Source organism: Hemiscyllium ocellatum, chromosome 26 (genome assembly GCF_020745735.1).
Source record: "Hemiscyllium ocellatum isolate sHemOce1 chromosome 26, sHemOce1.pat.X.cur, whole genome shotgun sequence".
NCBI classification, from domain to species: domain Eukaryota; kingdom Metazoa; phylum Chordata; class Chondrichthyes; order Orectolobiformes; family Hemiscylliidae; genus Hemiscyllium; species Hemiscyllium ocellatum.
The window spans coordinates 8,581,582-8,869,939 of NC_083426.1; the positions used below are offsets into that span (position 1 = coordinate 8,581,582).

A 288,358-nucleotide genomic window follows, 5' to 3' on the forward strand; every position below is an offset into this window, starting at 1 on the left:
GTTAAGTAACATGCCATTCAGAGCTCCTTGCTTTGACAACTGATGAAAATGGTCTATTGGCAGAATAGAATCCTGACCAAAAGGTTTCCAACAAGGAGATTTGGACAAATAATGCATGGATCTGGACATCAAGGATATATTCCTGGTCCTCAGGGAGGTTAGAAACGAATGTCCAATTGACATATTGGCTGAGGTTACTGTGAAGGATGCTATTTCTCAACACCTCTCCTCTCCCAGGGTGTGGTGACCTTCAGGTTAAACCGCCACCAGTTGTCACTCTCTGGTGAGAAGCCAACCCTATGGGGCTCGATTGGCTGGGCGGCCAGGTTGTGTTGTAGAGTGATACCAACCAGTTAGGATTCCATTCCCACATTGCCTCGGGTTACCATGAATGACTTTTCTCAATCTCTCTCCTCGCTTGAGGCACAGTGACCCTCAGGTTAAACTACTGCCGATCATCTCTCTCTCATAGGAAAGTATCCTTGTAGCCTGATGGGACAATGGTGACTCTAACTGGAAACAGGAAAAAGATTGAACTGAGCAATGGTTTTGAAGGAGTTTGGTGGGAAGAACATTCTTGCAGTAATATCATGGGGCCAGGAGAGATTGGTTGGATAGTGAGGAATTGAGCAGCCGGAAATTGAGGTAGCTGGAGGCATATGTAATAGATGTGACTGTTGTTGGTAGACAAGATATATAGCGTTGTCAGTATTGGAATTAAACTGAGAGCAAAGGTGAAAAAGTTTCAAGCATGTTGCATGATAGAGTCCCAATTTTGGAGTTGATTTCAGATTAAATTTCACTCAAGTCCATTTGGTAGTCTTTGTAATACTTTATTAGGAAGAGGTTGTGGAGGCCAGGCTTTTATTTATAAATCAAATACAATATAGTACATTAATGAGTCTGATACTCTGAGCATATGAAGATGATTCATTCAAACTCAACAGAAACATTCTGTTTTCTTATGGAAGTGTTGAACTCCCTGTGAGCATCACAGATGTGGGTACAATTGTTTTTCCATTTAACATGAGGCGTTAATTAGAGAAAGTAAATTTTATTCATTGAGATTAGTGAATTTATTTACACATTACCATCAGTTCCCGTTCCTCACTCCCAAAGGTATTGGAACGGTAATTAACTGTGTCTCTTCTTTGTGAGTATGAATGGAGGCATCCCAAGTTTTTGTGATTGGCTTTCATCTCATCAAGTCAGCCTCCAGCTCTAGATCTGATCTAGCCTGCCAGTTTGCCGGAGCTGCAGAAAAGGGTCATAAGTTACAAAAAGGTCATTCAACTCCTTTGAGTCTTTTATCCCATCCAATTATTCCTTTGCTGACCTGGATCCCGACTCCATTTACCTGCCTGAACTTCACTTCCCTTCGTATGCATACGAAGCAGCAAACGTAGGCCATTCAGCCCATCAGGTTTGCTCTGCCACAGGATTCTATGATTGGCTTGGCAGATTTCACCTCACCTCATCTGTTCTCTGAAGAAGCTCCAGTGATTCTGTCCTCACTGCTCTCACAGCAAAACCATTAATAGAGTAAATTGATGTCCCAACACTCTAATGATGAGCAAGGCCTCCTTACATTAAAGGCTTCCAAAGCAGTGAAGTTGTTTCTATACCAATTCCAACATAGAACATAACTGCTTTCTTGGGGGATAAGGCAGGAATGAGAGACTTGTTGAGTAGGGATACATGTTGAGAGGATGAAATGTGTGCATCAGTGTTTTGGAGGAGGATATGGCACCCCATAAAGTGTAGTTGTTACAAAATGAATTGGCATGGTCACCCAACACTCTGATGTGTACATTCTTTTGTTTCTTATCTGTTTGATTTTGTAGTAATGCTCAATTGACAAGAAAGACATCGACGACTTCTCTTTAATTGGGTGGACTATCACAGAATGATATTACTCAAAGTGACAAGTCTAACGATGCTACAGGATTTTCAGAGCTCTTCAAAGGTTTACTTTTTAAGAAGAGTGGTCACAGCTCACCACAAACATTGCAAATCAAATTCCTCCCTCCATGTGTTCGGTGTTCTTATAATAGCATTATAATTTCTACCCTTGTATTTCTTCAGGGAATAGAAATAATGTCTACATTGTGTGCCTGGTAGAATATTTACATTTTGCTCTCCTGGTCAATGTGATTGGGAAGCACAGTTTTAAGGACTGAATTAGCCCCGAACACCAACACATGAATATCACTGGCAAAGTACCACGAACAAAAGCACAATCACATTTTTTAAGTTTAGCCCTGATTGTAAGTGCATGTGGGTGGAGAGTGGCTACTAATGGACACGAGGAATGATTAAATTCTTTGCCCACGTTCCTACCCTGTGTTCATGACCCTTCCCCATTGCAGAGTCCCTCTGTCCGTTTAGACTTCCTGTGGTGATGCATAAATGCACAGCGTATTAAGGCTAAGCTCAACCCTGTGCTCCTTCTATTTCCAACAATTAATTCCTGTTGATCCAAATGGTGAATCTTGATTTTTCCATCTCTATATTTAGAGCTTGGTGTTGCACCCTTTCCTGACCCTACAGTCGAGAATGACCAACTCAACACAGAATCAGGAATTACATTTCTAGTCTGATAATAGCATGCAGTTTCTGGCTCAAAGAGGCATTTTGAGTGTTTCTTCACTTCACATTTCTGATCCAACAATGAAAAGACCACCACTATTTTCAGTATCCTTTCTCAGTCTGTAGCTCAGTGCCTTCTGTTCTCTCTCTTCTGAACACAAAGGTCAGCTGCTTTCCTTTAATCCTCACCTTGTTTTAGTAGTTGAAAACTTGTCAGTCTCTCTCTCTTGCTCATGTTTGAGAGATTGCTTTTTAAAAATTCTGTCTTGGGATGTGTGCATCACTGACAATGTCAGCCTTTGTTGCCCATCCTGTAATTGCCCTCGAACAGAGTGACCTGGTAGGACTGTTTCACAGGCCCCCAGTGTGTCAACCGCATTTGGGCCTTGAGACACACAGAGGCCAGAATGGGTAAGTAAGGACCCTTCCCTCAACGGTCAAGGAAATCTTGGCTAGGGAGCAGGAGCACCTCCCGTTACCGGATGGTTACAAAGGAATCTGAAGGATCAATGTGTGGGAGACCCTGCTCCCAGTGTGCAGCTTCACTTGAAGGAAGCTTGGAGTTTGAGACTTGAAGGATAGTTCCCAAAAAATCTTCTCATTAACTTCCCCTGTTGCTCTCAATGAGTGAAACTGGAAGAGTAACCCTTTGAATTCTCCAAGTTTTTCTATGAATTCATCAACCTTTGCATGCACAGATGTGGTATGATTGGAGCCACCTGAGGCTCTGTCAGAAGTCCCAGTGATCTGGAAACGGCTCTCACTTTAACAATCTGAATATTCCACCAACCCCCGAACAAAAAAAAAGCTGCTCGTTTGAATCCAGGTCAATTAAATGGTGAAAGAGAGTTCTGTTTACATTCACAAGGCTGACACTGTGTCATTGTGAACATCACACACTAAACAATCTTTCCTCTATTATAATTAGCCATATAAAACTGACCATTCAGTAACTAATAAGGGTCACCTCCGTCACCCACTGAACTCCTGGTGTTTGGGGACTCTGGTTGTATTGCACTGAGTCCAATTACCAAAGCAGGCCAACAGAAGGACTATATTCTGATACTCACAAGTCCTTCAAATGTTGAGCCATCGTCCCAAACACTTGGCTCCTGCACCTCCAAAACAAATTTAATGTTAATTAAATAAAATAAATTAAACATATTTCACCAGGAAAAGTTTTGAATTAAGACCTCATCCTGTACAAATCTATAATCAATCCCATCTAGATGCTACAAATCTCCCCTATGAGCTACTCCCATTCCCATCTGCTACAGGTTAAACCTACCATAACTATGATGCTCTTCCATTCACACAGATCAATCACCAGTCTCTTCCCTACTTAACAATACACTGCCCTCCCGTTCCATATCCCCACTCTTCTCCTTCCTACATCATATCTCACCTTACCCTATTTGCCCCTAATCCCAATATAACCTAACCTTGTCCTTTCCAATGCTTTCCCTCCCTTCCCCAGTGGTAACTAACAACCACTTGCACACATGGAACTAGACAGACACCAACCATCTGTAAACTACAGTGCTGGCCACAGTCCAGTCACTGTTCCATTGAAGTATTGGCAGCATCATTTGATTGGCTGGGTGCCAAACATCACATCTTGAAGGTCAGTGCCTGATTGGTTGCTAAGCTGCCTTCCATTTTGAGGGCTGTTGAGATGTTTTAAAGGGCATCAGATGCTGTCAAGGTAGTGGTGTAATGTGATCTGAAAATGTACAAAATGCTGTCATCATGATGTTATCTAAAATTATGTCTCCTTTAGTTTGTAGCTGAATGTAGGCAAACCTGAACTGAGTGATATTTTCTATTTAACCAGTTCAGAGATGTTACACCATGCCTCTGGAGATGGTGAGACTTGAACCGAAACCTCCTGGGTCAGAGGTAGGGACACTACTATTTTGCCACAAGAGCTGAAAATCCAAACTGGCTGGGTTTGTCCCTTCATTTAGGCCAATAATATTCAGATAGAAACTAATACGTCCTCACTTTCTCTGCACCACTTTGACAATCAGAATATTCCCCTGCTGCTACTTGTCCAAAGACAAGAGATAATCTGAAGTCAATAAATCTGATGAATGAATGACTCTGATTCTGTCTGGAAGAGTTGAAGGTGTTAGATGTATTGACATTGCCAATTTTGTGATTGTTCAATTGCATTTTCCCAAAACTTGAGTATCTGAGCTGGCTGTACCATCCCTGCACGCAATAAGAAAAGGACACTGAATCTGAAGGAGGCCATTCAGTCCCTCCACCATTCAATTGGCTGATTTTTAACTCTCTGTACAGTCTTTTTCCCATCGCCTTTTAACACTCCCCTGCCTAACAAACGTTAGGTTTGCCCACATCCAATTGGGACCCACAGACAGCCCTCGGCTCTGGGCTGAGCAGGAAAGTGTGGACTACCCCACGGAAATATCCAGCATTTTCTCAAAGATCAAGATCAATAAACACAGTTCATCCAAACCAATCTTCCATTGGTGCTGATTCACTATGTCAATGAAAGGTGCTAAATCGATGGGTTCAAATGGAAAACTGTGTTAGGGCTCAGATCATAGGATGCAGGAACCTGAGGAGCCATTCGGCCTCTCAGGCCTATGCTAGGATGTTGGCAGATCTGCAACCTAACTTTCTAAAACCACTTTTGCCCCCTTACTCTCCAGATGTCAAAACTTTGTCAACCTCAGTTGTAAAATTAACAGTTAATCCGCTGTTTGCGATAGTTCCAAAGCTTTACCACCCTTTGCATGAAGAAGCATTTTCTAATTACATTCCTGAAAATCTGCTTCTAATTTAGAGGCTACACCCACCACCGCTAGGCCTAGGCTTTCCCAACTACCAGAAACAGTTTCTCTAGCTACCCTACTGGCTCCCCTTAGTAATATGACAGCCTTGATCAGATCACACCCGAATCGTTTAAACTCCAGGTGATACAACCCTCATTTTTATAATCTCTCCTTTTAATTTAACATTTTGGATGGGGTGGGGTGAGGAGAAAATAGTAGTCAAGTAGGTTCACTGGCTAAGTAAATGGGAGTAGGGGCCCAGGAACCGAGAAGACTTAATGGCCAAAAAAGAAATGAGACTTGCAACTTCACGAATGTAATACAGTCTGTGAAGTAACTCGTATCTCATGGAGTCTCCTTGGACCATGGAAACCCTGTAACCAAGAACTCTTGCTTGGATTGTGCATTGTACTGTATATACAAATGTACAGTGCTGTGCATAGTATAAAGAAAGATTGTTCTATACAGCCCAATCTATTGTTGTCCAATTTAACTTCCAGGTTACTACCTTCAAATCAATTCGATTATGAAAACATTGCGTTGATGCTTTCCAAACATTTGTTTTTTTTTACAAAAAAAAGATTTTTTTTAAAGTTTCTTTAGTAAGACTTTTCCCCAGTCACCAAATGTATGAAATTTTCTACCTAAAATTGTCAGACAAATGTCACATTTTAATACTATAAACAGTTTGGTGTCGGATGACTCATCCTTCGTTGGGAAATGGCGTGCAGCAACGATGCAGGTGAATGGTCGCAGTCAGAGCTCCAGGCAGCCAATGGTAGTAAGTGTTAGTATGGCAGTGAAGAGGATGTTGTGGAGGACTTGTGCCCCTGAATTGTTCACCATCATGCTGGTGCCTGCAGATCAAGAATGACATTATTATTCAAAAGACTTGCCTCAGCACGCAGGGTGTGAAATTGATTACACGGGGCTTGCTTGGTGCTGAATTAAAATCTATTTACTCAGAGTTAACTTCGGGTAGTTCACATCAGTCCCTGTCCCATAGCACTGGCCAAATCAATGCTAACTCTTTACTTACCACCACGGGGGCTATGTAGTAGCTTCTGGGGCTATCCTTCTTAACTTCTATGCATCTAAAAGGGAGAGGGGAGTGGGGGGTGTGGTGCATAATTTCAGGCTTTGTATGTTCCAAGCACATATGTGCCAGGGACTTGATGCTGTAGCATTGCAGTTCCATTTTTGGATCATGCTCCTTTGGTTCCCCATTGGGAGATGAGAGATTGGTAAATTTACGTTGTGTGCTGGATAATTGTTGGTGATTCCTTATGGTACAGCAGGTATGCAGGCGCACATGGCATGAGTGTGTATGTCTACTTTAGGAGGCACCCATGTTCCTTCCTGACGTATTGATTTCCCTGTGACTCAAAACCTATCAGTCATTCCATATCAGTCCCAACTACACTGCAACAGTCAACTCAATACAAACTCTACGGGAAAACAGGATGAGAATAGTTACGTGATTGCCTTTGACCTGCATGGACTCAATGGGCTGAATTGTACCTTTCTGTGCTGTAGATCTCTATGAATCTGTACTGAGGGAATGAGTCTCGGTTATCACACAACGGAGACACAGGAAATGCCGGCCCTCATTTGGACTATTCCCAATCTGTGTTCCCAGGCATGTTATTAAGATGCTGTGTGCTCCATTCTGCCAGTGGTTGTCCTCCGTTTTCGATGCGTTATGGACATCATTACAGTAGTGCACAGGGCCTATTGGTGAAAATTGCCAACCTATGTCAGGTTTTGTATGAATTTTCGGCCTGCAAAGGACAATTTACAGATTTATCTGGTCTTATATCGGATGGTCAAACCTGTAGCTTGTTTGGCTCCATCAACCTTATTTCTAGCTCAGTTGGCTGGAAGACTGGTTTGCAATGCGGTGACACCCACAGTGTGGGCTCAATTCCTGCATTGGCCAATGTTACCATGAAGGACACTTCCTTCTCAACCTCTCTCCTTGCCCGAGGGATGATGACCCTCAGGTAAAACCACTACCAATCATCTTTCTGTGATGAGAGAGCAGCCTATAGTCTGGTATGACTGTGGTGATTTTGCCCTTATCCCTTTGACACAGAGATAAACTGTGATCTTGAACTGATGGTGACTATAACAAACTGAACCCCAGAAACATTTGACTAAGAGTTACCTGAACCTGGTCAGATGCAGCCACTTGACCAGTGGGAGAGAGTGGAATGTTATAGGATGGAGATTGCAGCCAGGGATCAGGTCTGATGAATGGCACCATGGGGGAAGGGGATGGGAGATAATGATTGGGTAAGTGGAAATCCCAGGTTATGGTGACTTCCTTGAGAGAAACAAGGGAAAAATTACTCTCAGCTGTTGGCCTGTAAGGAAAACTAGGACTGGGAAAAAGTGAAGACAGTAAACTAGACTCAAGACATTAATCCTGATCCTCTCTCCACAGACTTGCTGAGTTTCTCCAGCATTCTCTATGTTAGTTCAGATTTTCAGAATCACAGTATTTTGCCTTTAAATGATACACAGTCCTCCTGGAATACAATCTTTCTGCGAGTCTAGCCTGATGGGGAGACCATTGCTCCTTGTCACCCACCCCTTTTTCTCCAATTCCCCACAAATCCGACACTCTTCCTGCCTTCTCCTTGTCCCATTCAAGTCTTGAACTAAACAAACATTTCTAGCCCTGCTCTCTCTTGACATTATCAGGACCTTTCTACATATCTAACAAAACTCTTTGCTACCTACCTGTGAGTGCCCTCCATCTCATAGAATCCCTACAGCGTGGAAACAGGCCATTCAGCCCAGTGTGTCCACACTGGCCCTCGGAACAGTAACCCACCCAGCCCCATTCTCCTATTACTTACATTTTCCCTGAATGATGCACCTAACTTACACATCCCTGAACACCATGGGCAATCTAGCATGGCCAATTCACCTGACCTGCACATCTCTGGATTGTGGGAGGAAACTGGAGCATTCGGAGGAAACCTATGCAGACATGGGGAGAATGTGCAAACTCCACACAGACAGTCACCTGAGGATGGAATTGAACCAAGGTCCCTGGTGCTGTGAGGCAGCAGTGCTAACCACTGAGCCACCGTGCCACCCATCTGTTTAACCTCAGGATCTGGTGCAAAGGCAAATGGAATGACAGGGATTGAACTCCCATGCCATCTTGGAACTCTTTGTTTCTACTCAGCCAGGAGGATCACAACTACGGCTCAAACAAACTGCTGACACAAGTCAGCTACAGCTCAGTTTGTAAACTAGCCTGCTTCTTGCAACTATCTGACGTCAGTGGGTTAAACTAAGCAATTGAGTCAAGGGTGCAATCAGCTCCCCCATGTTTACAAGCAGATAATGCTGCTATGAGTGGCCCCCAGCAGGCACTACATGTTGGCAAAGCGTTGCGTGGAAATGTTGATCCAACGTGTCTGGGGCTTATTACACATTCCCTCAAAGAGTAATGTGCTCCCGGGGGGTCCATCAATGAGACAGACAGAGAGACAAACACATCAGCGAGACCCCGGGGGGAAAGGACGAGGGAGCCCGACAGGTGCCTGTAACCCCAGGCTGAAAAATTACTCAAAGAACAAACAACTTGACCAGACTCCCCAGAAATACTCTCATCATTAGTTTACCAAAATTCCAGAGAAATCTCCACAGCATTTCCATGGCTCAGTATCGTAATATCTCAGTTCCACAGAATCTCAGAATGGTCATAGTGTAGGTGGGTGCCATTTGGCCCTTCGAGTCTATGCTAGCTCTTTGTGAGAATCTCAGTTCATCTCACTTCCTTGCCTTTTTTCCCATAAACCTGCACATTGTCTTCAGACGATCTTCCAATTCCCTTTTCAAAACCCACAAGTGAATCTGCTTCCACCCCAAAATCTAACTCCACAGTGCATGAAAATGTTTTTCTTTGTGTTGTCATTGCTTTATTTTTGTCAATCCCTGACATTGTTGTTCCCTGGTGGGAACAACAGTTTCTTCCTAACTACCTTATCCACAACCCTCACCGTTTTGTAAATGGATTCGCGTTTTCGTCTGTGGATCTGTACCTTGACGTGTGTGTGTGTGTGCGCGTGCGCGAGCTTAGTTTAGCTCAACTGGCTAGACCACTATTCATTGGTTTGCAATGTCCAGTGATGCCATAGCATGGTTTCAATCTCTGCACCGGCTGTGGGTGTCATCAAGGATTCTCTTCTGTGGCCCTCAGATTAAACCACCACCAGTCGTCTCTCTCTCTAATGGGAGAGTGGTCTGATGGGCTGTGACAACTTTGCCTTTAATCTCTTGATGACAAAGAGGACCTTGATTTCTGACAAAGCATTTTGAAGTGACCCTTGAGAAAGCATTGAAGCCTCCCTTGGTTTTATCCTTCCCTGAAATGGTCACAGGGAAGATTCCAACTTGACAGTGGGTCAGCCTGTGTGTGCCTGTAAGGGATATCAGTCATAGCTGGTGGATTAGTTCATGAGGAAATCTCAGTTAGTGCAGAATCTCAGCACTGGACCAGAACCAGATCAGCTCCATCTCTTTGGGCTTTCTCAGGTCAATTGCTGATCCTAAGATGTTGGAGCTGAGTAGGCTATTCAGCCCATTGAGTCTACTCTGCTAGTCAATGAGGTCATGGCTGATCTGATAATCCTCAACTTGGCTTTCCAGCCTTTTCCACTTCATCTATTGTCCCCTTCCTGATTAAAAATCTGTCTCTCTCAGCCTTGAATATACTGAATCACCCAGCCTTGACTGCCCTCTGCAGTAAAGAATTCTACAGATTCACTACCCTCTGAGAGAAGAAGATTTAGTATCATTGAGCAACAACCAAAGTAACTCTAATCAGAGGGGATGGTAGGACAATGGTGATGTCCTGGATTTGTAAATCAGATGCCTGGATGAATGCAGTGGGGGCATGGGTTCAAATCCCACCTTGGTATTTGGAGGAGTTTAAATTCAATTACTCCATGAGCCTTGGGGAAGGTGTTTGCCATGGTAATGGTGACCATGAAAAACTGCATTATTATTTTAAAAAAAAGATGTCTAGCCCATTTATGTCCTTCAGGGGAGGAAATCTGCTATGGTTACCCAGTCTGGCCTACCACCAATGTGGTTGACTCTGAAATGACCTAAGAACTCATCAGGTTAGAGATGGTTCAGGAGCACCTGCTCAAGGGTAATTAGAGAAGGGTATTAAATGCTGTCAGTGATTCTCACATTCCAAGCATCAATTTTTTAAAAATTGTTTTAAGAGCACAAATAATAGACAAATAATAGCCGTGAGGGAAGAGCTTCACTGTCTGGTTTCCAAATTGTATTGTTCCAACTGGCTCTGCCACCATCTCCTCATCTTTCAGTTCAAGTCTCTGTCAAAGCTCAGAGAGGTTACTGACTCGTGCTGACCTGAGCTCTTCGATATTCGGATCTTTGCAGCCGCACCATCTCCTCCTTCGCCAGAGGCACGGATCATCACCAGGTAGCTCATGTCATTGGTAAATGGGATTTGCACCGAGTTCTTACTGGTTTCTATCATTTTGATTTCTGATTGATCTTCAGCCTTGTACAGTACCTAAAATAACAAGCAGTTTCTTATTAGGATAGTTGTTAGATTGCACAGAAAGGCTTGTATGCATCACACCTTCTGAACACATCCCACAATATTGTCTCCAGAATTTTACACGTCATCAATCATTTCTCAAGGTGTGTGGGTTTGTGTGTGTTGTGAGTGTGCATGCGTGTGTGTCTGTCTGTCTGTGTTTTTCAAAGAACACACATTGACTAGGAGAGAGAAAAATATCTTTTTCTTCAAATAGTGTGACGACATCTTTCTTATTCACCAGAATCGCTGCGAGAGACTGTCATAGCCAGTTTTGGAAAATTATGTGTAATTTTGGTCTCCTTCCTATCAGAAGGATGTTGTGAAACTTGAAAGGGTTCAGAAAAGATTTAAAATGATGTTGCTAGGGTTGGAAGGTTTGGGCTATAGGAAGAGGCTGAATAGGCTGGGGATGTTTTCTCTGGAGCATTGGAGGCTGAGGGTGACCTTACACAAGTTTACAAGATCATGAGGGGCATGGATAGGATAAATGGACAAAAATTTTTCCCTGGGGTTGGGGGGGAGGTACTTAGAACTAGAGGGCATAGGTTTAGGGTGAGAGGGGAAAGATATAAAAGAGACCTAAGATTAGATTAGATTACTTACAGTGTGGAAACAGGCCCTTCGGCCCAACAAGTCCACACTGAACCGCCAAAGCGCAACCCACCCATACCCCTACATTTACCCCTTACCTAACACTACGGGCAATTTAACATGGCCAATTCACCTGACCCGCACATCTTTGGACTGTGGGAGGAAACCGGAGCACCCGGAGGAAACCCACGCAGACACGGGGAGAACGTGCAAACTCCACACAGTCAGTTGCCTGAGTCGGGAATTGAACCCAGGTCACAGGCGCTGTGAGGCAGCAGTGCTAACCATTGTGCCACCGAGGGGCAACCTTTTCACACAGAGGGTGGTACGTGTATGGAATAAGCTGCCAGAGGAAGTGGTGGAGGCTGGTACAATTACATCATTTAAATGGCATCTGGATGGGTATATGGATATGAAGGCTTTAGAGGGATATGGGCCAAGTGCTGGCGAATGGGATGAGATTAGTTTAGCATATCTGGTTGGCATGGACAAGTTGGACTGAAGGGTCTGTTTCCGTGCTGTACATCTCTATGACAGGGCAGAATCTTTGGCCTGAGAGGGGTGCTGTTGTGGCAGTGGGGACGGGTCCTGCCTTTGAACCAGGTAATCCCCACTTTAAATCTCAGTCCAGGGCCTGATGGCCAACCAAGATATGTTCACAATGTAGCTCAACATGTTGAGTATCAACTTGTAAAGCCTTCCAATCCTATGCCAAGAAAAGGAGTAATATAGAACATAGAACATTACAGTGCAGTACAGGCCCTTCGGCCCTTAATGTTGTGCCGCCCTGTCATACTAATCTGAAGCCCATCCCACCTACACTATTCCATGTACGTCCATATGCCTGTCCAATGACGTCTTAAATGCACTTAAACTTGGCGAATCTACTACTGTTGCAGGCAAAGTATTCCATACCCTTACTACTCTCTGAGTAAAGAAACTACCTCTGACATCTGTCTTAAACCTATCTCCCCTCACTTTAAAGTTGTGTCCCCTCGTGTTTGCCATTCCCATACCTGGAAAAAGGCTCTCCCTGTCAACCCTATCTAACCCTCTGATTATCTTGTATGTCTCTATTAAGTCAGCTCTCAACCTTCTTCTCTCTAACGAGAACAACCTCAACATCCTCAGCCTTTCCTCATAAGACATTCCTTCCATTCCAGGCAATATCCTAGTAAATCTCCTCTGCATCCTTTCCAAAGCTTCCACATTCTTCTTATAATGCGGTGACCAGAACTGTATACAATACTCAAGTGTGGCCATATCAGAGCTTTGTACAGCTGCAGCATAACCTCCTGGTTCCGGAACTCAATCCCTCTCTTAATCAAGGCCAAGACACTGTACGCCTTCTTAACAACCCTGTCAATCTGGGTGGCAACTTTCAGGGATCTGTGTACATGGACACCGAGATCTCTCTGTTCATCTGCACTTCCAAGAATCTTACCATCAGCCCAGTACTTTGCATTCTGATTACTCCATCCAAAGTGTATCACCTCACACTTGTCCACATTAAACTCCATTTGCCACCTCTCAGCCCAACTCTGCATCCTATCTATGTCTCTCTGAAACCCTACTACATCCTTCGTCACTATCCACAACTCCACCGACCTTAGTGTCGTCCGCAAATTTACTAACCCATCCTTCTAAGCCCTCATCCAGGTCATTTATAAAAATGATGAACAGCAGTGGACCCAACACCGACCCTTGCGGTATGCCACTAGTAACTGGATACCAAGATGAACATGTTCCATCAACTACAACCCTTCGTTTTCTTTCAGCAAACAGTTAATAGTCGAAGAGATTCCTGGTCAGCCAGAAAGAACATTTTTAGAAACATGTTTTACAACATGTTTGTAAAAATGTACATTGACACAGCAACTCAGACTCTCTGGGAGGGGGGACAATTGGTTCAGTCAGCTGGGTGAGCATGTGGATCAAACAGGCACTAACTGCACAGTGTTCATCTGATCTATTCTGGATGGGGTTGATTCAGGAGTAATATCCTACCATGGATAGAGACTATGGTCTTGTGGGTCAGAGATGCTCTTTGGCAGAGAATTAAAAAGAAGGAGCAGAACTGCATAAGCTGACGTCGAATTTTCCAAATCCTACCTTGTATCCATCCACAGCAGATTCATTTTCAAAGGCCTTGACATGATCCCATTTGATCTTGACCCAGGAGCCAGCTGATCTCCAGGAGATTTTACCTGGTGGGCGGTTTGGAGCTGGGGAACACAAGAAGAGCAAAAAATTAAACTCATGACTTCAAAGTAAAACTGGACCTGATTTACACAAAAGATCCACTTTTGGAAATTCCACATAATCAAACTAGATGAAGTGAACATTTTGGGGACTAAAAATCATTGCCATCATCTACAATTAATACTTTATTTAAAATGCAGGTGAGTTGCATATCGAGATACCCAGAGTCTCAGGTTATGCATAAGCCTCTCGGTATTTGTTTACAGGTAGTAATTCCTAACACTAAGAGCAAAATAGAATAGACACTACTCCATCCTTCAGCATGTGAACAGATCTCCATAGCCAGGATAATAGATGATAACATTACGCAGATATACCAGGGCGAGGTTAAAGTGTTTCACTGTATGTGAAGCCCATTAATAATACTCAGTCATTTGTGAATGACGTTCATAGGGACAGGGGGAGATTTCTGATGGGATTTTATTTTGATGAGGAGGTGCCAGCGTTGGACTGGGATGAAAAAGGTCAGAAGTCACATGACACTCGTCCACATCCCACACCTCCACTCTCAGACCCCACCCCTCCAACCGTAACAAGGACAGAACGCTCCTGACGTTCACCTTCCACCCTACAAACCTTCACATAAACCAAATCATCTGCTGACATTTCCGCCACCTCCAAAAAGACCCCACCACCAGGGATATATTTCCCTCCCCACCCCTTTCTGTCTTCCGCAAAGATCGTTCCCTCCGTGACTACCTGGTCAGGTCCACACCCCCCTACAACCCACCCTCCCATCCTGGCACTTTCCCCTGCCACCGCAGGAACTGTAAAACCTGCGCCCACACCTCCTCTCTCACCTCTATCCAAGGCCCTAAAGGAGCCTTCCACATCCATCAAAGTTTTACCTGCACATCCACTTATATCATTGATTGTATCCGTTGCTCCCGATGCAGTCTCCTCTACATTGGGGAGACTGGGAGCCTCCTAGCAGAGTGCTTTAGAGGACATCTCCGAGACACCCGCACCAATCAACCACACCGCCCCGTGGCCCAACATTTCTACTCCCCCTCCCACTCTGCCGAGGACATGGAGGTCCTGGGCCTCCTTCACCGCCGCTCCCTCACCACCAGACACCTGGAGGAAGAATGCCTCATCTTCCGCCTCGGAACACTTCAACCCCAGGGCATCAATGTGGACTTCAACAGTTTCCTCATTTCCCCTTCCCCCACCTCACCCTAGTTCCAAACTTCCAGCTCAGCACTGTCCCCATGACTTGTCCGGACTTGCCCTATCTGCTTATCTCCTTTTCCACCTATCCACTCCACCCTCTCCTCCCTGGCCTATGACCTTCATCCCCTCCCCCTCTCACCTATTGTATTCTATGCTACTTTCTCCCCACCCCCACCCTCCCCTAGCTTATCTCTCCACACTTCAGGCTCACTGCCTTTATTCCTGATGAAGGGCTTTTGCCCAAAACGTTGATTTTGCTGCTCCTTGGATGCTGCCTGAACTGCTGTGCTCTTCCAGCACCACTAATCCAGAATCTGGTTTCCAGCATCTGCAGTCATTGTTTTTACCAGGTTATAGTCCAACAGGTTTATTTGAAATCGCAATCGTTCCTGCATCAGGTGACGTCAGGATTTTATTTTGCTACTTTTAAATTCATTCATGAACTATGAGTATTGTCAGCTAGGCTAGCACATATTGACCAGCTGTGGAAGTGGTGCGAGCTATCTCCTTGGAATATTGCAGGCCATGTAGGGTAGTACTGTTAGTAAGATATCTCTCTGAACCATGCCAGGAGGCAAGGGCTTTTGCCTGAAATGTCGATTTTACTGCTCCTCGGATGCTGCCTGAACTGCTGTGCTTTTCCAGCATCACTAATCTGGCCAACCCAAAACACCTGGCAAAAGAGAACAAAAAATAAAGTACTGCAGATGCTGGAAATCTGAAACAGAAATTGCTAAAGAAGGTACCCTGGACCTGAAGCATGATCTCAGTTTCCCTCTTCACAGATTCTGCCTGACTTGCTGAGTTTCTCCAGCACTTTTTACTTTTGTTGTAAAAGAGACATATTGCTCTGACCTATCTTGTACATTTCAAAATAGCAGTTCAGAATGACCAATACATTCATTTCCAAGTATGATCTTTATTCATTACTGGCTTTCTCTCTGGAAGGCCATACAACCCTTTGGGTTTGTTCCATCATTCAATAAGATCACAGCTGGATCTGGTTGGGGTCTCAACTCCATTTTCATGTCTGACCCCCACAGCCCTTGACTCCCCTGGCTATCAAGAATCTATTTAATACTGCCTTGAATTAATACAATGGCCCAACCTCAAATATTTTCAGGGGAAGAATATTCCAATTTAGAGAGAACAAATTTCTCCTCATCTCAGCCTTAAAAGCGAAACCTATTAATATGAATTTTAGGAAGGGAATTCCAGGGGTTTTACCAGTGACAGTGAAGATACAGTGACGTGCTCTTTAGTTAGGATGGTGTGTAAATTGGCGAGTGACTTGCTGGTGATGGTGCTCCTATGCATCCGCTGCCCTCTTCTTTCTGAATGGTGGAGGTTGTTGGTTTGGGATGCGCTGGCAATGCAACCTTGGTGAATTGCTGCAGTACGTATTGCACATGGTACATTCTACTGCCAAAATGTGCCAGTGGTGCAGGGAATGGAAACTTAAGGTGGGAAATGGGATGCCAATCAAATGGATTGCTTTGTCTCGGGTGGTGTTAGTTTTTTGTGTGTTTCTTGAGTGCAGGAATTGCCTGCCCACTGAAGCTGTTGAAGTTTCCTCAGTAAATGTTTCTAAAGTTAAGCTAGATACTTTTTTGAACAGTAAAGGAGTTAAGGGTTATGGAGAGAGAGCAGGTAAGTGGAGCTGAGGCCATAAAAAGATCAGCCATGATCTTATTGAAGAGTGGAGCAGGCTCGAAGGGCCAGATGGCCTACTCCTGTTCCTCGTTCTTGGGTTCTTATTTTGGAGCTGCACTCATCCAGGCAAGTGGGGAGTACTCCATCACACTCCTGACTTGTTACTTCTGGATGGCATTCAGGTGGTTGGAGTGTGAGGAGCTGATGTAGAACTCTCAGCCTCTGACCTGCTCTTATGGGCATGGGATGTATGTGGCCAGTCCAGTTCAGTTTCTGTCCAATGGTTATCACAGGATATTGGTAGTGGGGAACTTTCAGTGATGTTGAATATCCCTGGACAAAAGTATCTCTTGTTGGAGATACTCATTGCCTCGCACTTGTGGCATAAATGTTAATTAATACTTATAAGTCCAAGCCTAAATGTAGCTTATGTCTTGCTGCTGTGGACATAGATTACTTTAATGTCCACGTAGATGGGAACTGTTCATTGCATGTCTATCAGTGAGCAATACCACTTGCTGTTGAAATTTAAGAGGTGAACTACTTTATTGAGGTTTTTAATCAAATGCCTGACTTAGTTCATAAATGGAGATAGATCAATGTATTGACTATTTGTGTTGTTTGATAAATACACATATATTTTTGTCGTTCAGTTGTGTTGGCACAGTAGGATTTATTATCCAGAGAATACCACGAGGTTAGTCATTAAGTGTGGGGACTATGGTCACATGCTGGCTAAAGCCATGGGAGAAAATAAACCTTTTCTTGTGCTGACAACAAATGGGTTTTCCTCAATACACTGTAGAGTTTCACTAGGAAATGTCAATTGTTGCCTTTTGCTCATTTTGTATCCAATGCTTCCTTGTCCTCCTCAGAAATTGCACTGTCCTCCTCAAATCTAGGCACAGGGGACACACATACACCTCTTGTGCTGATCTTGTGATGGCCAACTGGAGGGTGCTTGGGAACCATTAACTTTTATGTTTAACAGGGACGAGTGGTTACTCAGAAAACTGGCAAAGTCACAGTCAGCGGAAAAAGTTTTGGGAAGTGAAAAACAAAATAAGACACAGTGAAAATGCAAGAGTCAGACTTTAGAAAGTGCTTCATTAAAAAAAAGATTTGCTGATGCTGTAAATCAGAACTAAAAACAGAAATTGCTGGAAAAGTGCAGCAGATCTGGCAGTGACTGAAAACATGGAGAAGGTAGTGGTCCTGAGGAAGGGTCACCAGACTCGAAATGTTAACTCTGATTTCTCTCCGCAGGTGCTGCCAGACCTGCTGAGATTTTTGAGCAATTTTTGTTTTTGTTAAGAAAATGCCTTTCTAGATTGAGAGGTTTAATCTTCACGGTATATTGTGGCTGTTTATGTTATTGAGTATGACTTTCTTCTGTTATAAGAATGCAAGTTATCTAAGGGGCTTTGAGTGCTCTGTTTCTGAAGGTTATTAGCTTTATGCATGCATGTCTGTATGTGAGTGGGGAATGCGGGCAGGCAGTGCATGTTTCCATGTTCTAACATGCACTTTATTGCTACAATGGAATGCTCCCCACTTACCTTAATGAGTGCAGCTCCAACAACAGTCCAGACTTTTAACATCATTCAGGGCAAGGCAACTATTTAATTCACACTCCATCCTCTACCTTCAACTTTCATTCCCTTCACCACCTATGCACAGTACAAACTGCATCTACAGAACACAAGATGTACTGCAATAACTTCCCAAGGCTCCTCAGATGGCATCCATTCATGTGATCTCTGCCATCTAAAACGATAAGGGCAGCAGGTACACGGAAACCTTATTTCCTGTTGGTTCCCCTCTGAGCCACTCACCATCCTGACTTGGAATTGTATCTCTGTTCTTTCACTATCACCAGGTCAAAATGCTGGAAATCCCTTTCTAACAGCTTGGGGCAGCATGATGGCTCAGTGGTTAGCAATGCTGCCTCACAGCGCCAGGGACATGGTTCAATTCCAACCTCGGGCAACTGTTTGGAGTTTGCACATTCTCCCCTTTGGGTGCTCCAGTTTCCTCTCCCAGTGCAGAAATGTGCAGGTTAGGTGGATTGGTCATGCCAAATTGCCCATAGTATCCAGGGATGTGTACGGTTAGGTGGATTGGTCATGCCAAATTGCCCAGAGTATCCAGGGATGTGTACGGTTAGGTGGATTGGTCATGCCAAATTGCCCAGAGTATCCAGGGATGTGTACGGTTAGGTGGATTAGCCATGGGAGATGCAGGAATAGGGTAGGAAGGTGAGTCTGGATGGGATGCTGTTCAGGCAGTCAGTCTGGGCCTGTTGGACTGAATGGCCCTTATCCATACTGTGATTGACTCTATGAGCACTGTGGTTCAAGAAAGCAGCTCACCACTACCTTCTCCAGGTTGTCAGTGATGTCCACATTCCCTGAATGAATATTCATTGTAGTAGATTCATTTGGCATTCAGTTATGTTAAGGTTGTATTCACCAATCACACATTTATACGTGTATCCTTTATCCAAATGCCCCTGAACTGAAAAATCAAAGGTGTTTTTGAAAGCGGACCAGAAAAAGTCTATAGGTACTCCAAGTTTAGATTACTTACAGTGTGGAAACAGGCCCTTCGGCCCAACCAGTCCACACCAACCCTCCGAAGAGCCATTTCCCTCCAAACACTAACATGAGTGGGCAATTTCACCTGACCTACTTGAGGAAACCCATGCAGACACAGATAGAATGTATAAACTCCACACAGACAGTCACCCAAGGCTGGGATCAAACCTGGGACCCTGGTGCTGTAAGGCAGCAGTGCTAACCACTGAGCCACCAAGCCCTTTGCAATAAAACTTTGCTTGGCCCAAATTGGAAAGATTGTTTGACTCAGTGTGTCAACAGGTTCACTTAGGGACTTTGGGAAAAAAGAACTTTTAGATTTGTTTAGACCAACAGAAACTTTTTACCAACGGACCCGAGGGGACACAAACAAACCTACAGGGGTGAGTTCATCTGAAAATCAAAAATATCCTTTATTCAAAAACTAGTTGGTGCTGAGGTTTTCAGATTTAGGATTCTTGAGCTGCACCTTCGAAACTTTTCAAAGGCTTGAATTATGTCTTCCTTTCACTTTTATAAGATCTGAATAAATAAGAACAGCAGGACATTCGGCCCATCTAGCCTGCTCAGCCATTCAATCAGACCATGGTTCATTTGATTGTGGTCTTTTCTGCATGTCAGCACTTGACTCCTTTGTCGAGCAATAGTCATAATCTCTCCTGACAGGCAGAAGTTATAGAAGCTTAAACACATGTACCAACTGGTTCAAGACCCGCTTCCTTCCCTGCTGTTAATAGACTTCTGGATGTCTAATGTTGATCTTGTTTGTTGTGCACCTTCTTTGCAGCTGTAACTTTGTATTCCTCGCTCTGTTCTATCACCCTATGGTCTTTGTATGGTATGACCTGCCTGTACTGCACACAAAACAAAGTTTTCACTGTACCTAGGTGCATGTGACAATAATCAATCAAATCAAATAAAAAAAATCAAATCAATATATTTTCTTCCATATTCTAACCACCGTCTGCACAAGGAAAGTCCTCTCCATTGCTAGTGACTATTTCTTATCCAGGAGTAGTTTAGTGCAAGATTTAGTCTTCAGTTCGGTTTGTTCTGCCTCAGGTTATAACATGAGGACACCAGGTCTGTACTCACGTGCTTTCTTTGTGGTGACGGTTGTAGAGGGACTGGGAGGACCACTCCCAGCGCTATTATAGGCTCTGACTTCCACGTGGTATAGAGTGCTGGGCCTCAGACCGGTGACACGAGCTGACAACTCCAGCCCTGGCGTTCTCATGCGGTCAGCCGATGCCTTCTTATCGTTGTCTCTCCAATACCTGATCTTTGGATGTGAGAAAGATGGAAAAAAACACAGAGGAGAAAGAAATTGACGAGGATTAGAAGAAGCTGAAAATGTGTTGCTGGTTAAAGCACAGCAGGTCAGGAATCATTCCTGATGAAGGGCTCTGGCCCGAAACGTCGAATTTCCTGTTCCTTGGATGCTGCCTAACCTGCTGTGCTTTAACCAGTAACACATTTTCAGCTGTGATCTCCAGCATCTGCAGACTTCACTTTTTACTCGAGGATCAGAAGAAAGTAATTTAGTGAAAAACAAACGTTGGATTAACTGTGTCAGATTGTTTCGAATTAAGAGGGTCGAATTAAGTCTCAGAGGGTCATTCTGACTATACGTCATGGTGTAAAATGGGTCAGTGAAGGGAGGCAATGGTCTAGTGGGATTGGCATTAGCCTAATAACCCAGGGACCTGGGTAATCTTGAGACTGTAAGTAATGGAAACAAGAGTAGGCCATTCAGCCTTTGAGCATGTTCTGTCACTCAATAGGATTATGGCTGATCTGATATTTCTGCCTTTCCTTGAAACCCTTGATTCCCCAACTGATCGAGTCTATCTCAGCCTTGGATATACCCAAGGATTCTGCCCCACAGCACTCTGTGGCAAAGGGTTCCAAAGACACTCGACCCTCTGAGAGAAGAAATTCCTCCTCATCGCATCTTAAATGGGCTCCCCTTAATTCTGAGAATATTTTGGGATTCATGGCAGATGGTGGAATTTGAACTTAGGAACAAACCTGGAATTAAAAATCAATTGTCATTAAAAAAAAGACCGATGCAGTTTACTCAAGTCATTGAGGGGAGGAATCTAATGCCCTTACCTGACCTGGCCCAAAGTTGACTCCAGATCCACAGAAATGTGGTTGACACTAAAATGACTGAGAAAGACACTCAGTTGTGACCAAGGTCAATTAGGGATGACCAGGAAATGCTAGCTCGGCCAGTGACACCTACAACCCACGAGTGAATTTAAAAAAAAACAAAGATGCTGGAAATGAACTTTGGTCTGATTTTTAATCAATCTGTTCACACGTTATGACGTATGTCTGGGGGAGGTGGGACTTGAACCCAGACATTCTAGAGCAGAGGAAGGGATGTTACCCTTGCACCACAAGAGCTACTTTCCAATTGTATCATTAAGACATTCCACATTTTGGATTCCATCCACAACCTTCAATATTCACTTACTTCACCACTGTCACACAGAGGAAGCAGTCTGTACTGGCTACAAGGGCATTGTAATAGCACTTCCTAAACTCACAACCACTACCATTTAGAAAGACAAGATGAATGGGAATGGTACCAACTGCAAGTTTCCCTCCAAGCCACCCACTGACCTGGAAATATAGCATGATGTGGTGGTGCCGGGGTTGGACTGGGGTGGACAAGGTCAGAAGGCACATGACATCAGGTTATAGTCCAATAGGTTTATTTGAAATCACAAGCTTTCTCAGAACCTGACCTCAGGGACAGCGCTTTGAAAGCTGGGTGACTTCAAATAAACCTGTTGGACTATAATCTGGTGTCATGTGACTTCTGACCTTGGAACTGTATTACCTTTCCTTCAGTGTACCTGGGTGATCCTCTGGGAATTCCCTTTCTAATGGCACACTTGGCATCCCTGTATCCCAAAGACTGCAGCAGTTCACGAAGGCAGCTCACCACCACCTTCTCCAGGGAGTAGGCCATCTGATTTCCAGATATGGAGTTGTTCTTTCACAACAATGTCAAGCGAAAAAAATTGCATTTCACACTTGCTTTTCAATATTCCTTGGTTCTCTGTTTACAAAATGTAAATAACACTACCAACAGCCATAGCAACTGATGTCATCGGTTATATTCTCTGGGGAATTGCTCTGTGTGAGTCATTGGTTTCTGTTGATGTTGGATCTAGTCTTTGCCTTGGTGCTGGATTTGTTTTGGCCTGGCTGTGAGTTTTATAGTGTAACACAATACCATCAACAGGAACAAAGTGATGTCACCTATCTGCGTGCAGAGGCACATTAGCATTACCTGGATTCCTGTTGAATCACCGTGCTGTTGTTTACCTGTGTGTAGATGACTGTAGTCGCTGTCCTGAATGGCAGCATGCATGGGGAGCACACACTGCATTGTCATTTAGTGCGTTATCATGGGCAGTGGAAATTCCTCTGAGCTCCTGCGACGTGAATTTATCCGAAGCATGATGAGAAACCGTCATGAGTGACTGGGAGGATTTTTTGTCCACGTCCCTGTACAATGCTGTTTCTTGTCTCCTGCACGTTGAGATATTACTCTGCAGTATCTCAGGCAGCAGCATGTGACTGCATACATGTTGTCCTTGAGGCTCCAATCACTAAATGAGACACTTCAACTTCTTTTGTACTACAACACTCCTTTATTTACATCAATACTCAGAAAGTTGTCAATCAGCTCTCAATTGCACTGTGTAAGACCTTCCTCTTCACACGCTCATCTTAGACTGATGTCTACCCTCTTCCTGATCATAGAATCATACAGTACAGAAGAGGCCCTTCGGCCCATTGAGTCTGCACTGGCAAAAAGAAACTACTCTAAATTTATAAGCAAATTACTGCAGATGCTGGAATCTGTACCAAAAACAACAAATGCCAGAGATCACTACGTGTCAGGCAGCATCCATGGAGTGAGAGCAGGCTAACATTTCAAGTCTAAATGACACTTCATCATTGTTCTGCTTCTGGAAGGATCTGTCCTTGCCCCTTCCCATCACTCACAACAACGTGATCAAGTTCCCGTTATTCTCACTTTTCATCTACCAGCCTCCGCATTCAAAGGATCATTCTCCGTCATTTCAGACAACTCAAGCAGAATGCCATCACCAAACGCATCATCCCCTGTCTGCATTTCACAGGGACTGTTCCCTCTGAGACACACTAGACCATTCCACAACCATCAACACCATCCCCCTCCCCTCTGCACTTTCCTATGTACCCGCAGCAGGTACAACACCTACCCTTCTCCCTGCTCCCTATCCAAGGGCCCAAACAGCATTTGACCTGCACCTCCTCCAACCTTGTGCATGGTATTCGCTGCACCCAATGTGGCCTACTCTACATAGGAGAAACCAAACGCAGACTGGGTGACCGCTTTGCAGTATGCCTCCAGTCTGTGCACAAGTCTGACCTTGACCTTCCCGTAGCTGGTGATTTTAACACAGCATCCTGCTTGTGTACCCACATGTCTGTCCTCGGCATGCTGCTGAGTTCCAGTGAATCAGAGCACAAACTGGGGGAACAACATCTCGTCTTCAGGCTCGGCACTTTACAGCTTTCTGGACTTACTATTGAGTTCAAGACCTTCAAATTGTGAACCATTTCCTCCCTTTCTTTTAGCTTGTTACATTCTGTTACCATATCCTCTCTCTTCACCCACCCCCACCTACCCCCCACCACCCAAGTGGGACAGTCTGTCCTTTCCAGTCTGGAAGGAGACACACCATTGTTCTGCCATTCTCACATTCCGATCACTTAATGTAAACTATCAGCACCTTTTCTCCACTAGCACCCTACGCTCTCTACCTCCACACCACCCTCTCCCCTACGCTATAGCATAAATGCTGTCCCCTCCACACTTAGTTTCAAAGTTAAAAATCCCACAGTATCGTGTTATAGTCCAGTAGGTTTATAATAGTAGTGTTGTCCCAGTCGAACTCATGTTGCTTGTCATCTGAGTGAGTGGCTACAAAGGATAGCTGGTCATGTAGTTTCGTGGCTAGTTGGTGTTCATGGATGCGGACCATTAGCTGTCTTCCTGTTTGTTCTATGTATTGTTTAGTGTCCTACTATTATAGGACAAGCCAAACAGAGAACAGCCAGGGAATCCCTAGAGGCATGGCACTCATCCACAGATTCAATCAATAAGCACATCAACCTGGACCCAATATACCGGCCACTGCAGCAGACAGCTGGAACTGACAACCGGAAGCGGCAGAGACAAACCACTATAAATGCCGGAGGAAACATCACAGAAGCACTTCACAGGAGGCTCCCAAGCACTGAGGATGTCACCTAGACAGGGGACGAAACGTCTGCAACACAAATTCCCAGCTCGGCGAACAGAACCACAACAACGAGCACCCGAGCTACAAATCTTCTCCCAAACTTTGAATTCTGTCCCTGCCCCCAACAACACCCCCCACCCCCAACCCCCATCTCTATACCTGTCAATCAGATCCCCCCCGAACCTTATGACAAAGTCATGTGATCAGTTACATCTTCATGTTTCACAAATCGCATTTGACCACATACAGAGCATCCAGTTCAATGGGAAAAGGGATTGACCAATCAGCAACTCACCTCATAGCCCAGAAGAATACCATTCATGGTGACCTGTTCGACAGCACGCCAGCTCACCTCGATTTCAGAAGAGGTCAGGCTTTGGGCTGATACCTCAGAGGGGGCAACACTTGGTTCTGAGGGGAGCGAGAAAGATTGGTGAGTGGTTTGTTGAGAGATGAGTATGAAGATTAGTGGACCATCAGACTGAACAATGAGTGGCCTCCGTCCTGTGGACAGGATGCATTATGTGATTTACATTTCCAGCGTTCACCCTCTTGGCGAACAGTTCAGGGTGGTGTGAGGCAATGGATGTCCATTTGGTCTTACTGCCTTCTGTTATGATTCCTCATGCTGAAGCAGCATTCATTGTCCATCATGTCCAATTCTTGAAGCCACTCTTTAGGAAGAATGACAAGGCTTTGGAGAGGATGCACAAGGGATTTGCTAGAAATGGATGACCACAATCAGGAACTTGGGAGCAGAAAAGTAGGCCATTTAGCCCCTTGAGCTTGCATTGCCATTTTAAATCATTACTGAACAAGTACCTCAACGCCATATTCCTGCATTATCCCCATATCTCTTGATGTAATTAGTATCAAAAATCTATCAATCTCCCACTAAACTTACTCAATGATTGAACGTCCACAGTTCCTCCGAAGACTGGTCATCTTCTAGTAAAGAGGTTCTTCCTCATTTCTGTCCTAAATTCCCTCCCTTTTACTCTAACACAATGTTCTCTAATTCTAAACCTCACAGTCAGGGGTTACCTGGAGAGGTAACCTGGAAATAGCAGGAAGTTACCTGGAGAGATAACCTGGGGATAGGAGGACATTACCTGGAGAGATAACCTGGAGATAGCACGATGTTATCTGGAGAAGTAGCCTGGGGATAGCAGGAAGTTACCTGGAGAGATAACCTGGGGATAGCAGGACGTTATCTGGAGATGTAACCTGGGGATAGCAGGACATTAACTGAAGAGGTAACCTGGGATAGCAGGATGTTACCTGGAGAGGTAATCTGGGTGTAGAGGAAGTTACCTGGAGAGACTGGAGATGCTGGGAAGGTGGTGTTGGGAGCATTCTCTGTTGTGTAGAGAAGGCGTGGGCAGTTTGTAAAGATGTTCAAAACTTTGCAGGGTTTTGACAGAGTAAGTAAGGAGAACCTGTGTCCCCTGAGAGAAAGGTCAATAAGCCGTGGACCACAGGTTTAATCTAAATCATGTCCAGGTGGGAAATGTGGAGAATTTTGATATTTGGTGCACATAACCTGGATTGCACTCCTGATAGGCTGGTGGAAGCAGACCCAATTGCCTCATTGAAATGGAAATCGGATTAATATCTGATTGGGAGAAAATTGTTGAATGATGGTGAGAGGATCATTGAAAGATTACAAAATAGGAGGCCATTCAGTCTATCTTACCATTCTGGCTGATTGTAAGAGCAATTCCATTAGTCTCGCTCCCTTGCCCTCTCTCCACAGCCCTGCAATCATTTCTTGCACTTTATTCAATTCAATTTGGAAAGAAAAAAAATGGAATCTGCTTCTACCACATTCCCAGGCAGTGAATTCCAGATTGCAACCTCTTGCTGAATAAAAATACTTTACTCAATTTCATCTTTGCTAATCACCTTAATTCATTATCTTATAGGTCTTGACCCCTCTGTCAATGGAAATACAGTCTCCTTACCTACCGTGCTCAGATCCTCGCTGTCAAATTTTCCTTTACCATTCTGTTCTCAATGGAGAACAACTCCAGCCTCTCCAACTCATCCTTGCCTTTGAAATCTCTATCTCAATGAAGAGCATGCAATTGGACTGATTGGATAGCTCACTTCAAGAGCCAGTCCAGAGATAATGGGCTGAACTGCCTCCTAACATGCTGTAATTCTCTGAATAAATTGTCCAACTGTATGGGAAGAAAGATAAAAACATAGGAACAGGAGTAGACCATTCCGCCCCTCAAACCTTCTCTACCATTCAGTCGGATCATGACTGATCATCCAAACCAGTCCCCTGTTCCTGCTTTTGCCTCCCATCCTTTGACCCCTTTAGCCCTGAGAACTATACCTAATGCCTTCTTGAAAACACTCAATGTTATGACCGTGACTGCTTTCTGTGGCAGACAATTCCCACTCTCTGGGTGAAGACTTTTTTCCTCATCTTGGTCTGACCCGTATGCTTGAGACTGTGGACTCCTTGGTCACTGGGAACATCCTTCTGGTGTTTGCCCTGCCTAAGTGTAAATGATGTTTTGAAATTCAGGGCTTGAGCGCAGGTAACTTCAGAAGGATGGGATCATCAGGCTTACCTTCCTCTGCAGAGTAGACAATCGCACTCTGACTGTACGGCCCCTGCCCTTTATTGTTAAAGGCCTTCACCTTCACTTCGAATCGGCTGTATGATGCAATTGTATCGTTCCGGTAAACGTATCGTGAGGAATCAGCTCCCAGAACCTTTGCATTTTTCCAGTCCTTTGTCCCTTCTTTTCGGAATGTGATGATGTAACCAAAACCATCACCGTTCTGGTACTCACGTGGCACGGGCTGAAATGAATCCATTATTAAATAGGGAAGTCAACATTTAGAAATGATGTCTAGATGCCAGTGTTGGACTGTGGTGGACAAAGTTAAAAATCAGACAACATCAGATTATAGTCCAACAGGTGTATTTGGAAGTACTTGCTTTTGGAGCACTATTCCTTGTACCTTACGAAGGAGCAGCGCTCTGAAAGCTTGTCCTACCAAATAAATCTGTTGGACTATAACCTGGTGTTATGTGATTTTTAACGTTTAGAGAGGCATTTCAAACCCTCATCCCCACCCACAGGAAGCCCTGTAGCTCAATGGTTAGCTCTGCTACCTCACAGCACTGGGGACCCAGGTTCAATTCCAGCCTTGGGTGACTGTCTGTGTGGAGTCTACACATTCTTCCCGAATCTGTGTGGGTTTCCTGTTACGGGGATCGGCCAAACTAAAATGTCTATTATGTGCGGGGTAGGTGGGTTAACCATGGGAAATGCAGAGATGGAGTGGGGGTGCTTTTTCGAGGGTTGGTGTGGATTGAATGGCTTGCTACCATACTTGGGGGGGGAGGGGTTCTATGATTCTATGGGGCCCCTGCTTCGCCCAGAGGAGCTGTTCTTTACTTGTGCCAGTGATTCTAGCTTCATCTTTAACATTTGTCTGTGATCCATCAATGACTTTCAATAGGCATTTCAATGTGTGCTTGAATGACTGGCACATAACAAGTGAAGGTGAAGCAAGAGCAGAAATCGCTGGAGAAACTCAGCAGGTCTGGCGGCATCTGTGGAGAGAGAAACAGAGTTAACATTTCAGGTCCAGTCCAGGCCAGAAATTTCTGCTTTGTTCCGGATTTCCAACATCTTTGTTTTATTTTGGATGAATGTGGCATCCTCCAATATCCAAACTCACAGGCATTTCAGAGCCAAAGGGCCTGGAGTCCAGCAGCTGCCTGAAACTTTCTTTTCCAGATTACATAAATGCTGAAACCAAATCTAGAGGCCCAGCATTTCATAATGATCAGGTGAGTCTGACCAGATGGGTCTCTTTAACTTTGAAAGGAGAAGATGGAGGGGTGACCGAATAGATTCACAGAATGGTATTGGCACAGTTAGGTCCTCAAGCCCACTAAATCCGTGCCAGTTCTCTCAAAGAGCAGTTCAGCTCATCCCATTCCCTTTTCATAGAACATAGAACATAGAAAATACAGCGCAGTACAGGCCCTTTGGCCCTCGATGTTGCATCGATCCAAGCCCACCTAACCTACACTAGCCCACTATCCTCCATATGCCTATCCAATACCCGTTTAAATGCCCATAAAGAGGGAGAGTCCATCACTGCTATTGGCAGGGCATTCCATGAACTCACGACTTGCAATCCCTTCCCACAATCCTTTTTTTTTCATTTCAGGTAATTCCATGGCTTGAGTTCAGCTCTGCACATTGGAGAGTTGTCTATCCTTGACATTGCTAATAGTTTGTGACCTGTAACAGTTTCTCCTTACCTAACAATGGCTTGTCTCTGGCCCCAATAGGTTTCTGCAAACACTTTTCTTTATACAATTGGACAAAATCCTATTCTCTCTCATTCCCTCACTAGTGCAGACAATTCCATCCTTTCATCATAATCTCTTACACATGATAGCTGATGTCACTGTTACGCTGTGATATATCACTGTCTCCATAAGACCATATGACATAGGAGCAGAAATTAGGCCATTCATCCCATTGAGTCTGGAGTGATATATTTCCTTTGGTCCAACTAGTCCATGCCGACCATAATCCCAAAGTGAATTACTCCCACCTGCCTGCACTCGGCCCATATCCCTCCAAACATTTCTTATTCATGTACTTATCTAATGGCATTTAACTGTTGTAACTGTACTTGCATCCATCATTTCCCCTGGAAGTTTATTCCACACATGAGCCACCCTTCACTTAAAAGAAAAATTGTCCCTTATGTCTGTTTAAAATCTTTCCCCTCGCACCTTAAAAACATGCCCCCTGGTATTGAAATCCCCTACCCTAGGGAAAAGACCCTTGTCATTCACCTTACCTATATCCAACATGATTTTATAAACACAGAGGTTAGAATGTGGAACTTGCTACTGTAGAGAATGGCAGAGACGAGAGTATAATTAATATAACGGGAAGTTGATAAGTACATGGATAGAAAGGAGTGGAAGCTGATCACCAGGTGATAAGGTGAGATAAAATAATGAAAAAGACCACAAAGTCATTGCTCTTTGGGACAAAGTATTCAGGCAACCTTTAGCCTCATTTGTGATTTTTTTTTTGTATTTGTGTATTTGTCCCTGATGTGTTGGCAAGAAGGAAGAGACAATAAAGGCCTTGCCTTTCACTGTCGAAAATAAAGGAATTACTTTTGTCTAGAATCTCTGCTTCTAATCTATATCTTGTAGTTTTCAGTTGGAGAGCCTTCCCACTGTAAGCCTGGGATCATCCCAGTTCCAGATGTGAACCCCTTTTAATACATACCATCCACAACATGGTCACCTCGTGCTGATCTCCACCTCCTCCACTAATGTTTGATGGAGCAACTGTTGGAGCTAGGAAACACAAATTGGAATATACTTAACTGTAAGAAAGGAGCTGTCTAAGAGACTATATCCAACATCAAGATAAACAAAAGCTTCATTTGGCTCATGATGTATTCTTGGCTGAGAGGTTGGGTATCCATTAGACTGTTAGCACATCTGACCCCCAAGGAAAACATTACTAGTTTGACAGATCTAGCTCTCTGCTGCCATTAACACAATTCAGCAAACTTTGTTTTAACCAGCATCTTATCAACTGGCACTCTTGACTTACTGGCAAACATTGTTTACCTCAAATATCGTGATCTATGAGTATTTATGCTGCACTATATTTTTATTGCTTACTGTGTGGTTTTTCATTGATTTTAGGAGGTGTGTTGATGGTCTTACATAGATGTTTTAAGAGATGCTGATGTCTTAGTCAGGGTTTACTCTGGTTATGTGTACCTCCTGATTATTTGGAATATTTGATAAACCAGCCTGGTCCCATTGATGCCAGTTAATAAAAAAAATCTGCTGCATTTTTTTTACACAAAATTGAAGGTTCGAATATCTGCTGTGATGTTTTGAAGGTTCTTGATAATTGGCTTTCCAATGCCCTGTAGTTAAAGGACCTGTTTTTAAAACAGCAAGATACCATGAATGATTTTTTAAAAGCATTTTTTTTACAGAAACTATTTCACTATAGAATTCAATGGTTATATACAGAGTATAGTGAGTCAGTGGGCATGGAAATGTAATAACTGGGTATGGTGGACGACATGAATTTTTTTTTATTTATTCATTTTTGGGATGTGGGAGTTGCTGATTGGGCCAGCATTTACTGTCCATCCCTAGTTGCCCCTTAAGAAGGTGTGGGTGAGCTGCCTCCTTGAACCGCTGCAGTCCACCTGCGGTGGGTTGCCCTTAGGGAGGGAATCCCAGGATTCTGACCCAGCAAGAGTGAAGGAACAGCGATATATTTGCAGGTCAGGATGGTGAGTGACTTGGAGGGGAACTTGCTCCCATGTACCTGCCTCCCTTGTCCTTCTAGATAGAAGTGGTCATGGGCTTGGTGAATTCTGCATATATCTTGTAGATAGTACATACTCTGCTGCTACTTAGCATTGGTGGTGGAGGGAGTGGATGCTTGTGGATGTAACACCACCAAGAGGGCTGCTTTGTCCTGGGGGGTGTCAAGGTTCTTGAGTGTTGTTGGGGCTGCAGCTGACTTGAGCCTTGTAGATGGTGAACAGGCTTTGGGGAGTCAGGAGGAGAGTTTCTTGTCACTGTATTCCCAGCTTCTGACCAATTTCGCAGCCACTGCATTCATGTGGTGAGTCCAGTTGAGTTTCTGATCAATGATAACTCTCAGGATGTTGACAGTGGGGGATTCAGTGATGGTAACACCGCTGAATGTCAAGGGGCGGTGGTTAGATTGTCTCTTGGTGGTGATGGTCTTAGCCTGGCATTTGTGTAGTGTGAATATTACTTGTCAAATGTCAGACCAAGCCTGGATATTGTACAGATCTTGCTGCATTTGAATATGGACTGCTTCAATGTCTGAGGATTCAGGAATGGAGCTGAACATAGTGCAATCATCAGTGAACATCTCCACTTCTGACCGTAATGATGGAGGGGTCATTGATGAAGCAACCGAAGATGACTGGACTTAGGACATTACCCTGAGGAACTCATACAGAGATGTCCTGGAGTACAGATGACTGGTACATGGCAAATATGTATGATGGGGTGGAGTGGGGGGCGGGGGGGAAGGGTTTTGTGGTGGGGTGTGAGTGTGTTCAAGGGGTAGGATTAGGGGACCTTCATTTCATTATTATTATTGAAGTGAAGCCCCACAGCATCAAGCCAAGCCTTTAAAACAGCCCACGCTGGTGTGTGTGTGAACCCCAGAGCCTGTCTCTGAAAGATTTCCCAGTTCAGCTGCCCTGACTGCAGCCCACTGCCAATTCTGGTCTTCAGCACACTTTGTCTCAAAGTGACTGCGTCAAGCTCTAGGAATTCTACTGGCTCCCTCTACCACCCCGGAGATGAAAATCCAGCTGAGAGCTCTCTCTCTTTCTCTTTCTCTCCACTGATGCTACCTGATCTGCTGAGTTTCCAATTCCCAGCACCTACAGCTTTTTTTTGACTCTTAGTTGCAGAGTGCCAGAGTGTTGGCTGGGGTCCCCCGCGTTTATATCAAGTTTCTGTAAAAAGCCACTATGAGGTCACAACTGAAGGCTGGTGGTGCCAAAGGCGAGGCTACTTACCAGCTTCTCTGGTGCGTATCGTTTGTGAGGGCAGGCTGGGGTCACCGGTCCCCAGGATGTTCTTCGCGATGACTCGGAATTCGTAATCCATCCACGGCGTGAGGTTGATTACCCAGGCGGTCTCCGCATTGCCCTCAATGTGTTGTGGAACTTGTCAGGTGCAGTTCAAAAGGGAAGAGTTAGACATTGGCCACTGCACAAATTGGAACAAAAACTGCATTCCCAGCTTAGGGGGCACAGCAGCCTTCTGGACTCAAAATCGAGTTCAATAACTTGAGGGCTCAAGCTCTCCCAAGTCCTTACCCCAATCCCCACACACCAAGCCTTGTTATCACATTGTCTGCTGTTACACACCACCCACTGTTAGCCACTAACAGTCCCCATTAACAGCTATTCACCCTCCGAGCTAGATCACTGCCCACTCTCTCCGACTATTCTCTCTCTTTGGGCTCTATCCCCAATCACCTATTGTTTACTCCTTACCCCCCTCCCCCCACTCTATCTTCTGCAATAAAAATGACACTCTCCTAGCTACCATCAGTTCTGATGAAGGGTCACGGGATCTGAAATGTTAACTCTGATTTCTCTCCACAGATATTGCCAATCTTCTGAGCTTTTCCAGCAATTTCTGTTTTTGCTTCCGATTTACAACATCCACGCTACTTTCAGTTTTTACTGAAAACCTGCATCTACTGGTGAATGAATGTCTACTGAGCCATTAATGAAGAGCAAGATCCCAGTTACTGCTTCTAGTTCGGATCATCTGTGGCTCAGTGGGTAGCCCCCTCGCTTCGGAGCGAGAATGCCATGTGCTCCCCTTCCAGAAAGCTGAGCATTGCATCCAGACTGGCACACCCAGTCGTGGGGTGAGTACCACACTATTGCAGGTGCCACCTTCCAAATGATTGATTGAATCGACACCCCAGTTCTCCACTTACGTGGATGTAAGAGATCCTGCTGCAAAATTATGAGGATAAGCAAGGGAATTCTCTCTGTGTCCCTGGCCTCCAACCGAAAAGAAACATGGTATTGCGATTTGTTGGACCTTGCTGTGTGCAATTTGACTGTTCAATTTCCTACATTGCATTTCACACTGACTGCACTTCAGAAGGAACTTAAATGACTGACAAGGGCTGCGGGATACTCTGAGATTGTGAACGGCGCTACATAAATGCAAGCCACTCTGTTGCCTGTCAAAGCTGCTACCACTATGGGCTCCATCTGCCAGGAACCCCCTTCCCCTTCACGGCCGAATGCTCCTGAAGAGCAAGTGGGTGGGAAGGCCAGGACAGCAGAGAGGTGGGTTGGGTTTAGCTGCGATGCCCACACTTGGTGATCAGTTCTCAGTGCTTATCTCCTTGGGGCAATTTGTTCATAGGGCTATACCCCCAGGATGCCCTTGGCACTAGGGGCCAGGGAAATGTCAACTTGAATGGAGTGGAGAGGTGGGTGGGGGGATGGGGGGGGGGGGGGGGGGGGAGGTGGAGGTGAGAGTTGAGAGGGGAGGTGAGCAGATGTGTGTGTTCCCTAAAAATATCACAGTCAGTGATTTTCACAAACGGTGAAAACAGCTAACTGCGCCACGGACAATACATGACTGCGTACTGTGCTGCACATACACACTGCACATATTTTTCAGCTGAACGCGTACTGGAGTTACAGTGGGCAGAAAGATGCACAATATTTATCATGCGGATAATCAAATTTGCAAAAGTGTGAAAGTGAGCTGCAACATCTAACTTCTTAAAATTTGTTTTCCTTATTTTTCTGCTTTGTATCTAAGATTGTGTAACTCGGTACCTTTGTACCCGAAATGGTGCTGTAGTGACAACTTGCAAACTTTTCATTATACGTCTGTGAGTACATGTAAGAATAAAGCTAATTCAATTCAATTTTACTTCAACAAACTCAGAGAACACGAGAGAAACCCAGCAGGTCTGGCTGCATCTGTGGACTGAGAAACGGAGTTCATTTTTCTAGGTCTTCTTCAGACCTGCAGCATTTTTTCAGCATTCTACAACATAGAACATAGAACACAGCATGGGCCCTTCAGCCCTTGATGTTGTGCCAACTTCTATCCTACTCTCAAATCAAAATAACCTAAATACCCTTCATCTTTCTATCATCCATGTGCCTCTCCAAGAGTCACTTAAATGTCCCTAATGTCTCTGACTCCACTACCACCGCTGGCAGTGCATTCCATGAATCCACCACTCTCTGTGTAAGGACCTGACCTCTGACATCTTCCCTAAACCTTCCTCCAATCACCTTAAAATTATGTCCCCTCATGATAGCCATTCTCTGTGTTAGTTTCCCATTTCTAGCATCGACAGTATTTTGAATTGAATGTAATCGAATTGAATTTATTGTCACGTGTACCAAGCCTCAGTGAAAAGCTTTGTTTTGCGAGCAGTAGGGGCAGATCAGAGTTAGGTAGCATAGGTAAGTAAATATTAGGTAAACAGCAGAAAAAACAAAATCACAGGTACAGGTGAATGTTAAGAGTTTGTTGGTCCATTCAGTATTCTAACAACAGTAGGGTAGAAACTGTTTTGAAACCATCTGGTGCATGTGTCCAGGCTTCTGCACCTTCTCCCTGATAGTAGAACTTGTGGAAAAGCAATGGGATGGATGGATCTTTGAGAATGCTGGCAATGATTTTACTGGACACTGCTAACTACCTGCCCCAGTTCCATTGAGACACCTTGTGTGCCTGCAGTGAGAGGCAGTTCCAATTGATTCAGGGTTCCGCATTGTGATGTTAGGCTCCAATTTTCAAAAGTAAAATGGGGGCCAAAAACCCAACAGCTCAAAAAGTGTCAGTTCTGAAAGGTGAGGCCACAATTGGAGTATTGTGTGCAGTTCTGGTCAGCACATCACAGGAAGGTCAGAACTGCCCTGGAGAGAGTGAAGAAATGATTTACAGAATAGAACATAGGGCATAGAACAATACAGCACAGAACAGGCCCTTCAGCCCATGATGTTGTGCCGAACATTTGTCCTAGCTTAAGAACCTATCCATGTACCTATCCAATTGCTGCTTAAAGGTCACCAATGATTCTGACTCTGCCACTCCCACAGGCAGTGCATTCCATGACCCCACCACTCTCTTGGTAAAGAACCTACCCCTGACATCCCCGCTATACCTTCCACCCTTCACCTTAAATTTATGTCCCCTTGTAACACTCTGTTGTACCCGGGGAAAAAGTCTGACTGTCTACTCTATCTATTCCCCTGATTATCTTATAAACCTCTATCATGTCACCTCTCATCCTTTGCTGTACCAATGAGAAAAGGCCTAGCACTCTCAACCTATCCTCGTACGAACTATTCTCCATTCCAGGCATCATCCTGGTAAATCTCCTCTGCACCCTCTCCAAAGCTTCCACATCTTTCCTAAAGTGAGTCGACCAGAACTACACACAGTACTCCAAATGTGGCCTTACCAAGGTCCTGTACAGCTGCAACATCACCTCACGACTCTTGAATTCAACCCCTCTGCTAATGAACGCTAATACACAATAGGCCTTCTTACAAGCTCTATCCACCTGAGTGGCAACTTTCAAAGAGCTATGAACATAGACCCCAAGATCCTCCACTTTACTAAGAACCCTACCGTTAACCCTGTATTCCGCATTCTTATTTGTCCTTCCAAAATAGATAACCTCACACTTGACAGGGTTGAACTCCATCTGCCACTCCTCAGCTCTGCATCATATCTAAGTCCCTTTGCAGCCGACAACAGCCCTCCTCGCTATCCACAAATCCACCAACCTTCATATTGTCTGACCCACCTTTCGACTCCCTCTTCCAAGACATTAATAAAAATTACAAACAGCAGAGGACCCAGAATTGATCCCTACGGAACTCCACTTGTAACTGGGCTCCAGGCTGAATATTTACCATCGACCACCACTCTCTGACTTCGACCGGTTAGCCAGTTCTCTATCCAACTGGCCAAATTTCCCACTATCCCATGCCTCCTGACTTTCTGCATAAGCCTACCATGGGGAACCTTATCAAATGCTTTACTAAAATCCATGTATACTACATCCACTACTTTACCCTCAGCCACATGCTTGGTCACCTCCTCAAAGAATTCAGTAAGTCTTGTAAGGCAAGACCTACCCCTCACAAATCCGTCCTGGCTGTCCCAAACCAAGCAGTGTCTTTCCAGATACTCATAAATCCTATCCCTCAGTACCCTTTCCATTACTTTGCCTACCACCAAATTAAGACTAACTGGCCTGTAATTCCCGGTGTTATCTCTATTCCCTTTTTTGAACAGGGGCACAACATTCACCACTCTCCAGTCCCCTGGTATCACCCCCATTGACAGTGAAGACGAAAAGATCATTGACAACGGCTCTACAATTTTCTCTCTTGCTTCCCACATAATCCTAGGATATATCCCGTCAGGCCCGGGGGACTTGTCTATCCTCAAGTTTTTCAAAATGCTCAACACATCTTCCTTCCTAACAAGTATCTCCTCTAGCTTACCAATCCGTTTCATACTCTACTCTTCAACAATACGGTCCCTCTCATTTGTAAATACTGAAGAAAAGTACTCATTCAAGACCTCTCCTATCTCTTCCGACTCAATACACAGTCTCCCACTACTGTCCTTGATCGGACCTACCCTCGTTCTCGTTATTCTCATGTTTCTCACATACGCATAAAAGGCCTTGGGGTTATCCTTGATCCTACCCGCCAAAGATTTTTCATGCCCTGTCTTAGCTCTCCTAACCCCTTTCTTCAGCTCCCTCCTGGCTATCCTGTATCCCTCCAATGCTCTTGTTTCCTCAACCTTATGTAAGCCTCCTTCTTTCTCTTTACTAGACATTCAACCTCCCACGTCAACCAAGGTTCCCTCACATGACCATCTCTTTCCTGCCTGACAGGTACATACATATCAAGGACACGTCGTATCTGCTCCTTGAAAAAGTTCCACATTTCAATGACATCCTTCCCTGACAGCCTATGCTCCCAACTTATGCTCCTCAGATCCTGTCTTGCAGCATCGTATTTACCCTTCCCCCAATTGTAAAACCTACCCTGTTGCACTCACCTATCTCTCTCCATAACCAAGGTGAAAGTTACAGAATTGTGGTCACCATCACCAAAATGTTCACCCACTAACAAGCCCATCACTTGTCCCGGTTCGTTACCAAGTACCAAATCCAATATGGCCTTCCCAATGGTCGGACAATCTACATACTGAGTTAGAAAAGCTTCCTAGACACACTTCACAAACACTACTTGATCTAAAGAGCTTCCAATCAATATTTGGGAAGTTGAAATCGCCCATGACTACTACCCTGTGGCTTCTGCACCTTTCCAAAATCTGTTTTCCAATCTGTTTCTCCACATCTCAGGTGACTGCTCCTTTCCTATTTCTGACTTCAGCCCATACTACCTCCAAAGGCAGATCCCCCTCGAACTGCCTTTCTGTAGTCGTTATACCATTTCTAATTAGCAACACCGCACCCCCTCCTTTTTTACCACCCTCCCTAATCTTACTGAAACATCTGTAACCAGGAACCTCCAACAACCATTCCTGTCCCTCTTCTATCCACGTTTCTGTGATGGCCACAACATTGTAGTCCCAAGTACCGATCCACGCCTTAAGTTCACCCACCTTATTTCTGATACTTCTTGCGTTGAAGTATAGACACTTGAGCCCATCTCTGTGTCCGCAAGTATTCCCTGTCAGTGCTACCTTCTCCACAGCCTCCCTACATTCTTGGGCATCCTGAAAAACAACTAATCTACTTGCTGGACTGCAAGTCCGGATCCCATCCCCCTGCCAAATTAGTTTAGACCCCCCCCGAAGAGTGCTAGCTAACCTACCTCCCAGAATATTGGTGCCCTTCTGGTTCAGGTGCAGCCTGTTGCCAGAGCTGGAGAATTGTATGTGGAAGGGGTGATTGGAGAGGTTGCGGTCATTTTCCTTGGAACAGAGAAGGCTGAGGGTTGAAACAGTTGAGGTCCTGGATTCGGACAGGATGAAAACAGACCCTTTGGTCCAACCAGGTAAAAACAATGACTGCAGATGCTGGAAATCAGATTCTGGATCAGTGGTGCTGGAAGAGCACAGCAGTTCAGGCAGCATCCAAAGTGCAGCAAAATCGACGTTTCGGACATAAGCCCTTCATCAGGAATAAAGGCAGTGAGCCTGAAGCGTGGAGGGATAAGCTAGAGGAGGGTGGGGGTGGGGACAAAGTAGCATAGAGTAATGGGTGAATGGGGGAGGGGAGGAAGGTGATAGGTCAGGGAGGAGAGGGTGGAGTGGATAGATGGAAAAGGAGATAGGCAGGTAGGACAAGTCCGGACAAGTCATGGGGACAGTGCTGAGCTGGAAGTTTGGAACTAGGGTGAGGTGGGGGAAGGGGAAATGAGGAAATTGTTGAAGTTCACGTTGATGCCCTGGGGCTGAAGTGTTCTGAAGCGGAAGATGAGGCGTTCTTCCTCCAGGCATCTGGTGGTGAGGGAGCGGCGGTGAAGGAGGCCCAGGACCTCCATGTCATCGGCAGAGTGGGAGGGGGAGTTGAAATGTTGGGCCACGGGACGGTGTGGTTGATTGGTGCGGGTGTCCCGGAGATGTTCCCTAAAGCACTCTGCTAGGAGGCGCCCAGTCTCCCCAATGTAGAGGAGACCACATCGGGAGCAACGGATACAATAAATGATATTAGTGGATGTGCAGGTAAAACTTTGATGGATGTGTAAGGCTCCTTTAGGGCCTTGGATAAAGGTGAGTGAGGAGGTGTGGGTGCAGGTTTTACAGTTCTTGCGGTGGCAGGGGAAAGTGCCAGGATGGAAGGGTGGGTTGTAGGGGGGCGTGGACCTGACCAGGTAGTCACGGAGGGAACGGTCTTTGCGGAAGACGGAAAGGGGTGGGGAGGGAAATATATCCCTGGTCTTTTTGGAGGTGGCGGAAATGTCGGCGGATGATTTGGTTTATGCAAAGTTTGGTAGGGTGGAAGGTGAGCACCAGGGGCGTTCTGTCCTTGTTACGGTTGGAGGGGTGGGGTCTGAAGGCAGAGATGCGGGATGTGGACGAGATGCGTTGGAGGGCATCTTTAACCACGTGGGAAGGGAAATTGCGGTCTCTAAAGAAGGAGGCCATCTGGTGTGTTCTGTGGTGGAACTGGTCCTCCTGGGAGCAGGTACGGCAGAGGCGGTGGAATTGGGAATATGGGATGGCATTTTTGCAAGAGGTAGGTGGGAATAGGTGTAATCCAGGTAGCTGTGGGAGTAGGTGGGTTTGTAAAAAATGTCAGTGTCAAGTTGGTCGTCATTAATGGAGATGGAGAGGTCCAGGAAGGGGAGGGAGGTGTCAGAGATGGTCCAGGTAAATTTAAGGTCAGGGTGGAATGTGTTGGTGAAGTTGATGAATTGCTTAACCTCCTTGCGGGAGCACGAGGTGGCGCCAATGCAGTCATCAGTCCATGCTGACAATGTTCCCAAACTAAACACGTCCCACCTGCCTGCACTTTGCCCATATTCCTTCAAATATTTCCGATTCACATACTTGTCTAAATGTCTTTTAAATGTTGTAACTGTACCTGCATCCACCACTTCCTTTGGAAATTCATTCCACACACGAATCACTGTCTGTGTAAAAAGATGTCCCTCATATATTTTTAAAATTTCCATTTCCAGCAACGTCCTGATAAATCTGGTTTATTAATATCCTTCCTATAACAGGGTGTCCAAAACTGCACACAGTACTCCAGAAGAGTAGACAGGAGCAACCTGTTTCCCTTGGCAGAGAGTTCAAACACCAAGGGTCAGAGATTCACACTGAATGGCAGAAGGATTAGAGAGACTTGAGGAAAAACTTTCCTACACAGAAGATGGTGGGTGTCTGGAATTTGCTGCCTGAGTTGCTGAGACCCTAAACTCTTTCAAATAGTAGCTGGATCTGCACCTTAAGTGCTTTACACTGCAGGGCTATGGGCTGTGTGCAGGAAGATGGGATTAGAAAGGTTATTGGGATGTCTTTGTGTTGGCATGGACCACTTGGGCCAAATAACCACCTAACCCTAACCATATCACTTCTAATAGTTCCATGCCTCTAGTTGCCAGGAATGTGATGCAGAGAAAGGTGGGGAGGTATGTGTGTGGTGTTTCAACTACTTGATGGGCAGGAGGCATTGACAAACCTCAGTAGGTGCATTCCTGGAGGTTTCATCACATGCCCTCAAAACAACCTCCCTTCCCTCTCAGAAATTGTTGGAGAAACTCAAGTTTAGCAGCAACAGTGGAGAGAAAGCAAAGTTAATGTTTCGAGTCCAACAACGCTTTTTCCTTTCCCTATGTCTGCATCAATAAAAGAAAAGGATTTATATCATGTTTCTTCGTAACCATCGAATGTCTCTAAGAGCTTTCCAACCAATTAAGCACATTTGAAGAGTAATCACTGTTGTAATTTGGGAAATACTGTAGTCAATTTGTGCTCAGCCAAGAATCCACACTTCAGCTGCCACTGCTCTGACCTAGCTTACTGTATCCGGTGATCCTGTTGTGGTCTTCTTGATATCGGCGAGACCAAACGTAAACTAAAGGCATGTTTCGCAGAGCACCTCAGCCAGGCCCTCAGGGGCTGACTTGACCTTCCAGTCACCGCCCACGTCAATTCCCCTTCCCACTCCCTCTCTGATCTGACCATCCCTGGCCTCCTCCATTGCCACAGTGAATCAGACCGCAAATTGGTGGAACAACACTATATCTTCTGCCTGGGCAGCCTGCAGCCCAGAAGACTCTTGATTGAATTCTCAAATTTCAGTTAACCTTCCAACCCATCCCCCGATTTCCTTTCCAGCCCCTCCTCCTTGTACCATTCCTCTGGCCACCCCTTCCTTCCAGCCACCAACCAGGTTAATTCCTCCCATTGACCAACTGGGCTGTACTCTCTACCTGTATTCACTAATCACTACCTCGCCCATTCATCCGTCTCCCCACCCAAAACCCTCCCCCACACACCCGCCCCCTTTATCTGCAGCTGACCTTACACCTACCCCCTCAGTCCTGAGGATGGGTTATGCCCGAAACATTGACTTCTCTACCTCCTGATGCTGCCTGCTTGCCGTGTTTTTCCAGCTTCCTGTTTGTTTACTTTGGATTCCAGCATATATTTCTAACTAAGAATCCACAGACAGCAATCTGATAACATAAGAACACATAGACTGGGTGGTTAAGTAGGCATTTAGCACGCTTGCCTTCATTACTCAGATTTTTGAGTAAAGGAGTTGGGACGTCATATTGAGGTTGTACAGGACTTTGATGAGACCTCTTCTAGAGTACTGTGTCCAGTTCTGGTCGCCCTGTTATAGGAAGAATATTATTAAACTGGAGAAAATATTTACTAGGATGTTTCTGGGAATGAAAGGATTGAGTTATAAGGAGAGGTTGAACAGGCTGGGATTTTTTTCACTAGAGCATAGGAGATTGAGGTTTATAAAATCATGAGGGGTATAAATAAAGAGAGTGGCAGGTGTATTTTCCTGAGGGTGGAGTATTTCAAGATGGGGCATTATATTTTTTAAGGTGAGAGGATTCAGGTGTAAAAAATACATGAGAGGCAACTAGCTTGCAGACACTGTAGTTTGTGTGTGCAATGAATTTTCAGAGGAAGAGGTGGATGCAGGTACAGTTACAATGTTTAAAAGACATTTGGATAAGTTCATAAATAGGAAATGTTTGGAGGGATTATAGGCCAAGTTCAGGCAGGGGGAAATGGATTAGTTTCGGACCATGATCAGTGTGGACTGATTGGACCTAAGGGTCTCTTTCAATGCTGTCTGACTCTATAATTCAATGACTATAAGAAATAGGAGCAAGTTAGGCCCTTCATCCCCTCAAGCCCACCCTACCCCACCATTCCATAAGATCATGGCTGATCTGTCCCAGGCTTCGATTCCTCTATTATGCAAGTTCCTCATAGCCCTCAACTCCTCGATAGTTCAAAAATCTATCGCCCTCCTTTTTAAATACTACCAGTGATCTAACCTCCACAGCTCTCCGGGGTACAGAGTCCCAGATATTCATTACCCTCTGGGAGATGAAATTCCTTCACATCTCACTTTGAAAATAGCATCCCTTATTCTGTAATTACATCCCAAGAGAGTTCAAGAGAGTCTGACTAGTGGAAACATCTACCCTGCCGAAATGGTCAGATATTTATTTATTTTTATAATTCTGGATAAATATTGGAATGGACACTGGGGATAACTCCCCTGTTCATCTGGCATCAGTGGGATCTTTTATATCTGAGCAGGCAGATGGGGTCTTGGTTTAACGTGTCATCTGAAAAATCACAACTCCAACATTGCGGCCTGCTCTCATTGCTGGGGTAATGATGGTGTAGTGCTAACATCACTGGACCAGTGATCACAACTGGACACAGTACTCTGAAAAAGGCCTCACCAATGTCCTGTACAACCTCAATATGACTTCCCAACTCCTTTAGGAAAAAGTGAGGTCTGCAGATGCTGGAGATCAGAGCTGAAAATGTGTTGCTGGAAAAGCGCAGCAGGTCAGGCAGCATCCAAGGAACAGGAAATTTGACGTTTCGGGCATAAGCCCTTCTTCAGGAATGAGGAAAGTGTGTCCAACAGGCTAAGATAAAAGGTAGGGAGGAGGGACTTGGTGGGGGGGGTCGGGGGGGCGATGGAGATGTGATAGGTGGAAGGAGGTCAAGGTGAGGTTGATAGGCCGGAGTGGAGTGGGGGCGGAGAGGTCAGGAAGAAGATTGCAGGTTAGGAAGGCGGTGCTGAGTTCGAGGGATTCGACTGAGACAAGGTGGGGGAGGGGAAATGAGGAAACTGGAGAAATCTGAGTTCATTCCTTGTGGTTGGAGGATTCCCAGGCGGAAGATGAGGTGCTCTTCCTCCAACCGTCGTGTTGTTATGGTCTGGCGATGGAGGAGTCCAAGGACCTGCATGTCCTTGGTGGAGTGGGAGGGGGAGTTAAAGTGTTGAGCCACGGGGTGGTTGGGTTGGTTGGTGAGGGTGTCTCAGAGGTGTTCCCTGAAACGTTCCGCAAGTAGGCGGCCTGTCTCCCCAATATAGAGGAGGCCACATCGGGTGCAGTGGATGCAACAGATGATCGTGTTGTTATGGTTTGGCGATGGAGGAGTCCAAGGACCTGCATGTCCTTGGTGGAGTGGGAGGAGGAGTTAAAGTGTTGAGCCACAGGGTGGTTGGGTTGGTTGGTGCGGGTGTCCCAGAGGTGTTCTCTGAAATGCGTTGTTATGGTCTGGTGATCGCCACCTCCAAACGGACCCCACCACCAGGGATATATTTCCCTCCCCTCCCCTATCAGTGTTCCGAAAAGACAACACCCTCTGTGACTCCCTCGTCAGGTCCACACCCCCCACCAACCCAACCTCCACTCCCCGCACCTTCCCCTGCAACCGCAAGATATGCAAAACTTGCGCCCACACCTCCTCCCTTACTTCTCTCCAAGGCCCCAAGGGATCCTTCCATATCCACCACAAATTCACCTGCACCTCCACACACATCATTTACTGCATCCGCTGCACCCGATGTGGCCTCCTCTATATTGGGGAGACAGGCCGCCTACTTGCAGAACATTTCAGAGAACACCTCTGGGACACCCGGACCAACCAACCCAACCACCCCGTGGCTCAACACTTTAACTCCCCCTCCCACTCCACGAAGGACATGCAGGTCCTTGGACTCCTCCATCGCCAGACCATAACAACACGACGGTTGGAGGAAGAGCGCCTCATCTTCCGCTTGGGAATCCTCCAACCACAAGGGATGAACTCAGATTTCTCCAGTTTCCTCATTTCCCCTCCCCCCACCTTGTCTCAGTCGGTTCCCTCAACTCAGTACCGCCCTCCTAACCTGCAATCTTCTTCCTGACCTCTCCGCCCCCACCCCACTCCGGCCTATCACCCTCACCTTGACCTGCTTCCACCTATCCCACCTCCATCGCCCCTCCCCCAAGTCCCTCCTCCCTACCTTTTATCTTAGCCTGCTGGACACACTTTCCTCATTCCTGAAGAAGGGCTTATGCCCGAAACGTCGAATTTCCTGTTCCTTGGATGCTGCCTGACCTGCTGCGCTTTTCCAGCAACACATTTTCAGCTCCCAACTCGTTTACTCAAAGGTCTGAGCAAAGAAGGCAAGCATGCTAAATGCCTACTTAACCACACTGTCTACAGTGACGCAAAATTCAAAGAATTATGTACCGGAATCTCTCGGTCTTTCTGCTCTGCAACACTGCCCAAGTTCAACGTGGCTGCATAACCATTGTTGTACAACCCAATCAATTCACTAACTTCTTCTGTGGAAGGAAGTCTGGTCTACCTTTGATGTCAGACCCACAGCAATGTGTTTGCATCTTTGGGCAAATATGAGTGAACAATAAACACTGGCCCAGCCAATGACACCCACAATTTCATTGACACATTACAGAAAAAAGGTTATTGCAGAAGTGTTACTGTACAGAAGGAGGTCATCCTATCTACACCAGTGCTTCAAATGAGCATCATTATCCAGTGCTCATTTCTTGCTTTGTCCCCATACCTTTACACATTATCTCTAACCAGCCTTGGATTATGTATCTGGAGAGGGGTACAAACTGAGCCGTAGCTTTCAAATCAAATGAAGTGTTGAAACAAAATTAGAACATAAATGGGTCTTTCACTGCCCTTAATTCTGCAAGCCCTTTAATTTTTCTCTGGGTTCTTGGTTGTAGCAGTTGCCTGGTGATTAACCTTCGGTTTGTGGAATCTGTAAGGGAATCTGGGAGTGCTGTGTAGGCTGGGTTTGCTGCCTCAGCCCACACATTCGCCCGAGGTCTGGGAATCCTTGAACATTCTCCTGCATCTGAAAGTTCAATATCTTCATGAGATGCAACACCAGCAGAACAGAAAAAAAACAAACAAACAGCATTCTCCTCCTCCGCACTGCCACCCACAGCCAATTATTCCAGATGAAAGAAAGGTCTACATTCCCAACAAGCTGCTCCTGGTAAATTTTGCTTTGGCCTTTTGTGTGGATCAGCTAGAAATCTCGCTGTGGTGAATTTAAAATGATTGATTTCAGTAATCTCTCTCCACCCCACCTCCACAACCATGCTGGTTGTTGGCAGTACGGTGTAGTCACGGGGAAAATTCATAACACCTTTGCACTTGAACTCTCAACAGTGTGGAGGGTGGACTTGGCAGTCCCTTTATGAGAAATGAAACCACCACAAGTACAATCAAAAACAAAAAAGAGACTAACTTAATCTTCTGAAAACAAAAATAAAATCCACAGATGCTGCCTGATCTGCTGCGATTTCCAGCATTTTTTGTTTTCAATGCTTTTCCAGCAACTGTAGTAATCTTTTTGCACTTATTGGAGAACTTGAAAAAAAATGATTCTCTTAAGAGATTAGGCAAAAGGACCAGATTCTCCTCTTTTGTTTCAATTCCAATTTTTACTTTCAGACATCTCATGAGTACTTAAAACAAAATGTGTTTTATGCATCCTTCACATTGCACAGTATAACACAACCAATCATTAATAGATCCTGTATTCCCAATTCTTTTCAAGTCATTTTTTCCACATGCCGAAATAATACAAAAGTGATTAAAGACAAAATTACCATCTGTATTCTGATAACACACTATCCCATATTTTCATTGTAACCCAAGTTGCTCCACTTTGAAGGTATCTAATCATTTCTTCAGGTTAGAACTTTTCTAGGTGAAATAATCTGACAATTGATAGCTTGTCTCAATCAGTTTTACTTAGAAATCTCTTTTCTTTCCAACAATTCCTTCACCATGGCAAGGTCAGTCCACAACATTTTTCATCCTTTTCTACTGGTAAGAAGTTACACAATGCCAGGTTTATTTGAAGTCACAATCTTTAGGAGCTCTGCTCCTTCAGGTGAAGTGATGAAGGAGCAGCGCTCCGAAAGCTTGTGATTTCAAATAAACCTGTTGGACTATAACCTGGTGTCATGTGACTTCTGACTTTGTCCACCCCAGCCCAACACCGGCACCTCCACATCATGGCTTCTATGAGTGACAGTGTTGCAGCTGCTGAAGTGCTTTTAACTATACTTTTTTTATTTTCTTGGTTTCCCAAGTCAATGGACAACTTATATTTTTCGTTCCCTTAAATAATATGACGAACACTACCACATTAGAATACCCATTTAAAAGTCTCTTATGTGAAACATTGCTAAAAATGATTAACTTCATATTTTTTGGATTGCCAAAGCTGGAAGTGTGGGTGCACCTTTCCCTGAATTAAAATTAAAATTTAAATTCAGTAACATTTTATTTGTTCTGAGGATCTGCCTCGATACCCAAGGTTAATAGATTTCAAGCCAATGAACAAGACTGGAAACAGGAGATGTATCTTTTCTTTTCGAATATATTGATTTCCTCAACCTCACAATTTTCATCCCACACCCACTGTCCCTGCTGTCCTCTACATGTGGATTCCTTTTAATCAACCTGTTCAGAGATAGACCTTCAGGTTCAGAGGTAGAGACATTATCATTGCACCACAACAGCCCTGCCTCTATGGATGTAATTAATAACCATCATCTGTCTCTCCTAACCTTAAGTAAAGACATTAACAAACTTAACAATGTGACTAATAAAACATTAACGCGTTTGCCTTTGTCTCTGAAAAATGAATACAAATGGCATCATCACCCCCAAAACCTTTAAACAGGGAAAATATATCTAGTAAAGTGCTGGCTATACCTGTTCTGACAGTCTTCCATTCATCAGAGAGTGATGTCCTGGCTTGTACTATGTACTTGCCAATTGGACTGTGGTTATCATAGCCTCTGCTCCAACTCAGCAGCACCGAACTATCGTTAATTTCTTTCACCACAACACCTCCTGGAGGACCGGGTGGACCTGGAAAGCAACAATACCTTGCATTTATATAGTGCCTTTAATGTCGAAAATCCTCTTGACAAGAGAATTATTAGACAAAATTTGACACTGAGATACAACTGCATATATCAAGCTAGGTGACCAAAAATATGGACAAAGAGGTGGGTTTGAAGGAATTTCCCATAGGCAGAGAGCTCTAGGGTGGAGACTTCTAAATGCATTAGCAGCCAATGGTGGGAATGACTAAAATCGGAGGTGCTCAAGAAGCCAAACGTGGAGGAACACAGAGAGCGTGGTGGATTGTGATGCTGGAGGGGGATATAGGGATAGAGAATGATAAGGGACTTGGAAATGAAAATGAGAATTTTAGGGGGGGGCATTTCAGAGCTTAAAAATGAAACAGTTGAATGTACAATCATTGATGCAAGCATATCTAGAATTGGAAAAGATATTAGATATCTTGGAACAACTGCACTGGGATGCAAGCAAGAGACAAAATGTAATATTCTAAAATGTGATTGGGGAATGAAGATTTAACCTTGGGATTGAAAGAAATAAGTACAATTGCACAGGAACAGGCTGAAACAATGAGCCCATCATTTCTCTGTGAAAATTTGGTATCTGGCATTTACACTGTTCTTTTTTTGTCAGCCTTAGGTTTGTAGAATCTTACAACACAAAAATGGGCCATTAGGCTGATAATGTGTTTGTTGATCTGTTAAAATAGCTGCTTAATTTGGTCCCAAATCCCTGTTTATGCACCATAACTGTGCAAATTAGTCCCCTTTGAAATCTCTTTGTTTCATGAAAGATGCAATGGAATAGTACATCACATTTTTAGTTTGCTTGAAAAATTAACAGAAAATTTTGCTGCACCTTCCCACTAATTCTTTTGCCAATTATTTTGAACTCACCTTCATGAAACGTGATTTATGTGCTTTCAAATGAAATTCAACATTAAGTAGACCTTTCCTTTTTATTCTGTAAATTTTGGAGACGCACATTTTCCAGCCTGCTGTATTTATTTGCATACTGAAATATTCATAATTATGCAATCATGTTATTACTTTAGCCTTTTTTTTATCTTAATGCTTGTGTATAACTAGGTTGTGAATTCTGATCGCTTGTTTTAATTGCATCATCAGTATCAACTAGCCCTCAACTGACCCGTTATCAATGGAAAAGTCAGATCCCTGACAGTGACCTAGCTTGATAGGTCATGACTTTACTTGTTTTGGTTTTAATGAAGTGGTCTCTTGCTGAAACATATGCAATAGATTTTGCTTCAATATCAAAACTGAAGATTTTTTTTAACCAAATGATAAAATAGAACAATCCAAACCCTCTGTGTTTCGTGCAAGTTCAAAGATTTTAAACACACTGTGAAAGTAAAGTCCAATTAATCCCAAAATACTCCTTTACAAATCGATAAGAAACAAACGATTTTTATATAGCACATAAAACATCCCTAGTACCTCTCAAAGTGGCCAAAGTACCTCTCATATTGTGCTCATAGCAGTATCCTTGAGTCTAACACCTCTATAGGGTTATGTCACCCAGGACTTCAAACTGGAACTGCAATAGTTTCTTCCTGGAGCTCGGACACACATGAGCTTTACTGCATTTAGCTGAAACAACCAAATCTGCAGTTGTATCTGGTCTGTAACCAACACCAACTCTTTATTCTAAAAACCTAACTTAAGGGGAGGAGATAGAGTTATTTATATTAGTGCTATTCTGTTAATCCAGAGATCCAGGTAATTCCCAGGTTCAAATCCCACTATGGTAGCTGGTGGAAATTGAATTAATTAAAATCTGGAAGTTAGCATCCAATGGTTACAATAATTGTTGGGAAAACCCAGCTGAAAATTTGCCATCCTTATTTGGTCTGGGCTACATGCAACTCCAGACACACTGCAACATAATGGACACTTAACTGCTCCACAAGCAATTGGCGGTGGGCAGAAAATGCTGGCCCAGCCAGTGATGCTGATATTCTTGGAATGCATTCAAAAAACTACATCTGTAGAATCAGAGGAGGTAGGTTCCAAACTAAGATGAGGAGAAACTATTTCTCTCAGAGAGTTTTGAGTCTGTGGAACTCAGAGTGCAGTGGAGATTGAATCAATCAACAGGTTCAAGAAAGAAATAAATATGTTTCCAATGAAAAGCGGGATAAAGGGCTATGGAGAGCAGGCAAGAGAGTGGAGCTGAGACCAGGATAGGATCAGCCAGGAGCATGTTAAATGGTGGTGTGGAATGCTCTACCTGCTAATGTAGTCAACTCAGCCACATTAGGGAGATTTAAACAATTCTTAGATAAGCACATGGATGATTTTGGGATAGTGTAGGGGGAATGAGCTGAGAATAGTTGGGCGGCATGGTGGGTCAGTGGTTAGCACTGCTACCTCACAGCACCAGGGTCCCAGGTTCAATTCCAGCCTCGGGTGACTGTCAGTATGGAGTTTGCACATTCTCCCCGTGTCTGCGTGGTTTTCCTCCGGTTTCCTCCCACAGTCTAAAGATGTGCAGTTCAGGTGAATTGGCCATGTTAAATTGCCCATAGCGTTAGGTGCATTAGTCAGAGGGAAATGGGTCTGGGTGGGTTACTGTTTGGAGGGTCAGTGTGGACTTGTTGGGCTGAAAGGCCTGTTTCACACTGTAGGGTGCCTAATCTAATAGTTCACAGGTCGGTGCAACATCGAGGGCCAAGTACCGTGTTCTGTGCTGTATTGTTCTGTGTTCTATGGTGTGAGTTTGAAGAGCTGAATTGCTTATTCATATGTCTCTATGACATGTTCCAATTTGTTACCCATCCTTATTTACCCTTGAACCGAATAGCTTGCCAGGGCCATTTCAGAGGGCATTTAGAGTTAACAGCATTCCTGTGGTCTGGATTATATGTAGGCCAGACCAGGTAAGGACAGCAGATTTTATTTTATAACAGATATTAGTGACAGATTTTTACAACAATTAGTAGTAGTTATAATGGTCATCATCACTGAGACTAGCTGTCAATTCCAGAATTATTAATTGAATCCCATTAAAAACAAAATTCCCTAGTTGTTCTTGAACCATGTCCATGTGGGGAAATGGGAAGGTATGCATTCTGACAGGAAGAACAGAAGAGCTGAATATTATTTAAATAGGGAATAACTGCAGAAATCTGTTGGTAGAGGGATTTGGGGGTATCCTCATGTATGAATCATATCATTAAGTGGGTAGCAGGGGAGGTTCATTGAATGTTGACCTTTATTTCAAAGGGAATGGATTATTAAAGTTGAGAAGTTTTGCAGATACTATACGAAGTACAAATCAGACCACAGTGGGAACACTGTGAACAGTTTTGGGGTCCTTATCCATTGGAGACAATCCAATGAAGGTTTACTTGGTTGACTCCAGGTCAAAAGGGATTTTGTTCTGAGGAGGGGTAGAGTAATTGGGACTGTACTCATTGGAGTTTTGGAAAAGAACAGGAGACCTTATTCAAATAGATAACATTCTTTAGGGGGTTGACAGAACAGGTGCAGAAAGGTTATTTTTCCTCGTGGGAGACCTGAAGGCATAATCTCAGAGTGAGGAGTGACCCACTTAAGATAGAGATGAAGAGGAATTTCTTCACTCAGTGAATGTGTGGAATTCTTTACCACAGAGGGCTGTTGAGGATGGGTCATTCAGTATATTCAAGGCTGAGAGAAGTAGATTTTTAGTCAGTAAAGGAATCATGGGTTATGGGGAAAAGGCAGGAAAGTACAGTTGAGGACTGTTAGATCTCACTGAGTGGGAGAGCAGATGCAATAGACTGAATGGCCTCCTTCTGATTCAGTGTCTTATGCTCTTGTGTCACCGACGGGCAGCTGCATGGTCTGGATTGGCATCAGGATTTTCTAGATCTGTTTGGAGATTTGACTGTGTTACCAACTGCCCCAGCTCATTGGACATGCAATAGGTGCATCACCACAGCCAGCCCCCTCCCATAAGCCAATGGGAGAGCAGAAGCACTCTCCACTACATAATTGGAAGATTGACTGAATATCCGTCAAATAGCTTTTCTCTCTAATTACTCTCCAAGAGTTTTAACAATCATAAACGGAGGAGCTCAAAAATGTAAGCAAAATTTAATTTTTAAAATTGATTCTTTTAAAACTTTTTCAGGAATGGCTACAGCACATACAGTTCATTCAGGTCATTGCGTCCATTGTGGCTCTCTGCCACAGCACCTCGTCCATACCCAAACCTCAACTGCAAACCCCTGTAAATCCTTTCACAATAGACAATGGTCCTTTGAAGGCCTTGACTGAAGTTACCCCCACCACATTCTCAGATATTCTCAATCACTCACTGCAAAAATAAAATTCTTCCTTGTCGCTTTTGTTTCTTTTGCTAATCACTTTAAACGCTTGTTCTCTGGCTCTTGTTTATTTTGCCACAGAAGGCCGTTGAGGCCAGGTCATTGAGTATATTTTAGACTGAGAGAGATAGGGTCTTGAATATCAAGGGATCAAGGGTTATGGGGAGAAAGCGGGAGAATGGGGTTGAGAAACTTGTCAGGCATGATGGAATGAAAGAGCAGTTTTGATGGGCTGAATGGTCTAATTTCTGCTCCTGTGTCTTTTGGGAACATTTTTTCCCTATACACACAGTCCAAAACCCTCATGATTTTGAACATTTCTCATCAAATCTCCTCTATCATCGAAGATAGCTTAGCAATCTATCCACATGAGTGAAATTTCTCATCCCTGAAACCATCCTTGTGAATCACCTCTGCACCCTCTCTAATGTCTTAAAATGTTCTTGGTATATAGAGTTGGCCACAATCCTCCAGTTGATGCTGAACCAATGAGTTTTAAAGGTTCACTATAAAATCTTTCCTTTTGAAAGCTTTACCCAACTTGCCCCCCCCCTTGGGAAATGCAGGATTACAGAAATTGGAGAGGGGGGGAGGATGGTGGTATCTGGGTAGAATGCTCTTCAGAGGGTCAGTGTGGACTTGATGGGCCAAATGGCCTGCTTTCACACTGTAGGGCTTCTACAAAATCACATTTTAACTTAAGTTTCTTTTAAAGCTTTTGTTTAGGCTACAGTGGCTTTTTAAGCCCCCTTTCTGATGGGACACATCATTGGTTCATTAGTAGATATACCCCCAGCTCTCTGTGCTCCTGCAACCTTTAAAATTGTACCCTTTATATTGCCTCTCCTTATTCTTACTAACAAATTGCAACACTCTAGACTTCTCTGCACTAAATTAACCTCTCACCATAATGCAAGAGCGTCTCACCAGCCTGCTTATGTCTTCTTTCATTTTATCATCACCCTGCTCATAGTTCACAATATTTCCATGTTTTGTGTGCTCAGCGAATGTGAAATTGTATCCTGCACGCCTACTTAGGTTATTAATGTAGGCCAAGAAAAGCAGTCGCCCCCAGGGGAACATATTATCTAATCTTGTCCAGAACCGCCTCTGCTACTCTCTGCTTTCTGTTCTTCAGCCAACTCCATACCCAAGCTCCCTTTCATTCCACGTGCTTTAAGCAAACAAAAAACCCAATCTATAAAGTGTGGAAACAGGCCATTCAGCCAAGTCCAGACTGACCCTCTGAAGAACATCCCACTCAGACACCTACCATATCCATGTAACCCTGACCAATGTTCTGTACAGGTGCATCATGATATGCCAACTCCTATACTCAATGTTGTGACCAATAAAGGTAAGTGCGCCAAATGCCTTCTTTACCACCCTGTCTACCTGCAAATCCACTTTCAAGGAACCGTGCATCTGCACCCCCAACTCTCTTTGTTTGATAACACTCCTTTTAACACCTTACCATGACCATACATTCCCCAAGCTTCTGATGAAGCGCTTTTGCCCGAAACATTGATTTTCCTGCTCCTCGGATGCTGCCTGACCTGCTGTGCTTTTCCAGCACCACTCTAATCTTAACATGCATTCCCCATGCACCTAACCTACCCATCCTGAACATAATGGATAATTTAGTATGTGTTGCTGGAAAAGTGCAGCAGGTCAGGCAGGTCGGGCATTTTCAGCTCTGATCTCCAGCATCTGCAGTCCTCACTTTCTCCTCGGATAATTTAGTATGGCCAATCCACCTAACTTGTACATTTTTGGACTGTGGGAGGAAACCCATGCAGACACAGGGAGAATGTGCAAACTCCACACAGACAGTGGCCCAAAGCTAGAATTTGAACTGGGTCCCTGACACTGTGAAGCAGCAGCGTTAACCATTGAGTCACCGTGCCTTTAACAAATCCGTAATGGCTCTCCTTAATTAATGCTGGGATTATTTATTCTGGGATTCCTTCCTGAACTGTACGTGCCACAAGACATTATTCTTTCAATCCCGTTAACTCCCGGATGATCCTGGAGAGTTGGCAGCCCAGTGTCAGGAGCATGTGCAGAGCTGAGGGTAACCTCAGTACAAACATTGGAACATGTCTTCTCAAAGTAACCATGGCAATGAACCACCCACCCATTGTGAAGTCCTGTAGGCTGGCGAGACAGTTGACATTTGCAGAAAAAAAGACCCCAATCAAATCTTGTTTTTGTCTTGTTCTCTTCAATAAAACAAAGCTTCAGAGAATGATTGGAATGAAAAGCAATTCCCAAGGTTTCCCTTTTCCCTTTAATTATTTGATGAAAGGGGCCTTTGTGACCCTGAAAGCTTTTGGAAACATCTGTCACACCAGCTGTTGGTTGGACCTTGAGGGTTTAGCTTTCACGGAAGTAACCAGCCCTTTATCTGCATGCGGCTGATTATATGTCACATCTCTGTGACATTTTCTGCATCAAAAAGAGCTGTAATTAACAAGGGAGGCTGGAAAGATTCATGTACATCAGTCCGATATCAATTAAAAAAAACGAAAATCAAGTCCCAGGTCCCCGGTGATTTAAATGTTGAGCTGTTTTAATAAGCAGCAGACTGAGAGCCAGCCTGTCCATTCATGTCACAGACAACCATGCACTCGCCCCACTGGTTTGATCTGCGTTCAATTTCTAATCCCTGCACTCCCTTGATCAGATGCAGCAATGGGCCAGAAGAGTGGCAGATGGAGTTTAATTTAGATAAACGTGAGGCGGCGCATTTTGGTAAGTTAATGGTAGGGCGTTAAAGGTGTTGTCGAACAAAAAGACCTCGGGGTGCAGGTGCATAGTTCCTTGAAAATGGAGTTGCAGTAGGCAGGATAGTAAAGAAAGCATATGGCGCGCTTGCCTTTATTGGTCAGAGTATAGGAGTTGGGAGGTCATGTTGCAGCTGTACAGGACATTGGTCAGGCCACTTTTGGAATACTGTGTACAAGTCTGGTTTCCCTGCTGAGGGAACAATGTTGTGAAACTTGAACGGGTTCAGAAAGGATTTACAAGGATGTTGCCAGGGTTGGAGGGTTTAAGCTGTAGGGAGAGGCCGAATTGGCTGGGGCTGTTTTCCCTGGAATGTCGGAGGCTGAGGGGTGACCTTATAGAGGTTTATAAAATCATGAAGGGCATGGAGAGAGTGAATAGCCAAGGTCTTTTTCCCAGGGTAGGGGAACCCAGAACTGGAGGGAATACCTTTAAGGTGTAAGGTGAAAGGGGAAAGGACCTGAGGGGTAACTCTTTCACAGAAAAGGTGGTGTGTGTGTATGAAATGAGCTGCCGGAGGAACTGGTGGAGCAGGTACAATTACAACATTTAAAAGGCACCTGGATGGGTATGTGAATAGGAAGGGTTTAGAGGGATATGGACCAAATGCTGGCAAATAGAATTAGATCAGCTTAGGATATCTGGTCAGTGCGGATAAGTTGGACTGAAAGATCTATTTCGGTGGTGTATAACTCTATGACACTTCATTTTTCCCTCCTTCTTTAAAAATCACCCAATCTTTTAACCTCAGCAGGAGGCCAGTTGGTCCATCATGCCTGCGATGACTCTTGGAAAACGTGTCTACATCCCTGCTCTTTCCAATGGATCATGCAAAAGCTCTGTCCCAATCAAATTCCATTTTGTAACTTGAATCCTCCTTCACCATCCTTTGAGGCAGTGCACTCCTGGTTGCAACAGTGCACGGTCTAAAGGACTTCTTGCCAACGACCTTAAATCTGATTACAATGGAAACAGTTTCAGGTTAATTACTCTATCAAAACCCTTCATAATTTTAAGCATCTGCACCAGTTCCCGCCTCAGGCGACTGACTGTGTGGAGTTTGCACGTTCTCCCCGTGTCTGCGTGGGTTTCCTCCGGGTGCTCCGGTTTCCTCCCACAGTCCAAATATGTGCGGGTCAGGTGAATTGGCCGTGCTAAATTGCCCGTAGTGTTAGGTAAGGGGTAAATGTAGGGGTATGGGTGGGTTGCACTTCGGCGGGTCGGTGTGGACTTGTTGGGCCGAAGGGCCTGTTTCCCCACTGTAAGTAATCTAATCTAATCTAAAAAAAAGTTTTCCCATTTTCACTCCAGGCAGTGGTTGAGGTAAATAGAGAAAGCAAAGTAAAGGTATAAGGGAGTAAGAAATTGAAGTGTGCTGATTGGGTTAAATGACAAAAGATGGGGGGAGACTTTTGGAGAACATGCAAATCTTGATAAACCAATTGGAGCTGAATAGCCCGGTTAGTATATTGCAAATACTGTAGTAATTCAGTGTAATGGAGCTCACCTCTCACAACCAGCATTGCAGACGCAGAGGCACTGTCCACCACTGTCTGAGCAGTGCATGTGTATATTCCAGAATGTTTCAGCTGTACATTGGTTATCTTGAGATCTCCAATTGTTTCCCGCTGTGGGTAGAAAGGTAGAAACATTCAATATCCATAAGACAGTGGCACAAATGACTCCTCCCGTATCACTCAAAGAGTGACACCAGTTTCCTCTAGTCACTCCAATTGGAGGTGACAAGGCCAGACACACAGTTGGAAGACAGCCCTTTCTAGCTTGTGTTACCAGTTCTTCCCAGGTTCTGCTTTCCCAATGCACTTGTCACAACAACAAATTGTTTTGATCAGTAAAGTGATCACATCTTAGTCTTGGCAACGACTGTAGGAACGTGAGTTAAAATAACTGTCAGCTATGGAAAGTGCTGGCTATTTCATGCTTCCAAACCGAACGCCATGGGTCATTATCCCTGCACCCCAAACAGCAGAATGCATTAGGGGACAGCCTGTCCAAGTTCCCGATCCCTCATTCACGCTAACCTCTGCTTACCGACCACCCCTGTGATCAATGATATAGACTGGCTCCCACTATGGCTGCACCTCAACGTTAAAATTATTATGGCCTCATGTGTTTATAATTTAAAGTATATATGTGTGAGTGTGTGTGAATGTGTATTTATGGGGGGTGGGTGTGTTCATAAAGGGAGCTAAAAGGGGTTTGGCTTGGTCAGTCATGATATATTCCTGCTCTTGTACCCTGTGCCCTTATTTGTGAAGCCTAGAAAACTGCATATTTTAATAACAGTTCTTCCTAATATCATGCACTTTTAATCACTTACATATATACCCACGATCTCTCTACTCCTACACACCCTTTAGAATCATAACTTTTATTTCATACTATCTCTGCATGTCCTTCCTACCAAAATGCATCACCTCACACACTGCATCGAACTTCATCTGCTATTCACCAACTTCTCAACCTCCGAACTTTCACACTGTTCTCCTCGCGGTTTGCAATTCCCACAAGTCTACTTTTGTCCGCAAGGTTTGAAATTGGCCTCCTCACACCATGAACCTGATCATTTACATATATCAGGAAGATCAAGTGTCCCAGTACTTGCCCCCAGGGAACTGCACTACAATCCTTTATCCTGCCCAAGAAAATACCCATTTACCCTTGCACTTCTAATATTGCTTTCTATCCCTCAGTATGTTGCTTTGTCCAGTTTACCTCATGCGCTATAACTTTCCTCTCAGGCCTGCTGTTTGGCATTGTGTCAAGTGCCTTTTGGAAATCCATGTACACCAAATCAACACTCTTACCCTTACACTGCCATCTCTTCAAAAAACTCCAGCAAGTCAGTGTGACATTTCCTTCATAAATCCATGCTGACTGTTCCTAATCAATTTACCTTTCTCCATAAGTGGAGTCGCAGGTAGACAGAATAGTGAAGAAGGCGTTTGGTATGCTATCCTTTATTGGTCAGAGTACTGAGTACAGGAGTTGGGAGGTCATGTTGTGGCTGTACAGGACATTGGTTAGGCCACTTTTGGAATATTGAGTAGAATTCTGGTCTCCTTCCTATCGGAAGGATGTTCTGAAGCTTGAAAGGGTTCAGAAAAGATTTACAAAGATGTTGCCAGGGTTGGAGGATTTGAGCTATAGGGAGAGGCTGAACAGGCTGGGGCTGTTTTCCCTGGAGCTTCGGAGGCTGAGAGGTGACCTTATAGAGGTTTATAAAATTATGAGGGGCATGGATACGATAAATAGACAAAGTCTTTTCCCTGGGGTTGGGGAGTCCAAAACTAGAGGGCATAGGTTTAGGGTGAGAGGGGAAAGATATAAAAGAGACCTCAGGGGCAACTTTTTCACACAGAGGTTGGTGTGTCTGTGTGGAATGGGTTGCCAGAGGAAGTGGTGGAAGCTGGTACAATTATAGCATTTAAAAGGCATCTGGATTAATATATGAATAGGAAGGGCTTGGAGGGATATGGACCGGGTGCTGGAAGGTGGGACTAGACTGGGTTGGGATATCTGGTCGGCATGGACGGGTTGGACCATAGGGACTGTTTCCATGCTGTACATCTCTATCAGTCAATGGCTCTATATGACTTTTAATTCTACCCCAGGAGTCATTTCTTGAAGGTATAATGCTATCCAGTGCTATAGTCCAATTAGATATTTGAAAATCTATCTTATTAATGTTAAGTGTGTTTTTACAGAAAAGCATTGCACTAACTTAGATTATTCTGTTGCTGAATAAATGATTGATTGGCAAAGTTCTAAATATTTTACTTATTGCTCTGTTGTGCACTATGTACATTAATGCTGATGTTCATTAAATATTTATATTTAGGGATCCAGCTTTCCCCAAGCGACAATATTTTTGTTGAAATTATATTTCTTTCATATCCAGGCAACCAACAACAACCTGGATTCCTGTAGCTTTCTTAATGCAGCAACCATCCCAAGTTGCTTCACATGAGCATTGCCAATTATCATTTGACATTGAAGAACATGAGGAGATATTAGAGTAAGTAATCAAAAGCTCAGTCAGAGGTAGATTTTAAAGGCTGATTTAGAACATAAAACATAGAACATTACAGCACAATATAGACCTTCAGCCCTCGATGTTGCGCTGGCCTGTGAAACCAATCTAAAGCCCATCTATCCTATACTATTCTACTATCATCCATATGTTTATCCGATGACCATTAAATGCCCTTAAAGTTAGCGAGTATCACCCTTCAATTCAAAGCTATGGCCCCTTGTGCTAGCCATGACTATCTGAGGGAAAAGGCTCTCACTGTCCACCCTATCTAATTCTCTGATCATTTTGTATGATTAGATTACTTACAGTGCGGAAACAGGCCCTTCGGCCCAACAAATCCACACCAACCCTCGGAAGACCAACCCACCCAGACCTACATTTACCCCTTCACCTAACACTACGGGCAATTTAGCATGGCCAATTCACCTATCCTGCACATTTTTGGACTGTGGGAAGAAACTGGAGCACCCGGAGGAAACCCATGCAGACACAGGGAGAATGTGCAAACTCCACACAGGCGGGAATTGAACCCGAGTCTCTGGCGCTGTGAGGCAGCAGTGCTAACCACTGTGCCACCATGCTGCCCACATGCCGCCCGTATGCGTCAATTAAGTCACCTCTTAATCTTTTCTCTAACAAAAACAGCCAGCCCCGCAGCCTTTCCTCATAAGAGTTTCCCTCCATACTAGGCAACATCCTGGTAAATCTACTCTGCACCCTTTCCAATGCTTCAACATCCTTCCTGTAATTCAGCCCAGTCCTGAAGAAGGGTTACAACCAAAACATCGATCCCCCACCTCCTGATGCTGCCTGGCTTGCTGTGTTCTTCCAGCCTCCTTTTTTCATCTCTGACTTAAAGAAGCAGGAAGCGGAGCTAGAGATGGAAAGAGTTAAGGAGGGAATTCCAGACTTTAGGGCCTCAGGGCAGCTGAAGGCAAGGCTGCATTTGGAGGGCTGATTAAAATGGGGCTTGGACAAGATGCCAGAATCAGATGAAAGCAAACTTCCAGGGCAGCCGCAGAGTTGGAGGAAGTTGTACTAACAATGACGAGTGAAGCCAGGGAAGAATTTGAAAGTGTACTCACCATTGAAACACGATGGAAGTGCTCCCCCATTAGGTCAAAGTCTATAGGAGAGTCATTGACTGACCAGGTGAATGTGAGGTCCATGGTGGGATCGTGACTTGCATGGCACTGCAACACAACATCTTCACCAAGGTTGATATCAGCGTTGGATGGGGCAAGAGTAATCTTTGTGGCGTCTGTAAGAATATAGGAGGAACAGAAGAATGAGTCAAGAAAGGAGGATGCAAAAAGGCTGAAACGGAGATTGAGAGGGAAGAGATTGCCAGAATGTGTGTAAACATTCAGAAAGAGAAATGAGGTTTTCTGGGGTTTCATTTAGTGACTGGAAAAAAAATCAACTGACCTCTGACTGACACGATGCCTGTGCTGTTTGCTTTTCCCTTGGAATTCTCTGCAAAACAGGTGTATTTTCCTTCATCCATTCGGCTTATGTTCCGAATTCTCAAGGTACCATTTGCAAATACCGTGGTTCTGCTCGAACAAAACAGAGATTTATGGGAGTAGCATAATTATCAATCAGAAATGCTCTCAGGACTAGATATTCAGTCAAATTTTCATTGGGTGGCTCATGGGCTAGGGAGACCCCAAAGATAGAGCTTTCTAGTTGCAGTAGCAACTTCTGACTTCTGTTTGGGCTAGATAGCTGACACCAATCTCCCTTTACATTCTTTAAACTAAATCCATAAACAAAGTAGATAGCTCCTGGTGGGACAATAAAATGGGGACAAAAACCAAGCAGTGAGCAGATATCTATGCTGGGTTCTGGAGTCTATCTAATCAGCCGTGTAAACCACGATTGAGTCTTAATAAGCCAAGACTTTTGCAACTTACAAAGTAAAAGCAAGAGTAGTCTAGTCTCTGTACCTTTTCAGCAGGATTGTGACTGATTATCCAGCTCAATCCCGTGTTCCTGCTTTCTCCCCATACCCGTTGGTCAATTTCTGTCTAAGGAATGGATCTAATTTCTTCCTGAAAACGTTTAACGTTTTGTCCTCAACGGCTTTCATTTTGTCAGAATGTGGTCTGAGAGGTTCTACAAGTTGATGTAACAAGTTGAAGATAGAGAATTCCACAGGCTCACTGCAGTCTGGGTGATGACATTTCTCCCATTAATAGCCTACCCTGTACTCCTTAGACTGTGACCCCCTGCTTCTGGACTCTCTGGTCATTGGGAACATTGTTTCTGCATTCATCCTGTCGAGTCTGTTAGAATTTTAGCAGTTTCTATAAGATACCTCATTGTTCTTCTTAACTTCTCGACCTATCTGATACTTGGTTTATTGCACAGCAGCAGCAGCCACAAGTCACGCTGACTGGCGAGGTATAATCATGAAGACTAATAAGTGTCAGAGATGATATGTCAGTCTTCATAGGGACTGGGTGGCGCGCTGGCTCAGTGGTTAGTACTGCTACCTCACAGTGCCAGGAACCTGGATTTGATCCCACCTTCAGGTAACTGTCTGTGTGGAGTTTGCACATTCTCCCCATGTCTATGTGTGTTTCTGCCGGGTGCTCTGGTTTCCTCCCACAGTCCAAAGATATGCAGGTTAGGTGAATTAGCCTTGGGAAATGTGGGGTTACAGGTATAGGGTGGGATGATCTTCAGAGGATCAGTGCAAACTAGATGGGCCAAATAGTCTCTTCCTGCACTGGAGGGGTTCTATGATTCTTTTCCAAGTCTAGGCTAAGTGACATAGTCAGACTGGTTGGAACTGAATGTAACTTCAACATTAACTCTCTCAGAACCATTACTTGACTCAACGCCAACTTGTAACACACTCAGAATCTCTCAGAGTGCATCCTCTCCCCTGTAGAAAACCCATAATGCCAACACAACGTTAGCCACATGGACTCAGTTGTTGTACCTCAGTAGCGTGTATTTGAGATTAGGATTCATGTTTACATGCCAAACGCACCCCCCGCCCCCCTCCACCACCACCACCACCACCACAGCTCAGTTCTCACTCATTAAAGGGAAGCTTGCCAGTCAGATATTCCTGCTGAGGCAACCTTTCCCAACCTCATCCCCCTCCCATTCCCTGTAAAGACAGACATATCACTGTTTGCCTTTCACTGCCTCTGCTCCATTGGAGACTGATCATTCTATTTTCTGCTACAATCCCTCTGACAAATCACTTCAATTTGTCAGCTCACACTAAGTTTATTTAAAAAGTACATTTGAACCTCTCTGACCTTGAATGTGTACCTTCTGGCTTCTTGTTTGATAGACATGTTCCACATCATTGTTTAAACTCTTTGAGATTAGGAAGATTTAATCTCCAGTAAATCTATGCACCACGACCTCAGCACAGTATGATTCAATTACTGAATTAGTAATCCAGTGTTCTGAGCTGCTGGTGTCAGCTTGCATCCCATTTCAGTTGGTTAATTTAAACACAACCAATCAATCAAATGTTCAATTAAAAGCTAGTGTTGGTAATGGTGACTGTGTAACAACTAGATTGTCATGAAATCCTTCCTGACCTTCTCTCTGGGGAAAGATCACAGCTCTCCTTATCCAGTTTCAGGCCCATAGCGACACGGTGCCCCTGAAACTTCTAACACGCCATTGGAACAGAACCAAAGTATTTATTCACGTAGACCACTGCAGTTCAAGGAAGGGACTCATCACCATCTCAGCAAGGGCATCCAAGCAGCAGGCCCAATAAGTGACACCCTTTCATAGATTCAATGTCCATGTCTAACTAAGAATGAAGCACTAGGAGCAGGAGTTGCCCATCAAACCTGCTCCACCATTCAAAAAGATCATGGCTGATCTTTTCATAAACTCAGCTCCACTTACCCGCCCTCTCACCGAATTCCTTAATTCCTTTATTGTTCAAAAAAAACTATCTTAGCTTTAAAAATGTTTACTGAAGTAGTGTCAACTGCTTCACTGGGCAGGGAATTCCATAGATCCACAATGCTCTGGGTGAAGAAGTTCCTTCTCAATTCAGTCCTAAATCTGCTCCCCATAATTTGGAGGCTATGCCCTCTTGTCCTAGTTTCACCTGCCAGTGGAAACATCCTCTCTACTTCTATCTTATCCATTCCCTTCATAATCATATAAGTTTCTGTAAGATTCCCCCCTCACTCTTCTAAATTCCAATGAATATAATCCCAGTCTTCTCAGTCTCTCCTCATAAGCCAGAATCAATCTAATGAACCTCCTCTGTACCCCCTCCAGTGTCAGTACATCCTTTCTCAAGGAGATCAAAACTGCCCACAGTACTCCAGGTGTGGCCTGAAAATGTGTTGCTGGAAAAGCGCAGCAGGTCAGTCAGCATCCAAGGAGCAGGAGAGCTGACATTTCTGGCATGAGCCCTTCTTTAGGAATCTCCTGCTCCTTGGATGCTGCCTGACCTGCTGCGCTTTTCCAGCAAAACATTTTCAGCTCTGATCTCCAGCATCTGCAGTCCTCACTTTTTCCAGGTGTGGCCTCACCAGCACCCTATGCAGCTGCAACATAACCTCCCTGCTTTTACACTCAATCCCTTTAGCAATGAAGGACAAAATTCCATTTGCTTTCTGAATTATTTGTTGTACCTGCAGACCAACCCTCTGTGATTCATGCACAAGGACACCCAGGTCCCTCTGCATAGCAGCCTGCTGCAACTTTTTACCATTCAAATAATAATTTTATTTACAATTACTCCGACCAAAATGAATGACTTTGTATTTATTAACATTGTATTCCATCTGCCAGACCTTTGCCCACTCATTCAATGTATCTATGTTCCCCTGCAAAGTTTCACAGTCCTCTGTACACTTCGATCTGCCACTCATCTTAGTGTCATCAGCAAACTTTCACACAGTACCCGTGGTCCCAAACTCCAAATCATCTTTGTAAATTGTGAATAATTGTGGTCCCTACACTGATCCCTGAGGCACACCACTAGTTACTGATTGCCAACCAGAATAGCATTCATTTATCTGCACTCTTAGCTTCCTGTTAGTCAACCAATCCTGTATCCATGCTAATACTTTACCCATAATGCCATGCATCTTGATTTTATATCCACTGCAGCATTCACTAACAACAGTCTGAATAGAAAAAAAATTCTCAAAGCCTCTCAGTGTACGATCAGACAGGCCATTTGGTCCATCAAAACTGTGCCATCTCCTTGAAGGTATTCCTCTTGCTCTCTCCCCATCATCCTGCAAGTGTTTCCAGTTCATGGGTACAAAATTCCAGTTCACTGTTCAAAGTTATCACTGAATCTGCTTACACTGCTCTTGCACAGTGCATTTCAGATTGTTAACAACCGTGATGTGCCGAAAAATAAATCAGAAAAAGAAAAGAAAGATTGTGAGGCAATAGGGAGAAAGGATGGGAGCTAAGTGAGTAACTTGTTCAAATGAACAGCACAGACCTGGTGGGCTGAATGGTCTCCGACTGGGATAGCATGGATTGCTCTGGCATAACTGTTCTCCCACTTGTGTAAGCGGCCCGTGCCTTTCTGTATGTAACTGGTTACTACCCACTGTGGCTCAGACTTGCTAACATCCTCAATCTTCAATATAAACTCAATTTTATCTAAACCAGTGACATACCCAGCGAAAGCTGAGGACAGAGGTCAAGATCATAGAGAATATTAGTTATCGCATTCCACTAGACTAAGACCATTCCCCACCTCCGCTATATGACCAATCGCGCCAAATAAAGGTTTCTTCTAATGCTTTCTAACTGTGATGGGATTTTGTACGGGGTCTATGTTCTCCACAGGGTCTACATTCTGCACGGGGTCTATGTTCTCCACAGGGTCTACATTCTGCACCGGGTCTACTTTCTTAACGGGGTCTATGTTCTGCACGGGGTCTATGTTCTGCACAGGGTCTACGTTCTGCACGGGGTCTATGTTCTGCACAGGGTCTACATTCTGCACGGGGTCTACGTTCTGCACGGGGTCTATGTTCTGCACAGGGTCTATGTTCTGCACAGGGTCTACGTTCTGCACGGGGTCTATGTTCTGCACAGGGTCTATGTTCTGCACAGGGTCTACGTTCTGCACGGGATCTATGTTCTGCACAGGGTCTACGTTCTGCACGGGGTCTATGTTCTGCACGGGGTCTACATTCTGCACGGGGTCTACGTTCCACACGGGGTCTATGTTCTGCACGGGGTCTACGATCTGCACAGGGTCTACGTTCTGCACAGGGTGTATATTCTGTACAGGTTGTATGTTCTGCACAAGATCTACGTTCTGCACATTGTGTGTGTATTGCATGGGCTCTACATTCTGCACAGGTTTTACGTTCTGCACATGGTCTACATTCTGCACGGGGTCTACGATCTGCATGCGGTCTATGTTCTGCATGGGTTTACATTCTGCACACAATCTAAGTTCTGCACAGGCTCTGTGTTTTGCACAGGGTGTATATTCTGCATAGGTTGCATGTTCTGCACACGGTCTACATTCTGCACAGGGTCTACGTTTTGCACACAGTCTACGTTCTGCACAGGGTGTGTGTTCTGCATAGGGTTTGTATTTTTCACAGGGTGTATGTTGTACACAGGATCTACATTCTGCACTGGGTGTGTTCTGCATAGGTTGGACGTTCTGCACAGAGTGTGTGTTCTGCACAGGGTCTATGTTCGGCACAGGGTCTATGTTCTACACAGTTTCTATGTTCTGCACAGGGTCTATGTTCTGCACAGGGTCTATGTTCTGCACAGGGTCTATGTTCTGCACAGTTTCTATGTTCTGCACAGGGTCTATGTTCTGCACAGTTTCTATGTTCTACACAGTGTCTATGTTCTGCACAGGGTCTATGTTCTGCACAGGGTCTATGTTCTACACAGTGTCTATGTTCTGCACAGTTTCTATGTTCTACACAGTGTCCATGTTCTGCACAGTTTCTATGTTCTGCACAGGGTCTATGTTCAGCACAGGGTCTATGTTCTACACAGCGTCTATGTTCTGCACAGTTTCTATATTCTGCACAGGGTCTATGTTCTGCACAGGGTCTATGTTCTGCACAGTGTCTATGTTCTGCACAGTTTCTATGTTCTGCACAGTTTCTATGTTCTGCACAGGGTCTATGTTCTACACGGTGTCGATGTTCTGCACAGTTTCTATGTTCTGCACAGGGTCTATGTTCTACACGGTGTCGATGTTCTGCACAGTTTCTATGTTCTGCACAGGGTCTATGTTCTGCACAGGGTCTATGTTCTACACAGTGTCTATGTTCTGCACAGTTTCTATGTTCTGCACAGGGTCTATGTTCTACACAGTTTCTATGTTCTGCACAGTTTCTATGTTCTGCACAGGGTCTATGTTCTACACGGTGTCGATGTTCTGCACAGTTTCTATGTTCTGCACAGTTTCTATGTTCTGCACAGGGTCTATGTTCTACACGGTGTCGGTGTTCTGCACAGTTTCTATGTTCTGCACAGGGTCTATGTTCTGCACAGGGTCTATGTTCTACACAGTTTCTATGTTCTGCACAGGGTCTATGTTCGGCACAGGGTCTATGTTCTACACAGTGTCTATGTTCTGCACAGTTTCTATGTTCTGCACAGGGTCTATGTTCTGCACAGGGTCTATGTTCTACACAGTGTCTATGTTCTGCACAGTTTCTATGTTCTGCACAGGGTCTATGTTCTACACGGTGTCGATGTTCTGTACAGTTTCTATGTTCTGCACAGGGTCTATGTTCGGCACAGGGTCTATGTTCTACACAGTGTCTATGTTCTACACAGTTTCTATGTTCTGCACAGGGTCTATGTTCTACACAGTTTCTATGTTCTGCACAGGGTCTATGTTCGGCACAGGGTCTATGTTCTGCACAGGGTCTATGTTCTGCACAGTTTCTATGTTCTGCACAGGGTCTATGTTCTGCACAGGGTCTATGTTCTACACAGTGTTTATGTTCTGCACAGTTTCTATGTTCTGCACAGGGTCTATGTTCTACACGGTGTCGATGTTCTGTACAGTTTCTATGTTCTGCACAGGGTCTATGTTCGGCACAGGGTCTATGTTCTACACAGTGTCTATGTTCTACACAGTTTCTATGTTCTGCACAGGGTCTATGTTCTACGCGGTGTCGATGTTTTGCACAGTTTCTATGTTCTGCACAGGGTCTATGTTCTGCACAGGGTCTATGTTCTACACAGTGTCGATGTTCTACACAGTGTCGATGTTCTACATAGTATCGATGTTCTACACAGTCTCTATGTTTGCACAGTGTCTATGTTCTGCCCTATTAGTAAGGTCTGCACATGATCTCGACTCTTCAATTCAACTCAATGGAAATCTTTCCCAACTCCTGTGGCCTTGCAGCATGTCTTGTTGATGAGGTTGTTTTCGTCACTGACCTTGTGCTGTTGGAAAGTATCTCGGTCCCTTTTGTCCAGAAGATGTTCGGTTGGGGTGCTGCACGGGGTTTGCACTCAATCAGGACCTCCCCTCCCCTCGCCGCTGGAATTAGCCGCTTCACTGGCTTCGATTGAAAATCTGGAGCCAATTCTGAGAATGTAAGATGGGACATTACTGAAAGGAATAATTCAAAGCAGATCAGAGCCAGTAGCAACAGTGTAGATATCATTCCCACACTCTGCTGGCTGCTCACTCTCACATTGTACAGCTTCTACTCTGTCGCATTAGTGGACTCAATGGGAATAAGGTCAGGTTTCAAGTAAGGGGTGCAGTTTTACAGGCATCAAGAAAGAGGCAAAGCTTGTAAATGCAAAGGTGCAATGCCCCATGCAAAGGTGGTTAAATGTTAGGGAAGTGCATTCAGTGGGAGTGATGAGTTTGGGAGTGGTTCATGTGTGGAATAAACTGCCAGAGAAGTTGGTGGATGCAGGTACAGTTACACCATTTAAGAGACATTGGACAAGTACATGAATAGGAAATGTGTGGAGTGATATGGGCCAAGCACAAGCAGGTAGGGCTAGTTTAGTTTGGAAACACGGCTGGTGTTTGTCCGAAGGGTCTGTTTCCATGCTGTATGACTCCATGACTTTGGTGTTTTCTTGACTGCAACATGACTACTCTCTACTCAATGAGCATGTGCAATGATGTTGAATTCTCAGCTCAGCTCAGAGTGCCTTGGATGAAGAGGTTTTTATTACGAGCAATATTCAACTAACCTTGAACCTTCAATTCTGCGTTCGCATAAATGGTCCCGTGTTTGTTCTCGGCAACACACTGGTACATTCCTGAGTCATCCTTAACGAGTTTCAAAATGCGCAACGCGCAATTGTTGACTACAATGCGGTTCTGAAAAAGTCAAAGTTAATGCCTTAAAGGATAGCGGGGAACACAATGGATTCAGGAAGAGTATTCCTCCCTCCAACCCAATAGGGCTTATGCAATTGACCACATTAGCTTCAGAAGATGAGAATTAATTCAGGTTTCCCAATTCCAATGACTGTCTGGGTAACTTCGTTTGGAAAGGCCTTAGGGGTTACCTGAGTGCTTTGGCATGGAATAGGTGTGGAACGTGCCAACTTGGCAGTTAGGCAACCCATACCCAATCTGTGCAGGTACCAGTACCAAATTCAAACACGTGCTTCAAATTCACCATTTCCCAGTGACCACTCAATATAAAATATTATGATCCAGTATTTAAAAATAGCTTTCAAGTAACTCATGAAACATGCCATTAAACAGGAAGAAATCATTATGGTTCAATGTTGTGCCTGACACAATGTTGGAGGGGGTAACATGGCAGCTCAGTGGTTAGCATTGCTATCTCACAGCACCAGGCACTTGGGTTTGATGCCCCGCCTTGAGTGACTATTTGTGTGGAGTTTGCATATTCTCCCCATGTCTGTGTGAGTTTCCTCTGGTTTCCTCCCTCGGTCCAGAGATGTACAGGTTAAGGTGGATTGGCCATGGGCAAAGCAGGGTTACAGGGAAAGGGTACAGGTGGATCTGGATGTGATGTTCTTTGAAGGGTCAGTATGGGCTCAATGTGTTGAATGGCCTGTTTCCACACTGTAAGGATTCTATGATTCTATACTGTATCATGTCTTCTAGCCTCCTTAATCAGTCTCACTTAGAATCAGATAGCAGGGAACATGACCATTTGAAAGACCTGTGAAATAATACCCATCATCCTCCATGACATTCCTCACATCCAACGCCATTTTTCCCTCATTGCCTGTCATTATTTCCCAGTGATCCTTGCAATCATTAGATAACCTGCAATGCTACTGTGATGCCCACACTTGTCAAATAGCAGGTGATTCTTTATGGTCAAGGCTCAGAGACAAAGAAAGGTCACCAGGTTGAACAGCCAACAACTGCCCAACCCAGTACTTGTCCCATCAACTGATAATACGAGGTCGATTGTTGAAGCCACCCTTCCTGGAAGGTTATGTCATTGAGGCCAACTTTAATTTTAAATTAAATCATGTTTGTTTTGTGTTAAGAAGAGGAAGACATGGTTAGTTGGTGTTAAAGTATCATTTGAGAGCTGGGGTCTTGGTGACAAGGACTCTGGAGTTTGTTTAAGTGCATTTTGATGAGGTTTTAACACCCGTGAAGTGAAGATGGGGTTTAACAGTTCAGTACATTGAAAAGAAGGCAGATGATAAAAACAATCGCGCTGCAGTCTGGTGACAGGGGTCCGGTAATACCGAGAGGCAAAACAATCCAGAAAGCCAGTCAGTCTGTATATGGGTGTGTGGCCCAAATCACAGGCTGAAGTGTTGCACTCTTGAGTAAGAATTCTGAAGAAAATTGCTGGAAATTGAGTTTAGGAATATGTTTGTTTTGAGGTTAAAGTGATAGTGAGTTTGTTTTTCAGTTTGTTTTAGGTAGCTGAGGGAGAGATACTGAAATACAGAGACCGGTATCCCATCACCCTTTATTTACACTGGTCTGGCTCCCTCAGAACCTGCTCTCAGAACAGAACCTCTGACACCCCTGTTTATAGCTGTCAGCCAGGGCTCCCTTATTGGACCAGCTTAACAACCCCAGTCATGGAACTCATTCTATGAGGTCCATCTGGCTGACTTCATTACAATCACTATAAATAACAGTTGAAGAAAATAGCATCTTGTGATTGTACAGAAATTTGTCCAAAGGGAACTGGTTACTACTGTGCCAGCCTGAATGAGAGGTTTTACTTTGGAGATAATAGTGACTCTTTGGTTTAGGTTGTTCTAAGGATAATGCTGGAATAAAAGGAATATTAAGAATTTGAAATTTATAATGAAGTCTTTTCTACCTTTTTGTCTAGTGTAATATCATTCATGCTATTTTTCCCATGTTGAAAAAATGCTTTGTTCTTTTGTGTTAAAAGTACATTGGCAACCACTTGTGTTCAGTAACTGGCCTCCACAATCTAAAATAAAGGCTTGGGATCTAACAGGCCAAGTTTCCCTCTGGGATCGGTGTACTATTAACATCAGCTGAATTATAACAGTGTGATGAGATCAAAGGTTCAAATTTAATCCATGCAAGGGAGCCAGGATGCAGGCTGTGTGCTGAATCATATTAAGTCTTGGCGATGTGTGGATTAGTTCAGCATCACATTACAGGCTACAGTCCCCTGTCTATGTGCTCCTGGTATGTGGATTTCCTACTTAACACCTTCACCCCCTTGGTAGTAGCAGTCCAATGTGAAACCCCATCATTCCCTTCTCAAGGGCAACTACAGATAATCAATACATAACAATCTTGCCAGTGATTCCCACATCCCACATCCTGAGAATGAATAAATGTCAAGAGTCCCTGCTGTGCAGGTAGAGGTCATTCAGCCCATCAAGTCTGCACCGACCCTCTGAAGGGCATCCCACCCAGATCCATTCCATCCCTGCAACCCATCATTCAGTATGGCCAATTCATCTAATCTGCACATCTTTTTACTGGGGGAGGAAACCAGAGCACCTGGAGGAAACCCACACAGATACAGGGAGACCGTACAACCTTGACAAAGACAGTAGCCCGAGGCTGGAATTTAAGCCAGGTGCCTGGTGCTGTGAGGCAGCAACACGAACCACCTGCCAACCAGATGAGCCCCTCCAGGGTGCAGAGGGATGAGAATCAGAGGAAGAGATATTTAAATACCATTTTGTTGAGAAACCCAACAGTCAGTGGAATAAACAGTCCATCAAAGCTCACTTCCCTATCTCCCATGAACTTTCAGCACATTTGCCATTCAGTGTTTGCATGCACAAGAAAACGCTGCCTTGTATTTCATTCACACCTTCGAGGTTAGCAGCTGACCGTTTCTCAGCCACCTGCACGTCGGCCGAGGTTTCCCGGCTGCTGCACATTTCCAATCCAGATCAGCGCCGACATCAGCCTCTGTGTCACTGATAATCTGAAGCCATTCTGGTTGTGCTGGGGGAACGACCAAAAATAAAGGAAGTTACAGGGTGAAGGGACATAAACGATCACAAGACTGCACAGCACAGACACCGACCAATCACTCAGCCACCCACAACCTTATTGAAACATATCAGATTCTTAGGGGCTTGACAGGTTAGGTGCAGAGAGATTGTCTTTGATTTGATTTATTATTGTCGCATGCACAACATACAGTGAAAAGTTTTGTTTTGCGCCCAGTACAGGCAGCTCATACCATACAAAGACCATTGGGTGATTAAACAGAGCAAGGAATACAAAGTTATGGCTGCAAAGAAGGTGCACAAACAGCAAGAACAACATTAGATTTGAAATTTGAGAGGTTCATTCAGCAGTCTAATAACAACGGGCAAGAGGCTGTTCTTGAACCTTTTGGTATGTGTTTATCTTCCACCTGAGAGAAGAGATTGTAACTGGGGTGGGAGGGGTCTTTGATGATGTTGGCTGCCTTTCTGAGAGGTGTAGATGGAGTCCATGTTGATGGAGTCCATTTCGATGGAGTGAATGTAGATGTAGTCAATGTAGATGGAGTCCATGTAGATGTAGTCAATGTAGATGGAGTCTATATAGATGTAGTCAATGTAGATGGAGTTCATGTAGATGTAGATGCAGATTCGAGGGCCTAGGACCAGAGGGCATCATTTCAGAGTAAAAGGTCACACATTTAAGACAGAGGTGAGGAGGAATTTCTTCTCTCTGAGAATTGTGAACCAGTGGAGTCTTTACCACAGAAGCTGGGTCATCAGATATATTCAAGGCTGAGGGAGGTTTTTTAATGGTTATAACAATCAAGGGTTATGGGGTGAAGTGGAGTTAAGACTTAACAGGTCAGCCGGGCAGGGCACACTTGATGGGCCGAATGGCCTACTTCTGCTCCTACATTATCTGGCCTTTTCCAGGTTTATGCAACGGTGGAGCAGGTTTGAGCCATTTCAGAGGTCAGCTCAGAGTCAGCCACATTGCTGTGCTTCTGGAGTCACAGAAAGGCCAGGCCAGGTGAGGATAACATATCTCCTTCTTTTGAGGGTATGAGTGAGCCAGATTTTATTTTTACAACAACCACCATCATAATCACCATATAATGAGGCTAACTCTGTATTTCAGATACTTAGTGTCTACCTGCTGGCAATGGGATTTGCAATGGATGTCCCAAAGGCAGTAACCTTTGACCTCTGGATGACTAATTCAGTGTGATTGCCTGAACACCACTATCTCCCCCTCATTATTGCATAGGTAATTGATTGGAGATTAACAGAGAGATAGTACAACTGTACACTGGAAGATACAGAAGGGAGGAGTTACAGGGAGTGAGCTGGGATGGAAACTGGCAAAAGGGAGAAAAGTGCTCAAAGTGGATTGGCATCAGTGATCAGTTTAAGTTAAAGTGATTGGCTGTCTGGCTGTCTAAGAGGTGATCAATATTGTGGAGCTAACTATATGGACTGACAGAACTCAGCAACGTTATTGATTTCCTGCTTTATTTCAGGCCTCAGAAGCAGAGAGCTGCCAACTTTGGGATCGATAATTGAGACCGTGTAGAAGAGCTGGTCCTGACAGTACACAGGGTACTGAAGCTGAATGTGGCTCTTTTCTGGTTGAGGTGCCAGAAAATGACAGCACTGGCACATGTGCCACTACAGCCTGTGCAATCCAGATCCTTTTTTTTGTTTTACTTGAAACATTTGTAGCAGGAAGTCCCAGGCTGTCAGATCTTAGCTAAGCACTACACAGCAATGGACTCCTTCTGAGTTCCACCTTGATCTCTTGCGACAGGTGAGTGACCTCTATTTACTGCCTGCTCACAACGGAACATACCTCAAGGGATGAGATGGATAAAAGGCATTGAAGACTTTAATCAACATGATCATATTAAATAGCAGTAAATTTGATGAACTGAATGGTCTACTCAGGGCAACAGTGGAGTTACCTTAATATACATAAAATAGAACAAAATAACTTGTTAAACGATGTACATCGTGAGTAGGGACCTGCTTCTCGGCAAACAAGACAAAAACATTTTAAAAAAAATACGAGAAAGCAGAAACAAAAATAGAATTCTTTGGAAAAACTCAGCAGATCTGGCAGCATCTGAAGAGAAAAAGTAGAGTTAATATTTTGGGATCAGTGACCCTCCTTCAGAATGAATCTGTTTAAACCTTGGAGCTTCACTGAATTACTCAGAGGTTCAGGGGACCTATCGTTTGGTGTTGATTGCTCCATGGTAACAGTTCTGCCAGAGTTGATTTCCCAGCCAATTAGCATGTTTTTCTCTTATAGGATTAATTGTTGTGATAGTTTAAAATTTGGCATTCTTACATTTGTTCTGATGAGTCCAAAAAATTCTTCAGCAATACATTTCTTTTCAGCTAAGAGCATGAATAAATGCCAACTGGGACCAACTTCTAGTCTGATTATATTTTGCTGTAATTCCACCTTCCCAATAAACATCGTTGAGTTCAATATTTTCTCATTGTCACTGGTAGGAAGTAATCTTTAAACATGAGGCCCACAGAAATAATATTAAAGTTAGCAATGGTTTAATTGTCAAAAAGGGTCCCCATGGCTGCACTCACTCAGGACTTCAGAAGCTAATCTTTCCCAACTCTTGGCTTAACATTCCCCTGTGCACCGTCTTAACCCAGTTAACTGAACATGTTAGCAGTGCAGCACCAGCTCAAATAAAACCTGCCAAGTTTGTGTAGCTGTTTGGCTCCATCTTAATTCCGACACTGTGCCAGAATGGTTAACAGCTAAGGATGATGGGAAAAGTGGTCAACTTCATAGAGACAGTAGCTTCCTGTACAAGGTAGAGCTAGACACTGCTGATCAAATAGGAATCTGTTGATAATGGCTGCTTTATAGCTTCTCCATCTTCGTGCTTATCAAAGTTATTAAATTAAAGACAGTAGACGGGGAGCAGTGAAACAGTGTCTTGTCTATCTGACCCTTGAGTGGATGATGTGAGAATCACAAAAGTCCTGGGCAGGAATTGAACTTCCTGGAGCTTTCAAGAAAAACAAAACAAAAATAGTGCTGTGGGAGTGTAACCCAGGAACAACCATCACAGAAACAGGGGTGTGAGCTCAGAGAGGGAGGGCAGTCCCAGCTGAGCCCGGCCAGCTCTCCCTCACCAGTATGGGCCATACCTAAGTCTCAGCAGTGAGTCTGCGGCAGCTTTGTTTGTAACTTGATGCAACTTGATGCTACAGTGTTAAACTGACTGAGTGGTAAATAAAGAAATTGATTGCAGTGTCAGGATAGACAATAGATAGATATACAATAGGTGCAGGAATAGGCCATTCTGCCCTTCAAGCCTGCACCACCATTCAATATGATCATGGCTGATCATCCTTAATCAGTATCCTGTTCCTGCCTTATCTCCATAACCCTTGATTTCACAATCCTTGAGAGCTCTATCCAACGCCTTCTTAAATGAATCCCGAGACTGGGTCTCCACTGCCTTCTGGGGCAGAGCATTCCACACAGCCACCACTCTCTGGGTGAGGAAGTTTCTCCTCATCTCTGTCCTAAATGGTCTACCCCGTATTTTTAAACTGTGTCCTCTGGTTCGGCACTTACCCATCAGCGGAAACATGTTTCTTGCCTCCAGAGTGTCCAATCCTTTAATAATCTTATATGTCTCAATCAGATCCCCTCTCAGTCTTCTAAACTCAAAGGTATAGAAGCCCAGTCGCTCCAGTCTTTCAGTGTAAGGTAGTCCTGCCATTCCAGGAATTGACCTTGTGAACCTACAGTGCACTCCCTCAATAGCCACAATGTCAAATTTGGAGACCAGAACTGCATACAGTACTCCAGGTGTGGTCTCACCAGGGCCCTGTACAGCTGCAGAAGAACCTCTTTGCTCTATACTCAATCCCTCTTTTATGAAGGTTAGCATGCTATTAGCTTTCTTCACTACCTGCTGTACCTGCATGCTTATCTTCATTGACTGGTGTACAAGAACACCCAGATCTCTCTGTACTGTCCCTTTACCTAAATTGATTCCATTTAGGTAGTAATCTGCCTTTCTGTTCTTGCCACTAAAGTGGATAACCATACATTTATCCACATTAAACTGCATCTGCCATGTATCTGCCCACTCACCTAACTTGTCCAGGTCACCCTGTAATCTCCTAACATCCTCATCACATTTCACCCTGCCACCCATCTTAGTATCATCAGCAAATTTGCTAATACCATCTTCTATATCATTAACATATAATGTAAAAAGCTGCGGTCCCAGTACTGATCCCTGCGGTACCCACTGGTCACCGCCTGCCATTCCGAAATGGAGCCGTTTATCACTACACTTTGTTTCCTATCAGCCAAACAACTTTCGATCCAAGTTAGTACTTTGTCCACAATACTATGCGCCCTAATTTTGCTCACTAGCCTCCTTTGTAGGGCTTTATCAAAAGCTTTCTGAAAGTCCAGGTACACTACATCTACTGGATCTTCCTCGTCCATCTTCAGAGGTACATCCTCAAAAATTCCAGAAGATTAGTCAAGCAAGATTTCCCCTTCATAAATCCATGTTGCCTTTGACCTATCCTGTTACTACTATCCAGATGTGTCGTAATTTTATCCTTTATAATAGACTCCAGCATCTTTCCCACCACTGAGGTCAGACTAACTGGTCTATAATTTCCTGCTTTCTCTCTCCCACCTTTCTTAAAAAGTGGTACAACATTAGCCATCATCAAATCTGCAGGAACTGATCCCGAATCTATTGAACTCTGGAAAGTAATCACCAAATCATCCACGATTTCTCGAGCCACCTCCTTCAGTACCCTGGGATGTAGACCATCAGGCCCCGGGGACCTATCAACCTTCAGACCTAACAGTCTCTCCAACACCAATTCCTGGCAAATATAAATTCTCTTAACTTCAGGTCCTTCATGTCCATTGGTGTTAATCCAGGTGGGCAATGGACAACACTTGGTGAAAGAAAACAGCCGCTTTACTGAGAAAATGTATCAAAACAATGATCAATTTGGCAGGCGTAAGATCCAGCCAAAAGATATACTTTTATGATGATTAAAATTGGCCAAGCCTTCCCACTATGACTCTGCATGATTCATAGCCCATACCAAACAATGCTTCTGCATGGGAGCTAAATTTTTAGATTAGATTAGACTTAGATTAGATTAGACTTACAGTGTGGAAACAGGCCCTTCGGCCCAACAAGTCCACACCGACCCGCCGAAGCGAAACCCACCCATACCCTTACATTTACCCCTTACCTAACACTACGGGCAATTTAGCATGGCCAATTCACCTGACCCGCACATCTTTGGACTGTGGGAGGAAACCAGAGCACCCGGAGGAAACCCACGCAGACACGGGGAGAACGTGCAAACTCCACACAGTCAGTCGCCTGAGTCGGGAATTGAACCCGGGTCTCAGGCGCTGTGAGGCAGCAGTGCTAACCACTGTGCCACCGTGCCGCCCACTGTGCCACCGTGCCGCCCACCAAAGTTGGCCCTCTGTGGTTGATTTGATATCCATGGGGCAAGAAGAGATTGCCAAGTTGCTGACTTTCATATAGGGAGACAAAAGTTATCGGGGTCAACAAGAATGAAGAGTTCAGACCAGAATAAAATTGGTCATGACCTTTTTGAATGAGGGACCTTATTCTGCTGCTATGTGATTGTATATTTGTAACCAGTCCACAAAACAACAGCTTAGTCTTAGAAAGAGGGCATTCATAGAACACTGAACATTGAAAAATACAGCGCAGTACAGGCCCTTTGGCCCTCGATGTTGCGCCGATCCAAGCCCACCTAACCTACACTAGCCCACTATCCTCCATATGCCTAGCCAATGCCCGTTTAAATGCCTATAAAGAGGGGGAGAGTCCACCACTGTTACATTCAGCCCCTTCAGCCTGTTCTATCATTCAGTCCAAGCATGACGGTCAACTCTAAATCTCCCTTTGTTTCTACAACCCATTATACTCTTGCCCACAGTAAAAATGTCTTATTCTAAATATTCACCTTTATCCTGAAGTGTGTTGCATTTCTGACACTGTAGGATAATGTTCTGATGGGAATGTCTCTCAGACACTCAAAATCCCTCCACTAGCACAGGGTTAAAATTTTGCCTTAAATGAGATTCTCTTGTATAACGCAACGTGAGACTCTGGATTTCCCTTCTCACCGTGAATGATGATCCGGCCCTGAGTTGAGTCTTTTCCTTTTGAGTTTTCGGCCTCACACTCATACACGCCTTCATCTTCAAACTGTACATCGGGAATATGTAGGATGGGCTTGTTGATGGATTCCAAGATCTTGGAAGGCAGGGACCCATCAAGCTTCCTCCATTTGATGGTGGGCACAGGACTGGAAGATATAAAATGCTGGGATTATTCAAGGAAAGAAGGACTTTGCCTTATATAGCACTACCACCTCAGGACAAGGTTCCAAAGCACTTTTATCAATTAAGTAGTTATTGTTAAGGAAACCAATTTACCAGCAGTTCTGCAACAACAATGTGCTGTGTGACCGAACAACTGCTTGAGTGGTGGTGAATGAAGGATACGTTTATAATCAGGAGAACTTTCCATTCTTTTTCAGAATTGTGCCACGGGACCTTTTATAAGCAGCTGAGAGGGGAGATGGAGCCTTGGTTTAATGCCTCATTCTGAAAGATGGCACCCCTGACAACGCAACACTTCCTCAGCCTTGCCCTCAGCCTGCTCCATGTATTTCCAAAGTCTCGTAATGGATTCTAATTACCAGGATTTGTTTTCTTTCTTTTTATGCAAATTTGTTTGTCATGAGCTTCGGGAAAAAAAAACCTTTGGTCACTGCAGTCACGGAATCATCAGTTGCACAGTGTGTGTATGTGCAGTGATGGACTTCACCTTTGACCTTGTTAAACGATGTCAAAGGCAGCTGTCCACGACCAGCCGCAAGTGTCATCAGCGTTGCGATGCCGGCAACACATCAGCCCACCTGTGCACAGCAATATCCCACCAGCGGCAAATAAATAAGTGACCGGATGGTGAAACAAAAGCAGAAATTGCTGGGGAAACACAGCAGGTCTGGCATCATCTGTGGAGAGAAAGCAGAGTTAATGTTTGGGGTCCAGTGGCCCTCGTGGGGTTCATGGTCCAAGAGGGGAGATGGGAGGAGGTGTCTGAGAGCCGGTAGCTTGACCTTTGTGTTGTAGAGGTCAGTCCTTCAGGCAACAACAGCACCATCCTTATCGCAGGCTTGATGACAGAGCCAGGGTTGGATCTGACAGCACAGAGTGCAGTCAGCTCAGAGGGAGATAAGTTTGAATCGGAAAGGGGGAGGGGCAGAGAAATTACGACAACTAATGTTATGTTAACAGTTCTCAAAGAACAGATTGAGTACAGGTGAAAGGCCGGAAAGAGGGGTCCAGATGGAAGGAGAGTGTTGGAGATGATGGAGGAAAAGTTCAAGGCCATGTCATGCCAGAAATTCATTAAGGTAGGGACTGTTGGGGATAATCTGCTATCAGGGTACCTACATTGGGGCTAGGGAGGGGAGCACCATTACTAGAACAGACATTGTCAAGTAACAGCTAAACCACAGCCATGTGGGATAAACCCAGCAACTGCAGGACTGCCTGCCTGAGGCCACATTCCTCGGTGATTAGAACATGTCCGTCAGTTTCAGATCATCCTGTTACAAACTCATTGCTAATAAAGGAAACCGGTAACTATCGGATAGTGTAAATTGCACCGATACAACACTTAATCGATAAAGTACTTGTTAATGTCTTTGCTGACATCAAACTCCATCGGAACTTATGTTAAATGATAATACCTGTTTATTCAACTATGGAAAACTATTGTAAACGCCTAGACAGCCAGACGCATGGCAATGAGGAAACTCTTCCAAACAATAGACTCTTGAATTGTAAGATCGGAAACTGCCGAACCCAGGATGCCAGCCCATTGTCCAGCACAGCAGGAGCTGGACAGATATCTCGGTGCAGCCAATAGAGACACTAATCCCTTCACAGACAGGTGAACAGACCAATGAGAGAACCGAACGAGGGGAACCTGACCGGGAACTCGAGGAAGCGCGAAGTATAACTGCACCAGGTCCGAAGAGGAACACAGAACGCCTTCTCCAACGAATTGCATGCTGTAGAATTCGCTGTATAGTTTGCCAGTCTTGATTCTGTAATAAACGGTGTTTTGCTACAAACTTTAGAAGCCGGTGTGATCTCTCCTTCCAAAGAACACGTGGAGACGAGACCCTGCGGGGCCGTCCCAACAGGACACAAAGGGATAAAACTTGTGTTGATGCATAACGTTCAACATCAAGAGTGGAAGGTCAGAAGGGATAGTAAATCCATGACAGGAAGTGGGGTTACGAGAGAGGATCGACTCGGAGGGAAGGGGAGGGAGTTCCAGAGGGGCGTGGGTATCTCTGCAGTTGTTGCATTTATGTTCCTGAATGCCTGAAAGGAAAAGAAAAGGTTTCTTGCTGGAACATTGAATGAGCTGGAGGTGCCCTGGGTGCAGGGCATCACTGAGCCAATATGAGGCAGTGCAGATGGAGAGACCTAAAGTATATGGCAATGCATGGCACTCAGTGTGGATCTCAGGATGCAGTGAGAGCAGCTATCTGAGAAGCACTGTACAGTACATCAAGGAGATACCTGGTAATGTTGCTAGTTGTAGTTCAAATGACAGATGGAGACAGGAATGACATCATGGCACTCACCAGATATGCTGGACCCTTTCTGAAGGCAACTTCCAGGCACCTATTCATAGTGATCCAATCAAGTTCCTTTGGTTAGAAGTCAAAATCCAATGATGTGTGTCACCCCAAATTGGGGTGGGTGGGTTCAATCTGGGCGGGCTCCCACACTTGCTGAGACTGGTACTCAGGTACTGGTATCTTCACTGATACTCGAAATGTGTTAGTCATTCTGTGCCTCTCACTGACATATTCCAGGTTTGGGAGGTATCGGTGCTTAGGCTGGGGGGAGTGGTGGTATGGAGGGTGGGAATGCCTCTCCCTATTGCCACCCTCTCTGCCCTTGTCCTTAGTTCAGTTTCTGGTGGAAATCCCATGCAACCGTGGGTGCAGTAGGAGAGTGGAATACTTGTGGGCTGGTGAAAATCTGCAGCTACATACGCCTCACAAGTGAATGGATGTAATGTGATGGTAAACTCACCTTGTTATCTCTTTGATCAATGAACTGCACCATCTAACCTTCAAAACCAAAATTAATTATTTTACAGAGTGGATATGAATTGTCCCAGGGCTAGAGTCCTGCTGTGACTCTGATAGGAGTGTGGCAGAAACATAGAAAATAGGAGCAGGAGTAGGCCATTCGGCCCTTCAATACCATTGTTCATGGTTGATCATGCAACTCTGTGTCCTTTGTCTTTTTCCTCCCTCTATCCTTTGATCCTTTTTGCCTTCAGAATTATATCTAATTCTATCTTGAAAGCATTCAATGTTTTGGCCTCAACTATGGCCTGTGGCAGGGAATTCCACTCTCTGGGTGAAGAAATTTCTCCTTAGCTCAGCCCGTATGGTCTGTCCGTAGACTGTGATCCCTGGTGCAGGATTCCCTTGTCATTGAAACCATCCTTCCTGCGTTTACCCTGCAGAGTCCTGTCAGGATTTTAAAGGTTTCTATGAGATTCTCCCTAATTCTTCTAAACTCTAGTGAGTATTGTCCCAACTGATTTAGTCTTTCTTCATACAACAAAACACAGATAAGATTGCCAACTCTGCTCAATGTAATAAGGGAAGACCCTGAGAAACGGGAGCATTCAGTCCTTTGGTCTGCTTTCCCAGCAAACAAGATCACATTTGATGGTCTACATCAACTCCAATTCTATGCCCTACTTCCATAAATCTTGATTCCTTGAGGTTTCATGAATTGACGCCCTGGCCTGCCTCTCATCATTGGTTGTCCCATATATCAATGGTCTGATTATTTCATCATTCACAACCAATTAAAAAGTGAAAAGACCCTTCATTACTTGATTTCGGGCAAGCTGGTGAAGTAGTGGCCGTGTCACTTGACTTATAATCCAGAAAGTGATTTGGGTTTGAATCCCCCAATGGCAGATTGTTAAGATTTGAATTCTTTAATCTTGGGACAAAAAACTAGACTAATGGTGACCATGTCGCTTGTTGCAAAAGCCCATCTGGTTCACTGACGTCCTTTAGGGAAGGAAATTTGCCGTAATTAACTGGTCTGGTCTATAGGTTGTTCTGCTATAATGCATGTTTTCTCAATGTGAATTCGCTGTAATGTGATTGACAAATTGGGGATGCCAATTGTTAAGTGCAAACTTTTAGAATGCGTGTAGGTGTAACATGGTTACATCGCCAACACTTTACGTGCTGTTTCTAAAGCACGATTTTTCTATAATGCGGAGTTGCACAAGATTGCAATAATCACGTTATTGAAGAACTGACTGTACGTGTAACTCCAGACCCACAATAATGGGTTAACTCTTAACTTGTAATGTTCTATGATCTATGTTCTGGGTAATTAGGCATGGGCAATAAATGCTGGTCTTGTCAATGAGGCCCATATCCTATTAACTAAAAACAAATTGGAACTTTCTTCTTTAGCATGTTTCCATCTGACAACCACAAAGAAAAAATATGGAAATGTTCTTTAAATATTCCAATGATGTCTTTATGGTCATTGCTCATGGTGTGTCCTGGAGATTAATCTCGAATGTCAAGAGTCTCCAGAACAATCTTGGAGAATTTGCAATGGGGAGGCCAGGCCTCCTTGAGCAGGCCCCACCATAATTCTGGAATGCTTGCTCCCAATAAGGTGAGTGACATTGATTGAGTGGGGGAGAGAAGGGTGTGGGAGTCAGGCATAATGAGGAAAAGCAGGATTATTTTGAGAGTCCCTTGGTTCAGTTGATTGTGGTGATGGGGGAGATAAACAGTAAGGGAGAGAAAGATCCAGACATGAGGAGGTAGGAATGCAGAAAGCATGATGGGAATGTTCAAATATTATTCCTTTGCACCTGGGGCTGCAGGGACAGAAGTTTAAAAATGGCACAATCAAAATGAAACTCTCTTCATTCCCCAGTTACAGACCAGGGGTTGCTATATCCTTGGCATTCACTGTAATCATATTTCAATCTTCAAAACCAACACCACTTGCAGGTCAAACTTGCTTCATGCATGTGGTTAGCTAGCTCACTTGACTGGATGGCTATGTTGTGTGACAGAGCATGGGTTCTTTAGGAATGAAGCAGGGCTTATGCCTGAAACGTCGATTCTCCTGCTCCTTGGATGCTGCCTGACCTGCTGCGCATTTCCAGCAACACATTTCAGTTCTGATCTCCAGCATCTGCAGACCTCACTTTCTCCACGAATATATTGATGGGATCAAAGTGATAAATTTAAACATTTACATCCACGCATCTGCTGGAGGTTTCTGGAGGAGTTAAGTCAGGAAATGCACCCCTGTGTTCTATGTCATTAGAAAGACCTCTGTATAGATTACCTCACTGACCTTTCATCTCTTCCATGCCAGCCCAATCAAATTGTGGAATCCAGCCCAAAATGAAAGACTGTTTTAAAAGTTTGCTTGTAGAACATGGGTGTCACTGGCTGGGTCAGCATTTATTACCCATTCCTAATTGCATTTCAGAGTCAACATATGGCTGTGGGTCTGGAGTCACAAGTAGGCCAGACCATCTAAGGATGGCAGATTGGCTTCCCGGAAGGGGCATTAGTGACCCAGATGGGTTTTTCCAACAATTGTCACATGGTCAGCATAAGGCCGGCTTTTTATTGATTCAAATTTCATCATCTATTATTGGAAGGATGTGAACCTATGTCCCCAGAACATTAACCAGGGTTTATGGATTACTAGTTCAGTGACAGTATCCCTATGTCACCACGTCTCACAGATTTACAGTATTTCTTTTGAGCATCTCCCTTCACTCCTTCCCAAAATATCTTGACACCAAGAACAGCTGTGTAAGAATCCTACTCATTGACTACAGTTCAGCCTTCAACACTGTTATCCCCTCAAGACTGATTACTAAAGAGACTGATCTTGGACTAAGTCCCACTCTCTGCAACTGGATCCTCCGTTTCCTGACCGAAAGGCCACAATCAGTGAAGATTGGGGACAATATTTCATCCTCACCAACACTCAACACTGGAGCCCCCCAAGGGGTGCGTACTCAGCCCCCCTGCTGTACTCACTGTATACCCATGACTGCATCACCAAATACCAGACTAATGCCATTTACAAGCTTGCTGATAACACCACCATAGTCAGTCACATCTCAGATGGTAAAACAGGCTACAGACAGGGGGTGGAAGCCCTGGAAAATGGTGCACTGAGAACAACCTAGCTCTCAATGCAGGCAAAACCAAGGAACTCATTATTGACTTTTGGCGGAATGTTACTCATGCCCCTCTATACATTAACAGCACCAAGGTGGAATGAGATAAGGGTGTCAAGCTCCTGGGAGTGGTCATCAACACCAAGCTTTCTTGGACTCTTCATGTGGACGCACTGGTTACAAAGGCCCAACAATATCTTTTCTTCCTCAGGCAGCTGAGAAAATTTGGCATGACGGCGAATACCCTTGCCAACTTTTATAGGTGTGCCATCGAGAACATTCTGTCTGGATGTATCACTACCTGGTATGGCAACTGTACCATTCAAGATCGGAGACGGTTACAGAGAGTGGTGAATTCGGCTGGACAATCACAAAGGCCAACCTGCCATCTATAGAATCCATCTACCAGGCCCGCTGTCAAGGAAAGGCCGCCAGCATTCTCAAAGATCCATCCCACCCTGGCAATGTTTTTCTACAGCCTCTACCATCGAGGAGAAGGTACAGAAGCCTGAACACACGCATCAGCCGGTTTTGAAACAGTTTCTACCCACTGTTGTTAGAATACTGAATGGACTCACAAACTCTTAACATTCGCCTGTACCTGTGTTTTTGTTTTTGCTGCTGTTTACCTATTATTTACTTATATATTCTATTTAACTCTGTGATCTGCCTGTATTGCTCGCAAGACAAAGCTTTTCACTGTTCCTCGGTACACATGACAATAAATTCAATTCAATTCCATTCATAATCTTAGGGTGTTCCAAAGTGCTTTACAGCTAAACAAGAACTTGTCAAACTGCTCTAATATCGGAAATGTTACTGCATAGCAATCTCCCACAGACAATAAAAGACCAGATATTCTACTTTATTGATACTGATTGAGGCACGAACACAGCCTGAAACACCAGCGAGATGTCCCTTGCTTCTGCTCGAAACAGCACTTTGGGATCGTTAATGTTAGCTGAGATTTTATTGAGAAGGACAGCACCTCCAACTGGGCTGCAGTCTCTCAGTACTGCAAGGAAAATGTCACTTTAGGTTTTCCACTTCGATCTCTGGTGGACGAACTGAACTTAACAATTGTCAGTGTCTGATGGGGTAATCATACTATCCACTGAGTTACTATTTAACCTTTGCTGCAGCGAAGGAATTTTACATACTTACTTTGTGAAATGATCAGCAGAGAATCCAATGGTTACACTCTGTCAGGACCTTAATTGCGTCTGGAGATGCATTGTTTTATGTGTCCCATTAAGGGTTGTTTGTATGCTATTGTCACCCTGCCCATTAACTTGATTATTTTAAATGGACGCTGATTACATTAAGAGTAACACGCCAGGACATTTTACACAAACACATTTATCAATGTGTTTCCTCAAAACATACCAACGCTCATAAACAAACAGCCTTTATTTATTACAATAGCTTTTCTTAAAAAAAATCAAACAACTATCACCGTGGCAACAGTGCGCTCCAGCTAAGACACCCTGTAAAGTTAATATAAGCTCACCCACGGCTTGTATTAGATGCTGGAATTACTATGTTCGACAGTATTCCCCCAAGGTATCTGAACCTTATATCTAGATTTCAGCATGATGTTCTTAGTACATCTAATGCCATTTCACAGCTGGCTGGCATTCAATGAATGAAATTAAATTTAAAACTGGGAGAAGTAGAACAATAAAGACAGGGGTGATTTGAGGAAGGTTTCTTGTTTTTATCAGCAAGGAACAGAATATTCTTCCACTAACTGTGTTGAATGTCAATCGTTCCCAAAGCAAGCAGGACTGGAACCAGATGAATATTAATACACCTACTACACTAGAACAAAGTGTATAGCTCAACTCCATTTCATCAAGAAAGCTTTGACATTACACACAGACTTTACCCCAACATGATAGTGTTCAGCCATTTGACTGATGTTTTATAATTGTTTTATCCATATTGGAGAATTGTTACAGAGCAGCAGGCTATTTGGCCCATCGTGCATGTGCTCTCTGAATAAATATCTCACCAATTGCCATTTGCCTGCCTTCTCCCTGTAACCCTGCTCATTGTTTTGTCCAAAATAATTACAGGGCCTACTGTTAAATACCTCAACTGAGCCTGCCCTTCAAGCAAGACATTCCAAATCCAAACCAGTGACAATGGTATTTCCTTATGTCGCGTTTGCTTCTTTAAACCTTTAAATCTCTGCCCTCTTATTCTCAATCCTTCACAAGTAGGGACATTTTTACCACCTCTATCCTTTCCAGATCGCTCATGGTTTTGAATTTTCAATCAGACTTCCTCTTAATTCCGGCTTGACCTTGTTATCTTTATTATTGCAATTCCACATTCCTCAAGCAGTTCTCATACACCTTGTCTGTATCCTGAGGTTATCTCTGACCCAGAAACTGAACTGGGTTAGCCATATAAACACAGTGACTACAAATGCAGGTCAGAGACTAGTAAGCAACCTGCCTCCTGACCCCCCAAAGCTGTCCACCATCTGCAACGCAAATTCAGGAGCATGGTGGAATATTCCACACTTACCTGGATCAGTGTTGCTCCAATAATAGCTCCAGGAAGGCACGGTGACTTACTGCTACCTCACAGTGCCAGGGACCTGGGTTTGATTCCACCCTCAGGTGACTGTCTGTGTGGACTTTGCATGTTGTCCCCGTGTCCATGTACATTTCCACTGGGGTTTCCGGTTTCCTCCCACAGTCTCAAGATGTACAGATGTACATGGACTGGCCATGCTAAATTGCCCCATAGTATGCAGGGATGTGCAGGCTAGGTGGGTTAACCATGGGAAATGCAGGGCTACAAAGACAGGGTAGGAGTGTGGGTATGGGTAGGATGGCCTTCGGAGGGTCGGTGTGGACATGATGGGCTGAACTGCCTGCGTCCACACTGTAGGGATTCTATGATTCTATGGATAATGATCAAGAAGCTTGATACCACTCAGGATAAGGCAGGTTGTTGGAGCGGTACCCCATTGATCACAGTCCACATTCACTCCTTCCACCATTGGCGCACAGTGGAGCAAGCATGCATCATTTATAAGATGTATGGTGGCATGGTGGCTCAGTGGCTAGCACTGCTGCCTCACAGCCCAAGGGACCCAGATTCGATTCCAGCCTCGGGTGACTGTGTGTGTGGAGTTTGCACATTCTCCCCATCTCTGCGTGGGTTTCCTCCGGGTGCTCCCGTTTCCTCCCACAATCCACAGATGTGCGGGTTATGGTGAATTGGCCATGCTAAATTGCCCATATTATCAAGTGCATTAGTCAGTGGGGGTGGGTTGCTCTTCGGACGGTCAGTGTGGACTTGTTGGGCTGAAGGGCCTGTTTCCATTCTGTCGGTAATCTAATCTAATCTAGCACCTTCGAAACCCGTGCTCTTTGTCACCTAGTAAAGGAAGGAGAGTAGATACACAGGAACAAAATAATCTTCATGTTCCCCTCCAGGCTACACATTGTCCTGACTTAGAACTATATCGCTGTTTCTTCACTGTCGCTGGGTCAAAATACTAGAATCCCTTCCTGGCTTGCTGGTGTCTCACCATCCCGCAGTGTGCACTGTGTTGAGCTGGAATCTCACCATGACCTTCTCCTGGACAATTAGACAGTGGAAATTAGTGCTGGTCTGTCCAGCAACAGCTGGACAAATTCAAGAAAATACTCTCTCCAAAACCTTCACATCCTTCCTAAAATGTGGCACCCAGAGCTGGGCTGCAGTGCAACAAACTTCACCACAAGGGGTAAAGGAAGATTCAAATTTGGAAAAGAAAATCTAAAGCAAAACCATTGGGAAAATGCCAGCTATGGAACAAGTGTCAATGTATTGATCACTGTGTTCTGTAAATGGTCAGTATGAATCAACATATGAATGTATGAATTAGCAGAAAAAATGGACGATTCAGCCCCACCATTCAATAAGGTCAGAGCTGATTTGTCTGTGCGTTAGTTTCCACATTGCAATCTACCCTGACAACCCTTGATTCCTCTGCCTAACAAGATTCTACCTGACTGAAACAGAAATTGTTTGAGAAACTCAGCAGGTCTGGTGGCTTCCGTGAGAAGAAAGCAGAGTTAATACTTCGAATCCAATGACTCTTTATTAGAACCAGAGTCTTTGTCTTAAAAATATTCCGTGACCCTCCATCACTGACCTCTGAGGCAGAGTTAAGATTAGAGTGGTGCTGGATAAGCACAGCAGGTCAGGCAGCATCCAAGGAGCAGGAGAATCGATGTTTCATGCAAAAGCCCTTCATCAGAGTTGAACAACCCTGAGAGAAGAAATTCTCCTCACCTCTCTCCTGAAAGGGTGATTCCTAATTTCTAAACAGCCCCACAGTTCTAGACTCACCCTCAACAGAAACCATCCTTTTCACAACCACTTTGCCAAGTCTGTTCAGGATCTTGTACACTTCAGTCAAGTCACCCTGCATTCTTCGAAACTTCATTGGAAACAAGTCAACACAAATTCTTATTTTAAGACGGTCTCTCATTCCAGATACCGAACTATGAAACCTCCTCTTCCAGTGCATTTACATCCTTCCTTAAATAGACCAAAACTGCACGCAGTACACGAGATGTGCTTTCACTATGACCCTGTATAACTGAAATATAACTAACTCACTTTTTTGTTCAATTCACTTCCCTGTCCATCCTACTCACCTTTCCCATCTTTTCTTATTGTGATTATGTACCTTCCTCAGTGGATTTCAAAGTGGCTACAGAACAGATCATAGAGTACAGAATTTATTCCTGAAAAGGGGCTATGTGGTTTCCTGGTGGTCTCCATTCCTGGATTCCCGGATTCATCCCAGATGCTTCAGAACAGGAGACTCTTGGCCAGTGATGGAGAACTCATTTAAAGGTAAGTATCTATTAATTGGTTTGACGAGGAACAGAAATAGGGATTCTAATCCTGATTGGAAAATCAAGGCCACTAGGAACCTACAACAAAAAATGAGGCCATTTAGTTCCTTATCCTGGGTCAACTCTTTGAAATCCCAACCCACTTAGTCTCTATCCACAGCCCTGAAGGTTGATTCATTCTGAACATGCCCCGGTCTCCTGCCTGACGAAGGGCAACCTTGCTTCAGAGGTATTGCAAAGAAGATTCACTTGACTGATTTTTGGGATGAGGAGATTGTTCTCTAAGGTTGACTAGAACAAACCTTTCTGCCCTAGAGTTAAGGAACAAGACTCTCATTGAGACATATAAAATTGTTGAAGGGTAATTTGTCTAGACTGGGGAATCTAGAAGACAAGGCTGTAGTCTGAAGACAAAAGACTAGCCATTGTGGGCTCAAATAATGAGAAATATCTCACTTAAAGGATGGTGAAATGTTTGGGATTCTCTACCCAAAGAGTTATGGATTCTCAGTATTTTCAGAGTTTGGTAGATTTTTGCACCCTGAAATAATCAAGGACAATGAGGTGGGGGAAGTGGGTGTTGTTGTATATGGGTGTGTTGTGTTGAATTATGATCTTAATGAATGACAGAACATAGTTGAAAAAATGAATAACTTAATCTAGTTCTTACTGCTGATTGCCCAATTCCCTTTCTAAGTCAATCTCAATTTTGAGAGTGAAACACATTGGAATTTGATTCACTCACTTTCCAAAGGCAAAGCACTCCAGGTTCAGTGACTGTCCAGCCAATGCATAGGTTTCAGAGGGGAATTTCACCCGAATGTGAGGAGAATGCATCCTGGTTTCACCTGGAGAACAAGGCAAAAAATCATATTAGAGAGATTCTCGAAGGAGAAGATCAGTCACACAGTGATGGAAATTGAAGGAACAAAGGCCTTTTATCCTTGCAGTGTTTTTTTGACTCTGTTCAACATCATCCAGTGCTGTTACAAGCCGTCATCCGACTGAAACTTTTAGACTAGCTCCTGAAGCTGAAGCTTATTCAGATAACTACAATCGCTGGATTATGCATCCATGCTGAAAATCAGAGCTGGTCTCTCTGGGCAATTTGTAACCTCATAGAATGGTCACAGCACAAAAGGGAGTTATTCAGCCAACTCACCATAACAGCTATTCCCACTCTCCTGTCTATCCCTTCTTTCCCCTTAGTGGGCGGCACGGTGGCACAGTGGTTAGCACTGCTGCCTCACAGCGCCTGAGACCCGGGTTCAATTCCCGACTCAGGTGACAGACTGTGTGGAGTTTGCACGTTCTCCCCGTGTGTGTGTGGGTTTCCTCCGGGTGCTCCGGTTTCCTCCCACATTCCAAAGATGTGCGGGTCAGATGAATTGGCCATGCTAAATTGCCCGTAGTGTTAAGTTAGGGGTATGTGTGGGTTGCGCTTCGGCGGGTCGGTGTGGACTTGTTGGGCCGAAGGGCCTGTTTCCACACTGTAAGTAATCTAATCTAAAAATGATCACTTTCCCATTTGAAACCCAGGATTTAACCTGCCTCTATCACACTCTCAGGATTGAACCTGCCTCTATCACACTCTCAGGTAGCGCATTCCAATTCCAAGTCAGTTGGCAGCTTGTGAAAATGCCTTTCCACACAGTCATTGCTGTTTCCTTTGTCAATCGTGAATGGGTGTAACTGATTCCCAAAACATCCCCCAGAGACTACAGTTTCTCCCTGTTCACTCTGCCCAATGATATCATGACATTATACACCTCCATCAAACATCCCCTCTACCTTATGATGGAGAACAGCCCCAGCTTCTCCAATTTATCAAGTATCTCGTCCTTAGTAAAATGTTCACAAATCTGCATTCCAGCCGTCAGGTCCTTGAGATTTCAAACTTTAAAATTCCTACCCCAAATCTCTTCCTTCTTCTTCACATTTATGACCAAATCAATGACCTTATTTGGCCAATCTTCAGGCTTCCATGTGGTGATATCATTGGTCTGATAACAGGCCTGTCAACTGCTTTGGAAGGGTTGATTACATTAAATATATAAATGCAAGTTGTTATGGAATGACAAATGAGGTTTAACAGAAATGAACTTTATGCCACCTCTTTAAGTCTCCTTCCCGTTGCCCCAGTCTTGAACTTCCAACTCCCCTCGTCTTTGTGCATGTCTCCTCCTCACTGCTACGTTGGTCCCGTGTGCCATCCACAGCCACATGCGTGTGGACATTGTTGGTGAGAGAGTCTTAAATTAAACATTGTAAGCAAGTCCTATCCTGGAGGTTCGGGCACTAAGGTTGAAAACTCTGTTTAGCCTTTCGATAGACCTGACGTCACAGGAAAAGGTCCACCCTTTCATGCATTTCATGCATTTGATGCATTTCAACACAAACTGTTCATTGGGAGAGACTTACACAATTATGGGGATACGAGAGGGTAATGGAACTAACTGGATGGCTCTTTATAAATGTTAGCATGGGCACGATGGGATGAATAACTTCCTTTGGAGTTGTATCATTCTTTGACTCTACATAGGGAGAGACACAGTGGTCATCCACTGTATGGATAATCTAGAAAGTCCAAACAATTGGTCACAGCACAAAGGGTCAAACCCTACCACAGCAACTGATGGAATTTGATCAGCCATGATCATAGAATCATAGAGATGTGCAGCACGGAAACAGACCCTTCGGTCCAACCCGTCCATCCCGACCAGATATCCCAACCCAATCCAGTCCCACCTGCCAGCACCTGGCCCATATCCTTCCAAACCCTTCAAACCCTATTATTGAATGTTGGGGCAGGCTTGAAGGGCTGAGTGGCCTACTCCTGCTCCTTTTTCTCTGTTTCAATGTCTAACAAATCTGGAATTAAAAGTCATGATTTGGAGATGCCGGTGTTGGACTGGGGCGTACAAAGTTAAAAATCACACAACACCAGGTTATAGTCCAACAGGTTTAATTGGAAGCACTAGCTCTCGGAGCGCTGCTCCTTCATCAGGTGGTTGTGGAGAACACAATTGTAAGACACAGAATTTATAGCAAAAGTTTACAGTGTGATATAACTGAAATTATACATTGAAAAATACCTTGATTGTTTGTTGAGGCTTTCATCTGTTAGAATCACCATGATAGTTTCACTACTTTCAGATGTAAATCACAAAACGTTTTTTAAAAAGTTAAATGTAACAATTGGTGTCAGCCAGATAATATGTTGAAGGTGTTAGCCCCCTGAGTTCCCTGTCTGCCGAGTAGAGGCTGATAGCTAAGTTCGGTACACATAGGGAGGGCCTCAACTGGGACCTTGGGTTCATGTCACATTACAGATGACCACCATTGTACTATGCACACACGCAGATACTCCTACACACACACACACACACACACACACACACACACACACACACACACACACACACACACACACACACACACACACACACACACACTCCTCTCCACACACACACACACACACACACACACACACAGGCACTCCTACACACACACACATACATTCAGACACACGTATACACAGACGCACACAGACACTCACACACACTCCTACAGACACACACACACACACACACACACACATGCATCCTCTCACAGACTTAGTCCACTTTACACTCAAACACACATATACACTCTCTCACACAGACACCCACAACCCCCCACCCCAGATACACACATTCTACCCTGACCTTAAATCTACCGGGACCATCTCTGACACCTCCCTCCTCTTCCTGGACCTCTCCATCTCCATTAATAACAACCGACTTGACACCAACATTTTTTACAAACCCACCAACTCCCACAGATCTCTGGATTACACCTCTTCCCACCCTACCTCCTGCAAAAATGCCATCCTGTATTCCCAATTCCTCCGCTTCCGTGGTATCTGCTCCCAGGAGGACCAATTCCACCACAGAACACACCAGATGGCCTCCTTCTTTAGAGACCGCAATTTCCCTTCCCACATGGTTAAAGATGCCCTCCAATGCATCTCGTCCACATCCCGCACCTCCGCCCTCAGTCCCCACCCCTCCAACCGTAACAAGGACAGAACGCCCCTGGTGCTCACCTTCCACCCTACCAACCTTCATACAAACCAAATCATCCACTGACATTTCTGCCACCTCCAAACGGACCCCAACCCTTTCCACCTTCCGCAAAGACCGTTCCCTCCGTGACTACCTGCTCAGGTCCACGCCCCCCAATAACCCACCCTCCCGTCCTGGCACCTTGTCCTGCCACCACAGGAATAGCAAAACCTGCGCCCACACCTCCTCCCCCACCTCCATCCAAGGCCCTAAAGGAGCCTTCCACATCCATCAAAGTTTTACCTGCACATCCACCAATATCATTTATTGTATCCATTGCTCCCGATGTGGTCTCCTCTACATTGGGGAGACTGGGCGCCTCCTAGCAGCGCGCTTTAGGGAACATCTCTGGGACACCCGCACCAATCAACCACACCGCCCTGTGGCCCAACATTTCAACTCCCCCCCCCACTCTGCCGATGACATGGAGGTCCTGGGCCTCCTTCACCGCCACTCCCTCACGACCAGACGTCTGGAGGAAGAATGCCTCATCTTCCACCTCAGAACACTTCAACCCCAGGGTAGTGTGGACTTCAACAGTTTCCTCATTTCCCCTTTCCCCATCTCACCCTAGTTCCAAACTTCCAGCTCAGCACTCTCCCCATGACTTGTCCTACCTGCCTATCTTCTTTTCCACCTATCCACTCCACCCTCCTCCCTGACCTATCACCTTCATCCCCTCCCCCACTCACTTATTGTACTCTATGCTACTTTCTCCCCACCCCCTACCCTCCTCTCATTTATCTCTCCACCCTTTAGGAACTCTGTCTGTATTCCTGATGAAGGGGTTTTTGCCTGAAACGTCAATTTTCCTGTTCCTCGGATGCTGCCTGAACTGCTATGCTTTTCCAGCACCACTCTGATCTAGACACACACGCACACTCCTACAGACACACACACTCCGACACTCACACATGCACCCTCTCACAGACTTAGACATTCTACACTCACTTACACACACGTACACTCTCTCTCATGCTCACAACCCCCCACCCCAGACAGACAGACACACACACACACACACAAACCGACATGCACACATATACATGTACGTTTGTGGGATGAATTTGTACTTTCAGAGTTACATTGTACTTTGCTCACAAACTGCATGAATCCTTGTAGGACTTTGTTAACTCACTTTTTAGATTAGAATCAGTCTATTATGGCACAGACAGGGGACACAGGGGGCTAACATCTTCAACATATTATCTGGTTGACACCAATTGTTACAGTTAACCTGAGAATGTAACTTTTTGTGATTTACATCTGAAAGTAGTGAAACTATCATGGTGTTCGAACAGATGAAAGACTCAACAAACAATCAAGGTATTTTTCAATGTATAATTTCAGTTACATCATACTGTAAACTTTTGCTATAAATTCTGTGCCTTACAATCGTTTCCTCCACAACCACCTGATGAAGGAGCGGCGCCCCGAAAGCTAGTGCTTCCAATTAAACCTGTTGGACCATAACCTGGTGTTGTGTGATTTTTAACTTTGGAATCCAGTTGAGGTGACCATCGCTTGCCGTAAAATCCATTTGGTTTTCATTCCTGTTGGAAAAGGACATCTGTCATCAGTATCAGGCCTGGCCTACACGTGACTCCAGACCCATAACAATATCGTTGCCTCATAACCCTCCTCTGAAAAGGCCGAGCGAGCCACTCAGTTCAAAGGCAGTAAGGGATGGCTAGTGAATGACATCCTTGCCATCGAAGTTGGCATCAATTAAATGATGAAAATAATAAAGGGGTGATTAATCCTGACACTGGATAAGAATGATTATGACATTAGCAATCACAGCTTGATTGCTGGATTTCCCTTCTCATTAGCCCAGTAGTATGACTGGAGCAACGGGTCAGCTTTTCTTTTCCTCTAGGTGTTATGGAATTTGAGGACAATTCATTGAATCCCTCAAGAAAGAGGCCATTTGGCCCATTGAATCTGCATCGATCCTTCAAGGAACATCCCACTCAGCCCCACCCTATCTCCATATTTCCCATGGTTAATCCAATTAGGGGTCTGCACAATCTGGACACACTGTAACCTGTACATCTCAGGACTATGAGAGGAAACCAGAGCACAGAGACACAAGGAGAATGTGCAAACTCCACACGGACAGTGGACCAAGTTGGAATTGAACCAGGGTCCTTGGTATTGTGAGGCAGCAGTGCCAACCATTGAGCCACTATACTGCCCTGTTGAAGTTGAAATGGGAACATTTTCCGCACTAGACATGGGTAACAGTGTCATACACTTGTGGGTCATCTAGAGTGCAGTCAATTGCAAGGCACAGCAGATCTTTTAATCTTTTTTAACAATGTGCTTCTGGTTAAAAGCCATAAGTGTGAAACTCTTGCATGCCTAGGTAACCTTGAAGACAATTGGCCTCTTCGAGAGTACTGCGTCCAGTTCTGGTCACCCTTTACAGCAAGGACATTATTAAGTTGGAATGGGTTCAGAAGAGATTAACCAGCATGCTGTTGGGACTGGAGGGTTTGAGTTATAAGGAGAGGCTGGAGAGGCTGGGTCTTGTTCCACTGGACTGTAGGAGGTTGAGGGGTGAGCTTATAGAGGTTTATAACATCATGAGGAGTATAGCTAGGATGAATGGCAGGTGTCTTTTGCCTAGGGTGGGGCATTTCAAGACTGGGGTCATATTTTTAAGGTGAGAGGAGAGAGATTTAAAATAGACTGAAGGGGCAACGTTTTTTACACAGAGAGTGGTTCAAATGTGGAATAAACTTCCAGTACAGTTACAACATCTAAACAACATTTGGAATAACACATGAGGAAGAAATATTTGGAGGGATAAGGGCCAATTACATGCAGGTGGAACTAGATTAGATTAGATTATCTTAGATTAGATTCCCCACAGTACGGAAACAGGCCATTTGACCCAACAAATCCACACCGACCCTTTGAAGAGTAACCCACCAAGACCAATTCCCCAAGATTAGTTTGGGATTATGGTCGATATAGACTGGTTGGATCTAAGGGTCTGTTTCCGTGTTGTATGATTTTCTGATTTGATAAATTAATGTTAATTAGTGATGAATATGGAACTAACGTTATTACAGGACCAATATATTTTTTCAATGCTTATTTGTTCTTAGGAGGTAGAATTTTAGGTAAGACCAGCGTTTTAAGAATTTTTGATTGTTGCTTTTTCACAATATGGCAGTGAGCTACTTCCTTCACCCTCAATGTGTAGCTAGATTGAGAACATGCTGATGGATTTGAGAAAACCTGGCTTTTATCCATTTTCCTAATCAATGGACTGTGGGTCACCTCGAAGCACCCTAACTTCAACAGCAGTGATGAGGAGCTGGACTGAGAGCAGGAATTGGGTTTTAGTGTGTCCGCCAGTGCATGGATGTCTTTGGTGACTGAGACTTAACTCCACAGAGTCTAATAGCACTCTCGGCTTGTACTGTGGCTGGTGGAAGCAGTGTCAGCTTTGGAACAGAATGTAGATTACCTTACAGAGATAGAGTCATAGAGATGTACAGTACAGAAACAGACCCTTTGATCCAACTCGTCTTTGCCAATCAGATATCCTAAATAAATCTAGGCCCATTTGCCAGCATTTGGCCCATATTCATCTAAACCCTTCCTGTCCATATACCCATCCAGTTGGCTTTAAATGTTGTAATTTTACCAGCCTCCACCACTTCCTCTGGCAGCTCATTCCATACGTGCACCACCCTCTGTGTGAAAAAGCTGCCCCTGAGGTCCATTTTACATCTTTTTCCTCTCACTCTAAAACTACGCCCTCTAGTTCTGGACTCCCCACCCCAGGGAAAAGCCTTTGTCTACTTATCCTATCCATGCTCCTCATGATTTTATAAACTTCTATAAGGTCACCCCTCGGCTTCCAACACTCCAGAGAAAACTCAGCTTATTCAATCTCTCCCTATAGCTCAAACCCACTAATCCTGGCAACATCCTTGTAAATCTTTTCTGAACCCTTTCAAGTTTCACAATATCTTTCCTATAGCAGGGAGACTGGAATTGCACGCAGTATTCCAATAGTGGCCTAACGAACGTCCTGTACAGCCGCAACATGACTCCCAACTCCTGTACTCAATACTCTGACCAATAAAGGAGAGAATACCAAATGCCACCTTCACTATCCCATCTACCTGTGACTCCACTCTCAAGGAACTATGAACCTGCACTCCAAGGTCTCTTTGTTCAGCAACACTTTCCAGGACCTTTGCATTAAGTGTAGAAGTCCTGTCCTGATTTGCCTTTCCAAAATGCAGTACCTCGCATTTATCTGAATTAAACTCCATCTGTCACTCCTCGGCCCACTGGCCCATCTGCTCAAGATCCTGTTGTAATCTGAGGTAACCTTCTTTGCTGCTTACTACACCTCCAATATTGGTGTCATCTGCAAACTTACTAAACATAATTCCTATGTTAACATCTAATTAATTAATGAAATGATGAAAAGTGGTGGACCAAGCACTGATCCTTGTGGCACACCGCTGGTCACAGGCCTCCAGTGTGAAAAACAACCCTTCACCAACACCCTTTGCCTTCTACCTTCAATCCAATTCTGTATCCAAATGGCTAGTTCTCCCTGTATTCCGTGTGATCTAACCTTGTGGGATGGAGCTGCTCCTTTAATAAGGTTATGCAGTCCTTGTTAGGTTGCAAACGCTAGCGACTCCGAAATGTCTGGAGGTTGAAGGTTTTTGGGGCCAATTTGATAATAGCTAATAGATACTGCCTCAGACAGAGGCTTTCAAGTTAAAGAGATTTGCAACATCAACAGTATGTGATGGATGGCAGTTATAGGAAGGGGGAAAGTCTCAGATACAGTCACATAGATGGGTTAACTCCAGGAAGGGTGAGAGAGGTAGGCAGCTATGGCAGGAGTCTTTTGTGGATATACCCATTTCAAACAGGTATGCTGTTTTGGAAAATGTAGGGAATGATGAATTCTCAGGGGAACGTAGCACAAACAGTCAAGTTTCTGGTATTGAGACTGGCTCTAATGCAACGAGGGGTACGTCGGCTTCCAAGAGATCAATTGTGTTAGGAGATTCTGTAGTCAGAGATACAGACAGACATTTCTGTGGCCAGCAGAGAAAAAGCAGAATGGTGTGTTGTTTCCCTGGTGCCAGGATCAAGGATGTCTCAGAGAGGATGCAGAATGTTCTCACGAGGGAGAGGGGCCAGCAGGAGGTCATTGTTCACATTGAAACCAATGACATTGGAAGGGAAGAGGTTGAGACTCTGAAGGGAGATTACAAAGAGTTAGGCAGAAATTTAAAAAAGAGGTCCTTAAGGGTAGTAATATCTGGATTACTCCCAGTGCTACGGGCTAGTGAGGGCAGGAATAGGAGGATAGAGCAGATGAATGCATGGCTGAGGAGCTGGTGTATGAGAGAAGGACTCATGTTTTTGGATCATTGGAATCTCTTTTGGGGTAGAAGTGACCTGTACAAGAAGGACGGATTGCACCTAAATTGGAAGGGGATGAATATACTGGCAGGGAAATTTGCTGGAACTGCTTCAGAGGATTTAAACTAGTAAGGTGGGGGGGTGTGGGACCCAGGGAGATAGTGAGGAAAGAGATCGATCTGAGATGGGTACAGCTGAGAACAGAAGTGAGTCAAACAGTCAGGGCAGGCAGGGACAAGGTAGGACTAATAAATTAAACTGAATTCATTTCAATGCAAGGGGCCTAACAGGAAAGGCAGATGAACTCAGGGCATGGTTAGGAACATGGGACTGGGATATCATAGCAATTACGGAAACATGGCTCAGCGATGGGCAGGATTGGCAGCTTAATGTTCCAGGATACAAATGCTACAGGAAGGATAGAAAGGGTGGCAAGAGAGGAGAGGGTGTGGCATTTTTGATAAGGGATAGCATTACAGCTGTGCTGAGGGAGGATATTCCCGGAAATATATCCAGGGACGTTATTTGGGTGGAACTGAGAAATAAGAAAGGGATGATCACATTATTGGGATTGTATTATAGACTCCCCAATAGTCAGAGGGAAATTGAGAAACAAACTTGTAAGGAAATCTCAGCTATCTGTAAGAATAATAGAATGGTTATGGTAGGGGATTTTAACTTTCCAAACATCAACTGGGACTGCCATAATGTTAAAGGTTTAAATGAAGAGGAATTTCTTAAGTGTGTTCAAGAAAATTTTCTGATTCAGTATGTGGATGTACCTACTAGAGAAGGTGCAAAACTTGACCTACTCTTGGGAAATAAGGCAGGGCAGGTGACTGAGGTGTCAGTGGGGGGCCACTTTGGGGCCAGCGACCATAATTCTATTCATTTTAAAATAGTGATGGAAAAGGATAGACCAGGTCTAAAAGTTGAAGTTCTAATTTGGAGAAAGGCCAATTTTGACGGTGTAAGGCAAGAACTTTTGAAAGCTGATTGGAGGCAGATGTTTGCAGGTAAAGGGACGGCTGGAAAATGGGAAGCCTTCAGAAATGAGATAACAAGAATCCAGAGAAAGTATATTCCTGTCAGGGTGAAAGGGAAGGCTGGTAGGTATAGGGAATGCTGGATTACTAAAGAAATTGAGGGTTTGATTAAGAAAAAGAAGGAAGCATATGTCAGGTATAGACAGGATTGTTCGAGTGAATCCTTAGAAGAGTATAAAGAAAGTAGGAGTATACTTAAGAGGAAAATCAGGAGGGCAAAACGGGGCCATGAGATAGCTTTGGCAAATAGAATTAAGGAGAATCCAAAGGGTTTTTACAATTACATTAAGGACAAAAGGGTAACTATCTATTGCATCCGCTGCACCCGATGTGGCCTCCTTTATATTGGTGAGACAGGCCGCTTACTTGCGGAACGCTTCAGAGAACACCTCCGGGCCGCCCGAACCAACCAACCCAATCACCCCGTGGCTCAACACTTTAACTCTCCCTCCCACTCCACCGAGGACATGCAGGTCCTTGGACTCCTCCACCGGCAGAACACAACAACACGACGGCTGGAAGAGGAGCGCCTCATCTTCCGCCTGGGAACCCTCCAACCACAAGGTATGAATTCAGATTTCTCCAGTTTCCTCATTTCCCCTCCCCCCACCTTGTCTCAGTCGGTTCCCTCAACTCAGCACCGCCCTCCTAACCTGCAATCCTCTTCCTGACCTCTCCGCCCCCACCCCACTCCGGCCTATCACCCTCACCTTGACCTCCTTCCACCTATCCCACCTCCATCGCCCCTCCCCCTAGTCCCTCCTCCCTACCTTTTATCTTAGCCTGCTTGGCTCTCTCTCTCTTATTCCTGATGAAGGGCTTATGCTCGAAACGTCGAATTCTCTATTCCTGAGATGCTGCCTGGCCTGCTGTGCTTTGACCAGCAACACATTTGCAGCTGTGATCTCCAGCATCTGCAGACCTCATTTTTTACTAGAGAATAGGACCAATCAAAGATCAGCAAGGCGGCCTTAGTGTGGAGCCACAAAAAAATGGGGGAGATACTAAATGAATATTTTGCATCAGTATTTACTGTGGAAAAGGATATGGAAGATATAGACTGTAGGGAAATAGATGGTGACATCTTGCAAAATGGCCAGATTACAGAGGAGGAAGTGTTGGATGTCTTGAAATGGTTAAAAGTGGATAAATCCCCAGGACCTGATCAGGTGTACCCGAGAACTCTGTGGGAAGCTAGAGAAGTGATTGCTGGGCCTCTTGCTGAGATATTTGAATTATCGATAGTCACAGGTGAAGTGCCGGAAGACTGGAGGTTGCCTAACGTGGTGCCACTGTATAAGAAGAGCTGTAAAGACAAGCCAGGGAACTATAGACCGGTGAGCCTGACCTCAGTGATGGGCAAGTTGTTGGAGTGAATCCTGAGGGATAGTATGTACATGTATTTCGAAAGGCAAGGACTGATTCAGGATAGTCAACATGGCTTTGTGCATGAGAAATCATGTCTCACAAACTTGATTGAGTTTTTTGAAGAAGTAACAAAGAAGATTGATGAGGGCAGAGCAGCAGGTGTGATCTATATGGACTTCAGTAAGGCGTTCGACAAGGTTCCCCATGGGAGACTGATTAGCAAGGTAGATCTCATGGAAGAAAAGCTGAAAATATGTTGCTGGTTAAAGCACAGCAGGTTAGGCAGCATCCAAGGAATAGGAAATTCGACGTTTCGGGCATAAGCCCTTCATCAGGAAGGGCTTATGCCCGAAACGTCGAATTTCCTATTCCTTGGATGCTGCCTAACCTGCTGTGCTTTAACCAGCAACACATTTTCAGCTGTGATCTCCAGCATCTGCAGACCTCATTTTTTTACCCGTAGATCTCATGGAATACAGGGAGAACTAGCCATTTGGATACAGAACTGGCTCAAAGGTAGAAGACAGAGGGTGGTGGTGGAGGGTTGTTTTTCAGACTGGAGGCCTGTGACCAGTGGAGTGCCACAAGGATCAGTGCTGGGTCCGCTACCTTTTGTCATTTACATAAATGATTTGGATGCGAGCATAAGAGGTACAGTTAGTAAGTTTGCAGATGACACCAAAATTGGAGGTGCAGTGGACAGCGAAGAGGGTTACCTCAGATTACAACAGGATCTGGACCAGATGGGCCAATGGGCTGAGAAGTGGCAGATGGAGTTTAATTCAGATAAATGCGAGGTGCTGCATTTTGGAAAAGCAATTCTTAGCAGGACTTATACACTTAATGGTAAGGTCCTAAGGAGTGTTGCTGAACAAAGAGACCTTGGAGTGCAGGTTCATAGCTCCTTGAAAGTGGAGTTGCAGGTAGATGGGATAGTGAAGAAGGCGTTTGGTATGCTTTCCTTTATTGGTCAGAGTATTGAGTACAGGAGTTGGGAGGTCATGTTGCGGCTGTACAGGACATTGGTTAGGCCACTGTTGGAATATTGCGTGCAATTCTGGTCTCCTTCCTATCGCAAAGATGTTGTGAAACTTGAAAGGGTTCAGAAAAGATTTACAAGGATGTTGCCAGGGTTGGAGGATCTGAGCTACAGGGAGAGGCTAAACAGGCTGGGGCTGTTTTCCCTGGAACGTCGGAGGCTGAGGGGTGACCCTATAGAGGTTTACAAAATTATCTGGGGCATGGATAGGGTCAAGAGACAAAGTCTTTTCCCTGGGGTTGGGGACTCCAGAACTAGAGGGCATAGATTTAGGGTGAGAGGGGAAAGATATAAAAGAGACCTATGGGGCAACTTTTCACACAGAGGTGGTAGGTGTATGGAATGAGCTGCCAGAGGAAGTGGTGGAGGCTGGTACAATTGCAACATTTAAGAGGCATTTCGATGGGGATATGAATAAGAAGGGTTTGGAGGGATATGGGCCAGGTGCTGGCAGGTGGGATAGATTGGGTTGGGATATCTGGTCGGCATGGACAGGTTGGACCGAAGGGTCTGTTTCCATGCTGTACATCACTATGACTGTAAAAACATTTGTACAATGAAAGGGATGTGGCCAGTTCTCCCAGCTCGGCTTTTCTCTGGTCTGTTTTTTCAGTAGAGGAAAAACTGCTGGACCTAGAAGCAATTCGTAGCTAGTACTCTCTCTCTCTGACTTCTACCTAGAAGACCCTGTGTGTGATTTTCCCTTTTGTGCTAAGGGACATTTATGGGGATTGTTGCTAGTATTTGGAACAGCATCATAAAGTTGGGATGATCTGTTGGGTTTTCAGATGGGTTAAGTTATTCGGTATTCTGTTTTCTGTTGTTTGTGTTTAATTCAGTAATCTTGTAAATAAATTCTATTTTGTTTAAAACTAAGTGGTTTGACCAGCTGATTCTCTCCTGGAATATCCACCTTATACATGCTCAAAACAACTAGCAAAGTTAGGATCTGGGTTATCTTCCTGAAATGTTGCGAGGGGGTCTGGCTGATCCATAATATTTGCTTACCATTCTACCATGAGGAACCTTGTCGAACGCCTTACTGAAGTCTCTATAGATTATGGGGCGGCACGGTGGCTCAATGGTTAGCTCACAGCACCAGGCTCCAGGTTCAATTCCAGCCTTGGGCAACTGTCTATGTAGAGTTTGCACATTCTCCCCGTGTCTGTGTGGGTTTCCTCTGGGTAATCCAGTTTCCTCCCACAGTTCTAAGATGTGCAGGTCAGGTGAATTGGCCATCCCAGATTGCCCATAGGTTAGGTGCGTTAGTCAGTGGGAAATGGGTCTGGGTGGGTTACTCTTCGGAGGGTCGTTGTGGACTTGTTGGGTTGAAGGGCCTGTTTCCACACTGTAGGGAACCTAATCGAATCTAATTTAATCATGTCCACCACTCTGCCCTCATCAGTTCTCTTTGTTACTTCTACAAAGAATTCAACCAAGTTTGTGAGCCATGATTGCCATTGCACAAAGCCATGGTGACTATCCCTAATCAGACCTTTCCTTTCCAAGTACATGTAGTAAACAAGGAGATACAGGAAATTACATTAAGCTTAAACACCCGGTTCAATCATACCCACTCTCCTAATAGCAGATTTACAAATAAAAATATGAGAACTAAATTGGGGAAAAATATCTGTGGGAAAAGCATATCCATTCCAGAGACCTGGTGACTTCAATTTATTATTAATGATTAAAAGCGAGAACAGTTTAATGTATTATTAAGCAGCTTTGCTTTGATTGTCCATGCAAAGCAGCTCAGCAAGACTAACAGAATTCAATTGATGTTCATTAAATTCCTGCTTACTGGATTATGACCAGTTCTGTGAGGAGAGCCTCAATACAAAAGGGATAATCCCAATTTGCAGAAGCAGGAAAGAGAACTCATCTTGTTTCTTAATTATTCGAATTGAGACAGCCGAAGAGGGCAATTGAAAATCTTAACATAGTTCAAGATCCGTGTTAACATTGACATTCCGTTGCAGTTCTGAGGAGACACTGGGGGGCTGTATTTCAGATGTGACATTTAACTGAGGGGCTGTTTGCACATGTGTAAACCAGCCAAGGGCACTAGTTTGAGGAAAAGCAGTGGGGTTATCTCCGATGTCGTGGCCTATATTGATCCCTCAATCAGCAGCAGATAAGCCACAGATTATCTGATCGTTATCACTCGATGCGAGGTCACATTGTGTGCTGCGTTTCCCAATTTCCAACAGGACTACCCTTCCAAATGTCACTGGCTGCAAGTGTTTCGCGATGAATGATGGCTATGAAAGGTGCTAAATAAATGCAAGCTTTTCTAACTTTTTTCTTGAAAAGACAAAGTGCACTTCCAACCAAGCTTTCCTCTGTATCTCATCCTGTACAGTTTCCATCCTGGAAGTGTTTGATGGGGACAGTGTAGAGTAAGATTTACTCTGTACTTAACCCCATGGTGCCCTGGAAGTGTATGATGGGGACAGTGTAGAGAAAGCTTTACTCTGTATCTAACTGCTTGCAATCCCTGTCCCAGAATTATATGATGGGGACTATATAGAGAAAGCTTTACTCTGTATCTAACCCCTTGCTGTCTCTGCCATGGGAGTGGTTGATGAGACACAGTGTAAAGGATATGGTGTGGAAGTGATTTAATGACTGTTTTTAAAAGGAAAAAGTTAAAAATCACACAACCCCAGGTTATAGTCCAACAGCTTTATTTGGAAACACTAGCTTTTGCAGCACTGTCTCTTTATCAACCACCTAATGAAGGAGCAGCACTTCAAAAGCTAGTGTTTCCAAATAAACCTGTTGGACTATAACCCAGTGTTGTGTGATTTTTAACTTTGTCCACCCCAGTCCAACACCGGCAGCTCCAAGTCATGTTTAAAAAGCAAGTTATAGCCTAAGATAGGAGGTCGTTCTGTCATTATATTTTGTCTAGTTATTTAAAGAAATCTTCAGCAACCATTTCTCTGGCCAGAGTACAAAGGATTGTGCTGATCGGGTGTAATGTTGAAGGAGGATTGAAGGCCCATGTGGAACATAAACTCCAGCATGGTGTCTCACTAATGATAATGTGCAGTGCTTGATTCTACAGTTGATCGTCATCCACGGGTATGCCAGAATTTCAAAATACTTCAGCTCTATTATTTCTCATATGTTGTGAAAGCATTGACTGCAACAGAAGGAACTCTGAAGTGTTGACTGGCATTCAACTTAAAGATTTACAAGTGAATCCAACCCAGCTAGGGATTTAAAAATATAATTGAAAATACGTCCCAGGGCTTTGTGTAAGGGAAGGTAGGTTACAGACAGCGGATTTTATGGATTATTTAGATCTTAAAAACTGACTGGACTTGTGACTATCTTTTGCTAAGCTAACAGAGGACTGTTAAAGCATGAAATGAATACCTAGAGGGCATGGTTGAAGCATTGCATACTCGAAGAGCCATTTGGGTAAATATGGAGCACAAGATGTTTTGGAACTTTGGAGAAGGTTAGAGGCACTGGGATTAATTTGAAATACTCTAACAAAAGTTTCTATCACAAACACAACAGGCTATATGCGCCTCGTTCCTTGCTGTAAGTTTCCTGTGTTGAATCAAATTCATTTGAATGTGGGTGTCCACAGTAGAGTATGGATGTCTCATGTGTGGTGTGTAATGTCCCTTCAGCTAGGCTGGAGGCCCCAGGTTCAAGTCCCACCTCAGGGACCTGAGGGATGTGAAAAATGTGTCACATCATAATAACCAGGAGCAGAAAGAGGCTATTCAACCCTTCGAGCCTGCTCTGCCATTTAATAAAGTCAAAATCAATTTCCTGCCCTCGCTTCTTCAAGCCATTATTTATTTTTAAAAATCAGTCTATCTCCGCCTTAAATTTACCCTTACATCCACTGCACTCTGGGCCAGCGAATTCCACAGATTTATGTAATTTCTCCTCAATTCTATTTTAAATCTGACACCCTTTATCCTAAAACTATAACCTCTTGTTCTAGGTTGCCTCACTAGGGATAACATCTGCTCTATGTCAGTCCCCTTTAGCATCTTATATACTTCATAAAGTCATAGTAATAGAGTTACAGAGTCTTACAGCATGGAAACAAGTCCCTTGTTCCAATCAGTCCACACCAACTATAATCCCAAACTAAACTAGTCCCACCTGTCTGCTCCTGGCCCATATCCTTCCAAACCTTTCCTATTCATGTCCTTATCAAATGCCTTAAGTGTTGTAACTACCTGCATCCACCACTTCCTCTGGAAGTTCATTCCACACACGAACCACTCTCAGTGTAAAAAAAGTTGCCCCTCATGTCTTTTAAATCTTTCTCCCCTCACCTTAAAAATATGCCCCCAAGGCTTGAAATCCCCCAGCCTAGCATAAAGACACTTGCCATTCACCTTATCAATACCCCTCAGGATTTTATAAACCTCCATAAAGTCATCTCTCAATTCCCCATGCTCCAATGAACAAAGTCCCACCTCAATTAGATTCTCTTCTCCTTCTTCTAACCCAAGAGAATATAGGCTCAACTAGGCCAAGCAGTGTTAGCCACTGAACCACCATGCCACTTAGTCGCAGTGATTAAACTAATTTTCCACCCAAAGTATCTCAGATAGGACTAGTGGACATGACCACAATAGATCAAATGCCAGCAGAGGTGGGAGTTGAAGAGACACAGGCTTTGGACTGGTAAGTTTTGAACTTCTTGAGTGTTGGTGGACACCTCACCAGGTTCAATGGTGAACTCACTGCTGACTCTCACTCCACAAGACTATATGGTATAGGAGTAGAACTAGGCCATTTGTCCCACCAGGTTTGCTCCACCGTTCAATCCCTGTTCTCTTGCCTTCTCCCCTTAAGTCGTGATCCCCTCACTAATCAAGAACTCTATCTATCTGTGTCTTAAATACAATGAATGACTTGGCCTCCAGAGCCCTCTCTCTGGTAATGAGTTCTTCAGATTAACCTCCTTCTGGTTGAAGAAATCCCTCCTCATCTTAGTGCTAAAGAGTCATCCCTTCACGCTGAGGCTGTGTCCTCCACATCCACTCTATCCAGGCCTCTCAGTATTCTGGTAGTTTCAATCAGACCCCCCCCCCCCACCCCCCCCCATCCTTCTAAACTCGATTGAGTACAGACCCAGAGTCCTCAAGCGCTCCTCATATGACAGGCCCTTCATCCTCGGGATTACTCTTGTAAACCTGTTCTGGATCCCCACCAATGCCGACACATCCTTCCTGAGATATGGGACCCAAAACTGTTCACAATAATTCCAAACATCACCTGCCTGAGCCTCATACAGCATCAGCAGGACATCCCCACTCTAGTATTCTTGAAATGAATGCTGACATTGCATTTGCCTTCCTAACTGCCAACTAAAAGTGCTTGTTAATCCTGAGCTCGGATTCCCAAGTCCTGCTTTAGATTTCTGACGCCTTTCCCCATTTAGAAAATAGTCTATGCCTCAATGAAAAGAACTGAGTGAGTGTGTCACATCTATCGGTGTCATTGTCCTTGATTTAATTTGTGCACTACTATACATCATATTACTTGCTGGTTGCTTTTGAGTAGAATGCATTATTTGAGGTGAGTAATAGCTAAACACAGGCAGTTATGTGATTTGGCGTTCTCACTAAGACACCTCCCTTTCAAGGAGCTACTCTGGAGTCCACAGTGTTCTGTACTGCACAGAATGGGCAGTTTGAGAGAATTGCAGAATTGTCCTTAAAATGTAATAATCATTTGCGGGTGCATAGATTTTATCAATATTTCTGTGTCAAATACATCAAAGCCTGCAGGTTCAGAAAATACTAAACTGTGTAGATATTTTGATATATCACTTGCAGTCTATCAAATAACATTTGCAGAACCAAACATTGCTACATATTTAGATTTGTTGCTTAATTATACAAATTAATGATCTGGGAGATTTAGATAATGATCTATTAAAATATATTCAGAAATGCAGATGTTACCAAATGCACATGTCAGCTTTGGAAAATATTTGATTTTAAAATGAGTGAATAATTAATTTCATTTGGACAGATGCTGCTTAAAATTTCAATTTATTGTAATTGTGATCGCTATCTGGCATGCGGAGGAATAAAGAATCTGCCACAGTTGTAACCGTGGTAACTGTCGCTGGGCATTGACGAACACTTGTTTGTGAACAGGTTGTGAAGATTTTCTTATGAATAGCCACATCCTGCAGCCCATGATTATAATTAACAAAGATTAGGATTTTCACTGGGGTGTTCAGGTCATAAACTCCCCGAGGTAAAAGCCACCCTGTTCCCATACATCTCACAACGCTCTTTGCAAACAAAGAACTTCCATCTCTTAGTTTTTGAATGAAATGGCCAAAGAAACAAAACAGATGAAGTGTATTATTGGTGCACCAGTGCATTTATTGACGTCTGATTTCTTTTTGAGAATTCCCATCTGTTTCATTGGGCAACGTCACTGATCAACGCTGGAGTCAGGGACTGCTTTGCTTGTTCCTTTCTGCTGATGGTTTTGCTGAATCCCTTTTAAGAGCTGCACATAATGGCCAACAACAACAACTCACATTTATACAGCACCTTCAACGTAATGAATTGCCCCACAGGGTGTTGTAACCCAAAGGTTGAATCTATAGAGCCATAGATAGGTTACAGCACAGAAGGAGGCCATTTGGCCCATATTGTCCATTGCTGCCCTTTCTAATCCCATCTTCCTACACACGCACCATTACCCTGCAGCTTTAAGCACATCAGGTGCAGTTCCATGTACGTTTTGGAAGAGTTTAGGGTCCCTGCCTCTGTCAACAACTCAGGCAGTGAATTCGAGACACCTCCTTCTGTGTAAGAAAGGTTTTTCCTCACGTCCCCTCTGGTTCTTCAGCCTCTTAGCTTGAACTCCCTGCCAAAGGAAACAGGTTCCTCCTGGTTACTCTATCCCTTCCCCTCACAATGTTATACACTTCCATCGTTTCACCCCTCAGCCTTCTCCACTCCAAGGAAAATGACCTCAAACTCTCTAATCTCTCTTTGTAGCTACAGTTCTCCAGCCCTGGCAATATTCCAGTCAACCTCCTCTGCACTCTCTCCAGAGCAACTCCGTCCTCCCTGTAATGTGCCAAACAGAACTGCACGCAGTACTGCAGGAGAGGTAGAACCTCCAGAACCTGCCCCACTAGAGGTCACAGAGGCAGGTTTGTAAGGATGCCCTCAATGAAGAATGGGAAATACAGAGGCGAAGAAGGAATTCTAGAGCCTATTGGAGTCATGGACACCAATGGCAGGGGTGACCAAAATCAGAAATATACGAGAGGCTAGGTTGAGATACGATGAGGGATTTCAAGACTAAAAGGCCCATGTTCAGGTTTAGATTAGATTAGATTAGATTCCCTACGCACCAGGGTCCCAGGTTCGATTCCAGCCTTGGGCGACTGTCTGTGTGAGGAGAGAGATTTAAAAGAGATATGGGGGGCAAACTTTTCACCCAGGGAGTGGTTCGCGTGTGAAATGAAATTCCTGTATAAGTGGTGATGTGGGCGCAGTTACAATGTTTGGAAGGGATGCAGATAATTACATAAATAAGAGTGGCTCAGTGGTTAGCAGTGTTGCCTCACAGTGTCAGTGACCCGGGTTCGATTCCAGCCTCGAGCGAATGTCTGTGTGGAGTTTGCACGTTCTCCCCCCCTGTCTGCATGAGTTTCCTCTGGGTGTGCTGGTTTCCTCCAAAGATGTGCAGGTGAGGTGGATTGGCCATGCTAATTGCCTATAGTGTTCAGGGATGTGTATGCTGGCCATGGGAAATGCAGGGTTACAAAGAATGGGTGGGGGGGTAGGTCTGGGTGGAATGCTCTTTGTAATTCGATGGGCTGAGTGGCCACTTCCACACTGTAGGAATTGGTGACAAGTTACCAATGGTGGTGTTATTTCATTTACCATGCCTAATGATCCTGGTCGTATTTCTACATTTAACTCAGCTTATCTGAACCTCAGCCTGTGCCCACTGTTCCATAAGGGAACTTTAATGAAGATAAAAAGGGACTGACCAACAAACAGCACAGTCAGGGGAATAGCCTTGCTGAAGACACTTGTTGTGGCGTAGTCAATGTGACTGGTGAGATAGCAGGAGTAGATCCCAGTATCGGAAGTCTTCGCTTTGGCGATGTAGAGATTCCCTGTCACCTGCGAGATGAAGTGACGATCATCTGGCGTTATGAAGTTCGGGATTTCGTCGATAAACCAGCGATATGTTGGAGCTGTGATGCAAACAAATACCAAGAGAAAAGATAACTCAATCCATCTGTCAGCATTTTGGGCAGATGACCAGAGAATAATCATTTGAATAGGAACCACTGAATCAAAATGGAGTTGGAGTAAAATGTTAAATTCCTGAGAATCACGGCTGTGTGCAATGGCCGATTGGTAGCTTCTCTGCTGCTAATGGCTCTGAAGGGATTGATCTTCATGTTACATTGGTTCCACCCATTTTACTAATGCCACACATGCTCTGTGGGTGGAGACAAGGACATTTATTCTTGCTTTTGGAGGGAGTGGATGGATCTATACCAGCTCCTTAAGGTCTGAGTAATTATGGCTGGCCCCAAAATAGTTGTCCTGATTGCTATCATGTGATGAGCTATCTTGGTGGAGGCAGTTTCAATTGAGGCACTCAGTAGGGGATTTGATGATTACTTGAATAGAAATAGTGTGCAGGGATATGGGGAAAAGCAGGAGATTGACAAGTGTCAATAGAACCAGTGCAGTATGATGGGCTGAATGGCGTTCTTCTGGACTATAATAATTCTGTGCTATCTAAGAACAGTGCATCTTCTGTAGATACTCTGCATTAATGTATCCTCGATCTTTATCACCTTTACTCCAAGACAAAGCAAAGGCAAAGGAGAATTGGTGGCCATGAACTATCTCAAAAAACCCATACACTTCTCCTTCCTCTTCCTCTTCCTCTTCCTCTTCCTCTTCTCTACCCATTTTCCTTCCCTTCCCTTTCCCCTTTCTTTCCCCTTCCCCTTCCCCTTCGCTTACTCTTACCCCCTTTCCCTTACCTTTACCCTTCCCCTTCCCTTACCCTTACCCTGCCCCTTCCCCTTTCTCCTTCCCCTGCCCCTTCCCCATACCCTTCCCCTTCCCTTTCCCCTTCCCCTGCCCCTTCCCTTACCCTTACCCTGCCCCTTCCCCTTCCCTTACCCTTACCCTGCCCCTTCCCCTTCCCTTACCCATTCCCCTGCCCCTTCCCCTTCCCTTACACATTCCCCTGCCCCTTCCCTTACCCTTACCCTGCCCCTTCCCCTTCCCCTTCCCCTCCCTTTCCCCTTCCCTTTCCCTTCCCCCTTCCCTTCCCCTCCCCTTCCCCTTCCCTTTCCCCTTACCCTTACCAGTAAAGGTGACACAATAGTAATAGTATCAAATGAATACTGCACTGATCTTTCTCCCATAGCTCTCCAATTAGATTCCTCATCCTTATCAAATATTTATCTAATTCACTTTTGTTGTAAGTTCCTATTCGATCAGCTGTCAGGCAGTGCTCTCTCGGTCCTGGCCATTGGTGGTGTAAAAATGGTTCCCCAGTCTTGCTCTGTGACATTCCTAATAATGGAAACGGTTTCTCAAACCCACTCTCAAAATCCTTCCTAATTTTACACCGCTCAATGAAACCTCCCTTTAATTCTCCGTGAGGAAGTACAAGGGCAGGATATTCAATAGTTAAAAGTATAAAATGTCTCTGACAAATAAATCCTATTAGTACTAAGGAAACCATGAAATTGCTACTGGAAGGGATGAGACTATGATCACTGAAACATACTGGAACCACTGAGTGGCAAAAGAGGTGTGGAAACAATTTACAAGGACAACGAAGTGAGAGGTCATAATGAGCTGGCTCTCCTTTCTTCCATAGAAATTAGGTGCCAGAGTAGGCCCTTCAGCCCTTCAAGCCTGCTGCACCATTTAATGCGACCATGGCTGATCAATCAACCCAGTACCCTGTTCCCACTTTTTCCCCATTCCCTTTTATTCCTTTAGCCCTGGAGATAGAGAAAGGCTGGATAGGCTGGGACTGTTTCACTGGTGCTTAGGAGTTTTATAAAATCATGAGAGGTGTAGATAGGGCTAGTGGGAGATGCCTTTTTTTTGGATGGGGATTTCAAGGCTGGGGGCACATTATTCAAGCGAGAGGGGAGGAGAATCGACCTTTCAGGATAAGCCCTTCATCAAGAATGCCGAAATGTTGACTCTCCCAGATGGATTACTGGGCTAATGGTAGGCTACTTGGTAGTGTGGATGAGCAGAGGGATCTTGGTGTCCATGTACACAGATCTCTGAAAGTTGCCACCCAGGTAAATAGTGCTGTGAAGAAGGCATATGGTGTACTGGGCTTTATTGGTAGAGGAATTGAGTTCCGGAGTCCTGAGGACATGTTACAGTTGTATAAGACTCTGGTGCGGCCTCATCTGGAGTATTATGTGCAGTTTTAGTCTCCATACTATAGGAAGGATGTGGAGGCACTGGAACGGATGCAAAGGAGGTTTACCAGGATGTTGCCTGGTATGCTAGGAAGATCTTATGAGGAAAGGCTGAGGCACTTGGGGCTGTTTTCATTGGAGAAAAGAAGGTTTAGGGGAGATTTGATAGAGGTGTACAAGATGATTAGGGGTTTAGATAGGGTTGACAGTGAGAACCTTTTTCCACTAATGGAGTCAGCTGTTACTAGGGGACACAGCTTTAAATTAAGGGATGGCAGGTATAGGACAGATGTTAGGGGTAGATTCTTTACTCAGCGGGTTGTGAGTTCATGGAATGTCCTGCCAGTATCAGTGGTGGACTCTCCCTCTTTATGGTCATTCAAGCGGGCATTGGATAAGCATATGGAGGATAGTGGGCTAATGTAGGTTAGGTAGGCTTCGGTCGGCGCAACATCGAGGGCCGAAGGGCCTGTACTGCGCTGTATTTTTCTATGTTCTATGTTCCTGCTCCTCAGATACTGCCTGACCTGCTGTGCTTTTCCAGTGCCACACTTTCTGACTTTGATAACCTCCAGAGTCGAAGAGGGGGGTGCTGGAAAAGCAGAGCCAGTCAGACAGCATCTGAGGAGCAGGAGAGTCAACATTTCGAGGGTAAACTCATCCTCCAGTCTACTTTCCTGCCTTTTCCCATAACCATTGAATCCCTTACTGATTAAAACCCTTTTTCAGACCTGATTATACTTAATGACTCAACCCTGACAGCCCTACAGACTCAGAACCCTCTGGAAGAAGAGTCTCCTCATTTCTGTCTTACATAGGTGACTCCTTACTCTGAGATTAAGCCCTCTGATTCTAGATTATCCCGCAAGGGGAAACCATCTTTCTCCATCTACCCTGTTAAGTTCCCCTGGGAATCTTATATGTTCAACAATGTTGCCTTTCATTCTTCTAAACTCTGATGAATATGGCCCAATGTACTCAATCTCTCCTCATGAGCAGGTGTAAACAATTCTGTGACGTTATCTTGACGAAGAAATGGAGATGTCTATTTAGTTTCCTTGTCAGTATTTATTCCTCTCCTGACATCGTTAAGGAAATGATTTTATCGCTCAATGAGGGGCCAATTGGATAAAATAATTGGTGGCCATATTTCCTGTTCCTCCGATGCTGCCTCACCAGCTGTGCTTTTCCAGCACCACACTCTTCAACTCGTGTTTCCTTCATTATCACAGTAACTTCAAAAATACTTGGTTGGCCATAGTCCTCTGGTAATGAATGATGCTCCAAAATTAACCTTACCCTTTCTCTTAGAGGCTGTAGATTGAAGAACGGAGGGAACATTGAGGAGGTAAGGATTTCGCTACCTGGAGGCACATCTCTTACTGATGGGAATTCGGTGTATTAGCATGTAAGAGATTCTGGGTTCAAATCCTCGACAAACCCACATGTTCAGAATCAGGGCACACAATTTCAAAATAAGGGGAAAATCATTTAGGACTAAGTTGAGGAAAAGTAGCTTCACTCAGTGCAGTTGTGTAACCTTCAGAGTTCGCTATCACAGAAGGATCTCAGTCACTGAAAATGTTTGAAGTAGAGATTAATCAATTTTGAAATCCCAGAGATGTCAAGCTATTTGGTGTTAATGTGGTAGAAGGGCATTGAAGAAGATGTCATCATTATATTGAATGGTGTTACAGATTGAATAATTGACCGACCTACTGCTTTATTCCTACATTCCCCAGTTTTGATCACCTTACACAGATCTGCTGAAAGTTCGATGAAAATGCAAAAGAACAAAGTGCTTACCTGGATAATGGGGGGGTGCGTTGCAAGGAAGCATCAATCCCGTCCCTTCATTCATCTTCACCTGTTCCCTCTCTTCTGTTGAAAACTGTGAAAGATCTGTTAATCAGAGAAGGATTTAGGTTAATGGAATAGTTTACTGAGGGATTGCTGAGGATTAGAAAGTAACTCAACCATGTCACTGCCATCACAGCAATATTATCTTATCACACAACTGTGACCAATGTGAAGCTTGATGGTTCATCCTGCTCTCCATGTCCCCCCTGGTTGATGGCCACTTGGGTGAACACCCAAAGCCAATGGAAATGTCTGTCACTGGGCAGTGACTTTAGACTCCCTCTCCCACTCTGCCAAGGATATGCAGGTGTTGGGCCTCCTCCACTGCTGCCCTCCCACCCGACGCCTGGAGGAAAAATGCCTCATCTTCCGCTAGGTCATCAATGTGGATTTCACCAGTTTCCTCATTTCCCCTTCCCCCACCTCACCCCAGTTCCAACCTTCCAGCTCAGCACTGTCCCCATGACCTGTCCTACCTGCCTATCTTCCTTTCCACCTATCCACTCCACCCTCCTCTCTGACCTATCACCTTCATCCCCAACCCCATTACCCATTGTACTCTTTGCTACCTTCCCCCACCCCCACCCCATTTATCTCTCCACTCTGCAGGCACCCTGCCTCTATTCCTGATGAAGGGCTTTTGTCCGAAACATCGATTTTCCTGCTCCTCGGATGCTGCCTGACCTGCTGTGCTTTTCCAGCTCCACTCTAATCTAGACTCTGGGTTTCCAACATCTGCACTCCTTGTTTTTACCTAGTGACTTCAGATTCCTGGTCATACTATCCCCACGAGAGGGAGTTGGGTGTGTGTGTTTGTTTCTGAGAGAGTAAGTAGGTGAGGGCGTGTGTGTCTGAGAGAGGGAGTAGATGTGGGTGTGTCTGAGGATGTGTAGTTGAGGGTGTGGGTGTCAGAGGATGTGTAGGTGAGGGCGTGTGTGTCTGAGCGAGGGAAAAGGTGTAGTTGTGTGCTTGAGGGTGAGTAGGTGAGAGTGTGCACATCTGAGCGAGGGAGTAGGTGAGGGTGTGAAGGTAAGGGTGTATGCGTGAGGGTGTGTTTGTCTGAGAGTAAGTAGATGAGGGTATGTGTGTCTAAGAGAGGGAGTAGGTGAGGGTGTGTGTGTGAGGGTGTAGGTGACGGTGTGTAAGGATGTTTAGGCTAGGGTATGTGTGTGAGGGCGTGTAGGTGAGGGTGTATGTGTGAGGGTGCGTAGGTGAGGGTGTGTGTGAGGGTGTGAAGGTGAGAGCGTGTGTGTGAGGGTGTGTAGGTGAGGGTGTGTAGGTTGAGGGTGTGAGGTGAGGGTGAGTGTGTGTGAGGGTGTGTAGGTGAGAGTGTGTAGGTAAGTGTGTGTGTGTGAGGGTGCGTGTGAGGGTGTGTGGGTGAGAGTGTGCGTGTGAGGGTGTGTAGGTGAGAGTGTGTAGGTGAGGATGTGTGTGAGGGTGTGTGTGAAGGTGTATAAGTGAGAGTGTGTGTGTGAGGGTGTGTGTGTGAGGGTGTATAGGTGAGAGTGTATGCGTGAGAGTGTGTAGGTGAGGGTGTGTGCGCGGGTGTGTGTGTGAGGGTGTATGAGGGTGTGTGTGAGGGTGTGTAGGTGAGAGTGTGTAGGTGAGGGTATGTGTGAGGGTGTGTGTGAGGGTGTATAGGTGAGAGTGTGGGTGTGAGGGGGTGTTTGTGAGGGTGTGTAGGTTATAGTGTGTAGGTGAGGGTGTGTAGGTGAGAGTGTGTAGGTGAAGATGTGTGTGTGAGGGTGTGTAGGTGAGAGTGTGTAGGTGAGGGTATGTGTGAGAGGGTGTGTGTGAAGGTGTGTGTGAGGATGTGTGTGTGAGGGTGTATGAGGGTGTGTGTGAGGGTGTATAGGTGAGAGTGTGTGTGTGAGGGTATGTAGGTGAGAATGTGTGCGGGTATGTAGGTGAGGGTGTGTTTGTGAGGGTGTGTTTGTGAGGGTGTGTATGAGGGTGTGTGTGAGGGTGTGTGTGGGTGTCTGTGTGAGGGTGTGTAGGTGAGGGTGTGAAGGTCAGAGTGTGTACGTGAGGGTGTGTGCATGAGGATGTGTGTGTGAGGGTGTCTGTGTGAGGGTGTGTGTGAGGGTGTCTGTGTGAGGGTGTCTGTGTGAGGGTGGGTGTGTGAGGGTGTATATGTGAGTGTGTAGGTGAGGATGTGTGCATGAGGATGTGTGTGCTTGGGTGTGTAGGTGAGGGTGTGTATGTGAGGGTGTGTAGATGAGGATGTGTGTATGAGGGTGTGTGCGTGAGGATGTGTGTGTGAGGGTGTCTGTGTGAGGGTGTGTGTGTGAGGGTGTGTGTGTGAGGGTGTATAAGTGAGAGTGTGTAGGTGAGGGTGTCTGTGTGAGGGTGTGTAGGTGAGGGTGTGTGTGAGGGTGTGTGTGAGGGTGTGTGTGAGGGTGTGTGTGAGGGTGTGTAGGTGTGGGGGTGTGTGTGAGTTGGGGGTTGAACAGAGAACAAGAGAGCAGAGTGTAAGCTCTATGGCAGAAACACAAGTCAGCTTGAACACCAGCAATCTGTTGCGGGTAGCATGAGGCAGAAAACGAAGATCCTGTCTCCTACTCTACAATCATTTTAGTTTTCTATTTGCAAGGAGTTGCTTCTAAAAAGGATATTGCTATTTAGTAAATATTTCTATCTCTCATCACTACTAAGAACCTGAATGGATCTTGTAGATATTTGAAAGATCAGTTAACGGGGAAAATGGTGGAAGTTAATGGAGAAGAAATTGAAGTCTTAGCTAAGGACCTGGCCCTGAGAGAGCAATGTCTCAGCTGATAACAGTGCTTACTGACTTAGCAGAAAGTGGGAGTTTGACCCACCAGAATAGGCAGCATTCAGAGTAATCTGAATTGAGAAAAATGTATGCTTATCATTATAACTGCAAACCCAATACTTAACAAGTACTAAATAAGCACTTTGACAAAATAAACCATCTAACCTTCCGTTATGTTTCTATTGGGTGCCAGACTTATGTAACAACTACAAGGGTTTGTAGACCCAGGGTGGGTGTGTGTCTCCTTGAGCAGAGTTGTCCTAATCCCACACAATCCAGACGAGAGCAGTGTGTCCCAGCCAGTCAAGCACAGACTGTGAAGCCGTTGTCTATCACTTTGATCATGGCAACTGAGCCAACAGCACAGTCCAACCCAGGAATCACCAGGGGCCACATAAGGGTATGGATTCTTATTTTCACCTGCTGCTCACTTGGTTTTAATCAGAGAGCAGTAATCGTTATTGTTTCTTACACCCACATATGTTATAACTGGGAGGCGGGGAGCTTTTGTGGTTCAGTGGCAATTCTCTGTCTCTGGGCCAGAAACTCGAGTTTGGATTCCACCTCAGGACTTGACTAGCCAGGACAATTATCACGCTGTAATTCTTTCTAGTATTCTAACAGCAGACACTCAGAGCAGGATCGTTTCCTGGAACTGGGATGGGTGGGGGGGAGGCAGTGGGGTCAGTTAGCTACAGGGCAACAGGCTCCCCCATGTTAAACCGACTCGTCATGTAGATCCAAAACATGAAGAAGAATCATCTTCTGTCTGAGGAGCTAATGCATACATACATACACCCCCTCCACACACACACACACACCTACACACACACACACACACACACGCAGAGTGTCACATACGCACCCACACACATACACACAACACCCCACACAGTCACATACACACACACACACCCCCACACACATACACACCCCCACACACATTAACACACTCCCACACACATACACACACAGATTCACATACGCATCCACATACATATACACAACCCCACACACACAGTCACATATACACACACCCCTACACATGCAGTCACACACACATACACCGCGCACACATACACACACACATACACACCCCCACACACACACACACTCCCCCCCACACCATACACACCCACACACATACTCAGTCACATATACACGCACCCCCATACACATACACAATCACATAAAGACACACCCACATACACACAGCCACACGCACCCACACATACATACACACCCCCACACACATACACACACATGCCCCTACACACATACACATGCCCACACACACATACACACACACCCACACACATACACACACTCCATACACACACATACAGTCACATACAGACACCCTCCCACACACATACACAGTCACATATACACACACCCTGCACATATACACAGTCACATACAGACACACCCCCACACACATACACACACAGATATACAGTCACATACAGACATACCCCCACACACATACACACAGATATACAGTCACATAAAGACACCCTCCCACACACATACACAGTCACATACACTCACCCCACACACATGCACTGACACATACAGAAACCCTCCCACACACATACACAGTCACATACACACACACCCCACACACATACACATCCATGTAGATACACAGAGCCACACACAGATACACAGCCACATACAGACACACACCTACACACATATACACACACACACCTCCACCATACACCATACACAAACACACACACACCCCTCATACATTCACAATCACATAAAGTCAACCCACATACACAGCCATACACACCCACACATCCATGCAGACACCCACACAGCCTCAACTAATACACACACCCACACCCACACCCACACCTGCACGCACACCCACACCCACACCTGCACGCACACCCACACCTGCACGCACACCCACACCTGCACGCACACCCACACCCACACCTGAAGGCACAGAGCTTCCTGTGATAAGTTATCGAACACCGAAAAACTCACAGCCAAAGCGAAGGAAAGCCTCTCTGCTTATGACGGTCCCAATTGAGTTTGTTGCCAGACATTGATAGGATCCAGGGTCTTTGGACCGCGTTGGGTTACTGATCACCAGATTCCCTCCAATCAGACTGTAACGGCTGTCTCTTTCAATGTTAATATTGGTGCCGTTAACCTTCCAGCTGCCAAGACACAATCAAACTCAATCACTGGAATTATTGTTACAATGAACAAGAGATAGTCTACAAAAAATCTTATACATTTTATTCAATTATTACAAAATTACAAAGAACTCTATCCATGGAGTTTCATGAAGCTAAACCTATTCCAATGGAACGGTGGTATTTCACGTATGAATTGGTTAAATGCATTCCAATTCATCCCATTATGTAGGATTCTAGTGGATGAAATTACTTTCCATTTCAGAAAGCTCTCGATGGAGATAATACACATTTACAGACAAAGGTAAGTCAGGAATTGATCTCGGTTTACAAAGATTCTGCAAAGCACAGACACAAATGCAGATGGATAGTGTCTGACTGCAGAAAGCTGCCAAAACACTTCATGCCCATTCAGTAGCTTTGTAGCAGCGAGACTATTACTGGCCAGGCAAAGCTCTTTGTAAATACAGCTACAGATCCCATCAAGCATGTTCCAGTATTTGGGTGGGTCTGGGTTGGTGCACATCCATTGTAATGGAGACAAGCAGAGGTTACAATAAGATTCTTTCTAGTTGTAATGGACAGTGAATCTACAGAAAGGGAATGAATGGAAATAGAACTCAGATACAATGGGAAGGAGATGAGTAAGGGGCTGGGAGTTACATGGAGCATGGGCTTCCTGCATGGCAGGGTGAATTTCAGCTGGGAGCTTGGTTCCACTCAACCTCTTTAACTTGTCGGGTGACAGCTCTCTCGTTAATCAGAAGAATTCCCATCAGTTCCCAGGAAAGAGCCATCTTCAGTGAAGAAATGAGATGGGGGAAGGGGGGGGGGGCAGTGCGGGACAATAGATGGTCCCAAACTCAGGGATCTGAGGTTCCGCCGGGGGCAGGGTTGACAGTTTGTGAGACAGTTGGGGTGGGGTGCATGGTGCATTCAGCGAGGCATGTTGGACATGACCAAGAGGTAAAGTGTTGGAGGAGGAATTCCAACAGTCGCAGGGAGATCCTGAAAGCAGGATGTTGGCATTGCTGGTTCCACCAGAATTTATTATCCGCCCTTAATTGCCCCGTGGGCAATTCAGAGTCACTCACATTGCTGCGGAGTCACTTGTAGGCCAGATGGGGTGGGGATGGCAGATTCCCTGAAGTGCATAGTGAACCAGACACAGTTTATGGAGTCATACAGCATTGAGAGGGACCCTTTGGCCCATCATGTCTATACCAACCAATAAACACTAAACTACACTAATCCTGCACCTAGTTCATAGCCTACCATAGCCTGGCACAGTTGTTTCTGACAATTTATAGATGATCACATGGTAGCCTTTAGGCTAGCTTTTATCTCCAAATTTTATTAAATTGAATTTTACCATTCGCCATGATGGGAATCAAAATCGTGCCCTCAAAGTATGACCCTGGGGTTTGGATTGCTTGCCACTATCATTACGGGCTTCCCCATAACAAGATTAATCTGATATGCCACAGACCTCTCCCTCATTCTGCTGATTCTGATTCTGAATGATGGCACTAATTGTTCACTTGTATTAGGTCAATATGCGCTTGGCCCGCCTACACTTCCACTGAACCGTGGTGAAGCAAGTGCCTTGTGAGGTACAGATGGTGCCGTGCCCGTACCCACAGATTCACCGCTTGGTTACCCGGCCAGGGTCGGCCTGGAGGAGTCAACCCGAGAGTTTTTGCAGAGGGTCAGTCAACGTGAGTGTAAAATGGCAATAAGCAAGATGAGTATGTGGGAGTGCAGGCTCCGCGAATGAAGGTGAGCGAATGGGAGTGCAACATACATTCACACTGGGGATATTAAACTTGGACACCCTGACAATGTGGCTGAGTGTCTAATTTTGCTCAATGGTGACTCTATAAAGAGTTTGGGATGTTTCATAGATTACTAAAATGTTGTTGTGTTCACAATTATGTAATAATTTAAACTATGACAATCAAAATGAAACTATCTAATCACCACCCCTTGACATTTCAATGGTGTTACCATCATTGGAACCCACAGTATTAACAACGACCAGAAACTCAACCAGATTCACCATATAAACACAGTGGTTACAAAATCAGTTTGGAGGATAGATCGACTGAATCCTTAGAAGAGTATAAAGGAAATAGGAGTATACTTAAGAGGGAAATCAGGAGGGAAAAAAGGGGACATGAGATAGCTTTGGCAAATAGAATTAAGGAGAATCTAAAGGGATTTTACAAATATATTAAGGACAAAAGGGTAACTAGGGAGAGAATAGGGCCCCTTAAAGATCAGCAAGGCGGCCTTAGTGTGGAGCCACAGAAAATGGGGGAGTTACTAAATGAATATTTTGCATCAGTATTTACTGTGGAAAAGGATATGGAAGGTATAGACTGTAGGGAAATAGACGGTAACATCTTGCAAAATGTCCATATTGCAGAGGAGGAGAGGGTCATGACCTTCTTACATAGATAAGGACACCACGTCGACTGGGACAACACATCCATCCTAGGACAAGCCAAACAGAGACACACGAGAATTCCTAGAAGCATGGCATTCCAACCGGAACTCTATCAAGAAGCATATCAAGTTAGACCCCCATCTACCACCCCCTGAGAAAAAGTACAGGAAATGACTCCACCACAGAAAATGACATCACCACAGGAAATGACATCACCAACCCAAAGAAGCCCAAACATTTAAATAGAAAGCAGGAATTTTCAGCGTCTGGGGGCCCACTGAAGATGTTACCTAGTAGGGTGACGGAATGTCTGACCTTCCAGCCCAGTGAGCAAACCTACATCCAGAACCTCAACCAAAGTTACAAATCTTCTCAAAACTCGCTTTGCACATTCTCCCCATGTCTGCTTGAGTTTCCTCCTGCAATCCAAAAGATGTGCAGGTCAGGTGAATTGGCCATGCGAAATTGCTCATAGTGTTGGGTGCATTAGTTAGGAGTAACCATAGGGTAGGGGAATGGTCTGGGTGGGTAACACTTCAGAGGGTTGGTGTGGACTTTTTGAGCCAAAGGACCTGTTTCCATACTGTAGGGAAATTAATACTGTGTCAAGTAACTCATCTCCTGACTCCTCAAAGCCTCTCCACCCTCTACAAGGCACAAGTCAGGAGTGTGAGGGAATACTCCCCAGTTGCCTGATGGGTGCAGCTCCAAGAACACTCAAAAAGCTCAATACCATCCAGGACAAAGCAGCCCCCATTTGAGAGGAACCATGTCTGCTGTATTCAATCCCTCCACCACTGGTGCTCAGTAGCAGCAGTGTGTACTATCTACAAGCTGCTACTAGCTACAAGATAGATGCACCAATGATCCTTAGACTGCATCTTCCAAATCCATGACCACTTCCATCCAGAAGGACAAGGGCAGTAGACACACAGGAACACCATCCCTTCCAAGTCCCCTTCCAAGCTACTCAGCATAATGACTTGGAAATATAATCACTGATCTTTCACTGTCACTGGGTCAAAATGATGGAACTCCTTCCCTAACAGCATTGTGGATCTACCTACAGCAGGTGGACTGCAGCGGTTTAAGAAGGCAGCTCACCACCATCATTTCAAAGGGCAGATAGGGATGGGCAGTAAATACTGGCCAAGCCAATGATGCCCATGTCCCAGTGAGTCACTAAATAAAAAACTTGTTTTGCTTGACAAGGGTATAAAAGAAATGGAGCCAAGGCACATCAATGGGTTGAAGATGTAAATCAGCCAACACTCATTCACTAATGGGACAGGTTTGAGGGGCTGAATGGCTTCTGCCAGTTCCTATAATATGGAACCACACCATCTTATAAATGAAATTATTTCCCATGTAAGCAATCTCAACAGGTAAGAACATTATTTGCAAACTAACAGCTCTGCTCAAACAGCCCTGGTTCATGAGTGAGTGAGTACTTGAGTGAGTACTACCTGTATTTTGGATGTGGGTTGGCTCGGACGTGGCAGTTCAATGTCACCTTCCCTTCTGTTGAACCTTCAGGGTACAGGGTGTTTTTTGGCTGCTCTTCAAACACTGGCCCGAAATCCCCTTTCACGCTTTGAGCAGCAACCCAGTCTGTAACAGAGAAACAAAACACATCAATTCTCAATCTGTCGGCATTGTGTTTGTAGCTCTCCAGCTCCTTTGACACAGCTCACTGCTGTCCCAGGAGCAGGAACGTTTTGGTGAAACCTTTTGATGAATCGAAACAGTGGCTTGAAATTGGACCATGGCGTAGTGAATACGGAAAAGAGCGAGAGGGGAAAGCTCTTGTGAAGGCAGCAAATTGTTATGATTTGGGATATACTGTTGGGAAGCTCATGGAAACAGATTCTAACAGTAAACATGGAAAGACAGTTGTACGCATATGGGGAAGGGGAAAACCTGCAGGACTCTGGGAAGGGAGCAAGGATGGTCGGATTGAATAGGCAGATCAGTCAAACAGCTGACACAGGCACAAGGAGCTGAAAGACCTCCTCTGTATTATCTGATTCTAATGTGTCTCCAGGTGATGCTGGTTATTTGGCATTTGTAGCAAACACTAGACTGTAGTTTGACATCTCTGAAATTTAACACTAGGCTAAAATATTTATGGAGGATGGATTGATTTTCTGTCACGTACTTGCTACAGGATGACCAGAAATTGAGGGAAAACTACAGGAATCACAGATGCATATCTTCAAGGTTTGTGCTGATCTGGTATCAAAGGTTTAATGGAATTTAGGGAGAACACTGAAGGGGAGAGCCCTTCATTCCTGATGATGGGCTTTTGGCCGAAACATCGATTCTCCTGCTCCTCCGAAGGTCGGAGCTGGGGTGAGGTGGGGGAAGGGGAAATGAGGAAACTGGTAAGAGTTTCAGGGCAGTGGAGATGACCTGGGCGTTGCAGTGAGAGAGAGACTCACTGAGATTCTTGTCGAGAGAGGAGGAGAACTTCAAGGCAGGCATCCTTGCAAGAGGATTCGCAGTAAGGTTAAGACCAACTAGGTAAAAACAAGGACTGCAGATGCTGGAAACCAGAGTGTAGATTAGAGTGGTGCTGGAAAAGCACAGCAGGTCAGGCAGCAACCTTCCAGATCAGCACTGTCCCCATGACCTGTCCTACCTGCCTATCTTCCTTTCCACCTATTCACTCCACCCTCCTCTCTGACCTATCATCTTCATCCCCAACCCCATTCACCCACTGTACTCTTTGCTACTTTCCCCCACCCTCCTCTCTGACCTATCATCTCCATCCCCACCCCCATTCACCTATTGTACTCTATGCTATTTTCTCCCCACCCCCACCCTCCACTAATTTATCTCTCCACTCTGCAGGCACCCTGCCTCTATCTAGACTTTGGTTTCCAGCATCTGCAGTCCTTGTTTTTACCTAGTTGGTCTTAACCTTACTGCGAATCCTCTTGCAAGGATGCCTGCCTTGAAGTTCTCCTCCTCTCTCTACAAGAATCTCAGTGAGTCTCTCTCTCACGGCAACCCCCAGGTCATTTCCACTGCCCTGAAGCTCTTACCAGTTTCCTCACTTCCCCTTCCCCACCTCCCCTTCCCCCACCTCACCCCAGCTCCAACCTTCCAGCTCAGCACCGCCCCCATGACCTGTCCGACCTGCCTATCTTCCTTTTCACCTATCTACTCTACCCTCCTCTCTGACCTATCACCTTCATCCCCACCTCCATTCACCCACTGTATTCTTTGCTACCTTTTCCCACCCTCCTCTCTGACCTATCACCTCCACCCCACCCCCATTCACCTATTGTAGTCTATGCTACTTTCTCTCCACCCCCACCCCCATCCTCCTCTCATTTATCTCTCCACTCTGCAGGCACCCTGCCTCTATTCCTGATGAAGGGCTTTTGCCCAAAATGTCGATTTTCCTGCTCCTCGGATGCTGCCAGTTCATGGGCCAAATGGCCTGATTCCACATTGTAGAGACTCAATGGGCCAAATGGCCTGTTTCCACATTGTAGGGATTCTAAAGTTTGCAGTTGGGTTTGAACGGAGAACCATACTAGACTCAGAATGTTGACTCTGTTTTCTCTCCACAGATGTTGCCAGACCTGTTGAGTTCCTCTTGTCAGGAATAGAGGTGGAGAGCGTGAGGGTGTCCCTGGGCTATAGGAATGAGAGTAATAGAATCCATGCAGTGCAGATAGAGGCCATTCAGCCCATTGTGCCTGTGCCGATTGTCTGAGGAGCATCCCTCTCAGATCCGTCCCCAACATCACTCTCCTCATAACCCTGCATTTCCCTTGATAATCCACCTAGCCTGCACAGCCCTGGAAAGTATGGGCCAACTTAGCATGGCCAATACACCTATCCTGCACATCTCGGGGAGGAACCCAGAGCAAACCCATGCAGACGCAGAGAGAACGTGTGAACTGCACACAGTCACCCAAGGCTGGAATTGAACCCAGGTCCTTGGTACTGTGAGGCAGCAGTGTTAACCACTGAGCCACCGTGCTGCCCCATAAGAGGTACAGATATAGTATAGATATTCTTTACACAAGTATGGTTAAGCACTGGCACTTGAGGAGTAGAATCCAATACACATGTGCGAACTTAAGCCAATGGTCTCCGAGCATTGGTGAGCCCCTGCTGCAAATTATTATGTGCAATCAAAGATGACACAGATCCCAAACGGTAGGTTTTTGAAATTCCTGACTGATGACTGCAGTGGGACAAGAAAAGAGTTACAATCCAAGATAAACCGATTCTTCCATTGCCGTATAATGTTGAATCTGTAGGGGAGATAAATTAGGTTTGTTTGATGTACTGGAAGCAAATATAGGGTGAATGTCTCGAGCAAACCACAGCCTAAAGGAACTGATCACGGCACATTACCCACAATGAAATATTCATAGCAAGTCTGTTTAGTTGAGCTCCAAAGATGTCAGGACATCTGAAAGTCATATTAATTGTACTGTCTTGTCGAGAAACAAGCATGCTGTAGAACATGCAGAGATAATACAAACAGCAGACAAGACATGAGGGGTTACAAACACACAGGGAGCACACTTTGCCCAATTCAACATTAAGTGGACTGTTCTACCTCATTGGGATAAAGTGAGGACTGCAGATGCTGGAGAGTCAGGGTTGGAAAGCATGGCCCTGGTAAAGCACAGCAGGTCAGGCAGCATCCGAGGAGCAGGAGAGTCAATGTTTCAGGCATCAGTCCCCCATCAAGAATGAGGGGGAGAGAAAAGGGGGTGAGAAATAACTAGGGACATGGGGATAGGGCTGGGGGAAAAAGTAGATGGGATGGCAATAGGTGGATGCAGGTGGGAGGTGATTGTGATAGGTTGGTGTGGCGGGGGGAGCGGAGAGATAGGAAAGAAGATGGACATGCAGGACAGGTCAAGAGGGCGGTGCCGAGTTGGGGGGAGGGTTGGATCTGGGATGAAATGAGGGGTGCCTAGATTTGGAAACTGTTGAGGTTAGTATTGGTTGAAGGGTCCCGAGGCTTTCTTCCTCTATTCGATGGGTGGCTTTGAATTGGTGGTGGAGGAGGCCAGGATTTGCAAGTCCTTGTGGGAGTGGGAGGGGGAGTTGAAGTGGTTGGCCACAGGGTGGTAGGGTTGGTTGATCCGTGCAAACCAGAGATGTTCCCTGAACCACTCCGCGAGTTGGCGCTTGGTCTCCCCGATGTAGAGGAGATCATGTAACTACCAGGAATGAAATCCACCATAAAGAAAGAAAGATTTGAAATTATAGTGTTATTCATAATCACCGGGTTTCCAATGTGTTTTATCGCCAGTTAAGTACTTGTTTTATGAGGTGCAATCACTGTCATAGTGGAGTAACCACAGTAATCAAAGCAAACTCCCACACATAGCAATGTGATACTGACCAGATAATGTGTGTTACTGATGTTAATGAAGGGACACATATAGTCCACGACACCATGAAAATTCCTTCTCTCATTGGAAGTTAGTGTCATGGTGCTACATTTATCTGAGAGGGCAGATGGAGCCTCAGTTTAATATCGCACTGAAAGATAGAACCTCTGGCAGTGTAGCACTCCCTCAGTAGTGCACTGTAATGTCATCCTGGATTCGGAGGTTAAGTTCAGGTGCAGGATTTGAACTTACAGCTTTAGACTCACAACTGCAAGATAAGTTGTCATATTTTATTAAAAAAATCATTCTGGGGATGCCAGCATCACTGGCGAGATTTACCAATGTGAGAAGTAAAGAGTTTTTGAGAAGGTTACCGTTTGGTAGGCCCTAGTGGTAGGTGTTCCAGGATTTTGACCTGGTGACAATGAAGGAAAGATGATATGTGTCGAATTTGGGAAGGGTATTTGACCTAGAGATGAATTTGGAGGCGATGGTGTTTCCATTTTGCTACTCCCTTTGCCCTTACAGGTATTGGATATTATAGGCTGGAGAAGTAATTATAGGCTTTTGCTTGACATAAAGGTACATCCTGCAAATCACCAGAAAAAGGAGACATCTTATTCCAAGCTCTGTCACAAATAGCCTGTATGATGCATCATCATCACAATTCTATCTTATTTTCTATGTTCTAGTAGCTTTCCACTTTCCTATACTTCAACCTCATTGTAAACCTGTCCTGAATTCTGGTCTCTTGCACATCCCTGATTTCCATCACTCCGTCATAAATAGCTGTGCTGATAATTGCCTTGGACCTGAGCTCGACAATTGCTTCTCCCCCACTCTGTTTTCTTTTAAGGCAATCCTCAAACGAGCAGCTGAGAATCATGCCTTTGTGTATTGCCACATGAGTACTTCAGTCTGTGATGAATCAAAGGAAAAATGTGTGGAAAAGAGTGATTTGGAATAAATAGCTCCTTTTGAAGAGCCACCGTTAGAGAGGGACAATAGCTTTCCCTTGTGTGCAATTTCCATGATTTAAGAACTCTGCTATTCATTGCATAAAGCCTAACAGATGAGCTTGAAGCCAAGCCAAGACAGCAAGCTGATATCGAATAATATAATTTGTACTTTTGTAGAGATTCATCACATTGGACTGCCTCAAAGTGCTTCAGGTACAATCAAGCATTGTCAACAAACGGTGACTAATAACATATTAATAAGTGTGCCATTATGCAATATTTATGTCCCAAACCAGGCAACAGGATGAACAGCCAGCTAATGTATTCTTCACTGCTAATTGTTGAAAGTGGAATTTAAACTGGGATATCTTAGTTAAGTAATGCCTGAGGAATTCTTAACATTTATTTGGAATATCAGAATAAGTCTTGGTTTAATGTTTAATTTTAGGGACCATACTTCTGACAGCGCCTGCATCCTATGAATGAAGTTTGAGAATTAAAACAAAACAAGAACAATCTCCAAACCACATAATGGCGAGAGAGAACTCAAATCTGCAACTTGAAGACCCGGAAATGTGATTTCTGTCAATTGAGATAAGGTGCCTTCAACATTTTATGTTACTACAGAGAGTTAACTTCACTGGAGTGTTCAGCTAAAACAGCAGCAAAATGTTGGACATTGAACTCAGCTTTAAAACAATGGAGAGTTAATCAACTTCATTCAATGTTACAATACACCTTTAATGCAAGACTTGTTTCCATTCAGTATACACAGCAGGAGGTTTAACTAAACACTAATGTCATTGTTATAGCTCCTGTACCAAGACAAAGAGATTTTCATTTAAGAAGATTGTTCTTATTATCAAACAACGTGTACCTTGAAATGAGGGGAGGGATGAAATGCTGCTTTTGTTCTGATACCCATAAATTTTTAAAATTCTTATCAAAATCCAAAACGTTTCAATTAAATCGCCCTGTGAGAACTGATAAAACCATCAGGAAATGCTAGAATGGAAAGAGGAGTCGTTTTCCTTCTTCCCTAGTCTTTAAGGTTTCAGACATGAATGAGACAGAGCAAAAAAGAGAGAGGGAGCGAGAACATAACAGAGTTGGAGCGATGGGAGAAAGAAAGCCAGTGGGACAAAAAGAGACAGAGAAAGAAAGAAAGATGGACGAGAGTGTGATAGGGAGTGAAACTCATTTGTAAATGAGATCAACTCTTAAGAGAGGCAGATCTGTGTATCTCATTATGTTTTATGGTACTAACAGCAGGGAATTGATTGCGTCTCAAACTGTGTTCAGTATATTCATGTCCTACATTTTACAAAAGACTAATTTGTTAGCTTATGAACTTTATCTTGCTACAGTTCCCCCTTTGACAAGACAGAAGGAAGTATGTAGTAGGGGGTTCGTTAGCTTAATTGTCTGGTGGGTTGGTTTACGATCTACAGGGATGCCAATAACATGGATTGCTACCCTTTCTGGCTGACGGCACCATGAATGCCTCTCAAACTCACCCTCCATCTGAGGGACGATGACCCTCAGATTAAATTCAACACCAGTTGTTTCTCTGTCTCTCACTTTGTAATGAGAAATCAGCCTATGGTCCTCTGGGATAATGGTAACTGTCATTTCAGTCTGTACAAGATCATTGCTTTCAGAAATTCCAACGATAGATCTTTCCATTACGATATCTGAGTCATGTTCTTGTTCAACAAGACATCGATGCATTCCAGGCCATTGTGATCATGAAATTGGGGTGTCAAGTGAGGACAAACTCAATGATTATCAACTGAGTTTACAACCTTCTTGCATGTTGAAAACTTTATTTGATTCACTTTTAAATAATCATTTGTGAGGAGCATTTTAAATAGAGTTTCTCAGTGAGGAAGCAGTAGGTGATTGCGTTAAAAATGAAAATGCAGTGGATGCTGGAAATTGAAATAAAAACCTGAAAGAAAATGGAAAATGCTGGAATTCCCCAGCAGTCTGACAGAATCAGTGAAGAAAGAACTGAGTCAAAATCTTGAGGCAAATATAATTTACCCAGTTCTGAAAAACAATCACACCAGACTCAAAATGTTAACTCTTTTTTTTCTCTACAGATGCTGCCAGACTTGCTGAGTATCTTCAGTGTTCCCTGTTTTTACTTAAGGTGCTGACTGAAATCTTCAACACTAAAGACCCTAATTCAATATTATCTAATCTGGCTGTGTGCCAATTACAGAGGAACCTCGATTATCTGGACAAGATGGGTGGGCACTATTTCCTTCGGATAATTGATTATTCAGTTAATCAATTCAGTGCCTTTCCTTCAGGGCTTGGAGTTTTCTATTAAGTCTGCTCCCCGTTCAGGAGACTAGCAGCAGCACAGCGTGCACGAACCCTCGCCCGTCCCTAACAACGCCCCTCACCAGCCCACAAACCCCCCCGCCCGCCCCAAGCCCGTTCAACTCCGCCCCCCACTGCCCGCCCCCAAAGCCTGTCCAAAACCATCCCCCACCTGCCCCCAACACCGCCCCTCCGCCCGCTCCCCCGCCTGCCCACAAACCCCGTCCAATGCCACCCCCTCCCACCATCACCCCCATCCCCTTCGGCCCCCTCTCCAGGGCAGCTGGACTGGACACTAACAACAAGACTGCTGCTGCTGCTGCTGCTACTGCCTTTTAGGGGGGTGAGTCTCCAAATAACACACACACACACACACACACACACACACCCTTTTACTGTAACTTTTGTTCAACCTCTGCCCTGTACAGGACAATGCTAAAGAGATTATCTGGGAAGGGGGATTTTGGGTTCACACCTGTGTAGAACTCCAGGGAGAGTGTGGGAAGAGAGAGAGAGAGGGCGGGAGGTCAGTCAGTCCAGGACTATTCTCGGCAGCACTTTTAATCTGTGTAAACAAAAGATGCAATCAGTGTTGGACACACGTCTTTGATGTAATGTTTCTGTCGGGACCTCGAGATCTCTTTTGGATAATCCGATTTTCAGATAATTGGTATTTGGATAATCAAGCTTCCCCTGTATTGCAGATCTAATTGCTTCAGCCAAAATTCAAAACTGCGGAAGTTAACTTACTCAAACACACTCAAACAAGGAAATGTAGATCTCCATCAATGGTAGTCCAGGTTAATAACTCCACTCAACAACTTCATAGTCAGTGTGATCAATCTGGTTCCAAACACAGCACAAAGGTTTATAGGGATATGGGTCAAATGCTGACAAATGGGACGAGATTAATTTCGGATATATCTGGTTAGCAATGGACAAGTTGGACAGAAGGGTCTGTTTGGTAAAAACAAGGACTGCAGATGCTGGAAACCAGATTCTAGATTAGAGTGGTGCTGGAAAAGCACAGCAGTTCAGGCAGCATCCGAGGAGCAGGAAAATTGACGTTTCGGGCAAAAGCCCTTCATCAGGAAAAGAAGGGCTTTTGCCTGAAACGTTGATTTTCCTGCTCCTCGAATACTGCCTGAACTGCTGTGCTTTTCCAGCACCACTCTAATCTAGAAGGGTCAGTTTCCATGCTGTACATCTCTATGACTCTACGAGTAAAAATAATTGCAGATAGACACAGTGCCAGAGACCCGAGTTCAATTCCTGCCTCAGGCAACTGTGTATGTGGAGTTTGCACATTCTCCCCGTGCCTGCGTGGGTTTCCTCCGGGTGCTCTGGTTTCCTCCCACAGTCCAAAAATGTGCAAGCTAGGTGAATTGGCCTGGCTAAATTGCCCGTTGTGTTAGGTAAAGGGGTAAATATAGGGGTATGGGTCTGGATGGGTTGCTCTTTGGAGGGTTGGTGTGGACTTGTTGGGCTGAAGGGCCTGTTTCCACACTGTAAGTAATCTAATCCAATCTAAACATATAGATTAGGATCAGGAATAGGCCATTTCTGAGGGCACCGGGTCTGGAGCAAGTAGTGACTCAAAGTTCCTTTCCCTTCAGGACATCAGTGAGTCGGATGGACTTTAACTCCAATTGACAATAGTTCATGGCAGCATTACTCATACTAACTATATATTCCAGATTTACCATCAATTGTATTTTAATTCCACTAGATATCATAAAATAAAACAGAACTGCAGATGCAGAAGATCTGAAACAGAAACAAAAACAGAAATTGCTGGAGAAACTCTGCAGGTCTGGCAGCATCTGTGGAGAAAAAAGCAGAGTTAACATTCCAAGTCCAGTGACTCTTCTCCTGAAATGCACGAATAGTGGAAACCTGGGCTAATGATCCAGAGAGAAAAGAGTCAATGGATTTGAAATGTTAACTCTATTTTCTCTTCAGTTTCCTGACCTCTCCGCCCCCACCCCACTCCGGCCTATCACCCTCACCTTAACCTCCTTCCATCTATCACATTTCCAACACACCTTCCCCAGGTCCCTCCTCCCTACCTTGTATCTCAGACTGCTTGGCACACTCTCCTCATTCCGGATGAATGGCTCATGCCCGAAACGTCGATTCTCCTGCTCCTTGGATGCTGCCTGACCTGCTTCGCTTTTCCAGCAACACATTTTCAGCTCTATTTTCTCTCCATACATGCTGCCAGACCCAATAGATATCACAATGGGATTTGAACTTGCGCTACGTGAGCGCTAGTCTGGGCCTATTCGATGACTAGCTCTGTGACATTGCTACTATCCCATCAGCGTCACCACCACCTCTCCTAACTAAATCTAAGCTTCAGTAGTAAATGCTTCCTTTGTGTAATACTGGCTAGACCAGCACTAATTGCTCATCTTTCTGTTGTAGAACAGAGAGACGGAAGGGTCCAGGTACATAATTCTGTGAAATTTGCGCAACAGGTAGACAGGGTGGTTAAGGTGTTTAGCAAACTTGTCTTCATTGCTCAGACCCTTTGAGTATGGGAGGCAGGATGTCTTGTTGAGCCTGTACAGGACACGGGTGAGGCCTCTTCTTCTGGAGGATTGTGTACAGTTCTGGTCACCATGTCATAGAAAGGACATTATTAAACTGGAGAGGTTTCAGGAAAGGTTTACTGGCATGTTGCTGGGAAAGAAGGGTTGGAGATATAAAAATAGACTGGGACCTTCCAAATGTCAGACAAAGCATTAGGAGGTTGAAGGGTGACCTTACTAAGAGTTATACCATCATGAGGGGCATAGAGAAGGTGAATGATGAGTGCCTTTTCCCCAGGGTGGAGGATTTCACAAGCAGGGGGCAGTACGGTGAGAGGAGAAAGATTTAAAAAGGACACGAGGAGCTACCTTTTTATTACACAGAGCGGTTTGTGTGTGGAATGAACTGCAAGAGAAGATGGTAGATGCAGGTACAGTTACAACGTTTAAAAGATATTTGGATAAGTTCATGAATAAGAAACATTTGGAGGGATATGGGCCAAGTGCTAGTTTAGTTTGGGAACACGGTCGGCGTGGACTGGTTGAACCAGAGAGTTTTTGTCCATGCTCCAAGGTTCGTTGCCCTTAGGAAGGTGATGGTGTGCAGTCTTCTGGAACTAGACCATTCCAGAGGGCAGCTCAGAGCCAAACATCTTGCTGTGGGTCTGGAGACACATATCACTGGGTAAAGATGGACGATTTTCTTTCTGAAGGAATTAAACCCAATAATTTTTACAATGAGCCACCAGTTTCATGGTCACCATTACAAAGACTGGCTTTATACTGCATAGTTATTTAATTAATTGTATTTAAATTCCCCAGCCGGCATTGTGTGATTTGATTTCATCTCTCCAAATCATTAGTCCATGTTGCTATTATTAGTGCAGTAACATAACTGCAGTGCTGTTGAACTGTCAGAAAAGATAGGACAGCTAGAGATTGGTTCTCTAGAACAGAGAGAAGACAGAGAGGGTGAGAAAGGATTTTAAAATCATGGAAGAGTTTAATGGTGTAAATGTGGAGAAGATGTTTCCCTTGTGGGGAATTCAATACTAACAGGATAAATATAACCAGTCACTAATTAATCCAGCAGGGAATTTGAGAGAAACTTAGTGTTTTGAATGTGCAATTCACCATTAGACAGTAGATGAGGTGAAAGGCTGAGATGTGTTTAAAGGAGAACCTAAATGTAGAGAAGAAGGTACCGTGGAGGCACTGAGATGGAATTGGGTAGCCTGTGCAATGTAATTCTATCTTGTGATGGTAAATGCAATAGGTACGAGCCTGACAATTGGAGGTAATGGTCTAGAAATTGGATATCACCTGAATATGGTTGCGATCAAATGCAGCACGCCTTAGACACCACTTGTAGGAAATGTATCTGCCAGCCTGACTGGCAGAAATAGGAAGATTCACATAGTTCCCAGAAACTGCTCCACCATTCAGTAAGATCAAGGCTGATCTTCTACCTTTATTAATCTGGTAAATGTCCATCTGAACAAGGAAGGAACACAAACTATTCTGTCTTCCACACAAGCTTTTCACAATCCCATTATGAGAATACTTTTCCCCTTCCATAGGCCAGGTCCCCTATCCCAACTCGAGGTATTTTCTTATCAACCTGTTATAGAGACATATAGAATTACAGCATGGAAGCAGACCCTTCGGTCCAACTCGTCCGTGGGCGAAAATGAGGACTGCAGATGCTGGAGATCAGAGTCTAGATTAGAGTGGTGCTGGAAAAGCACATCACGTCAGGCAGCATCTGAGGAGCAGGTAAGTCGATGTTTCAGGCAAAAGTCCTTCATCCCACTTTTCATGCTCCTCGGATGCTGCCTGACCAGCTGTGCTTTTCCAGCACCACTCTAACCCAACTCGTCCATGCTGACCAGATATCTTAATCTAATTCATTCCTCAGAGATCCTATGGTACACCTCTGGAACAGGTGGGAATTGAGTCCAGGCCTCCTAGTCCAGGGGTATGGATACTACCATTGCACCACAAGAGGGCCCTACAATGGTGACATTTTCCTTCATTTAACCTTTTTTCCTGGCAGCATCCATGGAGAGAAATCAGAGTTACCATTTCAGGTTGGGTTCCGAGGAAGACTTACTCAACCCGAAACGTTAACTCTGCTTTCTCTCCACAGATGCTGCCAGACCTGCTGAGCTCTTCCAGCAATTTCTATTTTTGTCTCTTTTGGTTTCTATTCTTTCGAATCAACCTGTTCAGGGATATTATGACACACCTCTGGAGCAGGTAGGACTTGAACTCAGGCCTCCTGGATCAGAGAAGGGACATTACCCCCACAGGAGCCCTCATCCCAGCTGAGATTTTATTTTTTGTTAAAAGTAAATCAAGTCATGAAATGAACAAACACTACCCACCCAGGGGCAGGGAGACATGGAGGCTTGTTCCCTGACCATTTCCCAATTCATATTAACTGCTCTTAATCATAACTACAATTGACTGTGCAGTTGCTGCATCAGCACCTCAATTCCCCTTTCCAAACTTATCCCTATAACCTTGATTTAGTGCTCTTGTGGTACAAGGGAAGTGTCCCTATTTCTGAGCCAAGGGTTCTAGGTTCAGGTCTTACCTGCCCAGAAGTGTGTCATAACATCCATGAACAGGTTGCTGAGAAAATATCTATATCTTTTATTTTCCTTAGTGTGCAAATATCTATTCATAGTTCATTGATGCATTGATGTGAAGAATATCAAAGATTCTGAAATCGCTAAGAGAAGGCTTTTGTGGGCGACACGGTGGCACAGTGGTTAGCACTGCTGCCTCACAGCGCCAGAAACCCGGGTTCAGTTCTCGACTCAGGCGACTGACTGTGTGGAGTTTGCACATTCTCCCCGTGTCTGTGTGGGTTTCCTCCGGGTGTTCCGGTTTCCTCCCACAGTCCAAAGATGTGCAGGTTAGGTGAATTGGCCATGCTAAATGGAGTATGGGTGGGTTGCGCTTTGGTGGGTCGGTGTGGACTTGTTGGGCCAAAGGGCCTGTTTCCATACTGTTAGTAATCTAATCCTTAGTTCAGTTCAACAGGGCTTGCTGTTGATCATAGGCCTATTTCCCTCCGCTCCCCACCCCCCCCCCCTCCAAGTTATAGTCTCCAGGCAGGAGAAAAAGCCTTATAGCATCCAACCTGTCAATCCCTCTAAGTAAGGTGATTGTTTCAAAGAAATTTCATTTCATTCTTCTGAACTCCAGAGAATATCAGCCTTTTCTACTCAATCACTTCTCATATAACAATTTTCTAACCTTCAGGATCGATCTGGTCAGTCCTTGATGCATCACATCCAAGGCAGGAATATCCTTCATCAGCCGAACCAGAAGTGGACGTACTATTGAAGATGGAGAATTTCTACCTGTCGCCTTCCCAGCTCCCTTTCCCGCGGTTCCACTCCCCTCCCATTTCTCTCTCAGTCCCCTTGGGCCCTCCCACATTCCTGATGAAGGGCTTATGCCTGAAATGTTGACTGTCCTGCTGTGCTTTTATGGTGTTTTGATACTATTGACGATGTGTTTAATGCAACGCCTTTAAATTTGCAGCTGGATTTCCCCTTTCAGATACTCCAGGCCCCTCGCAGTAAACTGTTAACTTACCAATGGCCATCCTAATTACTTGCTTTAGTTGCACAATACATTTTGTGATTCACTGTTGGTGAACCCCCGACATCCTTCTGAATAGCAATATTAACCAGTCTGTCACCTTTCAAAAAATGTTGCTTTTCTGTTCTGCCCACAGAAACAGATAATTTCACAACCATGGGGGAGCCGAAAGCAGCATCGATGGCTTGGCTACTGGATGCCAGCTATTTATATAGCGCCTCTGATAGAGATGAGCAACCCAAGGTGCTACACAGGATTGTAATCAGACAAAAAAAATGGCACAGAGTCAAGTAAGAATATATAAAAAGAGTGTTAAAGTGATAGGCTTTAAAAAGTAAGAACTTTTGTTTGTCATTTATATAAACTATTTAGATGAGAATAAAGAAAGCTTGGTTAGTAAGTTTGCTGATGACACCAAAATAGTGGGCAGTGGTGCAGTGGACAGTAAAGAAGGTTATCTAAGATGACAAAAAGATCTTGGTCAGGAGGGTCAATGAGCTGAAGGAAGGCAGAAGGAGTTTAGAACAGAATGGAATCCCTACAGTGTGGAAACAGGCCATTTGGCCCAACAAGTCCGCACTGACTATCTGAAGGTTAACCCATCCAGACTCACCACTGTACCATGTAACCCTGCATTTGGCATGGCTAATCCACCTAACCTACATATCCCTGGACACTATAGACAATTTAGCATGGCCAGTCCATCCTAACCTGTACATCTTTGGATTATGGGATAAAACTGGAGCACCTGGAGGAAACCCACACAGACACAGGGAGAATGTGCAACATCCACACAGACAGTCACCCCCAGGCTCGAATTGAACCCAGATCCCTGGCGCTGTGATGCAGCAGTGCTAACCACTGGGCCACCCAATACCTCTCACATGTGAAGTGAGCACTTAGGGGTTCTGGTACATAATTCTTTGATGTTTGCGTCACATGTAGACCAGGTGGTTAGTCTAGAAGGCATTTAGCACACTTCATTTCATTGCTCAGACCTGTGAATGCAGGAATTGCGTTGTCATGTTGAGATTGAACAGGATGTTGGTGAGGTCTCCCTGTTATAGGAAGGATATTATTAAGCTGGAGACGGTTCAGCAGAAGCAGTTTGAGTTATAAGGAGACACTGGATAGGTTGGGACTTTTTTCACTGGAGTGTAGAAAGTTACAAAGAGGTTTAGAAAATCATGAGGGGTATAGATAAGGTGTCCTTTTCCTTTGGTGGGGGATTTCAAAATTAGGGTGCATACGTTTAAGGTGAGAGGAGAAAGATTTTAAAAAGACATAGGGGTAATTTTTTTACATATATCGTGGTTTGTCTGTGGAATGAACTTCCTGAGGAAGTGATGGATGTGGGTACAATTGCAACATTTAAAAGATATTTGGATAAGTATATGAATAGAAAAGAGTTGGAGGGATATGGGCCAGGAGCAGGGAGATGGGACTAGTTTAATTTGGATTATGATCAGCATGGATTAGGTGGACCAAGGGCCGTGTTTCTGAGTTGTATGACTCTATGACTCCATAAGTATCTTAAAAGAGACATAGAGATAGAGAGAATTACACAGCTTTTTCCCTAGGCAGTTGAAGGCACAAAAACTAATGGTGGAGTGATGAGTGATGAAAACTGAAGATGTGCAAGAGGCTAAAGGTTAATGAGCTCAAAGATCTTAGCAGGTTGAACCACTGGAAAGATCTTAGCAGGTTGAACCACGGGAGGAGATGATACACATCCCGAGATGGTGAAGTCATGAAGAGATTTTGATTACAAACTGAAGTGGCACAAATGCTTGGAAGTAGTTCTCAGAATCTTGCTTGAGAAGACAGAAACAGTTTTGTGGTTGGGTAGAAGTTTATGTGTCTTTGCAAAAGACATCACGGTTAGACAGGAGGATCTGTGAAAAGGTGCTGGGTTAAAGATAAATCTTGTTGTTTCAGAGCTAAAGCCAGTTGCTGGAGGAGAACAAACTGACCAGGAACAGCTAGACTAATCTACCGCAAGAATATGGCCCAACCAGTTCCAAATTTCATCCTTGATTCAGTGAGTGTGGAAGATGGTCTGTGATGTTAAGAGAGAATTCAAGAAAAAATTCATTTGCGCAGGGAGAGAAGATTAAGATCCCATAAAGAGAAAATGAATAATAATGGAATGTAAGAAAAGAGGCGAGTAATGTCCTTAACATATGGAACATTAATGTGGATTTGGAACACTGCGTTTAGGTGCAATTGGAATTAAAGAGCCTTGGTTAAATTAGGCCAAGGATTAAGAGATTAAAATAACAGGCCATTGAGTTTACAGAAATTACAGAAACACAAAACAAGTGAGCAACTAAAAATAAATATAAATGTCTTGGCTGATGTAATTATGACAACGTAGATTGAGGTCAAGGAGAGTAAAGATGATAATTAAGGGTTGTTGCAAAGAAGATCTGCTGGAGAGTGTACAGAATGCTTCAGAAGCTGATTTTTTAAAAGATTAAGGTGCCATGAAAAGGCTAGAGTGTTAATCATGGGGAGAAGCATTCATCGAAACACTGACTGGGAAAACAACAGAGTAGTGAAACAATTCTGGAGAGCAATCCCATTCCAGAGGGTAAGCTTGGTTAGTTTGGTTTAGTTTGGTTAACAGCTGATTTGCTCAGACAACCATCACATTACCTTAACCACTGCTGGGATCAGTTACCTGGGAACCTTCTTCCTGACCTTTCCTCCCACTTCTGCTTTATATCTGGGTCAGGTGAAGTCTCCCTATTTTCTAACATTCATGCATAAGATGGCCATCATTTATCACCTATCTCTAATTTCCCAGAATGTAACTGAGAGTCAACCACATTGCTTCGGGTCTGGAGTTACATGTAGACCACACCAGACAAGGATGGCAGATTCGTTCCCTAGAGGACATTAGTTAAGAAGATGGGTATTTCTAACAATCAACAATGGATTCATGGTCACCATTAGACTTTTAATATACATTGAATTCAAAATCCACCACCTGTGATGGTGGGATTCAAAACTGAGGTCCCAGAGTTACAACATTTAAAAGCCATCTGGGTTGGAATATGAATAGGAAGGGTTTAGAGGGATATGGGTCAAATGCTGGTAAATGGGACGAGATCAATGTAGAATATCAGGTCGGCACAGACAGGTTGGACTGAAGAGTCTGCTTCTGTGCTGTACATCTCCATGATTCTAACATTACTTGGGGCTCTGGATTAACAGTCCAACAATATTACCACCAGCCATCAACTACTTTAGCATCTCCATAGGTACCTACTCTTGTTGGGTGCAGTGTGTGAATACAATGAACCCAGGCCATTATGGGAGAAACAAGTGCCAGCAGAAAATAACTTGATGTTTTGGTGCCCTTTGGTCCCTTTATAAAGGAGGTTAACAGTAGCACAGGCTGGCTGGACCTTGCTCAGCTAAGCAAAGTCTTGGCCAGGATAAGCACATCTTCACACCTAGACCAAAGACTTTTTAGATTTGGAGTGTCCTCTTATCGTCTTTAATATGGATAGGCAGACGACTCAGTAATGAGCACACCCTGTGTCAAACTCAGAAATCAGGGCCAATGTAGCGATGTCTGGGCCTACGTTACCAAGCGCACTTTCAGCTGACCCATGGGTAAGCATGTGATCATCTCAAATCCTGCTGCCCATCTCTTCACTTGGAGCAATTCTCATTCCCCTTACACTCCTGTGCTCATTGACCTATACTGGCTCCCAGTCAAGCAAGATTTTTATTCTAAAATTCTAATCCTTGTTTTCTAATCTTTCCATAGATTTGCTCCTCCCTATCCCTGTAACTCCTCCAGCCCCACACCCCCTTGAGACACCTGCACTTCTCTAATTCTGGCCCCTTGTAAATCTCTGTGTTAATTATTCCACTGCTGATGACTGCTTCTCGATTGCCACTCTCTCCCTAAAATCCTCCCCCTCTCGATCTCCTGATACTATTTTAGTACACCTTTTACGACTTAACTCTTTTACCATGCTCTTGGTCAGCTGACCTAATATTTTGTTCTGTGACTAAGTGTCATATATTTCATTTATAACCTGCTGGTGGAAGTGCCTCTAGACATTTCCTTGCATTTAAGGTGCTATGTAAATTGTTGTTGTTGCAATTGCTTTCAGGAATTTATGATCCATATATGGCATATCCTTCATTCTAGAAGTGAGCACTTCCATGGGTGGAGAGTGCTTGAGGGCATCTTGAAATCATTAAAGTTGCTCAAGAAATCTAAATCTTTTTATCCTTCTTCCATCTCTAGATGAAGTGTTCAGGTGGACACTAGAATCAGTGAGATTCTACGATGGTCATTCTGGCTGGATGAATTTCATTGGGCAGAATGGCCTTCCTCAGCCATTAGTGCAAACTCAAAACAAAAATCCTTAGCAAAAGCATCAGAGGTGAGATATGGAGAATGTAATGAACAGAACAAGCTATTATGATCTGAACAGTGCTGTATAAGGATCCTTAGACAACACCTTCCAACCCCATGACCCCTATCATCTACAAGGTCAAGGGCAGCAAAGACATGGAAATATCACTGAAATAATTTCATGGAGGCCAGTATCCTGTCACCAAGTCACCCTTTATTAACATGCGGAGAGTCCTTGACACTGATCCAGCTCCCTCAGAGCCAGCTCTCAGAGTGAACTGAATCCCTGACATTTTTGTTTATATCTGTCAGTCAGGACTCCCTGACTGGACCAGATTAACAGCCCTAGTCAGGAAACACATACTGTGGAATATTCACAGAGGCCTGTATCCCATCATCTAGTCACCCTTTACTTACATGTTTTTAGCTGTCAGCCAGGGCTCCCTGATTGCCCTGGGTTAACAGCCTCAATTAAGGATCTCACAGTCAATAAGATCCACCTAGTTCCAATCACTACAGAGGTCCACCTGGCTGACCTCATATTACAATCACTATGACCACCAGCTCCAACTTCTCCTCTAAGTAACTCAATATCCGGAGTTGTAAATATATCTCTGTTCCTTTTGAGTCACTGGGTCAAAATCCTGGAATTCCCTCCTTAACAGCATTGTGCATGTCCCTCCATTGTGGGGTGCAGTAGTTTAGGAATGAAGCCCATCATCACCTTCTCCAGAGCAATTAAGGATGGACAGTATGCTTAGACCTATATCTCATCAATGGTTTAAAAAAACACAAGAGAGAGTTGTTTGGGAACAAGTTGACATTTGTAATGTTGCACAGTCACTTAATAAAAACAGCAAAGCCTTGAACTTTAATCTTGAAAAACATATTAGTGAATTAAACAAAAGTAATTGTTGGGAAATTCTACAATGATGAAAGAGCATTTAGACAATAATTGTTGAATGCAAGATCCAAATACTCTGTAGTTAAAAGATAAAGAAGTGGAAGACAGTAAGTTTTGTATGAAAGTAAAGAATAATACTGAGTTCAGCACTTCCAAATTGGAATTTGTAGTCAGTTGATTTAGCAAATTTTAAATTGAACTTAAATTATGAAAAATTTTTTTTGGAAACAAAGGCAATGATGCAAGAATAATGAGGGCAGCTGAAATAATAACCATGAATTTTTTTTTTAAATGTGCAGTTAAATGTTAGAAGTTTGCAAATGTGGAAGGGTGGAAATGGCTTAGAATAAATCCAGGTAAGTTGTTGTCCTTTTGACCTGACTCAGAAAGAGATGGGGAGTTTCTGTTGAAAGTTGAGCAACAAAATCCAGGCTGGCGACCCAGAGCTTTTACAGAAGGATGGTGCAACCACTTTACAAGGTAGGGTTTGAAAACAACGCCCCAACCTCGCTCTCAAGTGCATACAAAAGGTTCCATGGCTGTATTTCACTGTAGAGCTGGGGAGTTCCCTCTGGTGTTCCGAGCAGTATTCATCCCTCAACCAACATCACTGAAACAGTCATCATCACATTATGTATGTGGAATCTTGCTGTGCAGGCACTGTTTGTTATGTTTCTCGCCTACAGAGTGACCATGCTATGAAAGTGCTCCCTTGGTTCCAAAACACTTCAGACATTCTTACATCACAGAAGGTGCTGGACAGGTACAAGTTGTGTTCTTTAATAGATTAGCGAAATGAATGTGTTTGGAAATACCATTCCAACAACAAACCAGTTGGAGCCAAAACTAGTCCTGAAGATGGGATGTGCCTGAAACATTGACTCTCCTGCTCCTCTGATACCACCCGACCTGCTGTGCTTTTTCCAGCACCACGTTTTGTCAAAATTTCAACTTGGAATTTACAGAATGTAAACTGCTTAAACATACTAATAGTTTTATTGTGAAAAATTGCAACATTTAGAGTACTCAATTTGCAGCAAAACACTTGGGCCAAGTGAGCAAAGTCCAGAGAGATTGGATTGTAAGGTAAGGGAAATGTTGTAAATGGAGCTGAGGTACATATTAGCCATGATTCTGTGTCCTTGTGCATCAATCACAGGAAACTACAATGCAGGAACAGCAGGTAATAATGAAGGCAAATAAAATGTTGACATTTATTGTTAAAGGAACAGAATATAAAAGTAGTGAAGTGTTGCTATAAATGTACAAAACATTAACGTGACCAAACCTGGAGTATTGTGTGCACTTCCTTACTTGAGGAATGCAGTGGCATTGGAGACAGTTCAGAGGAGCTTCACCAGATTGATTCCAGAGATGAGAGGTTTGTCTTATGAGGTGAACTTGAGCAGGTTAAGCAGTTATTCTCTGAAGTCTACATGAATGAGAGGATTGAGGTATACAAGCTGCTCAAGGGGATTGACAAAGTAGAAAGGATGTTTCCTCACATCAGGCAATCCAGAACAAGAGGCCATAGTTTTAGGCTAAGGGTTGGCAGATTTAAAACAGATGAGGAGGAATTACTTCTCTCAAAGGCTCGTGAATCTGTGGAATTCACTACTGCAAAGTGTGGTGTACACTGGGACACAGTAAATTTAAGAAGGAGATAGACAGATTTTTAATTGGCAATGGGTTAAAGGGTTATGGAGAGTGGGAAGGAAAGTTAAATTGAGGCTGAGATAACATCATATTGAGTGACAGAGCAGGCTCGAGGGGCTGAATTGCCTATTCCTGCTTCTAGTTCATATGATCGAACTGAATGGTGGGATAAGCTTGAGGGACTGATTGGCCTTCTCATGCTGTGTTCCTGTGTTCCAGGTCATGCAAGAACTCAAAAACATTCCCATTCTCAGCAGCATTTGTCATGAACTGCACACAAGGGAGACCCTGATCATAAGTAACAGACAGTGGAGCTTACCTGTTTGCCAGCTTATGACTGAGAGCACAAAGACGGCACTGACTGATAATCTCATCCTGAAGATCATGCACAATGAGCCAGTGGGAAAGAACCGTGAGAGAGTCCCTTACTCCGCACGTGCTGCTAATTTCCTTCGAGTGTTGGTTCTCACCTGCAAAACAGATCCCAGCGATTCACATGGAGAAGATTATGCTCTGCAGATTTCAAAGTCAAGGCAACTCCTTTTTCATTCATAAACAAGATTACTGCGTATGCTGGAAATTTGAATTCAAAACATCAGAATGCTGGAAATACTCAGCAAGTCTGGTAGGATCTGTGAAGAAAGAAGGAAGTTTCAGAGACATGACCTGTCAGCTGTACCACTGACAAAAAGTAAACCTAATGAAACTTTATACTTTCCCTTGTAATTTTGAAAAAGCTCCTCTTAGTGTAGAGAGCACTACATCATGTGGAGGTGGCTGGGAAAATACAATATATTCCCAGAGGTTTTGCGGTCAGCAAGTGATAATACTTGCCACTGACCTTATCAAAAGGCTGCCCACAAAGATTCCAATTTTCCAACATCAGCTTAAATTTGGCAGCAAGCTGTGATCTCGAGGCATCCAGCAGCATTGACAACATCAAGCAAGATAAGCAGCCAATCACCTTGAATAATTCTCACAGACAGCAAATCAGGAGGGAAATTTCACAAATCGTTCTTCACTTTCAAATAAATTTTACAAACAACAAAACAAATGATTGGGATGTGCACAATGTAAAGAAGGTAGAAGCAGAAATATTCTGTACAGAGGTCATTGAAAAAATGTATTAGAAACTTTTTTATTATTAGATTAGATTACTTACAGTGTGGAAACAGGCCCTTCGGCCCAACAAGTCCACACCGACCCGCAACCCACCCATACCGCTACATTTACCCCTTACCTAACACTACGGGCAATTTAGCATGGCCAATTCACCTGACCCACACATCTTTGTGACTGTGGGAGGAAACCGGAACACCCGGAGGAAACCCACACAGACACGGGGAGAACGTGCAAACTCCACACAGTCAGTCGCCTGAGTCTGAAATTGAACCCGGGTCTCAGGCGCTGTGAGGCAGCAATGCTAACCACTGTGCCACCGTGCCGCCCCATTATGATGAAGAAATTTCATAAACATAAATCTATTTTCTTCCCGTGCCAGTGTGTTGTCACCTGAATAATTAGAGTATTATGTACTGTTTAAGACACAGATACAGCCCATCCAGCAATGGATAATATGTTACAAGGGTGTTCCAATGAATATTACCTAAAGGTGCCAAACTCCCATTAAAGATGATTGTTGGTGAGTTAACCTGATAGTCTCCTGTCTCAGGTGAGGTGAGACCTTCAGAGTAACCTTAGCTGGTATGGGAATTGAACGCAGGTCAGTGGCAGTACACTGCATTGCAGCTGTCCAGCCAACTAAGCTAACCAAGCCCCACAATGCAAATAGGTTAATATTATAAGGACAAATTTTCATCAGTGCAGTAACTTCTACTCAATTACAAGCTATATGAGAGGGACTTCAACTGGGTTCAATGGAGAATTACTGGTAGCAACTTCTGGATTCCCTTATTTAAGTGTACATGTGGGCTGCAGAGGTTATAAAATCATAGAGTCCCGACAGTGCAGGAATAGGCCATTCAGCCCATCATTGACCTTCCGAAGTGCAACCTACCCAGACCTACCCCATCCCCAAACCATGCATTTCCCATCGTTAATCCACCTAGCTTTCACAAGCCTTGACCCTAAAGGGCAATTTAGTGTGGCCAATCCACCTAGCCTGCACAAGTTTGGACTGTAGGAACTGGAGAAACCCGCACAGACACGGAGAGAATCTTAGGGATTCTAAGAGTCTAAGAGAACATGCAAACTCCCACAAACAGTCACCCAAGTCTGGAATCAGACCTGGATCCCTGGCGCTGTGAGGCAGCAGTGTTATCCACTGAGCCACCACGCTGCTGTCAGTTCCAGAGAAGTAATAACTGCAAACACTAACAGGCTGATGATTACTACAGCAAAGTGGAACTGACATTAGATTGAACCAATATAATGTAACCACCTCTAGTCCCAAACACACAAATATTGTGGGCAATTGCAAATTGCTGGTTGGGATTTGCCTCGGTCGATGACCTGGGATGATTTATTACTGTGCATTCTTGACCTGTTGCTTAGCAGTTCCCAAACATTTTGATGTCCTGATTTGATACCGGTCATTCTGCTATGACATGTGTTTCTTCAGGATGAATTGGCTATAAGGTGATTGATGAATAAGGGAAACTGTTTCTAAAGTGCGAACTTTTAAAAAGTGTGTTAGCTATAATGCATTGCATTGCCAACACTTCAAATGTTGTTTTTATTGCGTGATTTTATATATCACAGGGTCACACAAGGATGCAACCACAGCGTTATAGAGGAACTACTCTACAAAGTTTTGTTACACTGGATTTTTCTGGGGTTTGCTGATGTCTGATTGTTATTTCTAATCAAATTGGCAGCCACATTCTTGCATAAGAAGTGCCAAATGATGGAAATATTTCTGCTGTGTCTAGCATCGTGCTGACACACAGCAGATATTCTGTCCTTTTGCATCATATCATCAGGGCAAGTTATCCAAAATCAATTTAAACAATCATTAACTGCAGTCTACCTCTTTCTAGGATTTTCAGCTGCTAATGTTCTGCTGAATCAGTTCTGCCAGTGCCTGGGAATTCTGTCCTGCTTCTAATTTTGAAATATTAGGAAGGGTGAACAGTGGTTTTCCTTAATGAAACATATTCCCATGGACAGTGAATCTGTAATGGAGCAGTGGTGTGGTGCATTAGAAAGAATTTGGTGATGATTCCTGAATTGTCTCAATAGGTGATGTATTTATCATTGCGATAATACGTATGTGAGTGTGTACAATCCATGTGTACAAGAGGAAAAACCTGTAGAAGTGTAGGGAAAGGAACCAGCCTAACTTGGTATCCAAAGAAAGAGAACTTACAGGATGTATTAGATTACTGGAGTGCTGCCAAATGCATTCCTTCCTCTTTTGGTAGCATAACTTGATTATAAAAACAGACTACCCTTTAGAAAAAGCTTTGTACAAGTAACAGTTTGTAATGCTGCCATGCTGCTGATTGAACATGTTCCTGCAAAGTGTAGGTGAGAGGCTGGATGAGTGCTTTCACCAGAAGCACACTGTCCATGTACTTTGCCCTATATTCTCTGTGTAACCAACACTTGACTCTAACAATGAAGGAAAGAATCTGTGTCTTACTAAGCCCTCTTGACACCACCTTCCAAACCCGCAACCTCTGTCCTCAAGACAGACAAGAGCATCAGGCACACAGGAACACTCTAGGCCACTCACCATCCTGGCTTGGAGCTATGTCACTGTTACATCACTGCTGCTGGGTCAAAATCTCATAACTCCCTTCCTAATAGCACTATAACTGTTCCTATACCACATGCCACTGTAATTCATGAAGGTTGCCCACCTCAGTATAAGATATGTTCTGAAAGAGTTAATGTTTAAATACCATTATTGCTACCTCACCTACTGATGTCACACAGCCTTTGGTTGGAGAAACAGATAGTCTTGCACGAGGTCCAACAGGAGATAGGTGTGACATACTGGCTCCTGATAGTTATTACTATGTCTAATGTTAATTGTAATTTTTGAGATCATGCAACAAGCTACATCTTATCATATATGACAAATGTTCATGTTAAGACTCTCCAGTGGTTTATCCTACTGATAACAGACAGTCCCCTAGACTCACGATAGAAAGCATGGCTGGAAGCAAACATCCACCAGTGCTCGCTAACCAGAAATACAAGCACTACCACCTTCATGATAGCAATTAAGAAAGGGCAATAAATGGACAAGCAATGCCCACATTCTATGAAAGAATATATTAATAAAAATGAAATGTAGCACGGATTAGCCATTCAGAATTTTTGATTCTAAAGTGACCATGTAGTCTCCTCTTGCCCCACAATACTTGAAAATCTCTGCTTTCCTCTGATTCTCCCTGTTTTGCACCCCCACTTGCTTTGTCTTACCCATTCTCTCACTTGTCTTACCCGAAGCTCTACGATTTCCCCCCAAACACTGCCAACTTTATTTCTTGCCATCTTTAAGAGACTCCTCCAAACCTATTCTTTCATCAAGCTTTGGGTCATCCCTCGTAATTGTTCCTAAGGCTGATATTAATTTTGATCGCCTAAGAAGTAGTTGGACTCTATTTTAAGGCATAATGGGAAAAGAAGAAGGCTATTTAGTTCCTCAGGCCCACTCATTTAGAACATGACTGTTCCTTATCTTATCTGTATCTCTACAATCCTTTGGGCCATTACCTAATAACAGCTTATTCACAAAATTATCTGGAAAACCTCAGCAGGTATGTCAGCATCTGAGGAGAGAAAGAAGAGTTAATTTTTCCGGTCCAGAGACCCTTCATCAGAATGAAACTCTTCTTCTCTCTTAACAGCTTATAAATCCCTGATATTTTAACTTGACTTGCAGCCTTAACTTTATTTTAAAAAGATATTTTATTCATAAAAGCATCTATATACATAGTCTCAAATGCAGTTTGGTTCGGTACAGAAGCATATCAAGGAAACAAGCAAACGCTGGAGTTTGACTCTATCCCAACAAACCAAAGGCATCTCTTCCTTGTACAATTTGTAGCCTTCACTACTGTTGTGGTTCTGTTCGCCGAGCTGGAAGTTTTTGCTGCAAACGTTTCGTTCCCTGGCTAGGGAACATCATCAGTGCTATTGGAGCCTCCTGTGAAGCGCTGCTTTGATGTTTCTTCCGGTATTTATAGTGGTTTGTTCTTGCCGCTTCCGGGTGTCAGTTTCAGCTGTAGTAGTTTGTATGTGGGGTCCAGGTCGATGTGTCTGTTGATGGATGTTCTTGCCGCTTCCGGGTGTCAGTTTCAGCTGTAGTGGTTTGTATGTGGGGTCCAGGTCGATGTGTCTGTTGATGGATGTTCTTGCCGCTTCCGGGTGTCAGTTTCAGCTGTAGTGGTTTGTATATGGGGTCCAGGTCCATGTGTCTGTTAATGGAGTTTGTGGATGAATGCCATGCCTCAACCAGACTTCAACCAGACTTTAAGCCTTCACTACTTTAGGCAAAGTCACAAGTCACATGACACCGGGTTATAGTCCAATAGGTATATTTGAAATCACCAGCTTTTGGAGTGCTGTTCCTTCATCAGGCGACCAGCCCTGAATAGTCTGCCTTTACATCAGAAACATTGATTTCTCCACCTACTGATGCTGCCTGGCTTGCTGTGCTCTTCCAGCCTCCTGCACGTTTACTTTAGATTTGTGGTTATGTCAGGTTGTTCGCCTCCCCACCTCTCAGATTTATAACAGCGAGTTGTTGTTGCCTGACTGTGATCCACCAGATGTGGCAGCTTCCACGTGGCATTATCATTGGGAACCTGTTACCTTTGGAGGCAGAAGAGGGTTAACTTTGTGACTAAATCCCACCTAGGCAGGTGAGCAATCTCAGGTGGTTTTCTGCTGTGCTGGAGCAGTGCTGAAACCAGCCAATGTCAACAAAACAGTTTCCATTGCACCTGGGCACTGAGGTGCTGAGACACATCCAACTTTGATAAATGGCTGCACTAAATCAATGTGCCTTTTTTAAAAATTTACAGTCATAGCATCATAGAGTTTTACAACACAGAGCGAGGCCCTTTCACTCAAACTGGTCCATGCCGACCAAAATGTCCATCTGTGCTAATCCCATTTCCCTGCGTTTGGCCCATATCCTTCTAAACCTTTCCTATCCATGTATTTGTCCAAATGCGTTTTAAGTGTTGTTAATGCACCCACCTCAACCACTTCCGTTGACAGCTCATTCCATACGCGATTTATTATTGTGACACGTACCTAGGTACAGTGAGAAGTTTTGTTTTACATGCGGTACAGGCAGACCATACCATACAAAACACATGGTAACTACGAGAGTAATAGAACAGAGCAAAGAATATAATTTACAAGTGTTAGTGTACTGACACAATAGCTAACTGTTAAGAATACTCTTGGTCAGGACTGGCAGCCACTATGGCAACATTAATATTCTACAAACTCTGTATTTTTTTAAACGTTAGCCCCATGTGATTTGAGGTATTATTTAGTTGCGCTTTGCTTCAGTAATAGATATAAAGAGATCAATACTGCCTATACATGGTTGATAAATATTACATTTTTCTTTGTCTGACCAAAGCTTTTACATTACTCACTCACACTGACTCATCCTCTAGAGGCAACTGACTGATTCCCATCATTTTTCCTCTTAATTTTAAGTGCCACGTTCCTCCCAATTTTCAAAGCCAAGTGTTCACACAGCGTTCAGCACTCATAATGAGACTGGAGCCGATCTGTCTTCACAGCCCTCTTCCCTTGCAGTGAGTATTTGTTTGAACAAGGAGGAAATGGAACAAGCTGATTTTCGGTGCCAATTTTACTGCCTCCAGCCCAGAAAAGCATTGACTAGCATTTCTCATCCTGCACCTCAGCTCAAGATATTACATCTCTGGGGCTGGTTTGCATCTCCATCGAGAGATTGTACTTTTAATGTAGGGTTGGAATCTTAGAATCCCTACAGTGTGGAAACAGACCCTTTGGCCCAACAAGTCCACACTTACCATCTGAAGAGTATCCTACCCAGACCCATTCCCCTACATTTACCCCTGACCTACACATCCCTGGGCACTATGGGCAATCTAGCATGGCCAATTCACCTAATCTGCACATCTTTGGATTGTGGGAGGAAATCGGAGCAAACCCACACAGGGGAATGTGCAAACTCCACATAAAGTTGCCCAAAGCTGGACTCGAACCCAGGCCCCTGGCACTGTGAGGCAGCAGTACTAACCACTGAGCCATCATACTGCCCTTCGGTGAAGTAAGTGGGGGTGCATGCTTGTGTGGACCAGTATGGACCAGCTGGAGTGAATGGCCAGTCTCTGCACTGTAATTCCATCCTGGCAGACCTCAGTTCAGGGGCTGGGTCGGGGTTTTATGACATCCATCTCACCTGGTCTTTGTGAAAATATTAGAGGTAACAGAATCTAGTTCTCTCTGTTTTAACCCCACTCCCCTGAAATTTTCCCCACACAAGACAAATGGATATATTTGTGTTGTAAAATGAAATTTAGAAATATGATCTTTCCCTTTGAGGTATCAATGATTCAGAGTTGCATAGCCAGACCACTGAATCTGTGCTTAATTTGTTGTAAACTGCCCTTGGAGCAAACACTTTACTCCTTTGAAAAAGAAGTGAATTTTGAGAATAAAAATTTGAGTTATTTTAGATTTTTATTTGTCATTTTATACCTGGTCTGAAATTATTTGGACCCAAATTGGACATCTTTGAATTGGACCTCTATTATGTTTCGTCTGCACATCATTTTTATTTTATTATTGCTGTCAATTTAAATCACAAATGAGGTGTCCAACTGTGCAGAATCTTTCATCCAGAGACATCTGTTGGGAATTGTTTTGCAATGCTGTGTACATTGAATTTCATCACCAGCAATTTGCACTCCTGGATAATGATATATATTGGAACGGTCATTATTTTCAGGTAAAAATAATCAAATGTAGCAATTTGCGGGATGCAATCTTTCAGTGTTTTGCAGTTTGTTCGGTCAAAGCTGAACTGCTAAGTGAATGCTGTTTGGTGCAGCTGCAATTTGTTCCTCTGCAGTTCAAAAAAAAGCCCTTAATCCCAGCATAAAGTATCTTGACAAAACAACTACATGTTCTGAGGATTCAGCTTTTCCACAAATTCAGCCATTGTGGGAAAATGCTGCTGTTGTCTTCCAGTGTGCAGGAATACTGTTAATGATAGGCAAGTTTTTTTAAAAAAATCATTCTTAGGACATGGGTGTCACTGGTAAAGGCAGCATTTATTGGCCATCACCAATTGGCCAGTTTAGATTTGACTGTGTTGTGGGTCTGGAGTCACGTGAAGGCCGGACCAGGTAAGGATGGCAAATTTCCATCCGTTAAGGGTATTAGTGAACCAGATTTGTTTTGAATTCAAATTGCACCATCTGTCATGATAGAATTTGAACCTGAGTGCCTGAAGCATTACCTGGGGTCTCTGGATTAATATCTAACTATAATATCACTCAGCCAACATCTCCCCTCAATTGGAACTGAAGAGGTTGCATATAGATAGATGATGTTATATTCCCACATTATACTCTTCAAGAGTATTAAATGCCTTGGTGGGTTAATAATGAGGGTGTTGAATGAATGAATTATTCTTCTCACATTATTGACTTCTCTTGTGTTTTTTTGAAACACAGAAAATAGGAGTAGGAGTGGGCCATTCGGCCCTTCAAACCTGTTCCACCATTGAATATGAAACAAGTGAATCATCTAACCCAATATCCTGTTCCTGCTTTCTCCCTTTGTCCTTTAACCTCTGTAGAACACATTATAGGTTTTTTTAACAGGGACTGGGAGGGAAGTTTTATTGATATTATTTTATGGGATGTGGTCATCATTGTCAAAGACACAATCTATTGCCCATCTAATTAAGAATGAACTGCACAGCAGCTCACAGTTCCTGGGACCCAGGTTTGATTCCAAGTTTGGGTGACTGTCAATGTTGTGTTTGCACAATCTCCCCTTGTCTGTATGCACCTGCTTCCAGGTGCTCCAGTTTCCTTCCACAGTCCATAGCTGTGCAGATTAGATGGATTGGCAATGCTAACTTTCCTTTGGTGTCCAGGGATGTGCAGGCTTGGTGAAAATGGGAAATGGGAAATGCAAGGTTACAGGGATAGGGTAGGGGGGTGGGTCTGGGTGGGATGTTCTTCAGGGGGTCAGTGTGAACTCAATGGGATAAATGGTCTGCTTCCACACTGTGGGGCTCCCATGATGCTCTGATTCTCTGCACAGGCTCCGTTGATGAACCAGTCATTTTCAAAGAATGAATACAGGTTGACTGAGCTTTTTAAAAGTGCAGTTGACTCCACTATTTTTAGATTAGATTCCCCATAGTATGGAAACAGGCCATTTTTTAGATTAGATTAGACTTACAGTGTGGAAACAGGCCCTTCGGCCCAACAAGTCCACACCGACCCGCCGAAGCGCAACCCACCCATACCCCTACATTTACCCCTTTTACCTAACACTATGGGCAATTTAGCATGGCCAATTCACCTGACCCGCACATCTTTGGACAATTTGGTCCAACATATTCACACAGACCCTCCAAAGAGTAACCCACCCAAATCCATTTCCTTCTGATTAATGCACCTAACACTATGGGCAAGTTAACACGACCAACTCACCTAAACTGCACATCTTTGGATTTTGGGAGGAAACCCACACAGATAGAGGGAGAACATGCAGACTCCACAAGGTTGGAATCAAACCCCATCCCTGGTGCTGTGAGACAGCAGTGTCAACCACTGAGCCACCGTGCTGCCTCTTTTCCTGCCCACAACGTGATGCGTTTGGCATGACTGGGCAAGTGTGAGCAGGCAGCCTAATTCTTTGCTAAAGTTTTTAAAAAGACAGGATGGAGAGGGATTAATGTCATTGCAGAGTGCCCTTTGTCTGGTGCCACCTCCCCCCACCTTAAAAACTGTAGTCTTCTTTCCTGCCTGGACTTTAAAGCCCACCCCTTCACTCCAGCACGCCTCCCAAACCTTCCCCAACCAGTACCCCAACTGACTCCTCTCCCTCTGCGGTTCCACTGGACCTTGATCCTGGGAGTGCTTCCTCAACGCCATTACTACTGGGAAGTGGGGAGCTGGCGGGAAGGGCCCCATAATATTCCACACGGTGGGATCTCCCAACCCTGAAACATTTGGAGTTTCTGCTCAATGTGTAATGAATTCACACACAGCGTCAGGCACTGTTACATTATGATAACATGTGTGCCAGCCAGTTCCATTGCTGTGTGGCAGGATTGTGTCCTTGATCAACATGAGTCTTGAGGCCATGCATTGTGTGCTATGTTGTACCCGTTAACAGCAGGGGGCTGCTGCCCGTGCGTAGGCACAGTTGGTATGATTGCAGTGCGGTGAAAGGCTGTAGTGGGTGTCCATATGATGATGCAATTATCCTTATTCAAGCTCCTTCATAACAGAACATTTGGTGTGGGCTTTGTTAATGCTGAAGACTCACTTCATTAAATTAACAAGTAAATCCTATTTGAATCCAATTAACAAGCAATTTAGACCATTGTTCCTGAAGTCATTTATGCAATTTGTGATATCGGAATAGCTACTGAGTCTTACACTTCTTATCTTAAATGAAAAAGCACTAAGAGGGGAACCGATGCTGGATTTATGTGTGCATGTGTGTGTGCTTGTGTGCATGTGCGTGTGTATGCGTGTGTGTGTGTGTGTGTGTGTGTGTGTTCATGTGCATGTGTGTGTGTGCACGTGCATGTGTGTGTGCGTGTGTATGTAAGAGATTAGTTTGAAACTTTCCATTTTTCTCAATTCTTTTCAATGTAATCATGATTTCACCAGAGGAACATTGATGAGGATGTGAATTTTAACACTGAATTGCAACAAATAAGTATTATAACGACACAATGAAATACACTGGGAACTCATAATTTTTAGTTATCCACACTGAATTGAACTTCACATGAATTACTTTTCAATGCAAGTGCAAAGAGAACAGAGGTTCCTGGCTCCAGCAATTTGGAAGAAGACATTTTTTTTAGGGATATGCCTGCATGCTTTGGACCTCTGTACTTCATTTTTCTGTCTTCCAATGTTACAAAACTGAATGGAGCATCGGGCAAAAGAGTCTTGGTCATCAGAGTGAAGACACTTAAAACTCAGAGATTGAATCTTTCCATTTGGGAGGATCAGAACTTGTCAGGGTGAATCTGGATCAACTTCAACCTCAAAGTGGGCAAGTTCGAGCCTGGATGGGTACAGCTCCAAGAACCCTCAAGAAGCCTGACAGCATCCAGGACAAAGCAGCTCACTTGGTTGGCACCACAACTACAAACGTCCACTCCCTCCAACACCGACACTCAGCAGCAGCAGTGTGTACCTATATGTTCAAGATGCACTGCAGAAATTCACAAAGATCCTTAATCATCACCTTCTAAACTCACAACCACTTCCACCTAGAAGGATAAGGGCAGCAGATACATGGGGACACCTGCAAGTTCCCCCCCAAGGCATTTAACATCCTAACTTGGAATTAAATCACCATTCCTTCAGTGTCACTGGGTCAAAATCCTGGAATTCCCTTCCTAATGGCATTGTGGGTCTACCTACAGCACATGGACTGCAGCAGGTCAGGAAGGCAGCTCACCTTCACCTTCTCAAGGGCAACTGGGATGGCCAAGAAATACTGGCCCAGCCAGCAACCTCCATGTCCGTGTATAAATTTAAAAAAACCTTTCAGAGTTGGAACATTAAGCAACATTCCAGGGGCAATGGAACAATAACAGTTACGGTGAGAATTCCATGTATGGAGTCAGATATTACGAGGGGGCATAGCTTTAAATTAAGGGGAGGTAGGTATAGGACAGATGTTAGTGGCAGATTCTTTACTCCGCGAGTCGTGAGTTCATGGAATGCCCTGCCAGTAACAGTGGTGGACTCTCTCTCTGGGCATTTAAACGGGCATTGGATAGGCATATGGAGGATAGTGGGCTAGTGTAGGTTAGGTGGGCTTGGATCGACGCAACATCGAGGGCCGAAGGTCCTGTACTGTGCTGTATTTTTCTATGTTCTATGTTCTATGTTCTAAAGTTCTGTTCCACAATGTCTTCTTCTGAGCACCGTTTCTGTGCTGACTAACCTCCATCAGTAACTTGCTTTTAACATTATATCCCTTGTACTTGTATCCCACCAATCCAGGGTTGCTAACTGATATAACTTGGCAAAGTGGTGGGTTACACGTCAATTTTTCTCTCACTTGAAGGGCTGGTGAGAAATTTTCACGAGGCTTTCCTCTCCACAATAGTACGCAAGAATTTCAGAAAATCAAGCAATTCCAAAGCAAAACTTGATCCTTTAAAGGAGAAATTAATATAAAGTGAACGTTCTCCCCGTGTCTGCGTGGGTTTCCTCCGGGTGCTCCGGTTTCCTCCCACAGTCCAAAGATGTGCAGGTCAGGTGAATTGGCCGTGCTAAATTGCCCGTAGTGTTAGGTAAGGGGTAAATGTAGGGGTATGGGTGGGTTGTGCTTCGGTGGGTCGGTGTGGACTTGTTGGGCCGAAGGGCCTGTTTCCACACTGTAAGTAATCTAATTAAAAAAGTGCAAGGCATCTGATCCCACTAATAAAAACTATTTTCTACCTTTTCAGTGAAGTAGCAGATCTGCAGACAGACAGTATAGACGACAAGTCCTGGTTACTAGGGAAGGTGTCGGGACTGGGGTTGAACTAACGAGCTTGATTTAGAAAGTCCTCACTTTGGTTTGCTGCTGTTGGAGGTTCTCTGAGCTGGTCTTTGTAGACTTCACGTGAAAGTGGAGGTTTAAAATCAAATACCTTTTCCCCGGGTCTTTCCCTCCCCTCAGCCTGCTGACTGGGTAGGATTTGGCAGGAGGAGGTGGGAGGCAGGGGAGAAGGTACATGAGAAGAGGAAGGAAATGGAAGGAATGGATGGGTATCTGTCTGGCTCAGTCCCATTCACTTGCCCAGCTCCCCAGTCGGTCTCTCACCCACCCAAACTAAAATCCCCATTTTCAGAAAAATTGCTCAGAGAAAATCCTTCTGTCTGCGTTATTAGCTTCTATATAATTACAGAAAAGTGCTGCAATTCAAAACAAATTACATTCCCCAAACAATTCCCTTCTTTTGATGCATATGTCATGAACATGAACTACAAGTGGATGATATCATTCCTGGATGTTTTGCAGAGGGACAGGGAGAAACTGTTTCTGCTCATAAAAGGATTGAGAACCAGAGAGGGACGATTTTCAAAGTGTTTTACAAAGGAAGCAAATACGAGGCGAGAAAAGTCATTTTGACAGAGCAAGTAGTCTGGGTTTGGATTGTCTTTTTTGGAAACGTGGTGGAGACAGAAGTTCACCTGTACCTCCACACACATCAAAAAGTTCTCAAACAGATTCAACTGAAGCATTCAAGGGAGCATTGGATGATTATTTAAAGAGTTCCAGGGAAGAAGAAGTAGGGAGTTTGGCACTAAGTCAAAGTGTTCTGAGAACCACTGCAAACGAGTGACCTTCTTCTGTACTCTAACAATCCTGTGATGTACATGAGCCAATCTATGGGTTAAATGAACAAGTCAGATCCTGAGAGGTAATAACCTCGGGGAAAAAGGAATTATTTAAAAAGCAAGTAATTGCAGACTTTGATTGAAGTTAAATGCCCCTTTCAATCGGGAAATAAATTGCATCATTAGAGAACTCCAAATGACAAAGATGCTATGTATCCTTGTGTTCAATGGAGACATTAATAAAGGGATATTGAAAGAGTGTTTGCCAGCACAGGGAAATCCATGCTTTATACTCCCCTAGCCCAGGGCTATTTCTGTAGAACAGAGTCATTAGTACATCAGTAGCAGTTCACAGCTGACTCGCCCTCCCCCTTCAGTGAAAGTACTTTGTCTGGTCATCATGTTGCTACAGACCCCCATTACTGATATCACTGGAGATTGTCAAAGGTAGAGCAGTCCCACTGTGTGTTTCAGATTCTTTCACTCAATATCATGGCTACTAATGAAGACTTGGGGCCCCAAAGGTTAAACAGATGCAAGCAAAGGAAAACAGCAAATGCTGGAGATCGCAGCGGGTCAGAGAAAGGGTCTTCCAGACTCGAAATATTAGCTTGCTCTCTCTCCATGGATGCTGTCTGACCTGCTGTGATCTCCAGCGTTTGTGTTTTCAGTACAGATTCCAGCATCTGTAGTAGTTTGCTCCTGCAAGTAAAGGAAAGACTTGTATTTTTAACACATTTCATGACCTCAGGACAGCCTGAAGTATTTTCTAACCAATGAGGTGCTTTCTGATATGTGGTCAAGTGTGTCATCTAGAAAACACAGAGAGGAAGCTATGAAAATATTAATGTGACAATGACTAGGTAATCTTCGTTTTATTCATTTATGGGATGTGGATGTCGCTGGCTGGGCTGGTATTAATTGCCCGTCCCTAGTTGCCCTTGAGAAGGTGGGGTGAGCTGCTCTCTTGAACCGCTGCAGTCCATGTGCTGTAGGTAGACCCACAATGTCATTAGGGAGGGAATTGTATCAAATAAAATCAGATATTGCTGGATAAACTCAGCAGGTCTGGCAGCATCTGTGGATAGAATGCAACGTTAGCATTTTGGGTCCAGTGATCCTTCTTCAGAATTGATAGTAGCTAGGAAATGGTTTGTAGATAAGCTAGAGAAAGGGTGGAGCAGGTGGGGGAAAGAATAAACAATAGGGGGAGATGGAGAGCAGAGGATGAAAAAAAACAATGGGCAGATAAAGAAGGGCAGAAGTTCACCTGGGTGAACCAATAGCTGCACATGGGGGGGTGTTAATGACTGACAATGGGCTGTTTGTGGTAGCTGTGATGACAGGGCCTGGTGTGTGGACATTCGGGTAAGATCATGGGAGAAAGTGCATAGGCCCTAAAGTTATTGAACTAGAAGGTTGCAGAGTTCCCAAGGGAAAACTGAGGTGTTGTTCTTCCAGCATGCACTAAACTTTACTGGCTGAAATCTCAGCCTGGAATTTAATGCTCAATGACATGGGGTGTGATTTAATCCCACAACATTCTGGGAAAGAGGGACACCTGAAGTGTTCCACCAGAAAATTCCACTCAATGGAGACCTCTATGCTTTGGCTAAGTGTTATGTTCAGCACTAACTTCAAAGGACGACAACTAGAGCAGCCAGATACCAACTCGCAAGTTATGGCCTCATTCCAGGTGAGTCAATGTAGCACTGAGTTAGTATAAAACAAAGAACTGTGAATGACAGAAATTTGAACCAAAAACAGAAATTACTGGAGAAACTCACCAGGTCTGGCAGCATCTGTGGAGGGAAAGCCGAGTTGATATTTTGAATCCAATGATGCTTCTTCGGAACTGAGTTAGCACTGAGTTTGAAGTGATTTTATGCTCATTAGGAACTGACTTCACACTGCTTAAACTTATTTAAAGTCTGCTGATGGCCATTGTCCACCCTTTGAGTCTGGACTTGACTCATATGCTGATCCATAATCCAGTAAGAGGGTTGCTTATTCAAAATGAATCTGAATCCGTTTGTTAAAAGTTTAAAGAAAACCCTGTTTCCATATGCCAGCCATCTGCTCTTGAAGTGTTGTTTTCAGAATCATTGCGTAATTCTTATAGAAAGCTGAGGCCAGGTGATTACAGCTCCCTTGCTGACTGATTAAGTACAATTGTTCCTCAGCAGGTAAGATGTGAGTCAGCAGCATGTACCCTAGGGACAGTAATGAGGTCAACACAGTGCAATGTTGCTCCATGCTCCAGGCTTTGTCTCCTTCTACAGCAGGTAGACAGCTCAGTCCCTGAGGCCCCCTCACTATACCACACCTAAAGAAATTGCAAAGTTCTAACAGTACAGGATCAGTCGACAGATAGGTTGGGTGAAATTGTTAGTTAGCATAGTTATAGTAAAATGCTTTTCCAAGCTGCAGCTGAAATTTTCACTGTGGCTTTTGTGTTTTAATCAACATCGATTCCAAAGCTGCCCATGTTCAAACCCAAAACAAGTCTCATTTAGTTATCACACTTGTGTTTGCTGATCTGGATAGAGTCCCAATCCAGCAATGCCTCCAATTTAAAATTCTCACCTTTCCGTCCTTCTCTTGCTGTGTCTGTCACTATTCCTGTCATCTCCTCTAACACTCGAGTAAACCTTGTTGGTTTGTCTGTGCGGCTGCCATCTTGTTTACTCCACCCACTGATGCTACCTGGACCCCAAGCTCTACAATTCCCTCTCTAGACCTCTCCTTCTCTTTTTGGCCCTTTAAAACACCATTCAAATTCCAGAGGGAGGTGGACATTTGGTGGTCAGTGTGCAGCTGTCATGGCATTTGCGTGTTTTATGAAAATTTCTAACATTATGAACCTTATAAACGTCACTGTCCATCTTTCTGCTGCTGGTTGGGTTCAGTCATCGCTGGACATTGTCAGCAGAGCTGACCTGGTTGTTGCCCCACTCCTGCTGCCCAATTGGCTGAAGGGGGTCCTCAAGTGATTTCTAAAGGGAAAACATGTGTAAGGCAATGGGAAAGGGAAGTAGCCAGTACATATGCGATAGACCAAATGGCCTCTTTCTAAGCTGCAACCATTCTATGATTAGAGCCTTCACATTTGTCAGTAAAGGGGGAACAATTCCATTGTAAATGCCTGCCCAGAAAGCCAGTTTTCTGAGGATATCATAGGAAGTAATTAGAGAATGCCTGAGGTCCACCATCTCTCTCAGATCCTCAAGAAAGGCTCATGCGGGAAACAGGAGAGGTTAACATTACATCAACAGTACTCAGCCATGTTGAACACTATGTGGAGGAAGCACTGGGGGGTGGCAAGAACACAGGATGATCTCTGGGTGTGGGATTTCAATGTCCATCACAAAGACTGGTTCAGCAGCACCACTGCTAGTCGGGATCTGAAGGGTGTAGCAGGTAAACTGGATCCGAGAGAATCAACAAGGTGACAAAATGGACATGACATCAACGTCAGCAGGCTAACTGTTCCAAGTGTGGCTGTCCATGACAGCGTTAGGAGGAGTGACCAGACCACACAGGATTTGAGGAGATTAAGTCTCATCTTCACTCTGAAGATATACTCCATGTTGTGAAGTGTTACCATCTTGTCAGTGGGACAGATCACGAACAGAAGTAGCATCTAAAAGCTAAACCATTCAAAGAGACACTGTGAGCCATCAGCAGCAGAATTGATTTCCAACATAACCTGGAGTGGCACAGCCCAGCATATCACCCAGTCTGTCTTTACCATCAAGCCAGGGCATCAACCCTGGGTCAATGAAGACTGCAGGAGGATATGTTTGGAGCAGCGCCAGGGATCTCTGAAAATGAGGTGGCTCACGACTTGCCTCTCAAAACGATGGAAGCAGTTTGCTACGGACAGGGTTATGTGATCCTAAAACTGACCAATCAGATCTAAGCTCTGCCATTTTGCCACATCCAAGCATAAATGGTGGTGGACTAGTAAGCCACTAATAGGAGAAGGACACTCTACAAATATCACCATCATCAATATCAGTGTAAAAGATAATGCTGAAGCATTTATAACAATCTTCAGCCACGAGGGCCATGTGGATGATCCACCTTGGCTTCTCCCAGATGTCTCTAGCATCACTCTACACAATATCAAGAAATGGTTGAAGGCACGAGATATTGCAAAGATGGGACCTGACAGAGGTTGGCAGTAGAACTTAAGACTTGTACTGCAGATCTAGCACATTCTTAGCCAAGCTGTTTCAGGGCAGCAACAAAACTGGCAAGTTCTCATCTTTGCAAAAATAATGACTGCAGATGCTGGAAACCAGATTCTAGATTAGAGTGGTGCTGGAAAAGCACAGCAGTTCAGGCAGTCTCCGAGGAGCAGGAAAATCGACGTTTCGGGCAAAAGCGCTTCATCAGGAATAGAGGCAGATTGACTGCAGTTTAGAGAGATAAAAGTTCTCATCTTTCCCAGGTATGTTCTGTCTACAAAATCAGGACAAATCCAATCTTGCCAATGACTGTCCTAACAGTCTACTCTTGATCATTGAGTAAAAAGTGAGGACTGCAGATGCTGGAGATCAGAGCTGAAAATGTGTTGCTGGAAAAGCGCAGCAGGTCAGGCAGCATCCAAGGAACAGGAAATTCGACGTTTCGGGCATAAGCCCTTCATCAGGAATGGCTGATGAAGGGCTTATGCCCGAAACGTTGAATTTCCTGTTCCTTGGATGCTGCCTGACCTGCTGCGCTTTAACCAGCAACACATTTTCAGCTTTCTACTCTTGATCATTAGCAAAGTGATGGAAGTGGTTATTGACTGTGTTGTCAAGTGGCATTTATAAAGAAATAACGTGCTCGCTAATGCTCAGTTTGGGTTTTGTCATGGCCACTCTGCTCTTGGCCTTGTCGTGGCTTTCATTCAAACATGGAACAAAAGAGCTGAGTTCCAGGGGTAAGAGTGAAAATGGCTGCTGTTGACATCCAAGGCAATATTTTACCAAGTATAGCTTCAAGGATCCCGAATAAAACTGGAGCCAGAGGGAAAGCTCTCTACTGGTTGGTGTCATTTCTTGTGCTTGCTGGAGCTCAGTCATCTGAGTTTCAGGTCATCTCTGCATGAGTTCCATCCCCAGTTGCTTCCTTAATAGTTTCCCTCCATCACAAAGTCAAGACTGGGAATGTTGCAGCAATCCTCGTGACTCCTCAGATACTGAAACAATCTGTGTCCAAAGATGTGGACAATGTTCAGGCTTGGGCTGAGAAGGGATAAGTAATATTCATGCCATACAGGTAGCAGAAAAAGACCATCTCTAAAAAGTAGGAATCTAACCATTGACCTTTGATGTTCAATGGTATAACCATGGCTGAATCCTACACTAATCTTGGGGACTACCATTAACCTGAAACAAATACTGAATAATGCAGCTGATGGAGCAGGTCAGAGGCTAGGAATTCTATGGCAGGTAACTCACCTCCTGATTCTCTAATATCTGTTTAGAACTTACTATGTACAAGTTAGGAGTATGATGGAATACCCCACTTGCTTGGATGAGTGCAGCTCCAACAACACTCAAGAAATTTAACACCATCCAGGACCAAAGCAGTTCACCTGATCGGTGCCCCACCATCACGTTCAACATTCAATCCCTCCATCACTGACACAGAGGCAACAATCTGTACCATTTACAAAATGCACCATCATGAGTAGGTTGAGTAGGTTAGGATTGTTTTCATTAGAAAAAAGGAGATTGAGGGGGGGACCTGATTGAGGAATACAAAATCATGAAGTGTATAGACAGAATAGATAGAGATAAGCTTTTCCCAGGGTGAGGGATTCAATAACGAGAGGTCACGTGTTCAAGGTGAGGTGTGGAAAGTTTAAGGGGGATATACATAACAAGTACTGTACACAGATGGTGGTAGGTGCCTGGAACGCATTACCAGCAGAGTTAGTCGAGGCAGGCACAGTAGATTCATTTGAGGTGCGTCTGGTAAGATGCATGAGTAGGTGGGGAGCAGAGGGATACAGATGCTTAGGAATTGGGTGATAGGTTTAGAGAGCGGATTTGGATTGGCTTGGAGGGCGGAAGGGCCTGTTCCTGGGCTGTAAATTTTCTTTGTAACTCACCAAGGCTCCCCCAACTACACCTTCCAAACCTGTGATCTTCAGGTCATCTCTGCACGAGTTCCATCCCCAGCTGCTTCCTTAATAGTTTTCCTCCATCACAAAGTCAAGACTGGGAATGTTGCAGCAAACCTCGTGACTCCTCAGATACTGAAACAATCCAACGATGTGGACAATGTTCAGGCTTGGGCAAAGGCAGCAGGTACATGGGAAAACCACCAACCACAGGTTTCCCTCCAAGCCACTCATTATCCTGACTTGGAAGTATTTCGCCACTCCTTTAGTGTTGCTGGCTCAAAATCCAGGAATTCCCTTGTAACAGCATTGTGGGTGTCCACGCACCATACCTGTTCAAGCATTTCAAACAGGTAAATCAATGCTATCTTCTTCAGAGCAATTAGGAATGGGCAATAAATGCTGACCCAGCTAACAACACACACATTGCATGACTGGCTATCCCTAGGATGGCACAGTGGCTCAGTGGTTAGCACTGTTGTCTCACAATGCTAGGGACCCAAGTTTGATTCCAATCTCGGGCAACTGTCTGTGTGGAGTTTGCACATTCTCCCTGTGTCTGCATGGGTTTCCTCCCACAATCCAAAGATGTGCATGCCAGGTGATTGGCCATGCTAAATTGCCTGATGTGTAGGGCAGGGGAATGGGTCTGGGTGGCTTACTCTTCAGAGGGTCAGTGTGGACTTGTTGGGCTTAAGGGTCTGTTTCCATACTGTAGGGATTCTATTCTATGAAAAAGCAATGAACAAACAAAAAATAAGTTTGCTGGCTCTTATTTGGATATGGTGGGGGGTGTGGTCTCAACTCGCGGTTGTGTTTAGAACATAGAACATAGAACAATACCACGCAGAACTGGCCCTTCGGCCCTCGATGTTGCACCGACCTGTGAACTATTCTCAGCTCGTTCCTCTATACTATCCCAAAATCATCCATGTGCTTATCTAAGGATTGTTTAAATCTCCCTAATGTGGCTGAGTTGACTACATTAACAGGAAGGGCATTCCACAACCTTACCATTCTCTGCGTAAAGAACCTGCCACTGACATCTGTCTTAAATCTATCACCCATCACTTTGTAGTTACGCCCCCTCATACACGCTGACGTCATCATTCTCGGAAAAATACTTTCACTGTCTACCCGATCTAATCCTCTGATCATCTTGTATATCTCTATCAAATTCCCACTTAGCCTTCTTCTTTCCAATGAGAACATCCTAGTTTGGCCAACTGGGAATTGACTTTCAATTCTAGAACCATAGAATCACACAGTACAGAAAGAGGCCATTCTGCCCAGTGTGTTGGCCCTAGCTCTTCAAAAAAATCTCCAATTTGTCCCACTCACTATACCTACATTCTGATCCCGTTTTAGAGTCATAGTCATAGAGATGTACAGCATGGAAACAGACCCTTCGGTCCAACCTGTCCATGCCGACCAGATATCCCAACCCAATCTAGTCCCATCTGCCAGCACCCAGCCCGTATCCCTCCAAACCCTTCCTATTCATATACCCATCCAAATGCCTTTTAAATGTTGCAATTGTACCAGCCTCCACCACTTCCTCTGGCAGCTCATTCCATACACCTACCACCCTCTGCATTGAAGGGCTCTCCTTCCCAACCTCTCTCTCACCTGAATGTGGTGAGCCTCAGGTTTAACCACCACCACCAGTCATCTCTCCTAATGAGAGAACAGCCCTATGGTCAGGTAGGAGTATGACAACTTTATTCAAAATGTTGCATCAAGTCTCCTAATCTGGCTCCATTGTCTACATTCTGCTGCTTAATAGGTCTCTGCTGCTATTACAAGCTTCAGATGGTAATGGGTGGAAAAAAGTGAGTTTGCATAGAGAAGCAATGAACAAGATAACATTCAGTCTCAACAAATACCTCACAGATAATTATTTGGTGCTGTTAATGAGATTAAACAGGTACAATTATGTGATTTCCCAGATAACATTTCAGTCTACCTCCCCACATTAGTTTAAACTAATAGCTTAAGAATTAAATGAATTTTGTTTACACAGCATCTTATCCTGTACTCGGCTTCCTGAAGCATTTTACACGATGGACCACTTTGGAAATTCTGACATTGTTTTTATATACATGGTAAAGCCCACACAGGAAGGTTGTAAAACAAATGAGGAGACTGATACTTAATTTGCATTTGGTGATGTATATTCAGAGAGAAGCATTAATCAAGTTAGTTCTCTTTGACTAGTGGTGAGGAATCTGATGCATCTTTCTAAATAAATGAAAAATACAGCAGATGCTGGAAATCTGAAACAAATACAGATTACTGGAGAAACACAGCAGGTCTGGCAGAACAGTGGAGACAGAAACAGAGCTAATGTTTCGAGTCCAGTATGACTCTTTCTCAGAGCTGTTCTGAAGAAGTCTTTGGCAGTATTGCGGTTAGTATCTTTGCCTGTCAAGTAGGAGACTGGGGTTTAATTTCCCACCCAGTAGGATGGGAAGCACAGTGGCTCAATGGTGAGCATTGCTGCCTCACAGCACCAGGGACCTGGGTTCAATTTCTGTGTTGGGTTTGTGCATTCTCCCTGTGTCTGCGTGTGTTTCCTCCCACAGTCCAAAGGTCTACAGATTGACTGTGTTGGTCATCTGCAATGCAAGGTTACAGGACTATGGTAGGATAGAGATGGTGTTCAGAGGGTTGGTGTGTACTTATAGAGTCAAAGAGAAGTACAGCACAGAAACAAACCCTTCGGTCCAACCTGTCCCTGCTGACCAGATATCCCAACCCAATCTAGTCCCACCTGCCAGCACCCGGCCCATATCCCTCCAAACCCTTCTTATTCATATACCCATCCAAATGCCTCTTAACTGTTGCAATTGTACCAGCCTCCACCACTTCCTCTGGCAGCTCAGTCCATACACGTACCACCCTCTGCGTGAAAAAGTTGCCCCTTAGGTCACTTTTATATCTTTCCCCTTCCACCCTAAACCTAGTTCTGGACTCCCCCACCCCAGGGAAAAGACTTTGCCTATTTATCCTATCCATGCCCTCATAATTTTGTAAACCTCTATAAGGTCACCCCTCAGGCTCCGACGCTCCAGGGAAAGCAGCCCTAGCTTATTCAGCCTACCCCATAGCTCAAATCCTCCAACCCTGGCAACATCCTTGTAAATCTTTTCTGAACCCTTTCAGGTTTCACAACATCTTTCCGTTAGGAAGGATGGGCTGAAGGGCCTGCTTACATACAGTAGGAATTCTATGAAGCCATATTCGACTTAAAGCATTACATCTTCTGAAACTTAAAACTAGGAGACATGTTCCCTTAAAAATGATCTTAAGACCTAGAATGATTTTCTTTCTCTGTGGAAGTGGGAGTCCTGAAGTGATGAAACAATCCTATGTTGAGCCGGTGCTCCCTTCAGCAGGTAGTTGGAGAGGCCAGCGTGTGGGATGCTTGGGTCTGTCAGAGTGGTTCACAATGATCGAGACCTTCATGGGTATCCTCTTCACCCGTTTGGGTGGCCTATCGCAAGACATTCTCAACCAATCGTTGAGGAAATTGCATTTCCTCTCTCAAAGGGTAGTGAATCTGTGGAACCTTTTGCCACAGACGCCTATCGAAGCTGGGTGGTTAAGTATGTTCAAGACTGAGATAGACCAATTGCTAATCACTAAAGGGTTATGAAGAAAAGGCAGGAAAGTGGAATTGAGGATTATCAGATCAACCAGAATGGCAGATCAGACTTGATGGGCCGAATGGCTGATTTCTGCTGCTATTTCTTATGGCTTGATGATCTGATGGCATACAGGAGGGCTGATGATTCTGCTGTCCTGTAGACCATGGGATTGGTTCAGGGTTTGAGGTCTTTGTCATCAAACTGGAATGCTATGCTGGACCACTGGAGATGATGTTGAGCACCGTCATCATCTTCAATGTCTGCCCTTCCTGAAAGGAGGTTCTGTAGGTATAAGAACAGATCTGTATTGTCCATGGATCTTGATAATTAGGGGCAGCGTTGTGTGGAAGGAGCAGGTTGGTAGAGGAACTTATTTAAGCTACGGCCCATTCTCTGATGTGCCTCCATAAATGTGTCAATGATAGGTTAGAGCACAGCCTCTGAGTTTACACAGTTAACCATCATCTGCCTTTTGCAGCTAGAAGACAGAGGTTTGGGTAGTCTTCATTGACTGGAAGAGATGAAGCCTGATTAATTTCTTTCTCAACCAGTCGAGAAGCTCCAATCCAGCTTTTTTGAAATGGGGTGGAGAGTTGCAGTGAGGGAGATGCAGAAGACAATTGGTATGATGACAGGCCTACCTGACCCCAGTGTGTACACATATTGACTGTTTGCTGGATTCCATTTTTGAGGATCATGGCTTGCATGTTGCCATACAACGGGTGGGAAGATGGTGATGAATTTCTGAGGGAAGTGAAATGTGAGGAGGATGCTCCATAACCCCTCCTGGTCAATAAACTCAAAGGTCTTTGTGAAGTTGAGGACTGAAAATGAAGAAAGGTTGACACAGCCCTCTGTGTTTATCTCAAATTTGTCTTAAAGTAAAGTTCTTGCTCATTTTGTCCCTTGATGGACGGAATCCACTTTGTGACTCTGCAAGGAACAGCTGAACATGATTGAGGAGGATCCTTGCAATCACTTTCCCTGTGAGGGACAGCAGGGAGACCTCTCTGTAGTGTCCACAATTGGCCTTATCTCCCTTCTTAAGGCTGGTCACAATTATGGAATCTTGGAGATCAGATGGCACGCTCTCCTCCTTCCAAACCAAAGAGATGAGGCTATAGATTTGTGCTGTATTTCTGTACTTTGGCAGGGACTCCATTTGCACTAGTGACCTTGCTGTTTCTCAGCTGTCAGTTGGCCTTACCAATCTCATATCATTCTGGGCAGTGCTTATCTCGTGGCTGTTGGTGTGTTTGTGAAATGCGGCCAAGGGCTGAGCACTGAACATCTCTCTGTCCTTGACAATAATGAGCTGTCAGTCTGGTGGTTTCTGCTTTGCATGGACCATCAATGGTCCTGACAGCTCTGAAGGGTGCACATGCCTCAGAGCTGTCAGCAGGTTACTGGATTTCCTGCACCCTTTCTGCTCTCCATCCGTCCTTTAGGCCACACCTCTCTTTATTTTCCCTGCTTTCTTTCCTTTGGGTTTTCATAATTTTTCCAGTTCAGGATTGCTTTATGCTATGATTTAGTCACTCCTGGATCTCCTGATCATTCTTGTCAGACCAGTCTCAATGCTTCCTGTTAGCGAGACCTACACCCTTTCTGTTCATGGCGAGCTAAGGGCAGACCAGGTGCTGTTGATGTTCCATCCTTTCTGTTGGTTGAGTGTCTGTCACCAGTTCTCCTGTGAGGAGCTGTCTGAGTAGATCTTTCTGTCCAGGATTCCCGGGTCCACTGACAATGAATCTCTGGGCCAGGCTGATGGAGAGAGCAGATGGGATTCACCGATAGTCCAGCTCCTGTCACTAGGGGGAGATGATGTGAACATTTTTTGCAGTACCTCACTTGGATAATGATGCAATCAAGCAAATGACAATGTCCAGACTGAGGATGTTATCACAAGGTCTTTTATTTGTCTCTCTAGTGAAACTGGGCCATACCCTCAGCATTTCTACACCTTCCTTGCATTTATCAAAACATCCAGACCAAGTAGACAGCCTTGGTTTACCACGTCATCAAACAGCCAGAATTTGTCACAATGCCATACTCCACTCGAGTGTCACAGATTCACTTGAGTAGCACAGGAGAGAACAAAACCACTCCACTGATGGTACCTGCACAGCTCTTTCTAAGAGCAATTCAGCTTGTCTCCCTCCCCTTCCCTTTCAATGGATCTTTACAATGTTTCCTCCTTCCAGTATATAACCAATGGTCTTTGAATGTTGCTTTGGAATCTGTATCCTTCACCCTTTTGGGTAGCAGAGTCCAAATCTTTTCATTACATTGAAACAGTTTTCCTCATGTTAACTCTGGTTCTTCTGTCAATCCACACCCTCTGTATAAACCCTTCAACCACTGAAAATATTAGTTAGTCTACGGAAATCCTTCATAGTTTTGAATCCCCTTGCTAAATCCCCTTTACTGTTCAAATGAGAATAACCCCGACTTCTCTATTCTATCCATGTTTCTGTAATCCCTCAACCATTGTTGGTCTTGACCTTAGTTCAGCTCTAGTAATGGGCACTTGAATCTGCAGCTATCTACATCTCACTGTTACTTCCATCGAGTTATCTAAAACAATATCAGGACAGGTGATCAAAAGCTCAGGTAAAGAGGTTGGTTTTGAGGAGTGTTGCAAAGGGAGACGATGGATACAGAAAAATGGAAAGAGAATGTTAGGGCATTGGCGGCAAAAGGCACGTCTGCTAATCATGAATACTTGAGAAGTCAGTGTTGGAGGAGAAAACTGGGAAATCAGAGCCGTATCATTCCTGAGTGAAGGGAGAAAACATTTTTTTCACAAAGAGGGTTACCAGTATGAGTAACTCTCCTCAAAAAGCACAAAGAATAGATTTTAAACAGAAATGCAAGATCAGTAAACATTTAATTGACCAGGCTGTAAGGAAAAATGAAGTCAAGAACAGAAACAACGATCAGCAATGATTTCTTTGAAAGACAGAATGTGTTTGAGGGACTGATTGGCCAATCCTCTTCTCAAATCTGCTGAAACTTCCACTCTCTTTCCTACCCATTGTTTTGCAATGAGTTGATGGCACCAAACAAACAATTATTAAAGAACATGAGGATAATAGATACGAGTCTAGGCTCAGTATTATCACTCCTGTCTCTGGTTGGGAGTTTTAGTCCGTCTCCAGTAAATTAAGCGCAAAATAATGTGCACATTGAGAAAAACATTACTGCAATAAAAAGAGCAGGCAGATTCTTCCTGTCAAGATTAGAGTGGTGCTGGAAAAGCACAGCAGATCAGGCAGCATCTGAGGAGCAGGAAAATCGATGTTTCGGGCAAAAGCCTTTCATCGGGAACCTTTCGGGCTTTTGCCCGAAACGTCAATGGTCCTGTTCCTCGGATGCTGCCTGACCTGCTGTGCTTTTCCAGCACCACTCTAATCTTGACTCTAATCTCCAGCGTCTTTGCCTCTGCCTAGGTTCTTCCTGGTGTTTGTGTGTGGTCTAACCTTGAACTAACATTTCCGGCAAAAGAGAATATTTGATTATTATTACTCTGCTGTTTGTGGGAGCTTACTATATGTAAATTGACTGACACATTTGCTCCTTTACAGTGGTGGATACATTTCAAAAGTCGAGAGTGTGGTGCTGGAAAAGCACAGCAGGTCAGGCAGCATCCGAGGAGCAGGAGAATCGATGTTTGGGGCAAGAGCTCCTGGATGCTGCCTAACCTGCTGTGCTTTTCCAGCGCCACACTCTCAACTCTGATCTCCAGCATCTGCAGTCCTCACTTTCTCCTAGCTACATTCCAGATGTCCTTCAATGGCTGTCAGAGACTTTGGGAATCACTAGGTCATGAAAGGAACTATAAAACAGTGAGCTCACTCCATTTCACCAAGATGGTACGCTGGAGAGAAAGGGATGGCAGAAAATAAAGTAAATTAAGTGCCCTTCTGTTTCTACTCATTTGCTTTTCTAATGTGCAAATTAAGGCCTTTTTAAGGAATTAAACAAGATGCAGTGTAAGTGGAATGGCCGATTCACTACGATGATCTTTGTCAGATGCCATTAGGCTGTCCATTCCGCACTACATTCACGTAAAGCAAAGCGGAGTATTTTCTAACCGACCGGCTCTGGAATGTTATGACACATAAACAGAAGCTGCTGGAAAAGCTCAGCAGGTCTGGTAGCATCTGCGCAGAGAAAGCAGAGTTAACATTTTGGGTGCGGCGACCCTTGCTCAGAACTGGCCAGGATTGGATTCAGACATAGCTGCATTGGTGGGGGCAATGCCCAGAGCGCCAATGAGAACAAAAATAACCATCTGCAGCTCCCCCACATTTGTGGGAATGGCCGGTGAACCCTGTTATGACATATGTCTGGAGCATGTTGGACTTGAACACAGACCTCCTGACTCAGAGGTAAGGACACTGCCAGCCTTTCGCTATTATAGTCAGGTGTACAAACCTGTTCATTTACCCAATAAGACAATTGAATTGGTCACTGGTACTGAACTGACCAGTCAGCACCTCCACTTTAGCCAGGTAGTGTGCTATTGACAGGAGCTGTCTGCTGCTTTGCAGAGAGATGTGCACAGTTTGGGTGAATAAATATTTTCTAGATTACCTTATGAATAAACTGGGTCACAGTTTTGTGATTTCTTGAATATCTGTGAAAATCACTCCATGATTAGCTACTGCTGTCAAGGCTCTGAGCTCTGAAGTCTCTTCATAAACCTTTCTGAATTTCTATCACTATCGCTTCTTTGAAGACTCCACTCAAATCAGAAATCTCTGATCAATGTTTTGATAACCTATCCTAATATCTCTTTTCGGAGCTCAATGCCATCTTTTTCCCTGATATTGCTCCTGAGAAGCATTTCAATTCTGTTAAAGATGCTATATAAAGGCAAGCTGACATTGTTGTTGGAGAGCGAGCCACTAGCATCCAGAAAGGCTTATGCCCCAAATGTCGATTTTCCTGCCCCTCTCATGCTGCCTGACCTGCTGTGCTTTTCCAGCCCCACACTTTTGAACTCTGATCTCCAGCATCTGCAGTCCTCACTTTCTCTTAGTAGCATCCAGAAACATCAAAGAGTGACTCAGCTGTAATATGGAACTGGTCATAGGACGAGAGGCCAAGGGGAGAGTCTAAAAGACAGTGGGACGGTTGTGGAGAAAAGTCACAAACAAATGCACCTTCAATTGACTTACCATTGCCTTGGAATTAACCCAACAAGTAAAACAGAGAACACAGAACATAGAACATTACAACGCAGTACAGGCCCTTCGGCCCTCGATGTTGCACCGACCTGTGGAACCAATCTGAAGCCCATCTACCCTACACTATTCCATTTTCATCCGTATGTCTATCCAATGACCATTTAAATGCCCTGAAAATTGGCAAAATGTTCCAGCCCCCACTCTTCTGCTCCGTCTGTTCCTTTTTTTTCTTTTTCTGTTCTGTCTCTCTTTCCTTTCCTCTTTCTTCCTTTCTTTTCAACTAATGACTTCAACTTATCCAGAGGGGAATTGGAGGTGCTGGAGAACTCCAGAGGCTCATCCTGGAGCAGCAGGGAAACAGTCCCAGAGCAAAGCCCAGCGATGGGGGTGGGGGGCAGGGGGGGAGTCAGTCTTGGACTGGAGACTAAAGAGGAGGCAACAGTCCCGGAGACCGGTGAGGGGAGGGGGGGGGAGCAGTCCAGGAGGGGAGACCGGTGAGGAGATGGTGGGAGGGGAACAGTCCCAGAGACCGGTGAGGATGGGGGGGAAGCAGTCCGGGAGACTGGTGAGGGGGGGGGGGAGGGCAGTGCCGGAGACCAGTTGGTGGGGGGAGGGGTTGGAAACAGTCCCGGAGACCCGTGAGGGGAGGGGGGGGAGCAGCCCCAGAAGGGAGACTGGAACGGGAATGGTCGTTGGACTGGGATTTGGTACAAGCGCTAAGACTGCATGGGGAAACCACTGCACTGAACTACTGCAATGTAATGTTTATGTATCATTTGTTTACATGGCTGTAATGACTATCTTTTTAGCTATGTCTTATTTGTGTACAATAATGCAACCACTTTTCTTTTTTCTCCCTCTTTTTGAATCCAGGATTTGTACCTCAGTACGGTGATACCATTAGAGGCGCTGTACTCTTGCACTTTTATAATTGAGAATACATGACAATAAAGGATACTCTAATTCTAATTCTAAGATGGACAGGTGGTCTGAGTGTGAGGTATGATGTCATTGAGAATATTGCTTATTCAGAATTACTAAATGTTAAGAATGCTGAAAGACATTGTTGCAATGAAAGTGCCAAAAAAAAGTGTTGCTGATTCAGGTAAACTTTTGCAGGATTGTTGCACCTACAAAGGTTCAGTGTTGTGCTGGTCCTGGTTGTTTGATGATTGTTTTGTAGGCGGGAGCTTAAAACCTTGCTGTCAGTTTGCAGCTCTCAGGAGAATTGTCTTGAACCTTGATTAGAGCACACAGGGAGCAGCAGTGCTGGTCTCTGTACTGTGAGAAGTGAGCAAGTTTCTAAGTAGACATGTATGAATGATTCGGTAACTGAGGGGTCTATATCACAGAATCAACCAAATAGGCGGGAGGTCTTTTCTGCAGAAAATGGAGGGTTGAAGGGTGACCCAAACTTATGAAAGGAATTGGATAGATTGGATTTAAAGAAGATACAGATGAGACCAAAATGAGGTGCTGTCAGTGAAAGCTAACCACTGATAAATCCAACCAACAATTCAAAGCCATTACACCATGTGATGTAGGAACCATTACACCATGTGATGTAGGGACCATTACGCCATGTGATGTAGGGACCATTACACCATGTGATGTAGGGACCATTACGCCATGTGATGTAGGGACCATTACGCCATGTGATGTAGGAACCATTACGCCATGTGATGTAGGAACCATTACACCATGTGATGTAGGGACCATTACACCATGTGATGTAGGGACCATTACGCCATGTGAAGTAGGAACCATTACGCCATGTGATGTAGGGACCATTACGCCATGTGATGTAGGAACCATTACGCCATGTGATGTAGGGACCATTACACCATGTGATGTAGGGACCATTACGCCATGTGATGTAGGGACCATTACACCATGTGATGTAGGGACCATTACACCATGTGATGTAGGGACCATTACGCCATGTGATGTAGGAACCATTACACCATGTGATGTAGGGACCATTACACCATGTGATGTGATGTAGGAAATAGGCCATTCAGCTCTGTTCTTTTTTTAAATTCATTCATGGGATGAGGGCGTCACTGGCTAGGTCAGTATTTGTTGACCATCCATAACTGCTCATAGTTGATTATAGGGCAAGTATGTCAGCATTATCATGTCAAATTGCGTCCTGCAGAGCATTATAAAATTTCTCAAGAAACACTGGTGAGCACATTACACTGGAAAATTGAGAATTGTTCCAAACAACCTCAGAGATACATTGACATCTGCAGTCCTCACTTTCACCTATTGGATCGAAATGTCAAATACCCCGAGGCAGAACTCTGTGAACAACTCAGCAGGTCACGGGCACATTTCACAATTGAGTTGTTCACAGAGTTCTGCCTCTGGGTATTTGACCTTTCAATCCAATAGTCACATTGCTGTGGGTCTGGACTCACATGTAGACCAGGTGAAAGTGAAGACTGCAGTTGCTGGAGATTAGAGTCAAGAGTGTGGTGCTGGAATAGCGCAGCATTCCTGATGAAGGGCTTTTGCCCGAAACGTCAAATCTCCTGCTCCTCGGATACTGCCTGACCTGCTGTGCTTTTCCAGCATCAAACTCTCGACTCACATGCAGACCAGACCAGCTAAAAATGGCAGCTTCCTTCCCTAAAGGACATCAGTGAACCAGATGGGTGTTCCCCAACAACAGCTGCAAGGTTATCACTAGTCTTTCAATTTCAGATTTTTATCTGCCATGGTAGGTTTGGAACCCAGGTCCCCAGAACATTAGTTGGGTCTCTGGATTAACAGCCCAGTGACAATACCATTAGACTGTTGTCTCCCTAAGCAATGTGCTAATGGATGAACTGCTAATCCTCACCTCTACAGTCCTTGTTATAATATGGTACTATCCACCATTCAGAGCTGTTGAGGTTAATGGCTTAGATGTGGCTAAGGGAAAGTTGGACAATTATGTGAGGGAGGAAGCAGAAGATATGGGGATTGGATTAAAAAGGTGTGGGGGGAGAAATTGCCAGAGTGCGAACACTAGCAGTGGGGCACTTGACCAGCTTGTGTGCCCTTGCTTTGATATAATTCTATCCAATTACTGCAACATTCTCTCCCATTATAGGACAGGTATGATAGCATTTTCCAATCTAATGGCATCCTGCTTAAAATTTCACAAGGAACGCTGGTGAGCACATCACACTAGAAAATTGAGGATTGTTCCAAACAGTTGAAAATGTGTTGCTGGTTAAAGCACAGCAGGTCAGGCAGCATCCAAGGAATAGGAAATTCGACGTTTCAGGCATAAGCCCTTCATCAGGAATGATGAAGGGTTTCCTGATGAAGGGCTTATGCCCAAAACGTCAAATTTCCTGTTCCTTGGATGCTGCCTGACCTGCTGTGCTTTAACCAGCAACACATTTTCAACTGTGATCTCCAGCATCTGCAGACCTCATTTTTTACTCGATTGTTCCAAGCAGCCTCAGAGACACATTGGCTAGTAATTCAGCAGTTCATGGGCACATTTCCCAACTGAGTTGTTAACAGATTTCTGCCCTCTGGGTATTTGACATTTCAATCCAATAGTCACATTTGTGAATAACTTTGTAGGTTATGAATGACACGGTCAGGGGCAGCAAAACATGGCAGAATTTTTATTGTTGAGGCAGGAAACAGAAGCCAGAGCTGACTCCACTTTCCCTAACCTCCCACAAAGGGTAACGTCAATGGGTCCAGAGATTCACAGAAGGGAGTGACCCCTCCCTGTATGGAAGTGGACTTGGTGAGCAATTGATGCCTGCAGTGAGGGGGAACGACAGAATGCCCATTACTGTCGCGCACAGGATACTGGTTCAATTGTGGTATTCAGAGGGCTCTGGATAAACATTTAAACAGACCAGGTCTGGGGAACTGGGAGGAGAATTACACTAAAGCATGACGCTCATTTCAAGAATCATTGAATCTCTACAGTGTGGAAGCAGGTCATTCAACCCATCAAATCCACACCAACCCTCCAAAAAACATCCCACACAGACCCACCCCACCCCACATTTCCCCATTGATAATCCACCTAGCTTGGACACTATGGGAGATTTACTACAGCCAAACCACCCTAACCTGCATATCTTTGAAGGAAATTAGAGCATCTGGACAAAACCTACACAGACACAGGGGAATGCGCAAACTCCACACAAGCAGTCACCCGAGGCTGGGATTGAACCCAGGATCCTAGTGCAGTGAGACAGCAGTGCTAACCACTGAGCCACCATTCCATTCCAGGAGAGGCAATGTACCCAAGTAGTGGGCCAAATGGCCTCCTCTCACACACTAACACTGTGATTCTGTGAGTGAGAGATCTCAGAAAACTTTAATTTATGCATAATCCAAACAGAGAGAGGGGTCTTGTGGCCTGGAGCAGCCTGTTCTTCAGCAGGAGCTCTGGAGGTTGTGGGGGAGAGGAGGGAGGGCCTTGCATTCCCACCCTCTGAAGAATGGCAGGAGGAAGGCATCCACGTCTACCAAGCCGCTGTGACTGAGGCACTGTTGCCCTGGTCAGCAGCAAGTGGAATGTGGTCATGTGGCTTGGACATAATGTGGAAAATGGCCAGACATAGACTCATCGAGATGTATAGCATGGAGTCAGACCCTTCAGTCCAACTTGTCCATGGCGACCAGATATCCCAACCCAATCTAATCCCATTTGCCAGTACCTGGCTCCTATGGCTCCAAACCTTCCTATTCATTTTCCATCCTGATGTCTTTTAAATGTTGCGATTGTACCAGCTTCCACCACTTCCTCTGGCAGCTCATTCCATTCACATACCACCCTCTGCATGAAAAAGTTGCCCCTTAGGTCTCTTATGTTTTTCCCCTCTCACCCTAAACCTATGCCCTGTAGTTCTGGACTCCCCCACCCCAGGGAAAAGACATTGTTCATTTATCCTATCTATGTCCCTCATGATTTTATAAACCTCTATAAGGTCACCCCTCAGTCTCCGACGCTCCAGGGAAAATAGCCCCAGCCTGTTCAACTTCTCCAACCCTGGCAATATCCTTGTAAATCTTTTCTGAGCCCTTTCAAAATTCACAACATCCTTCCAATAGGAAGGAGACCAGAATTGCATGCAATAACCAATGTCCTGTACAACTGCAAATTGACCTCCCAACTCCTGTAATCAATTCTCTACCAATAAAAGGAAACATACCAAGCGCCTTCCTCAGTATTCTATCTACCTGTGATTCTACTTTCAAGGAGCTATGAACCTGCACTCCAAGGTCTCTTTGTTCAGCAACACTCTCTAGGACATTACCATTAAGTGTATAAATCCTGCTCTGATTTGCTTTCCCAAAATATAGCACCTTGCATTTATCTAAATCAAACTCCATCTGCCACTCCTCAGCCCATTGGCCATGCTCTGAGTTCAGTACCCTCTAGCCCTCTCAGGAGGTCTTCGGGTGTTCACCCTCCAGCAGTCAGATTGGCTGAGGGGCCTCAGGCAGCATGTTGCTCCTAAACCTGGCAGGGGTGTGAGCAAAGGTCGCTTACTGTATCCTCAGAGAGGCCCAGAGACATAGTACTTCTGAGGATCTTTACTGCCTGAGATCTACAATGCGTAATGGAGAGGTGATGGCCTAGGGGTGTAATCGCTAGACTATTAATCCTGAAACTCTGTTAACATTCTGGGAACCTGCCCTTGAATCCTGCCATGGTAAATGTGGAATTTGAAGTCAATTAAAACAAAATGAGGGTGGCACGATGGCTCAGTGGTTAGCACGGGCAATAAATACTGACCAGCCAGTGACATCCACATCCCAAGACAAACATATTGGAGCAACTGCCATTGGCCATGGAGGAGAGGGTACCTTATCATGTTCTTCTTTGTCATTGCATCAGGAATAGGCACAGGATGCCAAGCTGGCAGAATGGCACCTGAACTTCAGGTTGCAATGGAGGAGGCATTGGCTACAAGAGAAGACCAGAGATTAGGAAGTGAGTACCTTAACCCTGACTCCCAAAGCCTGTCCACCATCTACAAGGCACTGGTCAGGAATACTCCCCACTTGCCTGGATGGGTGCAGCTCCAGCAAGAAACTCAAGAAATTTCACGCTATTCAGGACAAAGCAACCAACTTGATTTGCACCACATCCACAATAATCTACTCCCTCTAACACTGATGCTCAGTAGCAAATCCCTGTTCCCGATCATCAGCCAAACATTGAGTTGCAGAGAGATGCCTCGGCATCAGAGAAGCTACTGCTCTTCAAGGTTGGCTTTCATACTCATGTTGTGTGCTGGTATACCTGCAAATGTGTTGCTGGTCAAAGCACAGCAGGTTAGGCAGCATCTCAGGAATAGAGAATTCAACGTTTCGAGCATAAGCCCTTCATCAGGAATGACTATCTAATCTTGTTACCTGGATCAGTCAGTGGCACTCACGGCAATGGAGAGATATGGATGGGATATTTATTGCACTCCTACTGGTAAACCCTCATCGTCCCATAACACCAGAAATTCCATCCAAGGAATGAAGATGCCACCAACTAAGATGGAGTTTTAGCCTCACAAAGGGGCAAGATTATCTTCTTAAACCTCGTTGGCTCTTTGACAGAGAGAGCATCTGTGCAGCAAGGATCCAAGCACCCCTACAATGATTTTTAAAAACTTCTTTCAGGTGACTTTGGGAAGAGCAACATTAATTACCCTCCCCTAATTAAACTTAAGCTTAAAGGCTGGCCTCAGAGACAGTTAAGGGTTGTGGGTCTGGAGTCACATGAAGACTAGACCAGGTAAGGACTTCAGATTTCCATCCTTATGATGTTCAACAATGTGCAGGCCAGATGGGTTAGCCTTGGGAAGTGCAGGGTTACATGGATAGAGTGGAGGGGTGGATCTGGGTGGGATGCTCTTCAGAGGGTCAGTGTGGACTCAATGGGCTGAGTGGCCTGTTTCCACACTGTATGGAATCTATGATTTTATAGTTTTATGGATACTAGTGAACAGCGTGGGAGGCTAATTGCCAGCCTTCCAATTCGTGAAGTTGGACATCCTGTTGGCACTCTCCCAACTTCAGCTAACATTTACATTAAGAGGGACAGTTATAATTTTATGTTATTAAACGTACAATGAGGTCTTCAATTTCATCTCACTCACAGGCATATTAAATATTAAAAAGGCTCTAATAAGTACATCTGAAAGCACTTGTCTAATCCTCACAGGCTGATCAATTTGTGGTAATGAGGAAACAGGTAGTATTCCACTTTATCTCTTTATCTGCACAGTCTGGTCATTCAATGCTGTTGGCCACATATTGCAAAGTTGCTCCTCCCCAGGACTAAGCACAAGGAACTGGTGTGCTTTCAGAATCAGTCAGTAGGGCTTTCGGTGACATCAGGTCAACAGAATGTAGGGAGTCGCTAAATTGGAACAACTTTTCCAAACATACACCTAAAGCAGAGCTGAAAATGTGTTGCTGGAAAAGCGCAGCAAGTCAGGCAGCATCCAAGGAACAGGAAATTCGACGTTTCGGGCATAAGCCCTTCGGGCATAAGCTGCCTGACTTGCTGCGCTTTTCCAGCAATGCATTTTCAGCTCTGATCTCCAGCATCTGCAGACCTCACTTTCTCCTCAAAGATACACCTGAAGCAGGTTGAGCTAAATGTCCTTCTATTCTGTCAAGCTCTATGCTGCTTGAACAAAATTAATCTGGCTTGGGTTCAAAGCCATGTCCCTCTTGCTGCATTGAGTCACTGTGTCAGCCAGGCTGTATGTTTCCAAACTTTTAGCCAGCACTATACACTGGGAAGATCAGCTCCCAAAGTCTGGTGCACTCTGTTGAGCTTAGAATATAATTGGCAGCAGGTAGCAATACTCTCATTCCTGGGGAAGGGCTTTTGCCTGAAATTTTGATTTTCCTGCTTCTCAAATGCTGCCTGATCTGCTGTGCTTTTCCATCACCACTCTAATCTTGCCCCCAGCAGGTAGCAATAGTTCAGTACTGCACACTGGTTTGAAATCCTGGAAATCCAGCTCAAACAACATTGAGGGTGTACCTACACCTCAGGGACAGCAGCAGTTCAAGAAGATTGCTCGGGGGGGGGGGAAATTAGGGATGGGCAACAAATGCTAGCCCAGCCAGCATTACCCACAGCCCATGAAATAATAGTAAGAAAGAGCCTCTCAAGTAGTTGCCAATGTACGTGCGAAATGGGAAAAATCAAATTTAAAGACAGTTCTGACAGGGTGCTCAGTTTAGATTAGATTACTTACAGTGTGGTAATAGGCCCTTCAGCCCAACAAGTCCACACCAACCCACCGAAGCACAACCCACCCATACCCCTAACCTAACACTACGGGCAATTTAGCATGGCCAATTCACCTGACCCACACATCTTTGGACTGTGGGAGGAAACTGGAGCACCCGGAGGAAACCCACACAGACACAGGGAGAACGTGCAAACTCCACACAGTCAGTCACCTGAGGCAGGAATTGAACTCAGGTCTCTGGCGCTGTGAGGCAGCAGCGCTAACCACTGTGCCACCGTGCCATCTAGTAAGGAGCCAGATGACAAACCTGACAAGAAAAAAAGCCAAAAGAACAGTGGATGCTGGAAACCTGAAACTAAAACAGAAATTGCTGGAAAATCTCAGCAGCATCTGTGGGTAGAAGTCCGAGTTAATGTTTTGGGCAGGGTGATCCTGGAGAAAAGTTCTGAGGAAGGATCCTTGGACTGAGACATTAACTCTGGATTCGCTCCATGGCTGCTGCCAGACCTGCTGAGCTTTTCCAGCAATTGCTAGTTTAGTTTTGACAAACCTGAGATGCTTGCATTCAGACAATAAAGAGGAGAAACCCAACCAATCTCCTTAATTATCCTTTGACTGCCCGACTGTAGACCAGCATTACCCAGTCTGCCAATCCTTCCTTTCTGCTGAAGCTGAATTTAGAATTTTTCAATTTTTCTTAATCCTCAAAGGAAAATGTTCAAGGGAATTACTCACCCAACAATTGCAGAGTCTCTGAGGGCTCAATGTCATGTAGATAATAATTTCAAAAGATGGAGACATTTATAACGCTACCATTCTGACAAGCTGGTGAATTTCTTGGGCTATTGAAGCTGCTCAAATTCAAAAGAACTTTTCTTGCTTTCTTCCTGATAAATTACTCATTAGAAAAGATTACAATGGTGAGCATGATAGCAGCTTGAAAAGGCTAATTCCTTTGAGAATGTATTCCTTGCAGATTTTTACTCGATGGATATTTCTCCCTGGCTGTTACTGCTTCAGCCGACTGTTCAGAACAGGAGGAAAAATGAGGCAGGGGTTTGGGGCTGAATTCTCATTTTTCAGATATGAAGCAGGAGTTGGGACTGTTCAATTTTGAGGCCTCATCCCCAATGAGGGAAACACTCTCATTCTCACCAGGGCAGCTCCTTCTTTAGTTTGGAAACAATTGCCCTGTTCAGGGGGTGGGCTCTCACACGGGGAGGTGAGACAGGGCGTCCAACTCCGTGGGGTGGTCTTTGTTTGCACCTATACTCAGGAAGGCAGCAAAAGTCTGCAGACTTGCCTAGAGTAGTGGTCACCCAACCCCTGCCAATGAATACTCCCCTCCAGGCAGTTGAACTGTTCATCCGTCCCCAACCCCAGAAGATGGAGGCTGATTAGAAAGATTTTTAAAAATTCATTCATGGGAAGGGGGTGTTCAAAGTTTGTGAGAAGATTTGTAGCTCGGGTGCTCGTTGTTGCGGTTCTGTTCGCCGAGCTGAGAATGTGTGTTGCAGACGTTTCGTCCCCTGTCTAGGTGACATCCTCAGTGCTTGGGAGCCTCCTGTGAAGCACTTCTGTGATCTGTCCTCTGGCATTTATACTGGTTTGAATCTGCCGCTTCCGGTTGTCAGTTGCTGACTGCTGCAGTGGTCGGTACATTGGGTCCAGATCAATGTGCTTATTGATTGAATCTGTGGATGAGTGCCATGCCTCTAGGAATTCCCTGGCTGTTCTCTGTTTGGCTTGTCCTATAATAGTGTTGTCCCAGTGGAATTCATGTTGCCTGTCATCTGCGTGTGTGACTACTAGGGATAGCTGGTTGTGTCGTTTCATGGCTAGTTGGTGTTCATGGATGCGGATCGTTAGCTGTCTTCCTGTTTGTCCTATGTAGTGTTTTGTGCAGTCCTTGCATGGGATTTTGTACACTACATTGGTTTTGCTCATGCTGGGTATCGGGTCCTTCGTCCTGGTGAGTTGTTGTCTGATAGTGGCTGTTGACTTGTGTGCTGTTATGAGTCCTAGTGGTCGCAGTAGTCTGGCTGTCAGTTCGGAAATGCTCTTGATGTATGGGAGTGTGGCTAGTCCTTTGGGTTGCGGCATGGGTCTCTGGCCAAGCCAGCATTTACTACACAACCCTAATTACACTAAGTATCCAATTTGCTGTGGGTCTGGAGTCACTTGTACACCACACCAGGTAAACCTGGCAATTTCTTTCCCTAAAGGACATTAATGAACCAGATGGGTTTTCTTGGCAATTGACAATGGATCCAGGGTCGCCATTAGACTCTTCGTTCCAGATATTTAAATCAATTCCAATTCCGCCATTTGTCATGGAAGGATTCAAAGTCAGCCCCCCAAGAACATTACCAGGGTGTCTGGGTGAATCTTTGAGTAAAAAGTGAGGTCTGCAGATGCTGGAGATCAGAGCTGAAAATGTGTTGCTGGTTAAAGCGCAGCAGGTCAGGCAGCATCCAAGGAACAGGAAACTCGATGCCTCGGGCAGCTTATGTCTGGGTGAATCGTCCAGTGATAATACCACTAGGCTGTCACCTCCCCCATAAGTCCTTCCATCCATATAGATCTGAAAGGGTTAACGTCTGAATTGATGTCAATAACTCCACCCACTGTGACGATGTCAGAGATCAGATGGTAAAGGGTGCGGGCCCGGACTCCAGAGGTGGAGGTGGGGGTGGGGGTGGAGGGGTGGAAGGAGGAGGTGGAGCTGGATCTGTTGGTATTAAGCCAGTAATTATTAACATTACCAGTAACTCGGTTTTATTTACTAACTAGACTGAGCAGGGTCCCACAACCCCAAGCACCAATTTCCAGCTGGCCTCCATTAACAAAGTATCTGTTGAAACAAACTGACAGCTGACCTCATGAGGGGGTGGGTTCTCCTGACCAAATCTCCAACATGACCCTGTCCAAAATTGCCAGCACCGGGAGTAAGGCTGTGAAACTGGCCGACAGGCCCCAAGTACCTCTGCCTCTGATCATCAGCCTTAGGTTCATTAATCATTTAGAAAAACATTTTCAGACTTCTCTTCCCTCAAGGGTTCTTCCTCAGTCTGCGGTGGCAACGTTTTATCTGAAATTAAAGGGTCAATGGGCTTTGACAATCGTATCTCTCTTGTCATGGGCTGTGGATAGCACGGAACCATTACTGACGTCAACATAAAGCAGCTGTCGGCACAGAAACCGTTTCTTGTTTTTGATAACAATGCTTGTGTTGCTGTACAGATGGACAGCAAAGGAAGAGGAGAGAGTGTGCAGGAAGTTGAAAAGGGAGAACTGGAAAGGTTATGAAAAAGACACTGATAGTTAATGGGTTTCAAAAGGCATAGATAGGAACTTGTGATATTGATTCTCAATTTCAGAATTTCAGGCCTTCCCAAAGTGCTTTATGATTATAGACTCAGAGGGTCAGAGAGATCTAAAGCACAGAAAAAGCTCTTAGACCCATTGCGTCTGTGCCAGTCATAAACAACTACCTAACTATTCTAATCCCATTTTCCAGCACCAGCACCAAAGCCTTGTCTATCTTGTCATTGCAAGTGCGTGTCTGAATACTTCTTAAATGTCACCAAGGTTTCTGCCTCCACCATCTTTACAGGTCATCAGTTAAGGTTCCCACTTTTCAAAAGTGTAGCATACAAACATCACAGCAAAGTCCCACAATAAAATAAATAAACAAAGTTTGGAAAGGTTGAAGGTGATGGTATTTTAAAAATGTATATAGGTGAGCTGCTTAAGCCAGCATGTAGACATTCTTACCAGAGAAAGCTGATGCTGCACCTAATTCCAGTCAGTGAAGGCAAACGAGTGGTAGGCAAGTGGTCAGTGGGACAACCTTCCAGTGACAGTGACCAAACCTCAATAATTTAAAAGTAGTTATGAAAAGGAAGAAGAACTAAGGTTTATGCATTTTGGGCAGGCAGATTTTAATATGATAAGACAGGATCTAGCCAAAGTGGACTGGAAGTCACTACTTGTAGGAAAATCTACATCAGAGCAGTGGGTGTCCTTCAAAAGAAAATAGTGAGAGTGCAGGGCCAACATGTTCCTTTAGAGTGAAGGGTGGGAGCAACAAGAGCTCAGGATGTCAAGGATTGGACAGGATTGGAATAAGGGAACAAGAGAAACTGATGGAAAACACTGAGAGCTTAAAACCCACAAGTCCGAGAGACATATACAAAGTGCAATGTGTTGCTTAAGAAAGAAATTTGGAGAACAAAAAGGCAGCACAGAAAAATACTGGTGGATAAATTAAAGGAAAATCCAGAGGGGTTTTGTAGGTATATTAGGGCAAGAGGATAACCAGAGACCAATGTGACAATCTGTGTGTCGAGCTGGAGGATGTACATGAGGCTCTGAATGAGTACTTTGCGTTTGTGTTAACTATTGAGAAGGATAATGTAGGTCTAGAAAGTGGTGCGTGGGTGGCTATGATGCTTTGAACAAATTACAATTGAAAGAGAAGAGGTATTAGTCGTTTTAACAAGACACCATAAGACCATAAGACCATAAGACATGGGAGTGGAAGTAAGCCATTCGGCCCATTGAGTCCACTCCGCCATTCAATCATAGCTGATGGGCATTTCAACTCCACTTACCCGCATTCTCCCCGTAGCCCTTAATTCCTTGTGACATCAAGAATTTATCAATCTCTGCCTTGAAGACATTTAGCGTCCCGGCCTCCACTGCACTCTGCGGCAATGAATTCCACAGGCCCACCACTCTCTGGCTGAAGAAATGTCTCCGCATCAATGTGGGTAAATCCCTAGGCCCTAATGAGATGTATCCTCGGTGGCTGTGGGAGGCAAGGGAAGAGGTTGCGTGGCCTTGGCATTAATATTCAAACCCTCTTGGGTCACAGGAAAGGTGCCAGAGGACTACAGGGCAGCAATGTGGTACCATTATTCACAAAGGATGGTAGGGATAGACCAGGAAGCCACAGACTAGTGAGTCTAATGTCAGTGGTAGGGATACCACCAGAAAAAATTCTGAGCGACAAATTATTTTCCACTTGGCTGACTCTCCTAATCAAGAGGAGTCAGCATTGTTTTGTAAGGAATTCCTTCCCTAAGGAGATTGTGGGTCAGCCCACAGCAAGTGGGCTGCAACAGCTTAAGAAAGCAGGTCACCAACAACTTTGCAAGTTCAATGAGAGATTAGATTAGATTCCCTACAGTGTGGAAACAGGCCCTTTGGCCCAACAAGTCCACACAGACCCTTCGAAGAGTAACCCACCCAGACTTGTTTCCTTCTGACTAATGCACCTAACACGATGGGCAATTTGTTTTTAGAATGGCCAATTCACCTGACCTGCACATCCTTGGACTGTGGGAGGAAACCAGAGCACCCGAAGGAAACCCACACAGACACGGGGAGAATGTGCAAATTCCACACAGACAGTCGCCCGAGGCTGGAATCAAACCTGGGGCCCTGGTGCTGTGAGGCAGCAGTGCTAACCACTGAGCCACCGTGCTGCCTGAGTGGATAATAAAAAACTCTTGCCTGCCAATGATGCAAAGGTTCCACAAGTGAACAAAAAGAAAGGGGAGATCATGTCTTGAAAATTTAATTGAGTTTTTCGAGGAGGTGATTGGGAGTGTAGATGGAGGGACAGCAGTGAATGTCGTCTACATGGACTTCAGTAAGGCTTTTAAGGTTGCAAGGGAGAGTGGTCAAGAAGGTAAAAACCCAATGAATCCAAGGAAGTTAGCAAATTGGATCCAGAATTGGCTCAGTGGCTGGAGGCAGAGGGTGATGGTTCAAGGTTGTATTTTATGACTGGAAGCTTGTTCCCAATGATGTACCACCTGGTTCTGTGCTTGGACCCTGCTGTGTGTTGTGTACATTAATGATTGAGTCTTGAATAAAGACGGTACGATCAGTACATTTGTACATGACATATAAATTGTTGGTGTGATAAAAGAATGAAGTGGAAAGCCTTTGATTATAGGATGACATAGAAAACTCAAAGGGCTGAATGGCCTCCTCCTGCTCCTATTTCCTCTGTTTCTATGTTTGGTCAGATAGGTAGAACAGTGAAAAATGGAAATTTAATCCTGTAAAATGCAGGGTGATATACTTTGGGAGGATTAACAGGTAAGGGAACCCTTAATGAGTGACAGCATCCTAGGACGTACAGAGGATCAGAGAGATCTTGTTGTACCTGTCCACAGATCCTTGAAAGCAGCAGGACAGGTAGATGAGGTGGTTAAGAAGGCATGTGAGATTTTTGCTTTTATTAGTCAAAGTTAAAAATCACACAACACCCGACTGTAATCCAACAGGTTTATGTGGAAACACTAGCTTTCGGAGCGCTGCTCCTCCATCAGATGGTTGCGGTAGTTCCTATCATAGGGGCAGCACTCAGAAAGCTAGCGCATCCAAATAAACCTGTTGAACTATAACCTATGTCATGTGATTTTTAGCTTTGTTCACCCCAGTCCAACACTGGTTCCTCCACAGCTTTATTAGTTGATGCATTCAATACAAGTGCAGTGAGGTTATGATGGAGATGTATATAATATTAAGCCTCTGCTGGAATACGATGTATGGTTTTGCTTGCCACACTATATGTGGTTATGCGAGAGTGGGTGCAGATGAGATTCGAGGAGAAAGTGAGGTCTGCAGATGCTGGAGATCAGAGCTGAAAATGTGTTGCTGGAAAAGCGCAGCAGGTCAGGCAGCATCCAAGGAACAGGAAATTCGACGTTCCTGAAGAAGGGCTTATGCCCGAAACGTCGAATCTCCTGTTCCTTGGATGCTGCCTGACCTGCTGCGCTTTTCCAGCCATACATTTTCAGCTCAGTGCAGATGAGATTCACCAGGATATTGCTTGGACTGGAGCAATATAGCTCTGAAGTAACATTAGATAGACTGTAATTGTTTTACTAAGAGCAGAGAAGACTGGGAAGGGACCTGATTGAGGTGTACAAAATTATGAGTCATTAATTTATAGATAGGAAGAAATTTTTCCCTTTAATACAGGAATCAATAACCAGGGAACATCGAGTTAAATTTAAGTGCAAAATGTTGAGATGAGTTTAAGAAAGAAGTACTTTACTCTGTGGGGTTTCTGTTACTTGCTACCTGAAAGATGATAGAGATAGGACTGCTCAAAATATTTAAGGACTATTTGGATAAACACTTGAAATGTTAAAGGATACAAAGTGATGGGTTAAGTGCTGGAAAATCGGATTAGAATAGATAGGTGCTTGATGATGGGCCAAACAGCTTCTCATTTCCATAACCTAAAACTCTATGACTCTAAATTAACATATCATCTGCTTCAGCTATTGTCTTAGGAACAAATGTTAACCAGAATAGCAGAAGAACTCTGTTTTTATTTAAATAGCACGATGAATCTTTTATATTTTTCTTTCTGAGCACATTTGGATTCTCAGTTTACCATCGCACACTACAGGACTCTGTCAGAGAACTGAGACTTTGTGCTTAGGTCCCTGGAACAAGAACTGAACTCACAAACCTCTGATGTGGAGTATGTGGGAAGCATTGCCACAGAGCCCGAGCTAAACAGTGAGAGGTGCAGCTGGAGGAAGGATTGAGAGGGGACAATACAGCAGGCATGAACTTGCAGGTGAAAATGCACCATTAGTTGTCAGGATATTAAAGGAACGAAAGCAGAGAAATATGGGTGGAAACACCTTAAAGAATGAATAGGGTGAAGTCATAGAGTGATAGAGATGTACAGCACTGAAATAGACCCTTCAGTCCAACCTGTCTATGCTGACCAGATATCCCAATCTAATCTATTCCTATTTGTCAACACTTGGCCCATATCCCTCTATACCCTTCCTATTCATATACCCATCCAGATGCCTTTTAAATACTGTAATTGTACCAGCCTCCACCACATCCTCTGGCAACTCATTCCATACACACACCACCCTCTGCGTGAAAAAGCTGTCCCTTTGGCCCCTGTTATATCTTTCCCCTCTCACCCTAAATCTATGCTCTCTACTTCTGGACCCATTTATCCTATCCATGCCCCTCATGATTTTATAAAACTCTATCAGGCCACCCCTCAGCCTCCATTGCTCCAGGGAAAATAGTCCCAGTCTATTCAGCCTATCCGCATAGCTCAAATCCTCCAATTCTGATAAATGCCTTATAAATCTTTTCTGAACCCTTTCAGGTTTCACAACATCCTTCTAATAGGAGGGAGACCAGAATTGCATGCAATATTCCAAAAGTGACCCAACCAATGCTCTGTACAACCGTAATATGATTGTCAAGTCCTGTACTCAATGCTCTGACCAATAAAAGAAAGCATACCAAATGCTTTCTTCACAATCCTGTCTACCTGTGATTCCACTTTCAAGGAACTATGGACCTGCAATCCAAGGTCTCTTTGTTCAACAACACTCTCCAGGACCTTACCATTAAATATAAGTCCTGCTCTGATTTGCTTTTCCAAATTACAGCACCTTGCATTTATCTAAATTAAATTCCATCTGCCACTCCTCAGCACATTGGCCCATCTGATCAAGATCCCATTGTCCTCTGAGTGAACCTTCTTCGCTGTCCACTACACCTCCAATGTTGATGTCATCTGCAAACTTACTAATTATACTTTGTATGTTCACATCCAAATCATTTATATAAATGGTGAAAAACCATGGACCCAGCACTGATCTTTATGGCACTCCACTGGTCACCGGCCTCCAGTCTGAAAAACATCCCTCCACCACCACCCTCTGTCTTCTACCTTTGACCCAGATCTGTAACCAATTGGCTAGTTCTCCCTGTATTCCATGAGATCTAACCTTGTTAGTCAGTCTCCCATGGAGAACCCTGTTGAACGCCTTACTGAAGTCTATACAGATCACATCTACCACTCTGCCCTTATCAATCCTCTTAGTTACTTCTTCAAAAATCTCGTTCAAGTTCATAGAGCAAACCAATTAAACTTCAGACTGCTGCCTGGGGTTCAGTTAGCTCAGTTTGGCTAGATGCCACGTGTATAGTACAGAGTGAAATCAATGATATAAGTTCCATCTGTGTGGTGGTTCACGGAGAGCTAACTCCTTGTCCCAGGCTTGATATGGCGTGCTGCCCTCAAGCTATAACCAGTGTCCCTTTCAAACAGGGTGGAGTGCTTCCTATTCATCATAGCCTATGGTGATTTGTTGATTTCATTTTGAAGAACAACAGTATTGGTTATGCACCATCAAGGATAACTTCACCAAATTGTCTTATTTCAAATTTCTTCATTCTGATTGAAACTTTGACCATGCTTTCTTTCCACAGATACAGTCAGACCTGCTGAGTTTCTCCAGAAATATCTGTTTCAATTTAAGCCCTTTCTTTGTTTTATTTTATTCTAATTTCATAGTTGCATTAACAGTTTCATTCGTGGATTTTTCAGATGAAACAAGAAACTGAATCTCTCTCCACTCTCTCAGGAGGGTGTAAAAGTTCCCATGACACTATTTCAAAGCAGAATATGAGAGTACTGGCTGCTTGCTTGGACTATACTGATCCTGCAATCAATATTGCGAGACTGATTACCCAGTCGTTATTACAAAAGCATTTATGGAATATTGCTATGTACAAAGTAGTTGTTCCTTTTTCCACTTTGATGAGTAGATTCCAAATGTATAACATGGGCTCTAAAACATTTCTGGGCGAGTTTGTGAATAATGAAATACAATCCAACTTTTCTTCCTTTCTCTTGATTTGTTTATAATGGAGAGAAACAGCCTCACTCCAGTTTACACATTTAGAGTTTATTTATCCTATCCATGCCCCTCAATTTTGTAAACCTCTATAAGGTCACCCCTTGGCCTCCGACACTCCAGGGAAAACAGTCCCAGCCTGTTCAGCCTCTCCCTGTAGCTCAGATCCTTCAACCCTGGCAATATCCTTGTAAATCTTTTCTGAACCCTTTCAAGTTTCACAACATCTTTCCAATAGAAAGGAGACCAGAATTGCACGCAATATTCCAACAGTGGCTTAGGCAATGTCCTGTACAGCCGCAACATGACCTCCCAACTCCTGTACTCAATACTCTGATCAATAAAGGAAAGCATACCAAACGCCTTCTTCACTATCCTATCTACCTGTGATTCCACCTTCAAGGAGCTATGAACCTGCACTCCAAGGTCTCTTTGTTCAGCAACACGCTCTAGGACCTTACCATGAAGTGTAGAAGTTCTGCTAAGGTTTGCTTTCCCAAAATGCAGCAACTCCCATTTATCTGAATTAAACTGCATCTGCCACTTCTCAGCCCATTGGCTTATCTGGTCCAGTTCCTGCTGTAATCTGAAGCAACCCTCTTCACTGTCCACTACACCTCCAATTTTGGTGTCATCTGCAAATTTACTAATTGTACCTCTTATGCTCGAATCCAAATCATTTATGTAAATCACAAAAAGTAGAGGGCCCAGCACTGATCCTTGTGGCACTCCACTGGTTACAGGCCTCCAGTCTGAAAAACAACCCTTTATAACCACCTCTGTCTTCTACCTTTGAGCCAGTTCTGTATCCAAATGGCTAGTTTTCCCTGTATTCCATGAGATCTAACTTTGTTAATCAATCTTCCATGGGGAACCTTGTCGAACGCCTTACTGAAGTCCATATAGATCACATCTACTGCTCTGACCTCATCAATCTTCTTTGTTATTTCTTCAAAAACCTCAATCAAGTTTGTGACACATGATTTCCCACGCACAAAGCCATGTTGACTATCCCGAATCAGTCCTTGCCTTTCCAAATACATGTACATCCTTTCCCTCAGGATTCCCTCCAACAACCTGCCCACCACCAAGGTCAGGCTCACCAGTCTATAGTTCCCTGGCTTGTCTTTACCCCCCTTCTTAAACAGTGGCACCACGTTTGCCAACCTCCAGTCTTCCAGCATCTCTCCTCTAACTATCGATGATTCAAATATCTCAGCAAGAGGCCCAGCAATCACTTCTCTAGCTTCCCAGAGTTCTCGGGTACACCTGATCAGATCCTGGGGATTTATCCACCTTTAACCATTTCAAGACATCCAGCACTTCCTCCTCTATAATCTGGACATTTTGCAAGATGTCACCATCTATTTCCCTACAGTCTATATCTTCCATAATACTGATGCAAAATATTAATTTAGTATCTCCCCCATTTTCTGTGGTTCCACACAAAAGCCGCCTTGCTGATCTTTGAGGGGCCCTATTCTCTCCCTAGTTACCCTTTTGTCCTTAATATCTTTGTAAAAACCCTTTGGATTCTCCTTAATTCTATTTGCCAAAGCTATCTCATGTCCCCATTTGCCCTCCTGATTTCCCTCTTAAGTATACTCCTACTTCCTTTATACTCTTCTAAGGATTCACTCGATCTATCCTGTCTATACCTTACATATGCTTCCTTTTTTTTCTTAACCAAACCCTCAATTTTTTCAGTCATCCAGCATTCCCTATACCTACCAGCCTTCCCTTTCACCCTGACAGGAATATACTTTCTCTGGATTCTTGTCTCATTTCTGATGGCTTCCCATTTTCCAGCCATCCCTTTACCTGTGAACATCTGCCTCTAATCAGCTTTCAGAAGTTCTTGCCTAATACCGTCAAAATTGGCCTTTCTCCAAATTAGAACTTCAACTTTTAGATTTGGTCTATCCTTTTCCATCACTATTTTAAAATGAATATAATTATGGTCGATGGCCCCAAAGTGCTCCCCCACTGACACCTCAGTCACCTGCCCTGCCTTATTTCCCAACAGTAGGTGAAGTTTTGCACCTTCTATAGTAGGTACATCCACATACTGAATCAGAAAATTGTCTTGTACACACTTAACAAATTCCTCTCCATTTAAACCTGTAACACTATGGCAGTCCCAGTCAATGTTTGGAAAGTTAAAATCCCCTACCATAACTACCCTATTATTCTTACAGATAGCTGACATCTCCTTACAAGTTTGTTTCTCAATTTCCCTCTGACTATTGGGGGGGTCAATAATACAATCCCAATAATGTGATCATCTCTTTCTTACTTCTCAGTTCCACCCAAATAACTTCCCTGGATGTATTTCCGGGAATATCCTCCCTTTGCACAGCTGTAATGCTATCCCTTATCAAAAATGTCACTCCGCCTCCTCTCTTGCCTCCCTTTCTATCCTTCCTGTAGCATTTGTATCCTGGAACATTAAGCTGCCAGTCCTGTCCATCCCTGAGCCATGTTTCCGTAATTGCTAAGATATCCCAGTCCCATGTCCCTAACCATGCCCTGAGTTCATCTACCTTCCCTGTTAGGCCCCTTGCATTGAAATGAATGCAGTTTAATTTATTAGTCCTACCTTGTCTCTGCCTGCCCTGACTGTTTGACTCACTTCTGTTCTCAGCTGTACCTGTCTCAGATCGATCTCTTTCCTCACTATCTCCCTGGGTCCCACAACCCCACTTTACTAATTTAAATCCTCCCAAGCAGTTCCAGCAAATTTCCCTATTAGTCCCCTTCCAATTTAGTTGCAATCCGTCCTTCTTGTACAGGTCACTTCTACCCCAAAAGAGATTCCAATGATCCAAAAATGTGAATCCTTCTCCCATACACCAGCCCTTCAGCCATGCATTCATCTGCTCTATCCTCCTATTCCTGCCCTCACTTGCTCGTAGCACTGGGAATAATCCAGATATTACTACCCTTGAGGATCTCTTTTTTAAGTTTCTGCCTAACTCTCTGTAATCTCCCTTCAGAGTCTCAACCTTTTCCCTTCCAATGTCGTTGGTTCCAATGTGGACAATGACCTTCTGCTGGCCCCTCTCCCCCGTGAGAACATTCTGCACCCTCTCTGAGACATCCTTGATCCTGGCACCAGGGAAACAGCATACGATACTGCTTTTTTTTCGGCTGGGCACAGAAATATCTGTCTGGATCTCTGACTACAGAATCCCCTTACACAATTGATCTCTTGGAAACTGAGTACCCACATTGCATTAGAGTCAGTCTCAATACCAGAAACTTGGTTGTTCATGTTACGTTCCCCTGAGAATCCATCACCACCTACATTTCTCCCCTACATTTTCCAAAACAGCATACCTGTTTGAAATGGGTATATCCACAAAAGAATCCTGCTCAACTGCCTACCTCTCTCACCCTTCCTGGAGTTAACCCATCTATGTGACTGTATCTGAGACTTTCCCCCCTTCCTATAACTGCCATCCATCACATACTGTTGCTGTTGCAAATTCCTCATCGCTTCTATCTGTCTCTCCAACTGATCCACTCGATCTGATAAGATTTGCATCCAACAGCATTTATGGCAGATATAATCCGCAGTAACCCTTAAACTCTCTTTAAACTCCCACATCTGACAACAAGTATATGTCACAGCAAAGGCCATTTTTGCTCCTTCACAATCTACAGACCCAGAAAATAACAGTCTTATTCCTCGACAAATCACTGCCCCAGGTTAAATTAATAGCTATGGCTTATATTTTAAGTTTAATCAAGAGACTTATCTACAAAAACATATAATCAAGAAAGAATCCACTATACTCACTACTGCAGCCTTTCTCTTGGACAGGCTTAAAACAACAACTAACTTATCTGATTCTGTGCTGTGAACTTCGCTCAACAGTTCCTCCAAGATTGGTTGTGAATGTCACTGTTTGTTAATTTTCCCAGATGCACTGCGATGTCCAGCAATACACGAATTCAAACAGCAAAGGCAGTAACTGTGCAGGTTTTCTTTCTCTTTCTCTCTTTCTTTCTTTCTCTCTCTCTCTCTCTCTCTCTCTCTCCTGCACTATCCCCACCATATGCTTCCTTTGTCTGCTCTTCTCCCTTTTAAAACTGCTGTTGTTTTGACTTTTTTTTCAAAAGTTCCAAAACAATGCAACAGCATATAAAACAGTAATTGCTGCTCCTGGAATTTGAGGAAATCACCTCCAACACCTAAAATACCTCAAAAAAAGGAGCAGCTCTTACAGCCAGAAATTTTTCCCGGCCTCCATCTCAGATTACCCAGAATCCAAGTTTTAAGTGGAATTTGAGATCCTGTTATATTTTTTACTTTCTTGAACTAGATTCAAGTCAAATGCAAGTTGGGTTGATGGGTCTCTTCCTGCCTCAGCTGGGCTGAGCAGAGTGAAAGCAGAGAGGGAGAAAGGTTTAATTGAAAGATTCAGGAGGCCATGAGATGACAATTTAAATAGAAGTAATGTGCAGGATTATGGGAAAAGGGCAGGAGAATAACCCTGTCATAAACTCTCAGGGAAAGTTGGTGCAAACATTATGGGCTGAATAATCCTTCTTCTGAACTAAGGGATTCATATTGTCGACCTCATAACTTTCTCTTCTCTGTTCTGCAGAATAAAAGGTGTAGTGAGTTGGAAACTTTGCAATATTCTGCTTTTATCTCTAAGATGTCAAGCTTAAATTCAGCATAGAATGAAATGATAAACTATATTAGCAAGAGCTACAAATTATCTTTGCACTTCTAACATTCATTATCTCCCTGTGCCATGCATTATGCCCCAAGCAAGGCAATGATGAGCTGGCACACTCCAAGATCTGTTGCCAGTGCTCTGACATGACAGGACAATATGTATTATACAAAATGCAGATCAGCGATGCTCTCTGGAGTTAAAGTTTGAACTGTATGATTAATTGATCACTAATTGGAGTAGTTCTGTTGCATAATGTTCCTCTGAATTCCCTGAGGATTAATGCATTAGGTAAACAATTGAAGGTTCTAGCTGGTCTATGTGTTATGATACCCATCACTACGGTTTGTGATTGAGGCAATCCACAACCACCATCCATTTTCCTGACTGGGTCTGAGACGTTCCCTGGTTTATAGAGGGAGCAGAAATAAAACACTGGTGAGACTTAAAAGAGAATGGCCTCGACTCTTAAATAGGATGCAATTTGTCTAACTTTAAGTTAGACATTGTTGCTAATGAGAAAGTGAGGACAGCAGGTGCTGGAGATCAGAGTCGAGAGTGTGGTGCTGGAAAAGCACAGCAGGTCAGGCAGTATCCAAGGAGCCGGAAAATCGATGTTTCAGGCATAAGCCCTGCTGAACTTATTCCTGATGAAGGGCTTATGCCCGTAACATCGATTCTCCTGCTACTCTGATACTGCCTGACCGGCTGTGCTTTTCCAGCACCACCCTTTTCGACTTGATTGTTGCTAATGACTGGGCAAACTTAGATTATGGACTTGACCTTTTGGCAATCCGAAGATCCTTTTATCCAATCAAGTCCTTATGACTTCGTCAGATAAGATGGAGCTTAATGCAGTTTTCTATATTAACCTATCACCTTATACAGCATCTCTTCTCAAACCTTTATCCCATAGTTAACACTATACATATATATTCCATGCCTATTGCCTCCCCATGCCTGGCCCTCTACAATTCTCTGAGTCCACAAATTCAGATGCTCGGGGTGTTTTGCAATTTATCTAGATCACATTCTGATCAGATTTGGTCCCTGGCTTGAGGACTGTTGATCTTGATTCGGTTCTTGACTCTATGATGTCTGTATTTTGATGCCATTCAAACCCCATTGTTTCAAAGTATCAATGAGGCCAATAAACCAGTTCTTATATCAGGAATCTGCCCCCACCTTTTCAGAATACTCCTCAAACCTCTCCCCCACATCCCGCTTTAGAAACATAACAGATGAAGTATTTCAGTTTGTGTCCATCATAACTTATCATGGATTAGATTTTAACAGTTGCCACAGTTGGAACAATTAAGATTGAACCTGAATAGATTTACTGTGGCTTACTAATCTCTGGAATCTCCAGCCACATTTATGTCACTCACAGTTCATCGACTAATACTGTTATGGATACCCAATAGGGACTGACTGAGTGGACTGGTTAGCCAAGTTAGGTAAGACCATTACTAATGGGTCACTCTCTGTAAATGAACCTTGCAAAAATAATCTCGGTAAGAGCCTTCTGAATAAGGTACTTCACTCATTATGCAGTCCCTCAGTAAAGATGCTCATCAGAGATGTTGCAATCATATTGTGGAGATATAGCTTGGAAATGTAGATAATTATTGCATCTTATTAGCATAACTTCCTATTCCCTTTTCTTGTGTGTTTTTCAAGATTTTCATTTAACTAGATTTATACTATTCTCCCAAAAATTCAATGATGTTGCAGTGAGTTCCACAGTCAAAACACTGTCTTTAGAAATTACTTTCTTTGTTAATTTAGTTGTATATTTTCTAAAATTCCTTTTTGTGGCCTCACTGTCAAGGCCATCATTTGTTGCCCATCTCTTGCATTGATTGACTTGCTTGGGTCCTTTAAGAGGGCAGTGAAGGGCCAATCAGATTGCTGTGGATCTGGAGTAGGTCAGACCCAGGTAAGACCAGCAGATGCCCTTCCCTGATTGGCATTAGCAAATTGGGTGGGCTTTTACAACAATTAATGATAGTTGTCACGGTCACAATTACTTGTTGTGGATCCCAACAGGATTGGGATCCACCCAGAAAGGTCCCCCAATTGCTGAAAATAAACCATCAGATTGCTTTATTTCTAGCCTTATATTCCAGATTTATTAATTGAATTTAAATTTCACCAGCAGACATGTTAAGTTTTGAACTGGAGACCCCAGAGCATTAGCCTGGGCCTGTTGAGCAAACAGGCCAGGATCCCTTGTTTCAACTGATGGTGAATATTTTGTTTGACTGATGAATGGACTCTCTAGCCTCAATAAGCAATGTAGCCTATCTGCCTCTGTTCAAGTTTTTTTGTTCTGTACATCCTTGTTTACTGTGATCCATCTGTACAGCTCATAAACAAAGCTTTTCCCTACACCTTGGTACACATGACAATAAGTAAATCTATCAATCAATAATGTTTGGTAACAGCAGAAAATAGAGTATCGCAGTTTTACTGGGTACAATTTTCTGCTGGCAGTTTATAAACATCAGTATTTCTGGGTCTTGATTCTGCAGGTGTTGCTACAGAGCATTCTCTGAAATGATCAAATCTGTTGCCTCCACATCTGCCACTCAGTTGTAGATGATCGACAGATTCCTGATGCGATCTGAAGATCCGCAGCTCGAGATGGCCAGCAGCACTGCTGGGAGCTGCTTCTCGCCATTGACTCTGTTCAGAGCCCTCTACAATTCTGAACCACATCTATCACATCTCCTCTCAACCTCCCCTCCTCCAAAGAGAAGAACCCCAGCTTCTGTATGTAACCTCAACGTCTCATCTCTTCAATTGCTCCTATTGATCTTTTCTCCAATGCCTTCATAACTTTTATGAAAGTGCAGTGCACAGGATTGATGCATCACAGTTGCATATTTAGAGTCAAAAGCCAAACAGATAATTGAATGAAAACTAACTTCAAAGATGAATCATTTTCGTTGAACTTTCTAGCTTGCACTTTGTTCTTTCCGTTCAAATAGGGTTTTTTTTTAAATGCTGTAGGGACTATAATAAAATTAATATTCCTTCTTGGAGATTTCTGATCTTTTCTCCCTTCCAGGTGTTTTCCAACATTGAAGTTTCAAGTTGGCCCTTGCATTTTTTAAAAAAAGAAAATAATTGAATATGGGCATTGCTGATTGGGCCATCATTTATTGATGAAGAGCTGAAGTTCCTGATGAAGGGCTTTTGCATGAAAAGTCGATTTTCCTGCTCCTCGGATGCTGTCTGACCCGCTGTGCTTTTCCAGCACCACTCTAATCTCGACTCTGATCTCCAGCATCTGCAGTGCCCACTTTCACCCATCAGTTATTGCCCATTCCTTGCTGCTCTTGTGAAGGTGGTGGTGAGTTGCCTTCTTGAACTGCTGGAATCCATGTGCTGTAGATTAATCCACAATGTCCTTAAGAAGGGAATTCCAGGATTTTGACCCAGAGATGGTGAAGGAACACTAATTAAATTTCCAAGTCAGATGGTGAATGGCTCGGAGGGGAACTTGAAGTTGGTGGGGTTCCCTGTGTCTGCTCCCTTTGTTCTTCTAGACGGAAGTGGTCATGGCTTTGGAAGATGTTGTCTGAGTACACACTGCTGCTTCTGAATGTTGGTTCATTCACAAACATCTACTCCCTCCACCACTAATCAGGCAGACGGCTTTGTTCAGCATGGTGTCAAGTTTCTTGAGTGTTAGCGAGTTTTCAGAAGATTTGTAGCTCAAGGTAGAAGATGAAATAGTGGTCTCCTTTAAAGTAACAGCTCTGTTCCCATCTGTCCACATCAACCTGGCTAAGGAAACACTGACTACTCTATTAGAAAACCCAAAGACACATACGAGGTAAAAACAATGACTGTAGATGCTGGAAACCAGATTCTGGATCAGTGGTGCTGGAAGAGCACAGCAGTTCAGGCAGCATCCAACGAGCAGCGAAATCGACGTTTCGGGCAAAAGCCCTTCATCAGGAATGAAGGGCTTTTGCCAATAACGTCGATTTCGCTGCTCATTGGATGCTGCCTGAACTGCTGTGCTCTTCCAGCACCACTGATCCAGAACCAAAGACACATACACCAACCACCATCAATTTCATCAGCAAGGACAGTATCATCAAGCTAATGGACCTATGCCTTACCATCCACTTCACCTTCAACAACAAAACCTACAGGCAAACCAACAGAACCCCCATGGGATCTCCAATATCAGGATTCTTAGCAGAGGCAGTAATGCAGAAACTGGAACAAACAGCACAGCCAACCATCCAACCCAAGCTTTGGGTCCGCTATTTGAATGACATCTTTGTCATCACTAAATGAAACAAATTAGAGGAAATCTTCAAGACCCTCAATAATACTGGCAGAAAATTCACTAAAGAGGAGGAAAACAACAACAAACTGTCATTCCTAGATGTCGCAGTAGAGCGAAGAGCTAATAGGGAACTTCAAACCAGCATCTACAGGAAAATCAGGCATACAGACCAAATATTGAACTACAGAAGCAATCATCCCAACATCAGCAAAGGAAGCTGCATTAGAACATTATTTCAACGAGCCACCACACACTGCAGCACCGAGGAACTGCGAAGAGCAGAGGAAAATCAACTATACAGTGTATTCAAAAAGAGCAGGTACCCTATGAACATAGTTCGCCAATTTCTCAGCAACAAACCCCAACAAGCAGACAAAACATGTCCAGAAACTTTAGCCACTCTCCCCTACATCAAAGATATCTCGGAAATGACTGTCGACTACTATGACACCTTGGCATCATGGTAGCCCACAAACCCACCAACACACTAAAACAGCAGCTAATGAATATGAAAGACCCTAAACAGACAACAAGCAAACTTAATTCATTTACAAAATATCTTGCAAAACTGTAACAAACACTATATTGGACACAGGCAGATAACTAGCCACTAGGGTACCTGAACATCAACTAGCCACAAAAAGACATGAACCACTGTCACTAATATCCTTACAAAGATGAGGAAGGACACCACTTCGACTAGGACAACACATCCATCCTAGGACAAGCCAAACAGAGACATGCACAAGAATTCCTAGAAGCATGGCATTCCAACCGGGTCCCTAATAACAAACACATTGACTTGGATCCCATTAACCCCTGAGAAAAAAAACAGGAAATGACATCACCACAATAAATGACATCACCACAGGAAATGACATCACCAACCCAAGGAAACCTAAACACATAAATAGAAAATGGGCCATGCCACCAATGCTTCATCTGGAGGCTCTCTGATGATGTTTCCTAGTATAGTGATGAAAGGTCTGAAAACGAACCTTCCTGCTCAGTGAACATACTTACATCCAGATCCTTCTTGAGTGTTGTTTATCCAGGCAAGTGGGGAGTATTCCGTCACACTCATTGCTTGTGCCTTGGAGATGATGGATCGGCTTTGAGGAGTCAGAAGATGAGTTACTTGCCACAGTATTCCTAGCCTCTGACCGGCTCTTTTCACCGCGGCATTTATTTGGCTAGTCCAGTTCAGTTTCCCGTCAATGTTAACTGCCAGGATGTTGCTGATGGGTAATGTCAAGGAAAATATTTTGGAGATGACCATTGTCTGGCATTTGTGTGGCATAAATGTTGCTTGCTATTTTTCAGTCCAAACCTGGGAATCATCTAGATCTTGCTGTATTAGGACATGAATTGCTTCAGTATCTGAGAAGTTGTGAATGGTGCTGAACATTGTGCAATCATTGGTCAACATCCTCATTTCTGACCCGATAATAGAGGAGGCCATTAATGAAGCAGCTGAAGATGGCTAAGGATACTATCCTGAGGAATTCCTACAGAGATGTCCTACAGCTAAGGTATCATGACGATCTTTGTGCCATGATTTGAAGGTGCTGGTGTTGGCCTGGGATGTACAAAGTTAAAAATCACACAACACCAGATTACCATCCAGCAGGTTTATTTGGAAGCACTAGCTTTCAGAGCGCTGCTCCTTCATCAGGTGGTTGTGGAGAATAAAATTGTAAGGCACAGAATTTATAGCAAAAGTTTACAGTGTGTTGCATCTGAAATTACATATTGAAAAAGACCTGGATTGTTTGAGAAATCTCTCATCTTTTAGAATGACCATGTTGGTTTTAGTTCTTTCATATACAAATCCCAGTGCATTTGTGCCAAATCTGACTACAACCAGCAGAGAGTTCCCATCGATTCCCACAGGCTCCAGTTTTGCCAGTTTTACGCTGTATTCAATTAACCGCGGCCTAGATATCAAGGGCAGTCATTTTTGCCTCACCTCCAAAATTCATCTCAATTATCCATTTTTGGTCAGAAACATAACCTGGACAGAATGCAGATTGGTTTGTCAGTGGGTAGGTAATTGAAAGACACCTTCAAATACTGTTCTGATAATCCAAAATAGATGGTTGGTGCAGTACTTAGCTGAGTCAAATTTGTCCTGATTTTTGTGAACAGAACAGTCCTAGGCAATTTTCAGTGTGGTGCTGGGAATGTGATGGTGACAAAAACAGTCATGGCTTTCAAAAGGAATTGGATAAGTGCCTGAAGAGGCAGTTATTTGCAGAACATCGCTGAACTTGCAATGTGAGCAAGACCAGCTGAGTTATTCTTGTAGAGTTATCACGGGGCATGATGGGCCAAAAGGCTGCCTTCTGAGCTGAAACAGAGAACATGCAAGTCACCAGAGGGTTGTTCCCTCATTGGACAGAGAGAGAGAGACAATGGATGGTGAGTTTAGCCTGAGGGTCATCACACCTCAGGACAGGGGGCAAGGTTGAGAAGGAGAGTTTTCCTAGTCAAAACATTTGGTGCTGGAAAAGCACAGCTGATCAGGCAGCATCCCAGGTGCAGGAGAATTGATGTTTTGAGCATAAGCTTTTCATCAGGAATTTGGGGGGTGCTCAAGGGGGCTGAGAAATAAATGGGAGTGAGGTGGGACTGGGGGAAAGATAGCTAGGAATGCAATAGGTAGATGAAAGGGAGGTTATGGTGATAGGTCAGAGCAGAGGGTGGAGTGGAAAGAGTGGGAAGGGAGATGGACAGGTAAGACAGTTCAAAAGGGCAGTGCCAAGTTGGAGGGTTGGATCTGGGATAAGGTGGGGGCAGAGGAGATGGGGTAACTGGTGAAATCAACATTACTTCCATGTGGTTGGAGGGTCTCAAGGCAGATGATGAGGTGTTCTTCCTCCATTCGTCAGGTGGTTAGGATTGGGTGGTGGAGGATGGCCAGGACTTGATGTCCTTGATGGAGTGGGAGGGGGAATTGAAGTGGTTGGCCACAGGGCAGCGGGGTTTTTTGGTTTGCGTGTCTCAGGGATGTTCTCTTAATGTTCCACAAGTTGGTGTCCTGTCTCCCCAATGTAGAGGCAACCACATTGAGAGCAACAGACACAGTAGGTGAGGTGTTTGGATGTACAGGAAAATCTCAGCTGGATGTGGAAGGATCCTTTGGGGCCTTGGATGGAGGTGAGGGGACAGATGTGAACACAAGTTTTACACTTCTTATGGTGGCGGGGAAGATGCCGGGACAGTGGGTTAGTGGGGGTGTATGGATCTAATGAGGGAGCCGTAGAGGGAATGGTCTCTATAGAATGCTGAAAGGAATTGGGAGGGAAATATATCTCTGGTGGTGAGGTCTGACTGAAGGTGGCGGAAATAGCTGAGGATGATGTGTTGTATCCAGAGATTGGTAAGTTGGAAGGTAAGGGTTGTGCAGGAAGTGGAGGGTTTTCATGTTGAATTGAGCCCTTGCATCACAAAATGAGTGTCAGTTAACATTCCTGTGATTCCGCTGTCCAGCATGTTACTGATGCAACTTGTCTCATTGTTTCAGTAGAAGGTTCCAGGGCTTATGCCCGAAACGCCGATTCTCCTGTTCCTTGGATGCTGCCTGACCTGCTGTGCTTTTCCAGCAACATATTTTTCATCTCTGATCTCCAGCATCTGCAGTCCTCACTTTCTCCTAGTTGATTTTAACCTACTGCGAATCCTCTTGCAAGGATGCCTTCCTTGAAGAAGCTCTCTTCCTCCCTCTACAAGGATTTCAGTGAGTCTCTCTCTCACTGCGCCCCCCAGGTCATCTCCTCTGCCCTGAAGCTCTTCAGCTGGCCTATCACCCTCACTTTAACCTCCTTCCACCTTTCACATTCTCAATGCCCCTCCCCCAAGTCCCTCCTCCCTATCTTTTATCTTAGCCTGCTTGGCACACATTCCTCATTCCTGAAGAAGGGCTTTTGCCTGAAACATCGATTCTCCTGCTCCTTGGATGCTGCCTGACCTGCTGCGCTTTTCCAGCAACACATTTTTCAGCTCTGATCTCCAGCATCTGCAGTCCTCACTTTCTCCTAATCAAAATTGTAGTCAATTTATAAATCTGCTTATGTGACTTGAGTTATAAAAGGCAGCTCTAAATTAAAATGAGATAATAACATTTAAATTTCAATCATTCCTCTTAACAGCGATCAGAGAACAGAAGACTCATATCCCATCTGTCGGGACTGATGATTGATATATTCTCAGAATCCAATCCTCATTTGAAAGCGTTCGCTTATAAAACGATTATATCTTTTGGGAGGCTATTGGACAACCAATATTCTGTTAACCTGATGCTGTGTTCATAAAGCACACAATTAGAAGGTAAAGGGATTGTGTGTCAGAAGGGAGATATGATGAAGAGGGATCCCTGAGTAAGAAACAAAATATTTATTTAACACTTAGCATCTGGCTAAAATGAACTGATTTAGTATGAATTATGATTTGGAGATGCCGGTGTGAACAAAGTTAAAAAACACACAACACCAGGTTATAGTCCAACAGGTTTATTTGGAAGCACTAGCTTTCAGAGCGACGCTCCTTCATCAGGTGGTTATGGTTCTCCACTGCATAGGGCGTCTCAAATTTAAGGAATTTCTTCTCTCAGGGGATAGTAAATCTGTGGAATTCCTTCCAACATAGGTCTACCAAGGTTGGATATATTCAAGGCTAAAGTAAACAGATTTTTAATCAGTAACAGAATCAAGGAAAATGGGGAAAAGGCAGGAAAGTGGTATTGAGGATTTTCACACCAACCATGACCTCATTGGATGGCACAGTGGGCTGAATGGCCTCCTTCTGCTCCTATATATTATGGTCTTATTGCAGAATGACCTTGGTTCTGTTTGAATCCTAGATAAATCCTAGATAGGAATGAGAGAGGCAGGGCAATTGTCATGGGGGACTTCAACTATCCAAATATTGACTGGATCACTATAGTACGAGTACTATAGATGGGTCAGTTTTTGTCCAGTGTGTGCAGGAGTGTTTCCTGACACAGTACGTAAACAGGCCTACAAGGGGCGAAGCCACTTTAGATTTAGTACTGGGTAACGAGCCTGGCCAGGTGTTAGATTTGGAAGTAGGTGAGCACTTTGGAGACAGCGATCACAATTCTGTCAGGTTTACTTTAGTGATGGAAAGGGATAGGTGTACTCCACCTAGCAACTGGGGGAGTTACAGCTGGGGGAAGGGAAATTACGATGCAATTAGGAAAGATTTAGGAAGCATAGAATGGGGAAGGAAACTGCAGGGAATGAGCATATTAAATATGTGGAGCTTATTCAAGGAAAAGCTCCTGTGTGTCCTAGATGAGTATGTAGCTGCCAGGCAGGGAAGAAGATATAGAACGCGTGAGCTGTGGTTTACTAAGGAAGTGGAATCTCTGGTCAAGAAGACGAAGGTGGCTTATGTTAGGACAAAATGTGAAAACTCAGTTAGGGCACTTGAGGGTTACAAGGAAGTCAGGAAAGATCTAAAAAGAGAGCTCAGAAGAGCCAGGAGGAGACATGAGAAGTTGTTGGCAGATAGGATCAGGGTTAACCCTAAGGCTTTCCATAGGTATGTCAGGAATAAATGAATGACGAGAGTTAAATTAGGGCCAATCAAGGATAATAGTGGGAAGTTGTGTGTGGAGTCAGAGGAGATGGGGAAGCACTAAATAAATATTTTTCGACAGTGTTCACTATAGAAAATGAAAATGTTGGCGAGGAAGATACAGAGATACTTGCACCTAGACTAGAAGAGATTGAGGTTCACAAGGAAGAGGTATTAGAAATACTGCAGTGTGTGAAAATAGACAGGTACCCTGGGCCGGATGGGATCTATCCTAAGATCCTCTGGGAAGCAAGAGAAGAGATTGCTGGGCCTTTAGCATTGATCTTCAAATCATCATTGTCTACAGGAATAGTGCCTGAGGACTGGAGGATAGCAAATGTGGTTCCCTTGTTCAAAAAGGTTAGTAGAGACAACCCTGGTAATTATAGACCAGTGAGTCTCACTTCAGTTGTTGGTAAAGTGTTGGAAAAGGTTATAAGCGATAGGATTTATAACCATCTCGAAAAGAATAATCTGATCAGGGACAGTCAGCACGGTTTTGTGAAGGGTAGGTTGTGCCTAGCGAATCCTATTGGCTTTTTTGACAAAGTGACCAAACAAGTAGATAAGAGTAAACCGGTTGATGTGGTGTATATGAATTTCAGCAAGACATTCGATAAGGTTCCCCACAGTAGGCTATTATACAAAATGTGGAGGAATGGGATTGTGGGAGACATAGCAGTTTGGATCAGTCATTGGCTTGCTGAAAGAAAACAGAGTTGTAGTTGATGGAACATGTTTACCTTGGTGTCCAATTACTAGTGGCGTACCGCAAGGGTCGGTGTTGGGTCCACTGCTGTTCGTCATTTTTATAAATGACCTGGATGAGGGCTTAGAAGGGTGGTTTAGTAAATTTGCAGCGACACTAAGGTCGGTGGAGTTGTGGATAGTGACGAAGGATGTAGTAGGTTGCAGAGAGTCAGATAGGATGCAGGGCTGGGCTGAGAGGTGGCAAATGGAGTTTAATGTGGGCAAGTGTGAGGTGATACACTTTGGACGGAGTAATCGGAATGCAAAGTACTGGGCTCATGGTAAGATTCTTGGGAGTGCAGATGAGCAGAGAGATCTTGGTGTCCATGTACACAGATCCCTGAAAGTTGCCACCCAGGTTGACAGGGTTGTTAAGAAGGCATACAGTGTTTTGGCCTTTATTAATAGAAGGATTGAGTTCCGGAACCAGGAGGTTATGCTGCAGCTGTACAAAGCTCTGGTATGGCCACACTTGGAGTATTGTGTACAGTTCTGGTCACCGCATTATAAGAAGGATGTGGAAGCTTTGGAAAGGGTGCTGAGGAGATTTACTGGGATGTTGCCTGCTATGGAAGGAATGTTTTACGAGGAAAGGCTGAGGGCCTTGAAGCTGTTCTCGTTAGAGAGAAGAAGGTTGATAGAGACATACAAGATAATCAGAGGGTTAGATAGGGTGGACAGGGAGAGCCTTTTTCCAAGTATGGGAACGGCAAACACGAGGGGACACAACTTTAAAGTGAGGGGAGATAGATATAAGACAGATGCCAGAGGTAGTTTCTTTACTCAGAGTAGTAAGGGTATGGAATACTTTGCCTGCAACAGTAGTAGATTCGCCAAGTTTAAGTGCATTTAAGTCGTCATTGGACAGGCATATGGGCGTACATGGAATAGTGTAGGTGGGATGGGCTTCAGATTAGTATGACAGGGCAGCGCAACATCGAGGGCCGAAGGGCCTGTACTGTGCTGTAATATTCTATGTTCTTTGTTCTCTGTAAAACAGGCAACTTGCAAAGCCTTCTGCTTATTTATTTAATTATTTAACTCCATCTAAACAAAAACACAACAAGGTGCACTTGCCAGAAAACAAATTGCTGACAAGCGATGCAAGGCAATATTAAGACAAAAACTTAGTGAGAAGTCAGGTTTAAGAAACATCAAAGGAAGAAAGCATGAGAGATTTACTGATCTATTTCTAACACTTAAGGATCAGGCACAGATACCAAAAGCTGAGCAAAATGGACTTAGGAATAAACCAGAGAACAGCTTTGGGGAAATTTGCAAATCTCAATTGGTGGAAAAATATGTAGATGCCTCAGGAGTGGAGGTTTAGAGAAGCTTAGACATTTCAAAGATTTGTGGGTCTGGAGAAGTTTCCAGCGATAGGAAGGAGTGAAGTAATTGGAAACAAGGATGAGTATCTTAAAATGGACACTCTGCTTAATCAAGGGCCAGTACTGCTCAGTGGGGCAGAGGGGTGATGGGTAAATGAGATCTGGTTCCAATCATGATGCAGGCTGTATTAATGTCTGAATAAACATATTGCTGAATTTGTTATTGTCTTTAATCACAGTTAAACAGGTGGAGGTCCTGGCTATTCTCTGAGCATATATATCAGCAGTGATCAAGAGGGAATGGCCTATTGGTATTTTCACTAGACGATTCATTTGAAGATCCAGGTGATAACCTGGGGACCCAAGTTTGAGTCGCTTTGTGGGAAATCTGAATTCAATGAAAAATTATAGGAATTGGAATTCTGAGTCGAATGAGGACTATCAGCCATTATTTCTTGTGAGGAAAAGCCCAGCTGATTCACACATTTCCTTCAGGGAAGAAAATTCTGTCCTTGGCTACTCTGGCCTGCATGTGACTCCAGACCCACAGCAATGTGGTTGACTCTTAACTGCCCTCTGGGCAATTTGGGATGGGCAATAAACGCCCAGCCAGTGATGTCCGCATCCCATGAATGAATTTTAAAAAGGCATATTCCAAGAGTACTGGGGCCTGTTGCGTACAATAGAACTGTCACTAGCTCTGAGCTTGGATTCATGTCCCATCTGCATAATTGAGTTGTCAATAAACTCAATTCACATGACAAAATATGGCAGGGTATATATTCAAATTGACCGGCTAACAGATTTACAATACCCTCAAGTTGGGTCAGGTGGGCAATGGGAAACCAGCCACAAGTCATTTGGAATGGTCATGTCGCAAGGAACAATGCCTTAGGTGAGAGTCTCAGGGGTAGAGTCAGGTGAAGTCACTGAGCTGGAAAGAAGGGATTTTAGGAACAGGATGTATATATGGCCACACCCCGAAATGTCTTCACCCAGAGAGTGGTGAGCCTGTGAAATTCACTACCACAGAAAGCTAAAACATTAAATGATTAGAGTTTTTGAAAAGATTTGTAGCTTGGGTTATGGGTAAGGTCGTAGATTTGTTTGCTGAGGCTAATGTGTTATTCTGCAGACATTTCGTCATCTCGCTAGGTGACATCATTATATGATATGATTTTATAAGACCACTTATTCCTTTACTTCAACTTCTTACAACAAGGGCTAACATATCCTTCACCATCCTAACTGCTTCCTGCACCAGCCTATTAGCTTTCAGTGACTTATGTACATGACACCAATATTTCCCAATCTCTCATCATTTAAGAGATTGTGTGCAGCTCCATTCCTCCAACCTAAATGGATAACCTCAAAAAATCTACATAGTGTTCCCTCCGCCATGGTCTTGCCCACTCGCCATGCCTGTCTAAATCCCCTGAAGTCTCTGCAGATCACCACAACACATTCTCCCATCTAATTTTGTCCATCTGCAATCTTGGAAATATCACACTTGGTCCCCATATCCAAGCCATTGATGTGGATAGTGAACATCTGGGACGCAAGTATTGACCTTTGCGGAATACCCAATGGTCACAGCCTGCCAATGAGACAATGGTCCATGTATTCCTTTTTTCTTCCCAATCCTCAATCTGTGACAATATTTTACCCCCATTCTGTGTGCTCTCAGTTTGTTTACCATCCTTCTGTGCAAGACTTTAGCAAAAGGCTTCTACAATTGCAAATATACCACACCTGCAGGTTGCCTTCTATCTTCTACTCAGAAAAATTGATCTTATTCAAGAACATTGATGAAGAGAGGAAGGAAAAGAAAGGATGGAAAATGAGCAATAGTTTACAAGAATGGTGGGGTGAAGGGTTGGTATTTTTGAGGAAAGAGGTGACAACAGCACATTTGAAGAAAAGAATCATTAACAATGTTGATTGACAGGGCCTGGGAAGGGAAGTTGGTTATCTAGCAGTTTGGTAGAAGTAAGGTTGAGGTTGGTGGAGGTTAAAGTCATGGACTGGATGAGCTCAGACAGGACATCAGAGGAGACAGAAGGAATCTAGAGAAAGGTGTATGTTTAGGGTTGGGAAGGTGTTAACCAAGGTGCAGCACAGTGAGCTAGGGGAGGTGTGGAAGGGATGCAGCTGAGGCAACTGGATGGAATGTCTCAGTCTTAGCAAAATAGATGCCCATGAGTCATTACATTTGGTTTTGGGGTTGTTACTGGAAAGCATGGGGAATTGGAGTTAAGAAAGTGAACTGCAGCACAGAAAAGAAACCTTTAGTTGTCTTTTATAGTCTAAATGATGATTCTGAGATCGTAAGCAGTTTTAGACAACAGGCCTGATTGTGACTGCTGTGGTCTTGTTAGATTTAGTGATGGATGGCTATATATCCTTTCAAATATATGTCCTAACAATTTGATATGTCTGCATGACTTTCCTCCATTGACTATTTCAATATGGACATTAGTCCTTTGATTGTTAAGGCTGCCCTTGAAGGAAGTGGATGAAAGAAAGTTAGACATTCTGGAGATGAGGATATTGAGGTAGATCTCCTATGCCTTGAGAAGAGACCAAAAAGACAGCATCTGAGAGAAAATCAGAGCAATTGAAGTGGCTAAGGAGAGGACACTGGGATTGGTCATCTGTTAGATGCTGAAAGATGAGGAGGACATTGATTTGGATAGTACCAGGGATGAGGACAAGGAGAACACCGAGAGGGAGGTGGATGGACATGAGCTGAGAAAGTCTTGAGGAAAAGAGCCTCCAGAATGAGAAACACCTAAGACTGGGGGAAGCAGAAAACAGACATCATGACCGGATATAGTGGGAAAAATGAGACAGAAGAATAAAGGAGAAGATTACTCCCTCCGCTGAACTAACTGATACAGAGAATTGATAGAAGTCTCATTTCAGCAAATGGTTAGTGCATGATGTGCTATGGAGTCATGTAGAGTACTATCATGTAGCTTCAGTACATCACTTTAATACTATCACTAAGTTAGTTATTAATTCTGGACAGAACATATTCACTAACCATTTGTATATAATTGTTTCTTAACTTAAAGAGTAACTTCTGGCTTTGGTCTCCAATTTTGAGTCAGTAAGGATTCATTACAAACAGCTTTGAAATTATTGAGAAGAAACATGTGTCAAAAAATGTGTACCATTATTTATTATTATTCTTTACATGAATTTGACACGCTCTCAGGCTGTTTTCATTCAAAATGCTGAAAGAATGAATTTTCCAATTTAGTCCAACCACATTTGAAGTATCATTTCAATTCTTCCTTTCCCCTGTCTGTCAAGTCTTTGTAGTTTGGTCTTGTCTGCTAATTATGAATTCAGAGCATAGTGTGGCTGAATATATCAGTTGCTGTGGCCCTAAAGTCTGCAGTCCAAGATGTTCTACACTTTGAACTTTGCTATGTTTTCTATTCTCAATTAAGGCAACTTGATCATTCATTCAGACAAATACACAGCAGATGCCACATAACATGGACAAATGTGAGGTTATTCGCTTTGGTAGCAAAAACAGGAAGGTAGATTGTTATCTACATGGCTATAAATTCTCAGGGGGAAATGTGCAAAGAGACCTCAATGTCCTCCATACACCATTCGCTGAAGGTAATCAGGTAGGTGTAGCAGACAGTAAAGAAAACAAATGGTATGCTGACCTTCACAGTGATTCTTAGAGTACAGGAACAAAGATGTTTTGTTGCAGTTGTACAGGGTCTTGAAGAGACCACACATGGAATATTGAGTGGAGTTTGAGGAAGGACAATCTTGCTATTGAGGGACACAGCAAAGGTTTACCAGACCGAATCCTGGGCTGCCGGGATTGATGTGTAAGGAGAGGTTGAATCAGTTGGAATTGTATTCACTGGAGTTCAGAAGGGGAATATCTCAGAGAAACCTATAAAATTCTAACAGGACTGGACAGGGCAAGTACAAAAAGGATGTTCTCACCGGTGAGGGAGTTCAGAACCAGGCGTCGCAGTCTAAGGATACAGGGTAAGCCATTTAAGATTGAAAATGAGGAGAAATTTCTTCAGCCAGAGAGTGGTGAGCCTGTGGAAATTCTCTACCACAAAAAGCAGTCAAAGCCAAAACATGGTATGATGAGAGTTTTTGAAAAGATTTGGAGCTCGGCTTGTGGGTGAGGTCGTAGATTTGTTTGCTGAGCTGATGTGTTTTTCTGCAGATGTTTCATCATCTCACTAGGTGATATCGTCAGATTTCGATAAACACTTGGGGTGAAAGGGAACATAGGATATGGGGCAAAAGCAGGAATAGGCTTTTGAGTTGGAAGATCGGCCATGATTATAATGAATGGCGAAGTAAGTTTGAAAGTCCAAATGGCCTAGTCTTGCTCCCATTTTCTATGTTTCTAGGTAATGAAGGAGAACAATTACTCACTGAAGGTTTCTTAGCTTCATCAGTTAGCTGCTCTTCCCGAAGGATTCATCTGAAAAGGACAAGGCAACAGGTGCTTGGAAAAACCAGCCCCTCCAAAGTTAGCTCCAAGTCACACTCAATTCCAACTTAGAAATATATCAGCCACCCCTTCATCATCGCTGGGTCAATATCTGTGAATGCCCTCCATAACAGCATTACAGGGGCACGTTCAACACACAACTTGTCATGGTTCAAGAAAGTCCAATATCATCTCTCAAGGGGGACCTGGGATGAATGCTAAATATACACCTTGCTAGTAATGCTGAATAAATGTTTAGATAAATCCTGATTTATCCAGAGCCTTATTTTACTGTCGTTGATAGAATGTTCAGCTGAAATTTCAATTTCTCTACTTTGAGAGATTACAGAAATGCTGCCAGTCAGCTCAAAACGTCTCTTGTCAATTACGAAAAAGGAGATATACTGTCAAAGGTACCATCAAGAATGCCAAATTTCAAAGGAAGCAACAATTTATAAAGACCGATCATATCAGACCGTGCACACATTTAGCTGTTCACAATAGACAGACTATTAAATGGTTCAACCAATTTATGTTTGCAAAACTTTGAACATGGTGTCTACTATGGAATATAATTCTGTGACTGGACAGCATTTGCTGAATAATCTCAAGTATGCAGAGAATTATGTTAACTATCGATTTACGATTATCTTCTGGGCTTGCAATGTGGCTCATGCACACTTCGTAGAACTTGCCTGTATTTGTACGTGGGAACTCAGCTTCTGTATGGGAAAGGAACATTGCCAGGCATTGCACGTTTGTTGAAATAAATAAAAACGTGAGAGATTATGGTTCCCTGGTACATTCTCAATGGCAAGATTTTCATCGATCCTATTCAGCTTGCCAACTAATCCATACACTTTTCTCACACAGCGTAAATTGTCGCACCTTTGAAATGTGTTTTTCTTTCATTTGTCCTGAGGACTGCATAAGGAAAGGGTTATGTCTTTTCTCAGCAGCACTCAAGTTTTGGACAGACATGTTAATATTGGCTATTGGGTTCAGCTCTGACTGTCACAACAGCAGCACCATTTTTTCTTTTGTGTGTTTTAATTAGATTTCGATTTAAAAGGGCATGATTTTGTTTTATTCATTCATGGGTTATGGATGTAGCTGGCTGGGCTTAATGTTCTAACCTTCTCATGTCCTCTTGCTTCAAGGCCAGAAAGCATCTAAGCATATGAGAAATTAGACTGGAAATTACGTTGGAAATTGCAGCAACATTGCCAGAACACAACTGGGGGGGGGGGAATGCACCTCTCCCCCACCTCAGTCACTGAGCACATCATCTTGTCACACAACACTGCTGCATTCACCTCCTCTATCCCAACATCCTGTTGTCCATGTTCCATTCTCCACAACAATCTCTGAATCAGTCTTTTCCCTGCAGTTACCATTCCTGCACAAAAAAGAAATATCTAAAGCTTTTCACTTTAGGGAGGTTAACCCTTTCAGTCCAGACACATTCAGACGTTTTGCATGAAGAATATACAAATGACATTTTATTACATCATTAGGATGCTTAGCTGAGGCAGTCCCTTTTCTAAAGACACTGATTTCTTTCATATCCTAGTCCCAAGCCTCCAACTTGGCACTGTGTTCTTGACCTGTCCATTGTCCTCCACATCTATCCGCTTCACCCACCCCTTTGACCCATCACCTTCTCCCCCACTTCCATCTGCTTATCACATTCCCAACAACCATCCTCCCAGCCCCAACCCCCTCCCATTTATCTCTCAGCCCCCAGCCCACAAGCCTATTCCTGAGGAAGGGCTTAGGCCTGAGATGTTGGTTCTCCTGGTCCTCTGAAGCTGCCTGATCTGCTGTGCTTTTCCAGCACCATACTCTCGACTCTGCAAACAGCACTACACATAAATCTATGTTTGTCCTGGTTTTGTATCACCTTTTTCTTCAGTCGGCGTGTATCAGGTTTCTGAGTAAATCTCATTGTAATTTAAGGCACATATTGAATTCTTTCAATCTAAGAGAGTGCTGGAGGTTATAACAACCTTGCTTCTGGATTTGAAAATTAAAAATATTCTGATCACCAGCTTTTGGATCCTATGATGAACAGGACAGCATCTTGTCTGAAAACACCTTGAGCTGGTACTTTTTTACAAACCCACAAGATATTAGAATCTAATTGGACCCGAGTTGTTAGCTGTATATCCAAATTCTATCTCAAATGTCACCGATCTCCTTGATAAGAGCATCCAGACTCATTCTGTTAGATTCAGTCTTGCCCTAAAACTCAATTTAAACTCTTGATATCTCTATGGTCTGTTTTAATATCACCCAAAAAGGTTGTCCTGTCTTCAGTCCTGCCTCAACGCTCAATGCTTTCTCTTCTAGTATCATCTAACAATTTCCTTGACCCACCACAATTTCGTCGGATCCCCTCTATGACTGCTACTGTACCATGCAATATGGATTTCCCTGTTTGGGACTTTCCCCTTATCCATCCTTCAGCACTCCTTTTATCTGAGACTACAAGATCTTCCCTGCAACTGGGTGAAAACGAGGATTGCCGATATTGGAGATTAGAGTCTAGATTAGTGTGCTACTGGAAAAGCACAGCAGGTCAGGCAGCATCCAAGGACCAGGAGAATTGACATTTCGGGCAGGAGCCCTTCATCAGGAAATGTTGATTCTCCTGTTCCTCAGATGCTACCTGACCTGATGTGCTTTTCCAGCACCAGTCTAATCTGGACTCTTCCCTACAACAGTTCTTCACTCCAACAGATCTTACTGTATTATCTTCAACACTCTGAGAACGCTTCTACTAACATTCACAGTGGCCCAGATATCCTTCTTGTTTAACAGAGTTAGATCTTAAAATCCTCATTTTGAAAAAAAACTTTTTCATTATACTGATCCTCCATTCACTGTTCCAGTCTCACAACCATTCTGAGATCTCTGCATTCCTCTGGTTCTAGTTTCTTGGACATCCTCAATTTTGATTACTGCTCTATCAATGTCTGTATTTTCAGCTGCCAAGGCCCTTGTCTCTGGCATTTCCTGTCTGCTTTCCTGCCTTATCCCCTTTAAGATGATAATGAAATCCAATCTCTTTGATTAAGCTTTTAGTCACTGGTTCTAACGTCTCCATTTGTGATTTAGTGTCAAAATTTGTTTGATATCATTCCTGTGAAATGCCTTGAGAGGCTTTATTTTACTAAAGATGTGATATAAATGTAACTTGTGTTTCTGTAGATGTCCAAAAACATCTATGCCATCTCCTACTCGCTAAATGGTGATATTCAGGTTTTTTTTTCACGATTCATAATTCACAGCATCAGGGATCGAGATTCGATTCCACCATTGGGCGACCGTCTGTGTGGAGTTGGCACATTCTCCCCGTGTCTGCATGGGTTCCCTTTGGTGCTCCGGTTTCCTCCCACAGTCAAAAGGTGTGCAGGTTGGATAGATTGGCCAGGCTGAATTGCACATAGCGTCCAGGGATGTGCAGGCTAGGTGGATTAGCCATAGGAAATGTAAGGCTATAGCGATAGCGTAGGGAGGTGGGTCTGGATGGGATGCTTTTTGGAGGATAGGTGTGGACTTGATGGGACAAATGATCTGCTTCCACAGATTCTATGATTCTATGATGATTCCAATTGCATTGAGGTTTTTGCCAGCATTCTCACCTCTCTGAGGAGCATGGAGGAGGTGAGGAATTTATATCATCCTCTACAGAGCATTACAGCCACAGAAGGAAGGTTAGCTGGACAAGTGAGTCTTCTTCTGCCTGAATGATTCCTATCATCCCCTTTCATTCTCCATTACTCCCTTTCTGTCCACACGCATTGTTTAAGACAACACATTCACATTTTCCCACAGCAATACTGCCTCCTTCAGGATGTCTTTTTGCCTTATGATATATTTCGCATTTACTTAGTATACTACTATAGTGAGCACAGCTAACCTTCATAACAATTATTATTTCAATACTCCTGGACAATGCCATCCTTAAACCAGATACATTCATTCTCATATGCCTCTTTGCTTGTTCCCTGCATGCTATTGCCTTGTGTATTCTCTGTAACATTTGTGACCTCTTCCCCAGATCCGGCTGTTCATTGTTGCCCATGAACACTACCCATTGATCAATACAACTATTCGATGTGTTCTGTTACATATCCATTTGTTCTTGTTTTCTCTGTCCTGTTACAACATATGGTCCCTCTCTGTTTTATATTATACGCTATACAGATCTTCCTTAACCTGAGCGCATTGAGCAAGACAATGCAATCACGTTTTTCCATAGCACTTCCACCTCTGCATGCCATGTTATTAGAGATTTTCTCCAGCCATCATTTTGGCAGAAGTCATCAGTGAGTTTAATCTCATCTTGGAGTCATAGAATCGTGGAGATGTACAGTATGGAAATAGACCTTTTCGTCCAACTCGTCCATGCTGACCAGATTTCGTAAATTAATCTAGTCCCATTTGCCAGCGTTTGACCCATATCTCTCTAAATGACCACTGATGGAATATTGCGTGCAATTCTGGTCTCCTTCCTATCGGAAAGATGTTGTGAAACTTGAAAGTGTTCAGAAAAGATTTACAAGGATGTTGCCAGGGTTGGGGGATCTGAGCTAGAGGGAGAGGCTGAACAGGCCGGGGCTGTTTTTCGTGGAGTGTCGGAGGCTGAGGGGTGACCTTATAGAGGTTTACAAAATTATGAGGGGTATGGATAGGGTAAATAGGCAAAGTCTTTTCCCTGGGGTCAGGGAGTCCAGAACTAGAGGGCATAGGTTTTGGGTGAAAGGGAAAGATATAAAAGAGACATTAGGGGCAACATTTTCATGCAGAGGGAGGTACGAGTATGGAATGAGCTGCCAGAGGAAGTGGTGGAGGCTGGTACAATTGCAACATTTAAAAGGCATTTGGATGGGTATATGAATAGGAAGGGTTTGGAGGGATATGGGCCGGGTGCTGGCAGGTGGGACTAGATTGGGTTGGGATATCTGGTCGGCATGGACGGGTTGGACCGAAAGGTCTGTTTCCATGCTGTACATCTCTATGACTCAATGATTCTAAACCCTTCCTATTCATATACCCATCCAGATATCTTTTAAATGCTGTAATTGTACCAGCCTCCACCACTTCTTTTGGCAGCTCATTCCACACACGCGCCACCCTCTGTGGAAAAAGTCTTAGTCTCAGCTCATTGGGAATGTATAATATAAATGATTCTGGTGGATATGAGCTGGCAACTTAACGCGGCTCGATACAGTTCCATGTATTTGTCACGTGGAAATGTTGGCAATCTTTCATAAAAATCACCAGAGGCAGTGAATGTACCAGTCTCTGAGCATTTTTGAATCAGTTACTGTGACAGTGCTAGATGGACGGGAATGAATTAGATTGACAGAATAAAGGAAAAGAGAGATTCTAGATAAAAGAGGAGATTGATACTGTTCATTTAATGTTACTCTTGACCATTATTATTTTGCTTCTTAAAAATTAAAAAAGATAAAGGACTTTCTTGATGTCCCAAAATATTTTACTGTCCATTAAATGTTTTTGCACTGTTGTAAAGTAGTAGCCAATTTGACCATTGCAGAATCCCAAAAACCATAACGAGGTAATGGTCAAATAAGATGTTTTTGTTCTGATGTTGATTGAGGGACAAATACTGACCAGGACTACAGAGCGAACTCCCCTCTGCTTCACATTGGATCACAGGACATTTTACATGCAACTGAGAGGTCTGACAACTTAACATTTCAGCTGAAAGATGACATGTGACAGTGTAGCACTCCCTCAGTGATGCACAGCAGTGTTTGTGCTCAGGTGTCTTAAGGAGAACATGACCCTGTAATAACTCAGAGCCGATGGTGTTATCCACCACGTGTGTCACATTCAAGCTCTCTCATAATTCATGTGTCTGCTTTGGACCTATAGGACATTGAAAATGTACCTCTGATTTCCCCGCTCGCTGGCCGGTCTGAGTTTACTGTTTGTGTTCCTTAGTAATAAAAGCAAAATATTGCAGATGCTTGAATTCTGAAATAAAAATGGAAGTGCAGGAGAAATCCAACATCAGTGGAGAGTAAAACAGTTAACATTTTGAGTCCAATAAGACTCTGCGGAACTGGAGAAGAAGGAAAATCAAACTGAGGGAACTGTGGAAGTTGTAAATCAGAAACAAAAATGGAACTCAGAATTGGTTCGAAAGAATGGTCACTGAACCTGAAATGTTAACTGTGATTTCTTTCCACAGATGTTGCCAGGTCTGCTGAGTTTTTTCCAGCAATTTCAGTTTTTGTTTCTGGTTTACGACTTCTGCAAGTCTTTTGGTTTCTCGTTAAATATTTATCACTCTTAGAGTCATCGAGCCATAGAGCTGTACAGTACAGAAACAGACCCTTCGGTCCAACTCATCAGGATATCCTAAATTAATCAAGTCCCATTTGTCAGCACTTGGCTCATATCCCTCCAAACCCTTCCTATTTGTATACCCATCCTTTTAAATGTTGTGATTGTACCAGCCTCCACTGCTTCCTCTGGCAGCTCATTCCATACATACATACATACATACTCTGCATGAAAAAGTTGCCCCTTAGGTTCTGTTTAAATCTTTCCCCTCTCACCTTCAACCTATGCCCTCTAGTTTTGGACTTTCATACCCTGGGGAAAGGACCTTGGCTATTCACCCTATCCACATCCCTCCTGATTTTATAAACCTCTATAAGGTCATTCGTCAGCCTCTAATACTTCGGGAAAACAGCCCCAGCCTATTCTGCCTCTCTCTATAGAATTGGATCACTGGACCCAAAATGCTAACTCTGATTTCTCACCACAGATGCTGCCAGATCTGGTGAGCTTTTCCAGTAATTTCTGTTTTTATTGTTGAAGAAGTAAAGTCTGATTGGACTTAAAGCATTAACTCTGTTTCTTTCTTCACAGATGAAGCTAGACTGCTGTGTTTCTGCTGCAGTTTCTGTTTTTATTTGCATTCTTCAGTTGTCTATTTCTGTGTCAGATTTCTCTGCCAATGTGCTTATATCATGTGTCTTTATAACTGTCAACGTCAGAGTATTTTCCCTGTGCAGCTATTGCTGGGGAGGATTTTACAAACATTAGTTCATTATAATCCTCTGCTTGCTTCGGGAAATACCCTACATCAACGTCCAAGAGAAATCCTCTTACAGCTAAAGGTTGTGTCCCAAAGAAACCTCCATCTCGCGGAATGTTCCACATCAGCAACTTATATATTATCTGTGCAAAATAAAACTGGGTCATCCAAAAATGTGGAACTGGAAACCTCAGACATCTTTTAAGCTTTGTCATTTTACATATCATGAGCTGGGTTTGATGTGGTTCTATCTCAAGGCTGTGTACTTGAGCAATACAGGTCAGCTGGAGAGGTGGAATACAATGGAAGTGTAAGCAGGGCCTAGATGGAGTTAGACTCTCAGACAAATAGATTGTTATGGAGAGTGAGGATACATGAGGAAAAGTTTGAAAGTCTGAAATAATGTTGTACTTGGTGTTGGATATTGACCCAGAAATGTATATAAGAGGAAGTAAGTATTTATCACAAACAGAAATTATTGGAGAAACTCAGAACTGTTTCTGAAGAATGGTCACTGGACCCGAAATGTTAACTGTGATTTCTCTCCACGGATGCTATCAGGCCTGCTGAGTTTTTCCAGAAATTTCTGTTTTTGTTTCTGATTTTCAGCATCTGCAGGTCTTTTTTTTTGTTAAATATTTATCACTCTTAGAGTCACAGTCATAGAGCTGTACAGTGCAGAAACAGTCCAATTTGTTCACATATCCTAAATTAATCTAGCCCCATTTGCCAGCCCTTGGCCCACATCCCTCGAAACGCTTCCTAATCATATACCCATCCAGATGCCTTTTAAATGATGTAATTGTACCAGCCTCCATCACTTCCTCTGGCAGCTCATTCCATACACATACCACCCTCTGTGTGAAAAAAGTTGCCCCTCTCACCCTAAACCTGAGCCCTCTAATTTTGGACTCTCATGCCCTGGGGAAAAGACCTTGACTATTCACTCTATCCATGCCCCTCATAATTTTGTAAATCTCTATAAGGTCACTTCTTAGCCCCTGACCCTTCAGGGAAAATAGCCCCAACCTATTCAGCCTCTCCCGAAAGCTCAAACCCTCCGGCCCTGGCAACATCATTGTGAATCTTTTCTGAACCCATCCAAGTTTCACAACATCCTTCCTATAACAGAGAGGCCAGAAGTGGATGCAGTATTCCAACAATGGCCTAACTAATGTCCCATACAGCTGCAACATGATGTCCCAACTGTTGCACTCAATGCTCTGACCATTAAAGGCGCATTGTGAAAGGGACTGCATCCAGTAAAGGTACGGAGAGTGAAACAAGATAATCTTCTCCAATTAAGTATCAGATTCAGCCTCTGAACCTATAAGCTCTTGGTTCTAATAATGGGAGAGGCTAAAATTGATTTAAAATAATACTGTATCTCTACACTTCATAAACTGTCTAACCTGATGTTATCTATCAGAAAGGCTAAAACAGAGAACATTACCTTCATCCTCACACTCTGTATTATCTGGCATTTGAACTAAAACTAACAGCTTCATCAACCCATTCCACCGTTCCTTGCCCATAACTATTCAGTCTAAATTGACCCTTCAAGGATCTTCAAACTGACAGTTGTTGTAACCCTCCAGAGCTGCATCAATCTTTCAATACTAAGAGTGTTTCTTTTAACATTCACCCTTGGAGTAAATTCACATCCTTTCATGTAGCAGTTTCCACATTTTATGCAACAATTCCTGACCTACTAGAAGGATATTCATTGGTCAACTAACTCAGTCAGTGAGGTAAAGGTGGCACCTCTTCTCTGACCCTGTCAATTCCATTTTTTGTGTCCTCAATCTTTGTCAACCAAAGGAAAAGTCATGCCCATAGAGAGACAGAACTTGCATTTCTAATGTGCCTTTCGTCACCTCAAGATATCTTAAAACACTGACAGGAATAATGGTGACCCATTTATACACAGTGAAGTCATGCAAACTGCGACATAATAATGAGCACATAATCTACTCCTGTGACGTTTCAGCTAAACATTAGCCACAAAACTGGGAATAACTCTCTAGACAGTCTTTGAGCCTTGTACAATTCTTGGAGCACACAAGTCAGTCATCTCTATCACTCAAAGGTCAAGGATGACAGAGAGATGGGATCACCACCAACTGCTCATTCCCCTCCAGGTCACATTTCATGTTGAATTGGAAATATATTACCATTTCATCATTGTTGTTGGTCAAAAAGCTGGAACTCTCTTCCTAAGAGCACTGTAATGGAAGATGAACTGCAACAGTTCAAAAAGGCAGCTCACCACCACCTTCTGAAGGTCAACTAAGCACAGACAATATATGCTGGTCCAGCCAGCAACGCACACATCTGCTGTGTGAATGAGAAAAGCCAGTGACTCCTTTGAAAATACAGCACTTGAAGCCTCAGCCTTGCTGTCGTGTTCAAATATCTGAAGCGAACCCACACCTTTCAGACGCAGAGGTAAGAACATCATATCTGCAGCATCCTTCAGGCATGTTTTGGTTACTGCTTCAGAACAGCAACTTCATATTAATGCACACTGTGTAATACAGTTTGTGAGTACGCTCACTCACAAATAATCTCATCAAGGAAGTAGCTTTGGCTTTGTTGTGGATTGTAACGCTTTATGTCTGGAGCTCCCAGCCAGTGGGTAATGAGAAGCTGGTAGTATAACTGTTACAAAAAAGGAATTGCTGGAAAAGTTCAGCAGGTCTGGCAACAGAGAAAGCAGAATTAACATTTCGGGTCCAGTGACTCTCCCTCAGAACTGATGTAGCCAGGAAAAAGTTAATTTTTGCACCTGGTATAACTGGCCATTGCTCCATGTGTTATCAATGTTGTAATGATATAGTCAGTTTGCACACAAATACACTGCCACATTAGGGGTGGCATGATGGCTAAGTGGTTAGTACTGCTGCCTCACAACGCCAGGGTCTCAGGTTTGATCTCTGACTCAGGTCACTGTCTGCTTGGAGTTTGTACATTCTCCCTGTGTCTGTATGGGTTTATTTCGGGTGCTCCAATTTCCTTCCACAATCGAAAGATGTGCAGGTTAGGTGAATTTACCATGCCAAGTTGCCCATAGTGCTCAGGGATGTGTAGGTTAGGTGCATTAGTCAGGGGAAAGGATCTGAATGGGTTACTGTTTGGTGTGGACTTGTTGGGTCAAAGGGCCAGTTCCCACACTGTAGGAATTCTAATTCTACCATTCTCAGTCAGGTATGGTTATTTTATTCAGTCACTGATGGGTCAGCATTTATTGCCCAGCCCAATTATCCTAGACAAGTTGATTTTTTTTCAAGTTGCTACAAATTTGGACGTAGAGACACTCACAGCGCTGTTCTGAAAGAAGCTCCAGGGATTTTGACTCAATGATAGCGAAGAAACGGTAATATATTTTCACACTGAAGTGGTGTGGGTTTGTTGTTTGAAGAGGTTTGGTGAATTTCTGCAGTGAGTCTGGTAGATGGCACACACTGCAGCTACTGAGCTTCGGTGGTGAAGGGAGTGAATTTTGTACACGATAGATGAAGTGTCAATCAAGCGGATTGATTTATCCTGCAGAATGACATGCCCATACAGTTAGCACCATTACTGGTTCTTCTCTTTTATGGTTGTGAATGGAAACTCACACTTTGTATTCCCTCACACTCTTCTTCCATGCCATCACAATTCTGCTTTTTGTTCACTGCAGAATTGAAAATAAGCTTGTGATGTGTGTTTACCTTTCGGGCTTTTTCAATCTGATTTTAACATAGAAATCATTTTATTGTTACCCAGGCTGCATTAAGGTTCAGGTTAGCAATTTGTAACGTACAATGGCAGCAGTACTTGAACCTACTCTATCGAAAAGGTTGAAACAGGAGTAAGTTAATGGAATCTGTCAGGCCAAGTTCACAACAGAAGTCTGAGCATTTAGTCCATTGTTTGGTCAGTAGCTTGTTGTGGGGGCTGGTTAGCTCAGTTGGCTGGAAGGCTGATCTGCAACGTGGAGTGACGCCCGCGCTACAGGTTCAATTCTCACACCAGCTGAGGTTAAAATGAAGGCCTCAGCTGAGATGTAGTTTCCCTTGGTTAAACCTGCTGCCAGTTCTCACTCTGTTATGAGAGAACAATGCTATAGTGACTTTTCTTTACAAATTCAGTGCTATCCAATACCATCACAGCTTCTTCTATTTGGCTAGGGAAAGGAAATAAAAGGCTGGCATTTACCTAGCGCCTTGTACATCCCCAGGACTTCTCAAAGTGATTTGCAGCCAATGAGGTATAGCAAAGTCTCAACACAAGTCTTCACTATGTGCAGATTTGCTTACCGTCTATAACATCCTATAGACCATTTCACCCATGGGACATCTGAGGTTTGTTTATCAGAACAAAAACCAAAATGTGGAGAAAAAGCCGAGAAACAAAGAAAAATCCTCAATTAATGTAAAATAAGGCACTGTGGTAGAGTGTGTGTGTGTGTGTGTGAGAGGCAGACAGTGAGAGTGTTTGTGTGTGTATGAGAGAAACGGTGAGGGTGTGTGTGTGTATCAAAGAGAGGGTGTTTGTGTGTTTGTGTATAAGAGAGAGGTTGAGGGTATGTGTGTGTGTGTATATATGCAAGAGGGTGAGGGGGTTTGTGTGTATCAGAGAGAGGGTGTGTATGTGTGCCTATCTATCAGAGAGAGGGGGTGTGTGTGTCTGTCTATCAAAGAGAGAGTGTGTGTGTGTGTGTGTGTGTATCAAAGAGATGGTGAGGGGGTTTGTGTGTATTAGAGAGAAGGTGTATGTGTTTGTGTGTCAGAGAGAGGGTGTGTGTATATCAGAGAGAGAGTGTGTGTGTGTGTGTGTGTGTGTGTGTGTGTGCGCGCGTGCCAGAGAGAGGGTGAGGGTGTGTAAGTATCAGAGAGAGGGTGAGGGGGTTTGTATGTATGAGAGTGAGGGTGAGGGTGTGTATGTATCAGAGAGAGGGTGAGGGTGTGTATGTATCAGAGAGAGAGTGAGGGTGCGTATGTATCAGAGAGAGGGTGAGGGTGCGTATGCATCAGAGAGAGGGTGAGGGTGTGTATGTATCAGAGAGAGGGTGATGGTGAGTAAGTATCAGAGAGCGGTTGAGGGTGTGTATGTATCAGAGAGCGGGTGAGGGTGTGTATGTATCAGAGAGAGGGTGAGGGTGCGTATGTATCAGAGAGAGGGTGAGGGGGTTTGTATGTATCAGAGAGGGTGAGGGTGTGCGTGTGGTTTGCATGATAGATTGTTGCCTGGAGCATCTACTCCTGGGTGTTCATTGTGGTTATGATTATTGAATTCTACCAGAGAACCCCATAATAAGAATAGATGGGGCAAACTGTGTGTAATTTTTCCAGCTGGACATTATATGTAATAAAACATTAATTGCCATTTTTTGTTTTTCTACCGTATACTGTACATATCCATTTCTGGAACCTATGCAATTGACTTCCGTTATAAGGTATATTCACTGCTTAAACGTTTACCATTAAGGAAGATTGCCAAGAGCATAGCTCTCTTGGGTGGTGAGATTTTAACTTTGTGGCTTTAAGTTTCTCATGTTTATGTATGGAACTTGCTAACCAGTGGGTGATGCAGACCTCGGAGTGGAACTCAGATATCCCTTCTCCTCACCATACTACCTCCGCACCAGTCTCAATTGGGTGTGGTTTATTATCTGTTCATGGATGTGGGCATTGCTGGCTGAACAATAATGTTATAGTGAGGGAATCGTGCCTGGGTAAGGAACATCAGTGAGGAGAACATCGTCCCCTTGCAGCCCCCCCCCAACCTGAAAAATTAAAATACCTCAATCTGCCCCATGGTGTCCAGGGATGTGCAGGATAGGTGGATTAGCCATGGGATAATGTAGGGTTACTGGGATAGGGCAGGCAGGATGGTCTGAGTGGGATGCTCTTTGGAGAGTCGGTGTGGACTTGATGGGTCAAATGACCTGCTTCTACACTGTGGGGATTCTACCTGAATCCTCTTTTGGAATTCTACTCGAATAGAGCATGCCAGGCTAGGGAGAATCCAACTGGACACATGACCACTGCTTGCTGGATCTTTCATTGCTCAAGGTGGCAGCTCTACTTTCCAATATAACTGAACTTTACATGGGAAAATCAATGTGGAAACAGTGTCCATTTAAAATAGGGTGGAGGCTTGGCAAAAAGTCACATGGTGGGAGCAGTGGAGGATCATGGGTAGGAAAGGAGGCAACAAACAACTCAGTCTCAGCTCCGTGAGGCATTCATGACTCCAAAGATATTAAAAGTGTCACCATGGCAACGGGTGCCATTTAAATCCAACATAAAGACAGTTTCCGTAATGGTGACCATGGCCACTATAATCACTTGTTGTAAAACTCAAATACTTCACTGTTGTCCTCTAGGGAAGGAAATCTGCTATCCTTACCTGGTCTGGCCTACACATGACCCAATTCACTCTCAATTGCCCTCTGAAATAGTCCTCGCAAGCCACGCAGTTCAAAAGGAGATGAGCAAACAATGTTGGGTTTATCAGTGTAGCCATTAAAACACTTCTATAAGACATGCAGAAACTGAGTGTTTAGTTGAGACTTAATCTGCCATTGACACACAGGGGGCACTTCAGAATATAATCCAAAAGTCATTTAAATCTTTGCTTTGTTGCACAGACTATGATGATGTGAACTTTGTTAGTTCGAAGAGTTGCACCAAATGTACCACCAGAGTTTCAGCCCGGCGGAATCAACCTGTTCAGAGAATTACCTCTAGAACAGGTGAGATTTGAACCCAGAGGTCCATCATGACCTCTGCACTACCAGAACCCCATGCAGGGTCTGCGTTAGGGTCATGTTAGATGACTTACTTGGTTTGGTGAAAAGGAATGTGTAATGTAAGCTGTGTGGAACAGCACAGACGAGTTGGGCTGAATAGCCTGCCCCTCTGCTGTAAGGTCCAGGTTGGTACATTCAATTCACACCCAATGGCACAGCATGAGTCCACCCTCCTCTGCCAGGGTGGATTGGTTTTCATACATACACCTTTGGAAAATCTCAGGGAAAGTGTGGAGTGGATGGCAAGGATAACGAGGTACAGAATGGTTCCTGGGGACAGTCAGGAAATTCCCTCGATTTCTGTCATAGCCAGTCTGTCTCTGTTTTCTGTTTATCGATAATAATCACAGACTTCTAATGTATTATTGGAATTGCATTGTTTAATACATGGTGATACCTAAGGCTCTAAGCTATCAATTTGGTGCCGGCTGCCTACGGTCTTTGAATCAAATTTCTCTTGGCTGAGACTCAGGGTGTGATGATGTCATCACCATGCACTTCACGTCAATATCGGTGTGTTCAGCAAGGTGGACAAGCCATCCTGTGTGTTAGAGAATGAGTGAGAGAGAGAAAGAAAGAGAGAGGGGCTGGGAGAGAGTGGGCACAAGACACTGGTAGAGGGAAGGGAAGGAGAGAAGGAATGGGAGAGAGGGGAAGAGAGAGATAGCCAACCTCTGGCAGAGAGTTGGACCACAAGGGAAGGATGGCAAGAAGAAGGGAGAGTGTTGATGGGGGAAACATGAGAGAAAGGGTGAGGGGCTTTTGGGGAAATCAAGAGAGAATGGGTGAGAGCCACACAGAGAGAAAGGAGAATTGGGGTGAGAATGAGAGGGGCAGAAAGCAAGCAAGTGAGAATGAGACACGGAGGAGTGAGTGAAGGGTTGGGAAAATGAGTGGATGAAGATTGAGGAAGGCAGAGAGGGTAGGTGAGAGAGTGCGAGTGAAAGAGAGAGTGAGAGAAGATTGCTTGCTCCATAGAACAGGACAGGTGCTGTAGTGGCTGCTGTACAAATGCTGACACGGTGGAAACTGGTCCTGGCTTTTCAACCTGCTGTTTATTGCAGGCAAAGGCAGATATGTACACTGGACAGAAACAGGGGCCTTTAAATATAAGCAACACTCCTGACAAACGCTTCACTTCTGTACTTCCTGCCTTGATACTTCCCTGATACTGTACACTGCAGCTTATCCCAGCAGTAGATCAGTGACACTGATACAAGGCTTCTGCTTTCGATAAGCATTAACGGGAAAATCAGATCTGTTCATTAAGAGCACTGAAATGAAAAGATAATCCTACCTTTTTTTTGCCAAGATCTTGAACATCAAAGAACTCCAGCAGGTCTCACATCTCCTCGTAACAGGTGAACAGCCCCTTCTGGGTCTTTTTCCCCCTGAATTCTCCCTTTGCTGAAATGTTATTCAGAATCCTTTGCATGTGTTCCACCAGCACTGCAGCATTTGCACTAGACTGTGCTCCTCCTCTTCCAGTAAACGTAACAGCTCTTGGGAGATTTCCATTTGTTCAGCTCCAGGGCCACTAAGAGGAGCCCTTCGTACATGATTCATGTATTGACAGTTTCCTCAGCATTTTGCTTCTCTCTCGCCCTCTCTCTCTCTCACACTCTCCTGCTCTCACTGACTCAAACCTCTACAGTGCATCTCTCTCTCACACTTGCCCCTCTGTCTGATACACTGTCTTTCTCTCTCACACACACTTTCTGTTTGACTCTCTCTCTCTTACACACAGTCTTACACACTTACCTCTTATCACGTCTTTCTCGCATTTTGTCCCTCTCATTCCTCTCTCACACATACCCCCTCACTATTTCACACTGATTCTCTCTCTCTCTTTCTCTTTCTCTCACTCTCACACGTCATCTCTCTATTTTCCAAATTTGCTCACTCACACACACTCCCCTGTACTCTCATACACTCCCTTTTCCACACTCTATCTCACGCAAACCCTCTTTCACAGTCTTCTCTTGTGCTCCCCTTCTCCCTCACAACTACTTTCTCTCACTGTCTCTCTCTCTCTATCTCTCTCACTCCTCTCTCTCTAACTGTGTCTCTTCCTCTCACACACTCCTCCCTCTCTCACACTACTCACAACTCTCACTCTCACACTACTCTCTCACACTCCCTTACTCACACTCCCTCTCTCGCACTCTCTCTCTCACACTACTCTCTCAAACTCCCTCTCTCACACTCCCTCTCTCGCACTCTCTCTCTCACATTACTGACTCACACTCCCTCTCTCACACTCCCTCTCTCACACTCCCTCTCTCGCACTCTCTCTCTTGCACTCCCTCTCTCGCACTCTCTCTCTCACATTACTGTCTCACACTGCCTTTCTCACACTCCCTCTCTCACACTCCCTCTCTCACACACACCTCCTCTTTCACACTCCTTTTCTCAAAATTAGAATGGACTTGGTGGGAAAATAGTTCACTCCAGTCCCCGCGGGGCTCACGTTTCTCTTTAAATGTTGGTGGATACCAAGTGCTATTTCTCTAAGGACACTCAGCTGTGAACACAGCATTATAGGAGCAGAAGGAGGCTGGTTGCCCTATCGAGTCTGCTCTGCTAACCAATCAGGGCTGATATGTTTCTCAACCCCATTGTCCTGCCTTCTCCCCGTAACCCTGTATCTATCTGTGATGTAAATACATTCAATGAATTGTCCTCCACAGTCTTCAGTGGCAGTGAGTTCCACAGAGTCACCACTTTCAGCTGAAGAAATTCCTCCTCTACTCAGTTCAAAAGGATCGTCCTTTCACTTTGAGTGTGCCGTCGGTTCCTAGCCTCTCCCACTATTGTTTCCACAGCCAGTCTGTCCAGGCGCCTCAGTATTCTGTAAGTTTCAAACAGATCCCCCCTCATTTTTCTAAACCCCATCGAGCGAAGATGCACTCATATGACAAGCCCTTCATCCATGGGACAACGCTTGTAAACTTCTCTGGACCACCTCTAACCCCAGCGGCAGTGGTGGATGCAAATACAGTTACAATGTTTAAAAGACATTTAGTTAAGTACATGAAGAGGAAAGGTTTGGAGGGATACGGGCTAAACACAGGCAGGTGGGACTAGTTTTGGTGGGATTACAGTTGGCGTGGACTTGTTGGACTGAAGGGTCTGTTTCCGTGCTGTATGATTTTATGACTAGATAAGATGAATAGCTAAGGTCTTTTCCCCAGAGTAGTGGAGTCCAAAACTAGACGGCATAGGTTTAAGGTGAGAGGGGAAAGATTTAAAAGAGACATATTTTTCTCACAGAGGGTGGTGCATTTAAGGAGCAAGCTGCCTGAGGAAGTGGTGGAGATGGGTACAATTACAACCTTTAAAGGACATTTGGACATGTACCTGCATAGGAAGGATTTAAAGGGATAAAGGCCAAACACAGGCAAATGGGATTAGTTCACTTTCGGAAACTTGGTCGGCATGGATGAGTTGGGCCGAAGGGCCTGCTTCCATGCTGTACATCTGTATAACTCTATGACTATATGACACTCACACTTACACTCACCTCCCCTCACACTACCTCTATTTTGCATCCTCTCTCTCACTCACTCCTTCCTTCCCACTCCCTCTCTCTCTCACACTCCTCTCACACTCCCTCTTTTCTCACACACTTCTGTCTCACACTCCCTTTCTCACACTCCTCCTCTCTTGCACTCGCACTCGCACATCATCTCTCTCACACTCCTTCTCTCCCTCACACTCTGCTGTCTCAACTCCCTCTCTCTCTCACACACCCATGTCTCACACTCTCTCTCTCACACTCCCCCTCTCACAAATTCCTTCTCTCTCATACTCCCACTCTGTCTCACACTCTATCTCTCACATACCTCTCTCACACTCCCACTGTCTCTCCACTCCCACTGTCTCTCACAGTCTCTCTCTCTGTCTCACACTGCCTCTCTCTCAGACTCCTGAACGGTGTTATTTTGCTTATTTTCTTTATTGACTGGTTACATAAACATTGGGAATGGGGACTACCATACCCTGCTAAGTCAGGGAGTTGTGAGTAAAGTTTCTCTGATAATGTTTGCCTGAACTTGAGCATGTGTTAGTGCAATATATAACTGAAAGATATCGACAAGGCTGGAATTGGTTTTTGTACACTTCCTTTGAAAAGCAAAGGATAAGACAAATTGTAACACCATCAGGAATTTCCTAAAGTTGATTGTGATGAAGTTTAAGTGTTTGAAAGAACACCGTGAGTGCACAACACATAGGCACACAGTGAGTCGAATGTGGTTCACAGTCATAAAACTGGCACTGAAGGCATAGCTGGGGATAATAATGGGGGAAATTAATTCTAACAAAGAAGGCTGATATAAAAAGAAATGAAACTACAAAATTCACTGAAAATAAACAAATAAATGAGGATAAAGTAAATGTTTCCCTCACCGCGTTCAGACAGATACTTTCAAATGTTATCTATCCAGTGTTGCCTGTGATATCGCAATGTTATAGATTAAATTGCAATGCTGTAGATTGTTCTGAAATGGATGTGATTCCAGACTATATTATGGTGTGACTATGAATGAGCTTCCACTGAGCGATGTATTCCGTGAAAGGAATGATCTGGGAAATCAGACTGTGACAGATTCCAATCGTAAATTAAAGAAAGTCACTCCTCACTGTGGTATGGTGCAGCTTTAGAAGTCAACCTTAGAGACATATTTATAGGAGACATGAAGTAAGGATAAAATCCAGGCCATACCTTTGCAGCAAAGGTAAAGAGCCAGTGTAGAAGAAGCACAGCGTTGAAGCCAGGACGGAGGAAATGTCAGAAAGAGACAGCTCCAGACCTGTACCAGGCAGATCCTGGGGTTGGTGGGGACTGATGTATGAGGAGAGATTGACTGGATTAGGATTGTTTTTGCTGGAGTTCAGATGAGTCGGGGGGGGGGGAATCTCATAGAGACATATAACATTCTAACAGGACGAGACAGGGTAGTTGCAGGGAGGATGGTCCCCGATGGTGGGTGCATCCAGAACTAGAGGTTACAGTCTGTGGATTCAGGGTGGATCATTTAGGATGAAGATGAGGAGACATTTCTTCACCCAGAGAGTAGTGAGCCTGTGGAATTCATTACAACAGGAAGTAGTTGATGTCAAAACACTGAATGTATTCAAGAGGCGAATGGGACCAAAGGGTTATGGAGAGAAAGCAGGATTATGCTATTGAGTTGGACGATCGGCCAAGATCATGATGAATGCTGGAGCAGGTTTGAAGGCTGAATGGCCTTCTCTTGCTCCTATGTTCTATGTTTCAATGTTTCTCCTGAGCTGGAGTGAGGAGGTCTGCCGGATTTCAGTGAGATCTAGACCGCAGTGTCCAATCTGGCATCAGAGTCAAAAATTAAATACAACAGTTGCCGACGGTAACTGCCAACTATTTAAACACCTCCATTTTCAGTCAACGTGCCCTGCCTGTAAGAAGGTCAGTCTTTGCAGTAAGAATCTTTTTAAGGTAGGTATCCTTGGAAGAGACTTCACAGTGACCTGATGAAGAGCTTATGCTTGAAACATCAATTCTCCTGCTCCTCTGATGCTGCCTGATGGGCTGTGCTTTTCCAGCACCACATTCTTCAAATTGGAGGGTCAGTCTTAACAAGATGGCATGCCACTGTGGTGGAAATTGTAACGTTCCAGCTTACTATCATGTGCAGGGTTGGGGCTGTGGTGAATCCAAGGCTGGTTCTGAAGCTTGGACAGCCACCAATGTACCGATGGGAGATGCGGAAACAGAGTGTGGTTGCGTATGACGAGGAAGATTTAACATTACACAGAGAGACAAAGTAAAACAGTGGCATAGTGGAATTATTGCTGGACCCGTAACCTGAGAGCCAGAGTGATGCTGTGGAGAAATGAGCTTGAATCCCAGTGTGGCAGATGGTGACATTTGTATTGACAGACAAAAGCCCCCAAGAACTGGAAATCAGAAACAGCTGGAAAAACTCAGCAGGTCTGGCAGCCTCTGTAGAGAGAAGGCAGAGTTAATGTTTTGGATCCAGTGACTCTTCTTCAGAATCAATGGAAATCTAAATTGTAAAGCTATCCTGATAGTGACCGATTAATGATTGTTGTAAAACCTCACCTGGTTCACTGTAGGGAAGGGATTCTGCCATCTTTACCTGGTCTGGCCTACACATGACTCCAAACCCACAGCCATGTGGCTGACTCTTAACTGCTCTCTGAATTGGCTCTAGCATACTGGTCAGTCGAACTGACAGTTAGGGATGTGCAATCATTACTGGCCAATCCAGGAAGAGCCACATCCCATGAATGGATATTAAAAGAATCATGTAGAAGGTGAGAATAATTGCACTGAAGATCCAAATCCAGAATCAAAATTAAAAATGTAAGTCAGACATTCAGGACTTGCTTTTGTGTCGATATAACTACAGCAGTGTCTGTTATTTTGGAAGGCGGGGACAACTATCCCTCAATCCCATTTCCTTATACAAAATTATTTTATACGAAATAAAATGACATATCCTGTGATTTGTTAAAGGAAAAGCTCCTTCGTGGGAATCAATTGGTTTAAGAAGATTGTGCTTAAACCGCTCTGGATTATTATTATTTATAATAGGGTTGAAGAAGAGTGTGGAGAATGTGAGGACTCTGCAGATGCTAGAGATTAGGGTTAAAGAGTGTATTGCTGGGAAAGCACAGCAGGTCGGGCAGCATCCAAGGAGCAGGAGAGTTAATGTTTCAGGCAAAAGCCGATCATCAGGAATACTGTAATGTCAACTCTCCTGCTCCTCGGATGCTGTCTGACCTGCTGTGCTTTTCCAATGCCACAGAGTGTGTCTACAACGGAGGAAAGGCTATTAGAGCAGGATGTAGGCTGAACAAGGAGGGTCATAATTAGATTAGCCATCAGTGCAATAATAACTATTTTAAGTCAGCTGCCCATACAAATGTGAATAAAGATGTAACATTTCCCATGTAAACTGGGACTCAATCTTAGATACAGAGTTACCTGTGAACTGCTTTATAGGTTTTAATGTCTTGGTCGTGTCTGTTAGAGACATGAATGAAGAAATATGGGGAGGTGAGGGCTCAGTGGTATTATGGCCGGAGTATTAATACAGAAATTCCTGATGAAGGGCTTATGCCTGAAATGTCAACCCTCCTGCTCCTCGGATGCTGCCTGACCTGCTGCACTTTTCCAGCGCCACATGCTTTGACTATTAATTCAGAAATTCAGTTAATGTTCTGGGCACCTGCACTCGAATCCCACCATGGCAGATGGAAGAATTTGAATTCAATCAAAAAAAAGAAATCTGGAATTAAGGATCTAATGATAACTATGAAATTATTGCCAATTATCAGAAAAACTCATCTGGTTCACTCATGTCCTTCAGAGAAGGAAATCTGCCATCCTCAACTGGTCTGGCCTACATGTGGACTTCAGACCCATAACAATAAGATTGACTCTCAGCTCTCTTCTGAAATGCCCTAGCAATTACTCAGTTGTATCAATCACAACGAAGAAATGAAACAGACAGACCACTGGGCATCAACCTAGCCCCCAGAAAATACAACGGCAGAAACAGCCCTGTTAATCCTGCAAAGTTCTCCTCACTAATATTTGGGGTCTGGTTCCAAAATTTGGAGCACTGTCTCATAGACCAGTCAACAACAGCCTGACATAGTCATACTCATGGTATCACACCATACCTTGTCATACCTTACAGACAATGTCCCAGACACACCATCACCATTCCTGTGTGTGTCACGTCTCACTGACAGGACAGACCCAGCAGAAGTGGTGGCACAGTGGTATACAGCCAGGAGGGAGTTGCCCTGGGATTACTCAATATTGATTCTGGACCCATAAGCTGTCATGGGTTGAGGTTAAACACAGGCAAGGAAACCTCCTTCAGATGACCACGTACCATCCTCCCCCAGCTGGTGAATCTGTACTCCTCTATGTTGAACAACACTTGGAGGAAGCACTGAGAGTGGCAAGGGTGCAAAATGTACTCTGGGTGGGCGATTTCAATGTCCAAGAGTGACTCAGCAGCAGCTTTACTGATTGAGCTGGTCGGATCCTAAAGGATGTAACTACGAGAGTGGGTCTGCAGGAGGTGGTGAGGGAACCAAGAAGAGGGAAAACCATACTTGACCTAACCCTATCCAATCTGCCGGCTGCAGATACATCTGTCCATGACAGTATCGGGAAAAGTGACCACAGCACAGCCCTTGAGGTAAAAACAATGACTGCAGATGCTGGAAACCAGATTCTGGATCAGTGGTGCTGGAAGATCACAGCAGTTCAGGCAGCATCCAACGAGCAGCGAAATCGACGTTTCAGGCAAAAGCCTTCGCTGCTCGTTGGATGCTGCCTGAACTGTTGTGATCTTCCAGCACCACTGATCCAGATAGCACAGTCCTTGTTGAGTCAATGTCCCGCTTTCATTTTGCAACTACCCTGGATCATGTTGTGTGGTTGTATCACTGTGACTTTGAACAGATCTAGCAGCTCAAGACTCAGCATTCATGATGGACTGTGGGCCAACAACAGCAGCAGAATTGTATTTCAGCACAATCTGTAACCTCATGGCCTGGCATATCCCGCACCCAACCATTACCATCAAGCCATGGGATCAAGCCAGTGCGTTACCAGGCATACCTGAAGATGAGGTGTCAACCTGGTGAAACAGGACTACTTTCATGCCAAACAGCATAAGCAGAAAGTGATAGACAGAGCTAAGTGATTCCACAACCAATGGATCAGATCTAAGCTCTGCAGTCTTGCCACATCCAGTCGTTAATGGTGGTGGACAATTAAACAACTCATTGGAGAAGGAGGTTCCACAAATATCCCCATCATCAATGATTGGAGAGCCCAATACAACTGTGCACAAGATAAAGCTGAAGCTTTCATCACAACCTGTAGCCAGAATCGTTGAGTGGATGATCTCTTTCCCAGCTACTGATACAGTCTTCAACCAATTTGATTCACTCGATGGGATATCAAGAAGTGGTTGGAGACACTGGCTACTGCAAACACTATGAGCCTTGACAACATTCCAGCAATTGACTTGTGCTTGAGAAATTGCCACTCCCCTAGCCAAGCCCTTCCAATACAACTACAATATTGGCATCTATCCGACAGTGTGGAAAATTGTTTAGGTACATCCTGTCCATAAAAAGCAGGACAAATCCAACCCAGCAAATTACTGTCCCATCAGTCTACTCTTGATCATCAGTAAAGTGATGGAAGGTGTCATTAGCAGCGCTATCAAGCAACGCCTGCTCAGCAATAACCTGCTCAGTGATGTCCAGTTTGGGTTCCAACAGGGTCACTCAGCTCCTGACCTCATTATAGCCTTGGTTCAAACATGGACAAAAGAGCTGAATTGCAGTGGGGAGTGGAGGGTGACAGCCCTTGACATCAAGGCTGCATTCGACCGAGTGTGGCATCAAGGAGCCCTGGCAAAACTGCAGTCAATGCGTATAGGGGGCAAAGTCTCTTGTGGGTGGATGGTCAAGGTTGTTGGAGGTCAGTCATCTCAGTTCCACAACATCTCTGTCAGAGTTCCTCAGGATAGTGTCAGAATGTCAGAAGTGGGGACATTCACTGATAATTGAACAATGTTGAAAACATTTGTGATTCCTCTGATACTGAAGCTGTCCATGTTTAAATCTGCAATAAGATCTGGACAATAGCCAGGCTTGGGTTGACAAGTGGCAAGTAACAATTGTGCTACAAAAGTGCTAGGCTATGATCATCACCAATAAGAGACAATCTTATCACTGTCCCTTAACATTCAATAGTGTTATCATCACAGAATCCCCCACTATCAACATTCTGGGGGGTTATCATTAATAGAAATTCAACTGGGCTTGCCACTTAAACAAAGTGGCTACAAGAGCAGGTCAGAGATTAGGAATACTGCAGCAAATAACTCACTTTCTGACTCCACAAATCTTGTCCATGAGGTGCAATGTAATGAAACCCTTCCCACTTGCCTAGATGGGGCAGCTCCAACAACATTCAAGAAGCTTGATACCATCCAGAACAAAGCAGCCTGATTGATTCACACCAAATCAATAAACATCCACTTCCTCCACCATTGACGCTTAGCAGTATGTACTACGGGCGCACAGTGGCACAGTGGTTGGCACTGCTGCCTCACAGCGCCTGAGACCCAGGTTCAATTCCCGACTCAGGCGACTGACTGTGTGGAGTTTGCACGTTCTCCCTGTGTCTGCGTGGGTTTCCTCCGGGTGCTCCGGTTTCCTCCCAGAGTCCAAAGATGTGCGGGTCAGGTGAATTGACCATGCTAAATTGCCCGTAGTGTTAGGTAATGGGTAAATGTAGGGGTATGGGTGGGTTGCGCTTCGACGGGTTGGTGTGGACTTGTTTGGCCGAAGGGCCTGTTTCCACACTGTAAGTAATCTAATCTAATCTAAAGATGCACTGCAGAAATTCACCAAAGATCCTCAGACAGTACCTTCCAATCCCATGGCCCATTCCATCTAGAAGAACAAGGACAGCAGATACAAAGGAACACCGCCACCTTTAAACTCCCCTTCGAAGCCAATCACCATCCTGACTTGGAAATATATTGTTGTTCCTTCACTGTCACTGGATCAAAATCCTGGAATTCCTTCCCTAAGAGCATTGTGAGTCAACCCACAGCAGGTGGACTGCAGCAGTTCAAGAAGGCAGCTCACCCCCACCTTCTCAAGGGCAATGAAGGATGGGCAATAAATGTTGGCAGCAACACCCACATTCCAAAAATATATAAAAGAGAAACACATAACAATATGATGCTCAGTAAGGTGTTCAGTTTTGTCATGAATAGCCAGCCTAGAGAGTGTGATGGTGAGAAGTTACAGAAACATTTCCATCACAGAACTGAACTGAGTGTGGAACACAACTGTCCCCAGCGAGGTATAGGAGCTAATATTCTGCCACAATCTAGAGAGAGATTGTGAGAGGAACTTCGCCAGGAGCACACTGTGACTGTGCAAAAGCAGTAATAGAATGTTATTTTCGATCTTCATTGGCAAATAGAGATCTTGAAGAGTCAATGGAAAGTTGTCAAGTGTCTCGGAATGAAAAATGATCCAACTGAAGCTCCTTTTATTCCATGGTCAAACACAATGAAACTGCGGGAATGAGTGGATGTCGGTTTGTATGAAAAGGAAGGGGAACAGCGGTTTGTTTAGATCGATAGTTACAGCAAGTGGATAAACACTGAAGCTCTACAAAATTTCATGAATGTTACAACAAATGCCATTTTGAGAAGTTAGTTTGAAATTTATAGCTTGCCAAAAATTTATAAATTGGTGTCAGAAATGGCTGACAGTATACATCAGAAGAGTTTTAAATATTTTTAAGTGAGAGTGGAATCAAACTCCAACATTGAAAGAAGAAAGATGGGGACAGATTGTCAAGAGATCTTTGCTGACGTATTTTCTCAGTGACAGGCCAGGTAGTAATTTCTACATCGTTATTTGATGCAGGCTAGACAATGTTCTGTTCTCTTACAGATTAACCTCAGTCTGGTATAGGTTGCTCACCTTTTGAGTTAGTGCTTAACCACGTTGTAAGAACAGGTTTAGCTGACCTAAACCTGACGTCAATAGCCAGTAAGAGAAAAGCAAGTAAAAATGAGTCATGACCGATGAGACATGAAACCTTCGAGAGTTTAGAAGGTCATGGTGATAAATAGAAATATGCAATTGGAATTGTTGTACAGAACATAGATACATTCAAGTTGGAAGTGATGATTAGAGTGTGGCTCAGTCATTGTCATGTAGATCATATCCTTGAATGAGGAAATCTGACAAACAGAACATGATGAAATTCACTGCAGTATAAAGTAAACTCAGAAAGAAAGTGAAAATCACAAAGAAACTGCAAGCTTGTTGGAAACATAAAGTCCACATGTCGAGCAAGTGGAGCTCGGGTCAAAAAACAGAAATTGCTTGAAAAGCTCGGCAGGTCTGGCAGCATCTGTGGAGAGAAATCAGCGTTAACGTTTCAGGTCAAGTAACCCTTCCCCAAAACGTTAACTCTGATTTCTCTTCATGGATGCTACCAGACCTGCTGAGCTTTTCCGGAAATTTCTGTTTTTGTTACTGATTTCCAGCATGTGCAGTTCTTTTGATTTTTATTTCAGGAAAGTTAGGGTCTTTGATTATGACGAATCTAATCAATGCCACAGTCTCGACATTGAGTGGAGGTGGTATCAATGTTAAAGTTTAGGTTTAGCACAGTCAAAGGTGTCAAAAAGGATGAGTCAATTTAATGGAGACTTGAGGTACTCAGTCAGAAAGTAGGCGAATCTGGATTGGTTAATTGAAATTGTAGGAAGGAAGAAGAAAAATGGTGTGCTTTCCTTTATTTACTGTCAGTTGATGATATTTTTGATTTAAAAACAAGTACTGGCATTAAGGGAAACAAATTTGCACAGTTCTGAGGAAGGGCCACTTGACCCGAACCATTAACTGCGATTTCTCTCCACAGATGCGGCCAGACTTGCTGAGCTTTTCTAGCAATGTCTGTTTTTGAGTTGAAAATTACACATGGATTACTTTACAAGTAAAAGTGATATCTGCTTTGATTGTGATTACAGTAAAAACAATGAAGCAACCCGAAATGTTATATGTTCAGGTAACACAGTTGATGCTGGCTTGGTGATATTGCATTCTGTGCTGCATGTACTGTTTCACGTTTTAATACATAAGCTGTTTTTTATGTGGGGAAGGAGTCTAGTATATTGTGTATATTGCTGCACTCTTTGTTCTGTCAGACTCCAGGGTTAATCTATAACAAAACAGAATATTGTCGAGCCCACAGCAAAGAAAAACATTGAAATTGCTGCCTGGCCTGTTACCAGGCACATATGTCCACAAGTAATACATTTATTCTGATAATGACTGCCTGTAGTTGGGCATGTGTTAGTTCTATTCAGTGCAATACACAACAGGGAGAGGAAGGCTCTGTGACTCAGGGCCAGGGAACTTGATGAAACCATCATGGGTATGTCTAACCAGAGTTGACATTTGTCTCTCATACTAAATCTGATGCAAATATCACTTCAGTCTCATCGAGTCATATTTGGGGAGGATGACTTCTAAAGGAAGTGGCTTGTATGATCAGATCTTGAAAGGCAATGCCAAGAGGCCAGGGATAGGTTTTCTTTAAAATATTACTTTGTCATTGACAAGGCCACCATTTGTAATCCATCCCTAACTGTCCTTGAAGTGAGTGGAATGTTAGAGGGCTATTAAGAGCTACGATATTGTTGTGGATGTGGAGATACAGACTGGGTAAGGATGGCCAAGATGGCAAAGCCTGCATGGTAGGCAGTGTTCGGCCTCCTGAGCCTGTCTGCTCCAGACTGGCTGCTTCCTTCTCTTTCTCTCCTTTTCCGTTCCCTTCTTTCTTATCTTCATCTGCTGATGTTGTGGGGAAGCCAGAGCGTGGACCCGGTGGGTTAGATTAGATTCCCTACAGCGTAGAACAGGCCCTTCGGCCCAACGAGTCCACACCGACCCTCCGAAGAGTAACCCACCCAGACCCATTTCCCTCTAACTAATGCACCTAGTAGTATGGGCAATTTAGCATGGCCAATTCACCTGACCTGCACATCTTTGGACTGTGGGAGGAAACCGGAGCACCTGGAGGAAACCCTCGCAGACACGGGGAGAACGTGCAAACTCCACACAGACAGTTGCCCGAGGCAGGAATTGAACCCGGGTCCCTGGTGCTGTGCAGCTGCAGTGCTAACTACTGAGATACAGTGGCACTGTCAGCTATGGTGATGGTGGTGCCCGGAGTGAGGATTTCTGGCTATGTTAGGCCCGGAATACGGACTCAGGCACTTGGCAGGTCATGTCTGCAGTGGTGCACTGTAGGTCGTCAGCTCCTGACCGCCTTAGACCTGAAGTGTGGGGAGTCGTGGATCTGCTAGATCATCAGCTGCGGTAATGGCAGTGGTCGGAGCAAGGACTTTGTGGTAGGCCCACAGCATGGACTTGTGGCCTAGGCTGGTCTTTGGCTGCAGTGGTACCTGCTGTGAGGACTCCTGGCTGAGGGAGGCCTGAAATGCATGGATTCCTTGTGGGCCAAGACACCTTGCAGAGTCCTGGTACAAGTTCTGAAGCTATCTTTGAAGACCCCTTCTACGGAAGATGAGCTCCATTTTTGTCATTTCTTTTTTTAACTCAAAATGGCACTGGTTTTCACTGTACCTTTCTAGATATATATGAGAATAAGGAACTGATAATAATAAATAATTGCAGATTTGCCTAAGGGCATTAGAGTATTTTTGTTAACATCGGTAATCGTTTTGTGGTAGCCAGTACAGAGACTAGATTTTAGGTGTAGATTTATTAATTGAAACTTTAGAAACTACTGTAGTGGGATTCAAATCTGCATCCCTGGATTATCTGTCTGGGTTTGTAGGTTACTAGTCCAATGACATTAGCTGTAAGCCACAGCGTCCTCTGTGAGAGGCAAAATTGCTCAGTCTTCACTCTCTCTGTGGAGCTGGCAGTACTTCATGTGTGACTTCCATTTGAAATACCACAAGTATTGAATATTTTATAAATACCTTTTCAAATTAGAATTGCCTCTCACAGCTTGATGGAGGGTCACTGCTGGGGCAGCAGTGAAGGTGCCCCTGGGCTAACAAATGCATATTTTACAAATCCCTGCGGAACAGCAGTAGCAGCAGCAGCACCCGGAGAGAACAGGATCCCAACTTCGCCACAGTATCACCTCGCCCAGTTACAGAGCTGGTCAAGCTTCCTGCTATAACCCCCCCCCACCCCAGCCATACTGCTGAAGTACATGGGCATGGTCAACATGCAGAGGAGAGGCAGCAGAAGGAGGGAGACTGTCAGCTTCTATAACAGTCCACACAAAAACTCAGGACTTCCGTGTGTGCTTTACAGAAACAAAGTCCGTTTCAGAATGCGGCCTCAACTGCAACATTCGAAACGTAAAACCCAATTGCATGCAGCAAGCTCCCACAAGTGTGATACTGACCAGATAATTCATTTCCAGGTCTTTGTTATAATTTAAATAGTGGCCTGTGGAGAACTACCTTGCCTTTTCAGAAATAGATTTGCAGAAACATTTTTTCCACCTGAGAAAGCAGGCTTATCACTCCATCAAAACAGCACTACCTACAACTGCTTACACCTTAAACATTGAAATGTCCTGCCTAGACCTTTCAACCATTCCATCTGTCTCTCTGTCTCTCTTCCCCCCCCCCCCCCCCCCCTCTATTCCTTAACCCTATCTCTATCAGCTTTGAAATCACCCAATGTCAAATTGTGGACAGGTAGTGAGGAAGAGCCTGAAAATCTTATCTGTGTCTACTTTGAAATAACATTAACCTTGGGGTTGGATATTGACCCAGAAATGAGGAAGAGGAAGTAATTGTTGAGAAATTGCTGGAAAACCTCAGAACTGGTTCTGCAGAAGGGTCACTGGGCCTGAAATGTTGAATCTGCTTTCTCTCCACATACCAGACCTGCTGAGTTTCTCTAGCAATTTATGCTTTGTTTCTGATTTCCAGCAATTCTTTCAGTCCTTTGCCCATGTCAAATTTTGTCTGAATAAGCTACAATGTAGCATGTTGAGCTCTGTCTCTGAAGGCTGGGCCATTGAAGATGGGACAAGCGGCCAGAGGCCAGAATTGGAGGAATACCACAGTATTGGAGGATTGTGGGGCTGGAGGGAGGTGTTACAGCAATAGGAACTGGCGGGGTCAAAGACAGAATTGACAGGCACACTGTGCTTTTCCATTGTACAGTAAACAGAGTCATAAAGATGTATAGCACAGAAACAGACCCTTTGGTCCAACCCGTCCATGCCGACCAGATATCCCAACCCAATCTAGTCCCACCTGCCAGCACCCGGCCCATATCCCTCCAAACCCTTCCTATTCGTGAGCAAACATTATTTTTTTTTCAATGACATTCTTTTTTCAATAAGTCACATACAGCAGCAAGTAGGAAAAAACATGTCAATAGTTCAAACAAATTGCTCTGTAAGAATGTAAGAAATATTAACAGGAGGAGGCCATTCAGCCCCTCCACTTTCAGTAAGAGCATGGCTGATCTTCTACCTCATCTCTACCAACCCTTCGCACAATCCTGACAACCTCTTCATTCTCTTAGTGAACGGGTACCTATTAGCCCAAGACCTTAGTAGGAGAAATAGTCCCTGAAAGGATTAAATGGATCAGTGCAATATCTTTAACTTGCAACCCGTGGTGATCTCCATGGAACAATAAATTACTCAACCTCCCAGTGGTTTCGTTTCTTTTCAGAGTGATCCAGGAGTACCATGCAGTCCAGAGCATCTACGTTTGCTGCTTTTGGACTAATTGTGACCCTTAACCCTACAAAGATCTTTGAAATGATTTCTAACAAGGAAGGTCAGAGCTGTAATGGACAGAAACTCAGTAACGCACACAAAAACACCAATGCTCACCTGTAGTTCCTAACAATTGATACCTGTATTTGAAACAACTTACTTAGATTATGTTGTTGTGTAACATTGACTATTTAGGGTTTCTAGTGCTTGGATGTACTTTGTGACTGTTTTCACTGGCTTTAATGTCTCTTAGTAGTAATATATACTTTTACCCTCTTCTAACACTAGAATTCTTCGAGTCACCTGTACTCATTTATATACCCACCCCATTTCCTTTGTCCCACCATTGATGGCTGTGTCTTCACCCACCTAGATCTTGGAGTCTGCAGCACCCTTCATAAGATCTAGATGTAGACATAGGACATTCAGCCCATTGAATCTGCTCCACTGTTCAATGAGGTCATGACTGAGCCTCGATAATTCTCAACTCTACTTTCCTGTGTTGGCCCAATATCTACCCCAGAGTGTAGTGGGTGCTGGGTCATTGAGTAATTTTAAGGAGGAAATTGACAGCTCTTTAATTAGTCATGGATTGAAAGGTTATGGGGAGAGGGCAGGAAAGTTGAGTTGAGGCTGAGATGAGATTAGCCATGATCATATTGAATGGTGGAGCAGGATTTCAGGGTTGTATTTCCTATTCCTAGCTCTGATATAACCTTTGATTTCCTTGCTGATTAAAAACCTCTAAGTCAGCTTTGAATATATTTAATGGCCCAAGTTCTACAGCCATCTCTGGTAAAGAATTCCACAGGTTCACTCCCCTCTGAAAGAAGAAATTCCTCCTTATTTCCACCTTGAATTCTGAGATTGATATCCTCAGTTCCTAGACTTTCCTGCAAGAGGAAACAACATTTCTGCATCTACCCTGTCAAGTTGTCTAAGAGTCTTGTATGTTTCAACAACGTCACCTCGCATTCTTCTATATTCCAATGTATAAAAACCCAGTCAGGTGAACCTCTCCTTAGAAGACAATCCCTCCATGTCTGATATCAGTCTTCTTTTAAAATTCAGTCTTTTTTTTTAAATGCCTCTGTTCTGAACCTTTCTGCTGTTTTTCTCTATTTCAATCTGTATGACCTCACATTGCCCCATATTAAATTCCATCTATCTAAATACCTCGGTCTCTCACTCTTCCTTTGAGTGCTTCCTTAAGACACGCTCATTTCACCAAGCGCTCAGTCACCTGTCCTAATGTTTCCACATTTGGTACAGTTTCCGACATTTTCACTGTTTGCGCTCCTGTGGAGTGACTTGGCATTTTGTGTCACGTTACAGGTAGGTGCTATCTAAATGCAAATTGTTGCTGTCGTTGGGACAGCCTTGGTTCAAAAAGACAACAGGTCAACCAAATAAACCGTGTTAAGAAAACCCTTCAGTGAAAATGTTCCACAATGCCAAAATAATAAAACACAGGAGGAAATCTGTCACATCTATCAAATTGTTTGTAAGTGACTTGCTTAATAATATTATCCTGAATGCATCTTCTTTTTGAAGAGAAAACTATCTGGGATTTGATTAAAGATCACTTAGGCATTTTGTTGGACTGTCTCTGTAGGCAAATACTTTTGATCAGCGATCTTCCTGCCCCTTCATCCTGACATCTTTAAGATCTCTTGGGAGAACACATTGGATGACCCCCTTTGTGTGGGAGATCTGAATTAGGTTTAAACTTGATTGATGGACTGGAATCAAAATATACATTACACACTTGTGCTTGCAAGCAGAAAGCCAGGAGCAGAGAGAGCAAGTGAAAAGGAGTCTAGACATGACGCAGGACAGCGGAAGGGATGAGGAAGAATAATGAAAGGTAGATATGAAGGGAAATGGAAATATAATTTCCAAGTAATTTTTGGAATTATATCCTTTCTGATTTGCCTTGTGCTCAAATTATTTCAGCAAAGAGCTTGGACGCTTTGAATGGAACACAATGACACAATATCTAATCACGCAAAATGTAATGAAAAAGACAGAGTCTGCTCGCCCATTGTATTCCATTGATTCAAGCCTGAGTCCAATGTCGGTCTATAATTCCTTAGAAAAGGAGTCTAAAACTGTTCACAGTACTCCAGCTGGGGTCTGAACTAGTGGCTTGTATGGTTTTAGCAAAACCTCCTTACTTTTATATATCACTCCCTTTGAAGTAAAGACAAACATGTTATTAGCCTTCCCTGTTAACCACTGAACACGAATGCTAACTTCATGTGATTCAGAATGAGAACTCCCACACCCCTTTCTTCAATCTAATTAAATAATATTCAATTCTTTCTTTCTTTCTGCCAAGATAATGTTGCTTTGACGAGGGGCATATAACATTCAAATTAGGAGCAGGAGTAGGCCATTGACCTCCTTGATCCTGCTGCACCATTGAGTAAGACAATAGCAGATCTGGTTACACCCATGTTTCTGCCGACCTCTGATGACCTATCACACCTCTTTTTTTAAAATCTAAACTCGATTTGCCTCAGCCTCTAAAATATTGAGGACTCACTTCAAATCTGTATTCAAAGGAATATATCAAAAATGTCACAACTAAATTACAACATGAGAATGTTTGGCTCGATGAGTCTTGGATGGTGTTTACACTGCTGAACACAAAAGGTGTCTGGTGCCAGTATGTCTCACAACAAGTATCAAATCCAGATTCTCCAAAAGTTTCATGACCTTGACTAACGAATGAGTGACCACCACTCAGTTCCAGGTTTGACCTTTCTGATTAAAAAAAACTTGCTCATTCTTTGCAACACATCAGTGTTCAAACTTGTGTTTTCCCAGTTTTCCGAGAACATAATATGCAGTCCCTACACGTCTCCCTCATGGATCTATCCAACTTCCTCTTTAAAGCATTGGTGTTAGTCACTCCCAGTGATTGCGAGTTCCATGTCCTCATCACTCACTGGCTAAGACATTTTCTTCTCATTTCCTTTCGGGTTGATTAGCAGTTGCCTGATATGTATGACCACCAGTTCCATTTTCTGATTGAAAAGGGGGAAAAGTCATGAAGTAAACAACTTTGATGGGCTCATACTTTACTTTCTCTCTTTTGCCCAAAAAAAGAACTAGCACTGTATCATCAGTAAAATTGGCAGGGTGGAAATTTCACTGGGCTAGCAATTGAGAGGCAGATGCTGGAGATTAGAGTCAAGATTAGAGTGGAGCTGGAAAAGCACAGCAGGTCAGGCAGCATCCAAGGAGCAGTAAACGAGACTTTTTGGGCTCATTCCTGATGAGGAGCTTTTGCCCGAAACATTGATTTTCCTGCTCCTCGGATGCTGGCTGACTTGCTGTGCTTTTCCAGCACCACTCTAATCTTAAATAGTAATTGAGAGGTCTGAGGCTAATGCTCTGGGGGTATAGATTCAAATCCCACGATGGCAGCTCATGGAATTTGTCTTCAGTTAATGAAAATTGGAATATAAAGCTAGAATCAGTGCTAGTGAGCAAGTTTCTTGTTAAAATCCCATCTTGATTACTAATCAAAGCTCGTTCTTTCTGACACATGTGTAATTCCTTGCCCACTACAAAGAGGTTGTCTCTTAACTGCTCTCTGAAATGGCCAAACAAGCCACTCAGCTTATAGGACAAGTGAGAATGGGCAATAAATTCTTTCATTGCCCGTAATGCCTACATCCCATTAAAGAAACAAAGTGCACCTGAGGAGTAGTCTCTCCTGAATGTAGGGACATCACTGTCAATTTTAACACCACAAGCTCCCAGAAGTAATAATATCATACAACACAGGAATAGGTCATTTAGCCTATTGAACCTACTCTGCCATTGCATACCATCATGGCTCATCCTCCATCTTGGCTCCATGCTCCCACACTCTCTCTTTGGCCTCTAGAACACATTATTTCTTAAACATATTTAGAGACTTTGCCTCCACAGCCTTCTGAGGTAGAGAATTTCACAGCGTCGACCAACCTGCGAGACTGGTCTTCGAGTCATAGAGATGTACAGCATGGACAACTCATGGTTAACTCATCCATGTTGACCAGATATCCAAATCCAATCTAGTCCCACCTGCCAGCACCCGGCCCATATCCCTCCAAACCCTTCCTATTCATATAGACATCCAAATGCCTCTTAAATGTTACAATTGTACCAGCCTCCACCACTTCCTCTGGTAGTTAATTCCATTCCCATACCACCCTCTGTGTGAAAAAGCTGCCCCTTAGGTCTCTTTTATATCTTTCCCCTCTCACCCTAAACCTATGCCCACTAGTTCTGGACTCCTCCGCTCCAGGGAAAAGACTTTTTTTATTTTCTACATAGACCACCCAGACAAAACCCACATGGGGAGAATGTGCAAACCCCACACAGAGAGTCACCTGAGGCAGAAATTAAACCCGGGTCTCTGGCGCTGTGAGGCAGCAGTGCTAACCACTGTGCCACCATGCCACCCACGTGCAGTTCTGGTCTCTTTCCTATCAGAAGGATATTGTGAAACTTTAAAGGGTTCAGAAAAATTTACAAGATGTTGCCAGGGTTGGAGGATGTAAGCTATAGGGAGAGGTTGAACAGGCTGGGGCTGTTTTCCCTGCAGCATCGGAGGCTGAGGGGTGACCTTATAGAGGTTTATAAAATCATGAGGGGCATGGATAGGGTAACTAGACAAAGTCTTTTTCCTCTGGGTGGGGGAGTTCAGAGCTAGAGGGCATAAGTTTAGGGTGAAGATATAAAAGCGACCTAAGGAGCAACTTTTTCACACAGAGGGCGGTACGTGTATGGAAGGATTGAGGGATAAGGGCCAGGTGCTGGCAGATGGAGCTGGATTGGGTTGGGATATCTTGTTGGCATGGACAAGTTAGACTGAAAGGTCTGTCTCCATGCTGTACATCTGTATGATTGTATGAAAGATGGCACTGTCAACAATGCAGCACTCCTTGGCAAAACCATGGTGTCGGATCTGACGCTGTTGACCTCCAACATTGTTTTCCTCAGGTGGCTGAAGGCTGTACTAGCAACTAGCAAATTGGGGGCACAGCTGGATCTCTTCATCAACAGCTATTTTAGCTGACACAACATTCATGAGGTACTGGAAATGGTCAATGCTCACTAAGGCCTCCCCGTGGACCTCAATGATTGGCGATTTGCTCCACAAAGCCAGGCCAGGTCTGTCTTGAACATGTTCAGGGTGAGACCCATGCTTTGAGATGTCTCTGTAAAGGTGCTGACTATGGTCTGGAGTACATCCTCTGAGATTGCACATACGCAAACACCATCAATGTACTACATCTTGATGACACTAGTTGGGTTGACTTTGAGAGCGTCCAGGAAGTGCAGAGCACTTTGAGATTTGCCGTCAGGAAAAAGTGGAAGCTGAGTGAAGATAGTGAAAGAAGTGAGCTGCTACACCAATGCCCCACCCACTCTTTCCCGGTGTAACAGAGCCTGTGGTAGCCACATCAGACTTTAGGCCCACCTATAGACTCACCCTGAGAACAGGAGAGTGTCCTCCTGGTCTGAGAGGGACCACCAGTGATGATGCTGATGCCCTTGTTACTGCATTGGAGTGTCGACCTTGATACTTGAGCTCCATCCCTAGGTTGGGACTGGAACCCAGATATTTGTGACTCCAAGATCAGTGTACACTCTATGTTTACGTAGCACCTTTCACAACCTCTGGGCATTGCAAGGTGCTTTAAATAGATGGAGATGAAGTTCAATGTAGTCACGTTGTGAGGCAGGAAACATTTCAACCAAGTTGTGCAAAGCTAGCTCCTGTAACCAGGAATGTGATATCTACTAGATAATCTGTACTAGGTATTGCTTGAGGAGTAAAGATTGGTCAAAGGCACCCGCAGGAATACCTCTGCTTCTCTTCAAAATGCAGACCAGGTGAGTTTTGTTTGGGCCCAGTTGAAAGGGCAGAGGAGGCTTTGCTTTAATGTCTTTTTCAGAAAGAGCGTCTTCAAATGGGCGATGCTGTCTACTGAACCCCACTCCTCCTTACTGATTTCCTCAACTTTCACTGCTTCTCAAACTCTTTCTCCTCGTGCCCCTACCTCTTTGACAAAGCTTTTGGTGGCCTGGTTCAAAATCTCCGATTGTGGCTCAAGGGCAAGTATTGCTTTGTTAATGTTCCTGCAAAGCACGAGGGGATAAGACCATAAGACATAGGAGTGGAAGGAAGGCCATTCGGCCCATCGAGTCCACTCCGCCATTCAATCATGGCTGATGGGCATTTCACTCCACCTACCCGCATTCTCCCCGTAGCCCTTAATTCCTCGAGACAACAAGAATCTATCGATCTCTGCCTTGAAGACATTTAGCGTCCCAGCCTCCACTGCACTCTGCGGCAATGAATTCCACAGGCCCACCACTCTCTGGCTGAAGAAATGTCTCCGCATTTCTGTTCTGAATTTACCCCCTCTAATTTTAAGGCTGCGTCCACGGGTCCTAGTCTCCTCGCCTAATGGAAACAACTTCCTAGCGTCCACCCTTTCCAAGTCATGTATTATCTTGTACATCTCTATTAAGTCTCTTTTAATCTTCTAAACTCCAATGAATGCAATCCCAGGATCCTCAGCCGTTCCTCATACGTTAGACCAACCATTCCAGGGATCATCCGTGTGAATCTCCGCTGGACACGTTCCAGCGCCAGTATGTCCTTCCTGAGGTGTGGGGACCAAAACTGGACACAGTACTCTAAATGGGGCCTAACCAGAGCTTTATAAAGTCTCAGTAGCACAACGGTGCTTTTATATTCCAACCCTCTTGAGATAAGTGACAACGTTTCATTCGCTTTCTTAATCACGGACACAATTCTCGATTAGCACTCCCAGATCCCTTTGTACTTTGGCTTTACGAATTTTCTCACCGTTTAGAAAGTAGTCTATGCTTTTATTCTTTTTTCCAAAGTGCAAGACCTCGCATTTTCTTACGTTGAATTCCATCAGCCATTTCCTGGAGCACTCTCCCAAACTGTCTAGATCCTTCTGCAGCCTCTCCACTTCCTCAGTACTACCTGCCTGTCCACCTAACTTTGTATCATCAGCAAACTTCGCTAGAATGCCCCCAGTTCCTTCATCCAGATCATTAATATATAATGCGAACAGCTGTGGCCCCAACACTGAACCCTGCGGGACATCGCTCGTCACCGGCTGCCATTCCGAAAAAGAATCTTTTATCCCAATGTATCACAATAAACGATGGTCCACTTTTATATCGAAACTAGTTATTTGTTGCTGTTTTCCTGTCTACAGTTTCCCTGCGAATCATTAATTGTCCCCATTGTCCATCTTAGATTGTGCACAGGTAATTCTTATGGTCAATCTTGTGTATTTCGGGAGGTGTAACAACATAAATGCTCCTGGAATCTTTACACTGCTATTTGATTTAATATAAATTGTGTTGCAGTGGTTTGGACAGAGTGCAGGTTTCCTGTGGTTGTGCTAATCATGCATTTTATTACTGTATTAAACAAGTTTGCATTGGCTTCCATCCAAGCGTCTCAAACTCAGTGAGCACTAATTGAGATTGAAATACCCAAGTAAGTCAACAACCCTGACCCTACCTCGAGATCGGGCTTCCCACTCAGGTAGAACGCTGTAATAAAAACAAAGTGTTAGAAATCCTCTGCAGGTCCAACAAGAGGGAAAATGTTAAAACAGTTTGAAATGCTCAAGATCACAATGGGTCAGGCAGCATCCATGGAGAGAGAACAAGTTAATGTTTCGAGTCTAGATAACTCCTCATCAGAGTTGATGTGCATCAGGTGGGGCAGGTGGTGTTTGAGGGACGCTCTGGATTCTGGGCTCTCTTTCTGTTGCTTGTTCTTGGGCTCCATATGCTTCACTGCTGCTCCTCTAGGTTGTACATTCTCGGGCAGGTGATGGAGATTGAGGGCATGTGTCAGTAAGGTCACTGCATTTGTTCAGGGAGGCTTCCAGGGTATCATAGTTTCATAGTGTCATAGAGTCACAGAAATGTACAGAAACAGACCTTTCAGTCCAATTTGCCCATGACCAGATATCCTAAATTAATCTAGTTCCATTTTCCCGCATTTGGTCCATATCTCTCTAGCCTAAGACCATTAGCTTGGCATATTTGAACACTAGACAAGCAATATTATCACTCCATCATCACTGTTAAAGTAAAGGAAATTTCAAACACACAATTTACCATTAATAAATGTTCACGTGAGGCACCTCAGAGTAGCAGTGTTTACCCATGCCTGGTTAACCTGACTTTGGAGGGATGTTAAGAGTCAGGCAGTTTAGGGTAGGACTCAAGTCACATATAGTCAGGACTGGGAAAGGATACTATAAGATTCTCTGTTCTACTTGGCGCTCACATTAGCATTAGTTCCTCATCCCAAATTTGGTTTGAACCTCATCTACAAATGTCTCAGTGGCCTCATTGCTAGCATGTGGCCCATATCCCTCTAAACCCTTCCTAGTCATGTACCCATCCAGAAATCTTTCTAACTATTGTAATGGTACCAGCCTCCACTACTTCCTCTTGCAGCTCATTCCATAAACGCACAACCCTCTGCGTGAAAAAGTTGACCCTTAGGTCCCTTTCAAAATTTACCCCTCTCACCTTAAACCAATGCCCTCTAGTTTTAGACTCTGCTACCCTCGGGAAAAGACCGGGAGAGGAATGCAGGAACATTAACAAAGCAATACTTGCCCCTGAGCCACAATTGGAGATTTTGAACCAGGCCACCAAAAGCTTTGTCAAAGAGGTAGGAGCACGAGGAGAAAGAGTTTGAGAAGCAGTGAAAGTTGAGGAAATCAGTAAGGAGGAGTGGGGTTCAGTAGACAGCATCGCCCATTTGAAGACGCTCTTTTTGAAAAAGACATTAAAGCAAAGCCTCCTCTGCCCTTTCAACTGGGCCCAAAAAAAACTCACCTGGTCCATGTTTTGAAGAGAAGCAGAGGTATTCCTGCGGGTGCCTTTGACCAATCTTTACTCCTCAAGCAATACCTAGTACAGATTATCTAGTAGATACCACAGTCCTGGTTACAGGAGCTGTCTTTGCACAACTTGACTATTCATCCTATCTATGTCCCTCCTGATTTTATTTTGTGGGTGGCACGGTGGCACAGTGGTTAGCACTGCTGCCTCACAGCGCCTGAGACCCGGGTTCAATTCCCGACTCAGGCGACAGACTGTGTGGAATTTGCACGTTCTCCCCGTGTCTGCGTGGGTTTCCTCCGGGTGCTCCGGTTTCCTCCCACAGTCCAAAGATGTGCGGGTCAGGTGAATTGGCCATGCTAAATTGCCCGTAGTGTTAGGTAAGGGATAAATGTAGGGGTATGGGTGGGTTGCGGGTCGGTGTGGACTTGTTGGCCAAAGGGCCTGTTTCCACACTGTAAGTAATCTAATCTAAACTTCTATAAGGTCATGCCTCAGCCTCCAATTCTCCAGGGACAATAGCCTCAGCCTATTCAGCTGTTTGTAACGTTTTCTCTGCTCTCCATGTGATCATTGCAGAGTGCAGAGTAGAGCATTTGTTTAGTCAGTCTTGTGTCAGGCATGTGGACACATGACCAGTGCTGAGGATGTTGTCCTGTGAGAGCGCGTTCACATTGGTGCACCTATCCTGCCAGTGAATTTGGAGGGTTTTGTGAAGGTGATAACGCTCCATGATTTGAGGTCTGTGCTGCATTTGATCCATGTTTCTGACGTATGCTAGAGGAGTGTCGGGATCACAGTTGTTCTGGAGACCATGAGCTTGATGCCGGAAACCAAAATTAAAGGTTTAAAGCCTGAAAGTAAAGAACTATTAAAATGTGAGATTGCTTTCCTCTATTTCAAAGCAGCAAACAAAGGAGAAGGACACAGAAAGCAGCAGTCACGTATGTACAGCAGAATGAGCAAGTTTGTTATAATTGTTAAAAATCACACAACACCAGGTTATAGTCCAACAGGTTTATTTGGAAGCACTAGCTTTTGGAGCACTGGTTCTTCAACAGGTGGTTGTGTGATTTTTAACTTTGTTCACTCCAGTCCAACACTGGCATCTCCAAATCATTGTTACAATTGGATATTGTTCTAATTCACTTACCTTGTCACTAAAAGGAATAGCTCTCCTGTTATAATGAAATTGTGGCTTACTTACAGTGAAAATTTAATTGTCAATCTTTCATAGTTCAGTCAGCTTTAAAAGGCAATAAACTGCACCTTGCAAGATCAATGGGAACCAGCAACTCCAGTCCGAAAGCACTTAATCTCTCCCCACGCATTGGCTGAACCTGTTAATTACATCTTTTTAAAAAGCATTTATTCTCAATTCAGCCACAGTGTCCAATCTGTCCAAGGATAGTAATCTCCTGTTGCTAAGCAATTTACATTTTAGGACATGGAGGAAACTTACAATTAGTTCAAGTTCAGTAATATTTTGGGAAGGATTTTGACGTTAACAGTGCATGGCATGTGCATTTCATAAATATAATGAGAGGTTCATTTTTAGACCATTTTATAATGTTGGAAAGTTGCATTCACAACTTGGTATCATGATTTTAGGTCTAGGTATTTTCTAAAGAAAGAACGCTGATACTGGAAACCAGAAACAGAAACAAAAAGCTGTCTAGAAAAGCTCAGCAGATCTGGCAGCATCTGTGGAGAGAAATCAAAGTTAACGTTTTGGGTCCAGTGACTCTTTCTCAGAACTGAAGAACTGGGTAATTTTAAATTACCTCACCATAGATTATAGTAAATCACAATTATTACACAGTTGAGCAAAATGTAGAGAAAATGTAATCATTTTAATTTCTGGTATGTGTCAAATTAGTTAACCAGATTTACCTTGCCCCTTGTTTAATCTTTGTAGCATCCTTCAATCTGAAAGGGGTTTACTTTGTTCTTTTGTGGGGTGAGTGCTGTCAGAGCCAGAAACTGTTTTCCATGCTGAATGGAGAAACTTACCAGAGCCATTGTATCGATCAGTTACAAGCCAACCACAATGACATGGGACTGGAGTCCTACGTCGACCAGGCTGGGTAAGGAAGGCAGACTTCCTCTCTTGAGGGCAGTAGGGAACTAGACAGATTTTTCCAACAATCAATAACAGCTTCTTGTTCACTATTACCAAACTTAACATTTAAAAAAATTAAGATATTTTCTTAAAAATTAACTTTGATTCCCATCAACTACAGTGTTGAGATTTGAAGTCATGACCTAAAGCCAATAGCTTAGTGTATCTGGACTAGACTAGTGATATTATTACCAATAAAGTGAAGGCAACCTCAAACACATAACATTAATAAATTTGCAGGATGGGCACATAAGAGTAACAGTGTTTACCCATGCCTGTTTAATCTGACTTCGGAGAGGTGTTAAGAGTCAAACAGTATAGATTACTTACAGTGTGGAAACAGGCCTTTCGGCCCAACAAGTCCACACCGACCTGCCGAAGCACAACCCACCCATACCCCGACATTTACCCCTTCACCCAACACTCCGGACAATTTAGCATGGTCAATTCACCTGACCCGCACATCTTTGGAATGTGGGAGGAAACCGGAGCACCCGGAGGAAACCCACACAGGCATGGGGAGAACGTGCAAACTCCACACAGTCAGTCGCCTGAGGCAGGAAATGACCCAGGTCCCTGGTGCTGTGAGGCAGCAGTGCTAACCACTGTGCCACCGTGCCACCCACCTGGGTGGAACTCAAGTCACATGTAGTTAAGACTGGGAAAGGATGCTATAATTTTTTCTATCCTATTTATCCTTGACATCAACATTGGTCCCTCATCCACAAACACAGCCTCAATCTCATCTACAAATGTCTCATTGTCCTCATACAACCGTGTGAACCTCCTTCGACCCTATCGATTAGAGCTTCATTTGTGTGATGAGACTCCTTTGCACTTCCAGCTATTTAGTTAACTTTTCAGTAATGGAGCCTTTAGGCCCTGTGTTCTGAGGAGTTCTCACTGAACCCACCACAAATCAGTGGAAGAAAGAATAATAATATTTAGAAAGCTTCGCATCAGTTACATTCTTAAATAGGTGGAGTTGGAAAAAAGCCAGATTCATACATAAAAAGATCAAAGCCTGGCCATATTTTCATAACCCTTACCAGCCCTACAATCCTCAGAGATCTTTCTGCTCCTTGATGCCTTGCCTCTAGTCTTTCCCTGATGTTAATTGCTCCAACATTGCCTTCAGCTATCTGGGTCCTGGACATTTTGGAAATTTCCTCCTCAAACCTCTGCTTCCTTCTTTGAGATGGATCTTTAGACCCACTCTCTGATCAAGCTTTTAACCAGCTCAATATCTCAAATGCTTCTCAATAACACCTTTTAGAAGCACTTTGGGATGTTTTACTATTTTAAAGGTATTATAAAAATGCAAGTTGATTTATCTTTATTGTTAAATGAAAGAATAATGAAATCTAAAATAAAATCCATGTACAATGCCTCTGTTTTTGCCTTTGCTTTTGTCTCTATCAATAGAATTGATGTCTGACTCCTCACTTTATCTGTCTCCATCCATCGGTAAGTTCTCACCTGTCGTTTTCTCTCAGTCTTCACTATGTATTTTTGTCTCCTTTACTTTGTCTCATTCGCTGTATTTGTCTGGAGCATTTAACTATGTGGTCGTGTGTGCTCATGGTCATATGTTAGTGTGTCTGATTTCTATCTCTCATGAATTGTTAGGCCACTTTCAGGTGTCATAGAGTTATAGAGTCATACAGCACAGAAACTGTCCCTTTGGTCCAACCAGTCAGGCTAAACATATTCCCAAACTAAACTAGTCCCACCTGCCTGCTCCTGGCCCACATCCCTCCAAACATTTCCTATTCATGTATCCATCCAAATGCCTTTAAAATGTTGCAATTATACCCATGTTCACCATTTTGTCAGCAAGTTCATTTCATATGCAAACCACCCTCTGTGTAAAATATTTGCCTCTTACGTCATTTTTAAATCTCTCTTCTCACCTTAAAAATGTATCCCCTAGTCTTGAAATTCCCATCCTAGGGAAAAGACACTTACCATTAACCCTTTATATACCCTTCACTATTTTATCAACCTCTATCAGGTCACCTCTCAACCTCCACGCTCGAGTGAAAAATGTCCCAGCCTATCCAGCCTTTCTTTATAACCCAAACCTACCACACCTGACAACATCCTGGTAAATCTTTTCTGAACCCTCTGCAGCTTAATAATGTCCTTCCAATAACTGGGTGACCAGAAATGGAAACAGTATTCCAGAAAAGGCCTCACCAATGCCCTGTACAACCTCAATATGACTTCTTACTCAAAGGACTGAGCAATGAAAGCCAGCATGCCAAATGCCCTTTTAACCACACTGTCTATACGTGACACAAACTTCAAAGAATTATGTACCTGCACCCCTAGTCTCTCTGAACTTCAAAGCTACCCAAGGCCCTACCATTAATTGTATAAATTCTGTCCCTGTTTTTTGTTCCAAAATGCAATATTTTGCATTTATTCAGAATGAACTCCATCTGCCATTTTTCAGCCCATTGACCCAATTGATCAAGATCCCTTCATAATCTTAGAAATTCTTCTTTACTGTCTACAATGCCACCAATTTTGGTGTAGTCCTCAAACCAACTAATTATGTCTTATATATTCTCATCCAAATCTTTCATATAAATGACAAACAAAAGAGGTCCCAGAAATGACCCCTTTGGAACACTGCTGGTCACAGACCTCCAGTCCAAAAAGTAACCCTTCATGACCACCCTCTGTCTCCTGCTGTAACGCCATTAGATTACTTACAGTGTGGAAACAGGCCCTTCGGCCCAACAAGTCCACACCGACCCGTCGAAGCGCAACCCACCCATACCCCTACATTTACCCCTTACCTAACACTACGGGCAATTTAGCATGGCCAATTCACCTGACCTGCACATCTTTGGACTGTGGGAGGAAACCGGAGCACCCGGAGGAAACCCACGCAGACACGGGGAGAACGTGCAAACTCCACACAGTCAGTTGCCTGAGTCGGGAATTGAACCCGGGTCTCAGGCGCTGTGAGGCAGCAGTGCTAACCACTGTGCCACCGTGCCACCCACATTTTTTTAACCAATTAGCAAGCTGAATCCCATGTGACCTAACTTTACTAATTAGTCTACTGTGTGGAACCTTGTCAAAGACTTAATTAAAATACAAAAAAAAAGTTTACTGTATTGCCCATCAACAATCTTTTTGGTAACTTCCTCAAAAACTCAATCAAAATTGTGCGATATGAATTTCCTCACACAAAGCCAGGCTGACTATCCCTCATCAATTTTTGTTTCTCTAAATGTCCATAAACTCTACCTTTTATAATCACCTTCAACAATTTACTTACAATCAAAGTCAGACTCACAGGTCTATAGTTCCTCGATTTCTCCTTACAACCTTTCTTAAACAGAGGTATAACATTAGCCACCCTCCAGTCATCAGGCACCTCATCTGCAGTTATAGATGATGCATATATTTCCGTAATTTCCTCTCTTACTTCCCACAATGTTCTGGTATACATTCAATTAGGTCCTGGAGATTTATCCACCTTTATATACTCTAACACCTCCCAAACTTCTTCATCTGTAATGTGAACTTTGTTTGAAACATCAAAGTTTATTTCTTTGCATTCTCAAGACTCCATTTCTTTCTCCACAGTAAAAACTGACATGAACTATTCATTTTGTATATCTCCCATCTCTTGGGGTTCAACACAAAGATGACTTCCTTGATCTTTAAGAGGCTCATCCTCTCTCGAGTTATTTTCTTGCTCTTAATGTATTTGTAAAATCTCTTTGGATTATCTTTAACCTTATTGGCCAATGCTATCTTATATCCCCTCTTTGCCCTCCTGATTTCATTTTTAAGAATGTTCCCACAGTCTTGAAATTGATTAAGAGATTCAATTGAACCAAGTTGTCTATATCTAAAGTAAGATTCTCCTTTGTTCTTGATGAGAACCTCAATGTCTTTATTCATCCATTGTTCCTTAATGTTACCAGCCTTACCCTTTACTCTAACAGAACAAAATGCCTCTGAACTCCCATCATCACGCTCTTGAATGTTTCCCACTTGTCAGATGTCCTTTTACCTTTGAACAGTCTACTCCAATCAACTCATGTCTCAAACCATTAAAATTTGCATTACTCCAATTAAAATCTCTACATTTTATGGAAGGCTTATCCTTTTCCATAACCATTTTGAAACTGATTGACTTAAGATTGCTGGCCTCAAAGTGTTCCCCCACTTTACTTCAGTCACCTGTCCTGCCTTTTTGCCCAAAAGAAGGTCTAGTTTTGCTCCTTGTCTTGGAGGAGCATCCACATATTGGGAAAGAAAATTTTCTTGAACACATTTAACAAATTCTTCACCATCCAAACCTTGAACACCATGGTACCTCCAGTCAATGTTTGGAAAATTAAAATCCCCTATTATTACAATCTTATTATACTAACATGTATCTGAGATCTCCCTACATACTTGTTTCTCAATTTCCCTCTTGCTGTTGGGGGGGGGGGGTCCATTGTACAATCCATCAAAGTGATCTTTCCTTTCTTATTTGTAATTTCTACCCATATATTTTCACTGGACGATTTTTCAGAAATATCTTCCCTAGTTACAGTCGTAGTGTATTCCTTAATTAAAAAATACTCCACTCCTTCACCTTTTTGCCTCCTTTTCAGTGCTTCCTATATCATCTAAAACCCAGAGCTGCCAGTCTTGTCCATCTCTCAGCTAAGTTTCTGAAATAGCTATGACATCCCAATCCCATATTCTTAAACATGCCCTGAGTTCATCAGCCTTACCTGTAAGGCCCCTTGTATTGAAATAAATGCAATTTAGTTCTTCAGAGTTACGCATCCTCTGTCTCTCTCTCTCTTGTATTTCTTTCCTAATTGACATGCTCTTCTCATATTTAGAACCTTCTCCATCAATCCTTCTGTTTATGCCGATACTTACAGTTCCTCCACTCTCTCCCTCTATCAGTATGAAGTTTCCCTTAATGGCATGAGCAAATCTTCCGTTCCAGTTTAGGTGAGATCCATCCTTTTTGAACAGGCCTTTCCTGCCCCTAAACACATACCAATTGTTGACAAAGCTGAATCCCTGAACAATACACCAATTCTTCAGTCATTCATTTATCTCCTTTATCCTTTTGTTCCTTCCCTCATCTGAGTTTGGCATTGGGACTAAACCAGAATTTACTACTTGCAAAGTTTGATTTTTTAAATCTTCTACCTAACCTTTTAAATTCATTCCTTACTGCTTTAATCTTTTCACTAAAAATGTCATTCCTACCAACGTCTACAGTAATTACTGGCTTCTCAACCTCACCTTTAACAATATACTTGAAATGTTTAGCAACATCCTTGATCCTAGCATCAAGAAAGCAACAGACCATCCTAAATTTACACTCACTGCTACAGAATCTCTTATCTATGCCCCTGACAGGAGAATCCCTGATAAGAATAATTCTATTAAATCTTGTCAAATGCTGCTTAACATAAGAATCATTCCAAGTGCCAAATAACTCACTGCCCCTTCCATTTTCCTCAGACAGACTATCCCTTCTACTGTTCCAAAAACCGAATATCCATTTGATAGAGGAAGAGCCAGCAGAGACCTTTGAACTACCTTCTTAACTTTCCCAACAGTCACCCATCTATCTGACTGATCCTGCAGTGTAGTAACGTTTCTAAATCTACTAGCCATCTCACTCTGTATTTCATATATGCCCTTAATGATACTAAGCCTAAAACAAAAATGTTTCAATAACACCTTCCTGAAAGATAATAATGTTAATATGTAAAAAATTAAAAATATATACATCAGTTCGACACTTGTGGCATTAGTGTTTGGTGTTGGTTTAGTTCTGATGGCTGAGTTGTGATATCTAACAGTGTGGTTTCAATTCCTGCACCAGCTGAGGTTACCATGAAGGGCTCTCCTTCTCAACCTCACCCCTCACCTGAGGCATGGTGACCCTCAGGTAAAACACCTACAAGTCATCTCCCTCTAATGAGACAGGAAGCCTATGGACAATGGGGGAATTTGTTTTAATCACTAAAATAAACTTTATTCATAAAAAAATCTTCATGAACATACACAGTGACTGAAGCAGTTCTGTATGGTCTTTGCACAGGAAGAGCAAACAAACATTGGATTTTGGCATTCCCTGCAGTTTCAAAAACATTCCCCACGGCATTTCTTACTCATGCAGGTCAATGTTTACATACACCTGAGGCATTGATTGATTGATTGATTGATTGTCATGTGGACCAAAGTACAGTGAAAAGCTTTTTTTACCATCAGTACAGGCAGATCATCGTAAACAAGGACATACGGATCAGAAAGACTAAGACAGAGGCATACCTAAGGAAAGCAGGGAAACCCAAGGACACGGGATGGTGTCCCTGGCTGAGCACTCTGATCCTATACCGGCCAGCTGGTGGAACATTCACTAACATCTTCAACCGCTGCTTCCTACAAGCCAAAATCCCGAGCTGCTTCACGAAGACCACCATCATCCCAGTGCCAAAGGAAGACATGCAATGTACCTTAATCACTACTGCTCAGTGGCTCTGACCTCAATAATCATTAAACAAGACAATCATAGAATCCCTACAGTCTGGCCCAACAAGTCCACACAGACTCTCCGAAGAGGAATCCACCCAGACCCAATCCCCTTACCTTATTCTACATTTACCTCTAACTAATGCACCTAACCTACACATCCCAGAACACTATGGGCAATTTAGCATGGTCAATTCATCATGAAGTGTTTCGACAGGTTGTTCATGGTTCATATCAACTCCCAGCCTGCCTCGATCCCCTACAACTTGCTTACTAACGTAACAAGTCCACAACAGACACCATATCCCTAGCCCTGCACTCATCCCTGGAACATCTGGAAAACAGGGTCTTATGACGAAACTGACCTTCAGTGTACTTTGGTAGATAGACCTTAAACCTTTACATTGTAAATATTGTTTCATTGGATGCTACTGTGACCTCAAAGAGGCAGCTCCAAGATGTCTGCTCCACATTATAGTTGTATTTAAATTGCTCCTTATTCTACGGCTGACCTATTTACCTCAATGCTAAGTATTTCATAAATTGTGTAAAATTGAAACAACAACTTGAATTTATGTGATACTTTTAATGTTGGAAAGCATCTCAGGCATTTCACAGGAGCATTGTGTGACAGCATTCGATACAGCCAGAACACAAGGTACAGTAGGTGACCAAAATCTTGGTTAAAAAGTTTTAAAGACTAGTTTCCCTTTGGTGGAGGTGATGGTGTAGTGCTATTATCATTGGTCAGTAGTCCAAGGATTCCAGCAATGTTCAGGGGACCTGGGTTCAAATCCCATCAGATGGCGAAATTCAATAAAATTAAGGACAATGACCATTGTCATTAAAAACCCACCTGATTCGTTGGTGTTACTGAGGGAAGGAAAGCTGCCATCCTTCCTGGGTCTGACCTACATGTAACTTCAGCAATGAGTTTGACTCTCAGTTTCTCTCTGAAATAGATGCCCAGCCCTCTCTGTTGTACTACTAAAGAGCTTCAAAAAAATGAATGAAACTAGATTGACCATTCGGCATTCACCAAGGTACTAGGAATGAGAACAGGAAACTTCAGCCTCTTCAACTCGCACATCGTTCTGGATTTGGAACTATATCGCTGTTCCTTCAGTCAAAATCCTGGAGCTGCCTCCCTAATAGCATATCCCAAATGGACTGTTGTGGTTCAAGAACACAACTTCTCAAGGGCAATTTGATTCCTGAAGAAGGGCTTATGCTCGAAACGTCGAATCTCCTGTTCCTTGGATGCTGCCTGACCTGCTGCGCTTTTCCAGCAACACATTTTCAGCTCTGATCTCCAGCATCTGCAGATCTCACTTTCTCCTCCAATTTGGAATGGACAATAACTGATGGCCCAGCCAATCATGCTTACATCTCATAAATGAGAAGAAGGGATTGAGAATTTGGGAGGTTAGAGAAGAAATTCCAGAGTTTAGCAGTAGGTAGCTGGAAACACCATTAGAACATTTTCTAGTTTGAATTCTTTGGGTTTTAAGATTAGGTCAGATGGATTAGTAACTGTGAAACAATGCTTATTATCACACGGTACTGGATAGTAAGGCTACAGTGCAACATGTACAGGGTCCCAATGTCTTAGCAGAACACTAACATGTGATTGCTAAGGTTTCATTCAAATCACAGCTTAGCTCAAGGGCTCACCTACATATTCATCAAACCTGAGCTCTTCAGAAAAACCTTGAGTGAATAGTGAGTGATTAAATTTAAATGTACATAACAAAACAGAATTAGGGGAATGCAGATGGCTTGGAAAGCCGGAGGGCTGGAGGAGATGCAAGTAATAAGAAAGGAGTGAGGCCAGAGAGAAATTAAAATACGGGATGAGAATTTTAAGCTGAAGGTATTGTTAGACAGAGTTAATGAAGAGCAGTAAGTGCAGGGATGATAGATAAATCTTTTTGAACCCAGTTTCAACTCCATTAACAGCCCTCTTACAGGTCATAAAATTACAAAACATAGAGTAAAAATGGGCCATTCAGCCCATTGAGACAGCTTCACCAGTTTTGAGGAGATTTGAAGCTCAGGTTGAGGTTCTGGATGTAGGTTTGCTCACTGAGCTGAAAGCTTCATTTTCAAATGTTTCGTCACCAAACTGGGTGACATCTTCAGTGAGCCTCTGGACGAAGCTTTGTCTGGAGGCTCACTGAAGATGTTACCGAGTATGGTGACGAAACATCTGAAAATGAAACTTGCAGCTCAGCGAGCAAACCTATGTCCAGAACTGCATCACCATTTAATAAGATTATAATGGACCTGATAATCCTCAACTCCACTTTCCTGCTTTATGTCATAACCCCTGCTCCCCTTACTGATTAGAAATCTGTCTCTCTCAGCCTTGAATATACCAAATGACCCAGCCTAGACAGCCCTCTGTGATGAAGAATTCCACAGATTCACTACCCTCTGAGAGAAGAAATTCATTTTCATCTCTAACTTAGCTATTCAGGTTAGGGCTCAGTAAATATAAAATACTAGATTATGTATAGACACTATAACATTAAACAGTAAAATCCCTTTTATCCAGATCTCAAGCATCTGAAATTCTCAAGCAACTAGCATCCTAGATTCTGCTATCACAGACTCAGAGAGTACTTAAAGATGTTACATGTGTACTGACAGTCTTGCACAATCAGGGATTTTTACCCAACAGTTTCTACACAGTAAATTCTAATTCATATTATTCTTGGAGCAGAATTGGTGGAGAGTTTCTCAAAAATGTCTGTTGACCGTGGATCAGGAAAAAGAACTCTTAAGTGAGTTGCATTGTCTTTACAACATATCAATGGAAACATGGTGACAATTGCCTCAGGGGCTGCAGAATGCTTGTGATTGAAATAAAGTTACTGGGTCCCTACAAAGGTCTTAACACGATGAACAACTCTGCTATACATGATATTACTTGAAGCCTGAAGCCATTTTAAGGTTGTAAGACTCTCAATCAGTTTGTCCATTATTGTTAAGCAGTCTTTTGCCATCTGCTCAAACACAATGGCAGGGGTTGTTTTGTCCATACAGGGTCAAACACCATGGGGGTGGGTGATGGGGAATGTTGTGGGGAGGGTGTTGCTGGAGGAAGAATTGTTTCTGAGAATGCCCATCTGTGGAGAAAGGCCGTTTTATTGCTCTTCACTCCCCGCAAAAATGACTGTAATCCGAAACAAGGTCATCTCCGCAGTGTGGAACAATGAGTCTGTCTGTTTGAGGAAATGACTGCTTGAGATTAGACCAGGGGTGATGAAGCGGCCACTAAAGCAAGAATGTTTAAATATTCAAATTCAAAGATCAAACTTTCTCAACCTAGCTTTCAGCTGCATGTAAGGGAGGGGAATGTGGCAAGGCCAGCATTCATCATCCGTCTCTAGTTGCCCTGGAACTGAGTAGATTGCTTGCGTTATGTAGAGAGGCGATGGCATTATTGCTGGACTATTAATCCAGGTAAGGTTCTGGGGACCAGGGTTCAAATCCTGCCATAGCAGGAATTTGAACTCATTAAAGATCTGGAATGAAGAGTCTAATGATGACTATGAATCCATTGTCGATTGTCAGGAAAAACCCACCTGGTTCACTAATATCCTTCAGGGAAGGAAATTGCCATCTTTACCTGGTCTGGCCTACATGTGATTCCAGACCCACAGCGATGTGGTTGGTGCTTAACAGCTCTCTGGGCAATTAGGGATGAGTAATACATGCCAGAGATAGTTTCATTCCATTAATAAATACTAAAAAAATTCAGCGGGCAATTAAGCGTCATCATTTTAATATGGTTTGAAATCACATGTTAGCCAGACCAGGTAAGGGTGGCATATTCCCTTCCCGAATGGACATGTGTGTGAGCCAGATGGGTTTTTACATCAATCAATGATAGATTCACAGTCAACATCACTGAATGGGGGACTATTGGGTTCAAAATTGCACACCCTTAGCTCCTGAGAATGGAACACTGCATATCAATAAAGTAATATTAGGTGTTACTCAGAGTTTAATCCATGCTAATGCATTCAAGTTGGCCCCTCATCACTCACTAGAAAGAATCTTGTCTCATCTCTTAGATTAGATTAGATTACTTACAGTGTGGAAACAGGCCCTTCGGCCCAACAAGTCCACACCGACCCGCCAAAGCGCAACCCACCTAGACCCATTCCCCTACACTTACCCCTTAACCTAACACTACGGGCAATTTAGCATGGTCAATTCACCTAGCCTGCACATCTTTGGACTGTGGGAGGAAACCGGAGCACCCGTAGGAAACCCACGCAGACACGGGGAGAATGTGCAAACTCCACACAGAGAGTCGCCTAAAAAAGGAGATAATGATCTTGTGGTATTAATGCTGGACTATTAATCCAGCTACTCAAGTGATGTTCTGGGGACCTGGATTGAATTCTGCTACACCAGATGGTGAAATTTGAATTCACAAAAATCTGGAATTAGGAGTCTAATGATGACCTGAAAGCATTGTTGATTGTTAGGGGAAAAAAATGATCTGATTCATTAATGTCCTTCCAGGAAAGAAATCTTCCATTTTTATCTGGATTGCTCCATACATCCCCCCAGGCTCACAGACTCTCAGCTGTCCTCTATAATGTCCTGAAAATGTGTTGCTGGTCAAAGCACAGCAGGCCAGGCAGCATCTCAGGAATAGGGAATTCGACGTTTCGAGCATAAGCCCTTCATCAGGATTTTACTCTATAATGTCCTAGCAAGTCACCCAATTGTAATAACTGCTATGAGGTCACCCTGTGTCCATTGCAGATCAACCTACAACATAGTCGGGGAATCCAGAACTCGAGGGCATAGGTTTAGGGTGAGAGGGGAAAGATATAAGAGGTAGCTAAGGGGCGACTTTTTCACACAGAGAGTCAAACGTGTATGAATGGGGAAGTGGTGGAGGCTAGTACAACTGCAACATTTAAAAGGCATCTGGATGGGTATATGATTGAAAAGGTTTGCAGGGATAGGGGCCAGGTGCTGGCAGGTGGCACTAGATGGGGTTGGGATATCTGGTCGGCATGGATGGGTTGGACCAAAGGGTCTGTTTCTGTGCTGTACATCTCTATGACTCTATGACATGGAGAGTTGCAGCTCAAGAAGGCAGCTCACCACCACCTTTTCAAGAGGCAACTAGGGGCAGGACCAGCCAGTGATACCCATGTCCCCCCAAGTGAATTTAAAACCCAATGTGATTGGAAGACATTTGCTCATGATGTTGAGAAGCTCCTCACTGGCCACCTCACTCAATTTCCGAAAAGTCGATTTCGCTGCTCGTTGGATGCTGCCTGAACTGCTGTGCTCTTCCAGCACCACTAATCCAGAACCTCACTCAATTTTCTCAGCATGGCTTTCACCAATCAGAGGCTGGGAACGTTACGCTGTTGCTTTGCCTTTACTGAGTTCTTCTGACACCCAATGTTTCTCTTTCCACCTTCCAGCTTCCCAGGATTTGGTGTTCTGGTGTTCAGTGTCAGGTTTTGTTTCTATGAGGTTGGCAACAACAGCAAAATGGGTGGGTGGTGTAAAAGAGACAACACATATGCACCCAGCTTTACTCCCAGTGGTTCCCTGATACCTGCTCTAACTCTGCTTTCAGCTATTTAATAGTAAAGTAGAATTTAGAATACAGACAGCAACATTACAGAAATGCTCATGAGACTTTTTGTCTATCATGAAGCTTTTTTCTGTGTCCTTTATGTAACAATGCCTTTCACTGTCAATCGAAGCCGTAATAGTAGGGGACACTGTAGCATCAGTGCTGTGTGCTAGAGTGTTACCCTAGACTACCAGACTCCAGCTGAGCTCGCAATTATTGCATATCCCTAATTTCCCTTCAGAAGGTGATGGTGAACTGCCTTCTTGAACTGCTGTAGTCCGTGTGCTGTAGGTAGACCCACGAAGCCATTGGGAGACAGTTCCAGTGACAATGAAAGAACGGTAATGTTTTTCCAAATCAAGATGGTGAGTGACTTGGAGGGGAACTTGCAGATGGTAGTGTTCCCATGTATCTGCTGTCATGGAACCATAGAGTCATACAGCATGGAAACACACCCTTCAGTTCAATTTGTCCATGCCAACCAGGTTTCCGAAACTGAACTAGTCCCATTTGCCTGTGTTTGGCTCATTTTCCTTTAAATCTTTTTTACTCATGTATCTGTCCAAATGTCTTAAATATTTCTCAGAATCTTGTACATGTCAAGAAAATTATCTCTCATTCTTCTAAACCCCAATGAGTGCAGACCCAATCTATTAAACCTTTCCTCATAAGACAGGTATGGCCTTTGTTCTTCTAGATTGTAGAGGTCAAAGATTGTGATGGCGCTGTCTAAGAAGGTGAATTTCTGCAGTGCATCTTGTAAATAGTACACACTGCTGATATTGAGTGTTGGTGGTGTAGGGAGTGACTACCTGTGGATGTGGTGCCAGTCAAGTGGGCTACTTTTGTCTTGGATGGTAACATGCATCTTGAGTGTTGTGGAGCTGCACCCATCCAGGCAAATCAGGAGTATTTCAGTGTTTATTGGGTCAACATTCATTAAGCACCCCTAATTGTCACTTGAAACTGGCTGCTAAGGTCAGTTCAGAGGGAAGTTACAAGTCATGTGGGTCTGGAGTCACATGTAGACCAGACCAGGCAATGGACAGCAGATTTTCCTCCCTAAAGAACATTAGAGAAGCAATGTTTTTTTACAATAATTGACAATGGTTACATGGTCACCATTAGGCTAGCTTTTAATTCCAGATTTATATTGAATTCAAGTTTCACCATCTGTCACGGTGGGATTCGAACCCATATCCCCAGGACACTCGCCTGGCTCCTATGAGACCATCAATGGCAAGCTTTTCATGGCAGCCTATACATTCTGCTGGATGCATTGGTGTTGCAGGTGGTAGTGTCTGCAAATAGTGTGAACAGACAACTCCAGACTCATGGAATCAAATCCACATTGCCAAAGCGTAAGTGAACCACAACCCCGAGGCAATGCTACTCTGTCAGAGACGCTGTCTTTTGGACCAGGCCTCATTTGCTTTGTTGACTTTGAAGAAGAGAAGGGAAATTCATCATGATAACCTGTTCAATATTTATCCATCACTAACATCACAAAATGAAAAGGATCCTGCCATTTTTTCATTTCTTTGTGGGAACTTGCTGTGCATGAATTAGCTTTCGCTTTTCCTGTGTCACACCCATGGCTACGTACCAAAAATATCTAATTGACAGCCAGAAGAACTTAAGAACTAGGAGCAGGAGTAGACTATCTGGCCCATTGCAAGAGGATTCGCAGTAGGGTTAAAATTAACAAGGTAAAAACAATGACTGCAGACGCTGGAAACCAGATTCTGGATCAGCGGTGCTGGAAGAGCACAGCAGTTCAGGCAGCATCCAACGAGCAGCGAAATCGATGTTTCGGCCAAAAGCCCTTCATCAGGAATAAAGGCAGTGAGCTGGAAGCATGGAGAGACAAGCTAGAGGGGGGTGGGGTGGGGAGAGAGTAGCATAGAGTACAATGGGTGAGTGGGGGAGGCTCTATGCTACTCTCTCCCCATCCCACCCTCCTCTAGCTTATCTCTCCATGCTTCCAGCTCACTGCCTTTATTCCTGATGAAGGGTTTTTGCCCGAAACGTCGATTTCGCTGCTCGTTGGATGCTGACAGAACTGCTGTGCTCTTCCAGCACCACTGATCCAGTATCTGGCCCATTGAGCCTGCTCCACCATTCAATACGATCAAGGCTGATCTTTTTGTGGCCTCAGCTCCACTTCCGCGCTCTCACCCATAATCCTTAATCCCTTTACTGTCCAAACATATACCTATCTTTGCCTTAAAAATGTTCAACGAGGCAGCCTCAACTGCTTCATTGGGTGGGGAATTCTACAGATTCATAAACCTTTGGGTGAAGAAGTTCCTTCTCAGCTCAGTCTTAAATCCGCTCCCTCTTATTTTGAGGCTATGCCCCCTAGTTCTAGTTTCACCCACCAGTGCAAACAACCTCCCTGCTTCTATCTTAGCTATTTCCTTCATGATTGTATACATTTCAATAAGATTCCCCCTCATTCTTATAAATTCCAATGAGTCCCAGTCTACTCAATCTCTCCAATTTGGGCGGCACGGTGGCACAGTGGCACAGTGGTTAGCACTGCTGCCTCACAGCGCCTGAAGACCCGGGTTCAATTCCCGACTCAGGCGACTGACTGTGTGGAGTTTGCACGTTCTCCCCGTGTCTGCGTGGGTTTCCTCCGGGTGCTCTGGTTTCCTCCCACAGTCCAAAGATGTGCGGGTCAGGTGAATTGGCCATGCTAAATTGCCCGTAGTGTTAGGTAAGGGGTAATGTAGGGGTATGGGTGGGTTTCGCTTCGGCGGGTCGGTGTGGACTTGTTGGGCCGAAGGGCCTGTTTCCACACTGTAAGTCTAATCTAATCTCAACTCTGAAATCAACCTAGTGAACCTCCTCTGCACTCCCTTCAGTGCCAGCATCATTCCTCAGGTAAGGAGACCAAAACTCTACTCAGTTCACCACGTGGAGCCTCACCTGCACCCTATACAACTGCAGTATAACAATTCTCTTGGGATATCGCAAGGACATGTAAGGCGCTATACAAATCCAATAATTTTTACTTGTAGATGGAAATTCATGTGGTGTGTAGCATAGACTAATTTGTGTGATCTGTCTCTGTGCTGTATAGTTAAGGTAGAAATCCACCCTCTCCCTCTATGTGGGCGTCTCTATCCACAGTTGTTTAACTAGCCCTCAGTTCGTGTTTATCTATCTCTTTTTCCATCTCTGTACATTTTGTGCATGAACCTCGTATCATTTGTTAAGTCTGTCCTAATTCAGTTTCCCTCATCATCTGGTACACTATGGTATTAAAAATGATCAAACTTTATTTGCAGAGGCAAGTGAATGGATAGACATGAGGGGAGGTTAGGAAGATTGACCTTGGGAAGGGATTTGCTTTTATCAGTTAAAGTCTATCTCGTGATAATTTCTCTTGCACAGTTTCCATTGGGATTTCAAAAGGAAGTATCCAGCTGCTTTTATGAACCTCATTTTTAATTAATTACTATTCATACATTCTTCAGAATAAACTAGGTTAAAAGGTCTTTGTTTGATTTTTTTTAAACTAGTGGTCAGATTAATATGTGAAAATTATTATCATTCAACAGGAATGGTTAATAATTAAATAGTGAAGGTCTATTTTTCTCAAACTCTGGAGCCATGCAGATCAGAAAGAAACAAGAACAGAAGTTGCTGGAAAAACTCAGCAGGTTTGACAGCTTCTGTGGAGAGAATTGTGGAATGCCCACAGTGTGGAAACAGGCCCTTCAAACCAACAAGTCCACACCAACCCTCTGAAGAGTAACTCACCCAGACCCATTCCCCTATTACTCTACATTTACCCCTGACTAATGCACCGCACCCACACATCTCTGAACACTAGCTTGGATAGTCCTCCCTAACCTGCACATCTTTGGACTGCGGGAGGAAACTGGAGTACCTGGAGAAAGCTCACGCAGACACAGGGGGAGAATGTGCAAACTCCATGCAGTTGTCCCGAGGATGGGATCGAATCTGGGTCCCTGGTGCTGTAAGGCAGCGCTGGTAACCATTGGGCCACCGTGCCTCCCCCCCACCCAGAGCCACAGTGGAGTTGGGTGGGGTGGGGTGGTGCAGTCCAGTAGGAAACAAAAAAAAACTAATGTAATGTTTCCGATCCGGTGACCCTTCCTCAGAAGGGAGGAAGGTTGTGAGGGAGGGTAACCGGATCTGAAACATTAATTCTGGTTTCACTCTACAGATGCTGCCAGACTTACTGAGCTTATCCAGCAGCTTGTGATTTTGTTTCTGATTTACAATATCCGTGGTTCTTTTGCTTTTCAAATTAGGAAGTGTCTAAGTTGTGCTCAGTTCACCAAGTGAGGCAACATAATGTTTAAAAATGAAAATACTTCTCCTGGTGTCAATAAAGCATCTGAAAGAACACAGGAATATTGGAGATAGGAGCAGGATAAGGTCTTTCAGCCCATCTAGTTTGGACCTAACATGATCAACTTGGATCAAAATCCTGAATTTCCCTCCCTAATGACAGTGTGGATCTAGCCTGACCACATAGACTGCAGTGGTTCAAGAAGGCAGGCAGCACGGTGGCTCAGTAGTTAGCATTGCTGCCTCACAGCGCCAGGGACCTGGGTTCAATTCCCGCCTCGGGCAACTGTCTGCGTGGAGTTTGCATGTTCTCCCCGTGTCTGTGTGAGTTTCCTCCAGGTGCTCTGGTTTCCTTCCAAAGTCCAAAGATGTGCAGTTTAGGTGAATTGGCCATAGTAAATTGCCCGTAGTGTTTGGTGCATTGTCATGGGTGAACATAGTGGAATGGGTCTGGGTGATTTGCTCTTCGGAGGGTCGGTATGGACTTGTTGGGCTGAAGGGCCTGTTTCCACACTGTAGGAAATCTAATCTGTGTGGAGTTTGCACGTTCTCCCCGTGTCTGCGTGGGTTTCCTCCGGGTGCTCCGGTTTCCTCCCACAGTCACAAAGATGTGCGGGCCAGGTGAATTGGCCATGCTAAATTGCCCATAGTGTTAGGTAAGGGGTAAATGTAGGGGTATGGGTGGGTTGCGCTTCGGCGGGTCGGTGTGGACTTGTTGGGCCGAAGGGCCTGTTTCCACACTGTAAGTCTAATCTAATCTAAAAAAAAGGCAGCTCACCACCAACTTCTCAAGGGCAAATAGGGACGGGCAATAAATGCTGCTCCAGTCAGCAGCACGCACATCTCATAAACCAATAACAAAAGAGTTCATGACTGATCTTCTTTCTCAATGCCATTTTCCTGCACGATCCTGGTTTCCTCAGATATCTTCACTACCCATGGATCTGTCAGTCTCTGTCTTGAATATATTCAATAGCTGTGCCTCCAGAATGCATCTTGGACAGAGAAGTCCCAACATTCACTATCTCTGAAGTGAAAGAATTCCTCCTTATCTCAGTTCTAAATGGCCCAGTCCTTATTCTGAGTCTGTGTCCCCGGTTCCTCCCATACTGCAACTTCCTACCTTAAGCCAGGGAAATCTCCCTCCCGCATCTCCCATATCAAATCCAATTCTTTTTTTTCTCAATGGGATCACCTCTTACTATTCTAACTGTATAAGTTATATTCAGTCTCTTCATAGGACCATCTCAGGAATTGGTCTGAAGAATAATTTCAATTCACAGCAGGTTCAACCTTGTTTTATTATGAAGCAGACCTTTTATTTGGCCTCCAGTGTTCACAGAGAACAGGCCACTTTCTGTCTTCTCACACACAAGGCTATCAACCATCCATCTTTGCAACAGCACAGCCTCCAAATACTCCTCCACTCCAGGAGTCACAGTTTAAAGAAATCGGGTGGGCAATGTATGACTGAGATGAGGAGAAGCATCTTCGCCCAGAGAGTGGGGAGCCTGTGGAATTCACCGCCACAGAAAGCAGTTGAGGCCAAAACATTGATTGTTTACAGGAAGGAAGTAGGTATGGATTGCAAGGCTAAAGAAACTAAAATGTATGGGGAGAAAGCAGGAACAGGGGACTGAGCTGGATGGTCAGCCATGATCCCTATTGAATGGTGGAGCAGGTTTGAAGGGCCGAATGGCCTACTCCTGCTCCTAGTTTTCAACATTTCTATATCCCTGTAGTCCTTCTCATCGGCAAATGGGAGCATTTTACATCTGACAATCTTGCACAGCTGTGATCGCACCTCTTTTCAATCTCTTTTGCTTCAACAGCTACTTATTTTCCTGTTTGTGAACTTTATCCCTGGATCATTCTGCCTTGCCTGCCTCCCGTCCCTGTTTTCCCTCAGCTGTTCCTGACTGCCTGGTTTAAGCAAAGGCAGAGCTAATCTTCACATATTTGATTATTTGATTAGATTACAGTGAAGAAACAGGCCCTTCGGCCCAACAAGTCCACACCGACCCGCCGAAGCGCAACCCACCCATACCCCTACATTTACCCCTTATCTAACACTATGGGCAATTTAGCATGGCCAATTTACCTGACCTGCACATCTTTGGACTGTGGGAGGAAACCGGAGCACCCAGAGGAAACCCACGCAGACACGGGGAGAACGTGCAAACTCCACACAGTCAGTCGCCTGAGGAGGGAAATGAACCCGGGTCTCTGGCGCTGTGAGGCACCTGTGCTAACCACTGTGCCACCGTGCCGCCCACTAACAGGGTCACGTCTGGATGCTGAACTCAGGATGGTTGGGGAAGCTCTGTCCCACCTCCCCCTCCTGATTTCGGTCCCCCAGCACACAGCATGGGAGATGAGTGTAGCACTTAAAGCAGTGTCTGTATGTCAGACTCACGAGCTCATTAGGCAAAGTCTGACAATCCATAACATAATGTCTGATTGCACTGAAGTGCTTTCTCTTAATGGATTGTTGTCAAAGATGAACCAACATCTGGGATTTCAGTCGTAGACTGTCTTCCTGCTGTCTACAACCCCCAAAATAAACATCTGCTCCGCTGTTTACAAGCTTCATTGTATATCTGTGTACCGCCCGCGTCTTTATGGTAAATTTATTGTGACAAGAGAGCATCAGGTTTCCCGTAACAAATATTCTCTTACAAAGGCAGATTTGACATGGATGAATTTTTAAATATATAATTAGAGAGTCTTAATGGGGCCTTAAAGATCAGGCATCAGGCTGCCAGGAAATTCATCACTAGCTAAATCACTTCAAGGCCAGTATATGATGGAAGTGGTGCAGACTGCACCACCTTTAAGATATCCTTCCTGGATCACCCTCTGAAATGAAGACAGGTGGCCACACCTGTAGAATTGAGAGAAATCCAGGTTAAGGTTTGACTAAAAATCTTAAATCCTTTGTTTTTTGTTTCACTTTGGTTCTTCTCGTGATTAAGTGAGATAGTGATAAGATAAATCACCATACTCTTACCAGAGGAAGAAAGTGAGGACTGAAGTTGCTGGAGATCAGCGTCAAAGAGTGAGGTGCTGGAAAAGCACAACCAGTCAGGCAGCATCCAAGGAGCAAGAGAATCGATGTTTTGAGCATTAGCTCTTCATTAGGAATGTGCTTGAAACGTTGACGCTCCCGCTCCTCGGATGCTGCCCAACTGACTGTGCTTTTCCAGAACTATACTTTGACTATAGCCTTACCAGAGCATAGGGCTACTCTCTCATTAGAGAGAGAGAGACAGATGTCTGGTGGTGTTTTAACCTGAGGGTCACCATATCTGAGGGGAGAGGTTGAGAATGAGAATCCATCATGATGAGCTCAGCAAAGCTGATGGTGAAGTGGTAATCCAAGGCTTACAGGCTAATGCATTAGGATCAAGCTTTCAAATATCTCCCTGGCAACATTCAAATAATTAATAAAAATGGAAACTAGTCTCAACAATGGTATAAAGCCCCAATCTACTTCTCTGGTACCTTTTAGGGAAGGAAATCTATCAATCCTTACTTGATCTGGCCTACTTCAGACTCCAGATTTACAACGATGTAACTGACTCTGAACTACTCTTAACCCCTAAGCAATCATTGTCACTGTCCCATCAAACATTCACTGCCTTCCACCTGTTCTCTAACAGCTTTGCCTGTAAATCAATCTATTGCCCCGGTCCACTCCACTATTCGGAAGATGGTGATGCAGTGGTCAGTAGACCACAGGACCAGGCCTAAAGGCTAAAGATGTGTTCAAACCTCAGCACAGCTGAAGATGTCTGCACTCGGTTAACAAATTTGGAATAGCTCGACGTTATAAAGAACTTGAAACCAATGTCAATGTTTGTGAAAATGTATCTGGTTTGTTGATGTCCGTTAGGGAAGGAAGTCTGCAGCCCTCATCAAGTTTAGTGTATTTGTGAGTCCAGACCACAGTAATATGGTTGCCTTTTAACTCTCCTCTGAATTGCTCTGGCAAACCAAGCGAGGGCAATTAGGGGTTAGACTTAGGTTTTTCACGAACAAATTTGAGAACAGCTTTAGTCAAACCTTAAGATACCAGAGCTTGGAGTTAGCAGTTGGGCACCACTGGAAGATTCCTTTTGGATCAACAGAGACACTTGTTGGTGAGCATTTATTCACAGGAGAGTAGGATACAAAGAAAAAGCCAGGCAAGGCAGGGTGTAGATCTGAACTGGCTTATTCTAGGTTCTGGAATGAACAGGGAATAGTTCCTTCAAACCTGGAAGAATCTTTGTCTCTGTTTTAAGGAGATTCCTAAATCTGTTTTTAAAGATTCATTCACAATACGAACGTGGGGCCAGCATTTATTGCTAATTCCTTATAGTTTTTGTTTCTCTTTTGTTATTAAGAACAATGTGGGCAGCACGGTGGCACAGTGGCACAGTGGTTAGCACTGCTGCCTCACAGCGCCTGAGACCCGACTCAGGCGACAGACTGTGTGGAGTTTGCACGTTCTCCCCGTGTCTGCGTGGGTTTCCTCCAGGTGCTCCGGTTTCCTCCCACAGTCCAAAGATGTGTGGGTCAGGTGAATTGGCCATGCTAAATTGCCCGTAGTGTTAGGTAAGGGGTAAATGTAGGGGTATGGGTGGGTTGCGCTTCGGTGGGTCGGTGTGGACTTGTTGGACCGAAGGGCCTGTTTCCACACTGTAAGTAATCTAATCTAATCTAATCTAAACAATCAAAACATCACCAATCATCACCTTCCATAAATACTTCCTTGGATTGACATCCTGGAGATTACCTTGACCCTTATGGTAATATAGAACTAGTGATAGCAAATTGGCTGTCATGTTTTTACATTGCTCCTAATTTTAATTTCTATTGACCTTACTGAACATGAGAACTGTGGGAGATGTATACCTCTCTGCCAATTCACTATTGTCTGTTTTAGTCTTGTCCAAGAGCCAAATTACTCTTAATTAATTTTCAATAGTTTCTAGCTGAATGGTTTTGAAACATCTGTCAATTGCTTGAGTGGAATTGAAGCTGGGGCTATTGATGTGGTCTACCAGGCACCAATAGATTTTTGTTCAATTGTCTGAGAATTAGGGACAGACTGTTCAGGAGAGAAGATAGGAAGCACTTCTACACACAAAGGGTGATAGACTTTGGAAATCTCTTCCACAAACAGCAGTGGATGCTGGATCAATTGTTAACTTTAAATCTAAAATACAATGCATTTTTGTTTAGCAAAGGCATTAAGAGATATGGACCAAAGGCAGGTAAATGGAGTTAGGTCACAGATCAGCTTTGACCACATTGAATGTTGGAACAGGCTTGAGGGGCTGAATGGCCTACTCCTGTTATGATGTAACTATGTTTGTGCATAAAGCCTCGATGCCTGCTGCCTACATTGGCTCCCAGTCCAACAATAGGATCTAAAATTTCTCATCCTTGTTTTCAAATTACACTATTGCCCCTTCTCCCTCCATCACATTAATCTCCTCCATCCCTACAATGCTCAATGATCTCTGAGCTCCAATAATTCTGGCTACTCACTCACATTCAGTTTTCTGAAGAACAGTGATATCAGACTCAAAATGTAAACTCTGTTCCTCTCTCTACCGATGCAGCCAGACCTACTGAGCTTCCTCAGAACCTTTTACTCGTGTTTCAGATTTCCAGCATTCGCTTTTGTTCAATTTTTGTCACACTGTCCCTGAAAACCAAGGGCTCTTGTGGTTGCTATAGCCCAGACCAGATCCCTTCAAAGTACATTCGGAAGATAGTCTAGACTCTAACTGATTCTTAATTTTCAGGCGTTTCATTCCAGATGCAATTCTATTCATCAAACTATTAGATTTAATGGAGGAGAAAGTGAGTACTGCAGATGTGGAGATCAGATTTGAGAGTGTGGTGTTGGAAAAGCACAGCAGGTCAGGTGGAATCTGAGGTGCAGGAGAATTGACATTTCAGGCATAAGCCCTTCATCAGGAATGCAGTAAGAGATAGACTCATTGAGATCCTTGTAGAGGGAGGAGAACTTCTTCAAGGTATGTTTTTGAGATGCTGGTGTTGGACTGTGGTGTACAAAGTTAAAAATCACACCACACCAGGTTATAGTCCAACAGGTTTAATTGGAAGCACTAGCTTTCGGAGCGACGCTCCTTCATCAGGTGGTTGTGGCTTCTTTATGGTAAGCATCCTTGGAAGAGGCTTCGCAGTAGAGTTGAAGTCAACTGGGAGAAAGTGAGGACTGCAAATGCTGGAGAGAAGGGCTTATGCCTGAAACATTGATTCTCCTGCTCCTTGGATGCTGCCTGACCACCATCACACTCTTGTACCAAATTTAAAGCAAAGCACACTTTATTCATTCACTATACAGTCAGTTCTTCTATGATAAAGCAGTTGTGTTCTTGTGCAACTCTTTGTTACAGAAAAATTGTGCTCTAGAAAGAGTATTTAAAGTGTTGGCGCTGTTATCGCGTTACAGCCAACACACCTTTTAAACGTTTGTGCTTCAGAAACAGCATCCACAATTCACCAACTGCGTTACAGCAAATTTGTGTTGAGGGAATGTACAGAATGACCTGTAGTTACACTATGACAAGAGAAAAGAATGAGCTTAGCTGTAACTCTACTGAAAAGTTTAACAAAATAATAGACAGAATAACTGTTCCAATACAGTAACATCCCATAAACAAATCCTCGACAAAAGGTAAATTCAGAAAAAAGAAGATTGCCTGACATAACTCCAGCAGCAGGAAGAGACCAAAAGAAAACTCTGAGACTGTGTAGAAGAGAGAGATGTACTGCAGCTCCCAAATCCTGCTGAGACCCCAGTAACAACTGCTATTAATGACAAACTAAACTAAAGATCCTGGTTCTGTGGGAGCTTGACAACACCCATTCAGGCCGCTTCTATTGTTCCAACTTTAAAAAAAAACCAAGACCTCACTAACTGTTTATTTTACAACTTTTCAATAGACAGATTGTACCCTTTGTCTTAAAACCTCGCTTCCAAAAACAAAATGACAAAATACACCTCTGAACTCCATAGTATCATCATATGATGCAAATGCAATATCCCGATCTATGGGCCAGAAGATCCAGATTCAAAAGGTGTATAATGACAATTCCCAGTAGGTTTATTAACAGCGCTGCTTTCAGCTGTGAAGACAGAAAACTCTGGAATTCTCTGTCACTCTATCTTTCTTTTTCCCTTTAAGACGCAAAGGTGCAGCTGAAATGTCACTGGAGTAGTAATTCAGAGGCCTGGGGTAATGGGCCAAAACTCACTATGTTGGCTAGTGGAATTTAAATGAAGTCAATCATTCTGGAATTGAAACCAGCCTCAGTAATGATGACCAAGAAACAATCACTGATCGCTATAAAACCCACCTTGTTGTGCTGATGCCCTTAAGGGAATGAAGGTGCTGTTAAAGGAATTACATTCTTTGATGTTATTTTGTGGTTTTCAGTTTCAGAATAGCAATGCAGATGTTCAAGTCTGTAAAGCTGCTGTAGCTTTATGTTGGTAGGTGTGGATATATATTAAAAGATCAAATTTATTCATGTTCACCAATGAAGCTTTTTGGATCATTTTTGTGGATTCACAAATAGTTAATGCAGTTTTTTCGTCCCTCCTCCCTCCTCCTGGCAATTATCTCGTTTCCCCAATGGTTGTACTGGCATCTAGGCCAGCGTCAGGTTTGATTGATACCACTTCTGCAAAGGACACTGGGACACTCCACTAAAGGTGCTATGTAAATGTAACTTAGCTCCTGCTGGGCTCTGTCATTCTGGAGGTGTTTTCATTTTGATTTGTTTCAAATTGAACCATTTTCTATTCACTGCTGGTCATGCAGCCTCTGTCACAGGGAAAGGAGATTCAGCAGGAATTAATCAGCAGATAATTTGGTTGCACTTCGCTTGTGGGTGTCTATGAATTAGGAAGGAACTTGTGACTACCTTCAGTAATGGAATACATTGAGTATTAAAAGTTAATCAAGCTTAAAGTGTACAATAGCAACATTAGAGCAGCATTTAATTCATCTCTGATTCCTTTCTTAATTCCTAATCAACTAAAAGTTTGATGCATGATTTGAATTACACAAAATGTTTGCACTTATATAGCACCTTTCATGAGCATTGAATGCATTTCTGAGGTGTGTTTGCTAATGTGATGTTGTAAAATTGATTACAGCACAGGAAGTTTCTGCAAGAAAAGTTATGAGATTATGGCCACAAAGTCTATTTTTGTGACATTGTTTCACACAGAAACACTCCAGCCACACAGTACCAGATAGGGCGAATTGTTCCCTCACGTCTGCTCTGCCCTGAGCTATGAAGGAAATTTAGGAATTTTTTTGCTTGTCTCAGTGCGGAGAGGATCTAGCTGGTGGAGAACTGAGCAACACAAGGTAGAAAGACTCTGATCCATTTCTGTGCTGGGTGTCGAGTTATCTGATCGCTGATAGAAATATGATGACTAGCCTTGCGGTAAATGTTCACATGCGATGAATATTCACTGCGGCCAATCTACTAGAGGCCTTGTCAATCAAAGAAATTGGAGAGAAAGAGCCAATCAGGACCAACCTGGTCACCAAACAAAAAACAGAAAATTGGTGGAAAAACTCAGTAGGTCTGGCAGTATCTGTGGAGAGAAATCAGGCTTAACATTTCAGGTCGAGTGATCCTCCCTCAGAACTGATGGTAGCTAGGAAACTGTTGGTTTATATGTAGAAGATAGGGTGGAGGAGGGGGATAAGGAGTAAAGGAAGAGAGAGACGTATAGTTGGACAGACAAAGGAATGGATAACAATCGGGCTGGGAGTCCCACGGTCCTGGGTAAATTCAAAGCACAAAGGATGAACCTTGAGTTGGAATCCACACGGAGTTAGTCTGAGTCAGAGGCAGCCACTGAGTAATTTGATGTGGCTGTGGAAATGAGTTTGAGCAAAATACCTGGTCAAATACCAGGAGCGACAGCAAAATTGAGGGTGGTGGATAAGAAAAAGATTGATTTGGAGATGCCAGTGTTGGACTGGGGTGGACAAAGTTAAAAATCAGACAACACCAGGTTATAGTCCAACAGATTTAATTGGAAGCACTAGCTTTCGGAGCGCCGCTCTTTCATCAGGTGGTTGTCAACCACTGGATGAAGGAGCGTCGCTCCAAAAACTAATGTTTCCAATTAAACCTGTTGGACTATAAGCTGGTGTTGTGTGGTTTTTAGAGAAAAAGATTGGAATGGAAATCCTGTCAGAGAGAGGAGCAGAACTTATTCAAGGTGAGCATACCTGGAAGGGATACGGCAGTGAGTTACACACTAAGTAGAACGAAAAGAACTGTGGATGGTTACCTAACATGCTCTGTACATTTTTAAAAATATATATTTTTGTGGGATGTGGATGACACTGGCAACAGATCCTTAATTGCCTTTGAACGGATTGGCTTGCAAAACTATTTCAGAGGACACTGTTTGATATGCTTTCCTTTACTGGTCAGAGTATTGAGTACATAAGTTGGGAGGTTATGTTGTGACTGTACAGGACATTGGTTAGGCTACTGTTGGAATATTGAGTGCAATCCTGGTCTCCTTCCTATCGGAAAGGTGTTGTGAAACTTGAAAGGGTTCAGAAAAGATTTATAAGGATGCTACCAGGGTTGGAGGATTTGAGCTATATGGAGAGGCTGAACAGGCTGGGGCTGTTTTCCCTGGAGCGTCGGAGGCTGAGGGGTGACCTTATAGAGGGGTATAAAATCATGAGGAGCACGGATAGGATAAATAGACAAAGTCTCTTCCCTGGGGCGGGGGAGTCCAGAACTAGAGGGCATAGGTCTAGGATGAGAGGGGAAAGATATGAAAGAGACCTAAGGGGCAACTTTTTCACTCAGAGGTTGGTAAGTGAATGGAATGAGCTGCCAGAGGAAGTGGTGGAGGCTAGTATGATTGCAACATTTAAAAGGCATCTGGATGGGTACATGAATAGGAAGGATTAGAAGGTTTTGGGTCGGGTGCTGGCAGGTGGGACTAGATTGGGTTGGGATATCTGATCAGCATGGACGAGTTGGACCGTAGGGTCTGTTTCCATGCTATACATCTCTATGACTCTGTGACTCTATCTGGAGTCACATGTAGGCCAGACCAGGTAAGGATGGTAGATTTCCTTCTCGAAAGGACTCTAGATGGGTTTTTGCAACAATCAATCATAGCTTCATTGGTTTTCCATTTTGGATTTTATGAATTGAATTTAAATCCTGCCAGCTATTCCAGCTCATACCTTCAGAACCAGTCTGGCTTCTAGATGTTATTGAGTAAAAAATGAGGTCTGCAGATGCTGGAGATCACAGCTAAAAATGTGTTGCTGGTCAAAGCACAGCAGGCCAGGCAGCATCTCAGGAATAGAGAATTCGACGTTTCGAGCATAAGCCCTTCATCATTTCTTCTAGATGTTATTGCTCTAGTGACATTACTACTCTTCTGAAGACGAGATGGAGGCATTGATCCAGTAAATGTCCCTATTGTATGATGTATACTACAAAAAGGAGTTAAAGAAGATGATGTTTTCTTTCCTATAAAATGCTTTGTGATGTAGCTTCACAGAATGATTAATCAATAACACCTTTGGTATTTGAAGGTTCTTTTCAACTATAACTTGCTATAAAGTGGTTTCACCTTTCACCGAGTTATGATCTGAACACAGCTGAAGTTCACAATCAGACTTTATCAAGAGTCTATGTGGGCTTTAACTAATGCCTGACAGTGTACATGTTTGATGTTAGTATGAAACTTTGCACAGGCACTGAACTCAAACATGGCCAATGTCATTGCTCAGTAAAATTAAACCTCTCTCATGACCTCATGGGAAGGCTCTGAAATGCTGGAACTTTTCATAGTCTGCTACATCTGTGTTATTGCTGTTTACTGCTGTTAATTCCTTGATCCATTTTGCTGATTCTGGACTAACATCTGCTTATCAACACTGATTAAAATTGAAAAGAAGACAGTTATTCCAGCTCCCTGTTTAATCAGTGACTAGCTTTCCTTTCCAAGTTTGGGAGTTGGATGTGTGTTGGGTTGCTGTCTGCTGATTAGTTACTTGCCATAGAAAGTAGTTTACATTGGATATACAGCACAGAATCAGGCCATTCAGCCCAATCAGTCCATGCTGACATTGGACATTGTACTCTATACAAGCGTCCTCCTGTCTTTTCTCATCTAATTCATCATTGGAAGCCTCTAGTCCTTTCTCCCACATGTACTTGTCTAGTTTCCCCTTAAATATGTCTGTATTATTCACTTCACCCTCACCCTGTGGCAGCCTGCTCCAGATCCCAAAATCTCATTTAGGTGAAGACATTGCTTTTGAATTTCCTGTCAGATTTCTTGATGATTATCCTAGAGTCAATTGAATCATACAGCACGGAAACAAACCCTTTGGTCCAACCAGCCCATGCCGAACATAATCCCAAACTAGTGCTGCCTGCCTCCTACTGGTCCATTTCCCTCCAAATCTTTCCTATTCATGTACTAATCCAAATGTCTTTTAAATGTTGTAATTGTACCCACATCCAACATTTCCTCAGGAAGTTCATTTTCACACATGAACTACTGTCTGCGTAAAATAAATTGCACCTCATATCTTTTTTAAGTCTCTCTCCTCTCACCTTAAAAATTTGCCCCCTAATTTTGAAATCCCTCATCCCAGGGAAAAGACAGCTACCAGTAACCCGTCATGATTTTGTAAACTTCTGTGGGATAACCTCTCAATCTCCAATGCTCTAGTGTAAAACATCCAGCCTTTCCAATCTTTCTTTTTAACTCAAACCTTCCATTCCTAGGTAGAACTCTTCTGAACTCTTGCCAGCTTGATAATGTCCTTCCCATAACAGGGTGACTGGAACTGGACACAGTACTGCAAAAGAGGCTGACCAAAATCCTGGTTAAAGTGAGGCCTGATGAAGGGCTTATGCCCGAAACATCGACTCTCCTGCTCCTCGGACACTGTCTGACTTGCTGTGCTTTCCCAGTGCCATACGTTTTGACTCTGACTAATATCCTGTACAACCCCAACACGACTTCCCAACATATCGATTGCTTCCAGTTACGTTCCTCCCCTCAGCAGGGGACATTCTGCCTGTCAGAAAGTAAAATTCCACAAATGCTGGAAACCTGAAGCAAACATAGAGAAAGCTGGGGAAACTCAGCAGGTCTGGCAGCGTCTGTGGGGAGAGAAACAGAATTAATGTTTAAAGCCAGTATAACTCGTCCTCAGACATTCTTTCCATATCCACTGTAATAAAATATTTCATAATTCTGATTTAAGATCAGTAAAGTCTGCAAATCTGCAGTTGATTTTTTTGTTTACATTGTGCTTAGCTCCTAACCACACCTTATGAAACAGCATTTATCTTAAAGAGATAAATATGCCAAATGTTACCCCTTAACACATGAATCATATCAATAACCCTGGTCTTACAATGAATAAAATCAAATCAGCGAGTGCGGGAGAAACTCAGCAGGTCTGGCAGCATCTGTGGAGACAGAAACAGACTTGAAGTTCCAAAAAGGAGTCAAAACAGACTGAAATGTTAACTCAGTTCCTCTCTCCATGGATGCTGCCTGATTTGCTGAGTTTCTCCAGCAATTTCTGCTTTCATTTCAGATTTCCAGCATTCCACAGCCCATTGCTTTCATTTTTATGTCACAGTTTATGCATTTTCTTTCGTCTCTTCTGTGCTGGCTTTTGTCATTTTTGAGAAGATTTGTTGCTCAGGTTGAAGTTCAGGATGCAAGTTTGCTCTCTGAGCTGGAAGGTTTGTTTTCAGAGATTTTGTCACCATGGTAGGTAACATCATCAGTGAGCCTCCGGTAAAGCCACATAAATAGAAAACGGGACAAAACACCAGCGCTTCACCAGAGACTCACTGATGATGTTACCTACCATGGTGATGAAGCATCTGGGAACAAACCTTCCAGCTCAGTGAGCAAACTGACAACCTGAACCTCTGCACTGGCTTCTGCACCGACGAGGTGGTCCTAGTGCCAACTCCTGGCTTGAACCCAGCACAGAACTTGGCAGGAACGGCCATGGCTACATCGGCGAAGCAGACTCATGGCAGCGGTGGATTCGTGTTTGGGCCAGTGCGGTACCTGGCAGTAACGGAGGTGTCTGCATTGGCGAGGTCCAACAAGGACTCATAGTAGCAAGGGTGTGGGTGGAGCTGAGGTGGAGTTGAAGAGTGAGGCGACGGGGACTTGTACCTGACCACCAGGACCATGGCCCATAGTGGAACACTTAACAAGAAGGACTGTAAAGTTAGACACTTTCTTTGTGTCTTCATTTTTCTTCTCTCACATTCTATGTTTTAGTTTATTTTTCTGTGTTTTAACATGATGCTGGAGAGTGTTGACACCATACAACACTCTTCACCATATTTTATAAAAAGCCACATGTGACAATAAATCAAATCCCTCTTCTTCACACATCGATGTGTGAGAGCACCCGAGTCTGTGTATGGATATCGCCCATTGTATTGTCGCTCTGTCGGACAGTGGAAAGATAATTAAACAAGCAAACAAAAATAGAAATTGCTGGAGAAACTCAGCATGTCTGGAAGCATCTCTGGAGAGAAAGCAGAGTTAACATTTTGAGTCCAGTTCTGATTTTGAAACGCCATGATGTGGAGGTGCCGGTGTTGGACTGGGGTGGATAAAGGTCAGGGGATGAAGGAGCAGCACATTGAAAGCCAGCGATTTTTTAACAAACCTGTTGAACTATTGGTTAGTGGCATGTGATTCTGGATTTGAAACACTAATACAAGAATGATGTCTGGATCCCAACACCTGTAACCATCTCAGGTTAATTGGAGGGAGTAAACATTGGCTTTTGTTTTCTTTTCAAGAAGTAATTAGATATAGCTTTTGGAGATAACAGAATCAAACAGTACATTGGGAAAGCAGGAGCAAGGCACTGAGTTGGATGGTCTGTCATGATAACATTGAAAGGTAGCATAAGCTTGAAGGGCTGTATGGCCTTCAGCTTCAATGCTTTTATTACTGGAGTTGGAGGTCACAGGAGCGAGCAGTGAATGTGCAATCAGGGTCTGTGGCATCATTTTACAGCAAAAGGATCAGGACAAAGAGTATTTGCTGAGGCAGAACAGGCATGTGTTCAGGGATTAGTAATAATTTGTGAAGTGCTTATGGGGATTACACTCAGTTTTAGCCCAGCTCTTTGGCAATAATGCAAATCTAATTGTTTGAATATGCCCTTTAAGTTTGAGTATTTGTTCATTTTCATGCTGGAACAATCTAATTTGACAGAGCACCAGCCTGATCCCCAGCAAATAAACTGTCAGGTTATATGTTATCAGGATGGTTTATGTTGATGGAGAGTGATCAATAATCTGGAGACCCAGTGCCACCAGAGACCCTGTTTGTCCGGAGCCTGGTGTTGCCATCAGGTCTCCGTTTACAAATATACATGTTTTATATTTTCTGTCTTCCTTTCCTTGCCTAGCTTCCTATCAACTACTGTTTATTTACCTAACTTCCTTACTCTCTGTCTCTCTCTGGGATCCATCTCCACCTATCTGCTCACTGGGGTGGCATGTGGCTCAGTGGTTAGCACTGCTGCCTCACAGTGCTAGGGACCTGGGCTTGATTCCAGACTTAGGCGACTGTCTGTGTGGAGTTTGCACATTCTCTCTATGTCTGTGTAGATTTCCTCCCACAGTCCCAAGATGTGCAGGTCTGGTGAATTAGCGATGATAAATTACCCATGGTGTTCAGGGATGTGCAGGTTAGGTGCATTAGTCAGGGGTAAATATTGGTTAGGGGGATTGGGTTTGGGTGGGTTGCTGTTTGGATGATCAGTGTGGACTTGTTGGGCCAAATGGCCTGTTTCCACACTGTAGGCATTCTATGATTCTGCCACCACTACCATTCCTTCCTGTCATCATAATATATCACACCTTCCCCCAGTTGCTAGCAGTTCTCATGAAGGGCCACTGAACTCAAAATGTCAACTGTACTTCCCCTCTACAAATGCAGCCAGTCCTTTTGAGATTTTCCTAGCATTTCAGTTTCTGTTTCCATGCTTTACTCAAGATAACATAGACACCATGCAACTCCTGCAAGCTGAAAATGTGTTGCTGGAAAAGCGCAGCAGGTCAGGCAGCATCCAAGGAACAGGAAATTCAATGTTTCGGGCATAAGCCCTTCATCAGGAAGGAAACTCCTGCAAGCTACCTACAGCAGATCTAACTCTAACATTTCTCATAACCATTCTGCACTTTTAAACTTAAATCATGCCTTTCTCTAAATCTTTTTGGCCTGTAGATCTTTGCTTATTATGATCTGCCTGTACTACTCATAAACAAAGCTTTCACTGTACTTCAGTAGATGTGGCAATAAATAAATCGATCAATCAATGTGTTTATATTTGGTGCTTTTGCCATTCTCTAGATTAAAGAGTGACATTAATAAAATCTACAACAGTATTCTGGCGAACAGAATCAAGAGTTCACGAAAATTCAAAATGCCAACTCAGTGACCACATAAGTGAAAGGGCCTCAGTAATATAACTCCAGGGAACTAGTGCACACAGAATTTACTCTCAGCATTTATAAAATTTAGTTGCTGTAGCAAAAACTAAAGAAGTACCAAATATAAATGTATGGAACTAGGTTTCCTTCTTTATGGAAGATCAATCAGCCTTAATTTGGACAGGAAGCATACTGAAAGTTAAATGGGGAGAAGGGTAAGTGGAGCTTAAAGATCGTTGAGCACCATAATCTGGGTCTGTTTTTGTAACCACAGAGAAATTGCAGGTCTGTATGTAATGGCACAACCTGTGGAAAGCACTAATAAAGTTTACAAACCAATGATCAACATAAATCGTTTCATGTTTGGAAAATAAACTTGAGATTTTTATGCCAAATGTCTCAATGTTTAAGATAGTCTCCTGATTTGTTAGATACTAACTGGCACAAGCTGTTTCCCTTTCCTAGCGACCATAATCTTAGCACGAGGGGTTGGTCATTCTGATCAAGATGAAGAGGGATTCTCTTTTTCTCACCAAGATTGGGAATCTTTTGGATTCTCTGTTCTGGAGGGATGTGCATGTTCAGTGGATGTAAGTGATAGACCTCCAACAGAGGTAAATAATATGGGGATAAAGTAGGAAAATGAAATGGATGTTAAGGTTCAATCATAATCTTACTGAATGGGGATCAGATATACGGCTGTGCAGATTGATTTAAATGATGTATCTCTGAAATACGCTGTCGTGTATGTATAATCTCAGCCATCATGTGATAGAACTCCGCTAAAAGGTTGGAACGTGTACAGCTCAGAGTATGGGGCTCTGCAGCTTTACCTTGAAGAACATATTGCTAATAAACGTTTTTAAAAATGAACTTAGAAATCTGATCTGAGCTTACGTGGAGAAATAAAGAAACTCAGACAAAAGCAATGAGCCATGCCTGCCCCTGCTTCTTTGAACCTGTTGCTTTTTATGTTTGTGGAAAACACAAACTCAGTCCTGATCAATAAGGACTATTTACAACAAAACCAACTCAGAATAACGTACTTTAAAAAATTGCTATCAGGAGATTGTGATTATTTCAGTTGGTTGTAACTATTTTAGCGGTGAGTTTCTGCAGTAAAATAATGACTACTGTCTTAGTTCTCATTTCCATTCTAATGTATACTCCTGAGTTTAAGGTCTTTGTTAGAGTGATGCCTCCTGGGTGATTGTGTTGTTCATTGACCAGCTTGCCAATGATGATAAAGCGTCACATTCAAACATTCTGATATCATTTCAAAGGGTGGATTTGATGGCACCATTGTACTGAGCTCTGGCTGAAAGATGAAACGTCCATCACATCAGTGTGAAATTTCCATTTCACACATCAGCCACACTCACAGTCTCTTTGAAAGGGACAAATTACAAGTATATCTGTTTTTTTTGAATTCAGCTCTGATGGGAAATAAGCTCAAAGAGACTCAAGAACACTAGCAACCTTAGAACAAGGCTTCAGATTCCTGTTCTCCTGAAACGTACTCACTCCCAGTAATCTCACCGAAACAGCCACTAAGTGTTGGTGCATGGTTTCCCCACAATGTCTCACATCTGAGTCTATTACTGCAACACTGATGAGAAATTAGATGTCAAATCAATCTCTTTTCTCTTTAGTTCCAAGGTAAGGAGGCTAAACATATAAACAAGTCGAATATTCTGGTGTTGCATTAGACAGAATTGCACTGACTAAAATACTGTTGTTCAGATGATAAAATAGAAACACTCATTCGTTGGACTGATACCTGGGATGAGTTACATTCAGAAGAATGAGAGGTGATTGCATTGAAATACTATTATGACCTTGGATGAGGACTGTAGCTTTCTTTTGAAAAGGAAAAACTCCAAAATCGCAGTTAGTTACTGAAGGAATGAATCCACAAGATTCTTGTTTAAAGCAGAATGTTTATTTTAGTCATCAAAACTCAGACACAGCAAACACGAAATACCATCTCAATTGTCCGGATTGATTCTTGGGATGGTAGGGACTGATGTATGAAAAGAGATGAATGAGGGGGGAGTCCCAGAGAAACCTATAAAATGTGAACAGATCTAGAAAGGGTAAATGCAGGAAAGATTTTCCCAATAATTGGGCAGTCTAGAACCAGGAGTAAGAGTCTAAGGATATGGGGCGGGCCATTTAGGACTGAGATGAGGAGAAATTTCTTTATCCAGAGAGTGGTGAGCCTGTGGAATTCTATACCACAGAAAATGGTTGATGCCAAAATATTGAATGTTTTCAGGAAGGAATTAGACAATGTTCTTAGGGCTAAAGGGATCAAAGAGTATGGGGAGAAAGCAGGAACTGGAGGTACTGAACACCCATGACCATACTGAGTGGTGGAGCAAGGTCAAAGGGCTGAATGGCCTATTTCTGTTCCTATTTTAGGTCCAGTGATCATTCTTCAGAACAGTTCTGAAGGAGGGTCACTGGACCCAGAACATTAACTCTGCTGTCTCTCCACAAACATTGTCAGACCTGCTGAGTTTCTCCAGCAATTTCTGGTTTTGATTTAGATTTCCAGTATTTGCAGTTCCTTGTTCTACATTTACAAAGAGCAGGTCTTAGATACCAAGTTCATAACTTAAACAAAAATGAGCAATTTATTATGAAGAATGTAACTTTAGCAGAACACAGAGACAATCTAATCATTGTTGTGGTTCTGTTCACCGAGCTGGGAGTTTGTGTTGCAGACGTTTCGTCCCTGTCTAGGTGACATCCTCAGTGCTTGGGAGCCTCCTGTGAAGCGCTTCTGTGATGTTTCCACATGTTCTGGAAACATGACAGAAGCGCTTCACAGGAGGCTCCCAAGCACTGAGGATGTCACCTAGACAGGGGACGAAACGTTTGCAACACAAACTCCCAGCTCGGTGAACAGAACCACAACAATGAGCACCCAAGCTACAAATCTTCTCCCAAACTTTGAACAATCTAATCAATTAAAAAGTTCTGGTGTTCCAGATTAAAACTTCCCATAGTATTTTAGGTAAGTACTGAGCAAATTGGATGCTGTGTTTGCCTACACGATAGCAATCCAATGGGGTGACACAGTGGCTAGCACTGCTGCCTCACAGCACCAGGGATCCGGGATCGATTCCCACCTCGGGTGACTGTGTGGAGTTTGTACATTCTCCCTGTGTCTGTGTGGATTTCCCCTGGGTGCTCCAGTTTCCTCCCACAATCCAAAGATGTGCAGGTTAGGTGAATTGGCCAGGCTAAATTACCCATAGTGTTAAGTGTGCTAGTTGGGGATAAATACAGGGTGGGGGAGTGGGTCTTCTCTTTGGAAGGTCACTGAGGACTTGATTGGCTGAGGGCCTGTTTTCATACTGTAGGGAATCTAATCAAAACTTCTTAAGATATGGAGGAGTTTAATTTAATGTCAATGGAAAAGGAACCATGAGGAAAATTTCTTCACATGACAAATGGTTAGAATCTGGAATGCATTTGCCTGAGAGTGTAATGGATGCAGGTTCAATTATGGCTTTCAAAAGGTGTTTGGACAGTGACATGAAAAGGTTTGTAGGCTGTGGGGAAATGCAAGGGACTGGCTCTAGATGAGGCGTGCTTTCTGAGAGGCCACCATTGATTTGACAGGCCGAATGATCTTTCTCTGTGACATACCCATCCCATGATTCAGTGAGACGAATTCATTGGCGCACTGAGGGACATGTTGGCATAAAAGGTGCTGAAGAAATGAAAGTCTCTTTCTTTAGATCGATGGGAACTCTGGGAATTATTCCCTTGGGAACTGTCACAAACCGGCATGGGATCGAGAGAAATTGAAAAACATCAATAGGCACTGTTAGGACGGTTCTACCGTCCCTGTGTTCGTTTCGGAGGAATGAGACACCGGGTCAGATTCTAAGAAACAGACTGCTTTATTCGAGAGAGAATCGGTTTACAGCAAGACCTCTGTCTGGCTGGAAAAGGCGTTCTGACCCCTTTGTTCTAAGTTGTTTATTCTTATACCCCCCTTATCCCTGCACCGTTCCCTTATTTGGTAATGATCGGTTCTACAGTTTGTCATTGGCCCCAGTCTCTTATCAGTGTTTGACCATGCCTTATTCGGCTATCAGTTAGCTCAACTTGTTATGTACCAGATGGCCCCCTTTGTTCTGTTTTCCCAAGTTTTACTGCTCTTTCAGTACTTTTCCACTGGTTCAGTTATCTCCCTCAGACCTCGTGTCTGTTTCCCCCTCTGGGGCCTCCTGGCCACATCAGCCTGAGAGCTATTTCTATCTAACATTTTAGTGTTACATCCATCTTACATTTGCCTGAGTGTTAATCCTACCTAACAACATACAGGCCATTTATAGGGTCAATCAGGACAAAGTTATGTTCCTTTAATAGTAACCTGGGGGGAGTTTAATTGCTGGGATAATGGAACATCTTTCTCTTTCAAAAACAATTTGGGTGAAAAATAAATATGGAAGAGTGTTGTGCTGGAAAAACACAGCCAGTCAGGAAGCAACCGAAGTAGCCCCACCCTCCCCTCCCATTTATCTCACAGTGCCCTTGGGCCACCCCCTCATTCCTGATGAAAGGCTTATGCCCGAAACATCAATTCTCCTGCTCCTCGGATGCTGCCTGACCTGCTGTACTTTTCCAGCACCACACTTTCAACTCTGATCTCCAGCATCTGCAGTCCTCACTTCCTCCTGAAAAATAAATATGGAGATTATGGAGCATACTGAACCTTTAATGGCAATCTGGGTCTCATAAAAATGCTAGATAATGGAAAACTTTGATGACATTTTGGTTCCATATGAATCATGGAATTGAATAACAATGTAATAATCCTCTGCAGCGTGATTTCAGTTAGCACTGTGTGTGCGTATCTATGTGTGTCAGTGTGAGTGTCTATGTCTGTGTGTTTGTGCCTGTGCATGAGTGTGTGGGTGCGTGTGTGTGTGCGTGTGTGTGTGTGTGTGTGCGTGTGTGGGTGCGTGTGTGTCTGTCTGTGTGTGTGTGTGTGTGTGTGTGTGTGTGGGTGCGTGTGTGGGTGTATGGGTGCGTGTGTGGGTTTGGCTGTCTGTGTGTCTATGTATGAGTGCACCTGTGTGTGTCTGTGTATTTATGTATGTCTATGAGTCTACATACATGTATGTGT

General features: G+C 43.9%; 1 protein-coding gene across 2 annotated transcripts; it reads right to left on the reverse strand.

Moving 5' to 3' along the window:
• Positions 1–844: 844 nt before the first annotated feature.
• Positions 845–225,188, reverse strand: cntn2 (contactin 2). 2 transcript variants are annotated; one of them, XM_060845329.1, is made up of 23 exons: positions 225,089–225,188; positions 142,615–142,765; positions 122,007–122,151; positions 117,937–118,112; positions 113,106–113,201; positions 108,867–109,076; positions 88,618–88,720; positions 76,827–77,008; positions 70,507–70,643; positions 67,439–67,568; positions 66,662–66,812; positions 59,687–59,814; positions 59,344–59,519; positions 55,709–55,829; positions 46,926–47,084; positions 32,186–32,335; positions 29,875–29,945; positions 27,166–27,400; positions 24,876–24,991; positions 20,361–20,547; positions 13,693–13,805; positions 10,794–10,959; positions 845–1,254 (listed from the first exon to the last, which is right to left on the reverse strand). In XM_060845329.1, exons 2-23 carry the CDS (start codon positions 142,679–142,681, stop codon positions 1,196–1,198), a joined length of 3,078 nt encoding a protein of 1,025 aa, XP_060701312.1. In that variant the 5' UTR covers positions 142,682–142,765; positions 225,089–225,188; the 3' UTR covers positions 845–1,195. The 2 variants fall into 2 exon arrangements, with proteins under 2 accessions (XP_060701312.1, XP_060701311.1); XM_060845328.1 differs by lacking the exon at positions 845–1,254 and adding an exon at positions 6,010–6,247.
• Positions 225,189–288,358: the final 63,170 nt, after the last annotated feature.

Coding starts and splice junctions, on each gene's coding strand:
- cntn2 (XM_060845328.1), bottom strand. CDS start 142,681: ATGATCTTCAGGATGAGATTATCAGTCAGTGCCGTCTTTGTGCTCTCA. Junction 113,202..117,936: donor GGCTTTCCTTCGCTTTGGCT/GTGAGTTTTTCG, acceptor TCTGATTAACAG/ATCTTTCACAGTTTTCAACA. Junction 24,992..27,165: donor TGTCTACTCTGCAGAGGAAG/GTAAGCCTGATG, acceptor CGCTCCCCTCAG/AACCAAGTGTTGCCCCCTCT.